Below are 230,744 nucleotides of genomic sequence, written 5' to 3' on the forward strand. Positions count from 1 at the left end.
CATCTATGATAGGTATGCAAAGTGGCCTTGTAGTGCACCAAAATCATGCTTCTTGTCTGGAATCATAGTCGTTTACGTCGAATATTGGCTTTCGGTTTGTCCAGCGATGGACATCTAAGCACTGCATCGATTGTTCCTCCACTCGAGAAGAAGTCCTCCAACAGAACACTGCCCCCATGACTTTTCGGATAGTGGGAACAGTATTGAATTTTTTTGCACACAAGAGATAACGAATGCTTATTAATTCATGTTTGCTCTCTGGGGTAAAGTGATAAGCCCACATTTAGTCTCCTGTGGCTAGGTAAGTGTGAAAATTCTCGTCTATGTTGCTGTATCACAACAGATTCTCCAGACATATCATTGTTTTGCCTTTGCTCTGTTGACAATGGTCGGGGCACCCAGCGGAAGCACACTCTTCGAAAGCCATCGTGACCAATTTTGTAATCAGTGGACTTACTCAAGCTCAGCACTTGTGTGCAATTTCATTTGTCTGTCTTCAAGAACGATGCCCATAATTCGTGAAAAGTGGTCTTCTGTCTTGCTGGATGAATGTCTACCCTCTTGACGTCGATCGTCAGTGTTACTACACCCGTTTTAAATTCATTGCACCAATGAATTTAAAACGGTTTTCTTTAACACCTGCTTCTTTGACATCACCTTTTTGCCATACACAACAAGCAGTTCACAGTGAATATCAATGGGTGCAGTCCCTTATGCTTGCAAAAATCGAAGCAGTTTGCAGTGAATATCAATGGGTGCAGCCCCTTATGCTTGCAAAAATCGAACAACTTCATGGGTATCTGTTTTACGATTACAATCGCCCATAGCCAACATCTCACAACTGGAATTAGCTATGAGGTGACAGTAGCGTCACACTGCATTATCAGTTTTTTTTAAATGTTATTAATGGGATATCAATGTGTCTACTATTTTTTTATCTCATTACTTTTTTCAATACTAATAATTTATATATATATAAATTATTAAGAAAGAATGTATTACCTTAAATTTTGCAAACCCCTCGTCCAAAAATAAATAAAAGAAACAAAAATAATAAATCAGCTAATGTATTCGTTTTTTTTTTTTTTTGCAGAAGAACAGGAACAGGCAAGATCTTTTTAACCCTATCTAAATTGTTGAGATTAAGGGTCAGTTAAAGTTTAGCTGGTCAGAACTATATGGAGGATTTTAAACAGCATCCAGTGAAAAGAGTGCAACTGACAATTGTTGCCGTCAGGGTCGCCCTTAGGAATTTTGCAGACCCTTCCCCCTTATTTTTCGTATAGTTTCTGCCAATTTTTCCATCCTGTGCAAATGTACGTCTTGCACTGTTGGGAGAGCTGGCCTTGGGTTGCCATCTTCTGGCACTAAGGCAACTTACACTGCTTGGAAACAAGTCAACGGCACCGTAGTGTGAGAAACAAACAGCTATGTGCATACTTCAACAAAATGTAGGAGATCCTTTTGTTGCAATTATTGGAGCAGTGCTACGGGGCATACTCTCCACACCTGTACAATGGCGATCAATGGGAGCGGACATTTTTTCTATAGGCATGCAATGAGGTCCTGGAGTGTTCAGAGGCTGACGTACCTTGGCCTCGGACGATGCTCCAGTTCATCCCACATATATGTGCATTAGGGTTCAGATCAGAGTTCTGTTCAGGCCAGTCAAATGTGGTGACATTCATATCCATAAACCAGACATTTACAGCAGGATCTTTATGAAATAGTGCATTGTCTTATTGAAAGAGACAATGGTCAGTTCAATAGAAATGCCATAAAGTAGTAATCATTGCATTGTCCAGAATATTCAGATATATGTCAGAGTTCAATATTTCTTGGCACTACAAACAGAAGCCAGAGGGCAAACCAGGACCATACTATAACACCGCTACTTCCGAATTTCATAACTGGGGTTACATACTCTCATAAGAGACATTCACCGGTCTTTGGCAACAACCACACCAGTCCACCTGCGCGATAGAAGGAATAGCGTGATTCCTCGCTTCGTGAGACAGCTTTCCAAGCATCCATCTCACTGTACACTCTTTGCACTTCTTACGAAGACGATGTATGTTGTTTTGGGTAACGTGGAGCTTGCATAGTGTGGTCCTACCATGGAAACCCATGTTGTGAGCATCAGTTCTGAATGTTTTTGTGCAGATTTGAGTTCCATTCAATGCCCGGGACTCTGCATAAATGTATCTGACCACAAATAGCGGCTTTGCATATTATCTTTCTTAGCATCCTGCGCCCACGTTCTGAGTGTGGTGCATTGTTCACTCCAGGTACCACTTGCGGTTTACTCCTTGCTCCTCAATCTCAGTACTTTATCATTTATTGACTTGTGATGTTCCAATTTGTCAACTATTTGCCTAACAGTTAGGCCTGTAACATGTTCACGCCTCCTCATATGAACTGTCAGTTCCCTCAATGCAGTCATTTCAGACAGACACAATTGCACATTTTTATCCAATTTATACAGGCTATAAACGTAACTCGTTACATGGCACGATGCACATGAGGGTGGGTGAAACCACAGACCAACAAACTTGGATCAAAGAAAGGCTTAGTTGAAATGGTCAGGGACTAGAATAGAAGTTTTTCTCAGGTCGGCCTAGCTCTATGATCACAAACACCAACAATTCCCCATATTCATACAATTCGAACATTAATGTTCGAATTGCAAAATGCTCAGTATATTAATTATAATCATTATTATTATATAATAATATACGTTATTATTATCAATAATGTCTTTTATTTCCTTATAGGGAGTAGGTGAGGCATTTTTAACCCTATCTAGCTTTTGGAAACCGAGTGGAAAGTACAATCTCTGCAGGTAGCCAATAAGAGTTAGAGGTACAGGAGGAGAATGTGTTTCAAATACTGAGTACTCTGGATGTCAGTAAAGCTGTGGGACTGGATGGTATTTCACGATGAGTTTTGAGAGAATGTGCTAAGGAACTGATAATGCCCTTGAGCTGGCTTTTCAATGGAAGGAAGATAAGGGCGGTAGCAGACTGGAAGTGTATAATTATAGGCCAGTTTGTATGTCATCAGTAGCTAAGATCTTGGAGAAAGCAGTGAGGGGACCGTATACAACATTGGGCAGATGAGTGTAATGTTATCTGTGAGTCAACATGGATTTGTGAAGGGACTTGTTTAAGCAATATGCTAGCCTTTTATAATAAAGTTACAAGACATTAGATGAGGGAAAGGCATATACTGCCATTTTCTTAGACTTAGCAAAGGCATTTGACAGGGTGCCATATGATAAGCTGATATTTAAGTTGCAGCACATGGGTCTGGATGTCAGATTGGTCAACTGGATTCAGGATTGGCTGTCCGATAGGTATCAGAGTTGTGTATGGTGGGGCAGTTTCAAGGAGGCAGTGGGTTACAAGTGGGGTCCCACAGGGCTCAGTACTGGGACCTATATTGTTTAACCTCTATATCAGTGACATTGCCAGTGGATTGCAAGAGGATATTCAATTGTTTGCGGATGATGCGAAGCTGGGAAGGATTATTAGTAATAGTGTAGATGTAGTAGCCCTGCAAGAGGATTTCAATAAGCTAGATAGATGGGGGGTGGTTTAATGCAGCAAAATGTAATATCCTGAGGTTTGGGAAACATCGATGGGACACTGCATACTCTATGGGAGGAGTTATACTGAAGGAAGTAAGGGAGACAAGAGATCTGGGGTTGATGATCGATAGAAACCTGAAATTTAGGGGACATATTGCAAAGGTGGTGAAGGTAATACAGAGGATTGCTGCAATAACGAGGACACTGACCTGCAGAGATAAAAGGGTTATCATTCTGTTGTATAAGACTCTGATCAGACCACACTTAAGACTATTGTTCTCAGATTTGGTTCCCAGGATTTGAAGGGGATAAATTAACTGTGGAAAGGGTACAAAGGCAGATAACAAAGATGGTTTCACTACTGTACAATGTTAGTTATGAGGATTGGCTGAGTGAATATGGACTGCAGAGTTTGGTGGATAGGAGAGGTGATATGATAGATCTTTTAAACTGTTGAAAGGTGGTTACAGGGTTGACACTGGGGAGTTCTTTCACTTGGTTGAACAGCAGGAAGGAGTGATGACAAGAGGCCATCTCAGGAAGATACGAAAGGAAACCGTGAGCAAGAGGGTGGAGTGGTTTCTTTGCATGGAAGGTGGTTGAACCATGGAATGCATTGCCTGATGGAGTGGTGAGAGCGAGAACAGTCAATGAGTTTAAGGAGTGGTATGATAGACTGTGTTTCTTAGGGGGGGGGGGACCTACCCTCGATGAGTCTTGGTAGACTTGTTTCTTAGAAATGACCTCCCACAATGAGTCTTTTGACTCCATGGAGGCCTGGATAATAATAATAATAGTTAGCCCATGACCATCACTAATTATAAGCAGCAACCGATGAAGAGATGGGAAAACAAGTGCTGCCATCTCTTGGTACCTAACACTAAGAGTATGTGTTACTGTCTCAAATAATGTGGGTTCTACAGTCTATCTTCTTGAGTTTACAGAATGAAAAATCTGAGTTCCTGTTAGAAAAAAACCTGCCAGAGACCTATTAACTCAGCAACCAGTATAAAAGAAAGGCTCAAAAAAATGATCTTTGTCAGTGATTAGAATTTAACTAAGTCTGACTTCTATCTTCAGGTGGCCTAGCACTTGTACTGAGCTTGCCTGTGCCAGAGATCAACTAACTCGGGAATGGGTCAAAGAGATTATCAGAAAAAGTTAGTGACCAGACTTGAACTTAAGTCTAGTCAACCTTTCCGAGACTTTTCAAGTCGACAATTCCAGAGAAGCTCTTGGTCTATAATTCGAAGCCTTAGTCTTATCACCTGCTTTGTGAAGCAGAACATTTTTGCCATCTTTCCATTCCTTTGGGACCTGGGTGAAGCTAAGACTTGTTAAAAATGTATGTTAAAGGTATTAACTCCCTGGAACATTCCCTCAAGACATGCAGTGATATACCAAGTCACATGGCCTTGTTGACATCAAATTTACTAAATTCTTCATATACCTCCTGCTCACTCACCAACAGTGGTTCCTCCCCTATTCCCACTGCTCTCAAGCTCTGCATTGATACAATCACAAGGATGGAATACTGTCCATTTAACACCTCTACTACATCCTCCTCAGTGTTCATTTTCTTTGCTTGCTTTTTGTGCTCCTCATGTAACTGCACTCCACTTATCTTGTGCTGCTTCCACAATGCCTTTTTCTTCAAGATTGCATGCTTCATCTCTTCAGTCATCCATTTTACCACCTATCTTATTTAATCTCCTGACCTTGGGAACACAGTCATTGTCTCTGCCCAGTAATTCCAGTCAGTTTTCACGTGAGACACAATTTGGTTTTTGATGATTCTTATGTTAACTTAGTAATTTTTATTACTTAAATAGTTTTTAACAACTATACTTACAACTAACATAAACAGTGTTTTAATTTATTTCCCTATATTTTGACTTTTTTGTAGTATTTTTGGTGTGTATTGAGAGGGACAGCAAACTCAGGAACTGCCAAGGTCGACAAAAGCTCTAGCTACGCCACTGTCCTGAGTAGAGAATAAGCAGCATTGATTTCTTTCCCATGCAATCACTCATTCTATGATACTGCTGTAAGCTGGCTCCTAAGCTTGCCATAATCACATGCCCAATAGTTCCACTTATAACCCTTTCTCACATAAATCCTGATATGGCCAGTGATCACTTCATGGTCATTTTCACCAACTGGAGGATGATGTAACACTTCATTTACAATACAATATCTTCTGATGAGATAATAAAAAAAAACCAGCTTCACACTCAGACTACTCAAAAATCTGTAATAGTTAATGAGAAATCCAAATTCAAATTCAAATTTGAAAGGGCCAAACACAGAAAATCTATTTCCTGATGAAATGGCAATCACACATTCCTTTGCCAAAGTTACTGTGTTCAACCAATTAAAAAAAAAAAACGTAAAGTTAGGGGGAGCTAGCTGGTACAGCCATATTCTGTAATGTGGATCATAACCTAGCTTCATGGATGTCAGATTCTTGATGAATAAAGATGGAGTCTGGTGCAGCATAAGGGTTAGTTTTTACTGCATGAAAGGATCTGACATCCGTCGTGGACTGTTGCTATGAAACACACACTACAGAACATGAGCTAGTTGTCCTACCTTCGTGTGCTTTGTTTAGCTTCCACTGTCTAAAGTTATGTAAACCTCTAAAGTGTTTTTTTTTTTTAACATCAATAAACTTGTGAAGTAAGCCTGAAATTACTAGCAAAATAGTAGTTTCTCAATTAAGTATAATTTATATTATAATATATGGTCATTATACCAAAATTATGACATCTCTAAACTCTCACCTTCCAGCCTTTCCCAAATACAACAGATCCACAGCCTCCAAAAAACTTTGTGTCCTTTTCTGTTAAAGACACACACGTCTCACTTTTATCTTCTAACATGACATAAATCCTGAATTGTCTAAACTTTTAAATGCAGTTTTCATATTCAGGTGTAACAACAATCCCCTCAAAAATGCTTCATACTATCCAGATGGGCAGTTTGCTTATAAGAAGACCCTTTTTCTCTAACAGGCTGCATTCTATCTTATAAACTTATGCTTGGAGTTTTCATGAGTGCCATTCCATCTAAATGGCTACCATTCCCCCCCCCCCCACTTTCCTATAAGTGAGCAGCTGCTGATAAGTAAACATTCATACAAAGTTTGGCTTCACACACCAACTGCTCATCTTCTACTTTCATTCCATGCATTCTTTTGGAAAAGCCTTCCTCACAAATATCCAAGTATAAGAAAACCAAGTTTGCATATGACTAGGGTACTTTCTGTATATAGAGGCTAATGACTTCACATTAATTGCCTTAGTAAGCAAAGTATATATCCTTTCAGGTGTGTATAATACTAAGCATTATAGGCAGGGCTACTACCCATACTGGTTTCAATCTTTGGGGTACTGTTAAGACCCAGGGTACCTCTCTCCAAAAACTCCGAGTGATCTACAAGATCACAAAATCTGAGTGAACCAAAAGGATCACTCCTGGGCTGATTAAACTCTCAGTGGTGGCTCTACTCAGTGACAGGCAATAACCTACCACCAAGCAGAATTGCTCCACACTCTGTAATCAAGCCTAAAGTGGCAGCCAGACTCAGAAGAGATACCAGTTTGAAGTAATGCAAAAGTCATATTTTCCATATAAAAGTAATGAAAAAGGTGTAACACATTAAAATACTCTGGATTAGAGCTAGTTGTAGAAAATGTTTTCACTTTTATTATTACATGATACCTCCAGGGAGTCCAAAGACTCATCAAGGGAGGGCACCTACGCTACAATTCTCGGTCTCCACCACTGAATCCACAAAGTACAATGAACCGCAACATGCAGTGCCACATCCACCCACCAGTATTTTCACAGACAATCACAAACATCCACGTCCACAGCAGGATTCGAACCAGCAGCCTTTTGGCTGGAGAATGGATACAATATCTTTCATCTATACACAATACTTATGTACTATAAGTTGATCAACCAACCTCTTGTGTACGGGATAAACATTAAAAAAAAAAAAAAAAAAATCTTTGTTATAAATTTAAAAAAAAAGCCAAGAAATTATATTCTTGCTCAATCCTTCATGCAAGTGAAAGTAAACAAAGTTTGCTAATGATAGCCTCTACATACAACTAGTCATAATAATGGATTAGCTATTTCACAACTAGTTCGAATCCAGAGCACTTTAATAATAAGGCATTACCCCTTTTTTACTATTTGGATATGGGAAATATATGACTTCTACATTACTTCAATCTTGCTATCACTTCTGGACCTGACTCCCACTTACAAGACTGGTCTGGGTAGTGGACCGTTCCTTGATGCTTAGCATTATACACACCGAAAAGGATTTGTGCTTTGCATTATGGGATACTAAGGCAATTAATGTGAAGTCATTAGTATCTATATACAAGTAGCCTAGTCACATGTAAACTTTATTTGCTTACACTTAAATAAAGGATTAAACAGGAATATAATTTCTTGGCATTTTTAATTTACCTTAGAGTTAAGTTTATATAATTTTACAAAAATTTAAATAAATTTTATAAGTTACAGACTAGGAGGAGATAATGAATAGAGATAGAATAGAATGCATGTTGAAATATAGTTTATTTTTCTGTCCATTTTACATTACAAGAAGAAATAATTTAATTTTTAAGCATCAAAATCAAAAGGTATCTTCTTTGAGAATGTGAAGGTTTATTCTCAACAGTGAAAACTGAATAGTGTATCAGTTTTTCACACAACATATGAAAAAGCTAAGGAAGTGATGTCTTAGGATATAAACTTATCCCCCCCACCCTGAAAAAAAAAAAGGATTTAAAACAATTGCATGCTGAAAAGTGAGACTTAATTATGAAACAAACTTGTTGCTTATAAAATCTGGCTTTTTTTTTTTTTTTTTTTTCACATTTTCAAAACCAAATATGTTAAACGTGTTTTAAATAATAAACAGCAGAATACTGATATGAAGCTGAAGCTATGATAGAATTATTTCTCTCAAAAGTAGATCATATTATGCGTACTACAGTACAATTAAAATTATATAATCAAACAAAAGTAAACAAGTGTACAACATTTTCCATAAGTTACTTTAATCCAAATTCTTTTCTCCTCACCTTTTTCTAAGTTTGAGAATAAAGCTATCTTACTAAGACAGATCCATTTTCTTGAATCTGTAATTAAACAAATTGTTGGCAAATCATAAAAACTAAGGGGGGGGGGGTTAAAAATAAAATGAAAATAAATAAAAACAATTTCAGCAGCACTTCAAGGGCAAGAAAAGTGAATGCACTAGACATGATTAAGCTGATAATTAATTTCAGGAATGTATACCTTACTAATTCATTTCCTCCAGTATCCAGAAAGCTAACAGGTTAATGCTTAATAACTAACTTATCCTACTCAGTATGCTGCTAAGTAAGATAAGTTAAAAATATTAAACATATTGCAAAGAGCATGAATCAAACATATTTGTGGAATTTAATGATATAGTGGCACAGTGCTATATAAATCTGAAAGAGAACCAGTAATGCACCCTGACCTGGTGGTTCAACTGGAGTCTCAGCATGACAAGCTCAATTTCTAATGAGTGGAAAGAGGGTAAAATAATTATCATATTAAAGGTCAATCAGTATCTCAAATTGTGTTGGAGAGGGTAGTTTGACTTGCACTGAGAGGTGGGCAGACAAGCCCAGTTTTGTTAATAATAGGCCTTTCTTCAGCAATGTTTCATAATAGAATGATAGCAGAGTTTGATAATGAGAAATAGATATACCAGAAATACTTCTGTATAAAAGGAAGAGATATGATAGACACACACACAAGTTGGTAAGGGATTGTAATATGATCAATGTTGAAGAGGTTTTTCATAAAATGATGGGCGATCAGGTGGTCATCCCTGGAAACTGTATAAGGAGGTTGTGAACAATGGAGCGAGAAGCAGGTTTTCTGCATGCAGAGTTGTAAATGATTGGAATACCTTGTCCTGAGAGTGTGATTCTGCAGAGAATTTGAATGTGTTTAAGGCTAGGTCATGATGATGAGCTGTGTGTATGAAAAAGGGAGCTCCTAAATGAGTCTTTGACTCCATGGGGTAGAAGAATAATAATTGAATGGAATAATAATAATTTTGACAATATGAAAGAATTTCATATAGGAAACTGCTATACAAACTCAAAGGGATGGATGTGCTAAATAAACTTGTGAAAAATAAGACAACAGCTGAAAATAATGACCACAAGTGTGCCAGAAGACAATGTACAAGTCAAAAGTGTTCTTAAATTGTACATTGGAGAAGGTTTAGAAAGTAATATTGTTTACAGGAGATAAAAAGTTGAGGAGATATAGCTGTTTCAGATCCCCTGCAGACTGATTTGAAAAGCTTGGTTCCTAGAGGAACCAAGTTTTGAATATATGAATATTGCCGTAGGCATCAGAAAGCAGAGTCCCCCTAGTATACTATAAGTTTACATTTTATAAGGTTTATGATGTCTAAACTAATTAACCAGCGAAGAAAGTATATTGTTGGTTTCATCTTTTATATAAGTGTAACCAAACAAAGTTTGTGCATGAAGTAACTTATATTTGTGTATAGTTGCTAATGACTTCACATCAATTGTCTTAGTATTCCATAATGCAAGGCACATATCCTTACAGACATGTATAATGCAATTACACTATGCATTACATATGTTTGTAAGGATATGTGCCTTGCATTATGGGATACTAAGGCAACTGATGTGAAGTCATTAGCTTCTATATACAAGTAGTCCAGTCGTGAAGTTACTTCATACAAAAATTTTGCTTACACTTCGACAAAGGATGAAACCAAGAATATACTTTTATGGCATCTTTAATTTATATAACCAAGTGAAAAAACTTAACATTTAATCTTTGTTAAAAAAAAAAAGTAAATCAATAAAAAATAAATACAGGTTAGGCAAAGAATTAACAGAATTAAGCTGTGAATGAATTCTTTAATATAAAATGACAAGACTAATTATAGGGATTTAATAATTAGTTGTCAGAAATAAGAATTTCAGTTTGACTGATGTAATTTTTAATGTTTTTTTTGCTAATTGCTTTGATGTAATGTATCCATTCTTGAAGATGACCTTATAAAAATGTTGAAACACAGAATTTTTAATATTATTATTTTTAAATCTCAAAGGATAACTGAGTTCACAAATCTAATATAACGAAGCTAGATTGGGACCAGAGAGAGCGGAAGTTTACTGGCTGCAGTGCTAAGGTAGTTAAGTCACCACATCAGATAACTGCAATGTTGCAGTACACTAAATTGTACAAGGAAGTTATTCTCCCACTTTACACTTGATAAACTAATGTCTAGACTATTATATTCATGATACATTCAATGATTTAACCAAGAAGCCATGGTATGTTACAGTAGAAACAATACAACTTAGAGGTGTTCTTATAATATCGATATGAGTGAGATTTGCAATCAAAGCAGGCAGGAGCAATTGGGGTCATCCCCAAAGCTGAGTAAGGTTAATAAGCATGTAAAAATCTAGTTTCTTCTTCTCATGGCATGTGAGCATATGGAATAGGCTAATAGTATTGTGTGTTTGTGGTGAACGTGCTCAAGGAAAGATAGTTAGGCACTTGTCTCAGAAGGGACACTCACTTGTTAAGACCTTGAACTGTCTGGAGAAGCCTACATAATAAGTAAATAAGTACACAAATCATACATTAACATAGTCAATAACATACTTATTTTATTGAAAACATTTTCATATTTGTATGAATCCAACTTCAATATATTTTCTTGACACAATTTTTCAAGAAAATAAACCGTCATAAAATACTGATAATTACTCTACTAAATATGACACAATGGAATCATCTCATACAATAAAAGAGGTCAAAATATAATTAAGTCATTATAAATGCAAGAAAATGAATAAATTATTAAAAGCCTGCAATTTTAAGTACAAAAAGAACAACAAAATTATATGTTCATATTGCAAAACAGATGCACCCACATCTATGAAGGATAGAAAAACATAACCAAGAATCTAGGAATGGTGCATACAATTAACATGAATATTAGCCCATATATTTTTAAATATTTTTAGTGATGCATCTCATTTATAACTGGATAATAAAATGAAATATTTAAACAAATTTTAATTAATAATTAAAATTTTTTAATTTTTTATTAAAATAAATTAATTTTATTAATATATATATATATAAATTAATTATTTAAAACTCAAGTTTCCAAAATTTATATAGTAAATTATCATTATGAAACAATATGCTTAGCAAGATTGAAAAGCATATTTCTGGTTACAAGCACTGCCAATTAATGTTAGATATGTACAATTTTCTTGTGAGATATTTAAGCATTTTCATATATTAAAATAAAAACAATTAAAGAGAAAATATAATTATAAAATTTCAAGCTTTCACATTTCAAAATAAAGAAAATATATTAGCAGTAGAATGGTAGTTTTATAACCAAGTCAAGACGTCCAAAATTTCAATTTATAATAACCTAATGTTAAAAGGTGATTGAAAATATGATTGCAAATGAACACTGGAGCATGCATTTAGGGGACTTCCCATTTTCACTTCAAATAGTCTGATATACACAATAGTCACTAAATCATAAAATGAGGTACAACAAAATCTTGCAGAAATGATAGAGCATGCAGTAGTAGATTAATGATTACAGATAACTTTTTTTGCAGTATATTGTAATGCTAAAAATAAGCTGAGCATTCTCAGAATTTTTATAGCTATTCTAGTGACACAGTTCAAAACATAATTAAAGATGTCAATCATATCAAAAAGAAAATACAGATCGATACATTATTCCTTTTTTTTTTTTTTTAGTCTGAAATAAACCATTAAGATCATGGAGATACTTATAAAGTAACAAGACAAAAGTAGTACAATTATCATTTTTTTTTTGTAAATAATTAGTGATGAAATATGAAGAACAAAAAATGTGGAAATATGATTTCTACATTGTTGCTGTAAAGCAGCATGGTTTATAGTAAACCATTAATTTCAATTGAAATTTTTTAAAAGCTGCTTCAGTATAACTTTTAATTTCATATTTTACCAAAATAAACTGAACTAAAAATTTCTTCACCACACAAAAATATGAGCTCCTTATATAAAATCGTCAGTAGATTATTATGTGCCAATTATCACAAGGAACAAAACATTGAGTACTGAATGTTCTTTTTACATTCAATTAAGCATGTACAGTCATGCTGTTCCTACAGCAAACTCATAAAGATCAAAGAAACAGTTTGTTTTATAACAAAAAGTTTTGTTTTTAGAATACAACTAGTGATGCTTTGGACTTTGGTTGGAATTTTCAACAGTTTGTTACAGTAATCGATAGAGTTGGTTCCCATTATTTGTTTACAAATGTGCCGATAATGTCTGCTTTGCAATAATAATAAAGCACTTCAGCATTTCAATTAAACTGCTTGTAAAGAAAGAGCTTAATTCCCCTCCTTCCCTTTTTTTTTTCCTTTTCCCATCAGATTTCACTTCAGGCACTTTATGGTTTGCAGCATTTATAAGAATTTTATTAATTATCAATGAAAAATGATACTTTATGTTGCTCTACCTATAGTCATTAAGTACTTATGTGTATTAATTACTCAGTACTTAACAGACATAAGTATTTGTTAAAAGTAAACAAATGTGTCACAGACAGGCATTAATCAAACGCCAATTGAGGAAAAAAAAAAAATTATGTGTGTTAATTACTCAGTATTTAACAGACATAAGTATTTGTTAAAAGCAAACAAATGTGTCACAGACAGGCATTAATCAAACGCCAATTGAGGGGAAAAAAAAAAAAAAAAAAAAATTATATATATATATATATATATATATATATATATATATATAAGGGGCACAAAATATATCAGTAGAGTAAAATTTGTATAATGAAACATTCGTTTACTTTAATCAGTGTACTATCACTGGTAATAAGGCAATGTTAAAATAAAATGAAAGAAAAATCTTAATACCGGATAGAGATGTAATCTATTTAATTTTAGGATGTTATAAATTGAGCTCTTTGTGATAAATAATTATGTTTATCAAAAAAAAAAAAAAAAAAAAATAACATTGCCTTATTACCAGTGTACTATCACTGGTAATAAGGCAATGTTAAAATAAAACGAAAGAAAAATCTTAATACCGGATAGAGATGTAATCTATTTAATTTTAGGATGTTATAAATTGAGCTCTTTGTGATAAATAATTATGTTTATCAAAAAAAAAAAAAATCAGTAACTTTTTAAATTATTAAAAAGTTTTTTGAAATGTTTTTAGTGGTAAAAGTTTTAAGTTTAGAAATTTGAAAACTTCACAGAAAATGTACACATAAGTGGAGTATTTTAGACATTCAAAATAACTAAACACTATTTTTTATAATGATAATTGCAAATAAAAGTTTTGAACAGATCAACATTTATTCCAGCATGCTGATGATAGGAATATCTTCTTGGATACATGAATGAAAATGAACCAAATGAACTGCATGCAACAAGCAATGTGTAAAAAATTTAATTTTTCCTTGACCAAAAAAAAAAGTATTGCCTTGACATGAAGTACATAAACAGATGGAAAACAATACTTGCAGTGTCAAAAATATAGGTTCTAATGATATTTGTGAAAAAACCTATTGAAGAACATTTTATCTTCATTTTTTGCTCACCCAAAAAAACGCTGGATTATAAAATACAAGTTGAGCCAACACATACCTCTCATTCTGTTAATTTTTTTTCCCCCACATGAAACAAAAACTTTGCAGAAATTTAATAATTAGTCTCAATTTATTTTGAGGCCGATTCAGTGTTAGTTAAAAAAAATAAAATAAGATGAACAAGTGTAAAATATCTGAATTTAAACACTGTTGTTACAATTCAAGGCAAAATGACAGTTTATATTAATTGTCTTATAAAAAACACTTAAAATACTTACTTTGAAACATAAAATGTAAAGATATCAAAATGGCAAAAGAATGCACTGGCGTATTTTTGTCTATGTGGACGCCACTATTAGAGTATGTTAAAGCAAATTCTTAATTTAACATACATGAAGGCTGGTATTACAACATGAATGAAAAGTTAACTTTAACAGTTAAAAGAATGTTTTCATTATTATTTAGTTTAATTTGAAGCTCAACGCAGCTGGAAGTTGGGCAAGAAACTAAAAAATTTCTTATGTGTAAAAATTTCTACTTCATAGAAATCAATAGGTTGACTTCGCAAACAACATTTTGGCACTTGGACATGTACATTTAAAGCAAGCTATGTATAAATCTATATAGGACTGTATATATACACTGTATTTTCACACACACAATATAGCAATGGAGACTGTTTTACTAAATTTAGTAAAACAATTTTTAGTAAATGTCATTTTATTATTATCATGTGACACCTCCAAGGAGTCCAAAGACTCATCAAGGGAGGACACCTACTCAAAAGCTCTCAATCTCCACCACTCAAATCCACCAATGATGTTAATATTTTTATAATGGAATGTCAAGGTTTGCTCTACCCAAAAATAATTTGTTTTGATTAGTCAACTAAATGATAAAATGAATTTATTTTAAATATGAAAACTGAATGTTATGGATTAAGAATTATAACATAAGAATTATAAGCAGTTATTTTTACTCCTCTCCCTTTCAAACTTCACTGTAAATTTACTGTTCATTTGTAAATTCAAAACAAATAAGTGCAAATGAACATGCAACAGAGTTGAATATGTTCACAGACTGGATAAAATTGCATGCCATAATTACTATAACTGTTATGTAATTCTTATGTGGAAATCACTAGTATATTTTTGTATTATCACTTAACACAACATTCATTCAACTAGGTGCATGCGTGAGCATGCATATGGAAAGAAATCAACCTACATCTAAAATCAAAATATGTAATTGAGAATAGAAATTTAGTATACAGTCAACTCTCACTATAGCAAGCGCTGCTATAACACATTCTTTCACTATGGTGAAATTGCTTTAGAGTTCTATCCAAAGACCCACAGATACAATGCTATGCTAAAAGAAATCCCCTAAAACTGTTTCTGTGATCACTATTAATTTTTACGGTCAACTGTCATGTTATTTGAGAGAAAAAGACAAAACATGTAAGTCTCAGAATTAATGGTAAGGCAACTTATATGGATCAGAAAACATAAAATTTCTCTTTTATTAGTATGCCTCATCAATATTAGTATTTCAATGCCTCATCAAGAGGTAAGTATGGAGATTTCTCATCTCTGAAATAGTGAAGGGTACCATTAAACAAAGCTGACAGTGACAACTGAGGGTGCATGAAGTAAAAACTATTGAAAACGTTTTAATTCTTAATTAAAATCAGCTATTACTTGATGCATTAGTTGTATCTGTCAACTAATGTTGTCAGGTACAACATCTCAAAGATAGAAGTTCATCCACCCATTGATGAGGCACCATCATCAACAGTGAAATATGTTCAGGTAGTAAGTTATGGTTGGTGGAAACAACAAGTTTGGTATGTAACATTTCATAGGAGATTTCCTGTTCTGTTTAATTACACTAGAGAGAGAGACCAAAGGGAGGGGGTGGGGTGGGGGAACTACTCTGAGATACTTTGGTATTACAAAATGAAATTACTCTCTCAAACAGAATGGTTACCAGAAAATGGTTTCTTTGCTTATATTCCAGATAACTGAAAATCATGCAGTTGAATGAAACTCATCCAATACATATAGGAGCCAATACTGATAAACATGTTTTTCTTCCATCCACAGCTTACTGACTTATATTTGTAATTCCTTATTATTTTCATGATTATACATGAAGTAATCCAATTAATACTGAACAAAACAATGGTCTCTTACAAGCATCATAGATCTCATGATTCTGCTGATGGCTAAAAGTCATCAGCAGAATCATGAGAATCTGTGATGAAAATTCATTTTATTACGAAGAGAGCCACACAATGTATAGCTCATGACAAAGTACATGTACTAATAAAATTGTGGAAATATTAGTGGTCGTGGTGGTGTAGTTGTGGTCAGTTGGTGGAGACAGAGTTGTAGAGCCCTCCCTCGATGAATCTTTAGACTCCCTGGAGGTGTTAAATAATAAATAAGGGTTGTTTAAGGGTCAAAGCTAGTTAATGCAGATGATACTTCCACTTAACCTTTAAGGAATACAGAAAACTGACTAGAGTTTCTGACCCAATGTCCAATCTCACCTACTTTGAGAGTCTGTCAGTACACACCAATTGGATGGTGAACAAAAGACAGATTGGCAATTTGGGACTTAGCTAACCAAAGGATTATTCTGTATTGGCTTAAACTACAAACAAAAATGGTAGTATACAGTAAGATGAAATTTCATGTCAGTTGGGAGGGTGGGGACTCGCCTGTGTAAATAATGTACCCTGCTGTTTTTGTCAGGAACCACAACAAACAGTATAAAGTTAATTACTGAAACAAATTATTATTATTACGTGACATCTCCAAGGAGTCCAAGACTCATTGAGGGAGGGCCTTACTCTACAACTCTCCATCTCCACCAATGTCTCAATCCACCAACTACAGCGAATCACATCATCTACACCAACACCACCATTTTCACAATCACAAACATCCATGCCCATGGTGGGATTCAAACCTGCAGCAACAGATATGCTAACCACTAGGCCAACAGTCATACTCAAACATCAGAATTGAAGATTGGTACTAACAACACAAAAGGTATCAAAAGAAAAGAAGCTGAACTGGAAGAACTAGAGAAGTATACTATAATTGTTGTTACTGAGACAAACTAAAACAGGCAATATAAAGCTAAATTATAAACACAGGATGTTATATATGGGCAATAGTGATCAGGGAAAGAAAGGAGTGGTAGAGCATTCAGCACCAAACATCAAGATAAAATTCTTGATTTGTAGGCAATTTTGATAGTTAAGTAGCCAAATACTCATTTGGGAATTTCAAAATGGAGAATTGGACAATGAAACTGATTTGTACCTATGGTCCCACAAAAGGTACAAATAGTGATAGAAAAGGTTCTAAGGAAGAAATAAAGCAATTTTTCAAGATCTCAGAGAAGCAGATGAAAGGAAAGCTGGTCCTTGTAAGAGATCTAAAACAGAGGGGTAGGAAATGAATCAGAAAAGTTTCAGGAAAATTTGAAGAAAACAGCAAAGCTAATAATAATGGTAAGTGCCTGCTGGATTTCTATCAGGACATGGACTAGTCATCACGAACACCATATTTAAACCAAGATGTGCCCAAATTCATGGGCACATCTTGAAGAAACAAACAAACAAAAAAAAGCCTTATTGACTACATTACTGTTGATAGTATTTTCACATTAGTTCAGGATACACAAAGGCTCTGAAATTGGAAATAATCATCATTTACTTTTAAGCAGGATAAAAATGAATATTATAATGAAAACAAAATATGTAAGAAAGTTTTTTGAATTCAAGTCATGGAGCTTTTATAGACAAACTGTATATTCAAATATTGGAAAGAAAAACCAAACACAAGAAACAAACCCTGCATTTGCACATTATTATTATTATTATTACATGACACCTCCAGGGAGTTGAAAGACTCATCGAGGAAGAGCACCTACTCCACAATTCTCCGAATTCTCAACTATCCTGAATATAAATACTGTTCTGCAATGATAGAAAAATCAGAACTCCAACAAGAAGTACAGAGGAAGTCGAAATTTCAAAGAAAGTAGGTAGGTGTTCCAAGAGAATAGAGAAGAAAATGTAAGAAAGTGTGAATAAATGTGTAAAGATAGGTCATGGGAAGGTTTTTGTTAAGCATGTAGAAGGCAAGATATCTTCTATATTTCTACTATAAAAAGAATGATGATAAGTTGACCAGAAACTGAAGATAAGATATTCTAGAAGTCTAAAGTAATTACTTTAAATGATTATTAATTAAAAAGTGATAGAAAAATATTTAAGGAGTACAATCAGGAGTACTTAGTTCTTTCTATCTGAAGTATTAAATATCAAAAAAGCCTGAAACATGAAAAGGGAGCTGGAGCACATGATGACATTTGAACAGAGATACTCAAGTACAGAGGTATAAAAGCTTTACAATGGCCACACACTGCATGATCCAGAAGGCTAAATTCCACATGAATGAAGTAGAGTTCTCATAGTTCATCTATAAATAGGAAATAAAACAATGAAGGATTACAGAGGAATTTCTCTACTAAGTGTTGCAAGTAAGATTTACATACTTGAGAAGAGGCAAAGAAAAAGAGAAACTTGGAGAACAAGCAGGATTTAGGCTAAATAGATGCCAGGATCAGATTTTCACTTTATGACAAATAGTTGAGAAATTGTGAAAATATAAAGATTTAGAATAAAGCATATAACAAGGTGCCAAGTGAAAATCTGTTCAGAATGCTACAATCATATGGGAGTAAATGGAACTTTATAAAGGGAAATACATAGTCTAACCAGGAATGCACAGCATGTGGGCTGAATGAAGCTTTGGAATAAATAGGAGAGAAAATATTTGTATAATATTAAATGATTTAGAAAATCAGTAGATTCATATATTGTTGATGTACATAAATTTTTTTTTTTTATTAAGGAGGAAAGCCTGTTTACATTCCCTGCACCTTAACAGAAATCAACTATAGTGTATGCTTAACAAATACTAAAATTTGATTGGTCAATTTCTCAACTTCACACCAGCAATGCCCACATGAAAACCATCCAGCATTTTATGATTAATACGTAGGTATGCTTGTCGTTATTGTCATCACATCTTATGTTCAAGTCATAGTGAATGTTACATGCATTTTTCTGTACTGCTCCATGTCTATGTAAATTGTGATAATATTTATTTTGTCAGTTTGTAAAGTAGTTAATTGTAAACATTTCAGATATTTTGTAATATTGCTTGTAAATATTAATCTGATTATATTAAATATTATGATTTTTGTTGATTCAAAAATAAAAAAAATGTAATGTCACCTTAAAATGCTAATCTTAATAAACATATCCATTGAATTTTATATGCATTTTATTTTTCCCTAAAAATTCAGCCTATTTAAGTATAACAATTATCTGATTTAATCCACGGCAGCATTTAAGTTGTAGACCCATGGTCTACACTGTCAGTGGTAACAAATGAAGAAGGAAAAGGAAGAGTTTGATATTCAATCAGGTGTGAGACAAGTGTGTACATAATCCTTACACTGTTATTCATCACCTATATAGAACACCTCATGAAGGAAAGAAGCATTAAACACCAGATCTCAAAATCCCAAATATCAAACTCAATTCATTGCATTATGAAGCTGATGATGTACACTCCTGAACAAATTCAATGCAAAACCATTTGTTTAAGAGTACTTCCTCTGGGATTCTTTAACTAAACTGAATAATGGCAGGAACAAATTTAGTATAAAAAAAAAAACTGAAAATAAATAGGAACATGGAAAACTTCATCTACATTCTCAGTGGAGAACTTGCAGAATAAGTAAAATATTTCAGTTATTCAGACACCAATTTTTAGTGAAGGGCAAATTGAGTATGGAAATAGACGACAGAGTAAAGCTGGTATAGTGGTGGTGGTGGAGGGATAGGACAAGTTGAATAAATTTATATGAAACTGAAATAAGAGAAAAATTGTAAGTATAATACAGTGTTCAAATCAATTTTAACTTACTGATCTGAGTTTTGGGTTAGAAATAAAAGAAATGATCAAAAAACAGACCACAGATATAAGTATTCTTAGAAAAATTAGGAGTGTGAAAGATAGCATGAATCATTAAAAATGCAGATATTAATAAGGATTTTGACATGAGTGAATAAAGCTAATCTAAGTTGATGATATGGTCACTTAAACAGAATGAGAAAGGAACAGCTAGCAAAACAGATTTTTACTTCCATGATGGTAGGAAAAAGACCCAGAGGAGGACGACGAAGATGTAGGTCTTGCAGTTCTAATGGTTCAAAGGCAGAGTCAACTCTCAATACAGCAAACACAGAGTGAATTTGCTCTCTATACAAACTTAATATTAAGTTCCATGGCAACAATGTTTCATCAAGAAAATTAAGATAACATTTCTACTAAGACAACAATATTATTCCTCTAGTTCCTACGAGTTCACAAAAGTGCACTACAAGACAGAAATATAAAACCTGACAATAGTGGAATGCTAACAAGTGACTGATGAATTTGGAAGAAAAAAAACTGATGACAGGAGATTAGTAATAATGTAAACTTAATTATGTAGTACTCATATTATTCTGTACACCCCTTGAGGATATACATACCAAAAAACTGATGATGATGATAATGACATACTAGTAAATAAAGCATCCAAATACAAATTCGATGGCTGTTAGATCCAAATTCATGCCAAGTGTGCACGCAAATGGCTCTGATACATTAACTTTTTGTAATGTATCAGAGAATTAAAAAAAAAATAATAAAATAAATCCAATTCACTAAATGTTTTGAGACTGAACTGTCTCAAAACATTTCCTACTGATTTTTTTAAAAAATGTTTTGATAAGGGAATAAAAGGCGTTAGCTGATTTTTTTAAAAAATGTTTTGATCAAGCATAATATTATAAGATATGGGACAAACTGAGTATGTCTTTCATCATACTTTTTACAAACAGAAATATGGCTGACATGTGGTTTCACATAAGATGAACAACCTGAACTAATGGTTTCAAAAGCAGAGTCAACTCTCTGTACAGCAAACCCAGTTAGTGAATTTGCTCTCTATACAAACTTAATATCAGCAGTTCCATAGAAAAACAATGTTTCATTAAGAAAATTAAAATAACAAATTTCCTACTAACACAACAATATTATTCCTTTGGTTCCTGTGAGTTTACAACAATGAGAGTTGACTCTGGGTCTTCTTCCCAACACAAAATGCAATATTTTTATATATTAATTTGAAACAAGTTGGCATGCTATTCAATTACAGTGATATAACAGTTTGTTTCCAGTACACATACAAGGATATTTTAAATCAATATATGTTTAATAATTATATATCTTATAAATTATGGCCTGACCATCTGAATTTAACAAGTTACACTCAGGGATGTATTAATGATATGTTTGTAGTACCATATTATTCAACATTATTATGACACACACATGTTGGGAAAGTAGTTCAGCAGACTTGATTTAATTATATTAAGAACAGAATCACATTTGTCATAGAATAAAACATAGGACATTTTAAAAACTTGTGAATTAATTAGCAATTGTCAAAGCTGAGATACATTTCATCATCATCAGCAGCATTCTCCTGCTATTGATTCTAAAAAGAATGAAACAGGCAATCAAGTAAACTTTATAAATCCATCTGCTTAGTATCAAAATCTCTTAAATCTGATTTTTGTGATTGAGATGTTCACCCATAACTGGCCATATGTTTTGCTGTTAATATAACAGAGATGGCTTCAGTTAACTACTTAAATTATATCAAGATTTTAAGTTTTTCTAAAGTGATGAAATGCTTTTTGATAATAAGCAGATAAACAAAGATGCCAGGGATTTCATAAAAATACACCTATAATAACTGAAAATGAGAGAAGATTTATATGCATAAGTGATATTTCAGAATTCTCCTTTTTGTTATGTAAAGAATTTGAGGATACAAGTTTCTTTGGAACACTTCTGTTGTACAGAACTGACAACACAAAATTAAGATAATTTATTAAGCTTCTGATATTTTTCTCGATTTCACATAACCTGACACAGAATACAAGGCATCACAATCAAGTAATTATGGGAAAAAAATTAAACTGTAAATAAAAAAAATTAATCTCCTAGAGGACTTACCGTATATTACCTCATCCCCAATTCTAGGCTTCCTCTAGGATTGGGTACAAGGTAATTCATGGCCACCAGACTTAAGATGGTCTTAAAATGACATCTCCCAAATTTTGGGTGGGTATGCGACCACACATTGAGATTTGGCAAGTGTTCTTATTGCTAATATGTTGACTTCAAAAGTAGTTTCTCAGAACATAAAGGCATTTATGTGGTGCTGTAGCTTACTTTTATATTTAGTTGTAGTGTGCCAAATTAGATGTTAAATTTTTTATAATATTAAAATATGAACTGTAATATCTTGTTTGGTGATATTGTTTGTGTGTTCAAGTGTATGCTAGAAATTAGCAAAATATCAGCAGCATAAATTATATTTATTTTGTTCTTGTGCAGGTATGGTGCTGTGAATAAATATTCCCCCCTCCCTCCAAGGAAAAACAATGAAAATCAAATAAATTTTTACAAATACCACATCCACAAAAAAAAAAAAAGAAGAAGAAGAAAAAAAAAACCACTTCATGATACAATGACAACATGTGTTTGACAAAATGAGCACAAGAATCTTCTGGATCTAAGCAATACACTTCCATTTTATTTATAGATATTTTAGACCATACTGCATAAAGGTTCTTACAAAATTATTCTGCATAAGAATGAGATTTCAAAATAAGTGCAAGCTTTGCACTCTGTTATATCAGCAGATAACAAAATCTTCCTACTGATTAGGGAAGGATGTCTCAGCTTCAAAAATGGTTAATGATGCATGTGTTATAAAAAAAATTCCCCTATATAATACAAACCATTATTTAAAAAAATAATTTGAAATACAAAACATGTTTAAACAAGGTTTAAAAAAATGATTTTTTAAAATCAAACAGTTAAATACTGTTGAAAAGAAATTCTGACAGTGAAAATATATTATTAGATTATATCCATGTGACATAGATCACATACATCTCAGCACAATTTTTTTTTTTTTTTTTTTTTTTTTTTGTTTACTACTACTTGCTTGTTAGGTTACATGCACTGATTTTTCAGCATAAAGTTGTTTTTCCATGCTTGTTTAAATTTGTTAAATGTTTAGTACAAGTGGAGGGGGGGGGGGATTCCTTTTGCCCAAGAAACCATTATTTCTTTTAACATTGTGCCTTACATTGTCAGTTGGCAATGAGGTTGATATATTAAGATTTTAAACTAGTCAAATAAAGTAAATGCAACTTTAGGTTGTAAGTAACAACAAAGACAGAAAGGCAAGGTAGTTAGCAAGTTCTTCCTTATAAATAAAATAATCAGATATACAAACATTGACAAAAATACAATACAGTGAAATGATGAAATTATTACACTCAAATAGTAACATAGACAATGAATTTTGATAATAACAAGACTATTAAATTTGCCTTTTCTATTAATACAAGAATATTAACTTCATTTATAAATGTAAGTGCAATTATGAAACAATTTTTTAAAAAAAAGGTATCTATTCTGTGTACATGAAGACAATATTTTATTTTAAAATTATTTTCTGTCATGACAACAAATTAATTTTTTTTTTCCCTTGGTTATTTAATTTGGGATTACACTTAAAAAAAATTTAGAAAAAAAGTGATTTTTTCTCACCTAACATAAAGGACTGAACATTCAGGTTACATTCTTATGTCACTGGGGCATAGATGCAATTTTTTTCCCTTCCTCGATTTCTTCATACTCCGTAATAAATAACAATAATAATAATAAATAATGAAAGAATATTCACATCAACTGGCATAGGATCAATGAGGAAAAACTATTACAAAACATGATAATACTCCAAGAATTTTGCTGCTAAAAACTTTTAGGAATTCAGTGTGAATTTACTAAAGCAACATTTACCATGTGATTTGAGATTAAATATAATTATTTCTTATATTTTTAAATATAAGTTTAATATTATCTCCTGCCCTCAGAATTCACATAGAACTGTATAATAATTATTTCAAAACAAAATTAACTTTCAGATGTGATGATGGTCAAGATTTTGTATTAAGCATACAATGTTACATAACCTTGAAAGAAGAAGGCAAGAGGTCAAAGGGAAAATTACATTAACTAGAATAAGTTCCTAAATTACTTCTGCATTTAAGTATGATACATAGTTCACAAACCTGTGAAATTATTACTAATCTGATGACTAGTTGTATATCTGCACTCTGAACTTATAAGCATATTTACAGAATCAATATTAGTAATTACTTCTGCATCACTGTTAAATATTTGCAACTCACGATATATTGTAATAGCATAACTGAATGATTTCAGAAAAGTGCAGAATATCAATATACATTGTAGCTAATCAAAGAGTTTATATTAAAAAAAAGTTGGGAGAACTTAAAGAGAACTCTCATGTTTCACCAAGTATATTTTAAATGAGAATTTAAAATTTTCCTGTATAAAGTGAAAATCCAATTATCTTTTCCCTCCTACAGTAGCATCCTAATACAAAAAAGCAGTGTATAATACAACTAAGTACAGCAAACTAGCTATTACACAAATAATTAAAACTCACTCAAAGAGAATGAGAATATTAGAATCCTTTTAAACAAAATAAACATGTCAAATTTCTTATCTTGAATTCATAAATTACATTTAATAAACAAAAAACAATTAAGTCTATTAAAATTCATAAGTCTGTTTATTATTTTAATAATAATAATCACCCACAAAAGACTGAGGACTCATAGCATATAAGCATGGGTGAGTTAAGGATTAGGTAATCCAGGAACCATACACTCTGAAAAACAAACACTGTGAAGAAACTCAGTCCTCCATAAGCAAAAAAGTGGGTAGTCTTACAAAGGATGATGAAAATAAAAGTCACCTAACACCTAAAATTTAATTCCTTTTTTTATAAAATCTAATTAAATTAAGGGCTGCAAGTTTTACAAGTTAGTGTACATCACATTTTTTCATGAAATGTGTTTAAAAAAATAACTATCTACAATAGCCAAAAGATACCTAACTTTATATGAAAAAAAAAAAAAAAAAAAAACAATTGCCAAATTATCAAAAAAAATTTTTTTGAAACAGTAAAGGAAAAACACCTTAAACATTTCTAAATTAAAATTTGTCAATACTGTAACTTTTATATAAAAAAGTACAAATTCTAAGTACAGTCACATATATAAATATTAACTACAGAGAACATTTTGACTATTTATTATTAATGCTAACCTAGCAATTACAACTGTTTCCATTACAAATTTCAATAGAACATTTATTTTTGTTTTTAATTTCCCAACAGTATTTAGATAAATTAAATAGGATAATTTAATGAAGAGAATTATAAGATATACACTTACAAGTATTTCATTTTAGTAAACAGTACTGATTATTTGTAACCTTGCTATAATTTTTTCAATTAAAAGAGCAAAAGGTGCTCAAAACAATGCCCCTAATGTCCCATTGGTATTTTTCATCCAAAATACTTGAATGGCACAAGAATTACTAGGAAAACCATTTTATTATCAAGTATTTTGAATACCTAATATATTTTTAAATAGATTTTGATATTAAAAAAAAAAAGAAGAAGTCCTGATAAGATTAATTCACTTAGTCTGAATGTTGCTTAAAAGATTTTTTTTTTAAAATGCTGATTAATTTTTTTTTTTAATCAGCAAAATTACAATCATTTTCCTCAAAAAAAAAAAAAAAAAAAAGTAACTATCACAATAGTGATAACAGGTAGAACATTGTAAATGCCAAGGAAACAGACAATCCAGTTCACATGGCAATTTAATCACTGTCACTTTCAGATTCACTTAATTCCAGGTCTTCTCCTATAAAAAAAAAAATATATAATGCAGAACTTTTTTTTAAATGCAAGAAAAAAAAAAAAGAAATATACTATATTTCTAAAAATTTCTTTATTTAAGAACATGATTAAAAAAATTCATCATAAAAAAGGTATGAAATAAAATGAATAACAGAGCTTTAAAACAGATAAATAGGATTTTCGGGAAATGCTCAGTGTCCCCCCCCCCCCACACACACACCACGAATAGCTGATGAGTCCTAAACAAATTCCTTTATTTTTCTCGGGAACATTACCTTACTTCAGAAAGTTATGCATGAAGACAAAATATTAAGAGTAAACTGTTGTTCGCTTTGCAGTTCTCTAAAGACAATCTCCATTATGTGAATTCAGATATTTTTCTTGTCTGAATAATAATTTTTTTCCCTTGTCTTCAGTATTCTGTAATGAACACCCTTTCATTAAGAATGCTGTTTAGAAGAAACACAAGCTTCTGCTTGAGATAAATTGTTCTGTCTTCATTTTATCTGTCGACAGGAACAAATGCAGTGTTAAATAAACAAACAGCAGACAAACTTTGAAAAGACAAACTTGCTTTTCAAACTTGAGTGACTGCATATTCCTTTACATCAAAAATAATATTTGAAGTCTTCTTCTAGATTATCTTTTGGTAGTCGTATATATTATATTTTCAGATAAATGTCTCCGAATACTTTACTATAAATCTTTCTTCTGTCAAAAACAATGTCAAAATCTTTTCTCTCTCTCTCTCTCTCTATGCTGCGTTTTCAATCTGTGCCTGAGCACGTCAGCTTCAAACTACTGGTACTGTGCTTGAACTATGCATATTTTCAAGTCCACATATCATCTCTGCCACTATTATGAGACGTTGCTGAAATTAGCAATCCCTTACAACATAAACTAAAGTTACAAATCATTTTAATAACAACATTTTACAAATGATTTACCAACATTAATTCTTTATTTTCTTTAATGGAGAGAAAGACAAATGAATTTAATTATAACGCTAAATTAACATGTTGTATAACTAATTTTGAGATAAAAACTTCATACTTTTGTCACTAGTTTCATATACCTTTTGGTACACTTTTTTGGGAGAATCCATTAAATATGAGTTAAATGTGTTGTATCCAAACTAAATGGAATGAATCAATGGTTGAAAATGGTTTAAGAAAGTGTATATGTCACCATACATCCTAAGCTGGAATTATCACATTTCAAAGAATAATGAGCATTATATTCTAGGTCTGCTGCATGAAATTTCTGATGAATGATGTAGTTACACTTTAGTTTTAACTGCACTGAGATGCATAGTATTTCTGAAGTTTCTTTGAATATTCTGACAAAGCAGTTATGGCTTATGTATGGCATTTCTGTATTAAGACCCTAATATAGAATGATCTTCACTAGTTATATGATAGGCTATTCCAGATTTGTATTTTATGCATTTTTAACATGTTCCGAAATGAGGATCTCTCTCCAGGCCATCCTGTTTTTTAAAGTGATGCTAAAAAGGAGCTTTCTTGCTGTCTTTCATGGAAAGGCAGCAAGAAAAGATTATATTTGAACAGTCAAAAATGGAGGAGTAAAAAGTTTTACAGTGGCTGTGCTGTACAAATCAGAAGGAATTGTCTGAAGATTGAATTCCAAACTAGAGAAGAGCTCAAAGCTTATCTATAAAAAAAAATAATAAAAGGAAATAAAACAATTTGAGAATTTCCAAGAAATTTCCCTACTGAGCATTCTAATTAAAATTTATGCAAACATGTTTTAGAAGAGGCCATGAAAAATTATTAAAGAGAAACATAGAGAAGAACAACCTGGGTTCATGCCAAATAGTGGGGATCACATTTTCACTACATGACAAATAGTTCAGAAATCATGGGAATATAACTAGGATTTGTATATTAAGTTTTGCAGATTTGGAAAGAGCATATGGCAAGTTGCTAAGAGAATAACTATCTAGAAAATGCTACAATTATATGAGATAACCAGAACATTATGCAGAGCATTACATAATCTATATTTAAGTTGTAAATTAGCAGTTAGAACTGAAAGAGGTAGGGAAAAGATAGTCTGATATAAAATATTAAGTGTAAGACAAAGACAATAGTGTACTATATCTCCACTGTTATTCATCATCTATATGGAATAATCATTACATTATGAAAAAGTAGCAATAAACCTAATGTCAAAATCAAAGATAACATTCAAGAATATGTAAACAGAGATAATCTAAGGTAATATGATATGATCACTTAAAAAGAATGGAAGAGGAAAAGTTAGCAAAACAGTTTGTCAATTATTTGTCATGAATTGAAAATCTGATCTAATGGCAAGATATACGGAGGGAGAAAAAAAAAGCGCACAGACAGATGTGTGCTAGAAGAGCAAAATATAGTCTGACAATATTGATTCTGACAAATAACAGAGTAATCTGTAAGAAGGCTGTTGATATGAGGTTAATAAAAAGAAAATCATATATGTAGTATTATCATAGTATCCTGTAACACCCCTTGAGGGTAAATATCAGGATTTTGTAGATGATAAAATATAAGAGACAAGCTTCGAGCAGCACTTAAGCCCAAATAAACTAATCTGAAGATGATAAGTAATTTAAAGAGAATGGAGATAAGATTAACAATCAAAATGAGACGACAACCAGGATATTGCTTGTTGTAGCTAAGAGTACTTTAGAAGAACAAAATGTAAGAGTTAAATCAAATATGCGATATAAGAGCAATTCGGGACAAAGTTGCTGATTAGTAAGCAATCACGAAATTATCTTTGACTGTCACTATTTGACATTCTAGGAGTGAATAAACTAGAAAATGAAGATGGTTAGCTATTTTGAAGCAGCTGATATGTTGCAAAAGTTTATTTTCAATCTCAATTTTTATTTGAACTGGAGATATTCTTCAAATACCAACATTTTCATTTTATCTGATATTTTCATTTTGCATATTTTTGCTATTATGTTAAAGCAGCATTTCTCAATCTGGGCAGTATTGTTTCCTGAGGGTTTTTGGTGAGGAAAAAATATTAGGAATCATGCCAGTCAGCAATGTAACAGTTCCAGACATAAAATAATGAACATACATTTGAATTTTGTTGTAAAAAGCACAGAAATTATGAAATCAGCTGTAATGAGTGAAAAACCCATTATGATTTTAATTTACACATATTCCCATAATTGCTCACTTTTATAACAAGCATACTACACAGATATACCATACAAATTTTGGTAACTATACAAACAAGCTTCAGGGTCTCACTTTAGTGAGTACGGGCGTGGCAAACCCGAGGTACCTGATGCTGGACCATGCCTTACTTCATGTAATATACATCTGGTATATTATTATCTGTAGACTGGTTCCCTCCTCTTCCTCCCTTGCTTCTTTCTTTCTTCTCTTCTTGTTCTTCCCCCGAATACTATTAGAGTATTCGAGGGGAATCTTTCCTATTTTGCTGTGTCATTTCGTCTTGTGCTAACAGGACATTATCAAACACCGTAACATGATCAGGCCATCAAAAAATGTTCATACCGCATCGTTAGCAAGGGACGCATTTGGGTTTTATGCAGAGGAACCCGTTTGAAAAACATGTTACAGTCTCCATTAGACACCACTCTGCTAGAGGAAACTCCATCAATGAGCCCACTACCTGTTTGGGGAGGTGTTTAGGGGCAGCACAAAGAAATGGTTCTGCAAAAGGATGGAAATGGCAATGACAGCAGCACCAGATTATGGCTTTAGGCAACTGGAACACCTTCTCTCTGACAGGAAAGGAGTTGGAACTGGTCGAGGAAGCCATGCGCTACCGGCTAGACTTAGTCGGGCTTTCTTTGACCAAGAGGAGAGGCTCTGGAATTATCGACCTGGATAAGGGATGGAAGCTCTACTACTCTGGTGTGAGCCCAACAATGTCTGCTCAGGCGGGTGTGGGGGATACTCACAAGCCCCCAGCTGTCAGACTGTGTTGCTGAGTGGATCCCATTGGCGGAACAGGTATGTGTGTTAAGGCTTCAGATGAAAAACCATGATTTGGCTGTGGTGCAAGCCTATGCACCTAATCTGGAGTCAGAATACTCTGCCTTCCTAGAGGAAGTGGATGCTGCTTTTGACAGGGTAGCAGACATGGAATCAGTCCTGCTAATGGGTGACTTCAATGCACATTTTGGAACAGATGACCAGACATGGAGGGACGTGGTTGGGAGGAACGGCACCCCTGACCTTAACGTGAATGGGTTGAAATTATTGAACTTCTGCTGTACTAACAGCTTGTCCATAATGAATACCTTCTTCCAGCACCAGAAGTCCATAAGTATACCTGGTACAGGGATACACTAGAACAAAGGTCTCTGATTGACTTCTTTATAGTCTCAGTAGACCTATTTTCCTCAGTGTTGGAGGTTCATGTGAGAAGAGGGGCAGAACTGTCAACTGATCACCACCTTGTTGTGTGCACTCTATGGCTTCAGAAACCAAATGCTACCATCAACGCTGGTAGGCCTAAGCAGCTATACCACGCGAAATGGGAGGCTTTGGAAAATGAGGCTGTGAGGAAGAATTTTGTAGATGACATTTCTGCAAGGTTCAAAGAGATTCCCAAGCATACTGCAGATGTTGAGGAGGAGGGGAAGCTGTTCAGAGCTGTCACTGCCTCTGCACTCTCATGCTGTGGCAGAAAGCGGCTCGGCATGGCAACGGGCAGTGAGAAAAGGACACCTTGGTGGAACCAAGAAGTCCAAAAAACTGTCTGGGCAAAAAAGGAGTCCTACCTAACATGGCTTAGGGTCAGGTCACCTGAGATGCATTTGCAGTATCCTAAGGCATGAAAAGCTGCTGCTGAGGCAGTAAAGACAGCAAAGCAGAAGGCTTAGGAATCCTTTGGAGAAATATTAGACTCATCCTATGCAAATGCAAACAAAGTATTCTGGCAGACCATCCGCCGCCTTCAAGGGAGGAAATTAAATCGTGCACAGCAAGGGCAATTAAGGCCTCTGATGATGCACTTTTAACAACCGAGAAGGATATCCTCCACAGATGGAGGGGGGAATACTTTGAGAGCCTTTGTAATGCGGGTGGCCCAGCAGTTGTGGACATCCAAGAGGTGCAGATCGGGGCAATGACTAGTCTCACAGCAGAAGAGGTCCATTTAGCAATAAAATCGCTAAAATCGGGCAAGGCTGCTGGTGATGATGAAATTCGGCCCGAAATGCTAAAAGCCTTAAATCGAGACGGTGTTCTCTGGCTGACTCGAGTGTGTCACGCTGCTTGGATATCTGGGCGAGCACCGAAGCAATGACAGACAGGCATAATAATACCAGTCTTCAAGAAGGGAGATCAGAAAGATTGCAGCAACTATCGTGGCAGCTCTCTCTCTGCTCAGCCTGCCTGGGAAAGTGTATGCTAGGTGCTTGGAAAGACTGTGCAGGAGCACAGTTGAGTCAAAGTTCCAGGAAGAACAATGTGGCTTTCGTCCTGGAAGAAGCACAACTGACCAAATCTTCACTTTAAGGCAAATCTTTGGAATATGCCAAGAATGTCTACACGTTTTGTGGACTTGGAGAAGGCATATGACCGGGTTCCTCAGGATAAGCTTTGGAAAGTAGTACAGAAGTATGGAGTGGATGGACAACTATTAACTGCCATCAAGTCCCTGTATGAATGCCCAAAGTTTTGTGTCAGGGTAAACAGCACAAAGTCTGAACCTTTCACAGTCTCCGTTGGCCTCTGCCAAGGGTGGTGTGTTCTGTCACCCCTCCTTTTCATAATATTTATGGACTGGATTGATAGGCACAGCCAAGGCAGTGAGTGTGTCAGAATTGGAAGATGTAGCACTGAATGTCTGCTTTTTTGCAGATGACCTAGTTCTGCTTAGCTCTTCCACAGATGAGCTCCAGCAGACCCTGGATAGGTTTGTAGCTGTTTGTGCAGATGCCGGAATGAAGATCAGTGTGGCCAAAACAGAAACATTTGTGGTCTCCAGACAACCATCCCAATGCACTCTACATGTAAGTGGAGTTCCAATGAGGCAGGTGGAGAAGTTTAACTACCTTGGGTCCATATTCACGAATGATGGAAAATGGGACGTAGAGCTAGATACTCGAATTGGCTTAGCAAGCTCAATATTGTGGGAGCTTGGCCGTTCGGTAGTATTGAAGCGGGAGTTAAGCCAGAAGGCAAAGCTGGCTGTTTTCAATACAGTCTATGTCCCCATCCTAACCTATGGTCATGAGAGTTGGGTAATGACCGAAAGAATGCGGACACAAATCCAAGCAGCTGAAATGAGGTTCTTTCAAGGGATTGCAGGGCTGACAAGACTCAACAGAGTCAGAAGCGCTGCAATTCGGGAAACCTTCAATACTCAACTGCTGCTTCTCCGTGTTGAGAGATCAGTTACGTTGGTAGGAGCACCTGGTCAGAATGGCACAAGAGAGGCTCCTTCAGCAGGCCCTCTTTGCCAAGCCAGAGGGCGGGAGGCCATGTGGAAGGCCAAGGACTTGCTGGATAGATTATATCCAAAACCTTGGGTGGAAACGTTTGGGAATTCCACCAGAACAACTGAGCTTGGTGGCAGAGGATTGTGACCATTGGAAGTTCCTCTTGCAGCTGTGTCCCCCACAACCCAATAGGAAAGGTGGCCTTGAAGATGTATGTATGTACAAACATTCTTAATTATTTGAGTAGTTCTTGGAATACCCAATTCTTGGAATAGACAAAAATGAAAGGAGTGACTTAGCTTCTGTGACCACCTATATCAGATTAAGGGCTAGTTTATAATCTAATTTTGTCCTTGGTGACTAACCCCTCACTACCTACCTCTCCAATGTCTAGCCTCTGGTCCTCCTCTCTCACCTTACCCAAACACTGACACAAATGTAAAAATCAATTAAGAACAAACCATTCTATTGGAAACATGTCTACTAAAAGAAAGTGTCGCTTGGTTTACCAAAAAAAGTCTAAATTATTCAAAAAAGCTAAAACGTGGTGCAAAAAATGTTGAAGTGTATAAAAAGTATTTTTGAAAGTTTTTTTAGTTGGTTATACTATAAATTAAAGATGCCAAAAAAAAATTATTTTCTTGGATAAAGGATTAATCCTTTTCCAAGTGTAAATAAACAAAGTTTGAGCATGAAATATCTTCACAACTGGGCTACTTGTATATATAGAGGCTAATGACTTCACATCAACTGCCTTCGTATTCCATAATGCACACACACACTTGAAGGATGTGTGCTTTGCATTATTGAATACTAAAGGCAACTGATGTGAAGATACTTCATACTCAAACTTTGCTTACACTTGGATATAGGATTAAACAAAGAATATAATCTCTTGGCATCTTTGATTTAGACGTAAAAAGTTTCTTTGTCTTTTTTCAACAATATTGACATGATAGAAAAATAAAGATGCTTCCTTATCAGCAATGAAAAACAACATCACTAAAACAAAAAAAATTTAGAAAGTGCAAGCTTACAAAATGTCAATGAAGCATTCTTCAATGGTTCACTACACAAAGGAGTGCTGGATTCTCTCAAGAGATTGTCTGATCTTGAAGGCTCAAGTGGAAATATTTGCTAAACAATTTGGATGCAACAATTTTGTATGTAACAATAGCTGGTTGAGTCTATTTGAAAATCAACATAAGATGTTGTTTAAAAAGGCTACTTGAAGTTGTGTTTATCATTAACCAGATTTAATAATAAATGTGATCCTGTGCAGTACTGTTTTTAATTGAACAAAAATAAACTGTTCAGTATTAAATATGTGCAAACTATAATGCACCTAATTTCTTATTAGGTGCATTATAGTTTATACAAGCATATTCATACAAATAATATCTGTATGTAATTACATTATTTTTAAACAAGTATTAAATATGTAATTTATTATTTTTTTTCTCTAAAGAGAAAAAAAAAATTACATACCCATTAAATCTTCTTCATGTAGCTTCCTCAGTGAGAGGGTGCAGCACCACATCCCTCCAGTTCTCTCTGTTGGTGATTTTCCTTTATGTTTCTGCATAGCCATGTGATCCTGTCCATGAACTTATATCTTCAAGCCATGTCTTTCATTTTTTGCCTCTTGATCCTTTTCCCATAATTTTTCCTTCTAAAACTGTTAGTATCCTCTGTCCTGCTGAAACTCTCAGTAAATATCCTGCCAATCTCATCTTTCTCTGGATCATTTCCTGTAATAAAGATCTCTGTGTTCTCATTCTCTGTAGGACATCTGTATTTGTTACATGTTCTGTCCATGAGATTTTCAGAGCTCTCCTATAGCATCACATCTCAAATGCCATTATCTGTTGTCTTATTCTTCTTGAATATCCAGGTCTCACTTCCATATGTAAAAACTGGTCACACTAATGTTCTTATCGTTCTTTTCTTTGTCTCGATACTCACAGAACTTCTGAGCAGATCTTTATTTTCCCAGAAGGAATCCTTAACTATGGCTGTTCTTATTTTTTTTATCTTGCTTTCCATCTGCAGTAAAGTAGGTGCCTAAATATTTGTATTCTATTGTATGTTCATATTTTCATATTGTCATCATCATCAAATTCCTGCCATGCACCCTCAAGGGGTGTACAGGATATGATAGCACAACATGAAAAAATTACATCATTACTAACTTCCTATCTACAATTTTCCTCCAAATCAGTCTGTTACTTGTCAAGACTTCAACATTATCAGATCTTATATTTCTATCGTCTAAGGCACTTTGTGTCGTATCAATCTACGTATGTCTTAGACTGACTCTGGGTTGTTTTCCTGCCAACCTTGCAGAGAACACTTGTTTTGCTAATCATTCCTCCCTCATTCTGTTTGAGTGATCATATCACCTGAGATTAGCTCTGCTAGCGCATTCCTGGATGCTGACAATGTCAAGTTCTTTCCTAATATCCTCATTTTTAATATGATATTGCCTTTTGATGCCATCTATTCACACCTATAATCTTTCTCAGGACTCTCATATCTGCGGTCTCTAGTCTTTGGTCAAGTGTTTTACTTCTGACCCAGCTCTCAGATCCATAAGTTAAAACTCGTTTAAACACTGTCTTGTATACAGCTAATTTAGTGTTCCGACTAATTTCTCTCTTATTCCATATGAATTTATTCAATTGACTTCCTACCATACCAGCTTTGCTGATTCTGTGGTCTATTTCTATATTTAATTTACCATCTTCAGTAAAAATCATGCCTAAGTAGCTGAAATGTTTCACTTGTTCCACAGGTTCTCCATTCACAACACAGTTGACATTTTCAATGATTCTGCCTATTTTCATCCTCTTTGTCTTTTTATTGCTGACCATCAATACCATATCTATTACAACAGTTATTCAATTTAGTCAGAAAATCTTGTAGATTTGTAGCAGATTTATTTAGAAATATAACATCGTCCGCATAAAGCAAAGTGCTGACATTAACATCTCCAATTTTGATATCCTGTTTAATACCACTTTCCTTCATAATGTGATCCATATAGATAATGAATAACAGAGGGGATAATGTACATCCTTGTCTCACACTAGATTTAACATTAAACCATCTTCCTGTACTTCCTTTAATTCTAACTGCTGACTTACAACTCAAATAAAGACTAAGTATTGCTTGATATAATGCCCCATTGACACCATATAACTGTAGCGTATTGAATAGCTTCTCTCTTGGCACCTTGTCATATGCCTTTTTCAAATCGACAAAACTTAAATACAGATCTTTATTATATTCCCATGCTTACTCGACTATTTGTCGTAAAGTGAAGATCTGATCCTGACAGCCTCTATTTGGCCTGAATCCAGCTTGTTCTTAACCAAGCTTTTCTTCCACAATTCTTCTCAACCGTTTCTCAAGTATACTTGCATAGATCGTGCCAGGAACACTCAGTAGGGATATACCTCTGTAATTCTCACATACAGTTTTATTTCCCTTTTTATATATGGGTACTATGAGAGTTCTACTCCAATCATCGGGAATTCGTCCCTCTATCCAGGCTTTCTAAACTGTGCAGTGCAGCCACTGTAAGACTCTTATACCACCATACTTCAGCATTTCTGGTCGAATATCATCTACTCCTGCTGCCTTTCCACATTTCAATTCTTTGATGGCTTTTTCTACTTCAAGTATTGATATGTATTCCGTGTTTTTAGCAGTTTTTTGTCAGTGTTTTTTACCACTGTGTCATCACTGCTTGTTTCATTTAGCAGTTTTTCAAAGTAACTACTACATACTTCAAGGATATCTTTTTCTCCAGTTTTCATGTCACCTTTATCATCTCTAACTCCTTTTACAGCACTCTTTCCTCCATTTCTAAGCTTCTTCAACAACCTCTAGAATATGTTGCCACCTTCTTGATATTTATTTTCTATATTCTTGCAATGTCCTCCCATGACTTTTGTTTAGCTAGTTTTACACAGTGTTTAGCTTTCTTACATTTGTATCTGTATTCTCTAAGAGCACAAGCTGACTTATTTGACAGGAACTTTTGATATGCTTTCTTCTTTTCCTTCACTGCCTTTTTAACTTCCTGTGTCCACCATGGAGTTCTAATTTTTCTATCCTTGCAGACAACTTCACCACATGCTTCTCTAGCTGAATCAATTAGGGCTTTCTTCAAGGCTTGCCACTGAATCTCCAAGGTTTGATTCCTGTTCTCAAACTCTTTCATTTTTTCTTCAATAATCTTTGTGTATTTTAGTCCACAGTTCACACCTGAGAGCTGCTCAACTTTTATTCGCTTCAAAACTTTCTTACATGTTATTCTTTTCAATATGAAATTCAATTTTATCCCTGCTCAAGACTAAATAGTGATCACTTCCAATTTTAAATCGTCTGTACACTCTGGTGTCCAGCACCAGGGAGAAAACATCACTATCAACAATAACATAGTCAATGAGATTTTTCTTATTCCTTGCCTCTTCTCTCCATGTGAATTTGTGCACATTTTTATGTTGGAACATGGTGTTAGTAATAACCATTCCATGTCCTGAGCAGAAATCCAACAGATATTTGCCATTATTATTAGCTTTTTTCTTTTCTCCAAATTTTCCCAAAATATTTCTGTATATCTCACAATCATTTCCTAATCTGCTATTTAGATCCCCGACAAGGACCAACTTTTCCTTTTTCATTGTGTCAGTTGCTTTTTCTAAAGCCTCAAAAAATTCCTCCACTGCTATCTTAGTGGAACCTTCTGTGGGACCATATACACAAATAAGTCTCATTGTCCAGTTCCCTATTCTCATATTTGCTCACATTACTCTACTTGAGACTGACTGCCATTCAAGAAGATTAGCTTTGTATTTTTTGTTGAATACTATGGCTACTCCTTCTTTTCTTGATTGTCATTGCCTGAATATAACATTTTGTATTTATTGCTCAGAAAGATCTCACCAGTTTTTGTCTTTTTTTGTTTCATTCACCCCTATTATGTCGATCTGGTACTTATCTAATTCCTCAGCTAGCTCCATTTCTTTGCCATTTAGGTTTCTTATGTTGATAGTACTGATTTTTAACTCTGGTGATGTTGAGTTGGGGTGTGTTTGCAGAATTGTTCCAGTAGCTGACTTTTCGCTGTTCGCCCTGGTTCCCTGGCGAAAACAACGGGGTCCTTGTTTAACAGGGCGACGCCCAAGCCGGCATGAAATTTTGTCATGTTGTACCATCATTTTTTTTATTTTGGTTTAACCAATAAGAATACAATTTGGTCGGCTAAATCCCAAATTGCCAGCCCAATCCTCGTTCGTTCAGTATCCAAGTAGATACCCAACAGGGTACACCACAAGAAGGCGAGGATTGGACATTAGGTCAAAAGCCCTGGTCGGTTCTCCGCATTCCTTTAAAGGCTATGTGGAGGTCTCCTCTCAGTTATACAGCTTTGTCCCTTAAGCACTCTGGTTTGGATCTGTTTTCTTTTGAGATTTTCATATATATGTCTAATCCAAATTCTTTACCTTCTTCAATTAGTTAGTAGCTGCAGTAATCTGATTAATTTATTTCGGTTTTCTGCTATTAGAATGGTATCATCAGCATATCTAAGATTGTTGTATTTTATACCCCTGATACTAATTCCTATTTTTTTCATCACTGTCTCACTATAGATATTAAATAGATTTGGTGAAAGGATATAACCTTGTCTAACTCCTCTTTTTAGATAAATAGTTGTTATCTCCCCAAAGCTTTCAGCAGCTCAGCCGGGGTATTATCGCACCCAGGGGTTTTATTATTAGTAAGATTTTTAATTACATGTTCTATCTCCTTTCTTGTCGGTAGAGTGGTATCAGTTGTTACATTTAACTTAAGGTGTCATGAATCATGTAACCATCTTCATCATAGAGATCTGATAAATACTCCACCCATCTTCCATTTATTTTTTCCTTATCAATGACTATGTTTCCATCTTTGTCCTTGATGTTATTAGACTGTGTACATCTTGCTTTTCCATTAAGTTCTTTCACTTTCAAGAGTGCTTCTCTGGTTTTGTTCCTATTTTGCAATTCTTTTATCTTAGCCACTTCCTATTTATAATAAATAAAACTATTTATTTTAGTTTTCTTTCAATCTTCTGCATAACTTTTGATTCTTTTATCCAATGTTTTTTCTTCTTCATTTGCTCCTCTTTTCTGTGTTCTTCTTTCATCGATAAGGTTGATTACTTCTCAAGTTATCCATCGTTTTTTCTTTCTTTCTTGTTTATCAATGTGGTTTTTAGCAGATGTTATGATAGCTGCTTGTAGTCTATTCCTGAGAGGTTCATTTTCGTTTTGCAACTATGCAAACAGCAATTCTGAAACATTTTCATTAAATTTTGATTTTACTATTGGATTTTGTACCATTTGCAGATCTCATTGTAGGGGTTGACTTCTTTTAGTTTTTGTTGTTTTCAGGCAAATATTCATCTTCATTAAGACCCGTCTACGATCAGATCCACAGCCAGCGCTTGGCATCACCTTTGAGTTCCGTATTCCATTGAAGTAACGTTTACTGACAACAATATGATGAGGTGACATTCAAAATAGTTGATAATGCCATGCCTTGAGCATCTGTTTCACTGACCTCTGTTTTGTGATAATCTAATTGCATGCTATACTAGGTGTTTCAGTATGACGGTAGATTAGCTTGCAGTGTTTCATAACTTTACTACTTCTAATATGAAGTAATTTTGAAGTTCAAGATTATGTTGGAAGTAGAGAGGCAAAATAATTTTGAAGTTAAAGTTTAGATCTGTTTGACTTTGCTAGCTTTTAATTGTAATAACAAGTGAGTTTAAATCATAAGTTTAAAAAAAAAAAACAGGTTTGATGCTTATATTTAATCTATATGTTACTACCGAATGCTATTTGACATTGTCCATCTCTGTAACCTCATCATCATAAAGCAAAAATTAACAAGAATGCAATTACATCACCTTTTTGTTTTCTTAAAAAATATGCATGATAATATAACATGTGCAATTTTAATATTTATTTATTAGATCTAAAATGTTTATTTGTATTAAACATTGGATTTTATCATTTGTTGAAAAATGCTAAAATTTGAAGTTAAAATAACATTTAGATTGTTTTAAAATGATTACTTAAATATAAAAGTACAATAAAATACTTTAAAAGGTTAATCTGGTTGAATGTATTTATTATAAAAATTGAATGCTATCTTGAAACTGCATTATGATTATACAGGTTGCTCATAAGCTGGCTATGGTTGAAGCCAATCTGGAACGTGCAGAGATGGGTGAATCGTAAGTTGGCCTCAAGAGTTAAGGTGGAAAAAAATGCTCACCTTGCAATCTATCCTGTCCATTCATTATTAATTGGTCATATAACCTCCCTAAATAAAATAGCAACAGCTTCCTTTTAATATTTTGACTACTAACTGTAGTTTATGAAGTTTGAATTTTTGAAGTCAGCATTGTTTTTTTTCTCTGAGGGCTATATAAATGTAAATGATGCATGTGAGTGTCAACACTAATTTTTATTTTTATTTTTTCCCCATCTGGCTTTGCCATGAAAATCATTATGCATGTGCATGTATATATATATATATGGTAATTTAGATCGCTAGAAGAATTGCCATGTTGGAAGCTGATTTAGAGAGAGCAAAGGAAAAAGCATCAAGTGGAGAAAGGTGAGATAACAATGAGGAATTTATGCTCTTTACATGTATAACTACTAATTATTCATCAGTTTTCTTTGTATTTGGAGCAGAATATTTGTTTAAATGTGTGTGACATTGAAACATGCAACATTCTGTGGGATATTATAAATTGGTGGCACATGAAATGGTATCTTGAATGTCTTACTGGATTCCTTACCTCGAGAGTGCATTTGTTGCTAAATGTTAGTATATTGCTAGCTGCAAACTGCTTTTTAATACGAAGAAATCTATGAAACTCAGATTCATACAGCTTAGGAAACCTCTGCATGTGTTACTGCTGTGAACATATATTTTTATATTTCTTGAACTTACTTTGTTCCATTTTTTTCTGCACTGTTCAGAGTAAAAGAACATTAAAAGTTTTTTCAGCCACCCTGCATTAGCATGGGAAGCATAATTAATGTTATAAAACTAATATACAGCCGACTTTAAGATTACAGAATGAAATGCTTTTTACCACCTTTATTGCTAGTTTCTATTTGCATTTTGAAGGATAAGGCTGTTGTTAGATAATGTTGGAGTCTTGACACGTAACAGACTGATTTTGAGGAAAATTGTATAGGAAGTTAGTAATGATGTAAATTTTTCGTGTATAAATATCATATCCTGTATACACCCCCTTGAGGGTACATATCAAGAATTTGATGATGATGGTTTTTGCTAAAAATAAGTGTTAGTTATGATGACACTATGCTTGTTACAGAAATCAATCTGTTTTTGTCTTCTCTCATTCCAGATCCAAATGGACCCACATGTGTAGATGTTCTCTCTGATCCAACTTTTGCAATCTAGTCACCCCATAGCACAAATAACTATCTTTCTTGCCTCCAACTTCCTTTATACATCATTCTATTTTATAATGCATGTTATCTATTTTTGCTTCCTCATTCTGTTCTGCAGGAGCATATATTTGAATAATCAGCATATCTCTAGATTTAGACTTCACTAGAATTGCTATTACTCTGATTTTTTGATGACATGGATAATGTTTTTATTAGTTTTCTTCTCTACAATGAACGCTACACCTCTCTTTGATATTTCACCATCTGACGTATATACTTTACGCTACCACAGGGCCTGTTACATCACCCCGACACTACTATTCCGGGCCTACTGAGACTACCCAAAGTTTATTTCTTTTCTCTTTAGACATTTATTGAAAGAAAAAAGAAAAAAAAAAAAAAAAATATATATATATATATATATATATATATATATATAGGAGGCAGATTTAACTCATCACTGATATTGATATATAGTGAGTAATGCCTATAACAAGGAAATTTTGACTGTTTATAACAAATGAAAAAATATACATTTTACTTTAAAACCATGAATAAGTAACTGAATATTCCTTTGAGGCATTATAGGGTATGATTCATAGGCAATACACTCAATTGTAAAGATATTAATGCTTTATATATATATATATATATATATATATATATATATATATATATATATATATATACACAGGGTGTTCGGGATAAATTTGACAGTTTCGTAAGGAAAAAGAAAATCTTCTTTGTATCTATTAAATTTAATGAATTGACAAAAAAACATTACAGGCAGAGTTAATTACAATACTATCAACAAGATTTACTCAAAATAACCACCATTAGCATCGATCACAGCTTCAATTCTGCTTCGGAACCTCGAACAAGCTGATGCTACAGTCTCCCTGGGAAGGGCCGCAAAAACTGTTTTAATTTTATCCATTAACTGGGCTTTTGTATTACTGGAAGTGCGATTGGTGTCTTTTTCAACTGCGCCCCATACAAAATAATCCATGGGGTTAAGGTCTGGGCAGTTTGGAGGCCAAACATTTGGACTGGTGAAGTCGTAGAAATTTTCAGACAACCATTTTTGACTTTTCCCAGAGGTGTGGCAAGGGGCCGAATCCTGCTGCCATACATACGGCCTACCATTGGCTACCCTTGTTATCCAGGGCTTGACTACAGTTAGCAACTCCACGAACAAAGCCCGAATTCCAATGCCAGGGTTCTTCAACACCTGTTCCTGCAGATTTGCGAGGAATTCTGCTGTACGAACGCAATCAGATCGTCTGCTAGGGATCTTTCTTCTTGCTACATCCTCGTAGTCACCATTGCAAGTCTCTAGTTCATGCCTGATTGTTTTTACTGTATTCAGGGAGCATTGGGCAGCAGTCGTAATATCCTTATTTTGATGGCGGGCACGAATCATCATGATACAAGTTATTCTCTTCCATGATTCAGGTGGGTTCCAGCTATCCATCCTTTCTGACATCTTGTATATGAATGAAGAAGGGTCCAAACTTTTAAATGAAGAGAAGTGTGTGTTAATACATGTAACTTACGGAAAAATATAATTAATTATAAATATGTCAAATTTATCCCGAACACCCTGTATATATATATATATATATATATATATGATGTTTCCTATCCTTCTTCTCCGTCTAATATGGGTTGAGTCCCCTCCTAATGAGGGGTTACTGGTGTATTAATGCAACCAGTTGGCCACTCCTCTTGAATCATTGAACCATGAATCATGAATCACATGCAGTGATTCATGATTCATGGACTGTATCCATGAATCATGAATTCTCCTTCTCCAAGTATATGGTTGCGAAGCGCATAGCCACTAGGCTAACTGCATAGACAATGTTTCCTATATCTTTCTTTAATATAATTTATTGATTTCATAATTGAAAGGTGGTGAAAAAAAAAAAAAAAAAGCAGTGTAAATCCTTACGAAAATAATATACTGAACCAGTTCAAAATTTTCATTAATAAAAACAGTAAAATTCATCCTTTTTGCTTTTTATTGTTCTTAATTATGTGTAATGAAAAAAAAAACATATCTTAAATTTCATTAAGGTGATTAGAAAAAAACTGACCGAAAAAAAAGTTCTCGAGGGGACAATTACTAAAAAAAGGTTGAAATCTGCATTAACAGAAAATATTAATCTTCTAAGTTCATTTCAAAATATAAAACTTTCTATTGTTATTTTGATCATCTGCAAACAACAGTTCCTATTATTATATTAATCCTATATCCAAGCGTAGTTCTCTACCTAGTTTAAATGCTGGTTTTATATTTTTCCCCATCCCATTTCTTTACTATTTTATCTATCTTATCAGTGGTCATAACAGGCACTTAAATGCCCACAACCTTTCCAAGCATTCTTGGACTTCACACCTGTAACTTGAGGATAAGGTGGTTAGGTCTATGCCTACCTAAGTATGTCCTATGTCTGTAGATACATGTGTTCACAGGGCCACTTTGCCTGTTCTGGGGGACGAAAAACTGAGTTTCCAGGTGAAAAAACTCCCCTACCTCTGTATGAGATCAGCTAACTCACCTTTTGTCGAAAGAGAGGCAGGTTCCTCACATCACTGACGGGAATCGAACCCATGTCTTTTCAACCAAAGGGCTTCATCTATACCAACGGAGCTATGGAGGCTCAGTCGGTATAGATGAAGTCAGTATTAAATAATAACATGTCATTCAGTATCCTCAGTTATTGCAGGCCGAGTTGTAACTTTACTGATTCTTACAGATTGTTTTAATAAATGTTCCTTATTAAAAGATTTGTTCATTACAAAGAACAGCTGGTTTAGAGTAAGTTCCATAGCTTATTTCTCGTGACATAATGATTATTGTGTATTTTGTGTATGTTTTGGCTGTTATCACTTGAAGAATGGAAGAAATAGATATATTACCTGGAAGAAATATTATAAATTTGTAAGAACTAGTGTATTGGCCAAGAAATTCTACACTGATCATAAATACTTGTTGCTATTTTTGTTGTAAAAGAAGAAAAAAATTTTAAATTGCTATATAAGTTTAGAACTGAAATTTTTAGATAGATGGTGCAAGATTTACTGACAGAATTGTACACTTTGGAAAAAATAAAAACATCAAGATACTTACTTAATTGACTAAACTTTGGCATACTGGTTAAAGAATTAGTTGACTGACTACTACCAGAATTCCTTATTAAACCATTTGCCTGGTCTATTCAAAAATAAAATAAAAATATATTAAACAATTAGTTTGTATTTCAAGACTATTCTAGAAAGTGAATAGTTTCATTATATGATATTAGAATATTAATAATACAACTTGTGAATAATAATTATAACGTAGTTTCCTATCTTTGAACAGAGAACTGACCACTTTTCTGGCCAAGTAATTATCATGTAAGCACCCAAACCAACAGGTTAAATGAAACTTGAACATAAGGGTTCAAGTTTCGTTTCTACCATGCAAAGATGCTTTGTGAATGTCTTTACATGGGAGATAAATTTTAATTACCAGTGTGAGACCATCACAACATCTGCTTACTGGAAGCTTGGAAAACATCCCTGTTTGGTCTCCGGGTTATCTAATCCATAGTACTAATGGAAATGTGTTATTGGCTAATAGCCTTTCACGAGGCAAGATTCTCACTTAAAAAAAAAAAAAACATACTTTATCACTCATTGATCTCAAACTTTCTCTTTACATTGCCCTGATTGGGTAGTCAAATGTAACAGCCAGCTACTGGAATGGCTTTAATGTTTTTATTAACTGAATATTTTGAAAGAATAATAAAATAGATAGAGGTTATTTAACAATAATTGTTTATATGCCCCAGAAGAAGGAAGAGAAGAGGATAACAATCACTTTTATAATCAGTTAAAAAGATAAATATATATAATAAAATAAATAAAAATGATTATGTAATATTAGCAGGAGAACTTAAATGCAACAATTGGAAACATGAAAATTAAAAATAATATAGAAATATATTAAAAATTGATTGACTTTGTGGTTTATAATAACCTTAAAATAAATTCTTTCTATAAACATAAAGACAGACATAAATATACTTGGACAGGAAGAGGATGGAAATCAATATTAGATTATCTTACATGAAAAGACATCAAAGTTCTCTTTAGATGTTAGAGTTCACAGAGGATATGAAATAAATAGTGACCACTTCCTCGTTAAAATAAAATTAAGATTACCATCTAAATGGCTATAAATAACAAGAATAGAAAGAAAATTTAAAATATTTGTTTATAAAATTAAATTATTAAATGACACAAATATACAATGGCCTATATGACCAAAGAATTAACCCTATTTAGATAAAATAAAACAAAATGAAGAAATAGAAATAGATACCGAATACAGCAGCAAATGAAAGCTTAGGAAAAACCAAAAAAATTCAATAAAAAGAAAAAACTCAAGATATGGGACAGTACAATCAAAGAAATAATCAAAATGAAAAGAGAAGCATATCATAAATGGTTAAGCAGTAAAAGATTAGAAGATGAAATAGAATATAAAAGAATAAGAGCCATTGCTAAAAGAGAAGTCAGAAAAAGATAGAGAATAATGAAACAAATTTGAAATATTTAATACTAAAGAAAGCGCAAAAATAAACATTGAATTGAAATTAGAATTTCTAAATTTCTATACAGAATTGTGGACAGATAAATATCTTAAAAAAGATAACTAGCAAACATTTAATGAAAATGAAAAGGAAATAACTAAAGAAGAATTAGAAATCAGCCTGTAAGAAACAAGAAATGGAAAATCACCTGGAGAAGATAAGTTACGTTCAGAATTGTATAAATATGCAGGAATAAGGTTCAAAGAAAGACTCTTATTATTCTTAAATAAAATCTATTCAACAAGTAACCCACCAACAGAATGGAAAAAGCAATACTTTAAATAAATAAAATTTAAATAATACTATAAATACTGATCTCTATCTTTAAGAAAGGTAGTAGAGATGACCCTAAAAATTATAGAGGTATAAGTATTCTAAATTCCTGTTACAAAATATATAACAGAATTTTAAATGAACTAATAAAATATTCTGAAAGCTTTATTTTAGAAGTACAAAATGGATTTAGAAAAGGACAATACAATCATGTATAGACCAGGCATTATGCCTAAAATTAATAATAGAGAAAAGAAGAGAATGCAATTTATAAACACATATTACATTTATTGACTTTGAAAAAGCAGTTGATAAAGTTAAAAGAAAGACAAATACCAAATAATATTCTAAAAGCTATCATAAGTATTATGTGAAAATAATCAATGCAAATAAGATTAAATTATGAACTATCATATCCGAGAGAAATAAACCAAGGAGTCCGACAGGGCTGTCCTCTTTCAGCAACTCTTTTTAATATATATCTAAATGAAATGATAATAAAATGGAATAAAAATTTCCATCAAAGTATTAAACTTTCTCCTACTATGAACTTAAACACTCGCCTTTTGACCAAATAATAATTATAAATTCTGAAGATAACTTACAGAAAGATATATTAAATTTAAATGAAATAGCCAAAGATTATGGAATGATAATATCAACAGAAAAAAATCAAAAACAATTGCCTTTAAAGTTCAAGATCCAATAAGAACTAAAATAGTAATAGATAAGATTTCACAAGGTATCTGGTAAACGCCTGCTAATGATAGAGGTGAAAGTTTCTTTTGTAGATGGCAACTCTGTTGTCATCTACAAAAGACAAACTATCACAAGCTGGCATTTACCAGATACCTTGCAAATGTAATTTATAACATACTTTGGGCAGACAGGCTGTTCTGTGGAAAAAAGAATTAATGAACATCGATATTATATCGAATACATAAAACCTCAAAACTCTGGTCTGGCACAACATAGTATTGACATCAGTATTCAGAGGGATGAAGCTAATCTTCTCCATAGAAGAAGATTTAAATATGAATGCCTTTCAAAGAAAGTTGCGAAGCCCTTTTACACTGGCCAAATCTGAATCGGAACAATTGTTTTTCTCTCTCTCCCCCCCCCCCCCCCCTAAAAGTTTGGGAGATTTTTATTTTATGTAAGCATCAAAAATAGCTTTTAATAATATTACTTATTAATATTAATTTCTAGTATGCACCAACAGTTTTTAATTGGTAAACCACCAGTACAAAATATCTGCACTTTCATTTCATTAAAATTAATTACTGTGGTTATCGTGTAATTTATTATTTATGTTCTACTAGTGATTATATCTGTTAAAAGCTTATAGCAAACAAATGTCGTGTGGGTAGGGTCAGGAGTAGTGCAATCTGTTGATATTCTTCTTGAACTGCTGAGATTTTAGTCCTTTGAAAATGTTTCATGAGGAAAGCTGTTCCACAGACTTGAGGTGGATGGAATGAAAGATGACTAGGAGTAGCAGTTTTAGTGAGCGTGCAGTTCAACTGTAAAGGGATATTAAACAGCAGTTGCTCAAGTTCCTGTACATCTAGCAGAAATGGGAGGCATAAAGGATGCAAGTTCTGTTGAACAATCGCCCTGGAAATATCTGTAAAAGAGACATAATGCAAAACACTGATCTTCTATAGTAAAGTGGCTGAAGAGAACTTGTAAGAGAAGTATCATTAATCAACAGGACTGCCCTTTTCTGAATGGCATCAAGAATTTTTAGGGAGGTTTCAGGTGCACCACCCCAAACATGAGAGAGCAATATCCCAATGCTGGCTGGATTTGGGATTTATCACTCTCATTCTCCTGATATGTACCCTCAAGGGGGTGCTCAGGTTACTATGAGAGCACTATATGATTAATTTTTTTATTTTTATGAAGAGCCCATCCACGAGAGGTTGATCAAACTATAGTATATTAGCACTGTGGATGGGCGATAAGGAACTTATTCATATTTGATTTGAAAAGCTATGGGTTGTATCCCTTGGGAAACACGCAATGGAAGACTATTCCAGAGGATAGCTGTGGAAGAGATAAAGAAGATGAGAAATTTGTTCTGTGGGTTTGGAATTGAATTGTGAGAGAGAGAGAGAGAGCTGGTTAGCTACATCACACATATGGACAAATTTGCAAGAGGGTGGGGGAATTATTGATGCCAACTCTGATGAACAGAGACCAGAAGTATTTATAGAAGATGCAAGGTGCAGAGACTGAACATCTGTGCGAAAGTGAATGGAGTGTATTAGTGAAAGTGAGATCAATCTAATTGCTCTTTTCTATATAGAATCCAGTATTTTCATGGCACTCTTAGGGGCACCACCACAGATATGAGAGCAGTATTTAATTGATCAGCAGATTTGTGATTTGTATAGGGTTAACAGCTATTTAGAGCTAAAGTAACACCTCGAGCAAAAGAGATAGCCTAATTTTTTGGATGCAGAGGAGGCAATAGTTGTGATATGCTTGTGCCAAGAGAGGTTAGAGTTATTCCAAGAAGATGAATCTTATCTTGAATAAAGATTTGAGTATTATCAAAGGTAAGAGTGGAAGAATGGGGTTCTTTTTTTTTTTTTTGTGGGAAATAATGCAGAGCTGTGTTTTGCTGGCATTGAAGTTGATAACGTTATTCAAAATCCATTGATGAATGCTTTGAAGATAGGTCTCTGAGGTGCTTTGCAGGGTTTGTCAAGCAAAAAGGAAGAGTGTAATGTGCTGCCATCAACAAAACAGTATACTGGATTGGCAGTCAGCTGGAAAAGATCGTTTATGTATAGAAGGAAGAGAGTTGGTGAGAAAATAGACCCTTGTGGGACCCCAGCATCAGTTATATGTGTTTTATATATATATATATATATATATATATATATATATATATATAATTAGATAATTAAATGACACAAATATACAATGGCTATATGAACAAAGAATTAACCCTATTTAGATAAAATAGGGTTAATTGCCATCCACCATCACTCTGGTCAAAAGTTGGTCTGAGCGTCTGGTCAAAAGTTGGCTACCCAATTGCAGAAGTAAGGAGACACACCGAATGATGGGAGTTTTCTTAATAGGCCTTTGCACCAAACTCAGTCAAAAGCTTTGGGAGACATCAAGAGCAACCACCAGTTGAGATTTGCCAAACCTTTCTATGGTGTTTGTCTAGAAATGGGTGATGTAGGTTAGTAGATCCTCTGTTGATTGACAGTAACAGAATCCATACCATCAGTCATATATTAGATGAAAGTCTTCAAGGTAGCATAGAAGTTGACCACTGATAGTTCCTTTCCATTACTTTAGAAAGAACTGAGGTGAAGGAAATTGGATGGCAGTTTGAAGGTAAGAATTTGTCATCTTTCTTGGGAATTATATATGGGCTAATTTTCAAACTGCAGGACCGATACTGGTCGAATAAGAAAGTGTAAATAGGAGGCATAAAGTGGGTGTCAGCTCTGGGACACAAACCTTTAGAACTGGACGGATGCAATCAGGGCCAGGAGATTCATTGGTATCCAGTTTGAGCAAAAATTTTTCTGATCTCTTTCTTGTGAAAGATTAAACAGAGCACTGAGTGCTAGGTGTTTGGAATGGTTGGAGGACATTTATCATAATTAACTATGCAAGAGTTGGAGAAATAGGAAGCCAGGAGGTTGGCTTTTTTTTTCTATGGGTAACGATGCAATAGTACCTGGGTGTAATAATGGTAAGAGTAGTGTTGGGCAGAAGTTATGGCTAACACTACATAGCTTACGGTAGAGCCTAGAAGGTATGGCTGCTGTTTGGGCAAGATGCAGGTTTCTTGCTTTTAGCTCTCTCAAAAATCAGTTTTTGATGTGGCAATAATTTTCTTGAAGCTATTCCAGGCTTTGGTGTAGGCTGTATAGGAAGATGGAGTTTTGGATTTTCAAGCCAGTTGTGGTATGCCTGACTTCTTTTGTACAGCCTTGAAACACCGATGTGAATACTAAGGCTTAGGAGATGACAATTTATGGTGGAGCGGGGAATAAATTTTTCTATGCGAGTGAGTATTATTTCAGTGATTTTTTCTGCACATAGGTTTGATTCAGGTGACTAGAAACAATAATCAGAACAAGAAAATGAGGAGTAGAAGTTTTTATTATTATTATATGACACCGCCAGGGAGTCCAAAGACTCATCGAGGGTGGGCACCTACTCTACATCTCTCTGTCTCCACCACTCAATCCACCAACTACAATGAACCACAACTACATCAACTGCCCACCACCACTAATATTTTCACACATGGCAGATTCAAATCCACAGCCTTTTGGCTGAAGAGCAGATACAACCCTCTAGTTGCCAACTAGACTCAAAATCAAGCCTTCCTTTGTGTGGCCATGGTGTGCAAACGTCACATCCACTGAGCTACACAGGATCTGTCTCCACCAATCAATCTACCACGTTGTGACGATCATCCCACGTGGCTTTCCAGTAATGGCAAACAACGTGTGGATGCAAGTGTTTGTGAATGTGTTGCTCCATGGGGAAAGATCTGCACTACATTGTGGTTTGTGCTGCCTAGAAGGCAGACAAAATCCACAATACACTTAGACGGCCCACTGGTGAAGAAGAAATCCAAAGTATTTGGGAAATGGTTCGGAATGTCTGATATTCTGGTGGGAATGTGAACAATTTGGGATTGCAAAAGTCTCGTCTCTCTAACTGCTTGATCGGTCTAGCTGGCTGCTTGCATCCAGCTGCATCCAGTCATCTTCCTCAAAGACTTCATTGTAAACAATGAAGTCTTTGAGGAAGATGACTTCACTGTTTGGAAAGTTGGAGTAGAGAAAATCAAGATTTAAGGAAAAGTGATTGAAGAGTTCAGTGATTGTTGGCATTAGGAGAGTGGTAGACAGCATATGAATTTGGTAGAATGGGATAGGGTAGTGTAATTTTTAGCCAAAGGAAGTCAAACCTGGAGATTCCAAGTCAGATGCTTTCTCTGGCATGGTATACTGGGGTGAACATATGTGCAGATCCCCACCTGTAATGTGAAAGAAGTTAAAGAGTGTGCAGGAAAGCAGAGATGAGTAATGTTTGAGAAGGTTAAGATTTGAGTTTCTGTCAGGAAGAGTAGGTGAGGTTTTGCAGACTGAAGGTGGATCATTTTATGAAATGGATCTGGAAGGTTCTGTGAAGTTTGTTTTTGACCACATATTCCCTATGCAATGTTTGGGATCAGCTTTTCATACTGGTTGTTTACAGAGTTTGATTTTCTCATTAGTATTCCTTCTTTGTAACTGATTATCCATGTTGGAGTTTCTCTTCCAGTTCTTTTCTTAATTGCTGCCTTTTTTCACACTGTGCATAGTTCAGATCTGGCTAAATTTGTACATGTGATGCTAGACTGGTGCCTTCCAACTTGCTGTTCATCACCAATATAAATGCCGATCAGCTTGCGGGTCACTTTTATAAAGTGTGAGAAGTTTGTTCTGCCTCTCCATGAGATTGTGGGCTCGAAACAGTAACACCTAACAATTTTATTACGGTTGAAATTGCATCATTCACAGAGCTTGCAAACATCATTTAGTGCTGGGTCAGTTTCTGAATGGAAGTTTAGGATGATGGCATTTTACTTATTTTCTGCCTTGATCATGAACTGATAAAGCAATAAGATCGTGAGGCTTGCTGGCATTGTCTGTGGTAGGCATATTAATATTTTACATTATTAAATCACGTTATATTTACATTTTAAATTTACATGAATTTAATTAAATTAATTTTACACTGCAATGCAATTTGCACTCCAATATAAATTTAATTGAATTAAATTTACATTGAAGTGCTCAAAAGTAATACACTAATTTGGAGGATAATTGTTGATAGGAGATTAATCATTAATCTCCTATCAACAATTATCCTCCAAATCAGTCCATTACGTGTGAGCACTTCAATATTCTCAACAACTAACGTTTCGTGTTTCTAAGGCACTCGTGACTGAATCAATCTACCACGATCTTGGTCTCCCTATGGATCTCTTTCCGGCTATCTTGGCATCACCTTTTGTCATCCATTCTATTTATGTGGCATTACCGCCTCAGATTAACTTTCTTGACACATTCTTGAATGCTAGTAATGTCAAGTTCCTTTCTAATATCTTCATTTTTAATATGATTCTGCCATTGGTTCACTCTCCTAATTTTTCTTGGAACCCTCATATCTGCGGTCTCTAGTCTTAGATTTATTTCTAACCCTACTCTCAGATCCATAACTTAAAACTGGTTTGAAAACACTATCTTGTATACTGCTAGTTTGGTGTTTTGGTTAATTTCACTCTTATTCTATATAAATTTATTGAATTGGTTACCCACCTTACCAGTTTTGTTTATTCTTTTGTCTATTTCCAGATTTAACTTGCCATCTTCACTAAAAACTGTGCTTAAATAACTGAAATATTATACTTGTTCTTAGGCTCTCCATTCAGAATGCAGCTGATGTTCAATATTGCAGTTTATAGTTTTGGTCTTTTTATTGCTGATTTTCATGCCAAATTTGTTACAAATGTTATTCAAGTTAGTTAGAGAATCCTGGAAACTTGCACTATGTGTTTAGGAGCACACCATCTACATAAAGCAAAGATGCTAAGTTGGACATGTCCAATTCTAATATCAGGCCTAATGCCATTTTCTTTCATAATGTGATCCATATAGATAATGAATAAGAGTGGAGATAATGTGCATCCTTGTCTTAACTCCTGATTTTACATCAAACCATTTTCCTATATTTCCTTCAATTCCAGCAGCTGACCAACAATTAAATATAGACTATGTATTGCTCTGTATAATGTTCCATTCACCCCATATAACTGTAGTGTTTTGAAAAGATTTTCCCTGGGAACTTTGTTATATGCCTTTTCTAGATCTATAAAACTTAAGTACAGATCCTTGTCATATTCCCAAAATTTCTCTTATTTGTCTTAAAACGAAAGTCTGATCTTGACAACTACTATTGACAACCACATAGTAGAGAAATTCCTCTATTATCCTCATGTTCAGCTTTATCCCCCCCCCCTTTTTTTTAATAGATGAGTACTATGAGAGCTCTACTCCAATCAATGGGAATTCGACCTCTGACCAAGTCCTCTGAATTATGCAGTGTAGCCACTGCAAAACTTTTATACTTCCATACTTAAGCATGTCTGGTTGAATATCTCTTCCAGCTGCCTTTCCACATTTCAAGTTTCTGATGGTTTTTCTACCTCAACTGTAGATATGTACTCCTCTTTGCATTCATTTTGAAAATTTTCTAGTATGGTTCTGTCACTGCTCGGTCATTTAATAGTCTTTCAAAGTAATTACTCCAGACATCTAGGATATCATTAGCTTTAGTTTTCATGTCATTTTTATCATCTTTGATTCCTTTTACTGTACTCTTTCCTCCATTTCTTCAATTGCCTCCAGAATATTTGGCCACCATCCTGATATTTAACTTTTATATTCTTACCAGTCTTCCCATGACATTTGTCTACTTTTACACATATCTTAGCTCTCTTACAAAATTTTTTCTCTGTATTCTTTTAGGGCATTTGCCAACTTATTTGCTAGGAACGCTTTTTGGTATGCTTTCTTCTTTTCCAGAAGTACTTCTTCAACTTCTTGCATCCACCACAGTTTTCTTATTTTTCTATCTTTGAGGACAACTTCAACACATACCTACCTAGCTGAATCAATGTCTTCAAAGTTTGCCACTGAGACTCCAAGGTCTGGTTCTTGTTTCCAATGTTTCATTTTTTCTTCAATGTTTGTATAATCGAGTCTACAGGTTACACATAACAGATGCTCAACTTTAATTCTTTTAAAAACTTTTTTTACATACTGTTCTTTTAACCCCCCCCCCCCAACTGGCTAGGATGTCTACAGACGTCCAGCTAAATATGAATATGATTCTTTAACACCTATTGAATAACATGGATAAGAACTTCAATTCAGTCTCACAATTTATCCAACTCAGCCGGTAAGTGTGTTAATGTGATATCTATTTTTATTCTGTTTAGTACTAAGTAACGGTCACTTCGAATTTTAAATCCCCTATACACTGTTGTATCCTGAACAAGAATGATGATATCACTATCAACAATGACTTAGTCAATGTGGTTTTCTTATTTCGTGTCTTCTCTCCACGTGAACTTGTGCACATCTTTCTGTTGAAACATGGTGTTACTAATGACTAGTCTGCGTCCTAATCAGAAGTCCAATAAATACTTACCATTATTATTAGCTTTCCCCTTTTTTTCCAAATTTTCCCAAAATGTTCCTATATGCTTGGTGGGATTCATTTCCTACTCTACTGTTCAGATCGCACAAAGATCACTTTTTTCATTTTCTTTATGTCAGGTGGCTGCTCTAATGACTCAAAAAATCCCTCCACTTCTTCCTTTAGAAGAACGTTCTGTGGGATCATAGGAACAAATAAGTTTCATTGTCCATTTTTGCCATTTTGAAGTTTACCCACATCGCTTTACTTGAAACTACCTTCCAATCAAGGAGTTTATCTTCATGTTTAGTGTTGAATGCTATCACTATTCCTTTCTTTCCTTGATCATTACTGCCTGAAAATACACCTTATACTTATTTATTAATATCTTACCTATTTTTGTTTTCTTTATCTCGGTAATGTCAATTATGTCCATGTGGTACTTTTCCAATTATTCTGCAAGTTCAATTTCTTTTCCATTAACCACCTTACCAGCCATTATGGATCAAATACGTATCCTCATACGCTTCATATCCATCATATATTTCAATGTAATATTACAATTTTAATACGCACTTTGCATCCATGATAACCTTCATGTCTATAGACATGCTTTCTTTATCTCGGTAATGTCAATTATGTCCATGTGGTACTTTTCCAATTATTCTGCAAGTTCAATATTTCTTTTCCATTAACCACCTTACCGGCCAATATGGATCAAATATGCATCTTCATACGCTTCGTATCCATCATATATTTCAATATCTATATGATGGATTCAATATAATATTAATGGTATTACAATTTTAATATGCACTTCACATCCATGATAATCTTCACGTCTATACACATCTTGGCCTAACTGTTAGTAGAGTGGTTAATACTCCTTATAATGATGTTCTTATTCTCTTCAGGTCTTCTGATACTAGTTTATTCTTCTTTTTCTTCTAGATGTTAAGTTTGAGCTTGTTCCATCAAGGATTCCCTAATGAAAACAGCAGTGCCTTGTTTAACCTGGTGATGCCCTAGCTGGCATGAAATTTCATGTTGTACTAACATATGCATTTGTGGTTTAAGCCAACAGAAAGTACAATTTGGTCGGCTAAGTCCCAAATTGACATCCCATCTTGTTTGTTTAGTATCCATCAGATATTTTAGATAGCTTACTAACAGAGTGCACCATGTGAAAGTGAAGATTGAACATTAGATCAGAAGGCCTAATCAATTCTCTGCATCCATTGAAGGCAATGTGTAGGCCACCTCCCAGTTATCTGGCTTTGATCCATAAACAACCCATTGGAATTTACAGAGTAAGTAACTGTTAGTAGAGAACTCTTGAACAGAAAAGAATGCCAAGTTTTTTGGAAGTTGATGACATAATAGAAGTAATATGATTGTGCCAGGAAAGGTTTGAATTAAGAGTCAGTCCAAGAAGAGAGATTTAGTCTTGACTGTTGAGCTGAGCATTATCAAAATAAGTGGAGAAAATCTGAGATCTTCTGCACAAGAAAAAAAGCAAAACTGTGTTTTGGAAGCATAGAAGTTGACCGGACTGCTTTCATCCCAATCAAGGTTCAGGCCATTTATTTATTACAGATCTTGAAGCTCGTTTGATCACTGCAAGGCTTGTCATATGAGTAGGAAAAAGCAGAGTGTGCTATCATTAGCAAAACTATGCATAATGTATGCAGTCAATGAGAGCAGGTCATTTATATAAATCCAGAAGAGAGTGGGTGATGCTAATGAAGCTATTCACCCTTCTAATTCCTGCCTAATCCATCTGACTCTAGGTACACATTCAGATACTGCTTTCTTCAAACACTGCTTGACCCCCACTCATCACCAACATCTATCCCCTCCAAATTCTTATGCCATTGCTCTGTTGAAAGCTGTCTCCTCAGTTTGCCATAATCACCCACTTTGTAATTCCACATATACCCCTTCTTAATAGAAAATTTTTCATGTCTGACAATCTCCAAGGTCAAGACTACATGATCACCTTCTCTAAGCATAGGCAGCAAAACTAGATTGGTCAGTGTTAAGTTCTCTGGTGCAGTGATCAGATTCAGCACTCTTGAACCTTGTGTCCCCTCCATTACATGTCATCAGGTAATTATCTCTCAGCAACTGTAAAAATTCCATTTCTTTCCCTGCCTATGTCCATTCCTCCTCCCAATCTATGTCCCATAGTTGAAATGTTCCATAATAATTACTCAACCTGTACTAATCATGCTAATTTCCAAGTGCATGTCATCTACATTCTTCCTTAATTCTCCCTGGATTATATTCAGGTCGCTCATTGTTCTCTGATTTCGTTGAAATATCAGCAATATTAACTAAAGGTTATTCCAATTAATATATATTCTATTTTATAATTTTCTTAAATAATATAGTTTAAAGATGGGTAAACTTTTAACTGATTTCAACATATTTCTGTTATGCTTAAAAATGAATTTCCCAATACATAATTAAAGGGACAATCTGGCAGACAGATGTATCATTTGAAAAAAACAAAGTAGAATACATGGCCAATAAAGAAAGTTCTCCTTTAGTCTTCAGTACTACTACTCTGTGTACACTCAGATCTTCATCAGGATTTGTGACCATTCCTTGTTGGAGACCACACTTTTACTCATTCCAGCAGTTATTGAAAGAGTAAATGTCCAATTATCTTATACAACAATTTAGCATATTTGCTAAACTCTATATGATTAAATCTGTAAATGTGATTAACAAGGCCTCTAAACAATGATGTTATCAAATATTTTATCATGCTCAAGAATTAGGAAAATTTTGCTATCATTTTTGAAGATGCCATCTGTGAGACAGTGTGGAGTGATAATGAAGCACATTATGCCCAGATAACATGGATACTCATGTCTGAAATATTACTATAACTTGTATTATCACAGTACATCGTACTATACAACCTCCTATCACTGACAAGAAAAGTGATGCCTTACTACAGGAATTGTCGTACATTAATCTGTGATAATAATCTATAAATTCTTTGTAGAGTCTCCAATGAATAACTGAGGTTGAAATAAACTCCTGTGCTGTGAAGAATACCATCCTTCTTCCATGATCATACACTGATTTGACTCTTTTGTTTTAAATCATATTTACACACACTACAGAAATTAAATTTATTAGTCACAAAAAAAAAAAAAAAACGGTGTTTAAGGGGGTCAAAGCTGTATAACTGAAAGGAGACCTCCATATACCTTTTAAAGGAATGCAGACAACCCACCAGGGCTTCGGACATAATCTCTAATTCTCACCTTCTCGTGGTGCACCCTGTTGGGTATCTACCGACATACTGAACGAACGAGGATAGGCTGGCAATTTGGGATTTAGCTGACCAAATTGTATTCTTATTGGCTTAAACCAAAATACAAAATGATGGCAAAACATGACAAAATTTCATGTCGGATGGGGCATCGCCCAATTAAACAAGGCCCCCCCCCCATTGTTTTTGCCAGAGAACCAGGGTGAACAGAGAAAAGTCAGCTACTGAAACAAATCTGAAAACACCCCAACTCAACATCACCAGAGTTAAGGATCAGTACTATCAACGTAAGAAGCCTGAATGGCAAAGAAATGGAACTAGCTGAGGAATTAGATAAGTACCAGATTGATATAATAGGGGGGGGGGGGTGACTGAAACAAAAAAAGACAAAAACTGGCGAGACCTTTCTGAGCAATAAATACAAAATGTTATATTCAGGCAATGACAATCAAGGGAAAAGAAGGAGTAGCCATAGTATTCAACACTAAATACAAGGCTAATCTTCTTGAATGGCAAGCAGTATCAAATAGAGTGATATGGGCAAATATCAGAATGGAGAACTGGACAATGAGACTTATTTGTGCCTATGGTCTCACAGAAGGCTCTACTAAGGAAGTGGAAGAATTTTTTTGAGGCTCTAGAGAAAGCTGTTGACACAATGAAAAAAGAAAAGTTGGTCATTGTTGGGGATCTAAATAGCAGAGTAGGAAGCGATTGTGAGACATGCAAAAATATTTTTGGAAAATTTGGAGAAAAGAGCAAAGCTAATAATAATGGCAAATACCTGTTGGATTTCTGCTCAGGACATGGACTGGTTATTACTAACACCATGTTCCAACATAAAAATGTACAAAAATTCACATGGAGAGAAGAGGCAAGGAATAAGAAAAGTCTCATTGACTATGTTATTATTGATAGTGATGTTTTCTCCCTTGTGAAACACCAGAGTGTACAGAGGATTTGAAATTGGAAGTGATCACAATTCAGTCTTGAGCAGGATAAAATTGAATTTCATATTGAAAAGAATGACATGTAATAAACTTTTAAAGCGAATAAAAGTTGAGCAGCTCTCAGATGTGAGCTGTAGACTAAAATCCACAAAGATTATTGAAGAAAAAATGAAAGAGTTTGAGAACAGGAACCAAACCTTGGAGATTCAGTGGCAAACCTTGAAGAATACCCTGATTGATTCAGTCAGAGAGGCATGTGGTGAGGTTGTTTACAAGGATAGAAAATTCAGAACTCCATGGTGGACTCAGGAAGTTAAAGAGGCAGTGAAGGAAAAGAAGAAAGCATATCAAAAGTTCCTAGTAAATAAGTCAGCTGCTGCTCTTAAAGAATACACAGACAAATGTAAGAAAGTGAAACACTGTGTAAAACTAGCTAAACAAAAGTCATGGGAGGACTTTGACAAGAACATAGAAAATAATTATCAAGAAGGTGGCAAAATATTCTGGAGGTTGTTGAAGAAGCTCAGAAATGGAGGAAAGAGTGCTACAAATTATGTTGGAGGTTTAATGAATTTTTTTACAACACTCAAAAAGAATTGAAATGGAATTTAATACTTCCTATATTTCGTCCTAGTCACTAGGACATCTACGGAGATTACAAAAACAATTAATGTAACATGTACACAAAAACTTACAATACTAAGCCCAACCACGTGGGTGACACTAAAGTCCTATCTAGGTGGAGCGCCCTCTAAGGGCAGTCGTAGGTGGCCTGAAATGTAAGATGGGACCTCTGGTGATGAGTGTTTCCCAAATCTTCGGAAGCTTAATGCAACCATATTTATTTAGATTTGGTTGGTTTCTGAGAGCTGCTGCTGCTTCTAAGAAAAGTATCTCTTTCTTGAATTTGCTGTGGTGGAGTATGGTGGTTTTCTTCCATGATTCTCTGTGGGTGGTGTCCAATACATGATCAGTTGATGGCAAAGGAAAAGAGATCTATGACACTTTATCTCTCTTAGAAAACGTTTTTCCCCTCTGACATCTCAGATCTCTTTTCCTTTGCCATCAACTCTGGGTATTTCTCTTGGAAGAACAAAATCTACAGGCAGATAGAGGGAACCGCCATGGGTTCCCCCCTCTCACCCCCCATACAAATTTCTATATGGAAGATTTCGAAAAACGAGCCTTAGACTCAGACCCACCCAAACCGTCTATCTGGCTAAGATATGTAGATGATGTGTTCTCTATTTGGCCTCATGGCCCAGACACGTTAGACTCCTTCCTCAGTCATCTCAATAGCCTACATCCAAGAATCCAGTTTACTATGGAAAAGGAAAAGAACAATTGTTTACCTTTCCTAGACACCTTAGTCACACGCCTGCCTAATGATACACTTGCCTTCACTGTATACAGAAAACCCACACACACAGGCAGATACATCCACAAACTCTCCCACCACCACCCCTCGCAACAATATGGCATCATTAAAACTCTTACCAAGAGCGCTCACAATCTTTGTTCCAGTGAAACCGCCCTCACTACTGAGCTTAACCACATACACAGAACTTTCCTCTCCAATGGCTACAGCGAACACAGTATCAAAAAAATAATCAATTCCTCCCCCATTCCCCGTCCCTCTCGTCAACAAGATTTTAAAAATGCCATCACCATACCCTGCATCCGTGGCACTTTGGAAAAAATAGCCTAGATACTAAAAAAGTATAACCTACACACAGCATATAAGCCCTACCGCAAACTTGCTACCCTTATCCGGTCTACGAAAGATCAGCTCCCTCCTCTCTCTCTCTGCCTGGAGTTTACAAAGTACCCTGTTCCTGTAAGCTTGCGTACTTTGGACAGACAGGCAGATCAGCATCCATCCGCCTGGAGGAACACAAGTCGTACATCGTTAAACACAACTACGGCCATTCAGGCTTGGCTGATCACGTGTTGGACACCACCCACAGAGTATCATGGAAGAAAACCACCATGCTCCACCACAGCAAATTCAAGAGAGACTTTTCTTAGAAGAGGCAGCAGCTCTCAGAAACCAACCAAATCTCAATAAATACGGTTGCATTAAGCTTCCTAAGATTTGGGAAACACTCATCAACAGAGGTCCCACCTTACATTCCAGGCCACCTACTACTGCCCTTAGAGGGTGCTCCACCTAGATAGGACTTTAGTGTCACCCACGTGGTTGGGCTTAGTATTGTAAGTTTTTGTGTGCATGTTACATTAATTGTTTTTGTAATCCCCGTAGATGTCCTAGTGACTAAGACGAAATATAGGAAGTATTAAATTCTATTTTAATTCTTTTTGAGTGTTGTAAAAAAAAAAAAAAAAAAATCCATTAAAACTCCAACATAATGTCCTCACGGTACTTAAGCCTCTACACAAGAGTGCTACACAAGGAATTAGAGATGATAAAGATGACATGAAAATAGGAGAAAAAATATCCTTGCTTGAAGTATGGAGTAATTACTTCGAAAAATTGCTAAATGAAACAAGCAGTGATAGCACAGTGGTAAAAAACACTCAACAGGCATACAGTCAGAAATATATGTCCATACTTGAAGTAGAAAAAGCCATCAAAGGCTTGAAATGTGGAAAGGCAGCAGGAGTAGATGATATTCAACCAGAGATGCTTAAGTATGATGATATAAAAGTATTGCAGTTGCTGCACTGCATAGTTCAGAAGGCTTGGACAGAGGGACGAATTCCTGATGATTGGAGTAGAGCTCTCATAGTATCCATATATAAAAAGGGAAATAAAACTGAATGTGAGAATTACAGAGGTATTTCCCTACTGAGTGTTCATGGTAAGATTTATGCTAGTATACTTGAGAAAAGGTTGAGAAGAATTGTGGAAGAAAAGCTTGGTGAAGAACAACAAGCTGGATTTAGGCCAAATAGAGGCTGTCAGGATCAGATCTTCACTTTATGACAAATAGTCGAGAAATTATGGGAATATAACAAAAGATCTGTATTTAAGTTTTGGCGATCTGGAAAAGGCATATGACAAGGTGCCAAGAGAGAAGCTATTCAATACGCTACAATTACAGGGTGTTCGGGATAAATTTGACATATTTATAATTAATTATATTTTTCCGTAAGTTACATGTATTAACACACACTTCTCTTCATTTAAAAGTTTGGACCCTTCTTCATTCATATACAAGATGTCAGAAAGGATGGATAGCTGGAACCCACCTGAATCATGGAAGAGAATAACTTGTATCATGATGATTCGTGCCCGCCATCAAAATAAGGATATTACGACTGCTGCCCAATGCTCCCTGAATACAGTAAAAACAATCAGGCATGAACTAGAGACTTGCAATGGTGACTACGAGGATGTAGCAAGAAGAAAGATCCCTAGCAGACGATCTGATTGCGTTCGTACAGCAGAATTCCTCGCAAATCTGCAGGAACAGGTGTTGAAGAACCCTGGCATTGGAATTCGGGCTTTGTTCGTGGAGTTGCTAACTGTAGTCAAGCCCTGGATAACAAGGGTAGCCAATGGTAGGCCGTATGTATGGCAGCAGGATTCGGCCCCTTGCCACACCTCTGGGAAAAGTCAAAAATGGTTGTCTGAAAATTTCTACGACTTCACCAGTCCAAATGTTTGGCCTCCAAACTCCCCAGACCTTAACCCCATGGATTATTTTGTATGGGGCGCAGTTGAAAAAGACACCAATCGCACTTCCAGTAATACAAAAGCCCAGTTAATGGATAAAATTAAAACAGTTTTTGCGGCCCTTCCCAGGGAGACTGTAGCATCAGCTTGTTCGAGGTTCCGAAGCAGAATTGAAGCTGTGATCGATGCTAATGGTGGTTATTTTGAGTAAATCTTGTTGATAGTATTGTAATTAACTCTGCCTGTAATGTTTTTTTTGTCAATTCATTAAATTTAATAGATACAAAGAAGATTTTCTTTTTCCTTACGAAACTGTCAAATTTATCCCGAACACCCTGTATATGGTGTCAATGGGGCATTATATCAAGCATTACTTAGTCGTCATTTGTGTTGTAAATCAGTAGTTAGGATTGAAGGAAGTACATTATCACCTCTTTTATTCATTATCTATATGGATCATATTATGAAGGAAAGTGGCATTAAACCTGATATCAAAATTGGAGATGTTAATGGCATCTCTTTGCTTTATGCAGACAACGTTATAGTTCTAAATAAATCTGCTACAAGTCTGCAAGATTCCCTGACTAAATTGAATAACTGTTGTAATAGATATGGTATGAAGGTCAGCAATAAAAAGACAAAGACAATGAAAATAGGCAGAATCGTTGAAAATGTCAACTACGTTCTGAACGGAGAACTTGTGGAACAAGTAAAACGTTTCAGCTACTTAGGCACGATTTTTAGTGAAGATGGTAAATTAAATATGGAAATAGACAACAGTCAACTGAATAAATTCATATGGAATAAGAGAGAAATTAGTCAGAACACTAAATTAGCTGTATACAAGACAGTGTTCAAACCAGTTTTAACTTATTGATCTGAGAGCTGGGTCAGAAGTAAAGCACTTGACCAAAGACTAGAGCTCTCATATGCCATATCTGTGGTCTCATAGATCACAGATATGACAGTCCTGAGAAAGGTTAGAGGCGTGAACAAATGGCATCAATGACAATATCATATTAAAAATGAGGATATTAGGAAAGAACTTAACATTGTCAGCATCCAGGAACGCATTAGCAGAGCTAATCTCAGGTGGTATGGTCACTTAAACAGAATGGGCAAGGAAAGATTAGCGAAACAAGTGTTCTCCGCCAGGTTGGCAGGAAAATGACCCAGGGGAAGACCAAGATATAGGTGGATTGATACGGTACAAAGTGCCGTAGACGACAGAAATATAAGATCTGATAATGTTGGAGTCTTGACAAGTAACAGACTGATTTGGAGGAAAATTGTAGATAGGGAGTTAGTAATGATGTAAATTTTTCATATAGTACTATCATATCCTGTACATCCATGAGGGTACATGGCAGGAATTTGATGATGATGATAGTCACAAAAAAATTTTACTCATCCAAGCTGTCCACTTCATATATTGTTATTAGTGATTACAAAAAAGCTAAATATTATATTGACAAAGTAATACATTCCTTAATTTCGCTACTATACATTACACGTAATGTATTAACATTACAAATAGTGAGCATTAAGAATACAAGGGTGTGTTGAAAAGTGATAATCACCATGAAGGAATTGAGGTAGAAGCATATAACTTGCAAACACATTATTCTACATATTCCCCATGAAGTGTTACACACTTGTTACAGTGCTGCTGCATCATTTGCAATCCTCTGAGTAAAGTCTTTCCCTTGTTGCACAAATCAATCCTCTGCTGCAGATATGACTGCATCATCTGTGGTAAATTTTGTTCCTTTCAAGTGTTTCTTTAAATATGGAAATAGCCAGATGGGACCAGTTCTGGTGTGAATAGGGTGGGTGAGGTAAACATGAAAAGCCCAAGCTGTGTATTGACTGTTGGGTTTCATGAGCAGTGTGATCAAGTGTGTTCTCCTGCAAAATTAACACCTCTCTGCTTAGTTTCCCCATGGTGTTTTTCCTTCCGTTTTCACAGCTGTTGAATAAACAGTTTCACCTTTTTTTTTGAGGTACTTGGTAAGGATTACACCTTCCATGTTGAAGGGTTCGGTACTCCTTTGGCTATGGAGAACCTTTTGTCTCCACTCTATTGACTGTTGTAGGGTCATAATGAAGCCATGATTCATCAACAGTCACAATGCGAGCCAAAAAATTTGCGTCTGATTTCTCAAAATGATGCAAAATCCCTTGCGATGACAGCACACGTTCTCTCTTTTGGTTGACCTTCAAACATTTGGGGTCCTACTTTGCTGAGAGCTCTGGTGTTCCAGATGTTGGCAGATAATGACCCCCAACTCATTCCCTGGATATCCCCAGAGTCTTTGCAATGTTTTTGGCTATCATCTAGGATCATAGCATGCATTGCATCGATGTTTCAAGGGATCACTGTGGAAAGTCTTCCTAATATAACCAGGATGTCTCAGGATATCCAGTTTAAAACTTGGCCACCCAAGAGTCCCCCTAAAACCTTACACAAAGTTTGGTGAATATCAGTTGCAGACTTTTCTTGCAGCATGAAACACTTGATGACGGCCCACATTTCTGTGTCTTTGAATTTCTTCAAAACCTCTGACATGTCTTCTTATATATCCTAAAAGAAAAAGAACAAATTGTCACATTTTGATGCAACATAGGGATTACAGAGTTTTAAGATATGTTCTTTCTTATGGTTATATCAGTTGCTTCAATATCATTTTTGTTCTAGTTGTTTATCAGAACTTTTCACCCCCTCCAATGCAGAAATATGGTTTGTGGGTTTAAAATGTACGCTATAACTCAGTTTGTATTTTCTTTCATTTACAGTTCATAATGAAGGGTGAATTTATGTAAACTATCCATACACTATCAATGTGGAGCCAGACTCACTTTTCACGATGTACTGTCACATGAACCAGCCTTTGGAAGATTGTTGTATTTTTTAAATAACTGTATTAAAAAGCATTCTCATTATGTACAATTTTCAAGCATTTAATTATGTTAAGCTAAGCTAATTCATGCTGTGAGTTGTGAAAATAAGCTTAAGACAATAACACATTACAATGGTGTACGTACTTAAAGGATAAAGGTTTGTGTTTATATTTACCAGTTTATTTTGTTAATGAAATTGTGTGTGCACATGTGTGTGTGGTGAGAAGAGTACAATTTCTATTATTATTTTTTTTAAATAACAGACTGTCTATTACACATGTCCTGCAGACTGCAATATATGTTTAGGATTAATATTAAACTAAATAAATGCATCGATTTGATTAAAAATTTATGGAACTAATTTAAGTGTATTCATATGAAAATGTTATGTTCTCTTGGACACTTCAAGAGTGCAAGATTTATTTCCAAGTAAATAGCTATAATTATAACACATAATGGCAGCTCACTTTTCTTGCTTCATTGATGAACAGCAACCAGAAGTATGATAAGTAGTGGAGCATGTGCAGAGTAAAAAGAACACTATAATATTGCTGTGAGAGAAATGAGGGGATTTTTGGAATTTGATAGCAGATATTTATGAAGTCTTTCATATAGAAAGAAAAATATTTAAAAATTGTCAATTGTTATGCTACAACAATGACAACAGAACAAGTGTTGGGGGAAGAAGATACGGCAGGCTGAGTTTTTAATTACTACAAAAAACAGTCTTGCATATAACAAGATAAATGTTTTTGATCGTTTTTGTACAAATAACTTCCTAACATTGTGTTAGAGAAAACATGCTTGTTTATTCTTATTAGTTAGTTGCTCTTTAAATACAATGTAGCATCAAAGAGAGCAGAAATAAATAAAGAAATAAGGTAAGTTTTAATGTTAATTCATATTACTAAATATAAATGCTGTTACCATATGAGCAGTATCCCATATCCTAATTTAAAGTTTATTGTTTGTAAATCAAACTCTGATCTACAGCTTGGATCTGATCAATCTGTATTTGTAGTGAATATTAATGAAGAGACATTACTAGAATTGTGTTTTGCAAATCAACTTCTACAGCTATAGGAAACCAAATAACCAACTAAATATTAGTCTGAAATAATAATAATTTTGAACAAAATCTCAAACCAATATTTGTCAAAAATAAAATAAAGCTCAAATATATTTGCAAAATAAGTTATCAGAACATTTACAGATCTACTTTAGAGACCTATTTAGACTTGGATAACTGGACCTATTATAATTTATACATCCAGCAACCAAGTTAATTTCAGACAAGTTGGTCTGTGGCAATTTTTTTTTTTTTAAATTATTAAATGTTAATGAAATTATTATTAATGAAGCAGCTATCCAAATAGAAATAAAGCTGAAATGTATTTGCAAAATAAGTTATCAGAACATTTACAGATCTACTTTAGAGACCTATTTAGACTTGGATAACTGGATCTATTATAATTTACACATACAGCAACGGAGTTAATTTCAGGCAAGTTGGTCTGTGCCTTTTTTTTTTTTTTTTAAACAATTATTAAATGTTAAAGTATTATTAATAAAGCACCTATCCAAATAGATGACTCTTAAACAAAACCTAAGTTTTTGCATAGCTACTGTCTCCAGTAATAGGCTCTAGTGAGTTTTATATTAGTTTCATGTGACAGTAATAATTAATACAGCCCTGTCATTGAATATATATGTATATAAAAATCATAAAATTTGTACGAGTTATATACAGAGTTTTTATTTTTCAATAAATAAAAACACTGTGTTCAAACACTTAAAAAAAAATTTGTTGCATCTTGATATTACAAAAAAGACATCAGCATGCTAAATTCCTAATAAATTATGTAACCAATATACAAAGATTATGGATGAGAAGTCTACAAGCACACAACACTTTAAATGCCACCACTATAATCTTCAAAATTATTATAATGAATGTATATGATTTGGGGCTAAGCTGGTAATGATGCAGGATGTATCAATCACTGAGGATGGGACTAACTTTTTGAGGACCTCACCAGATATTGAAGTTGCTGATCTAAGTAGAAACAAAATTTTCTCCACCATGAACTTGTCATTCACCTTGCCATCAAATAGCAATTTTTTTCAACACATAATTTAAATAAATGAGTTTAGTCTGAAAATGTACTGATACTCTACAAAAAACACTACAAAGTTTGGAATGAATGATTCTGTAGACATTAAGAATTTGTGTTACTGTTTCATAATATATAAATGATTATTCTCTCTCTCTTTTACTGATATATAGGAATCTCTCACTTTGCACAGTTTTGAATAACATGCTTTTCAAACTAATACGGTTAATAAATTGATACCATGATTTATTTAACACTGGTTAATAATTCACTTAACATGTACAGTCTATGCACCATATTTAGCAACAATTAGTGTAATCAAAGACATATAGAGTGAAAATGACCCTACTAATACACAAAGCTAAACAAAGTTTATTCTAGCATCAAACACAGTATCTAACTAAATACATTCATTCTAACATCCTCTTTCAAATTTTCAGTTGCAAAAAATATGTGGTAATCCTGTTTATAATGTAGTCATACACATGCTATAAGCCACCATTAAATAATACATGTTGACTGTCTTATACAAACATTTATATATGTTAAAGATACCACGCAATTTTATAAACTTAGTTTTAATCCTTTTTCCCAAGTAAGCAAACAAGCAGGTAAGTCAAGTTTGCATCTAAAGTATTTTCAGGTCTGAGGCAACTCGTGGTAAAGGTGGAGTAAGCTCTGATCACTTTCCTTAGTATCTCCCATAATGCAAAACACATCTCCTTGTAGACATGTATGATGCTATGCATTAAGGGAAGGGCCACTACCCAGACCAGTTTTGACCTTTATTGAGGTCTTGTTAGTGGGAGCCAGACTCTGAGATGCCAAAGTTGAAGTAATGCAGAACTTAAAAATTTTACCTATACAAGTTGCCACAAGGTACTCTGACCTTATTAAATAAAAATCTCAGGATGAGAGAAAGATGTAGAAAGTTTTTTTTTTACCTTGGGTATACTATACGTGAAAGATACCAAGTAATTTTATAAACTTGGTTTTAATTCTCTTTCCCAAGTAAGCAAATAAGCAGGTAAATCAAGTTTGCACCTGAAGTATTTTCAGGTCTGAGGCAACTCGTGTTAAAGGTGGAGTAGGCTCTGGTCACTTTCCTTAGTCTCTCAGTAAAAAAACTTTCTACATCTTTCTCTCATCCTGAGATTTTTATTTAATAAGGTCAAAGCACCTTGTGGCAACTTGTATAGGTAAAATTTATAAGTTCTGCATTACTTCAACCTTGGCATCTCAGGGTCTGGCTCCCACTGAGAAGACCTCAATAAAGGTCAAAACCAGTCTGGGTAGTGGCCCTTCCCATAATGCATAGCATCATACATGTCTGCAAGGAGATGGGCTTTGCATTATGGGAGATACTAAGGAAAGTGATCAGAGCTTACTCCACCTTTACCACGAGTTGCCTCAGACCTGAAAATACTTCAGGTGCAAACTTGACTTACCTGCCTGTTTGCTTACTTGGGGAAAAGGATTAAAACCAAGTTTATAAAAATATTTTTTTTACACACACACACACACACACACACACAATAACTATATATAAAATTATCCTTCAACAGTGACTATGGATAAAAAGAAAACTGAAATAGATACTGCCAATGACAAAAAGAATCAAAAAGTTATCACTTTAGAAGAAAAATAGAATTATGAGGTATGGGTGCAGTGATAAGAAAGCAAAAATCCACATGATTCTGAACTGAACAAGTCAACAGTGCATATCATTTTGAGCAAACAAATCGATGAACATAGGAAAAGGAACAGACTGAATCAACTTCAATTGCTTTGCAAGCACAAGGAGCACCTTTTATCAATTTTGATAGAAAACTGCAATAAAATAATAATAATCTTCTTAGTACCCAAACAATTAAAATGAAAGTGTTGTTAGTTTCCACATTGAAATGAGACTTTGAAAAAAAAAGGCTTTGTTGGTAACTCTGGCTCATTTAAATGCTTAAACAACAACACAATGTTACAATTCAAGGTCAGTCTGCAAGTACAGATCAAGAAATACACTATATGTTTATTATTTTTATTATTATCTGTGACTTCCAGGGATTCAAGGACTCATCAAGGGAGGATATATATCACCCAAACCAGCTATCATACCTTCTCTTAAATTAATTCACACTAGATGCAATCACTATCCTAGAGGCAAACTATTCCACTCACTCACTGCTCTGTGAGAGAAAAACCTAGCTCTTACCCCTTTCTTGACTGTAAACAAACTTAACTTCCATGGATGCACCCATGCTCGCTTCCCACCTTCCATATAATGAAAAATTTCATCAGATGATATCCTATGACACCCATTCAAAAGTTTATAGTCCTCTATCATATCACCTCTCTTTCTCATGTTAACCAGAGTCAGCAATTCACATACTCGCAATCTGTCCTAATAATCTAAATCCCATAATCCAGATATAATTTTTGTAACTCTTCTTTGCACCCTTTTGACAGTTTCTTTATCCTCCTGGAACCTGGGAGAGCAAATCTTCACACAATAAACCAGGTGTGGTCTAATCAAGACTTTAAAAAGAGGTTAAAGAACTTCCTTACCCTTATATGTCAAGGTCTGCTTCAACAATGCAATTATTCTTAGAGTTATATTTGCAACTTTTGCTCTGTGACCTTTGAACTTCAAATTCCTATCCACCATTATGCCAAGATCCCTAGTCTCATCAGGTTCCTTTAGCATAATCCTGCTAATATAATATGCTGGTGGAAATCTCATCATGCCGAAGTGCATGACTTCACACTTACTAACATTACACTGAGAGCCATTTTTGTTTACCCAAATTTCCTGTCTATTCAAATAATTTCGTAATTGCCAGATTTCAGATTTCCATTAGCATCCCTGATTGCCCTACTATCTTCGCATCATTAGCAAACAATTGCACATCTCCTGTTAGACCCTTCCTAATGTCAATGTATAGATATAGATTGAACAATGGCCCAAGAACTGGGGTATTTTTGAGGAATCAGAGAAGGCAGCTGACACAATGAAAATGGAAAAGTTGGTCCTTGTTGGAGATCTAAACAGCAGAGTAAGAAATTATTACCAGATATACAGAAATATTTTGGGAAAATTTGAAGAAAAGTGCAAAGCTAATAATAATGGTAAATGCCTACTGGATTTCTGTTTAGGACATGGATTAGTTATTACTAACACCATGTCCCAACATAAAAATGTGTCATTGGTTATGTGATAGTTGATACCGATGTTTTCCCACTAGTTCAGGACACAAGATATGGAGGATTTGAAATAAGAAGTGATCACTAGTTTTGAACAGGATAAAATTTAATTTCATATTAAAAAGAACAGTGCGTAAGAAAGTTTTAAAATAAATCAAAGAGCTGGGCAGTTTTCAGAGGTGAACTGTAGACTAAAATACACAAATATCATTCAAGAAAAAATTAAGAGTTTGAAAGCAAGAACCAAGCCTTGGATATTCAGTGGCAAACCCTGAAGAAAACATTGACTGATTCAGCCAGAGAGGCATGTGGTGAGATTGCCTGTAAGTATATAAAAATCAGAACTCCATGGACTCAGGAAGTTAAAAAAGGCAGTCAAGGAAAACAAAGCATACCAAAAGTTCCTGGCAAGTAAATCAGCTTGTGATCTAAAAAAAAATGTAAGAAAGTGAAGCACTGTGTAAAACTAGCTAAACAACAGTCATGGGACGACATTGGTAAGAACATTGAAAATAAATATCAGAAAGGTAGATAAATATTCTGAAGGCTATTGAAAAAAGCTCAAAAGAGTACTATAAACTTAGAGATAACAAAGGGGACATGAAACTGAGGATAAAGGTATTCTTAATGTATGGAGTAATTACTTTGAAAGAGTGCTAAATGAAAAACACCATGCAACGGCATGGTGGAACACTCAACAGGAATGCCATCTGGAATATATATATATATATATATATACTTGAAGTAGAAAAAGCTATCACAAACCTAAAATGTGGAATGGCAACCAGAAATGGTCAAATATGGAGATATAAAAGCTTTACAGTAGCTAAACTGCATAATTAAGAAAGCTCTGTTAGAGGGTCAAGTTCCAGATGATTGGAGTAGAGCACTCATAGTACCCATCTATAAAAAAGGGAATAAAGCTGAATGTGAGAATTAGAGGAATTTCTCTACTGGGTATTCCTGGTAAGATTTATGCAATGCAAGTATTCTTGAGAAATGGCTAAGTTTGAAAAATTGTGGAAGAGAAGCTTGGAGAAGAACAAGCTGAGTTCAGGCCAAACAGAGGTTGTCAGGATCATATTTTTAATTTAAGACAAATAGTTGAGAAATCATGGGAATATAAGAAGGATCTATATTTAAGTTTGTAGATCTGGAAAAGGTATATGAGAAAGTGTCAAGGGGACTGTTGTTCAAATGACCAGTTATATGGTATAAACAGGACATTATATCAAGCAATACATAGGATCTATTTAAGATGTAAGGCAACAATTACAATCGAAGGAGATACATGAAGATGGTTTGATGATCAAGTCAGATGTGCAAGCATGAAGGAAAGCAGTATTAAACCTGATATCTACATTGGAGATGTTAATCTCAGCTCTTTAAGAAGATGATGTTATACCCCTAAATAAATTCAGGACAAGTCTGCAGGATTCCCTGACCAAATTGAATAACTGATGTATTAAGTTTGGTATGAAAATCAGCATTAAAAAGACAAAGACAATGTAAACATCAACTGCATCTTGAATGAAGTACCCAATGAACAAGTAAAACATTTCAGCTATTTAGGCACCATCTTAGTGAAGGTAGCAAATTAAATTTGGAAACAGACAGCAGAATTATCAAAGCAGGTAAGTTAAGACACCAGTTGAATAAATTTATGTGGAATGAGAGAGAGAGAGAGAGGGATTAGTCAAAACACTAAACTAACTGTATACAAGATAATAACGTTCAAATGAATTTTAGGGCTGGGTTAGAAATAAAACTGTTGATCAAAAAGTGGAGATACGAGAGTTCCTGAGAAAGATTAGAGGCCTGAACAGATGGTATAAATGGCAGTATCATATTAAAAACAAAGATATTAGGAAAGAGGTTGACATTGTTAGCATTCAGGAATGTGTTAGTAGAACTAATCTCAGATGGTATGGCCATTTAAACAGAATGGAAGAGGAAATATCAGCTAATCAAGTGCCGTTTGCCAGGATGACAGGAAAAAGACTCAGAGGAAAACCAAGATGTAGATGGATTGATAGTAAAAAACTGCCTTAGAAGGCAAATATAAGAGCTGATAATATTGGGATACTGACAGATAGCAGGATAATCTGGAGGAAAATTGTTGATCAGAAGTTAGTAATGGTAGCTTTTTCATGTAGCTATCATAATATCCTGTACACCCACTAATGACACATATCAGAAAGTTTATGATAAAATAGCAAGGATGACAGTAGATCTCTTTGAAGACAGGTTCAATAATTGTTTCTGTCAATCAGTTGAAAGGTTGAAAAGAAAATAATCTTAGTTTTAAAACTATGTTGCTTTCATATTATTTCCTCCAAGCCATCATGTTTCGACAGATGATTAAAATGAAACTGTGAAGGTGATATACCAAATACAACATTTATTTTACAGCCTACGGACGAAGGAACAATTGCAACTTTTAAATATTTTATTACACGAAAAGAACTTTTGAACAGTCAATTCAAGCAACTATGTGCAACAAGCTGATTTTCTTGGAGTTCTGGAAAAATTATAAACATTAAAATGCTCTTGAAATCATAGTACTATGCCAACAAAGCATGGCACTGAGTAACATCAAGTAATATATAACTTGCATGGGAAGTAACTTCTGCCACTTTATACTAATGATTTTGTATGCTTTACCCAACAGGTGGATTTTGTTGTTGAAGAAATAGCTAACAACAGGAAAGAACTAAACATAAATGAGATGGACACCATTAATGTTCAGAAATTATTAAACTCGCAACAGGAAAGAACTAAACATAAATGAAATGGACACCATTAATGTTCAGAAATTATTAAACTCGCGTTCAGAAGAACTGTGTGATAATGACATCGTTAACACCGATAAACAACATGCATAAAGAACAAGATAATTATGATGCAGAAAAAATGTACCAGTGAAGGACATAACCGTAAAAGAATTTGAATCACTGTTTTGAACTTCTAAAACTTTAACAACTTATGGATATTGCCTCTAATCTTGATCATACTATGCAAGTCTGCCAGAATGGTAGGAAAGCTATAAGATGTTACTACACGATGTACATACAGGAAACGAAGCATTTTGGAGATGATGGGCACTAAACTGAAACTAATACAGAACATAAAAAAATCAAATATGGGTCATATTGTGAGGTATCAAGTATTCAAAAGGTTTTATTAGAATTGAAGGCAAGTGAAAGAAAAGAAGACAGTGACACACATAATTCAAAAGCAAAGGACAGGCTGCCTGAACTATAAAGACCAAGAGAGCAGCCTAAGACAGAAATAGATGGAGATCCATAATAGCCAACCTACTGGATGGAGATAACAACTGACAGGACAGGATACTTTTATTTATGACCATTTCATTCTAATTTATATTTTTCATAAAATATTATTTTAAATGTGTGTTTTTTTAATTAAATACAATACAGGAATCCCTCGATTAATGCATCTCCGATTAGTGTGCCTATATACATCTTAAAAAATAAATGTTACAGATTTTAAAAATTTTCTGTCTATACAATTTTTTTATGGCTAACTATTTTAAAAAATTGCTCACCAGGATGAAATAATTTAGTTACTGATTTAAAACATTTTACAAAGTTATTTTTAATGGCATACAGTACTACACTATTTCCATGTATGTATACTATGTTCCAAAATTACCACCAAAATTTATGTCATCTGCTAATTACATAGCATTTTGTGATCACATCTCATGCCTTCTTTGTAATTGTTTTCTTTATTTTTTTTATGTTAAAATATTTTCTCAATCTTTAATCATGAGCAAAATAATTAGTCAATAAAAGACTGAAAGTGTGAAAAAGATTCGAAAAGTAATCTCACTGGAAGAAAAACTTGAAATAATAAAGAAAAATGAATGAAGTCCAGAGTAAAGATAAGACAAGTACACAAAATAGATAAATCAATTATAAAAGCAATTTTAAGCAAAGCTGCTGAATACAAAGAGAAAGGTAAGGCTGCTTCAAGTACATTATCCATGCAGACCACTTGAAATCAAAGTATTATAATGAATGATATAATCACGTAATCACAAGAAAGATATTTATTTAACCAAATATTTCGGTCTGGAAATAGCAGACCATCGTCGGTGGTATTACAAGAACAGTTTAAAAAAAATATATATACAAGCTAGAATACTAACAATAGATCGTTGAAATTAGAACATGCCGCGTGATGTTATATCACTAAGTATGAAACGAAATATTTTGAAGTAGAAACATGATTGAATTTGCTATAAAAAAAAAAAAAAAATAAAAAAAATAAAAAAAAAATAAAAAAAAAATTAATGAGTAATCTTGATTAGGCTTTCCCAGATTTTTGATATAGATATGCAGTCATTACGATTCAGGTTGGGATGATGGAGCAAGGCCTCCACGCTTTCCTTGAACAAACGTTCGAACCTATAACGGGATCTATGTAAGAGGCGCGTTTTGGACCAAAGGATGCTGTGGTCAGTTTCAATCCCGTGTTGAGCCAAACCAGACTTTTCAGGTTTATTGTGAAGAATGGATGATTGATGTTCTTGGATTCTTTTTTCAAGAGAACGTCCAGTCTGTCCAAAGTAAGAGAGATCACAGTTGCAAGGAATTTGATAAACTCCAGGAAGAGATAAAGTTGAGCGTTTGTCTTTAGGAGAAGGAAAATGATAAGACAATTTGTTAATAGGAGAATACGTAGCTGTTAAATCATATTTCTTCAAAATTCTTGCGATAGGTTCTGAAATACCGGAGATATAAGGAATAGGTACTCGACGTATTGAATCTTTGTTGTTTTGTGGAGGATTATAAGATGTAAGAAGACGTTGAATACTTTTTTCAGAAAAGCCATTGAGTTTCATGTGTTGCTGGATAGTAGAAAGTTCTTTCTGTAGATAATCAAAAGTAGAACAATTAGTTTTGGCTCTTTTGATGAGACATTTTATAATTCCTGTTTTTTGACATGGATGATGGGCTGATTCTTTCAGAATATAACGACCTGTGAATGTTGGTTTCCTGTATACTGTAGTTGTAAGAATATTTGAAGATGATCGGATGAGGAGAACGTCTAAAAAAGATAACTGGTTGTTTTCTTCTAATTCCATAGTAAACTTTATGCGATGATGTAAGGAATTAATACTGTTTAAAAAGGAAGATAAAGTGTTTTTACTGTGAGGCCAAATAGCAAATATGTCATCTATATATCTTACCCAAAAAGATGGTAGAGGGAAACTAGATGTGAAGAGGACTTTTTCTAAATGTTCTAAATAAAAGTTGGCTAAAGCTGGAGAAAGAGGACTTCCCATGGCTGTTCCTTCTACTTGGCTATAAAATTTGTTTTGACATATGAAATAACCAGAATGTATAACGAAATCGAATAGTTTTATAATATCTTGAGGAAAGATGTCAGCAAGTAGTTTTAAAGTTTCCTTAAGAGGTACATTGGTGTATAAAGATTCTATATCAAAACTAACCATAAGATCTGTAGGTTGTAATGAGACATCTTTTAATTTTTCTAAGAAATCTGAGGAGTTTTTTAAAAAAGAACTCGAGTTGCCAATGTAAGATTTCAGTAATTTAGCTAGATATTTGGCTATACGGTAAGTAGGAGAATCAATGCAATCTACTATTGGACGAAGAGGATAGTCAATCTTATGGATTTTTGGAAGGCCATAAAATCTAGGAGGTCTTGCAAAATGAGTTTTAAGTCTTTCAATTGTGTCTTTATCCAAACTGATGACTTCATCAAGGAGAGAATTTAATTTCTTTAGTTGTCTGTTGGTTGGATTATAATCAATTTCTTGATATGTGGAGCGATCTCGAAGCAAAAGAGAAAGTTTTCTTCTGTAATTTACTGAGTCCATAACTACTGTTGCTTTTCCCTTGTCAGCTTTAGTGATAATGAGGTGATTATTTTTTCTCAAGGACTGTAAAGATTTCATTTCAGAAGGAGATATGTTAGAAGGAGGAAGTTTAGCCTTAAGTAGAGAAGAAGCGACTTCTAGGCGAAGAGCATTAGCTTTATCGCTGGTTAGATGATTAAGATTCCTTTCAATGTTAACTAGGAAATCTAGATATGGTATTTTATTTGGAACAATAGAAAAATCATGTCCTTTTGAAAGGATGAGGGTTTCGCTTTTAGTCAAAGGACGTCCGGATATATTTACAATCCAATTATCTGGAGTTATGAATGGCTTGGATTGTTTAGACGAAAGAGCCTCATATTTACGGTTAAGATGTTGACTTAGTTTATTATAAGCACGTTGAGTAGAACGTTTAGCTACATTTAGAACTATGTGAGAAAGATGTGGATCCAAATTTGTGGATATATAGGTGCGTAAATCAGAAGTCTGATGACTGTGAATAGCAAGATCACGTTTAGCAGCTTTAAGTTGATTACGGATTAGAGATAAACTTGTGTTCCGGTAAATATTATGAGCTCCAGGAGATTTTATTGTTTCTTTAATCTTAGCGAAATTGGGAATAATCTTGTTGTCGCGGCACTTTTTTAAGAAATTAATCTTTGCTCGTAACCTACCTTGTATAACTGAAAGTTTTCCTAATTTACCGGTTATTTTGGTAGCATTTTCCCGTGAAGGATAAGAATTTGTTGTTTTAAGGATACTTGCGACATAAGACTGAATGATATAATCACGTAATCACAAGAAAGATATTTATTTAACCAAATATTTCGGTCTGGAAATAGCAGACCATCGTCGGTGGTATCTGGTAGAATCCAAGAACATCAATCATCCATTCTTCACAATAAACCTGAAAAGTCTGGTTTGGCTCAACACGGGATTGAAACTGACCACAGCATCCTTTGGTCCAAAACGCGCCTCTTACATAGATCCCGTTATAGGTTCGAACGTTTGTTCAAGGAAAGCGTGGAGGCCTTGCTCCATCATCCCAACCTGAATCGTAATGACTGCATATCTATATCAAAAATCTGGGAAAGCCTAATCAAGATTACTCATTAATTTTTTTTTTTTTTTTTTTTTTTTTTTTTTTTTTTTTTTTTTATAGCAAATTCAATCATGTTTCTACTTCAAAATATTTCGTTTCATACTTAGTGATATAACATTACGCGGCATGTTCTAATTTCAACGATCTATTGTTAGTATTCTAGCTTGTATATATTTTTTTTAAACTGTTCTTGTAATACCACCGACGATGGTCTGCTATTTCCAGACCGAAATATTTGGTTAAATAAATATCTTTCTTGTGATTACGTGATTATATCATTCAGTCTTATGTCGCAAGTATCCTTAAAACAACAAATTCTTATCCTTCACGGGGAAAATGCTACCAAAATAACCGGTAAATTAGGAAAACTTTCAGTTATACAAGGTAGGTTACGAGCAAAGATTAATTTCTTAAAAAAGTGCCGCGACAACAAGATTATTCCCAATTTCGCTAAGATTAAAGAAACAATAAAATCTCCTGGAGCTCATAATATTTACCGGAACACAAGTTTATCTCTAATCCGTAATCAACTTAAAGCTGCTAAACGTGATCTTGCTATTCACAGTCATCAGACTTCTGATTTACGCACCTATATATCCACAAATTTAGATCCACATCTTTCTCACATAGTTCTAAATGTAGCTAAACGTTCTACTCAACGTGCTTATAATAAACTAAGTCAACATCTTAACCGTAAATATGAGGCTCTTTCGTCTAAACAATCCAAGCCATTCATAACTCCAGATAATTGGATTGTAAATATATCCGGACGTCCTTTGACTAAAAGCGAAACCCTCATCCTTTCAAAAGGACATGATTTTTCTATTGTTCCAAATAAAATACCATATCTAGATTTCCTAGTTAACATTGAAAGGAATCTTAATCATCTAACCAGCGATAAAGCTAATGCTCTTCGCCTAGAAGTCGCTTCTTCTCTACTTAAGGCTAAACTTCCTCCTTCTAACATATCTCCTTCTGAAATGAAATCTTTACAGTCCTTGAGAAAAAATAATCACCTCATTATCACTAAAGCTGACAAGGGAAAAGCAACAGTAGTTATGGACTCAGTAAATTACAGAAGAAAACTTTCTCTTTTGCTTCGAGATCGCTCCACATATCAAGAAATTGATTATAATCCAACCAACAGACAACTAAAGAAATTAAATTCTCTCCTTGATGAAGTCATCAGTTTGGATAAAGACACAATTGAAAGACTTAAAACTCATTTTGCAAGACCTCCTAGATTTTATGGCCTTCCAAAAATCCATAAGATTGACTATCCTCTTCGTCCAATAGTAGATTGCATTGATTCTCCTACTTACCGTATAGCCAAATATCTAGCTAAATTACTGAAATCTTACATTGGCAACTCGAGTTCTTTTTTAAAAAACTCCTCAGATTTCTTAGAAAAATTAAAAGATGTCTCATTACAACCTACAGATCTTATGGTTAGTTTTGATATAGAATCTTTATACACCAATGTACCTCTTAAGGAAACTTTAAAACTACTTGCTGACATCTTTCCTCAAGATATTATAAAACTATTCGATTTCGTTATACATTCTGGTTATTTCATATGTCAAAACAAATTTTATAGCCAAGTAGAAGGAACAGCCATGGGAAGTCCTCTTTCTCCAGCTTTAGCCAACTTTTATTTAGAACATTTAGAAAAAGTCCTCTTCACATCTAGTTTCCCTCTACCATCTTTTTGGGTAAGATATATAGATGACATATTTGCTATTTGGCCTCACAGTAAAAACACTTTATCTTCCTTTTTAAACAGTATTAATTCCTTACATCATCGCATAAAGTTTACTATGGAATTAGAAGAAAACAACCAGTTATCTTTTTTAGACGTTCTCCTCATCCGATCATCTTCAAATATTCTTACAACTACAGTATACAGGAAACCAACATTCACAGGTCGTTATATTCTGAAAGAATCAGCCCATCATCCATGTCAAAAAACAGGAATTATAAAATGTCTCATCAAAAGAGCCAAAACTAATTGTTCTACTTTTGATTATCTACAGAAAGAACTTTCTACTATCCAGCAACACATGAAACTCAATGGCTTTTCTGAAAAAAGTATTCAACGTCTTCTTACATCTTATAATCCTCCACAAAACAACAAAGATTCAATACGTCGAGTACCTATTCCTTATATCTCCGGTATTTCAGAACCTATCGCAAGAATTTTGAAGAAATATGATTTAACAGCTACGTATTCTCCTATTAACAAATTGTCTTATCATTTTCCTTCTCCTAAAGACAAACGCTCAACTTTATCTCTTCCTGGAGTTTATCAAATTCCTTGCAACTGTGATCTCTCTTACTTTGGACAGACTGGACGTTCTCTTGAAAAAAGAATCCAAGAACATCAATCATCCATTCTTCACAATAAACCTGAAAAGTCTGGTTTGGCTCAACACGGGATTGAAACTGACCACAGCATCCTTTGGTCCAAAACGCGCCTCTTACATAGATCCCGTTATAGGTTTGAACGTTTGTTCAAGGAAAGCGTGGAGGCCTTGCTCCATCATCCCAACCTGAATCGTAATGACTGCATATCTATATCAAAAATCTGGGAAAGCCTAATCAAGATTACTCATTAATTTTTTTTTTTTTTTTTTTTTTTTTTTTTTTTTTTTTTTATAGCAAATTCAATCATGTTTCTACTTCAAAATATTTCGTTTCATACTTAGTGATATAACATCACGCGGCATGTTCTAATTTCAACGATCTATTGTTAGTATTCTAGCTTGTATATATTTTTTTTAAACTGTTCTTGTAATACCACCGACGATGGTCTGCTATTTCCAGACCGAAATATTTGGTTAAATAAATATCTTTCTTGTGATTACGTGATTATATCATTCAGTCTTATGTCGCAAGTATCCTTAAAACAACAAAGTATTATAATGATTGAATTAGAGAGAGTTCTTTCTACATGGATCGAAGATTGTAACCAAAAACAAATCCGGGTAAGCATTGACCTTATTAAATCAAAAGAATTAAGTCTCTTTGCAACCACCTTGAAAGAAAGGGCTATCAATGATGGAAAAGAATTCCATGCTAGTGCTGGGTGGTTTGAGCATTTCAAAAAGAGAAATAGCCTACGTAATGTTTGAATCACAGAGGAAGCAGCAAATGCAGATAAGGAGGTGGTCACAAATTACCGTCAGATGTATGAAGAAAAAAAAAGAAAGAAAGAAAGAAAGAAACAGAATGCCTGCCAAACTATGTTAACTCAATTCTTTGTTAAGAAGTAGAATAATAAAATTTATATTCTGAATATGTTTCATTGTCTTTCAGCTTCATGGTACTCCTTTAAATAAGCCCTGAGATATACCATACTTCTTTTCATAAAAAAAAAATTAAGGGTCGAAAAAAGAAATTTGAAGAATGAATAGGTTATTATATTTGATTACTGCATTTTCAATTAATATGCCCATTTTAAAGAATGCACTAGGTGCATTAATCGAGGGATTGCTGTATTTATCAATACTAGTTACATGAGAAGATCTACTTGGATACCTTAGTTTACATACTGCTATCAGTCATCTTACTATTTAATAAGTGCAGTTCACATGATCAGATATGAATCATTTCATCCATTTATGTAAAAAATTCTAGGATTATGGATAGACAGATTTTAGTCAATTCTGGAAATGTTTGCAATAATTCTACTCTACTTGAATAATGCATAATAAAATTTGGGATTTAAGATATACAACAGGATATCTTAAGACAGTATAGTTCAATTTGGGTTTCTGTCAACACATGTGGATGTGCAAATCAAATTAATAATACCAAATGGATGAATGGAATTGAATAAAATTTGACATATATGACATTATTAACATTTGTCTAAAGTTTTCAGTTTTGGTTCCAGTGAGCCATTGTAGTTATACAATGGCTCACTGGAACCATTTAAAAGTATTAAGCAAAACACATTTTTAAAGTCAAAGCTAGTTAAAGCATAAAAAAATATATAATTTTTGACACACTTTGTCAGATTGCTATAAATGTATCACTATTTGATAGTTTGAATAATATTTAACACATTTAGCACACTATTCCACATAATAAACGTGAGAAATTAATAAATAAGAGAAGTTAATCCCTAAAATCAATGTAGTTAATAATAATAATTATAATACATTTTCACTATAATTGAACCACTGTAATGAGATAATTAGTTAAAACAAAATTATATATAAGGTCCATTTTTGTAAATGCATTTTTTTCAGTTTATTTTTGTGGTTCCCAGCTATGAAAAGTTTTTGCAAAACCAATAGTGCATTCCTGTAAGTAGGCTAAGGATATTTTTCTATTTTTTTCCCCATTTATTTTATATATATTTTTGTATTTTTTAAATAGTCTGGAAACATTGCTCTAGGGACCTACTAAGGAACTTCTTCATTATGAATTTCATCCCCTGGTGTGAGACTCCACCACACCAGGGGATGAAATTCATCTCTCATCTAAACACATTCTAAAAACATACATTTCTACAGTAGGATTTGAAGCAGACTGTTAGTTGGAGAGAAAATATACTAACCACTTAGCCAACTAGGATGGCAGGTATGATCATTTCTTTTTCTTCATGTAGCTTCCTCAGTGAGAGGGTGCAGCACCATGTCCTCCCAGTTCTCTCTGTTGGTGGCTTTCCTTTTTGTTTCTGCATAGCCATGTGATCCCCTCTATGATCTTATATCTTCAAGCCATGTCCTTCGTTTTTTTTGCCTCTTGATCCTTTTCGCATAATTTTTCCTTCTAAAACTGTTAGTATCCTCTGTCCTGCTGAACCTCTCAGTAAATGTCCTGCCAATCTCATCTTTCTCTGGATCATTTCCTGTAATAAAGACTCCGTGTTCTTATTCTCTGTAGGACATCTGTATTTGTCACATGTTCTGTCCATGGGATTTTCAGAGCTCTCCTATAGCACTACATTTCAAAGGACATTATCTATTGCCTTACTCTCTTCTTGAATATCCAGGTCTCACTTCCATATGTGAAAATTGGTCACACTAATGTTCTTATCATTCTTTTCTTTGTCTCGATACTCACAGAACTTCTGAGCAGATCTTTATTTATCCAGAATGCATCTTTAGCTATGCTGTTCTTATTTTTATTTCTTCATCTTGCTTTCCAATGCAAGTAGGTGCTTAAATATTTGTATTCTATTGTATGTTTAATTTTCATATTCATCATCAAATTCCTACCATGTACACTCAGGGGGGGGGGGTGTACGGGATATGATAGAACCACATGAAAAATTTACATCATTACTATCTTCCTATCTACAATTTTCCTCCAAATCAGTCTGTTACTTGCCAAGACTCCAATATTATCATTATCAGATCTTATATTTCTATCATCTAAGGCACATTGTACCGTATCAATCCACCTATATCTTGGTCTTCCTCTGGGTCGTTTTCCTGCCAACCTGGCAGAGAACACTTGTTTTGCTAATCTTTACTCGCCCATTCTGTTTAAGTGACCATACCACCTGAGATTAGCTCTGCTAACACATTCCTGGATGCTGACAATGTCAAGTTCTTTCCTAATATCCTCATTTTTAATATGATATTGCCATTGATGCCATCTGTTCATGCCTCTAATCTTTCTCAGGACTCTCATATCTGCAGTCTCTAGTCTTTGGTCAAGTGTTTTACTTCTGACCCAGCTCTCAGATCCATAAGTTAAAACTGGTTTGAACACTGTCTTGTATACAGCTAATTTAGTGTTCCGACTAATTTCTCTCTTATTCCATATGAATTTATTCATATGGAATAAGCTTTGTTGATTCTGTTGTGTATTTCCATATTAATTTACCATCTTCACTAAAAATTGTGTAGCTGAAATGCCTAAGTAGCTGAAATGTTTTACTTGTTCCACAGGTTCTCCATTCACAACGGAGTTGACATTTTCAACGATTCTACCCATTTTCATTGTCTTCGTCTTTTTATTGCTGACCTTCATACTATATCTATTACAACAGTTATTCAATTTAGTCAGGAATCTTGCAGACTTGTAGCAGATTTATTTAGAAGTATAACACTGTCCACATAAAGCAAAGAGCTGATATAAACATCTCCAATTTTTGATACCACGTTTAATACCACTTTCCTTCATAATGTGATCCATATAGATAATGAATGACAGAGGGGATAATGAACATCCTTGTCTCACACCAGATTTAACATTAAACCATCTTCCTGTACTTCCTTTAATTCTAACTGCTGACTTACAACTCAAATACAGACTAAGTATTGCTTGATATATTGCCCCATTGACACCATATAACTGTAGCGTATTGAATAGCTTCTCTCTTGGCACCTTGTCATATGCCTTTTCCAGATCGACAAAACTTAAATACAGATCTTTGTTATATTCCCATGATTTCTCCACTATTTGTCATAAAGTGAAGATCTGATCCTGACAGCCTCTATTTGGCCTGAATCCAGCTTGTTCTTCATGAAGGTTTTCTTCCACAATTCTTCTCAACCGTTTCTCAAGTATACTGGCATAAATCTTACTAGGAACACTCAGTAGGGAAATACCTATGCAATTCTGAAATTCAGTTTTATTTCCCTTTTTATATATGGGTACTATGAGAGCTCTACTCCAATCATTGGGAATTCGTCCCTCTGTCCAGGCTTTCTGAACCATGCAGTGCAGCCACTGTAAGACTTTTATACCACCATACTTCAAGCATTTCTGGTCGAATTTCATCTACTCCTGCTGCCTTTCCATATTTCAAGCCTTTGATGGCTTTTTTTCTACTTCAAGTATGGATATGTATTCCTGACTGTATGCCTGTTGAGTGTTTTTTTACCACTGTTCTATCACTGCTTGTTTCATTAGCAATTTTTCAAAATAATTACTCCATACTTCAAGGATATCTTTTTCTCCTGTTTTTATGTCACCTTTATCATCTCTAACTCCTTTTACAGCACTCTTTCCTCCATTTCTAAGCTTTTTCATATTGTTTATATTTATTAAAATTGTTTATAACAATTTTCATATTGTTTATGAATATTTCTGGCTCGGATCTGCTTTCTTTTGAGATTTTCATAAATTTGGTCTTTTTTGCATTTATGTCTAATCCAACTTCTTTACCTTCTTCAATTAGTAGCTGCAGTAATTTGATTAATTTGTTTCTGTTTTCTGCTATTAGAATGGTATCATCAGCATATCTAAAATTGTTGTATTTTATACCATTGATACTAATTCCTATTTTCTGTTTTTCAATCTTTTGCATCACTGTCTCACTATGGATATTAAATAGATTTGGTGAAAGGATACAACCTTGTCAAATTCCCTTTTTATTTTCACTACAGAAGTCTCATTGTTAAATAGCTGCATTTTCTGTTTGGTGTAAACCATTTTTATAATCTTAAGTAAATGATCTTCTATGTCTAATTTATCTAATATATTGAACATTTTATTATGTTTCATTCAGTCAAAAGCCTTCTGAAAGTCTATGAAGCATATGTAAATGTTCCTATTTCTTTCAAGTGATCTTTCTATTAGTATTTTTAGTTCCACTATAGCATTAATGGTTCCCATTCCTCTTCTGAAGCCTTTCTGTAGTTCACTCAATTCACTGCTTATGGCTCTTTCGATTTGTTTGTTAACAATGGTGAAAATAATTTTAGATGCATGGGATATTAGGCTCACAGTTCTGTAATCCTTGCAATTTTGTACATCGTGTTTCTTTGGAATTGGTATGCAGATAGATGTTGTAAAATTTCTACAAAAGCATTTCTTGTTTTATGAAATGCTTTTTGTAGTCTATAAACAAAGACTGGGTTTTGTATTTATATATTATAATTATGAATACATATTATGCAGTTTTTAATAACTTGCAATGTGTTAAACATTTTATTATCTTTTATTGGTAATAAAAATGGTAAAAACAAAATATTTACTAAATTTTTTAAAATGTATTTTAAAAAAATACATTTTAAAAGATTTGAAAGCCCATGGATGAGTTATATTCGATTAACATGTTTTGATGGGATTTATTAACTGTATAAAGTGAGGGATTCCTGCAGTATCATAAATAAAATACATAAAAATTACACAATAAAAGCTCCTTGTGATGTGCCTAACAACATTCTACCCACGAATGGTTGTAAACTTATAGTACTAGAACACTGTAAGTAGGCTTGGATAATCCAGGAATTTTGTTCTGGAGATTAAATATGGTGCTTTTTCAAGGCACTCCAGAATTTCAAATTCCTATCTCTGCACCTTGCAGGACTTACCAGAGAATGACTTCACAAATCCCTAGGTCTAAAGTTGGATAGAACAGGATACTGTTGGGGGGGGTTAGGCCTTACCTGGTCCTACATGTGGGACCATAGTAGGTAGCACTATTTTCAGTGCAAAGTTAGAAAAATAAAATAAAATCTTCAATAAGCAGGATGGTGAGATCATAACTGAGCTAATTATCTACCACCTAAGCATGAAATAGAAGAAACCATTATGAAGTTCTGATTAGCATCAGTTCCAAATGACTGACTACACATTTTATGTTATTAGCAAAGTGGATAATCAAAATGAGTTAGTTTGTTCTCTCTCTCTGGAATTATGAATTTAAAAGCATCCCTATAACAATATTATATTCACATTAATATCAAAGACAATGAAATGCCGCCTGACTGATATGTACTAATACAAATGAAGAACAAATGAATGAATATGCAACCTAGAGAAGTATACATTTTAGTCTTGATTATTATAAAATAATACTAAAATGGAATACTTTACTATGATTTACTCTTGCGAGCTTGAAAGGATGTTTTTAAGAATGATCATAAATATAATGCATTTCAAAAAAAAATTACTGAACATTTCAGCACGAATTTTTTTTTTCTTTTTCCGCAGCAGGTATTCATCACTTTGCATGAAATATTCCAATTAACACTCACTAAGGACGCCATGGGGTGGGGGGGGGGTGTTAATATTCTGATGTGAATGTTTACATAAAACAGCACAATTAATAAGAAATCTAGGAACTTCTATATCATGATTACAGAATATGAAGTATCAATTTTGCAGTGTATATTTTGAGACACCATCTACAATAAAATCATTTCTGAAGTTTTGAGAGAATGAATGAATTAATCCCAAAATGTTTGAAATGGAAGTTTCATTTAGCACTTAAAAATAACTAAATTTAAAATATACTAATATAATACAACCTCAACAAAGAAGAGAAACATAGCAACTGGAAAGGAAATATACTGTTTTCCAACTTAAAGAAATCTGTGGCTAAGAACAATTGAAAACAGAAAAACTGAACATTTTGATGTGAGAAACCATTGATAGTTTCTATGTACATCAAGAATAACTCATCAAATCTTATTCAACCTACCTGATGCAGTTAATTTATTGTTATGAAACATCTAAAGAACACGTTAAAAACAATTTGAATTAATAAATACATGAAAAAGATGACCTTGCTAATAGCAAAAAATGATGTGAATATAAATATATAAACAGAAAGCAGGATTCCATTCCAAAATAGATTCCATTTCCCATATGGGCCTTGATCTAAAGTACTATAAACTGAACTGAATGACTGCTACAATACCTTGCGAAGGCTGCCAACTTGGCCTCTGCAAAGTCTCATGTTCAGATTCAGAATCACTTGAATCAGAACTAGAGCTCCCACTACTGCCAGATCCACTGGATTCATCACTAGATGACTCAGACAATACCCCAACATCTGGTGTATCTTCCATGTCTAAAAGATTTAAAATATGCAAATTTTATTATAATTGTGAAAATTAGGTTTTTTTTTTTTTTTTTTTTTTTTTTTTTTTTTTAAATGTCACTATGTTTAATTTGCCAAAAAGCATCAAGATCTTTAATCATATTAAAGTCTTTTATAGATGTCCATCCTGGATTACATCTATATTCTTCATATTTATATTGTAAGTGCAAATAACAGAACTGCCGTCATTTAAATTTTCTCTACCATATCAAGTATCAAATTGGCTTAGAATATTAAAAGTAGAAATAGAACTATCTTTAGTTTGAGATCATTACAAACATTACTGTGATCAAAATGAGCAGATCTGTTTTTGATAAAGTAAGGGGAAACAGTCTTTATTTTAATCATATTCTTGTCTTCATATGAAAATTAACTATCATACAGTTCTAAAGATAGAGAAAAAAATGTAACCCACTTAACAGTTTTATAATATCTTTCAAAATGTATATCAGCAATGAAAAATATAACTTACAATTTCTACATTTGTTTACAGCTATTATATATGTAGATTACTTTCTTTCTTTCTTTTCTTTTTTTTTTTTTTTTTTTTTTCATTTTAGGTCTAATATAAACAAAACAAAAATATATATTCTTGATTTTTTTTTCTCTCAAAAAATTTTCTTTCAAACTGTTTCTCTTATGTCTAGATATGATATTCAAACATGTCATGAACTTTACTAAACTGCAGTGTTTAGTAAAGTTCAAAACAATTTTATTTATCAGCCGCTCTTTACTTGCCTCCAGTTGTAAATATTCCTCCCTCAATATTCAAGTATTGTGCATTAATAAGCAACAAACACAAAAGTCTTTTTACACTTTAGTGTTGATGTCCGACCAATCATTATGAAAATGATGCATTCTGTTCTGATGATATAAGTTACTCAGTAAAACATCACTGACATATAACAATGCAGTTATATACAGAAAAAGCAACTTAATATAAAATTGATTTTTATCAGTTTTCAATTCCAGTATGGATATGAATAATGGAAAAGTAGCTATTAGATAACTCAGTATGCAGACATCTTAAATTATTAAATGGCTATACCCTCTCTAAGTCTATGTTATACAGGAAGAAGACTGACAATTTAAAATACCCCATTAATAAAAATGCGTGCTGGTCAGTGAAATCCACTCTGTATTCTACAGTAATATAAATAACTGCAGAATATAGTTTAAAATAATTGAATAGTTTTATTAATAATTTATATAAACCAAGGAGCATGACTTCTACATTTAATTCTTCCTTATAATTATTTGAATGTAATGATATTGCACAAAATCAGCACAAATACCTTTCTAATTAACAGATCTGATTACAAATACCTGCACTGTCTCTGTGAGCTGCTGCTGTCCTGGTTATATCTCGTGATGAATGAACTGTGCTTCTGGAGTTACTACTAGGAGGTGGGACAAGACATGGCATGGAGGGACTTGGCTGACTGGGAGGACTTCGATGATTATGAAGAGGACTCTTTGGATGTGGAGAACTCCTCTGACTGGGAGAATTATGGTTATGGCTTGACCAGAGAGATTTCTGATTAGGAGACAGTGAGGTTTTTTGAGTTGGAGAATGTTTTGAAGATGGAGATAACTTCTTTGGATTATGATCCACTGGTGTACTTGACCTAATTTTACTACTCCCTTCAGCCCTAAAAAAAGATTTGAGGAGAGCAGTTTAAATTTGAGCATTGTTAGGTATAATATGACTCGTACCAAAATAAACATTTGCTACATATATTTATATGCTGATCATGTGTCATATGAATGTATGAAAATGGTCACCTGGTTTTCAAAAAGATGAAGATGTATTGCATGCAGATTGAGGAAATGCAATTTGCAAAAACTGGTAGACAGAAGGTAGGGGGAGATATGATTGCAACATACGAGTTATTAAGGGTTTATTAATAGATTAATGTGGAGGTTTTACAAAGAATGAGTGAAGCCAGAGAGAGAACAAAAGGTCATCCCTGGAAGCTGTGTAAAGAGAGTGTGAGCAAGGAGCAAGTTTTTTTCATGGAAAGTGGTTAGTGATTGGAATGCATTGCAAGAGTGTGATAAGTGTGGAGACAGTGAATATATTTAAGGTGTGGTAAACTGTGTGTAATAGTGGGATTTCCCACCAGCATAGATTTTCAAATCAACTATTAGTAATTGGTAAGTACATAATAACAGCAATAGCAATATATAATAATGTCACAGCTTCATCATGGACAGTGTAACAGTATGATTATATCATTCTTGATAATATTCAGAATGATATTTTTATAGGTGAAAGACAATGATTGCTCAGCACCCTAAAACATATAACAGAACAAATGATACTATGGAAACATAGCTCATCTGTCTTAGCCAAACATACAGGTCTATTTTATTATATATAGAGAGGTATCATTCAGATGTAATGATGCATATAAAGTATCTTTAAAATTCCATCTTTCCCATTATTTTCCACGCAAAGTAACCCCCACACACACACACACAAAAAGCCATAGTGATCTCTGGGCATGTTGAGTCTTGACATGTTCAGTCAGAAATTTTTACTATGTGGCTTCTGCTAGCATAAATGTAGTATTTATTTCTCAGACAAAGATGGTCTTTAGTGCAATAAAACACCTGATGCAAGCCAAATTTGCATTTTAAGGGAGTCTTTAGGCTGCAAAGATGTACCTTGGGTTTTTTTATATTTTTTAATTTGTTATATTTCTTAATTTTTAATGCTGATCCCACACAAGAGGCTGGTTGGGCAACCAGTAGTATTAGTACCATAGATGGGTAGAGAACTGATAAAGAAATACAGGTCTTCAAACAGATTTGAAGACCTGGATAATATAACTAGGAAATACATATCATTCCATGAATTGGAAGATGAACTGTGAAGGGATGCTGAGTTGCTGTACACATTTCAATGGAGTTAGTAGAAAGAGTGGGAAAATTATGATTATCACCCAAGACCCAATGGAATCAAAGCCTTATCTAGGAAGTCCTTTTATCATACACACATCATCATAATGCACTTTAAACACACTCAAATTTTCTGCAAACACCACACTCTCAGGCAAGGCATTCCAATCATTCACAACTCTGCATGCAAAAAAAAATCTTGCTTCTCACATCCTCTTTATACAATTTCCAGGGATAACCTCTGGTTCTCCCCTGATCTCCCACTGTTTTCTGCAGAACCTCTCCAACATTGATCCTATAACAACCCCTTACTAACTTCTAGGTCTCTATCATATCTTCCCTCTTCCTCCTATCCACTAGACTCTGTAAATTGCATCTTCTCAACCTTTCCTCATATTTGACATTCCATGTGTGGCCTAATCAAAGCCTTATACAATGGAACAAGAATCTCCCTACTTCTACAAGTCAGTATCCTCAGCATCATTCCCAGAAGTCTTTGTATTGTGGGAATTTTTGGCATTAGGTCCCCTAAATTTCAGACCCTAATCCATTATCATCTCAAGATCTCATATTTCCTCCACCTCCAATGATATATCCCCCCACCAAGCATAAATTCTGCATCCCATCTTTGTTTCCCAAATTTTAAAATCTTATATTTTGCAACATGAACTAGCATCCCCATTCCCATGCCCAATCACTCAATTTATTCAAGTCTTCTTGTAGGGCCACAACATCTTCTCTACTCTTCATAGTTCTTCCAAACTTTGCATCATCTTCAAACAACTGAATATCTCCATCCAAATCTTCACCAATATCATTGAGATACAAGTTAAGCAGTAATGGCCCTAAAACAGACCCCTGAGGTACACCACAGTGCCCCTCCTTTTCCGGGATATTGTTCGCCCATACACAACTTGCTGATACCCATCAGATAGCCAGTCTCCGATCCAATGCACTAATCTCATATCCAACCCCATCCTCTCTACTTTGACTATCAACTTATGTGGTAATCTATCAAAAGCCTTTGCAAAATCTAAGTATATTACTGTGTATCCCTCTCCTCTGTCCAAGGAAGCAGTCACCTTATTGTAATAAGTAAGTAGATTACTAAAACATGACCTCGCTTTAGCAAATCCATGCTGTCCATCAAAGATAATACCATTGTTGTCAACCCTAAAGGGGAATTGTGAGGACTAGGATCCAGAATTGGATCCTAATCCTCACAAGCTTCTCCAACAACTTAACCACAACACCTGACACACAGATAGGCCTATAATTTGATGCTTGAGTTCTATCACCTCCCTTATGAAACGGCACAATCTTGCCCTCCTTAGGAACTTGACCCAGTGCAAGACTCATATTAAAAAAAATGTCAAGGCAAATGTCAACTCCCTGGCACATCCCTTTAGAATACGTTGCGATATCGTATATCTAGCATGTAATTTGCTCAACTCCCCATACACCTCTTGCTCACTTACAGTCAGTCTCTCCTCCCTATCATCAATTGTTCTTAATCTCTCCATGCAGTCACATTCACAAGGTTGAAAGACCTTTATGAATTGTTCATTAAGTACAGTGCTATCTCGCTAATCCGAACTAATAAAAACCGTGCTCATTTGGATTAGCGAAAAGTTCAGATTATCAAATTTTTCCCCAAGAGACAACAATAACTAGCGTTTAAGACAAAATAATCAGATCAATTTAATTCTGTAAATAAATGAAGTAGCTGATAGAAAAAAAGCTACTGTACTGTAATGTAAAACAAAAAAAAAATAATACAGTACACCAGTTTATTTTAGTAAAAAATTTAATTTGCATGTACCTGTACTGTATTGAGGATTCTGATTTAATAAAATTGCATAGTTCAGTACATAACTTAATTTGTGTAAAAAATATCACTTTCTTGTACACAACACACAAAAAAGTTTCACAAAATAACACAAAAAAAGTTTTTTATTTCTTTGTAAAAAAAGTCACTAATTTTCTTTTGCTTCTTGGAAGTTAAAACTTTTTTCGAATGCTTCTTCTCGGAGCTGCATCAGCAATAAAAATTTTGTGGAATGGCGTATCATTCTTCTTAACACATCAATACACATATTAAAACTGTCAACTGCCTCTTCATGTTTTACTCTTTTTTTTTCTTCGAGTTCGTCATCGTCGTCTTCTAATTCATTCTGTAGCGTCATATTTATAATTTCAGCATCTGATTTGATTTCACTTTCGGTTCTACCTGTAATTCATTCTGCAATATCTGTTTGTGAAATTTCAACATCTGGATTTATATTTTTAACCAAATTATGCACTTTTTGAATTTCCTCTTTTTGTGTATATTTGCGATTCATGCCGACAATATAGTACGTACTGTACAGTATAAAAAAGCAAATGTGAACACACTATACATCAAATAGGCCTCCAGTATAACCGTACAATCGACAGTATGAAACAAAATTACTGTACTGTAGTAATAATATTTAATAATTATTAAATAAAAATAATAGTACACAAAATAATAATACGTAATAAATAAAACTTTTTTCTTTCAAACCGCAGTTTGGATTACTGGAGGGTTTGGACTAAAGAGGTTCGAATTAGCGAGATACCACTGTATCTCCACTATATCTTCTGCAACAGCTGAAGATATAGTGGAGATACTCTGTGCCATTTTCTCCAATCAATGTTATCCTTCAATAATCACTCTTTTTTTTAAGCTGGCTACATATTGAAAGAACTTCCTAGGATTCTTTTTGGCTTCATTAGCTAACTGCTGCTCATATCTCACTTTTGCTACCTTTACCAACCAAGTCACCCATCTTCCCTAGTCTTTTGTAATCCTCATGGAATTAGTTATGACCACTTCTCTTATGCTGCCTCCATAATGCCTTTTTTATCTGTATTGCATGCTTAATCTCTTTATTCATCCTTTTCACACCTACCTTCATCATGAAGGTTGTTTTCTTGATCATAAATTAGTAAATAATAATATTTGGTTAACCGATCAAGTGTTGATCAATTTTATTAATTAACTGGACCAACTAGTTTCGCCACACTTATCTGTTGGCTTCTTCAGGGCACTTACATATAGGTTTAAACACTCTCACAATTATGCGTAACTGCAAAACTGACAAGAATAAATACAAAATTACAAATAAAATAGTATCGAACGTGAGTGAAACACGTATCGCGTGTACAAGATCAGCTAGCTGTTGCTGAGGGACCTTCTGTAGTTTGTATTAAAGTTCATTTCTTCCGTTTTTAAGGCTCTGATTAGGGTTTTCCATATCTCTGGGAGTATTAGGCCTTGATTTCTGTTAAGGTTCACAGTAGAACGGGCGACTGTGGCTGCTTCTTTGAACATTCTTGAATGGTAATCTTCCTCTAAGTAAGGGGAACAGCTTTTGTCCCACTCGATGACATGGTTAGTTGTGGAGAAATGAGACGATAGGCCAGAAATGTCCTGTCTGTTGTTTTTGACATAGCCAATGTGCTCCTTTTGCCTGATTTCGAGGCTTCTCGAAGTCTGTCCGATGTAATTAGAGCCACATGAGCATGGAATATTATAGACTCCAGCATATTTGTAGAAAGGATGGTTGTCTTTTGGAGATCTTAGTAGTTTACGAATAGTATCTATAGGCTGAAATGCTACTCTTATTTTGTGTTGTTTGAGGAGATTGGCGAGCTTGTTGGAGATGCCACTTACATACAGAATTGCAATCGTTTTTATATATTGAATCTCTTCTTGTTCTCTTTGTGGTGGTTCAGAGAAAAGGATTTTATTGACTAGTCTTCTTGGATAGCCGTTCAAGTACAGATTGTTGGAAATAAATTTTAACTCATCTTGAAGGGTCTTGTTGTCTGTTGTGATGCAAATAGCTCTTTTCTTTAACATGTGTATAATGCTGAGTTTATGTGATATGTGGTGAGAGGAGTTGAAATGTAGGTAGCGACCTGTATTGGTCGGTTTTCTGTACACCGATAGATTTAAACTGCCATCAGTTTGTTTTTCTCTTTCAAGTTCCAGAGTGAATTTAATAGAATGATGGAAAGCGTTGATCTTTTTGAGAAAATCATATATGTCATCTTTGTTATTGTTCCATATGATGAAGATATCGTCCACACATCTAAACCAAATTTTAGGTCTAGGAAAAATTTGTGATAGGATTTTGTTTTCTAAGTCTTCCATAAAGAGGTCAGCACATGAAGGTGAGAGTGGGCTTCCCATTGCCAAGCCTGTTAACAGATTTTATTTTTCCAAGAAAAATAATTGGAGTTTAGGCAGTGAGCAAACAATACGGTTATATCTCGTGGGAACAAGGTACTTAAGATGTCAATGACCTCTACTACGGGAACGTTTGTAAAGAGAGAGGTGACATCTAAGCTGGCTAGAAGATCATTATCCGATATCTTGATGTTTTTTAGCTTTTCTATGAAATGTCCAGAGTTTTTGATGTAACTCTCTGACTTGTGGATGTATTGCTGTAGGAGTTTCGAGAGATGTTTTGACAATAAGTAGGTGGGCGAGTTGATTGCATCAACGATTGCAGCAATACATCCACAAGTCAGAGAGTTACATCAAAAACTCTGGACATTTCGTAGAAAAGCTAAAAAACATCAAGATATCAGATAATGATCTTCTAGCCAACTTAGATGTCACCTCTCTCTTTACAAACGTTCTCGTAGTAGAGGTCATTGACATCTTAAGTACCTTGTTCCCACGAGATATAACCGTATTGTTTGCTCACTGCCTAAACTCCAATTATTTTTCTTGGAAAAATAAAATCTATCAACAGTTAACAGGCTTGGCAATGGGAAGCCCACTCTCACCTTCATGTGCTGACCTCTTTATGGAAGACTTAGAAAACAAAATCCTATCACAAATTTTTCCTAGACCTAAAATTTGGTTTAGATATGTGGACGATATCTTCATCATATGGAGCAATAACAAAGATGACATATATGATTTTCTCAAAAAGATCAATGCTTTCCATCATTCTATTAAATTCACTCTGGAACTTGAAAGAGAAAAACAACTTCCGTTTTTAGACATCTTAATCAAAAAACAAACTGATGGCAGTTTAAATTTATCGGTGTACAGAAAACCGACCAATACAGGTCGCTACCTACATTTCAACTCCTCTCACCACATATCACATAAACTCAGCATTATACACATGTTAAAGAAAAGAGCTATTTGCATCACAACAGACAACAAGACCCTTCAAGATGAGTTAAAATTTATTTCCAACAATCTGTACTTGAACGGCTATCCAAGAAGACTAGTCAATAAAATCCTTTTCTCTGAACCACCACAAAGAGAACAAGAAGAGATTCAATATATAAAAACGATTGCAATTCCATATGTAAGTGGCATCTCCAACAAGCTCGCCAATCTCCTCAAACAACACAAAATAAGAGTAGCATTTCAGCCTATAGATACTATTCGTAAACTACTAAGATCTCCAAAAGACAACCATCCTTTCTACAAATATGCTGGAGTCTATAATATTCCATGCTCATGTGGCTCTAATTACATCGGACAGACTTCGAGAAGCCTCGAAATCAGGCAAAAGGAGCACATTGGCTATGTCAAAAACAACAGACAGGACATTTCTGGCTTATCGTCTCATTTCTCCACAACTAACCATGTCATCGAGTGGGACAAAAGCTGTTCCCCTTACTTAGAGGAAGATTACCATTCAAGAATGTTCAAAGAAGCAGCCACAGTCGCCCGTTCTACTGTGAACCTTAACAGAAATCAAGGCCTAATACTCCCAGAGATATGGAAAACCCTAATCAGAGCCTTAAAAACGGAAGAAATGAACTTTAATACAAACTACAGAAGGTTCCTCAGCAACAGCTAGCTGATCTTGTACACGCGATACGTGTTTCACTCACGTTCGATACTATTTTATTTGTAATTATTCTAGTCAGTTTTTATTCTTATCAGGTTTGCAGTTACGCATAATTGTGAGAGTGTTTAAACCTATATGTAAGTGCCCTGAAGAAGCCAACAGATAAGTGTGGCGAAACTAGTTGGTCCAGTTAATTAATAAAATTGATCAACACTTGATCGGTTAACCAAATATTATTATTTATTCACACCTACCTTATTTAACCTTCTGACCCTTGGAATACAAACAGACATTGCTTCTACTAGATAGTTCTTGAAAATTTCCCAAGCTGCATCAATCTCTTTTCCAGCTAACTCCTTATTCCATGCTACACCTACAAGCTGTCTCCTGAGCTCTTCATAATCACCCCCCACCTTGTAGTTCAACATATACCTTTTTCTCACAGAGGTCCTCACACTGCTGGCAAACACCCAGGTAATCACTTCATGGTCACTCTCACCAAGTGGTGGTTGATTGGACACCTCATTTATAATTACATCCTCTGATGAGATGATCAATTCCCAGACCCTTAATCCTTGTGTCATCTGTTACATACTGTCTGAGGTAGTTGTCCCTCAAAAACTCATTTTCTTTAGTTCCAGTTGCTATCTCATCATCCCAGTCTACATTGCCATAATAATCACCCTTTTCTTATTTGCTTGGCTAATTTGATTATACATTTCATAGTCACTACCATCCACATTACCAGGTCTATAGCAACATCCAACCAAGTATTTTATTTTATTGATCCCTATCTCACACAATACTGTCTCAAAACCACTGGCACTATTTCCCCTCTTGCATTCTACTTTGTATGGATGTAACTTTTTCTCTATCATCAATAGCATTCCCCCCTCCCTTTTTACCCTTTCCATCCTCACGAAACACATATCATACTCTTCCATCTCTATTCCTGTCAGGATGTCGTCCTCATCCAACCATGTCTTACTTATTCCAACCATTTTTTGGGTGAACTGACTCAATTAATGCAACCATTTCATCTGCCTTGTTTCTTACACTTCTAGCATTTGTATACAAACACAGCAGCTCATTCCTGGATCTACAACTAGTTCCACTAATACCACTTATTCGATGTGATTTCTCCTTGCTAAACTGAAGCCATTTCCTTTCTGCTTATTCGTTTTAGAACCCTCTTCAAATCCAACTGTTTTCTCTTGATCCCAAGTCATTCCATTCCTTTCCTGTCTACACATGCATTCACATCCTCTTGGAGCATGCACCTTTCTCACGCTGTGTTTCCCTGTCTGTATGGCACATCCATTCTCTCATTTTCTATACTCATGCCACTCACTTTCTCATTCCTAACCACCTCTTCAATCTCCACCGTCTAACTCTCCCACTTTTCCACATCACATCCCACTTGATCAGATTCATTCTCTGTACTCACTTCTCTACCTTCCAGCAGCAGTCTCTCCAAACAACTCACACCAAAACCACTCGAATGCAGTCCAACACTCTTATATAGTTCACTTCATCCTTCAAACTCATTCCATACATTAACAAACTGCACCCCTTTCTTCTCACACATTTCAGCCAACATACCATTCATAATCCTTGCTCTCCACCTCATCTCACCACTGTCACACTTGGGCAACACGTTTTCTATCACACTATTCTCTTTTATCTGTCTAAGCAACCTCCTGATATCCAATCTGACATGCTCCTTGTTCTCAGTCAAGTCATTTATGCCTATTAAAACCAACTCTTTTGCTCACTTCCTTCTAATATCCAATGCCTCAATGACTCTACTAATTCTACCTCCAGAAAAACATACCTTGTGCATCCTCTCGTCCAGCACACCTTTAATAAATGAGTCACCATACAACACCACTCGCAGGTCTTTCTTTACCTCTTTTATACCAACATGATTTGTTTCCATCATTTTCACTCTCCCATACATTTCCCGAATTTTCTTAATTTCATTCTGTATCCATTTCATCTCTTGCCTCATCCTAACCAACGCAACTTTCGAATCCTGAATCACATTTTCTCTGTCATTCATTCTTTTGAATTTTTGAACACTTGAACCCTCCATCACACTTTCACTCTCATTGATCCTTTCGAGTTTTTGTACTTTCGATCCTTGCATTAAACTTTCACTGTCATTCAATCTTTCGATTTTGAGTTTCGAACCTTGCGTCACACTATTTCTGCTTTCATTCATTCTCTCAGTTTCGTTGCCTTCCGCCACATTCACATCACAATGTTGCTACTTCAGATAAAAAGTTAGTATGGAAGTATTTATAGAAGATGCATTCAGTGGAAACTAACCATTTGTGCAAAAGTGGATGGAGTGAATTAGTAAGAGATGGATCACTAATCAATTTAATTGTTCTCTTCCGCATTAAGTTGTATTTTGAGGGAGATCTTAGAGGGCATCATGCTAAATGGGAAAGAAGTATTCAATGGGATTTGTGATTTGTATAGGATTAGCAGCTGTTCAGAGTAAAGTAATGCCTTAGGTAAAAAAAGAGAAATCCTAATTTTTTGGATGACAAAGAGAGACTTCATGTTAGAATAATTCCAAGAAGAAAAATCTCATCTTTTCTAGAGATTTGGGTTTTGCCCAAAATAAAAATGAAAGAAACTGGTGTGTGTTTTGCATTTTCCTCCTAATAGTAATCTACCAGGAGGCAATTTATTCCTACATGCTCCACTGCATACAATGCTTATATTACATGTAGCTTACAAGTACTGATTAATCTTTATATTTATGTATCAATATTCATATTTACATCAACATATACACATATTCTGACCTTTACATCCATGTTTATATATATATATATATATATTAACACTATATAAGTCACACAATATCAGTAATTTATGTTACATTATAACAACTGGAAGTTGATCTTATTGACAAATTTAATTAATTCTGTGTAATGCTTCTGGATAAGTCCGTGTTTTGACACTGGCCACTTGTCTCCAGAAGTGATGACGTGCTGTATTAGGGGCATCCCGATGGAGTCCAGTAGCTGACAGTCGTAAATCTGTGTGGCAGAAAAAACATTTCTCCAGTCGGAGTCTGCTTCTGATACTTGACAAGAACTCTGTTGCTGTTGATCTGTTTTTTGATGTTTTCCATTCTTCTTCCCACAAGTTCAGGCTTCTTTCTTCTGCAAGTGTTTTTATAGTAGAGCGAGTACTTTTGGTAACTTGTTTCTAGCCACTTCTTTAGCCAGCTGATCTGCTCTTTCATTTCCTGTTACCCCAGTATGCACGTTCACCCAACACAACTTGATTTCCCATTCCTCTGGGGTGAGATTCCAAACCAGATTTCTTGTCTGCTCTGTTAATGCTATATGGTTGTTCTGGTTTTTTATGCCATTTATAGTGCTTCTACTGTCCTGTAAATTGTTGCTGTCATTTGATGAGAAGTGTGGAGCTCTAATTCCCAGAGATATGTAAGTGAATGAACTATAGCAAGTTGTCCTCAGATGTCCTGTATCCTTTAGAAAAGAACGTTGGTTGTTCTTTCATTGCATGTAACAGGAAGTCCATTCTACAAGAATGCTGCTCTATGCTGCTTGGTTTGGAACAGAGAGGATGCAGTCTAGAGCAGCATTCTTGCAGAATGGACTGCCTGTTACATGCAATGAAAGAACAACCAACGTTCTTTTCGGATTTGCTTCCGTTAGTGTATAATTGGAAATCGTTGCTTTCCTTCTCCTTAATATGTGTTCTCTTTGACGAGGCCACCTACTGTAGTGAAGCGGACGTTAGTACCAGTTTGGATCGATGTTGTAACTTTCATTATATCTTCTGGAAGTGACTTCATATATAAGAAATAATTCTTGTATTTTCAAGCAGATCAGTGTTAGAGTTGCAATAACGCAAGCTGTCCTCAGATGTCCTGTATCCTTTAGTTATACGTATGGCTATAAGGCGTTGAACTCTGTCTAGTTTTTGTCTGTTTATCTTTGATTTTAGTGTTTTTCCAGGCAGGTGCAGCATAAGATATCAGTGGTAGTATAGCTCCGGTATATGTTTTCAGCACTCATTGACCTAATCCCCCACTTAATCTTAATCCTTGCCGACTTAGCTAGGAGGTTTACTACTTGTAAGTTTTTTCAGCAACTTACGAGATGTGCTTACTGAAGGTAAATTTTTCATCTATTTACTCCTAGCTCACTGGCTACCTCAAGAATTTCTCCATTTAGAAAGACCGTTACAGGTTTTGATTTTTTGCACGAGATGTGGAGCACTTTAGACTTGGTACTATTGAAGGCAACTTTCTTCTTGTATGCCCACTCTGCAATTTTAAAGCGTTCTTCATTGGCCATTACTTCTAACTATAAGCCAACGTGTCCCTGAATCATTATCATCGCATCATCAGTGAAAGCTATGACTTTTGTTTCAGTACTGAAAGGAAGTTTTAATAATGAGTTGTACTGGATGTTCCAGAGACTTCGCCCACAGCAGGAACCATGCAGACAGCCTTGTTTGACTTCTTTCGTCACAGTTGTGGTTTTTAATGTCATGATTGCTCTTCTGTCTGTAAAACAATTTTTTGGGGGCATTTTAAATCTCTTGATTGATTATGGCTGGCCACCATGGTCGAAGGTTCCCTGTACATTGAGTGAGATCAGTAGTGTCTTTTTTTTTTGCTGTAGACTGTCTTCTGTGAACACTTTAACCTCCATAATTGCGTCTACTGTGCTGGACTGAGGTCTAATTGTATACTGATTGCTGCTTAATAGGTTTCTTGAGTAGACAGTGTATTATTTGGTTTATAAGAAGTTTTTCAGTTTATAAGAAGTTTATGAGACGAATTAGTCTGTATTTGCTAATTTCGTTTTCCTGGTTTTATTATGGGTATAATTTTAGAGCATTTCCATATTAAAGGAAATCGTCCTCTTTTTAGGCATTCGCTGTAAACTACTGTTACGAATTTGGGGAATTCAACAAACTCTTAGGAGTATATCGCTAGTTATTCCATGCCCTCCAGGAGTTTTTCTTGAATCCATTGATCTTAATACTGACTCGATTTCATTAGTTGTAAATAAGATATTGTTAGGTGTGTCTGTACCTGTTTCATGGATTTCTTCATCTGTTGATTCGTAGTCATCAGGAATAAACTTGTTTTTCATAATAGCTGCAGTTTCTACTAAGTTTTATGGTTATTCCATCCTCTCTAGGAGTTTTTCTTGAATCCATTGATCTTAATACTGACTCAATTTCATTAGTTGTAAATAAGATATTGTTAGGTGTGTCTGTGCCTGTTTTGTGGATTTCTTCATTTGTTGATTCATAGTCATCAGGAATAAACTTGTTTTTCATAACAGCTGCAGTTTCTACTAAGTTTTTAGAGTAGAAGCCATCTGTTTTCTGAATAGTTGATAATATAGGTGTTGCCTTATTCTTGCTTGCTGCTAATTTATATATATGCAATTCTAAGGATTCGATGTGGTTGAAACAGTACAGAATTTTTTCATCGATTCTCTTTTTTGCATTTGTAATTTTGGACTGATAGCTGTATTTGGCTTTATAATAGTTCAGTCTTCTACTCTGTCTTAAATCTTGATTATCGTATGTTCTTTGATCTAGTCGTCTGAGTGAATTAACAAGCTTTCTTAGGACTGTTAGTGCATCATTCCACAAAAGGTACTGATTTTCTTCCACCAAATGTTTAGCTTCCTGGTTGTTCTGATTGTTTGGTCGCTGGATTTTTTTAGACCGAATGAAAACGCAGAAGCAAGGAAGTCTATACAGGCTTGTGCTGATGCCCATATGGTTAGGTTGTTGTCTAAGCTCAGCTGTTGTTTGCTGATACCATTAAAGTGATGTTCTGAGATTAGGCATAAAAATTCTCTTTTTAATGCTTTCACAAATATCTCAAGATTGGTTTTATTGGTGAAGCATTTGGTGTTAATGTGATGGTTTGTGTTGTATATCATCATCATCAAATTCCTGACATTTACCATCAATGGGGTATACAGGATATGATAGTACTACATGAAAAATTTACATCATTACTAATTTCCTACCTACAATTTTCTGCCAAATCAATCTATTACCTGTCAAAGCTACAACATTGTCAGATCTCATATTTATATATCTATCTTCTAAGCAGTGGTGAGCTATGCAAATTATAACAAAGGGCTCGCATCGTCGAGCAAAAAAAAGCCTCATTTCACACAGAAACACAGAAATCTATTAATATAGATTGTGTACAAATGCCAATCGACCCGTAAAGGCTATCACTTTTAAACAAATATTTCATGATCTAAACATGAAATATTTGCACACAATCATCTGTGTTAATTTATCTTACATAAGAAAAACATTTTTTCACTATCAAAATATTCATCATCATCAAATTCCTGACATGTATCCTCAAGTTGTGTACAGGATATGATAGCACTACATGAAAAATTTACACCATTACTAACTTCCTATCTACAATTTTCCTCCAAATCAGTCTATTACTTATCAAGACTCCAATATTATCATTATCAGATATTATATTTCTATTGTCTAAGGCACATTGTACCATATCAATCCACCTATATCTTGGACTTCCTATGGGTCGTTTTCCTGCCAACCTGGCAGGAAAACGACCCATAGGAAGTTTTGCTAATCTTTCCTTGCCCATTCTGTTTAAGTGACCATACCACCTGAGATTAGCTCTGCTAACGCATTCCTGGATGCTGACAATGTAAAGTTCTATCCTAATATCCTGTTTTTAATATGATATTGCCATTGATGCCATCTGTTCACGCCTATAATCTTTCTCAGGACTCTCATATCTGCGGTCTCTAGTCTTTGGTCAAGTGTTTTACTTCTGACCCAGCTCTCAGATCCATAAGTTAAAACTCGTTTAAACACTGTCCTGTATACAGCTAATTTAGTGTTCCGACTAATTTCTCTCTTATTCCATACGAATTTATACAATTGACTTCCTACCATACCAGCTTTGTTGATTCTGTTGTCTATTTCCACATTTAATTTACCATCTTCACTAAAAATCATGCCTAAGTAGCTGAAATATTTTACTTGTTCCACAGGTTACCCACTCACAATACATTTGACGTTTTCAACAATTCTACCTATTTTCATTGTCTTTGTCTTTTTAATAATGACCTTCATACAATAACTATTACAACAGTTATTCAATTTAGTCAGGGAATCTTGCAAACTTGTAATGCATTTATTTAGAAGTATAACATGCTTTCTCTAAAGCATTAAATTCCTCCACTTCTACCTTAGTAGAACCTTCTGTGGGACCATAGGCACAAATAAGTCTCGTTGTCCAGTTCCCCATTCTCATATTTGCCCACATCACTACCATTCAAGAAGATTAGCCTCATATTTTGTGTTGAATACTATGGCTACTCCTTTTCCTTGATTGTCATTGCCTGAATATAACATTTTGTATTTATTACTCAGAAAGATCTCACCAGTTTTTGTCTTTTTTGTTTCAGTCACCCCTATTATGTTGATCTGGTACTTATCTAATTCCTCAGCTAGCTCCATATCTTTGCCATTCAGGCTTCTTATGTTGATAGTACTGATCTTTAACTCTGGTGATGTTGAGGTTTGTTTTCAGATTTGTTCCAGTAGCTGACTTTTCGCTGTTCAGTCTGGTGAAATCAACAGGGGCCTTGATTAATCGGGCGACACCCCAGTCGGCATGAAATTTTGTCATGTTGTACCATCATTTTTTATTTTGGTTTAACCAATAAGAATACAATTTGGTCGGTTAAATCCCAAACTGCCACAAATCCTCGTTCATTCAGTATCCAGGTAGTTACCCAACAGGGTGCACCATGAGAAGGTGAGGATTAGACATTAGGTCAGAAGCCCTGGTCGGGTCTCTGCATTCCTTTAAAGGCTATGTGGAGGTCTCCTCACAGTTATACAGCTTTGACTCTTAAGCACCCCAAGCTCTCCTTATTAACTCCTTAATCCAGATTCTTAATTTATTCTCCATATATCAGCTTTACAATATGCTTAGCGGCTAGAAAATATTCCTATTTGTAAAATGGTAGTAACAGTAACCATAATATTTTATTTAATAAAATCACTTTGTTAGGTTACCGTATGAGTTTTTCGCTTAATATATTTCAAAAAATTGTTTTTTTTTTTTTTTTTTTTTTCTGAAAAAATAAAAAGTAAACAAGAAGGGCTTGTTTACAGAACAAAAGGCTGGGGCAAGCTTATAGGGCTGAACCCTTATAGCTCACCACTGCTTCTAAGGCACTTTTTACATATCAATCCACCTATATCTTGGTCTTCCTCTGAGTCTTTTTACTGCCAACCTGGCAGAGAACACTTCTTGGGCTAATCTTTCCTCGCCCATTCTATTTAAGTGACCATACCACCTGAGATTAGCTCTACTAATCCATTCATGAATACCGACAATGTCAAGTTCCTTCCTAATATCCTCGTTTTTAATATGATATTGCTATTAATGCCATCTGTTCACACCCCTAATCTTTCTCAGGACTCTCATATCTGCAGTCTCTATTCTTTGGTCAAGTGTTTTACTTCTGACACAGCTCTCAGATCCATAAGTTAAAATCGGTTTGAACACTATCTTGTATACAGCTAATTTAGTGTTTTGACTAATTTCTCTCTTATTCCATATAAATTTATTCAATTGACTTCCTACCATACCAGCTTTGTTGATTCTGTTGTTTATTTCTATATTTAATTTACCATCTTCAATAAAAATCGTGCCTGAGTAGGGGAAATGTTTTAATTGTTCTATAGGTTCTCCATTCACACAATGCAGCTGATATTTTCAATGCTTCTGCCTATTTTCATTATCTTTGTCTTGTTATTGCTGACCTTCATACCATATATATCACAACAGTTATTCAATTTAGTTAGGAAATCTTACAGATTTGTAGCAGATTTATTTAGAAGTATAACATCATCCGCATAAAGCAAGGAGTTGACATTAACATCTCCAATTTTGATATCAGGTTTAATAACACTTACCTTCATAATGTATTCCATATAGATAATGAATAACAGAGGTGACAATGTACATCCTTGTCTGAAACCAGATTTAACATTAAACCATCTCCCTGTACTTCCTTCAATTCTAACTGCTGACTTACAACTCAAATAAAGACTAAGTATTGCTTGATATAATGATCCACTTACACCACACCACTGTAGCATTTTGAATAGCTTCTCTCGTCTCCTTGTCATATGCTTTTTTTTAGATCTACAAAACTTAAATACAGATATTTGTTATATTCCCATGACTTTTCAACTATTTGTCGTAAAGTGAATATCTGATTCTGACAGCCTCTATTTGGCCTGAATCCAGCTTGTTCCTCACCAAGCTTCTCTTCCACAATCCTTCTCAACCGTTTAACAAGTATACTGGCAAAAATCTTACCACGAACACTCAGTAGAGAAATACCTCTGTAATTCTCACATTCATTATTATTTCCCTTTTTATATATGGGTACTATGAGAGCTCTATTCCAATCATTGGGAATTCGTCCTGCTGTCCAGGCCCTATGCAGTGTAGTCACTGTAAAACTTTTATACCTCAATACTTTAGCATTTCTGGTCTAATATCACCTACTCCAGCTGCCTTTTCCACATTTCAGACTTTTGACGGCTTTTTCTACTTCAAGTATGGATATGTATTCCTGATTCCTGTTCAATTTTTTTTTTTTTTTTAAATCACTGTGCTCTCATCCCTGCTAGTTTCATTTAGCAATTTTTTGAATTAATTACTCCATACTTGAAGAATATCTTTTTTCTCCAGTTTTCATATCACCTTTATCATCTCTAATTCCTTTTACAGCACTCTTTCCTCAATTTCTGAGCTTCTTCAACAACCTCCAGAATATCTTGCCACCTTCTTGATATTTATTTTCTATGTTCTTGCCAAAGTCTTCCAATGACTTGTGTTTAGATAGTTTTACACAGTGTTTCGCTTTCTTACATTTGTCTCTGTATTCTCTAAGAGCACAAGCTGACTAATTTGCCAGAAAGTTTTGATATGCTTTCTTCTTTTCCTTCACTGCCTCTTTAACTTCCTGTGTCCACCATGGAGTTCCAATTTTTTCTATCCTTGCAGACAACCACACCACATGCCTCTCTAGCAGAATCAATCAATATTTCCTTCAGAGCTTGCCACTGAATCTCCAAGGTTTGATTTCTGTTCTCAAACTCTTTCATTTTTTCTTCAATAATGTTTGTATATTTTAGTCTACAGTTCACATCTGAGAGCTGCTCAATTTTTATTCGTTTTAAAACTTTCTTACATGTTCTTCTTTTCAATATGAAATTCAATTTTATCCTGCTTAAGACTAAATTGTTATCACTTCCAATTTCAAATCCTCTGTACACTCTAGTGTCCTGCACCAGAGAGAAAACATCACTCTCAACAATAATATAGTCAATGAGACTTTTCTTATTCCTTGCCTCTTTTCTCCATGTGAATTTGTGCACATTTTTTGTTGTGTTGTGTATTATGTTTAAATTTTTGTTGCTGATGATGAAACTTAATATGCAATGATCAGACCAGTTTTCCTCTGCCTCGTATTTCCATTCGGAAACTCAGGGTAAAAAAGCATTTTTGTTATTGTCAGATCAATGAAGTTGCTTCCTCTGGTATTTTCAAATGATGGAGTATTACAGTCGTTGTTTAGTATGTGTAGGAAATTTGATGCCAAGAACTCTTCTGGATTTTTGCCTCTGTTTGTGCAGTCGTTAAACCATAAAACTGAATGGGTGTTACTATCTATTCCAAGATTTAGGCCGTGAATGATGATGATAATATGATGTGTGTGTGTGTGTGTGTGTGTGTGTAATAAAGCAAGAGTGTATTTTGCTTTTGTTGAAACTGAAAGGTTATCCAAACCCTACTGAATGATGGTTTGACAGCTGGAATTTAGGACAGAAGCAGTTGATACTGTATAGATTGTGGTGATTGTCCTGTGCAAGGTACTATAATTACCAACACTGTATACTTGATTGGTGGTTAACTGGAGTATATAAGGAGGAGAGCTGATGAAAGAACAGAGCCTTGTGGAATCTAAGCATAGAAGATAAATACCTGTCTACCATCATGTGTAATGTGCATCCAGTCAGACAGCTTGCAACCTACTTGCAGAAGTCAGAGCACAGATCAAATGATGGGAGTTTACTTAACAGATCCTTGTGCTAGACCTAATCAAAAGATCCACCTAGATCTAAGCTGTTCTCTAGATCCTTCTCCTCTCACTCATCATACATGTGTTACTAACATTTCTTCTACCATTCTGTTTAAGTCCATACCACATGGTACGAGTTTAAAACATGAGTAGTTGCAAAACCTATAGGAAATGAATGTCATGTGTGGGCAGAGTCAAGAAAAAAGTAATTTGCTGATACTTTATTTGAAGAGCAGTAGGTTGTTGTCAGGGAATATGTCATGGGAAGACTAATCCAGAACAGAGGTAGAAGAAATGAAGGATGTAAGTAGCAGGTTTGGTGAGTTAGCAATTCAACCATAAATGGCTATTATGCATCTGTTGTATTGTAGGTTTAACAGAAAATTGGAGAATGATGGATGGTGGTTTTACCAAATAGCAGTAAAAATATCTGTAGAAAAGAGACAATGTGGAAACTGTGAGACAGACTCGAGAAAGAGAGAGGTATCAAATTAGCCAAACTGTCTTCTGGATAGTATAAAGAATTTTTAGAGAGTTTTCTGGTGCACCTTTTCCCAATGTGAGGGTAGTATTTTAAGATTAGTCAGATACGCACTTTGTACAGATTTACAAGATGGAAAACAACATAGTGAGTTAAAATAAAATAAAAATAAAATAAATAAAAGATTTCTGGAAGCCAAAGCATGCTTAAATAACAGGGGATTTGAAGTGATAATCACCATCTAGTTTTTAGCAGGATAAAAATTAATTTCACATTGAAAAGAAAAATATGTAAGAAGATTTTAAAAAGAATCAGAAGTTAAGTAGCTCTCAGAGGTGAATTTTTTTTAACTGTAGACTCAAATATACATTATTCAAGAAACAAGTGAAAAAAAAGTTTGAAAACAAGAATTTGGCAGACTCAGAAGAAAACACTGATTTAGCTGGAGAGGTATATGGCTGGGTTATCTTCAAGTGTAGAAAAATCAGTACTCCATGGATAGATTCAGGATGTTAAAGAGGAAGTCATGGAAAAGAAGAAGAAAGAAAGTAAGTCAGGCATGTGCTCTGAGAGAATAAATGTAGCTAGAATACAGAAAATAACAGGAAGGTGATGACAAAATGTTCTGAAAGCAAGGAATCAAATGATAAGTTTACATGAAGATATTTTAAACGTTTGGAGTAAGTACTTTGAAAGAATAGAAAAGCAATTGAAAATTAGTGGAAAGACAGCTGGAATAGATGTTATTCAATCAGAAATATTTAAATATGGAGTTACAGTGGCTGCACTGCATAATTCAGAGAGAATGATCAGAAAGGTCAAATCCTGGATGTTTGGAATAGAGCTGCCAGAGCATCCATCTAAAAGAAAGGGAAATAAAATTACTGAGCAATTTCCCTACTGGGCATTCCAGGTAAGATTAATGTAAGCATAATTCAAAAGAGCAGCATTTCCCAAACTATGCTCCATAGAAAAATAGTGTTCTGTGAGACGGGAAAAAGTTTTTTGTGAAAATCTTAATAATTTAAAAATTAATTAATTTTGTTAGATATAATGCATTCCAGCATTATACCTAATATTAAACAAATTTGTGATTCAAAGATCTAATCACATTAAAAGGTAATTAATTTTTTCCTTTTAAAAATCATAATTTGTGTTCTTTTCTTATGTAGAATACAGCTTTAATTTTCAACTGACTTAATAATTTTTATACATATATTTTTTTGTTTTCAAAAATAAAATGCATTTGAGCATTAAGCATATGTATTTTATTTAAAAACCAAACAAAGTCAAAAAAGAATAGAAGTGTTTATAAATATATTGCGAGATGAAGGGTGTTCCATGACTAAACAAGTTTCGGAGATATTGCAGAAGAGAATAAGAAAAACCTGAAGAGAAACTTGTTGGGTTCAGGCCAAACAGGGGATGTTTTGATCATATTTTTTTCACTTTAGGTAAGATGAAAAATCATGGGAATATAACAAAGTCTGCATTTATGGTTTATAGATCTGGAAAAGGTATATGCAAGGTGCCAAAAGAAAAATTGTTCAAACACTAAAATTACATGGTGCAAATAACACATACAAAGCAGCACATAATACTTACTATTGTGTAGATGTTTTATATTCTTAAATAAAGCCAGTATAAGTCTGCAGGATAACACTGCTATAAGAAATCTGGTAAGAAAATTGGCTATAAAAAGACAAAGGCTATGAAAATAGGCTGGAATACAGACAACAACTGAATAGAAAATCTATAATACAAAGTCCAGCTATTTAGACACCATTTTTAGTGAAGATAAATTAAATATAAAAATAGTCAACTCAATAAGCAAAGATGATATTGTGGGAGAGTCGGATGATTACAGTTAAATTTTTAATGGTGCATTAGGGACTGAGGTTATGACGCACCAAGTTTAGAAAGCATTAAAATTTAATTGTAGATAAATATATAAAAATATAATAAACGATGCTATAATATAAAATTTGTATGAAAGGTTTTGCATAAAATCACCGATTGTAAGAGACTCAGGCAAATTACAAAAAGCAGTAAAATAATTATGGCATGACACATCCAAGAAATCATTGCAGGAGAGCACTGTACACCACACAATCACTGTCTGTGCTACTTAATTTGCCATCTATACTATTCCATCAACTGCCAATAATGGTATTTTTGTCTGCTAAATGCATGCACCATCAGATTTGCCTGTACACAGGAAGAAAAATTTGAGTTTTAAGAGAAAACCCAGCTATTTCTGTGCGAGATTGGAACTCACCTTCACTAAAAAAAAAAAAGGCAACAATGATTTCACTCACAATCAAACTCGGGTCTTTTCCAACTAAAGCGCACAGTTCCATAATTCTTCCAACTCCACTATAGAGACTTTATTGACTTTATTAAATGACTGCAGTCATTTAATTTCAGACTTAATCTGGTAAAGTTGTCGATGTTTTTTCTAAGTCATGATATCTGTCAGTGAGATACTAATTTTAGTCTTATAATCTGCTAGTAATCTGTGTACAGACATGCAGATGAATTCTTAGAGAATGAGCTGACCTAGCTACAATGTCTTATTATCCCAAGGACATTTGGGATTCAACATAGGCAAACATCCAAGCAAAGCTTACAGATTTGATGTAAAATATACTGGAACCAAGAGAGCAGTGGATGTGAATGGCTTATCAAAGACTCTAGAGAACAATGAGTGTATAATTAATGCATCTCTGATAGGTTCATCTTTATATAACATACTGCAAACTATGACAGACACAGCATTACATTTGCTATATTCTAGCAGGACTGGATTAAATATTATACTCTCTGAGAAGACAGCATGAGATCCCAATAGAGACTCTGATTTTGAACCATCTGTGCATTAATAGTACAAAATCTGATTATTCTGTGCTGTGTGAGTGTGCACAAAAGGAGGAGGAAGGGAAGTTTCCTTAACTTGCACAAAGAGAAACTGCATGATGAAATATAGCATATAGCTGTGCAGAATATAGCTACTACCAAGGTGATAGTATGTTAAGAAGCAATTGTGCAGTATTGTCTAGAGCATGTTTAATTCTTTTAAGCACAGTCCAAGGGGGGGGGGGGTATATGGGCATCTATATGTCTCTTTGGACTTACTTATTCAACATAACAGGTGTTGCGCATAAGATATCCTAACATGACTAAATATACTTTTCTACATAGAATGATCTGGCAGAGATTTTATTTTGGCTATATACTGCGAAGAGAATTGTTGTACGTTAAAATATACTTTGATATAAAGACTGAGAACAAATGATATCCAGAATGCTCCAGGTGCAATTCTAATTGTTTGATGGTGGACAGATCAATCACTGAAGCATTCTCTCAGATAAAAATATGATGCACATACATACACAGAACCCATAATTGAGTCTTGATCTTAACTGGATTAAGTGCTTAGTAAAGATGCACAAAGAACATCGATTTGCATCCCACTTTCTGGCTCATCATTGCTTCTCAAGAATTGATTCATGGGACAGGAATGTTAATTTTTTAATGAATACGAGTCCCAAGAATTCGTTCCAATTGGGATTACCAGTGATCTTATTCTTAGCTGTGGGTCAGAATAAAGGCTATGTTTACAGCAAAAGTGAAAGAAACAGTTCTGTGGAGAAAACCTGAACTCAATTGTGAGGAACCATAGAAGTGATCATGGCTGTCTTTCTATGATCCTCACATTGCAAGAATGACTATCTACACAGAGGGCACTGCTTACAGTAAGAGCAATGTTATTCAGTTTGCATGTACAATAAACAGTGTGACTTAAAATGGTCTTTGTGGGACTCCATTGTCTTGAAGAAAGGATCAGAAAAATGAAGAAAAAAAAAAAAGATTTGGACATATAATTTTTGATTAAAAAAAAAAAAGAGGGCTATTCTCTATCCAAGACCAAATTTGTCTAGCTCTTTCAGTATGCAAAATCTATACACCGTGTAAGTACACATTTTACATGGATCAAAAAATTTTGCACCCAGGCAGCGCAAACCCACAACCCTGGGCATGACCATATTTTTTGCATATTTGAAACACCATAAAAGATTCCAGATATACAACCTGACAGGGCAGCTGAGCTATCTTCTTCAATTGATGTTTAAGGTTTTGTTGTATAAAATGTAAGGATGATATTTCTGGTCAATACCAGGAGAAAATCTGTCAGGAACACTGAAGGTCTTATTCTGACATTACTCAAGAAAAGTTTCAGCTTTGCGTGATATTGCAAAAATAGTTGCTCTGATTGTATGTGTGAGGATGTTTCAACAAAAACATCTGAGTTCATATGCTTTTTTATTTTTACAGATTCTGGGGATCCTGCAAACCCTTTCAAACTGTTCTGGATAAAGAATGGTGCCATTTTCAAGATTGGGCATTCAGCTGTTGAATATAAGAAAAGAAGGTATATTTGTAGGCGACTAATTTATTCAGTTTCTTGTTATCTGTTTGATGCTGCCGTAGTTTTTGTACTTGGTTGGAATTTGTTAAGGGGGAGCCCTGATAAACATGAGGGAGAAAACTTATTCTCAAATGGAGGAAAAAGAGTGAGCTCTACATCCACCCTAGTTACACACAGAAGCCATTATCTGGCAAGCAATGACTATGCTCAAAAATGCAACACCCAGGCGACCCAGTGACACACACACACACAAAATACAGCAAGCCTTAGACCCTGTTTCCAGATCATGGAGAAGGAGATTTACTGCTACACCACTGACTCTTGAAAGCAAACCCAGAAGTTGACTGACCCTGGCCAGGCCAACCAAGACCACTCATCATATCAAAGAAGGGACCCAGAGCAGTGCGAGTTTACCAGGATTTCCCTTTCTCGATGACAAAAACACGATCCAAGTGATGATGCAGCGCTGGAAAAATGCGACAGTAAAAAACTCAGGATGAGGAGAATAAAGATGAAAAATGAAAGGGAGACCAGTACTATCACTGGGAGGTCCTCTTCAGCATGAGCAGATATCCTTCCTATACGGGAGGGGGGGGGGGGAAGTCAACTGAATATATTTATATGGAATAACAGATGGTACCAATGGCAGAATCATATCAAAAATGATGATATTAGGTAGGAACTTTATGCTGTTAAAATTTGAAAATGTGTGAATAAAGCAAAACACTGGTGGCAGGATCATTTAAAAGGAATGGGAGAGGAAAGGTCAGCAAAATAGTGAGATAAAGATGGCAGCTAAAGATCCAGAGGAAGACCAAGATCTACATGAAATGGTTCAGTTATAAACAACTTGAGAAGACCAAAATGTAAGAACTGACAATATTGGAATCCTGACAGATAGCGAGTTGGAGGAAAACTATCAATAGGAAGTCACTAATAACAAACTCTTCATGCAATACTATCATAGCATCCTGATATTGAGGATATATATCAAGAAATAGATATATTTTTTTTTATCATTATTCGTATGGGGTTCCCCCACCCCAGGGATTGGACATTAGGTCAGAAGCCCTGGTCGATTCTCTGCATTCCTTTAAAGGCTATGTAGAGGTCTCCTCTCAGTTATACAGCTTTGACTGAGATGAACTCTTATTACAGAACTAACACCCATTCTTTTTTTTTATTATCTCTACACTATATTATACTCAAGTGGTATATAACCCCACACCATGGAAGCAGGGATGTTTAAGGGTCAAAGCCGTATAACTGAGAGGAGACCTCCACATAGCCTTTAAAGGAATGCAGAGAACCGACCAGGGCATCTGACCTAATGTCCAATCCGCACCTTCTCATGGTGTACCCGGTTGGGTATCTACCTGGATACTGAACGAACAAGGATAGGCAGGCAATTTGGGATTTAGCCGACCAAATTGTATTCTTATTGACTTAAACCAATATAGAAAATAATGGCTGAGGCGTCGCCGGGTTAAACAAGGCCCCGTTGTTTTCGCCAGGGAACGAGTGTGAACAGCGAAAATTCAGCTACTGGAACAAATCTGAAAGCACACCCCAACTCAACATCACCAGAGTTAAAGATCGGTACTATCAACATAAGAAGCCTGAATGGCAAAGAAATGGAGCTAGCTGAGGAATTAGATAAGTACCAGATCGACATAATAGGGGTGAATGAAACAAAAAAAGACAAAAACTGGTGAGATCTTTCTGAGCAATAAATACAAAATGTTATATTCAGGCAATGACAATCAAGAAAAGAAGGAGTAGCCATAGTATTCAACAAAAAATACAAAGCTAATCTTCTTGAATGGCAGTCAGTCTCAAGTAGAGTAATGTGAGCAAATATGAGAATAGGGAACTGGACAATGAGACTTATTTGTGTATATGGTCCCACAGAAGGTTCTACTAAGATAGCAGTGGAGGAATTTTTTGAGGCTTTAGAAAAAGCAACTGACACAATGAAAAAGGAAAAGTTGGTCCTTGTCGGGGATCTAAATAGCAGATTAGGAAATGATTGTGAGATATACAGAAATATTTTGGGAAAATTTGGAGAAAAGAAAAAAGCTAATAATAATGGCAAATATCTGTTGGATTTCTGCTCAGGACATGGAATGGTTATTACTAACACCATGTTCCAACATAAAAATGTGCACAAATTCACATGGAGAGAAGAGGCAAGGAATAAGAAAAATCTCATTGACTATGTTATTGTTGATAGTGATGTTTTCTCCCTGGTGCTGGACACCAGAGTGTACAGAGGATTTGAAATTGGAAGTGATCACTATTTAGTCTTGAGCAGGATAAAATTCAATTTCATATTGAAAAGAATAACATGTAAGAAAGTTTTAAAGTGAATAAAAGTTGAGCAGCTCTCAGATGTAAACTGTAGACTAAAATACACAAAGATTATTGAAGAAAAAATGAAAGAGTTTGAGAACAGGAAGCAAACCTTGGAGATTCAGTGGCAAGCCTTGAAGAAAACCCTGATTGATTCAGCTAGAGAGGCATGTGGTGAAGTTGTCTGCAAGGATAGAAAAATCAGGACTCTATGGTGGACACAAGAAGTTAAAGAGGCAATGAAGGAAAAAAAGAAAGCATATCAAAAGTTCCTGGCAAATAAGTCAGCTTTTGCTCGTAGAGAATACAGAGACAAATCTAAGAAAGCGAAACACTGCGTAAAACTATCTAAACAAAAGTCATGGGAGGACTTTGGCAAGAACATAGAAAATAAATATCAAGAAGGTGGTAAGATATTCTGGAGGTTGTTGAAGAAGCTTAGAAATGGAGGAAAGAGTGCTGTAAAAGGAATTAGAGATGATGATAGAGGTGACATGAAAACAGGAGAAAAAGATATCCTTGAAGTACGGAGTAATTACTTTGAAAAATTGCTAAATGAAACAAGCAGTGATAGTGCAGTGGTAAAAAACACTCAACAGGCATACGGTCAGGAGTACATATCCATACTTGAAGTAGAAAAAGCCATCAAAGGTTTGAAATGTGGAAAGGCAGCAGGAGTAGATGATATTCAACCAGAGATGCTTAAGTATGATGGTATAAAAGTATTACAGTTGCTGCACTGCATAGTTCAGAAGGCCTGGACAGAGGGACGAATTCCCGATGATTGGAGTAGCTCTCATAGTACCCATATATAAAAAGGGAAATGAAACTGAATGTGAGAATTACAGGAGGTATTTCCCTACTGAGTGTTTCTGGTAAGATATATGCTAGTATACTTGAGAAAAGGTTGAGAAGAATTGTGGAAGAAAAGCTTGGTGAAGAACAACAACAAGCTGGATTTAGGCCAAATAGAAGCTGTCAGGATCAGATCTTCATTTTACGACAAATAGTCGAGAAATTATGGGAATATAACAAAGATCTGTATTTAAGTTTTGTCGATCTGGAAAAGGCGCCAAGAGAGAAGTTATTCAATACGCTACAGTTATATGGTGTCAATGGGGCATTACTTAGTCGTCATTTGTGTTGTAAATCAGCATTTAGAATTGAAGGAGTACAGGAAGATGGTTTAATGTTAAATCTGCCACTAGACAAGGATGTACATTATCCCCTCTGTTATTCATTATCTATATGGATCACATTATGAAGGAAAGTGGTATTAAACATGATATCAGAATTGGAGATGTTAATGTCAGCTATTTGCTTTATGCGGACGATGTTATACTTCTAAATAAATCCACTACAAGTTTGCAAGATTCCCTGACTAAATTGAATAACTGTTGTAATAGATACGGTATGAAGGTCAGCATTAAAAAGACAAAGACAATGAAAATAGGTAGAATTGGTGAAAACCTGTGGAACAAGTAAAACATTTCAGCTACTTAGGCACAATTTTTAGTGAAGATGGTAAATTAATATGGAAATAGACAACAGAATCAACAAAGCTGGTATGGTAGGAAGTCAACTGAATAAATTCATATGGAGTAAGAGAGAAATTAGTCGGAACACTAAATAAGCTGTATACAAGACAGTGTTCAAACCAGTTTTAACTTATGGATCTGAGAGCTGGGTCAGAAGTAAAACACTTGACCAAAGACTACGGACCGCAGATATGAGTCCTGAGAAAGATCAGAGGCGTGAACAGATGACATCAATGGCAATATCATATTAAAAATGAGGATATTAGGAAAGAACTTGACATTGTCGGCATCCAGGAATGCATTAACAGAGCCAATCTCAGGTGGTATGGTCACTTAAACAGAATGGGCGAGTAAAGATAAGCAAAACAAGTGTTCTCTGCCAGGTTGGCAGGAAAACGACCCAGAGGAAGACCAAGATATAGGTGGATTGATACGGTACAATGTGCCTTAGATGATAGAAATATAAGATCTGATAATGATAATATTGGAGTCTTGACAAGTAACAGACTGATTTGGAGGAAAATTGTAGATTGGAATTAGTAATGATGTAAATTTTTCATGTAGTACTATCATATCCTGTACACCCCCTTGAGGGTACATGTCAGAAATTTGATGATGATGAGTTCATCTCTTGAGTAATTATGCAACTACATAATTAATATGAATCCATATTGGTGATTATGGATCATCAATATGCTTAAGCATGGAGCAAATTATGATTAAAAGATGATTGTGTGCTCAACCAGTTCTTCTGACTTACTAAGTATGTGCAAGGATCTCTCTCATATATATAAGTGAAGAATAAGATACAAGCAGGAATCTGAACGTTGTCCAGCTGGGGTCATGCAGTCTCTACAGAGGTGAGTAAACAAAAAACAGCATGGAGGTAACTTATTGTATCTATACACAAATGCCAGGAGTATGAGGAACAAAGGGATTTAGTTAGTTACCTTAGTGAATACATTGTGACTTCAGATTATTGGTATTAGCGAGACCTGACTCTCAGAAACAAATGTACTAACTGGTATCAAGTGTAAAGGTTAGAGTATTTTTAGGAAGAATAATAGACAAGATAGGATAGGAGAGAATGTGATGCTAATGATATCGGATGAGTTGAGCCCAGTTGAAATACAAAGCTACAACTGCAATTCTAGTAATAATTTTCTATGTAGCAGTGAGTTTGAAGCTATATGGCATAAGCCAGAATTTAACAAGATGAAATACATGGGTATTGCTACTGAGTCACCAGCACCTGGTGACTCGGTTGATAGTGATGATGAAATGCATTGCAAAATAAATCAAATGGACACTAAACAATTAATTAATTTGTTTGACTTCAATTATCCAACAGTGATTGTGCAGCAGTGAAATCTAACTAAGAAGAATGAAACTGAGTTCAATGAGCTGTTGTGAGACAATTCCCTTAAGCAGTATTTGACAAAAGGAACAAGCTCAGTGTCAGAGAGGGTTCAGTTAAAGACATAACTATGCTGCATCTGGTAAGTGACAGAGATCATACTGTACTGACCTGGGAAGCTGCTATGTAAATTGATGTTCCACTTAGAAAAGGTTACTTGCTGAACATCGAAGCAGGAAATTATGGCCATCTGAAGAGTATACATATACTAGGTTTTGTTCCATGGCATCAATTGCTAGATAGGAAGGATATCAGCAGTTCTGGAGATTCATTTACAAAACATTAAATGATGCAATATCACAATGTGTCCCTAAAGTTTGAAGAATAAATGGAGTAGAAATGAAATGGATATGCAATCTTATGAAGCAAGAGATTCTTAAGAAAAGGATTATGTGGAAGGAATATTGTATGCACATAAGGATGATGCTAGTTTTTATAAGGCCCAAGCCAGCCACAGCAGTTACAACTATTATATAAAAATATAAAGGTGAGTATGAAAAGAAACTGGCTCCACAAGCTAAAAAACAACTTAAAGGATTCTATAGTTATGTCTCAAGTAAAAGAAAGAATGAATGTGAAAGAATAACACATTAACCTGGATGGTATGAAGTTGGCAGATGCAGAAGAGATTGGTCAGCTAATACGTGCCCATTTTGCTAAATGCTATCTCTACACTCGAAGGAACTCAGGTGTATAAGGAGGAAGTACTAGAGCTGTTGCATAAAATTAATAAGAATTCGGCAATAATGGCTGATGAGATATCAGTACATATGCTAAAAGCATGTTCACCTGAACTGGCTATACAATTTGAGTCTTAGCACATGGAAGATTCCACAGGAGTGGAAAGAATGCGAGACATTCCCATTGTACAAGAGTGGTGCAAAGACTGATGAGTCTATCAAGCTATCAGTATCTCTGAAGTAATGGTAGTGAATATTTTGGAAAGTTGGCAAGAGATCACATCACATACAGAAATGGGGTGATAAAAAATCTATACTTTGCATGGTTCATTAAGGGAAGGTCATATTTGAGTAACTTGTTCACATTTTATAATAATGTTATGGTTGAGTTAGACAAGCAAAATGGATTCACCTTTTCTTTGGGACTTTTCCAAATTTTTGACAGGATACAGCATAAAGGCCATTACATATTTTGAGGATATGGGATTGAATTAGTCCTCGGTCCATTGTTATTCACTTGCAGAATGATTTGATTAAGGTGGAATTGTGGCATGCGAAAATGGCTATCAGTTCAATGTCAGTAAATGTAAAGTTATACACTTGGTGGTATTGAATATTTTGAGATAATAAAGAATCTATACTTTGCAATGAAGAGCATGGCTTACTAAGGGAAGGTAATATCTGAGTAACTTGCTAACATTTTATAAGAACATTATGGTTAGGTTAGACAAGCAGAATGAATTCAACCATGATACTATAGTGAATTTCATAAATTTCAACTTCCTATCTAATGCACTCCTGCACAAACTGTACTAAGCCATGAAGGAAGAGACTAGGAATGCTGAGTCGTGGTGTTTGCCTGTTTCACGACAATGCTCCAATCCATACAGCAATTGTTGCAAAAGTCACAGTGAAGGAATGTGGCTTCCAGGAGTGACGACTACCTCTTCTCGGAAATGAAGAAAGACCTTTGAGGAAGAAAATTTGCAGATGACAAGGTGGTGAAAGATGCAGTTTTAGGTCATTTCGAAGACAAAAGTAGACTATTTTTCAAGGGAAAAGAAATATTAATGCAAAATGTGAAAAGTGTGTTGAAGTAAAAGGAGATTATGATGAAAAGTGACACAGTTGTTTTCTTTCTATCACCTCTAAAAGTTAGTCAGACCAGAAATTAATGAAACCACTCTCATATCAATCCACCAAGACTTTGGTCTTCCTCTGGTCTTTTTTTCCTGCCATTCTGGAAAAAAATACTTGTTTTTCCTAACCTTACCCATTCTGTTTAAATGACCAAACCACCTAAGATTGCCTATCCTAACACATTCCTGAATGCTAACAGCATGAAGTTTGTTCCTAATATGATGCCATCTATTTCCCCCCCCCCCCAATCTTTCTCAGCACTCCAGTCTTTGATCAAGTGTTTCATTTCTATCCCAGCTCTCAGATCCATAACTTAAAATTATTTTTAACACCTCTATACAGCTAGTTTAGTGTTTTAACTAGCTTCTCTCTTATTCCATATAAATTTATGTAGTTGACTTATCATACCAGTTATGCTAATTCTGTTGTCTAATCATCTTTAATTTGTTATCTTTGCTAAAGATTGTTATAATGTTGTACAGGTTCTCCATGCAGGATGCAGTTGATGTTGTCAATGTCTTTTTTTTTTTTTTTCCCAAAATCAAATTTATTACAGCCATTATTCAGTTTAGTTAGAGAATCTTGCAGACTTATACTGGATTTATTTAGAAATGTAAAATAATCTGCATAAAGTAAAGAGCTGAGATTAAACATTCCCAATTCTCATATCAGGTTTATATGCCTTCATAATGTGATCTATACAGATGATGAATAACAGTGGAGATAAAGTGAACCCTTGTCTCACACCTGATTTAACATCAAACCATCCTCCCATATCTCTTTAATTCTAACTGCTTACTTACAACTCAAATATAGACTACATAATGCCTGATATAATATCCCATTTATGCCACATAACTAACATTCTGAAAAGCTTTTCTCTTGGCACATCTTGTCATATGCTTTTTCTAGAGCTACAAAACTTGAACACGGATCCTTGTTATATACCTATGATTTTTCAACTATTTGTCTTGAAGCAAATATCATATATAAACATACATCTGCTTGGATTTGTTATGTGTTCACTACTTCACCATATTTTAAGGACAAATAGATATATTTTTAGCAAAAGTAGCAGCCTTTTACATAGGATAAAATATATCTTGACAAAAGAAAATAAAGTCATGCTCTTCCTTATATGTAATCAAAATCTAAAAAAAAAAAAAGTGCCATGTACTCCATAAAGATCTTTCCCATACCCTAGGGATATGCATACCACACATCAGGAAACACTGCTCCAGAATAATAAACAAGTTTAATATAAGCTCGTTCAAAGTTGAGACTATTCAACAAATCCTATGAAACCTTCTGCAGTCAACTAAATTTGAATACAATAATTGCTTAAAATTTTCAAAATTCTGGGAAATGACTTTGAATAGCCAATTTGTAAATAAGTTTTCTTTTTTTTAATAAAATCCTTAAGCATATATGTTCTTATACTGTATATAACACACACATTCCTGATGATTTCTTAGGCATGTGTGCGTTTTTGAAGGGCTGTAAACCAATAGCACATTAGTGTTAATACTATGGACAAAATAATCTGGAAATCCTGCTCTAAAGACTAAACATGTAACTTTTTCAATTCAGATCTCCAATAAAGCAGGATGGTGGTGGTCTCACATCAGGCAATAAAAATCTACCACTTATAAACACGTACCTAGTGAGTCTTACATTCTTGGCTGCATAAATTATCCATGGCTTAACAATCATATTACTGGTTTCCGAGTGATAGAAAGAATGCATCTTGTAACATCTGTTTCCCCTCTCCATTCCTGATCCACATAAGTCCTACTATATGTTCCTGCTATGATGATATTCATTATGGCAAAAGTGTTTTTGTATTAAATACCTTTTCATCCCATCCCCTTAATTTATGCATATCATCAGTTCATTATTACTATTATCCAACTGTGAAGAGCAATAGGTAAGTGTAATAGTCTAAAGCAGTTTCTTCAGATATTAGTTTGGACCTTTGGATGATGAATACCATACGTGACACTTCTGGATAATGAATGTTTCTTACATTGTGGCAGTTTTATAGAACAGATTCATGTATCTTTAGACAACAATACACTATGTCAAGGGTTTAAGTAAACGATATGAAAAAACTTGAATGGCCTGCACAGAGTCCAATTTAAACCAAATAATATACCTTTGGACAAACATCGACAAATTCCATTCTTCTAATCACTCATTCACACACTGCACTACTGTGTCATAGGTCTTGGGATCTTTAATTCGTGGAAGTGATAAAAGAGTAAGTTGGACTACATCAGTTGCATGAACTAGTCTAACCCAACTTGGTGTTCATAATGAAGAAAGAATGGTCCAAAATAATACCTGACTCATATCACAAATATGAGTCGGGTATTTTCCACCCTTCTAGTATGCTTAGAAAGGAAGGGGAGGTGGGGATAATCAAGGCTAAAAGAGGATCCATATCCATTGAGAGTAGTGCAATTTAGGTTTCTCCGAAATTCAGTGCTGATCTGATATTTATTTAAACACTTATTTTAACGTACTGATTTCATAGAGAACAAGTTTTATACATATCAGAAAAATAACTGGTATATGAATTGTAAAGAACATTACCTTGTTTTTTTTAATTGGACATTGTAACTAAGTTTCTCTAATGTAATCTCACCAGTTGTGTGATCAATAATGAGAACACATTCTTTCTGGTAAGGCTTCTTCGAGCCTTTGAATACAGTATGAGCTGTTCCTGATCCCTAGAAAAATGAAAATATTACTTGGAAAACTAAAATAAAATTACTATATCATAATGTATACTATTATGATATAGTATACACTTTAATCATCTCTGAAATCATTTATATATCATATATATTTACTTATTTCACATATTTCAGAATACTACAGGCCATCATCAGTGGCAACGTCAGTTAATTACAAGGTAGAATGCAAACAATGGATTGATTTGAGACTCTGGGGGATGTGTGATGCTATATATAAAACAACACAAACAAAAAAAAAAAAAAAAATTTTTTTTTTTTTAACAACACAAACACATAACTGTATTATTAGTTACCTGTATTAAAAAAAACTTTAATGATGTGTAATTAGAATAAGATTCTCCCATATCTTAGACAGTGAGAGGCAGTCATTCCGGTTTTAGTTCAGATAGCGAAGTGAGCCTTCAGTGCTTTCTTTAAATAAATGTTCAAATTCATAGTGACAAAGATCAAGTAAGTGTGTTTCAGACCATAGGATATTGTGGTCCACATCTATTCAGTGCTGAGCCAGGCTAGATTCAAGTTGCTGATGTAAGATTGGTTTTCTTGTATTCGTTTTTCCATTGAGCATCTAGTTTGTCTGATGTAAGAACAGTGACAGTCACAAGGAACTCAGTAGACACCAGGAAGAGCTCGAGTAGAGCATCTATCTTTAGAAGAGGGGGGGGAACCATGATGATAATTTGTTGACTGGAATAAATGTAGTTGCTAAATTGTAGTTCTTAAGAAGTCTGGAAATTGGTTCTGAGATACCAGAAATGCATGGGATAGAGACACAGTATACTGTTTCCTTGTTATCTGAGCTATTATAGCAATCAAAAAGACATTGTGTGGTCTTTTCTCAGAAGCCATTTGAGTTTCATATATTGTTTGATAGTTAAGAGTTCTTGCTAAGGCATAGAACACAGTGTGAACATATCAACTAAAGTTTTGATAATTTCAGTCTTCTGTGAAAGATGGTGAGCAATTGTTTAATGTAGCATCCAGTGAAAGTAGGCTTTTAATAAACTGAAGTAATTAGTTCACCCGATGAGGAGTGAAGGAATAGAATATTTAAGAAGGATAATTTGTTGTCTTTTTCTAATTTCACAGTAAATTTGATCCATGGATGTAGATTATATTAGAGAAAAAAGTAGGTAGTTTCTTCATTATGGGATCAGATTGCAAAAACGTCTATAAAATGAACCCAAAAAAGAAGGCTGAGGGTGTATGGATGAAAACAGGGTGCCTCCTAAACATTTTAAATAGAAGGCAATGAGAACAGAAGAGTGGACTTCTCACAGCAGTTCCTTTAACTTGGCTGTAAAACTTATTTCGACAAAGAAAATATCCAGAGTGGATAACAAAGTTGAATAATTTCACTAAATCCTCTGAAAGGATTGTGAAAGCAAATGTAGTGTATCTTCTAGAGGTACATTAGTGAAGAGATATTCTATATCAAAACTAATCATTAAATCAGTGGGTTGGAGAGAAACATTTTACACTTTATCTGGAAACTCTGAAGAATTTTTTAAGGGGAGAGAATTACTAATCTGAGTTTTGCATACTAAAAATTGAGCTATGCAATAAGTAGGTGAATCTATATAATTGACAATTGAAAGAAGAGGACTGCCTTCCTTATGGATTTTAAGTAGGCCGAGGACCAAGGTTTAAAGCTTTTCTGTCATCTACTATGTCATTATACTTTTCTGTCATTCTATCATCTACATTCGACCAGAAATGGTCAAATATGGAGGTATAAAAGTTTTACAGTGGCTACTGCATAATTAAGAAAGCCCTGTCAGAGGGTCAACTCCAGATGACTGGAGTAGAGCATTCATAATACCCATCTATGAAAAAAAAAAAAGGGAATAAAGCTGAATTTGAGAATTACAGAGGAATTTCTCCACAGGGTGTTCCTGGTAAGATTTATGCACCTTTCTCAAATTATTCTTGAGAAAGCTAAGAAAAATTTTGGAAGGGAAGGTTGATGAAGAAAAAGCTGGATTCAGACCAAATAGAGGTTGTCAGTATCAGATTTTCATTTTAAGACAAACAGTTGAGAAATAATATAACATGGATTTGTATTTAAGTTTTGTTGATCTGGAAAAAGCATATGACAAGATGCCAAGAGGAAAGCTATTCAAAATGCTCTAGTTATATGTTGCAAATGGGACATTATATCAATATATCTTCTATTTAAGCTGTAAGTCACCAGTTAGAATGAAAGAAGGTACAAGATAGCGTGATGTAAAATCAGGTGTGTGACAAGGATGCATATTATCTCCACTGTTATTTATTATCTATATGGATCACATTATGAAGCAAAGTGGTATTAAATCCGATTTAAAATTTGGCAATGTTAATTCTTTACTTCATGTAGATGATGTTATACTTCTGAACAAATCCAGTACAAGTCTCCAAGATTCCCTAAATAAATTGAATTTATTACAACTGTTATAATAAATTTGGTACGAAAATCAGCAATAAAAAGACAAAGAATGAGAATAAGCAAAAACATTGAAAACATTAATGTATCCTGAATGGTGAACCTATAGAATAAGTAAAACAGTTCAGCTATATAGGCACAATTTTTGGCGAAGATGGAAAATTAAATATGGAAATAGACAACAGAATTAGTAAAACTAGTATGGTAGGAAGTCAGCTGAATAAATTGATATAGAATAAGAAAGACATTAGTCAAAGCACTAAACGAGCTGTATAATATAAGACAGTATTGAAACCAATTTTAACTTATGGATCTGAGAGCTGGGAGAAATAAAACACTTGATCAAAGACTGGAGACTACAGATATAAGAGTTCTGAGAAAGATTAGTGAAGTCAACAGATGGCATCAATGGCAGTATCACATGAAAAATGAGAATATTAGGAAAGAACTTGCCATTGTTAGAATTCAGGAATGTGTTAGTAGAGTTAATTTCAGGTGGTATGGTTACTTGAATAAAATGAGAGAGGAAAGATCAGCAAAACAATTGATCTTTGCCAGGTTAGTAGGATAAAGACCTACTAACTCCTTAAAAGACAGAAATATAACACATTAACTTGGAGGAAAATTGTTGATTGGAAGTTATTAATGATGTAACTTTTTCTATTATCATAAATTACCCTGTACTGCCCCTGAGGGTATATATCAGGAATTTGATTATCTTTTACCAGAAGTTGGTAAACTGGCATTTCGTGTAAAAGATTAAAAGGAAAACCAAAAATCAAATGGATAAGCACCATTAATCAGGATAGTAAAAACCATATCGCAATGCATAAACTAGAGCAACAAGGATCTGAATAGGAAGGGATGGAGATGAAGCAAGGAGGCCAAGTCCTTGATTTCAGCTACAGAACGACCTGAAAGAAGAATTCATAAACTAGCCATTCTAAGAACACAGGTGCATGCATAAATACACACTTTTTTTAATATATTTATTATATATATATTTTTTTCCTATTTAACCTTTTCCTCTACTCCATAATATTTATCTATTTTCATTCTGAAAGTTTTTTGTTTAGTCCACAACTCTTTGGGAAAGATCATTACTTAAATTTTCCACCCCAACTGTAAAAAATGAGCTCCTTACATATTTTTTAGTTTCATAACCAATGAATGTTAAAAGAAATTAAAGGCATATAGAGACGGTTCACTAAGTGTACTGAGGGTTTATATCATGAAAATTATGAGATTTACTTCATAAACTACTATTTGTTTAACTTAACTAACAGGAAGGAAAACATAACTGAAGTATTCATAGTAAATACAACAGATATTCAATCTCTGCTGCACTTAGAAAACATTCACTTTGGAAGATGTTTACTGTGTGCGTGTACGTATTATCTAGAAGAGAGTTCTAGCTAACCTTGAGAACTAAACACTACGGGCCATAAGATATACCGGGGCATAGGGCTGACCACCTTATCCTTAAACGGATTGAGGTCCGATGATCAATGGACCCTCGACACTGTAAGGTAAAAGAGGGTATAAAGATGATGATGATAACCAATAGAAATACAATTTGGTCGGCTAAATACCAAATTGCCAGCCCATCCTCGTTTGTTCAGTATCCAGATAGATACCCAACAGAGTGCACCACGAGAAGGTGAGGATTGGACATTAAGTCAGAAGCCCTGGTCGGTTCTCCGCATTCCTTTAAAGGCTATGTGGAAGTCTCCTCTCAGTTATACAGCTTTGACCCTTAAGCACCCCCAAGGGAATAAGTAAGGCCTTTTAACCCTATCTAGCTTTTGGAGACTGAGTGGGTAGTTCAATCTCCACCAGTAGCCAATCACAGATAGCTGGTCCATGACAATCACTAATTATAAGCAGCAACTGATGAAGAGACAGGCAAACAAGTGCTGCCATAAGGATATATTACTATCTGAAATAATGTGGGTTCTACAAGTGATTCTCTTGAGTTTACGGGGTTGAAAAACTGTGTTTCTGGGTGAAAAAATCTAGTACCAGCCCTACAGAATAACAATTTTAAAGTTGCACTTTTTGAAAAGAAGAAATTTTGAGTCTCTCCACAATGTCTGATGTGAGTGTAAAAAGATCAAATCATATTGCATGCTGGATAAAAAATGGATAAACTATGCCTCCAATAAGCAAAATGATAGTGTCCCACTAGATGAAGAAATTTATCTACCACCATGTATCACTGCATGGCCGTTCTTCTGAAGAAATAGATGACACATCTGACTCTTGCTATGTTAGTTCATGCCTACACAGATTCCTCCAATCTGACAGACTTTTGTTGGATAGGAGATAGATCCAAGCCTGCTAACAGAATGTCAAGGTATAGGCAGAGAAGCTGGCTGATGCAGAAATGACTGGATTTTACCAAAGTTCAGTGCACTACACTTTGCTGACCTGACAGCCTTTGAATTTTACAATGTCTTATGGTGCTTGTTGTTCTATAAGTACATTCCATTATTTGATTTTAATAAATTTTGAGTGTAATTAGTAATTACACTCAAGAATTTATATAATTTTAACATGAGACTATTCAAATATAGCAAGTCTCTGCATATTTCACAATTAATGCTAGAATCCAAATGAATAATAACGGCAGACAAATAGTAATGCAATAGAACTGAAGTCAAAATATGTATATCGGTTCTGATTTTGAAACTGTCTTCTAGTAAATTTAATTAGTCTAGCAGCTGAAAAATTCAGCATCATGCAGATGTTATACTTCTAAATAAACCCAGTACAAGTCTTAAGAACTCTTTGATAACTAAATAACTGCTATAAGAAATTAAGTATAAAAATCATCATCATGTCCGTGCAGTTAGCCTAGTGGCTGTGCGCTTCGCAACCATATGCTGCCTGGGAAAGGAGTGTCCTAGGTTCGATTCCTGTCAGTGAAGTGAGGAGCTGAAGGATCTTCCTCAGCCATAGCAAAGTTAGCTGGTCTTGGGAGTGGACAGTAGGGTTCTTTCCCCAGTTTATCCTGGGGTTTTTCATCCTACAAAGCAGGCAAACCGGCCTTGAGAACTCAACACTACAGTACATAGGATACACAAGGTTGTAGGGCTGACCACCTTATCCTGTGTACAGTTTGAGGTCCGATGATTAATAAACCCTCGACACCGTAAGGTAAAAGAGGGTATAAAGTAGATAAGATCATCAAATTCCTGCCATGTACCCTCAAGGGGTGTACAGGATATGATAGTATTACATGAAAAATTTACATCATTACTAACTTCCTATCTACAATTTTCCTCCAAATCAGTCTGTTACTTATCAAGAGTCCAACATTACCAGATCTTATATTTCTATCATTTAAGGCACTTTTTACCGTATCAATCCACCGATATCTTGGTCTCCCTCTGGGTCGTTTTCCTGCCAACCTGGCAGAGAACACTTGTTTCACTAATCTTTCCTCTCCATTCTGTTTAAGTGACCATACCACCTGAGATTAGCTTCGCTAATGCCTTCCTGGATGCTGACAATGTCAAGCTCTTTCCTAATATCCTTGTTTTTAATATGATATTGCCATTGATGCCATCTGTTCGGATACCTAATCTTTCTCGCGACTCATATCTGCAGTCTCTAGTGTTTGGTCAAGTGTTTCACTTCTGACCAGTTCTCAGATCCATAAGTTAAAATTGGTTTGAACACTGTCTTGTATACTGCTAATTTAGTGTTCTGACTAATTTCTCTTATTCCATAGGAATTTATTCAACTGACATCCTACCAAACCAGCTTTGTTGATTCTGTTGTCTATTGCTATAATTTATCATCTTCACTAAAAATCGTGCCTAAGTAGCTGAAATGTTTTACATGTTCCACAGGTTCTCCATTCACAACGCAGTTGACATCTTCAATGATTCTGCCTATTTTCATTGTCTTTCTCTTGTTATTGCTGACCTTCATACCATATCTATTACAACAGCTATTCAATTTAGTCAGAGAATCTTGCAGACTTGTAGCAGATTTATTTAGAAGTATAACATCATCTGCATAAAGCAAAGAGCTGAGATTAACATCTCCAATTTTGATATCTGGTTTAATACCACTTTCATAATGTGATCCATATAGACAATGAATAACACAGGAGATAACGTATATCCTTGTCTGACACTAGATTTAACATTAAGCACCTTATCAGCCATTATGGATAAAAAGTGCATCCTCATACACTTTGTATCCATCATATATTTCAATGTAATATCAATGGTATTACAATTTTAATATGCACTTTGCATCCATGATAACCTTGATATCTATAGACATCTTGGCAGGTAGCATCGTTAAACCATCTTCCTCTATTTGCTTCAATTCTAACTGCTGACTTACAACAAACAAAGACTAAGTATTGCTTGATATAATGCTCCATTGACACCATATAACTGTAGTGTATTGAATAGCTTCTCTCTTGGTACCTTTGACTTTTTAAGATCTACAGAACTTAAATATATATCTCTAATTCCTTTGTTATATTCCCATGACTTCTCAACTATTTGTCATAAAGTGAAGATCTAATCCTGACAGCTTCTATTTGGCCTAAATCCAGCTTGTTCTTCACCAAACTTTTCTTCCACAATTCTTATCAACTGCTTCTCAAGTGATTCTCAAGAAATGATTGTGAGACATACAAAAATATTTTGGGAAAATTTGGAGAAAAGAGCAAAGCTAATAATAATGGCAAATATCTGTTGGATTTCTGCTCAGGACATGGACTGGTTATTACTAACACCATGTTCCAACATAAAAATGTGCACAAATTCACATGGAGAGAAGAGGCTAGGAATAAGAAAAGTCTCATTGACTATGTTATTGTTGATAGTGATGTTTTCTCCCTGGTGCAGGACACCAGAGTGTACAGAGGATTTGAAATTGGAAGTGATCACTATTTAGTCTTGAGCAGGATAAAATTGAATTTCATATTGAAAAGAATAACATGTAAGAAAGTTTTAAAGCGAATAAAAGTTGAGCAGCTCTCAGATGTAAACTGTAGACTAAAATACAGAAATATTATTGAAAAGAAAATGAAAGAGTTTGAGAACAGGAATCAAACCTTGGAGATTCAGTGGCAAACTCTGAAGGAAACATTGATTGATTCTGCCAGAGAGGCATGTGGTGAGGTTGTGTGCAAAGATAAAAAAATCAGAACTCCCTGGTGGACACAGGAAGTTAAAGAGGCAGTGAAGGAAAAGAAGAAAGCATATCAAAAGTTCCTGGCAAATAAGTCAGCTTTTACTCTTACAGAATACAGAGACAAATGTAAGAAAGCTAAACAGTGTGTAAAACTAGCTAAACAAAAGTCATGGGAGGACTTTGGCAAGAATATAGAAAATAAATATCAAGAAGGTGGCAAAATATTCTGGAGGTTGTTGAAGAAGCTTAAGAATGGAGGAAAGAGTGCTGTAAAAGGAATTAGAGATGATAAAGGTGAAATGAAAACAGGAGAAAAAGATATCCTTGAAGTATGGAGTAATTACTTTGAAAAACTGCTAAATGAAACAAGCAGTGATGACAGCACAGTGATAAAAAACACTGACCAGGCATGCAGTCAGGAATACATATCCATACTTGAAGTAGAAAAAGCCATCAAAGGCTTGAAATGTGGAAAGGCAGCAGGAGTAGATGATATTCGACCAGAAATGCTGAAGTATGGTGGTATAAGAGTCTTACAGTGGCTGCACTGCATAGTTCAGAAAGCCTGGACAGAGGGACGAATTCCCGATGATTGGAGTAGAGCTCTCATAGTACCCATATATAAAAAGGGAAATAAAACTGAATGGGAGAATTACAGAGGTATTTCCCTACTGAGTGTTCCTGGCAAGATCTATGCAAGTATACTTGAGAAACGGTTGAGAAGAATTGTGGAAGAAAAGCTTAGTGAAGAACAAGCTGGATTCAGGCCAAATAGAGGCTGTCAGGATCAGATCTTCACTTTACGACAAATAGTCGAGAAAGCATGGGAATATAACAAAGATCTGTATTTAAGTTTTGTCGATTTGGAAAAGGCATATGACAAGGTGCCAAGAGAGAAGCTATTCAATAAGCTGCAGTTATATGGTGTCAATGGGGCATTATATCAAGCAATACTTAGTCTTTATTTGAGTTGTAAGTCAGCAGTTAGAATTGAAGGAAGTACAGGAAGATGGTTTAATGTTAAATCTGGTGTGAGACAAGGATGTACATTATCCCCTCTGTTATTCATTATCTATATGGATCACATTATGAAGGAATGTGGTATTAAACCTGATATCAAAATTGGAGATGTTAATGTCAGCTCTTTGCTTTATGCAGATGATGTTATACTTCTAAATAAATCCGCTACAAGTCTGCAAGATTCTCTGACTAAATTGAATAGCTGTTGTAATAGATATGGTATGAAGGTCAGCAATAAAAAGACAAAGACAATGAAAATAGGCAGAATCATTGAAAATGTCAACTGTGTTGTGAATGAAGAACCTGTGGAACAAGTAAAACATTTCAGCTACTTAGGCACAAATTTTACTGAAAATGGTAAACTAAATATAGAAATAGACAACAGAATCAGCAAAGCTGGTATCGTGGGAAGTCAATTGAATAAATTCATATGGAATAAGAAAGAAATTAGTCGGAACACTAAATTAGCTGTATACAAGGCTGTGTTCAAACCAATTTTAACTTATGGATCTGAGAGCTGGGTCAGAAGTAAAACACTTGACCAAAGACTAGAGACCGCAGATATGAGAGTCCTGAGAAAGATTAGAGGCGTGAACAGATGGCATCAATGGCAATATCATATTAAAAATGAGGATATTAGGAAAGAACTTGACATTGTCAGCATCCAGGAATGCGTTAGCAGAGCTAATCTCAGATGGTATGGTCACTTAAATAGAATGGGAGATGAAAGATTAGCAAAACAAGTGTTCTCTGCCAGGTTGGCAGGAAAACGACCCAGAGGAAGACCAAGATATAGGTGGATTGATACGGTACAAAGTGCCTTAGAAGATAGAAATATAAGATCTGATAAAGTTGGAGTCTTGACAAGTAACAGACTGATTTGGAGGAAAATTGTAGATGGGAAGTTAGTAATGATGTAATTTTTTCATGTAGTACTGTCATATCCTGTACACCCCTTGAGGGTACATGGCAGGAATTTGATGATGATGATGATGCTTCTCAAGTATATTTGCATAAATCTTACCAGGAACACTCAATAGGGAAATACCGCATTCAGTTTTATTTCCCTTATTATATATGGGTACTATGAGAGCTCTATTCCAATCATCTGGAATTTGTCCCTCTGTCCAGGCCTTCTGAACTATGCAGTGCAGCCACCGTAAGACTTTTATACCTCCATACTTGAGCATTTCTGGTCGAATATCATCTACTCCTGCTGCCTTTCGACATTTCAAGCCTTTGATGGCTTTTTCTACTTCAAGTATGGATGTGTATTCTTGACTGAATGCCTGTTGAGTGTTTTTTACCACTGTGATATCACTGCTTGTTTCATTTAGCAAGTTTTCAAAATAATTACTCTATACTTCAAGGATATATTTTTCTCCAGTTTTCATTTCACCTTTATCATCTCTAATTCCTTTTACAGCACTCTTTCCTCCATTTATGAGCTTCTTCAACAATCTCCAGAATATCTTGCCACCTTCTTGATATTTATTTTCTATGTTATTACCAAAGTCTTCCCATGACTTTTGTTTAGCTAGTTTTACACAGTGCTTAGCTTTCTTACATTTGTCTCTGTATTCTCTAAGAGCATAAGCCGACTTATTTACCAGGAACTTTTGATATATTTTCTTCTTTTCCTTCACTGCCTCTTTAACTTCCTGTGTCCATCATGTGGTTCTAATTTTTCTTTTCTTACAGACAAGCTCACCACATGCCTCTCTCGCTGAATCAATCAGGGTTTTCTTCAAGGCTTGCCACTGAATCTCCAAGATTTGGTTCCTGTTCTCAAACCTGTTCATTTTTTCTTCAATACTGTTTGTGTATTTTAGTCTACAGTTCACATCTGAGAGCTGCTCAACTTTTATTCGCTTTAAAACTTTCTTACATGTTTTTCTTTTCAAAATGAAATTCAATTTTATCCTGTTCAAGACTAAATAGTGATCACTTCCAATTTCAAATCCTCTGTACACTCTGGTGTCCTGCACTAGGGAGAAAACATCACTATCGATAATAACTTAGTCAATGAGACTTTTCTTATTCCTTGCCTCTTCTCTCCATGTGAATTTGTGCAAATTTTTATGTTGTTGAAACATGGTGTTAGTAATAACCAGTCCATGTCCTGAGCAGAAATCCAACAGGTATTTGCCATTATTATTAGCTTTGCTCTCTTCTCCAAAAATATTTTTGGGAAAATTGGGACTGTATAAAAATCAGCAATAAAAAACAAAAATTATGAAAGTAGGCAGGGACATTGAAAAACTGCTCAATAAATAATCTACAGAACAAATAAAATATTTCAGCCATTTAGGTACAATTTTTAGTGAAGTGGGTAAATTAAATATGGGAATAGATAAGTGAATAACTAATCTGGTATGGTAGAAAGCCAGCTGAATAACTTTATATGGAGTAAGAGAAATTAGCCAGAACACTAAATTAGCAGTATATAAGACAGTGTTCAAGCCAACTGCAACTGATGGATCTAAGAGTAAGATTAAAAATTAAACAGCTAATGAAAGACTATATACTACAGATATGAGAGTTCCAGAAACGGTTATCAGTAGCAGAAGTATAGTAAAAAATGAAAATACAGTTGATCCTTAAAGAACGTGGGGGTTAAGTCGCCGACTCCCCGCGTTGTTCGTATATAACTTTTGACTCCCAAAAAACTTTACTAATAACCTACTGTTGACCAGAAGCCCTACTGATAACAAACAGTCAATTAACACACATTTTGTATGGTATGTATGTATTATATACTATATTCTTACAATAAAGTAAGCTAGAGAAAAGAAAATGTTATTAAAGAAAATCATAAGGAAGAGAAAAATACATTTACAGTACTATACTATATCGTATTTACTGATACCATAAGTTTAAGTCATCTGTCATACTAGACGAATTGTATGTCTGTCAGTACCTATATCAATATTGTCTTATATGATACAAAACACTGTAGATGTTATACCTATTACTAATGCTAGACATCAAAAATGAAAACATAATTTGAAAAAGAAATTCATATTTATTTACAAGTATTACAGGTTACTACAAAGCAATCGATACAATTGCTTTGCGGTAGCCTAGCCTATACACTAATGAATGAATCATTATAAAATTTTCATTTTATGCTAATTAATTTAACTAATTATTAACAGTTAATTTTATGCAGTTATGATTTAATACTGTATCTTTACATTTGTTTACATTTTTCTCGACTGCAAATGACCATGTTCGGTCTGTAAAGTGTTTGTGTGCTTAAGTTTGGATAAATTTTAACTTTTTATAATAAATTTGTGTATACTCTACGTAATAAATGATAAAATAGACTAGTATCTACATATATTTTATGCATTCATAACATACCCAACTTTCCTCAATTTTTTGAGTTTTTTTAAATTGTGGCAAATTTCCAAAAATTTCCCAGTATATTTAAGAAAGAAATGAGTAAGTGGAACCACACATTTCAAACCCATGTTCTTCAAGGGTCAACTGTATTCGAAAAGAACTTGACATTGTTAATATTCACGAATGTGTGAGCACAGCTAACTTAGGATCATATAGTCACTTAAACAGAATGGGAGAGGAGATGTTAGGTGTTTGGGTTCAAAAGGCAGAGAAACTCCAAGATAGATGGATTGATGCCACCTCAGAAGTTTCACTGAAATGTGAGATCTAATAGCATTGGAGAAGGGACAGAGAATGAGAAATATGACAGGACTGCATTTTGGGAACTGAAATTCAGTAGATTATCCTCACCTACTAATGAATGGCAAAGAGGTTGCTTTAAGTCATCAGGTATGGAAGATTCTGAAGCATGCTATGATGTGTACTGTATGGTTTCAAATGAAGAAGAGGATAAAAGTATAATGGCTTCAAAGCTATGGAGTGGATATATGATAAGCAACAGACAGTCAATTACGTACAAGAGAAACAGAATCAATCTCAAGAACTTCAGATATGCTAAGCATATAAATTCTTATGCCATTTATGTAGGATCATGATTATATACACAGGTAGTGACGTTAGAGATGTCTAGCAGTGTGTGTGTGTTAGCACATAAAAAAATAATAAATAAATATACATATGGGGGATCCTCCTCGACGGTATCTCCAATCTTGACGTGGTGAGGGGGGCTTGCATGTTCTGACAACCCAGAGAGCTATACCAGTGGTTGCTTAGCAACTGGTAGGGCCATCCAAGCCAGTCGGGTATCATTTGCGTAGGAGCCAGACTAAGTGAGATATCCTGAAAGTGGACAACGGCATGTTCCAGTACCTGGCACGAGGATGAAGATATGCAATATATCCCCAAAGGACTCATGTCTGGACAGATATTTGGCATGGCTGAATTAGTATTAATGCCAATAGCTCTGTGGTAGAGAAGACAAGGAGAAACTACTCTATTATCCTCCCATGACAACCATAGCCACAATGAAGAATGATAAGAATGGGACAGGTACCAGCTTGGCAGACCAAGGTAGTAACCTCCAGAGAAATGAGACTATACACCTTTCTCAACCACAATCCAACTATGTTAAAAAAACAAATTAAGGAAAAATTGCACATATTGGTACTTGGAATGTACAAGAACTACTATATGCAGGCAAACTGAACATAGTGCAAAATGAAAAAAAGACTAAACATCGATATACTAGGAATCATGGAAACACATGGGACACTACATTGCAGCTAGGCAATACCATTTATTTTGCTGGACATGATTCTACAATATAAACAGAAATGGAGCAGCACTAATTGTCAAAAAAAGGTATGTGCAAATCAGTATTGAGCTACAACCCTATCAACGATAGGATAATTTCCTTAAAGATTGACTGTAATCCAATATCTATCATACTCTTAGAAATCTACACACCTACAAGTGATGCAGACGAAGAGATCATTGACCTCTTCTAGGGATCTGAATTTAGCCAAAGATGCAATACCAAAAAGATACATTTTGATCATTAAGGGTAATTTCAATGCAAAAGTTGGAAAAAGCATGGAAGACCATAACAAAACAGTTCTGGAATCTCACAGACTGGGCATCCAAAATGAAAGAGGTGAAAGACTGTTCGACTTTTGTATAGACAGAGAACTTTCTTTGAGCAATACAAACAGAGACTATACACCTGGAGGTTGCCTGGATATAGAAAAAGGGAATCAAACTGATTACATCCTTATTAACAAATGATGGAGGTCTATGATGAAAAATGTTAAAGCATTTCCTGGAGCTGATTGTGGCTCTGATCACCAAATCCTCATTGCTGATATGAAAATACATTTGAAAACAAATAACAATCCATCCAGATTAGACTTCACAGGAATTACTGAGATATATAGCATTAAAGTGGAAAATAAATTTCTAGAACTAGGGAATTACATTGATGAAATGACCCCAGAAGTACTTTCGGATAAAACTGAAATAATATTATAAAATAAAATGAAACAAGTACTGAGCAAGTAGCAAGGCTGCCAGCATTTCTGAAGTAGCTACTCAAAATTGACAATATTAGTTAAACAGCTTTGGAGACTATCAAATTTGCTATCTCCTATCTTTGTACTCTTTGTACTCTCAGTACAAAGCCTTTTAACGGTTTATTTACAGCCTATAAAAGGCTTTATTGGTTTATTTACATAACAATGTTCTTTATAAAAAAAAGAAAAAAAAAAAAAACAGATGACCAGCCATAAAATAGTCTAAAAACATGTGATAATATCTGTCATGCCCCTTGAGAGTATACACCAAAATTATAACTTACACACAATCAAGTCACATAGCAGTATATAACATAAGCTGACAAGGAAACTTTAGAAGGATATTTTGTAATTAGACCTACCTCAATATGAGGAACTGTTACTGTAACTTGGTTAGCTTCTCCAATGTCTAGTGTAGCCATTTTGGTTGTATCAACAGAAGCAGGCTTAAAATCATCTAGTACAAAATCAGAAGAAAGGTTTATAATAAAAAATGCCTACACAGACATACATACACACTGTTGTTAAAGTTACTTTTAAGAGCAACATTTTTTTCATATTTTATTAGATATGAAAACTAAGAGCTCATTAAATATCCATAATACTGCTTTTATAAATAAAAATTACATAAATTTCAAGCCATTTCAAGCTTCCAATAAACAGGGTCGAGGTGTCACACAGGGCAAAGAAATTCACCCTCCCCCCACTTAAAGACAATCACAAAACATCCATGCCCATAGCATGACGGAGCAAATATGTTAACCACTCGGCCAAACAGGCTAGCACGGACATAGATGTTTATAAATACTTTCAGATGGTAGATGAATTTCATCTTTTATTGTGATACCACCACCACCTTGAGGCCAGAAGTGGCTTCAAAAAGTTTGGTTGTTCCCTAGAGCTGAGTTTCAACATTATCTAACCATCAGCCCACACATGGTACTATGTACTATAGGTTTACCAACTTTCATGGGTGGGAGGTCACATAAAAAGGCAGCCAGCCTCTAACCTTTATCTTAATCATCATCGGTACTTACTTAAGAGTTTGCTTTTACTAATGTTGAAACATGCAAAAAATTTTACTATTTTTATCTTTATTTTATCCAAACATAAGCAAATAAAAGAAAGTTTCATGGGATAAATATATATTTTTATGACAAAGTTAATCATAAATATATATATATATATATATATATATAGAAGAGAGAGAGAGAGAGAGAGAGAGAGAGACAAAGCAGCAGACTTCACATCAAGTTATATCTATTCCTAATACATAGCGCACTCCCTTCTCTCACCATATGATGACTCAATATCCTGACAGGTTTTATCCTTTGTCAAGATCTCAAGAGTGAGAAAAACCCATAGGGATATTGAGAGCTTTCTCAAAACGGACAAGCCAAAAATTGCCACATTCAAAATTTATCACATAAAAATAGTGTATTGGAAAGCAGCAAAATAATCATCACTATTTTATGACAATACTTAAACTGGCTGAATGACTACTCACCATAATTCTCAGGGCATGGATAGACAATACATGGCATTATACATACGCTGAGAAGGAAGTGTGCTGGACATTATAGCTAAATAGTACAAATTTGTATATGTCACCTGCTCACTATATATTTAACTAGTTTAGATGTTAAAGATTTCATATGTAAACTTTTGTTTTCTTACACTTAAATAAAGCAAGGACTAAACAAAAACACAATTTCTTATCAATTATAACATACTTTATAATACAGCAAAAATAACTACAGACTTATGACAAGTGTAGAGTAGATAATTATTGTTATTGCATATGCTTAACTGAATCCTATTACTGTAAAATAGTGCTAGTTATATATTTGATTTTTCTGAATTGTGGGGTTAAAACACCTAAGTTTCCAGGAGAAAAAATCTGCTTGTCTACACAAAAAACTAATTAACTCAGGAATTCCAAAAAGCCTTTCTTCTGCTGATTAGTACTTACTAATAAAAATTACCATGAGGCTAATTAAATAGGAATTTAATTAGCCTCATTGTAAAATTCAGGGAAAAAACATGAATACATGCCCTCATTTTAGTGAATTATATGCTTGTCTTTTGAAGTGCAAATTAACTGCAACATGTTTTTGATTAAAAAAAAAAAAAAATAGTGACAGGCCATCAAATCTAACATGAAAAGGAAGATAGAACATGTATAAATAGCACTGATTTTAAGGAATAAGATTTGATTATGCTACATCTCATCTCTCTTTTCCTCTCTTTACTCTTGCAAAACTCGAGTCAAAATACATAAGATTTTTGGGGGGGGGGGGGTATTTTGTATACCGTAGTCCTCCTTTATTTGTGGTCAACCCCAGTCTGAAAATATTAAATGGAAAATTCCAGAAATAAACAATTACATTGGCAAAGTGGATATTAGATCCAACATACAATAATCACAACATAATAATCCCCCCCCCCCCCCCCCCAAGTTGCCTTAGCTACTTAAGTCAAGTAGTGCAAGCTAAGGCAACTCGGGGATGCCAAGAGGATTGTATTGTCGTAAGCTCTTAGGTCAACTTACAAAACTTTCATAGTTTCTACAAACATTCGGCTTTGAAATAATGTTGGATCTAGTATCCACTCTGCCGATGTAATTTTATATCACCGAAATGAAGCCATAAGCTCTTTCTTTTAGTAACAGACAATTCATAACTTTTAAACTGAAAAAGTTATGAATTTTAAATTTAAAATTCATAACTTTTTCAATTAATAATGGTCTCAAAGTGCAAAAGTAGTAATGCTGGCAGTTCAGAGATGCCAAATAAAAGCCATAAAGTTCTTTCTTTTAAGTGAAAAAGGTAAAAGTTCTCGATTTTATAAAAAAATAAATAAATAACAATAAAAAAGTATGCTGAGGTTGCTAAGATTCTATTCACATTCAGATAACTTTTATTACAGTATGTTGTTATAATTGTTCTATTTTACTATTAGTTATTGTTGTTAATCTCTTACTGTGCCTAATTTATAAATTAAACTATCATAGGTATGTATGTATAGGAAAAAACAATGTATATACAGGGTTCGGTACTATCCACAGTTTCAGGTATTTGCGGGGTTCTTGGAACGTGTTGTATTTGTTATTGATTTTACAAATGATCAACAAATCCAACAACAGCAAATAACAATTTTTACAAGTTTCAAGATTCAGTGTTCATTAGCTGTAAGCTCTTGAGAAGTCAGAGTTTTTGACTTGAGTCAGTGAATATAACAGTGAATTTTTATCTTGGGCTGCTTTGGAACATTTTTTTGGAGAATCAGGGCTTGTAGGGGCTAGGGACTTTCAAGTGGCAAATACAGGCTCTCATTCTAGCGAGAATAATATATTGTTGTATTTGTTATTGATTTTACAAATGATCAACAAATCCAACAACAGCAAATAACAATTTTTACAAGTTTCAAGATTCAGTGTTCATTAGCTGTAAGCTCTTGAGAAGTCAGAGTTTTTGACTTGAGTCAGTGAATATAACAGTGAATTTTTATCTTGGGCTGCTTTGGAACATTTTTTTGGAGAATCAGGGCTTGTAGGGGCTAGGGACTTTCAAGTGGCAAATACAGGCTCTCATTCTAGCGAGAATAATATCTGTTATTTGGTCAGAGCAACAGATTTGATCACAACAGTAAATAATCAGGTCACAGGAAAGACACACACACATCCTGAAAGTTATCCCAGTTGGCAATGCTGTAATGCCAGGTGGAAAAGGCTGATCTGTAGAAAAAGAAAGATGGGCAAAGTTATAGAGTTCCAGGAGGATAGCTAACATCTACAGTGTTGGAAGAAGAACTGGTTAAGAAAAGTCTTAACATACAGGGAGCTTTAGGTTGATCTATATTATGGATAGCAAATGAAAACAAAGTGAAGCAAGTAAATTTTGAGCCAGAGGAGAGTCAAGGTTTAGAAACCTTTGACTTGGAATGCCAAACTTGACAAAAGAACATATTCCGTTTTTTTTTTTTTTTAAATGAAAAGCATCAATGCAGAATGTGGCTGGTATAGCTGATGTGGTGTAGTTACAGAGGATGGCAACTGAAGTTCAGTAAGAAATAACAGGTTGGGGTGCATGTCTATAAGTGAGTGGTGCATATCTTTGTATTGAATACCTGGAAACTGTTGAAATGGATGAGAAAGTGCTTTTTTTTTTGTTTCTTTGTTTGGAATTTTTGTTGCATTTTTGATACTTTGATTTAAAAAAAAAAAAAAAGTCAATATTTACTGAACCTACAGAGCAAAAGTGAATTAAATACATAGCACAGTTTTGATTCTCTCAGTCATATCCATTATGTTAACATGCTATTTTTCAATTCATTTTCTAGCTCCATTTCATTTCTGCTGAGGCTTCATAAACTTGTGATACCAGTCAGATTGTTCCAGCTGACTTTTCATCACTGATCTTAATTTCCATAAGAAAATAGTAGGACCCTTGTTAGTAGATACAGGTGTTTTTCCATATTTCCTTACAGATGATGTGGAGGCCTCCAAGTTACCTAATTTTGATCCTTTTAATAGTCTGTGTTAAGTGATGGCAATTAAGCATGAGTACTCATTCAAATTTAACAGTTTCTAAATTAAATCAAGATCACAAAACATTTATTTATTTTACTAGGTTGGAATGCATATTACACTTTACAAGAAATTTCTGTTTTCATTTATATATTTTGCTACCTGCAGATAAGAAATGACATCTGCATTGTGATAGCACCACTCATGAGACCTGAGTAAAGGCTGAAACTAACATGGATAGCAATTCTAACATGCATGAAAACTAAATATAATTTAATTTCTTGTCAAATATAATATAATCAAGGGTATGCAGCAAAAACATATTACTATTATTATAAGATATGTTCATGGAATCTAAGAACCCATTCTGAGAGGCTACTCGGAAAAATTTATGGTATTATCCATGAGAAAGAGAGAGAGAGTTTTATAGGATACATAGTATAACTTGATGTAAGTCATGATGATTATTGTAAGTGCAAATCCATACTATGCATCCATCCATACTAAGTAAATCCATTTTACTAGGTAAAGTACGGATGAAAACTAAATATAATTTAATTTCTTGTCAAATATAATATAATCAAGAGTATGCAGCAAAAACATATTACTATTATTATAAGATATGTCCATGGAATCTGAGAATGCATTCTGGGAGGCTACTCAGAAAAATAATGGAAAATTGAAATGGATAACACAAAACTCCTAAGAATTTCAACAGCAGCAAGTAGAATAATCAACTGTCTACATAGAATAATACAACTGTCTAAATAAAATCTCACAAACGGCAATTATTTCTGTAAGGACTAAATGTATTTACATACTTTCCAAAGCCCATATACAATTAAAGAGTTGGAAATTTTTTTTATTAGTAGATATTAATTAAAAACATCAGTACTATTAATACTAGAGTCTCCATCCAATTAGAAATTTGTAGTAATAATTGTAACTAACAACAAAACTCTTTATGGTGTTAACACTTTACTGCTGGGCTATTGCTGTACAAATATCTATATACAGTAATAGACCAATTTGTCCAATGTGGGCAAAAACATATGTTATATTTGTTTCCAACATATAACATAAGTTTACAACCAATCCATTCAGAGTGATGTCATAGTATGCATTAACAAGATGTCAAAAACAGAAATAGCAATCAAGTGTCACTAATTATTAATTCCTGCTGTCCATGATTCCTAGTTAACGAATACACACACTCTTGTTAGAACACTAAGTTTACAAGTAAAAGTGATGCATTGTCTGTGGGAAATTCATATCAAATCAGTGAATTATTATAAATTCATTATAATGAATTTTATAATCCACGGCTGATTATACCTGAAGTTATATTCCGTTAAAAAAAAGTATATACTTCAGTGAACAGGCATTGTCAACCATATGCTACAAACTATGGTTATTTAAAATTAACGCCGAGAAAAAAAAAAAAAAAAAAACTTTATCAATTAGTACTGCTATGATAGTCTTGTGGAGTGGCCTCCGGCGATGAGTTCGTGGAGGTGTCACGTACTACTAATAAAAAACATAAGCCTAATCAATTCAAGGAACTATTTAAGTAACAAATACTTCTCTCCTTCTGAAACACACTTAGAAAACTTTTTTTTTTTTTTTTTTACACGACTACACTTTTTTCCAGCGTTAATTTTCAATTTAAAGAATTACATTAATATCGTTTAAAACAATCCGTATGCGATGCACTTAGAAACCTTTAACGCAACTGAACTTTTCTTCCCCCCCCCCCGTTAATTTTCAGTTTAAATAGCCACATTCATTGCGTGTATATATATAAATTACATTGCGTCTAGCATCTTAAGTTCTGTGTTATATATATATATATATATATATATATATATATATATATATATATATAACACAGAACTTAAGATGCTAGACGCAATGTAATTTTAATAATGCGTGCATATGCTGAAATTAAAAAAAAAAAAAATCAAGTTACAATAACTAGATTTACAAAATTCAAAGTTTTAGTGAATACTAACGACCTACATTTCACTCGTGCAGTGAGCTTGCATATGTAGGCCACTGACTGCTATCATTGCGCCTAAAAACTTTCTCGTAACTAGTCTGGTTACCGTTGCTGAAAGTTGTCCGAGACAATCCTAATTTACCGTAACGAGTGACGAAGTTCAAGTCATGCAAAGCAAAGGAAGCGATATAACGTGATTCTGGAAACGGGCGATGGACGATGCATCCACAAGTGTTTTACAAAACATACAGCACATACAGGACAACTTTTTAAATCCATGGAACTAAATTTTAATGCTTACAGCAAAGCTAAAACTTAGTTTTATTACCACGATTCCGTTCAATGAACCGAGTTAACGATAATTCAATTACCGTTACATTATAGTTCACAAAATCAGCAGGTGATTTCCAAACTTTGAGATATAGACACGATGCCCAGTTTACGGATGAACAGCCATCCCAATAAGCGGTGGATTACTGGTTAACATTATTATTAATGTTATTACATTAATAATAATGAAGTAAAGCTTCTATAATTTTAGATTATTTTTATTCCTTGGTTCTTTGCCAAAAATTATTTCGAAATGAATAAGCAAGCGGACAAATATTCGGCCTGCAGTACTGGCCTATAAGACAGGCAATACTTATATACATAGTTTACCTTATTCATTTCATTTTCTTTCTGTACATGTTTATCGATGGCAATGCAGCTGGTGCAGAAGAGGATGAAACCGAATGATGAGGTTAAATTAACGACTATCATATACTATGAAATCTCAAACGTGGCGACAAGTACTTAGTGGGTCCACTGAAAACTATCGGTCTACAAGAATTCCGCTAAAAGTTTGCTGTGGGTGAGACGGAAAAGTAAAATAAATAAATATAATGATTCACGGGGTGTGCTACAGAACAGGAAATAACACAGGTGAATGATTCATTTAGTACTGGAATAGCAAGAATGTAGGTAATGGAGACTAAATGTAGATAAGAGATAATTAACTCGTGATATTGTTTGGAATTCTTGATTTTAGTTAATTTTATTTATTTATTCGTATGGAGTTTCCTCCCTTTTTCTCCCCCGTCCCTATTGGGGCGAGTTGAGCCCCTCATTGGGGGGGGGTAAGTATTTATGGCTGTAGATCCGTGTGCGGGATGAAAAACGCCAGATAAACTGGCGGAAAAAACCCTACTGCCCGCTCCCAAGACCGGCTAACTTGGCTATGCCTGAGAAAGATCCTCAAATTCCTCACGTCTTCGACGGGAATCAAACCTGGGACACTCCTTCCCCAGTCATATGGTTGCGAAGCGCACAGCCACTAGGCTAACCGTGCGGACATTTTAGTTAATAGGATTACTGCATTGTTTTCACAAATGCATCAAGGATCGGAGATCTTCATGCTTTACAGACAATATTTCTAAAATGTGGTCATTAAACTCAAGAAGTTAAAATGCGATTAATTGAAAAGTTCGTTAAAAATAGGAAAGTCATCTAAGCAACCGTTTTCGAGAACGTAATGCATCAAGATTCAAAATACTGAACAAGATGTATACGAAAATTCATACAATAATCAAGGGCATCGAGTGGTGGGGTAACTTTTCCTCCTTCCTGAGCTCAGTGACATGCTAGCTCTCTCTCTCCATAAAAATCTCACTGTCTAGGGAATGTGGTGTCCAACTTTTTTTTTTTTTTTTTTTTTTTTTTTTTATAATCACGTTCACCACAACAGTTTCAGGCATAAAATGTGTGCGAATGTATACATACATGGACATTTCGACAGTAGAGGTCACTTCGCCACACTCTTGGTCTTTTCGTCACACGTTGCTAGTAGCGATGGGGTTGGACACTAGGGATCAAAGTTAATGCGTATGAAATAACGCTTACATACTGGCCGGCTAACCTTTTAACCCTGAGACGCAAACGGTCATAATGGCAAAGCTCGTGGAGTCGTCACTATCCCCAATCTCTGGGTGTTTACTAATGGATCAGCCGTTGGCGAGTATGATGCCAGTTTTGGCAATGGGAAGTTATTATACCATCGTGAGCTACAACAAGTATTGCAAAATGAAGGAATGCGTGATACAAATATTATTATCATTAATCGTATGAAGTGCAAGGATACCATTAATTAGGCCAACACTCCTAGATTTTACGAAACTTAAAATTGCTAGAAAATAGGAATGAAGAACGAGCAAGAGAAAAAAGGGCAGAGAAAGAGCAGTGACACTAAAGTACTAGAAGTTTGCGTGAGGGTTTCATCAAAAGTCCCACTGATCTCTATAAACAAAGTTATTGAATGAAAAAATGCTGTTCGAGATGCCTGGCCAGAGGCTGGGAAAGTTACCCACCGATAAGCTAGTAATCCATCTACATAGAAGAAAAATTTTAATTACTTGCAAGTAAATACTTAATAAGCCATAAATACTTACAACCTGAACAGCGCATAAAACTTTAATCTATCAGTAAATCATTTACAGCTTACAGCACATACAAACCACCAGTATAAAATGCATATAGCAGCACTCAATGTTCGAAATGCCTCCCCCCCCCCCTTTTTTTTTTTTTTTTTTTTTTTTGCCTTCACGAACAACCACATATCGATGGCGGCATGCACAACATCCAGCGGAAACGCTGCCACTGCTCGCTTCAAATGCACCTTCAGGCTGGCGATGCTGGGGTGTCGTTTCTTGCAGGCTACGACCACAATGTAGTACAAAGGATTCAGATCGGGACTTCTAGACGGCCAATCAGATGGTGATATGTGGTCGCCTCCAACCACTGTTGTATAGTCCTTGCCTTGTGTGTAGGGGCGGAGTCCTGTTGGAAGATGCGCTGCCTACCGTGAAACAAGTTGTTCAGGAGCAGTACCACAGGTTCCGGCACGGTGTCTTGATACGCTTTGGGAGAGGTTTTGATCCCTTTCGCGCAAAATTGCAACTTGGATACTCCACGATACGTCAATTCCCCTGATGGTGCTATGCGACCATCAGGGGAATATACCCAATCGTTTGGGCAGTTAAACGACTCTTCAAATGCTGAAAATCTCATTTGTGAAGAGGTTGTCTGTTGTTCGCGAACAAAACTCATCTCCCGATGAGTTTTGTGACTTGGATAAATATTTATTCAAGTCAAGTCATCCATCTGTTTTTTTTTTTTTTGCCATGTCCACTTACCTCACCTATTCTTAATCTAAGGAAATAATACTATTAGATATGAAAAGGTAGGCGAAAAAAAGTAAAATAAAATAAAAACTTGAAATTCTTTAATGAAGTTTGGAATACCGGAAAAACGCGTAACTTATGGAAAGAAAGAGAAAAAAAAGCTATACCAATTTATAAAAAAAAAAAAAAAGGAGCATACAACTCACTGCAACAATGGTAGAGGAGAGCAAGCTACAAAACATTCCGAAAAGGCAAATCTTGAACAGACTAAAGATATTCGACTTAAAATTAATTAATGAGAAAAGCTGGTCTTGATTTAGCAATTTACCTTGTTTCTATAATAAAGTTAACGTTAAGCTAAGTCAAAGATTAGAAAAGTGACCAGTGTGTCACAAGACTCTGTTCTTGATTCTCTGTTGTTTAATCTGTATATTGATATTGGAAATACTTTGAAGAGTGACAGCCAGTTGTTTGCTGATGAAGCTAAGTTGGGAAGAGCTATAGTAAATAAAAGCGATACAGAGATATCTTGCAGGATGATTTGAATAAGTTGTCAAGTGTGAGCAAGGGATAACTGTTTTTCTTTTAATATAACTAAATGTAAAGTTATTCACTTCGGATGATTGAAAGGGTTTCAGTCTGTGTATTCTATTGATGGGGTTTCATTGCTGGATGATGAGGGCAGGAATCTGGGTGTTATGATTGATGGGGAACTGAAGTTTAGAGGTCATATTGCAAAAATTGGCAAAACAGTTCAGTTCACCTGGATGCTCAAAAAAAAAGAAAAGAAAAAAGTCCTTATTCCTCTTTATAAGTCTCTGATACGGTCCCATCTGGACTGTGATCAGATTTGGTTGCCTGAATTTCTTGGTGATGTGGAAATGGTTGAAAGGATTAAGAAGCGGGTAACTGAAATTGTTTCGGGCCTGTGGAATGTTCCGTATGAAGTGGGATTCAAAATTTGTGGGATACAAAAACACTGGCAGGGAACTGAAGTGAAGTGACATGATAGAAATATTCAAGTTACTGAAAGAGTTTTATAGAATGGAAGTGGAAAAAATTATTCGCTATACGACAGGTGGGAATAGAACAAGAGGTCATCATTGGAAGTTGAATAAACCTTAGCTTAAGGAGAGGTATGATAGGTACTATGTGAATATTGGTCAGCTTTTGCCTCCCATGGTGGAATTCTGACTGGATTGTATATTGTGAACTATGCTGGACGCCTCTCGCGATGAGTCTTTTGACTCCATAAAGATACCCGTTAATAATAATAAAAGGCTGCCTGGGTTTATTATTTGGTTATAATAAATATTCCCCTGCCAGAATAGATGCTCTGTATATACATATATGCAGAGCACACACATAGTATTTCTATGCTCACATATTTGCTCCCTCTCTTCATCATCAACATTTTTCCAAATTTTATATTTCATCTCAATCAAGTCAAATACCGTGCCACCACTTTCATCAAAAAATACATACCCAGGTATATTTTTTTTTCTTTTAATATATATATAAAATAATTAGAATTTAACTTGAACCTTACACTGGTACATAGGGACAGCTTATTACCATAAAAGATTTACTATTTTTGTGGATAGAAAATCCATTTTGAATGTAAATCAACCGAAAAACAAAGATACATTCGTAAATTACCAAAACAAGCCTTAAAGTACAAGCCATTAGGAAAAAGAAAACCAGGACGTCCTCTTAAACGATTCAACGATGACTTCTAAGGCCGGAACAGGCCATACTAGGCCTAAATCCTTGATACGTATGATGATGACATTCGTAAATGACCAAACTGTCTTAGCTATATTAGAAAATAATGAACAAAGAATTACACACTTTGTAAATAACAGATTTACAGAGATCAGTCAAATCATTAAATTAAATCTCAGAACAGTACAATAAAAAATCTTTGAAGGAAAAACCGAAAAATAGTCACAATCAAAGGAGACTTGTTCTAAAATATTAGAACAAGTAAATATCTGCTGATGATTAAGAATATCATCTCTATACTCTGTCTCTATAATCTATCTCTATACTCTCATCAGTCAATATTCTTAAGACCTTAAGAATATTCTTAATCATCAGATACTGATGATATTCTTAAGACCAATGCAGGATGTGAGAGAACGAGGGGCCATCCATGGAGATTGTGCAAGAGTGTGGTTACAAGGGTGTTAGGTCTAGATTTTTTACTTGGAGGGTTGTGAATGGGTGGAATGCTTTGCCAGAACTGGTTGTGAATGCTTCAACTGTGAATGAATTTAAGGAGAGGTATGACAGGTATTGTGTAAATAATGGTTAGTGTGTCAATGTCGGGTCTCCCGCGATGAGTCTTTTGACTCTATGGAGACACCGTTAAAATAATAATAATAATAATAATAATAATAATAACAGTTATTATTTATTTATCTTTTTTTTTAACACAAGAATCGCCAAACTTTTTCCGGAAAAGGCCGGACAGTAAATATGGGGCCAATAAGTAAAATTGGGGGTAACGTGTTATATTATATACTTGTATATAATATAATAATTATATAATAAAAATAAGTATATAATATTATATTATATACAAGTATATAATATAATAATGTAAACTTTTGTTTTCTAACAAAATACAGAATATAATCGAGTACTAACAGTTTTTTTGGGGGGAGATTAGTTAAAAGTACGTTTTTTTTTTTTTTTTTTGAGACATAATTAGGCCTAACTGGGGTTCAATTTAGTGTCCCCCAATCATCAGAATTCTATTGCAAATGCTCATCACATAAGGCTGATCTGTATCAAGATTTATATTTCATCTTTGAAAATGCTTTTCAACACTGTTAATATTGTATGCATATATGCCAATATTCACTGACGTAAACTTGTACAGTAATACATGCCGCTAAGAAATCCGTGGCATTCAAATCACTGTCAAGTTTGAACTGAGCGCGAGAGACATCGGTAGTAGCACGCGACTACATACGAGAGTGTAACATATGCAAGTGAATGGGGGCTGCGTCACATCAACTCTATGGACACCGAACCAATAATTTCATGATTTTGTCACAGCATTCATTTAAAAACTATTATGCTCTCGGGCAGCATAATAAGATGCTGTGGGCGTAGTTTGCCGACTCCTGCCTAGCATATAGAGAATGGAAAGGGTACAGGCATTAAAATATCAAGTTTTCTGTTCAAGTAAATGGCATAATAAATAATATATTAAGACATCCCTATTTTTTTTTTTAATGCAGAAATGGAATTCCTCTGAAATAATGTTAGATCATAAGCACAAATTGGAAATTTTACAATATCTGAATTTAAAGCTAATAAATTACCACAAAAGTAAATAAAAACAAATTGATTTACAACGAAAGTGTAAATCAATTTGTTTATATTGATTTACAAAAAAAAAAAAAATGGGTAGCACTTCTCAATTAAATGGTAATAACTGACTAACAAAATTATAATAAATCAAACCAAAAAAAAAAAAAAAAAAAGAATTAACGACCAAGTAAGATTCACGTGAGACAAGAACAGGTCACTTCGCCTAACGGGATTTTTTTTTTTTTTTTAATTGCAGCAGCTATACTTTTTTGAAAAGTTTTGCAAAATGTAAAAACACCTGTCGAATTATTATTTTTTTTCTCCCATGTACGCGCAAGTTATTTCGGGACTGAACAAATTTCATTTATCGATGCTCTTTCGCTGGAAAGGTCTGGATTGGAATTCCGTCTTGGATGCGAAGAATTATTCTTTTCAACTGAAGGTGAAGTACTCGATACAGAAGTTAAGAGCTCTACCTTTCAGGAAAACCGGTTTTTCATCCCGAAGCAAACCGACCAAAACAGCACACGCAATAAGACATAATACATTGGCCTCATAGCCGTAGTTGTTTCGGTATCACAAATGAGCGATTTTATTGAAATCTCTCATTTGAGATCTACATTGACCTCATAGCCATAAAGGCTTCGGCTGTAATTCCAAATAAGATATTTTACTAAAATTTGGTATCATGAAAAATCGAGTCATTGCAATTTATTTTATTCGGACCATCTCTTAAAAGTCTTCTTTTTTTAAAAAATAAATACTTTTTTTTTTTTTTTTTTTTGAGGGGAAGAGAGCATATATCTCGAAACGACATTAATAATTCTGCATTGGCACCAAGAAATTTCATGAAGTTATTTGCGGATTCAATGCGGACCAGTTTCAGTTTTAGCTGCACAAGTGCCATTTCTGGTGGCAAAATTAGACAAAACAAAATTATATATCTAGCGTAAGTCTAAAACGAAGTATTCAAACACTGAAAAATTTTTGATAAAATGCAATCACTAGATACAGTGATTGTCTTTTAATATTGATTAGCTTAAATTTGTTACAAATAACATGATAGTTCTCGAGAGAGCAATGGAAATACTGATAATCAAAAATTCAATTTTTCACATTTCCAAAGTACAGTATACTGTATGTAAATACAGTAGTATAAAAGCCTTCTATTATCTTAATGTTTATTAAAGGTATATACAATAGATTTGGGAAATGTTCAAAACTGAATGTTTAATTAAAAAGGTACAGCGCAGAACAGTACTTTTTACTTTTCGTAGTTTAATTGGTTGTATATCCAAACATTGCTTGGTGAAAGTCCCCGCGCTTTAAAGTTCCGTTTGGATCAGCAAAAAAATTTGAATTATAAACCCCGCTCCTTTTTTCCTTCGCGATAACTGGCCTATTTATTAACAAAATGACTCAAAATTAAAATAATTCTTTCCCTGTCTTCAGAGAATTTGGGCAAATTTGGTACTCAGGATTAAGGTCTCATTTCAAATGGACTCTACTCTTAATGACAAAACAAAATTATGTCTACAGTAAGTATATCAAAGAACAACTTGAGGTTCGATTGTTAACAAACTGTCATTATGAATGTATGCTGGTTACTAAACGCACCTTTTTATAATTGTCTGCGAATTTTTTTTTTATTGTGAATATCCTATTTAGATATTGTGGAATTACTTGCAGATTCTAATACAATTTTTAGTATTTACTAAAATAAAATAAAAAAATTGCGTTTAAAAAACCGTTTTCCTATACTGAATTGCTCTCGCCACAATAATGAACGAAATAAAATTTCTAAATTTGACAGAAGGAAGATCAAACACACGAAAAGAAACGTGCTAACAGTTAAGGGACAGATGTGATAACTATTTTTATAACTATCACACTTAACTGTTATCACGCTTAAATATTTCAAGCATGTTTTCTGTTTTTTGTTATCCTGATCCAGAATAAACTATTCTACGTCTTAGTAGAAAAACCTGAATCAGGAACTAAAATAATGCTATTTTGGAAGAATTATAACAAATATAATTCAAGAAAGATCTTAAAATTAGCAAGGGTACCAAAAATTGGTTTTATATATCATTGACATGTATTAAAAATGAAGATTTTTTTTTTTGTATATAACAGTTGCAAAAGTCTGCTCGTAATTAAATGATCAAAACGATGCAAACTTATTTTCCTTCTTATAATTTAATCATGCATTGAACTTATCAGTAGGTCAAAAACTAATGTAGCATGGGGGAAAGGGAAATTTCGATCTCAAATGAATTTCAATATTTTTTTTTTAAACACACGGCACGCCATTCTTTTCACTTTGCTAAATTCCATAATAATTTGATATGTTATGTATATCTGGTATATAATACTCAGAAATTTTCAGGTGAAAAAAAAAAATCCATTTGCAAGAATACCGCATATACCTGGTAAACACTGAATTTGACCAGACTGCAGTTTACGTCTACCAAATTTTCAAGTGATGGTCAACGTTATCTTGTGGAAAAATACTGGCCCAATTCTTCTAAAATAATTTTAAGAAATTAAGGAGAATCGGTACTAATCACGACTTACAAGATTTCAAAATCATCTTGCAAAGAGTCACCAATTAACCAGTTTACTGGTTTCCAAGAGGAAAACATTTCCTCCTCCATATGAGACCTGTAACTCGCCTCTCGCATCTTAAACTGATTCGAACCCAGGTCGAAGAACAAATGTCGTGAGGTCCTCGCTAACAGTATATAAAAATATCAATTACATCTGGGACAGCCATGGTGCTAGAAATGGGTAAATACGATTATATGCATTAGTGTCAACTGCCGCCTTCTTTAGTAACATAAAAGAAACAGTGGCTCACAAAAAAATTAAGTAAAATAAAATACCACTTCAACTGCTGCCATCCTGGAAAATGCTGATGCATGTCCAAATGTTTCAAAAATATTTCGTCCGCTGGTGTTTCAACTACACTTATTTAGTTTTTACAACCCAAGATGAAGACGACAGCCATTCAAACACATTTATGCACCTTGTAACGTCTAAGTGTATAGAAATCACAAAATGCACAAATGTGTTTGCACTTTATGACATCCGAAGTCATGCGATGAGTCAAGACTCCAAGAAGGTCCCAGAATAATAATAATAATTGCCGGCCTGGTTGGCCGAGTGGTTAGCGTATCCGCTCTCCAGCCAAAAGGCTGCGAGTGATTCGACTCGGCGTTGGTGTAGTTGTGGTTAATTGTAGTTGTTGGTGGATTGTGGAGATAGAGAGTTGTAGAGTAGATACCCTCCCTCGGTTAGTCTTTGGACTCCCAGGAGGTGCCAGAGAGTCACGTGACTCATCGCGAGAATTCAGATGCCACAAAGTACAGTAAATACAATTAGCATACAGTACACAGTCATTCCCTTGAGCAACTTTCAAGGATAACTCTTTTCCATTTGAAAAAATTTCCCGGTATCCATCAAGTGAATACCTCTAAAAACGGCTTCAATGTCTCTATTATATCATTCTATCTTCTATCCACCAAACTATGCATATAGCATGTCCTCTATGTATCCTCATAGCCCGTTAACGTTCCACAGTCCTCATATTTATTCGCTACACAGTTGATACCTCACAGCTGGATTACTTATTTGATTGTTGAGATTAGCAATGTCAATGCTCAATCACTCTAGGGCAGTGCTTCCCAAACTTCTGGATGTCAAGGGCCCCTTTGGAAAAATTAAAATATTTCACGGCCCCAATCGAAAAAAAAATCGTAATATAGACATATATTATTATAATATTTATTGTATTTATATGCAATACAAAACATACACAGTGAATATTGCAAAAATCAAATGCAAATAATACATTTTTAGCATCTTAAATACGCATTTGACATGGCACATATTTTTATATCGATAGATATATTGTTATTGTACATTTGCAGTACAAGCACATGAAACGTAAAACGATTAGTAATAAAGAAAGAATTAAAAACATAAAAGTTTAATAACAATTTAATGTCATGGATGTCTTTCAATGCTGCTACACAAAAAGTCAATATCAGGTGAAATATTTGAACTGCAATTCTTCGATTTCTACTTTGAAATGAAACTTATATGAATAAGCATATATTTACTAATATTCATTAAGCGCCGAAATACGCAGGAAGCAAAATTTGTGAACCCGCACCAATGTGTGATTTTTTTTCCATTAAAATATAAAACAGAAATAATAAAAATTAAATACGTTTCTTTTAAGATTAAAAAAAAAAAACTACTTAGTCTTAAAGCATTTTAAATTTGTTTTCATTATTTCACGGCCCCCCTCAACAAAACCTACGGCCCACAGTTTGGGAAGCGCTGCTCTAGGGAACATTTTTCTGCCTGTAACAAATCAAGTGTGTAGTAGAGTTCACAATGAATGAAAATTTCCACATGTTTTTAATAGCTCCTTAATATGCATATTTTTACTATTCACAGAGATCACAGAATGAAAAGACATTTTTTTTATCATCAGTTCTTTACCATATATTTGAAAAGAATGTGATAAAACAGAACTGTTCTTAAAAATCTTCTTATTCCTTCCCTCCTCTTTTACCTTGCGGTGTCGAGGATTTTTCTACATTTAACCGCTACCGTATCGAGGATAAGGTGGTTAAGCCCTATGCCTTTCGGTATGTCCTATGTCTGTAGATGTGTGTGTTCACGGGCCGGTTTGTCCGTTCTGGGGGTCGAAAAACCCGAGTTTCTGGATGAAAAAAAACCTACCTCCGTGTGAGACCGGCTAATTCACCTTTAGTCGAAAGAGACCAGATAAATGTTTCTCACGTCACTGACGGAATCGAACCTAAGTCTTTCCCACCAAAGGGCTTCGCCTATATGACTGAGCTACGAAAGCTCTCTTAAAAATATTGAAAATGAAAAACTGGAAGCAAGTAGGACATTTTTGACTTGATCAAATGATTTTCTTCTTCTTCTTTTAATCTGAATCCCACCCACGAAAGGCTATGTACAATCCTCTACATTACCTGTTATATATTTATAATTGTGCTAAGATTGGATAATCCGGTCATTGAGATCAAACACGGTATTTTTCAAGCCACTTCAGACCTCCAAATAAAACAGCATAGTAGCCTCAATAGTTCGTCCTCATTCCAACCTGCTGTTGGAGAGAGGACGAACTATCTACTAGGTCGGCAAAATGATTGATAAATGAAGTTATTCGATAGTATGGATCTCATATCCCCAATGATAATAAATTGACAGAAATGAGCATAAAACCCTCAGAAATAATCGCTCGTTCCAGGTGAAGCGATGAAGTTCTCATAGGAAATCCCCTCCCCAAGAACAGACACTTCATACTAGTTTGCCGACATTCACGTAACCTTTTCCTTTCGAGAGAAAAATTAAGTTCCAGAAGATGACGTGAGTAAAAAATGGAGCGTATATTGCGAAACATTTATTCTTTTTAGTTATTATTTTTATGAAATTAAGACTGCACTAAACACAAGCAAGATTGTGATAAAACTATCGATGACTCATTTGCAGTGATTTATATTTTAAAGGATAACTTACTAACGCTGTTAGGTATTCTGCTGTTTTTCCTTTTGTAAACAAATATAAAATCATCACGCGTTTCAGATCAATCCATTTGAGAGAGCAAGGTGTGTGTGTGTGTGTGTGTGTGTGTGTGTGTGTGTGTGTGTGTGTGTGTGTGTGTGTGTGTGTGTGTGTGTGTGTATTTACTGTGAAAGAGGTAACGGGTTTTTGAAGGAAAACGGGAAAAAAGCTGCAAGCGCTAAATAATGATTAAAAACTAGTATTCTCCTCCCTTTTATTATGAACGCAGTAATGGGATAGGCTTCTTGAAGGAAAAGAAAAGCTGAAGGTCGCAGGCGTTAAATAGTGAACAAATCATATTTAATTACCCATTTGGAATCAATGACAACAGGCCAGTATATTGTGCCTGTCAACAGCGCGTGTTGTCCCAGCTTTATTTTTTTCTTTTCTTTCTTTCAGGGGTATTCCCCCTCTCCATCTCAACAAATAAAAAAATAAATAAATAAAATAAAAAAAAAGAGAGAAAAGTCAAGTTTAGTGAGTTTTCAGCTACCTTCTATGAGAGCAGTTAACTCAGCTGAAGACGAGTCCTAGACGAGATTCGAACAGCTGCTGGTCATTCCTCTGCACACTGGTCACTAAATACCAATGCGAGCGCATACACACACAAATATTAACGCAGCCCATGTTGGATGTTAGGTATCCAGACTAACGATAAGGTGATAAGTACAGGCTCTTAATAGGTTACTGCAGGACAAAATATCTGCATTCAAATAAGTGATATTGGGCAAAGATCGTGCCCGGGTTATGAAAGGATAATGACAGACGATTCAAATACTCTAATCCCAGAGAGAATGGGATTAGAATGGATCAAAGGTGTGTGTGTGGGAGGAGGACTCATCAAGCTCCAGAACTGCGCTACAACTTGACCAAGCAGTACCTAGACTGCAATGATGAATATACCATGCTTCAGAGACATTATCCCGAAAGAGTATAACAGCAGATAGCCATTACGAATCTCATACTTGTCCACCAAACACAGGCAATCACGATTAATGCGAGTGAAAGAAGCTCAGTTGGACCAGAAGACTGAAGAGAGAGATCACACAGTAATGAATCCCGGTTCCTGTGACAAAAGGATGTGATAAACTGAGGTCTCCTCAATAGGAAGCCTACCAGCCATCGCTACACTAATTCGTCAGTTATAATGCATATTATACACTTCCAATAGTTAACCCATCATATCACAGAGTAATCGTACAACTCATCCAAAGCAGCAAAAAACTGAACAGAACAAAACTGAAGAATACGTAACAAACATAATACGCTAACTTCATAGCCTTTGTTGCTTCGGCCTTTAAAAAAAATCCAATTCCAAAAGAAGAGATATGGTAGAATGAGATGTTAGTGAGAAGGATCTACTCCCAGCAAATCTAGGGACGGAGAATTCATCATCTACTACTTATACTAGTGGCCAAAATTGTGGAAAGCTTTTGGAAAAAGTGCATTTTTGAGGTTTGATGGTTCATAATACCACTTTTTTTTTGGTGTAATACCATAAAATTATATATCAATGGAAAGAATTTAATCAAGAATGCAATGCAACAAAGTTTGTTCAATTATCTGTATTCTATGAAAAGTTATAGCCAAATAAACCAGAAAAAAAGAAGCACAACTTGCTTAAATTGATATGAAGTAGCTTTCCTTCATTTGAATGTAGCCAATGAGCATGAGTGTTTAGAGAGCCAATCAGGTGTCCATCTTGTTTTGGCAATGAGCCAATAAGGTCACAGTAGGATTCAGCTATTGTTGTCATATATTGGAGCTGAGAAGAGGACATTTGTCAGTGTGTTATGTGATTGCTATCAAGTTGGTTGGGTTTTTTACGTTTTTAAAACGTAATAAAATTAAAGAAATGGCGCAAAGAGTTGACTGGTCACCCAGAAAGCGATGTAAAATAGTACTATTAAGTGAACAAGGCTACAGTTATGAAGAAATTCGAAGAAAAATTAGTGGAAACTTAACCAAAGGTGGCATTTCTAAATTTTTGAAGATGTATAAGGATACTCGGTCACTACAAAACCAGAGTGCACAACAGCAAGTGATGATAGAAGAATTGAAAGACTGTGCCTACGTGACAGAAGAAAATCATCTGGGTGTATACAAGATGAAATGGCGCAATACAATGTGAAGTTGAGTGCAAGGACTATTTGGCGCAGACTGCAGGAATTTGGTCTAAATGCTAGAATTCCACGAAAAATTCAATTTTTATCTCTCAAACAAAGATTGAAAAGATTAAACTGGGCTAAAACCCATGTTAACTGGACAGCAGAACAATGTTATTTGGAGTGATGAGACCAAAATCTCCGTTTGGTAGTGATGGCATAAAATACGTAAGGAGAAGAATCGGAGAAGATCTGTATCCTGACTGCATTACACCTACCGTGAAACACCCACTGGAGTTGTATGACATCAAAAGGTGTGGGCAGAATTTGCGTGATTAATGGGAATATAAATGCCCAAAAGGGGCAATCATCTTGATTGTAAGGGAAGCGGCACTCCCATGGACCCCCCTAGCTGGATCTATCCTCTCCTTCTTCTACTTTGAGGAAGACCCACTTACTTTAATCTTTCCTATAAGGCCTTATCAGCCAACTCTTCTTACTTTATGACCCTTGTGCTATTAGAGTACTCGAGGGCCATGGGGTCTTTTCATTTCTGGCCTTACAACTATGTCCTCTCTATAAACCTTACTATATTTCTTCTATAATCTACCCTTTCCCCTTCAATATACCCTATTCCTCCTATGGGTTTAAATTCGGAAGAAGGCGAGTTCAGAAGCCTTAAGGTAGCAGCCCTACCACTGAACTATTCCATCGTCAGGCTAGTCCCCTGACATGGAGAACATAACCATACTTGTAAGCTGAGAGAAAAAGATAATCAGATTGAATCTATGGGAAACGACCTTGGAATGGAAAAGGGAAAACGAAAATGGAAACGACAAAATATAATACACATAGCAAACTGGAATGTAAGAGGAATAGCATATAAAGAAATAGAATTAGACCAGTTATTAAATGAAAGAAATTTTAAAATAGCAGTAATCACTGAAACAAAAAAGAAATTAAAAGGAACTATGAGAACTGAAAATTTTAATGTGATATACAGTGGAGTCGACAGAGACCAAAGAGCACAAGCAGGAGTCATGATTTGGATTCATAACTCCCTTTCAAAACAGTTAAAACATTATAAATTATGGAATGAAAGAATAACAGAAGCTAGAATAAAAATAGATAGAGGCTATTTAACAATAATTTGTTTATATGCCCCAGAAGAAGGAAGAGAACAGGATAATATTGATTTTTATAATCAGCTACAAAACATATATAATAAAATAAATAAAAATGATTACATAATTTTAGCAGGAGACTTAAATGCAAGAATTGGAAACACGAAAATTAATAATAATATAGGAATACATGGAGAACACACTCTAAACAGAAATGGTAAAAAATTGATTGACTTTGTAGTTTATAATAACCTAAAAATAATGAATTCCTTCTATAAACATAAAGACATACATAAATATACTTGGGCAGCAAGAGGATGGAAATCAATATTAGATTACTTCATATTAAATGAAAAGACATCAAAATTTTCACTAGATGTTAGAGTTCACAGAGGATATGAAATAAGCAGTGACCACTTCCTTGTTAAAATAAAATTAAGATTACCACCTAAATGGCTATAAGTAACAAGAACAGAAAGAAAAATTGAAACATTTGTTTTAAACTATTGAATGACACAAATGTACAATGGCTATATGGACAAAGAATTGACCAGTATCTAGATAAAATAAAACAAAATGAAGAAATAGAAATAGAATAGCTTAATATAAAAACGATATTAAATGCAGCAGCAAATGAAAGCTTAGGAAAGACCAAAAAATTCAATAAAAGAAAAAAACTGAAGATCTGGGATGATACAATCAAAGAAATAATCAAAAAGAAAAAAGAAGCCTATCACAAATGGTTAAGCAGTAAAAGATTAGAAGATGAAATAGAATATAAAAGAATAAGAGCCATAGCTAAAAGAGAAGTCAGAAAAAGACAGAGAATCATGGAATAAATTTGTTTCTAATTTAGAACATGATTTATATAAAATAAGACCCAATGAAAAAAGATTTTGAAACACCCAAATGCAGATACCAAAGAAAACATAAAATTAAACACTGAATTGAAATTAGAAGAATTTCTAAATTACTACACAGAACTGTGGACAGACAAATATTTTAAAAAAGACAACTGGCAAACAATTAACGAAAATGAAAAGGAAATAACTGAAGAAGAATTAGAAATCAGCCTGAAAGAAACAAGAAACGGAAAATCACCTGGAGAAGATAAGCTAGGTTCAGAACTATATAAATACGCAGGAACAAGATTCAAAGGAAGACTCCTATTATTTTTAAATAAAATTTACTCAACTGGTATCCCCCCAATAGAATGGAAAAAAGCAATTCTGATTCCTATCTTTAAGAAAGGTAATAGAGATGACCCTAAAAACTATAGAGTTATCAGTATACTAAATTCATGTTACAAAATATATAGCAGAATCTTAAATAACAAACTAATGAAATATTCCGAAAACTTTATTCTAGAGGTACAAAATGGATTTAGAAAAGGACGATCATGTATAGACCCAGCCTTCTGCCTAAAATTAATAATAGAGAAAAGAAGAGAATATAATTTAGAAACACATATTGCATTTATTGACTTTGAAAAAGCATTTGACAAAGTTAAAAGAAACATTATTTAACATATTAAAAGAAAGACAAATACCAAATAATATCCTAAAAGCTGTCACAAGTATATATGAAAATAATCAAATACAAATAAGATTAAATCACAAGCTATCGTATACAAGAGAGATAAACCAAGGGGTCCCAACAGGGATGTCCCCTCTCAGCAACTCTTTTTAATATCTACTTAAATGAAATAATAATAAAATGGAGTAAAAATTTACATCAAGGAATTAAACTTTCACCTACAGTTAACTTAAACACTCTCCTCTTTGCAGACGACCAAATAATAATTACAAATTCTGAAGATAATTTACAGAAAGCTATTTTAAATCTAAATGAGATATCCAAAGATTATGGTATGATAATATCAACGGAAAAATCAAAAACTATGGCCTTTAAAGGACAAGATCCAGCAAGAACTAAAATAGTATTAGATAACAAGATCTTAGCACATGTGAATTCATTTAACTACCTAGGATGTATGATCGCTTATGAAAATGAAAAAGATATAAACGTAAAAATTGCAAAATATTTAAAAATAACAGGAGTAATTAACTCTATATTTAAACCAAACCTAGTTCAAAAACAAACCAGGCTAAAAGTATACAATACATTAGCCCTACCGGTCTTAATGTATGGAAGCGAAATCTGGACAATAAAACAAAAAGACAAACAAAGATTAACAACAGCAGAAATGAAGTTTATGAGAAAAACTGCAAAGTATACCCTATTTGATCACAAAAGAAACGAAGATATTATGAAAGAATTAAACCAAGAACCAGTAATTGAAAAAATTAAAAAATATAAACATAAATGGATGGAACACGTTCAAAGAATGAAAACAGAAAGATTACCAAAACAAGCCTTAAAGTACAAGCCATTAGGAAAAAGAAAACCAGGACGTCCTCTTAAACGATTCAACGATGACTTTTAAGGACGGAACAGGCCATACTAGGCCTAAATCCTTGATACGTATGATGATGACAAACGCCCAAAAATACATAAATGAAATACTTGAGCCCAAATTGAAGCCTTCTGCAAGTGATCTTTTCCAAGATAATCATATTCCACTGCTGGAATGGCCTGGGAATAGCCTACACCTTAACCCTATGGAGCCGACTAAAGAAACTTGTTAGTCAGAAGCAACCCACCAATAAAACCCAATTAATAGAAGCAATAATTCAATCTTGGTTTCACATTATAACAGCTGCAGAACTAAAAAACTTGGTTCACTCCATAGGAAGGCGTTGTAAGGCCGTAATTAACGCTAAAGATTACCCAACCAAGTATTAACTCGCATTGTGAGAATTTTTGTATATCTCATTTTTTTTCCTGTTTTACTTTTCTTCTTTATAACTGCTGTTCTAATAAAAAAAAAACCTTCCTAAAAGTTATTGCATTACATTCTTGATTAAATTATATTTCCATTGATATAAATTTTATGGTATTACTCCCCAAAAAAGTGGTGTTATGAGTCAAACCTCAGAAATACACTTTTTCCAAAAGGTTTCCACAATTTTGGACACTAGTGTAAATGCCTTTAGATGGTATATGATTTTCATGCTTGGTGAAATACCATCAACGAGATGGATGGATGGATGATGTGTCTGGAGTGACTGAGCTTCAGCGAATTGAAGCCTCCAGAAAAACATAACAGGACCACCTGGCGAGGACTAGTGTGCCGCATCACCGAGCATCTGAGTGACCATACGGTATGTATGGATGTCCAATGAATAGATGGGCATTCAGAGATAATACTGATATGCAGCATTTACAAGGTGAACTGAACAGGTTGAAAGTGTGGGCAAACAATGATGGCTTTCAATTCGATGTTAGCAAGCGGAAAGTTATGCTCTTTGGCGTAAATTCAACAGCATATTATATTGCTATTTACTAAAATAAAAGCCATAAAGGCTTTATTTCGGCGATGCAAAATTATATAAATTAAGTGGATATTAAATCCAACATAATTTCAAAGTCGAATACAGAAACTATAAAAGTTTCGTGCGAAAATTGACCAGAGAGCTTGCGGGAATACACCGCCGCCATACTACGAGTTTCCCTAGCCGAACCTTATAGGAAGTGACGAACGCTTAAAACGCCCGTATATTCGCCTCCTATTGGTTCATTTTGATAAGGTTTCTAATAAATCTAAGGTTTCCTCTTATAGTTTCTGCACGAAACTTTTATAGTTTCTGTATTCGGCTTTGAAATGATGTTGGATTTAATATCCACTTAATTTATATTATATTGGTGTGATTATGCTTGGAGTAACTGAGGGTAGGCGTTATGGTGGACAGGAAGTTGAAGATCAAGGGTGGTCACACAGCAAAAATTGCAAACACAACTCAGAGGATAACTGCGATGTTGAAACGAATATTAACGTGTGAGGATATGGTAGTCATTTTGTTTTTTTTACAAGGCCATAATACGACTGCACCTGGACTACTATGCGCAGGTTTGGTTTCCTGATTCCCAAAGGGATAAAGAAGCTGTGGAAAATACGAGTTATAAAGATATCGGGATTACGAGGACAAACTGAGAGTATGTGGACTGCAGACAATGGTAAATAGGAATGATATAATAGGATCTATAAACTTTTCATAGACCATTATAGGATATCGGTTGATGCAATTTTTCATTATATGGAAAGTCGGGAAGTTAAATTTACATGCTGTTAAGAAAGGAGTAAGAGCTAGAATTTTCTCTCACAGAATTGAGTGAATGGAACAATTTGCCTGTTGAAGTAGTGAGTGCAATCCAGGGTGACGTGTGGCCGACCAATGAGTTCTCGACTCCCTGAAGGTCTAAAATATGCTGAAGCATCATCTTCAGCCGACATAGCCAGTGTATTCAAACAATTCGGAAGCACCTCTACCTCATCAGTCCTTTTTTAGCGTCCATCTGTGCATCCCCTCCAGACAACTGAATATCTATCTGCAGAAAACTCGCATTATTAACATACACATTAAACAGCGACGTCCAAAAACAGAGCTATATGAAACTCCATGGGCAACTCTTCTGAGATTTCTGTTCACCATTCACTGAACCTTATAATAGTAGACAACTCAAGTTTCAAGATGAAAAATGGCGTGAGAAACTGGAACAATGCCATAAAACTGGTCTTCTAGCCATTCTCAAGCAGGATGAAGATAGAGTAAATTTTAATACAACCCAAACCTAATCGTGCCTTATTTTCCAGAAGAAAGACCATGCCTCACACTTTTGATAACACTCTGCTCACCAACCAAGTTCTCTCTTCCTGGGCTGGCTTTCATATCTAGCCTATTCTAGAACAAAGTCCACATCGAGTCCATAGAATCTTCAGGCTCCAAAATTGTTTTATTCTGTTTTGCTCTAAAAATTAACTTCTGTCCAACATATTATAAATCTCAAATACGCCCAACTTTAGAATGTTGCTCTCACATGTGGGATATGCCCCCAAACCTCCCTCGGAATGCTAGATTATATTCAGGCGAGGGTTATTCGCTTAATAATGACCCTTCTCTCACTGACGGCCTCCAATCGTTTTCCTATGGATATTTCCATGGACGCTGTTCTGCTGGACTGGCTGCTGATGCTATTCCTCTAATCATGAACGAACACGAGCAGCTGCTGGTCAACATCCATAAACTGTTCAGCCCTAGATTCACAGAAACTTTTCATCCTTCCTTCATTCTATATACCTCTGGTCTCGGGAACAAATTTCCAACCTCTAACTCCGCAAGAAGCGCACTAAAAGATTCCTCTCTTCTTTATGATCGCATGCTAACACAGCACTCTCGTAAGTCTTGATACCTCTCGTTTGTGGGGTTGATATAGATATATATATATATTAAAAAAACCGTTTAGAGGGAATTGTTTGAAATATAAGCAAGCATGTATAATTGTCAACCAAGATGAAAGGATACGGGAAGTGCAAACACTATTTACTTTGTTTTTCTTCTGCATTTGCTTTCTACCGTCCCAAATGAGTCATAACCGATAACACCGGTGTTGCAAAAGATGATAACTGGTTGTTTAGATTATGTCAAAGCAACAAAGACTATGCAGGTGAGCATACAGCGTCTGCGAATTGCGTTATGTTAATATTATCAATCATTTTTATTAAACATTAAATTAATCTTTCGCTCAACGTTATGTATTTATAACCTGGAATTGCCTACCCTCTAATAACAGGATTTGATTGACAAATTAAATACATTCAATTGCCCATAATGAGATTTGTTTAATGGGCGTTACTCAGCTCTACCAAGCTCCAAAAAAAGATTATTTGAACTCTTCCATTATGTAAATGTTGTTCTTATAAGATCACTTCTAATGATATTAATAAAAACCTGCCAAAAATATACATGCAGGAGGATAAACTTTGTTGCGTCTCAATTTCAGCGAATAAATTAAATGAAAGAAAAGAATTCACTTAAAAAATTGCAATTAATTTTATCGCATACACCATACGGAGAGGAATAAAAATGAAATCCTGTTAAGAAACTTAATTTTACTGGAAACGAAAATCTTAAAACGATGTAAATGTCACTATATAATTTTTGACAGTAAAAGTTCCAAACACTTCTTGAAGTAGGATTACACTCCACAATTTGGTAACATATGAGTTGGGTATGTCACAGAGAACATAAAATTAATTTTATGTCCGAATTTTGAAGTATGGATAGCTCCGTGCTAAAATCGTTCACGGTAGTTCAACGATAAGTGTTGTGGTGTCACGTGACATGATAACCGGTAGTTTGTTTTTCGTTCTGGGCACGTGTGCTCTCTGCGATCATTGAGCTATTGCTCCATTATATTTTGCTTTGGAAATGCTAAACACGGTTATAGCATAGTTACTGCAACATTAGGAAAATAAATCTATCGCCAATTCCTGAACTGGATAAAAGTTGCTGAAATTGCTTGTATGTCTATTAATTATTAAATTATATAAAATCTGAAAACGGGAAAGGAAAGGTAATTCTGGGCTATTGCGCAAGCATAAAGAACAAAGCAAATTTAAGACTCGGTTATATACTTTTCTATTAAATATTCAGATTATCAAAAATTTTTCTCCTTTACATATGCTTAACGCAGATTGTAGGAAGTATTTTTGATGGGTGCGGGGCACAAGGTCTGGAAACTGAGGCGAAATAAGAACACACAAAATTAGGAGAAAAGTCGCAGAAATCCACAACCTTTTTGTCAATCTTGAGTTATATCCTTTTCAGTTCCACCTTCAGTGTTAATTCCTAAGCACTTAAAATGTTTAACTTTTACTGGATGTTGATCAATTTTCTTTCTGGAATTTGTCTTAAGAAATTTTGTTTTATTCATTTAAGTAACTTTTTTAGCTATTTTATGCAATGTATCTGATTTTGTTTGCATACTTTTTGATATTAAAAGCATAATCTTGCAAACTGCGATGTAGGATTTCATTTTTATTCCTCTCCTTACAATTACCTTTTTTTTTCATAATCCAATCAATGGTTGTGTTAAAAAATAGTCCAGACATTGTGCAACCCAGTCTCGCACCAGTCCTTATTTCAGAAACCGTTCTGATTTTGCTGTGCAATAACACAACTTTTACTTTCTTTATATATTTATTTCATTATTTTGACATATTTTCGAATCTCGTAATTTTTAATTATCAATGTTTCTATCAATACTATCAAAAGCGCTGGCTTTGAACAAAAAGGTTCTAAATTCTATACTTTAATCAATTTATTCGTATGGAGTTCGATCCCTTTTTCTCCCCCGTCCCTACTGGGGCGAGTTGAGTTTAGGTATTTATGGGGGTTTAGGTATTTATGGCTGTAGATCCGTGTGTGTTCACGGGGCCGGTTTGCGGGATGAAAAACGCCAGATAAACTGGCGGAAAAAACCCTACTGCCCGCGCCCAAGACCGGCTAACTTAGCTATGGCTGAGGAAGATCCTCAAATTCCTCACGTCTTCGACGGGAATCGAACCTGGGACACTCCTTCCCCAGTCAAATGGTTGCGAAGCGCACAGCTAGGCTAACCGCGCGGACACTTTGTTCAATGATATGTCTTAAAGCAAAAATGAGAAGTACTGTACTTCCACCTGTTCTAAAACAAATATGCTCATGCTTTAATATCTTTTCTATTTCCATATTAATTCTATTTATCAAAATAACGAAAAAAAAATTTTTGTAAAGTTTACTGTACTGAGAGTCGATTAAATTCCTCTCCAATTCTCACATTTAGCGAGATCGACTTTCCTTGGAATTGTGGTTATCATTTCCATTGTCTCCAGAATATTATTAAAGACCACACTTGCAAGTTATCAGCAGCAATTTTTTTAGTTGTCTTAAACATTGCTATATGTTCGTTGCTTCGTGCCTTTCCGTTTTCATATAATCTATTAGATTCATTATTTCATTTTTAGATATTGGTTCTATTATAAATAATAGTTAATATTATAATATATATATATATATATATTATAATATTTAAATTATACCTATCAGGTTCCTCCATTACTGAACTTACGTCAGTTATTACTGTTTTCTACATTTTATCTCGGTTAGTACACCACTGTAAACCTTATGGCATTCGGTTAGTACACCACATTAAACCTTATTGCTTACTTCTTTCAGAGAATACTTTCCTTGCCATTTAGGCAGCGTTGATTGTTATCAACTACAGAGAAAGGAAATTCATAACCAATTACTTCAAAAAAAAACAATTCTTCACATTTAACTTTATGAACTAGTCCCGGCATTTTGAAATTTGGAATTTAACTAAACTCCGATTCACAAAAATTAATGTCTACTGTGGTATTAATGACAACTGGCATATACGCTAGCCAATCAAATTTAGGTCATCAAAAAAAAAAAAAAAACGCTAGGACAACATACCCGTTAACATACGCCTGGCTGCTAACACACGAAAGCCTGTCTTGACACCTGTTAGATCACTTTCAATTGAAAAGTTCTTAATAAAAGTTTTACGCGTCCTAGACACCAGTTTCTCAAATTCATATGATACCGATCTTCTATACTACCTCAAACAGTGCTAAAAATGCCTTTGCATAATGTAGGAATGACACTTGCAGGTTTGTTGTTAGCTTAGGAAGTAGTCCAGATGTGGCCCTATTAAAGCAATAATCTTTCTATCCCTGCTTGTGAGTTGTGTTCTTCAATAACCACGTAATCTAATCTGCTGTTTTGACTATCTTCATAATATGCTCGCAATCAAACCCGAAGTCTTTGGCCTCATTAGTTTCCTGTAGTTCATTTCCATCAATTTAGTACACAGCTTGTGATCTCTTCTTTCCAAAGTGCATCACCTTACACTTGACCACATTAAACTGGCAGCCGTACGATCTTTAATACAAAAATTAATATGTTGTGTTAAGAATTAGGCTAAATAAAGTTCACGAATTCCTGGAGAACCCAAAATTGGTTTAAAAAAAAGTATTATTGCTATTTTTTTTAAACTTTCACCCCTTCACCATAAACATTCAAAAAAAAAATCGCAGAACGAAATCAAACGTCCCTATTTTTATGTACTTTTTCATGATTAAAATAATCTCTCTAAACATCACATCACTGCAGTCACTAATTCCAGCTCTAATACCACACTCTCCTTTATTCTGAGAATTGAGGAACATTATTGCATATAAAGAACTTTTCGAAATCAACTGTTTACTTCACTTTACAGCCACTGTCCAGTAATGAAAGTGGCATGTTGTACCCAATAATCGAAATTCGTGACAGCCAAATAGCCAACACATGTGACGCTTACTCGCTACACATGTAAAAATTATCCTACATTCTGATTTAAAGAGACGATCATTTAATACAAATCCATACCGCTGAAAATTTAGTATTTCAACAAAAATCACAGTGTTACAGATTTATCTCGAAGATCTGCATTTAGAGTTAAAGATGTACAATGCAAAAGGGTTTTTCCGCAAAACAGCACGGAAGAATAGGCGCAATTAACAAACACAATAGCTGGGCTTAGTCGTTTCGGCTGCAATTAAAAAATAACAGCCACAGCATTATTACACGCGTTCAGCAGTTAAATATTGGATATGTTACTGTGCAGCAATTTCTTTAATATTTATCGATTCTTTAATCATTCCTAGGTCTAGATCTAGAAATGAAAAGGAATGATGTCAACAAGATAAAACAAACTACAGAAGCAACATTCAAGTTTTTACGGACTTTTTTTTTTTTTTCTGTGGGGAAAATGTGTTAGAAACACGTACACAGTGACTGTTGAACTGAACCTGCCGATTGTCGATTTAATATTGCCTCCGTAGTGCAGCCGAAAAGGACGTGAAGGCTCGCCTTCTGGTTGAAAATGACTTCGAATCTCATCATGACTTGAACGAAAGTTAGTCTCTTATACTGAAGTAATTGGACTTAAATTCCAAAATTCAGGTTGCTATTCTTCTACCTATAAAAGGTATCGGTTTGCGAACAAATGCAATTAGGGAAAGAGAATCCGCGATAGATCCTTCGACTGCACAGAGACGCCAGATAAGCTTATTTCTTTTGCTATTAAGATTTAAAAAACAATAATACGTAATTTGAGAATAACGGATATCGAGAGTGGACTCCGTGTCTACTTATCAACCATCCGACATAGGATTAAACAAAGGCATTGACTGCGTACTTTAAAAAATAAACAAAAAATAAAAATTAATTAACACGGTTGAATATTTTCTGAGAATTAAGTTCGTATTATTTTTTTCTATTATGGTTTTATAGCATTCCAACTAAACTAATTAAACTTATACGATATGAATACACCGTGTGTGAGCCGATAAGAATTACAGACAAGAGAAAGTTATTTGCATTTGTCTGGGGTGTGTAGAATGTGGTTTCTGGGAAGTACACGTAAAGGAAGGATGATGTTAGCACCACAAATTTGAAGTTGAGGAGAACGGACATTGCAAGATTCTGGGGATTCTTAAAGGATAATATCAGAACTTCCGTGAACACTGTCCATGAAGTAACTAATGACAATAATTAAGAAAGAACAGACTGAAAGTTTTTACTATGCAACATACGTATGCTGGAGACTATAGTAGTGAGTCGCTGAGGAAGAAATTATTAATCGATCTGCTCTGCTAAATATGTAAAATTTTGGGTCTACCTTCTCACATTAAGGGAAGACCAAAAACGCCTTTAAAAAATAAATTTGAATTTTCTACGGCATGTTGTTCCTAAACTAAGGAACAACATTCGGTTTTGAAGAGTTGAGTTGTTTAGAATAGAAATGGGTCCTCAAATCAATTTGTTTAGCAGGAGAAAATCTCGACCATTTCCGTCAAAAGGCTTAACTTAGCCTCCGTTTTATAATCGTGAAAAATGTTTTTCCCATCCTTCACAGGTTTCGAATCCGGGTCATTCTTACCAAAGGACACATAGGTGCGCGCGGACACACACGCTGATAAGCATGAGAATTCAAGCGAAGGGTGACGCACATGCTTTGCTTAGGTGAGGCAAATGCTTCGCGGAGTAATTTGTAGAAGGCTCCGGTTTTCTTCAAGGCATACGTCATTTCTTAGATATTTCGCCGCCAGAGGCGACAAAATATCTAGGTCCGACCGTAACAAGTATCAAAATGGTACAGTTTGACATAAAACGATGCCACCTTCCCCCCCCCCCCTAAAATGCTAATTCTCAATGATGTACTGCTACAGAAATGTTGGGATGCACATAAAGCTACTGTACGTGAGTAAAAGCTGTTTTCTCTCTATATAAAAATAAATATGAAGACATTCCCGCGCCAATACACTACAAGGTAAAATAGGTTAGCTCTTTAATCGCACTGAAGCTACCTTTCCCAGATGATTAATGGAATACTGATCAGTATTTAAGACTGGTGAAGAACAATGTTGTTGAAGCTTGGATCAACTGGACTGCAAGGTTTGTTAAATAAGAAGAGTGGAGCGTACTGTTATCAGCGAAACTCCGAGTGCGATAAAGTTGATGACCTGATGTACTGGATTCTGTATTACGTTGGATATATTAAAAAAGCTGTCAGCGATGCCATACTATCAGTGCCTGGAGAGAAGAAACTAACTATCCAACTGCAAAAGGTGGAAGAAGCACCACAGGATGAGGGAGAAGCACCACAGGATTTCTACATATTGGACTCAAATATGTAGAAATGTCAAGAGCAACAGTTTGTTTCACCAACCACTTCTTTGCGATTTTGCCAAAAAGACAGAATATACAAGATTCCTAGTAGATCAAAATCACAGAATCCATAACGATAACCACAAAAAGTACTGCTGGTGAATTTCTTCATTATGTTGAAAAGGATCGAAGTGAAATTAATGGAACAATAATCTGATGACAGTCACTTTTTCCATCCACGTTTCGCGAAATATGTCATTTATTAGTCTCTGCACATTATTCCTCCGTTCTACATATACGGGCCACTGAATTAGAAACTTGTTTAATACTGTGGTTTCATTATAGGCATTCGACTGGCAATACCGATCCTCTTCAATTTCTTGCGCATAGTTCGGTGAAATATGGGTCGGAAACAGCCTTCATTAAATGCTTCGGTCAATTGCTCCATGCGGAAAGTTCTGTTTGTCCGTACAGGCCTTCTCAGACGACAGCGATCTCGTTCCTGACAGATTGTTATAGGATTACAGTTACGCCTCTCAGACAAGCAATGTCGGTTATTTTTCCACTGATTAAACACCCGGGATATGTCACCTTTTAATTAGCTCTACTGTTTTCAGAATCGTGGCTCCAGCCCAGACGGACACCTACAATAAGCCCTTTGTCGAACTCTGAAAGATCCTTTGTTTTTCCCATTGTGATCAACGCTATTGACAATTACTGACCAGCAGCATTCTTAAATAGTTGCCTAGAACACGTGGTGATAACGTGACCAAGTATTTTGCATATACGCTGCGTAAATGGCGTGTACGTGCATCTGCATAAAGGTTTGTAATTCGGTAACTGGTATATCAAGTTGACGAAAAAAATGGAATTTTGCATTTAGAATCTCACTAAAATATGTCAAGTGAATTTCAATTTTGGTTTCAGTCGGACTATCTTCAAAGTCCAAGAAAATACTTGGACTTTTCGAAGTCGAAATAATCGTTTAGCTGTTGTAAGTGCTATTTATTAATTTATCTATTTAATTAACAAAACCGTGTCCCCTTATATAAGTACTCCTTACTTGCTGATCCCATCTGTTTCGAAAGACTGATTTAACTGGGTGTTTTCAGTATTTTGGCTTTCAAAAACAGCATTACAATAAATAACTTCAGATCCATGCTACTGTATGGATCTGAAGGCGGTTAATCTTTTCTCATGGGAAAAGAAATATGTGCATTCAGTACCAATTCAAAAGAGTACGATTCAGCGGCATTGCTACTATATGCAAATATTTTTTCCCTTTCTCTTTTTCTTCCATCCAAGAATAAGTAAGTCCTTCGGTTAGAGATTAAAAGTTTTTTTTTTTTAAATACAGTAGGCTTACATTTCTGTGCGGCAAGCACAAGGACGGTGCATTATGTCAACAGATATGTAGATTTGTGGTATCGGATCGCCTGCTTATTCATGGAAAAATCCTTCCATCTCCTACCATCAGCTGAAAAGTCCTAAAAAGGTTTTCGCGTACATCTTTTTGCAACAAGAAATTCACAGCTTAAACAGTAGAACATTTACAATCATAAATATCGACTATCAAGCAGAAACAGATTATATCACTAATATCACCGCAAATTTTGCATATAGTTGCAACCAGTCCAGCCCATCATCTGCCATTAAGGTATGATTACCTGTAGTAAAAATGTTCAAGGCTTCTACTGTTTTTAAAACTCAGCAATCTTCACTAAGCAGCATATTATGATTAACCTTCGATGTGAACTCTGAAGTTTACCTTACAATCAAAACAACCTTCATTGTTAAGCGCCTCCATAGCGCAGCTGGAAGAACGATGATACATTGCATCCTTCTTGGAAAAGAACCGAGTTCGATTCCCGTCGTGAGATGGAAATCTTTACATGGATTTTTTTTTAATTGAGAGTGAGTTAGCCGACTAATACGGAGGTGGGCAGGGCTCTTCTCCTGGCAACTCAGATTTTTCATCTCTCATACAGCAAATCGGCCATGGAACACACAATTTACAGACTATATTACTAGTGGCGGTGGACGGCGCTATGTGTTGATGGTAGTAATGTAGTGTAGTTGGTAGATTAAGTAAGGGAGACGGTAAGTAGTAGTGTGCCCTCCAACGGATAAGTCCTTAGAGGTGTCATGTAATAATAATTCTATGAATATTGTTCATAGAATTATTGATAACTTTTTTTTTCTTCAAAAGAACTTGAAAATCTATAGCTTTTTTTTTTTGTAATTTTTTTCGAATGGAAATCTTCTTGGACGCCGTAGTTTCTTTGACAGATGAAAAATGTGTACTCCGAGGTCGGGGGGAAATAGCAAGCATGATACACACACCCGTTTGGTCAGGTGCTAAGGTACTTACCGTATAAACCCAGTCGACGAACTCAAAAAAAGTTTGTAATCAATTCTGGTTTCAAGAATAACTCTCGATTTAGTGTAAAACACGATTACTAAAAATCAGTCGCATAGGCTGCAGCAGCAACCCACTGTACGAGGGGGGGTAACTGAAAACTTCTGCCAAACACCTAGAACAAAAATTATATTAACGCAACTGATATAACCACAAGAAAGAACACATCTTAAAACCCTGTAATCCCCATGTTGCATCAAAATGTGATAATTTGTTCTTTTTCTTTTAGGATATATAAGAAGACATGTCAGAGGTTTTGAAGAAATTCAAAGACACAGAGGTGCAGGCCGTCATCAAGTTTTTCGTGCTGCAGGAAAAGTCCGCAACTGAGATTCACCAAACTTTGTGAGAGACTTTAGAAGACTCTGTCCCAGCATATCCAACAGTTGCCAGGTTTAAAACTGGGCACCCTACGACAACAGATGTCCCCAGTTCAGGAAGACCATCCACAGCGATCACACCTAAAAACATCGATGCAGTACATGCCATGATCCTTGATGATAAACGAATACCAGCCAAAAAACATTGCAAAGATATTTGGGATATACAGGGAACGAGTTGGGGTCATTATCCACCAACTTCTGGACATGCAGATGCTCTCAGCGATGTAGGACCCCCAATGTTTGAAGGCCAACCAAAAGAGAGAACGTGTGCTGTCATCTCAAGGGATTTTGAATCATTTTGAGAAATCAGACGCAAATTTTCTGGCTCGTATTGCGACTGTTGATGAATCATGGCTTCACTATGACCCGGAGACCTAACAACAGTCAATGGAGTGGAGAGAAAGGTTCTCCACAACCAAAGGAGTACCGAACCCTTCAGCATGGAAGGTTCTTGCCATTGTCATTTGGGATATGGATGGGGTAATCCTTACCAAGTATCTCAAAAAAAGGTGAAACTGTTACAGCAGCAGTTTATTCAACAGCTCTGAAAGAACTGAAGGAAAACCACCACGGGAAACTAAGCAGAGGGGTGTTGCTTTTGCAGGAGAATGCACCTGGTCACACTGCTCATGAAACCCAGACAAAACACAACTTGGGCTTTCAATATCTGCCTCATCCCCCCCCCCCCCAAACACACACACACGTTCGTCAAACCTGGCTCTATTTACTATTCCCAAATTTAAAGAAACACTTGAAGTTTCTTTACCACAGATGACGAAGTCGAGGACCGGTTTATGCAACAAGGGAAAGACTTTTCTCAGAGGATTGCAAATGATGTAGCAGCACTGTAACAAGTGTATAACACTTCGTGGGAATATGCAGAATAACGTATAAGTTATATGGTTCTACCTCAGTTCCTTCATGGTGATTATCACGTTTCAGCACACCCTCGTAACTATCATTTCACAGCTTTCTACTGGAAATGTCAATTATAGATTGGCCTTCGCACGAAATTCAACACCGTCCAACTGAGATGACTTTGAGGCACATGCAAAAGCTATAGTAAACACCCGAAACGGTTGTTGTTCAATTGCGTTTTCAGTATGAAATTAAAGAAAAACAATATGTATAGTTGGTGGAAGAGAACATGAATACGTATTCTGTTTGATCGATTATTCGTGCTGCGCGATTTTATTCCTGTTCTTAAATATAAATAATTTAGAGGTTTATTTTTAGGGGATGCCACTACACTGCACTTAATCTTGTGGATAATATAGCTGTATCTTGGCTTGATTAACTTTTAAAACAATGCAAGATTAAAAAGCTTCCTGCATAATACACAGCATTTCTTTTTAAAAACTGGGTTTCTAATGATTCCACAAATTTCACAAGGACTGTGTTTTTAAGAAGCTGATGGTATTCTTAATCAGTGAAAAAGTAAAATCGAAATTTATTTTTATATACAAATTTACGCAAAATAATGAGTTAAGGGGTGGGCGAGTTCTTAATTTGCAGTTTATCATATGCGCATTAAAGAAAACGCGCTTCTTGCTAATTTAAACTATATAAAGCAAAACGTATTAGGTAATTACAGCTACTCAGCTTCTCCAGCCAGAGGTAAGTTAAATGACTAATATTCTTTTAATATAAATTAAAATTTTTATATTAGTTATTTAGCTTAGCCGCTGGCTGAAGAAGCAGGGTAGCTCCATTATTTAACAAGCTTTGTTGTTATCGTTTGATATCAGGAGCAACATGAAACCTGGTTTCAGAGAATTTTCATAGACTAAATTTTTGTACGTAATCTCACTTTCAACATATTATATTAAAAACTTTAAAATATGGTTTTTGGTAGGATTCGAAATCTGAGAACTATAAGAAAACACAATCCGTCATAATGTTAAAGAGCACTAAAGTGAATGTAAACTAACGTCATATCTAATGAAGTCAAACCACTTTTATCAGCTACAAATACAAGTATTCCCTCGTGTCTTCGCTGAAACACGAAGTCGCCACGAACTAATTTATTCCAAGGTACTGGCGGTGTAAAAAAAAAACTTGAAAACTAGAACCGGTAAGACGGAAAAAGCAGGGAAAGAGAGCGGGGATACAAACCTGCTAAGAAGCAGAGGGAAGGAAGAAAGAAAGCACAAAACAAAGTAGAGCACAGCGAAAAGAGGCGGGTAACAAACCTCACTGCTACAGCTGGTTCTTGAGGGGGAAATTATAGAACCTGACCTAATTCACCACAGTTCCGATAATGCAAGAATGGCATCGGAATAAAAACGAGGAAACGGGTGGGGGAGGGGAGAGAAGGGTGAGCTGGAAAGCTGTAGTATTGTGAACCGTAAGATGTCACAACCTTCGAACTCAAGGACAGGCATAACGAGTCTTGCCTGTCTGTGATTATCAAAGCAAAATCAGTGGTTAAAATAGTGCGATAATAAATTCGAGAAATGCTTGAACATGAAAAACGGGAAACGACTCGATAATTTAAGTTAATGATGTAGGCTTCCCCCCCCAAAAAAAAAAAAAACACTTCAACTTGTTCTCTGCTAATTTCAGCTTTTGAGTTTGAATTATTATGTTATATAATTAAAAATAATGAAAAATAATTAAGCTAAACAAAAATATTTTGTGTGTTGGGGAGGCTAAGGCAACGTTAACAGAAAATTTGTGATGATAAGTAAACTTTTACTGTAATATTTTGGAAGTTCTAAAAGAATATACTATACATTATTAAAATTAAACGCATATAAAAGTATTAATTCATTAAGCAGATTTTTTATATGGAATTGAGGCGTGTAGTTCTGGGAAGTTGAAACAGAGCTTCTAAATTTTTTTCTCACCGTCTGGCGCCTATTTTCAAAAATAATAATAAAATAAAATAAAATAAAAAAATTTTTGTCCTTCCCTAACTTTATGTAATCATTATAAAATATTTATATAAGTAAACATTTATATAAACATTTTTATCAACAGCTTAAAATTGTTTATATAAAAGGTGGAAGATGCGCAAATCTTTCTCTCGATCACTGCCAAACCCGCCTTCTTGTGGTATGACGCGATGTCACAAAAGGGGTCTTTTACGACTGAGTATTGCGGGTATAAGCATAATATATTTAGTTGGAGAAAGGTGAATCCAAAGGATAAATACCCTTCCCGCCAAGGCCCGCGGTAGGCACAATATTGATGTTTCTTGTAGGGCAGGTTGTTGACTCATTGACACGTCTGTCAGCGTTGTTTTAGAATCCACATTAGGATTAAAAGACATGATGCTATATGCTCCATCTTGAATAACTGTTTTTAAAGGCTGGGATGTGACGAAGGAGCCTAAGATCAGAACTGAGGTTCGCATTAGAAAGCCTGATCTCACAGCATCGAGAAACGGCAGTGTTGCTATCCACGTTTGTGGATTGAATCGTGACTCAGATCGGGCAAATGAAGAGAACTATTATGCTTCCACTACGGATGTGAAACGGTATTGTTCAGAAAAAGGTTGAAAAAAAAAATTGCCAGCAAAGGTTGGTCGATTGGTAGAGCCTCAGCTACTAATAGCTCGCGCAAAAAGTTAAACAAGTTTCAGCGCGGTCAGTAGTTGGGATCAATCGTTCAATGCTATTGGCACACTCTCCCTCGATGAGTCTTTGGATTCCCTGGAGGTGTCACATAATAATAATAAAATAAGGCCCATCATAGCACTGCTTCGCAATTAATCTATCAGAGGTGTGTGGCGTGTGAAATCTCATGAACGCACAGTTGTTAGGACTTAGTATACTCAATGTAGATTTCTTTCCTTTGAGCCTTTCAAGGAACTCTGGTTGCATGGAGGGTACATCTGCGAATGACGAATAGCATACCTAAGGAAGGTGTTGGTTAGGGGCTGAAATCCTTTGTGAAGTATGCATCCATGGTATGCACACTGTTATGTGTATGTGCGAGAGAGAGAGCCATGGATGTAGGCAAAAGTATTGCCCTAGCGTTAGGGAATTTGTAACGCAACGATTAAAAAGAAGTCATACCAGTGAACTACTCATCGCCAGGCTAGAAACTTGACATGGGGGAATTTTACCTTACTTTCAAAGCTACAAAACCATATTCGAAAGGAAAATAAGCATGGAATGAAACCAGTAAAACGGATAGAAACAACAAAATATAATAAATATTGCGACTTGGAATGTATGAGGAATGACTTAAAAAGAAATTCGGAACAATATGAAATTCAGGAAAGTTTAATATTACAATAATTAGAAGAGGGGGTAAAAATAAAGCTGAGAACTTTGGCATACAGTGGGGGTCAGCTGAGACTAATGGACACAGGCGGGCAGTATGATTTAGTTTCATAAATCTATTTCAAAGCACATATACATTACTACAAATACAGGAAACAAAAATAGCAGAAGTCGGATTAAAAATAAGCAGAGGCACTCAACAGTATTTGAATTACATACTCTAGAAAAGGGAAGAGAAAATGATAGTATTGAATTCTATGAACAATTCCAGAACATATACAAAAAAGAGGATCATATTAAGCATGAGATTTAAACACGAGAACACTGTAAAAAATTAATAATAATATTGAAATATATAATAGAGAACGTATAAAAATGGTAAAAAAAATAAATATTACTATATACCAGGGCTGTCCAAAGCACAGCCCGCCTGTGAGTTTTGATTTTCAAGAGCGAAAAAATAAAATAACAATGTGAATCGAATGCGTATTAGATATTTTAATTCTATCACTAATCAATAATCTCGATGTTGGTAATTTCAGTTGGTGTTTTTACATCACTATATACCCACGTGTTTTTCAAATATTAGATGTGTCAAAGAAGCGTTCTTACACTGTTTTGTTCTAACGCGCATGCTCCACGAGCTCACGGGGAACGTGAGCGCGCGAATAGTGCGCAATTAGCGTTGTTCAGCTTTCAAGGTTGTGTCGCTGCTGCTCACCAAATTACTCGATACTCATTGTGATGCGACCCTCGGATTACCTACGGTTGGACTGCCCTGCTATATACTATAAATTTTTATTAAAGTAACGCCTCCTAGCGCAACTGGAAGAACGACGGTACGTTGCGCCATCCTTTTGGAAAAGGCCTAAGTTCGATTCTCGTCATGACGAGAGGAATCTTTATATGGACTTGTTCAATCGAATGTGAATTAGCCGATCTCATACGGAGGTAGTAGGGTTTTTTCTCCCTGAAACGAGGGTTTTTCATCCCGCATACTGACAGATCGGCCCTTCAGAACACGCAATTTACAAACAAAAATACTAGCTGTGGTGGTGGTGGGCAGTAGATGGCGCTGATGTAGATGATTGGTAGTTGAGGAAACGGAGAGTTGTACAATGAGTGTCCTCCTGCGATGAGTCTCCGGACTCATTGGCGGTGTCACGAATAATAGTAATGAATTTTTTCTATAAAGAAAGACATAACCTCACATGGTCAGCAAAAAAGATGATAATCAATGATAGATTATTTTTGATGGAACTTCTAAGATTTTAGAAGTGATTATTTCAAAACTTGGATATGTTGATAGGCCTAGTTAATGACTTCTGGATTTAATTTAAAATAAGTTCTTCAGTTTTGTTGAGGGAATGATGGTAGGGGATTCTTTAATTCCATGCAAAAGGAAGTTGCCGGTCTGGTTGATCGAGCGGTTATGTTAGAGAACAAAGAGGCTGTAAAAGAGCCGCTGGTCATTATTATCTCAATGACAAGAAATGAGAAGCAAAAAACCATATAATTAAATAATACAAATAAACAATGACTATATAAGCAAAGAATGAACCAATGTTTAGATAAAGCAGAAAACATGGAAGGTGAAACAAAATGGTATATGAAAATAATACTAACTAGACAAAAAATAAATAAAATTAAAAATATGAGATGATGAAATTAATAATGTAGATAATATATATAACGTATATTTGGTATATAGATAATGGAAATGTAGTTTATCCAAATAAAAAGTAACAAATAATTAATAAAAATATATCATGAAATAAACTGTATAGTACACCAGAGGCTATGTCAATGTTAGGGAGGGGGGAATTACACAAATTACAAAAAAAAAAAAAAAGTTCAATTTTTTTATTTCTCTACAAAGAGAAAGAAATTCCTTCAAGGCTTTAGTGTGGTAATTACCCATATACAGTACTAAAGTACTATAGGTTGACCAGCCAACCTCTCGTGTATGGGCCCAACATAAAAATAAAATTCAGTGTTATTGTGGGCTATTTTACACAGATTACACATCAGAAGTTCTGAAATAAAAAAATATCTCAACAATGGTGCAGAAGAGAAGAAAAATCAGGACTTGCTTATCATTCTTCCAACATAAATCATATCAATGAATGGAATAAATTCACCATGTCTTACCTTTAAGAAACATTATTATTATTACTACATGACACCTCCAAGGAGTCCAAAGACTCATTGAGGGAGAGCACCCAATCCACAACTCTCCATCTCCACCACTCGCAATCCACCAATGACAGTGCACTGCATTTAGACCAACACCACCTACTGTCCATCACCATTAGTATTTTCACAGAAAATCACAAATATCTATGCCCACGGTGGGATTCGAACCTGCAGCCTTTTGGTTGGAGAGCAGTTATGCTAACCACTCGACCAACCAGGCCAGCAACTTCCTCTCCAACAAAACTCAAGAACTCATTTTACATGAAATCCAGAAGTCATTAACTAGGCCTCTCAACATATCCAAGTTTTCAAATAATCACTTCTAAAATCCTAGAAGACAGATGAAGTGTGCTGCACATCAATGACTTCTCATTCTTTGACTGTTAATACACAAATGATTTATCTAAGATTTTTAAATTGGTTTTAACTAATTAGTTTTTAACTCATGTGGTACTATCATAATATGCAGTACACCCCCCCCAATGGGTACATGTTGGAAATTTGATTATGATGATAGTTTTTAATTTTCAACATCTTGAAGTACAGCTGGTGCTTACTGCACAAATATAGTCAGTACATACTGTACTGTTATTAGAGTTAAATGGCTAAATGAAACCAGTCCTTATATCACTGGACTCTTAGTCATAAAAGTTTGCTGTTAAATATAAAAGTAATAGTAATGATAATTTAATAGTATTTGTCACAAGTTAAAAATGTAGTTGTGGCAACCTTTATTTTGCCTAAATCCAACTTTTCAATTCAAATATTTTCTTGGCCTTTTCTGGTAAGCTTGCATCAACTTTTCATGAATGAAAGTCAATTCTTTTATAATTCTCATTCCATTTTCTTTCTTTTTTTATTTTATAAATTCACATGATGAGAACTTTAATCCAATCAAAGATCTAACCTTCTGACAAAGAATTATGCCAACTTTCATAACATATCAGCATTTCAGGTTGAATATCATCATTCAGACTAACTTTTGCCTACCTAAAGTATTGATATACACTGCTGATCATATTTCTTCTGAATATTAATATTCAGGGCCTCCATAAGTTCTAGTAAGCACCATTCCACATAAGGTAGGCAGCTTTTATCAATTAACAAAAAAATAAATTTAGTTATGTTCACCAACACAAGCTTCTTTTTTTTTTAAGCTCTAGCACTGTTGCACATAACTTCGGCTACTTAGTCCCCCCCCCCCATCTGATACCTGCAATATTGTTCATGCTTTACATTTATTATTAAATAATTTGATCTGCATTTTTAGAGGATGGCAGTGAGAAGAGGAAACTTAACAGTGAGTGAATTTTTTTGATAAACAGCAAGACTCCCTCAAGAAGGACTTAGTATTCTATCTTTCATAATAAAATACTAGTAGCAATGCATGAACAAATTAAATAAGCATTTGTTTACTGGATTATGCCAAACTTTCATTTGCTTATAGAATGATTAATGGCAAAGGGTAACTGATAAATGATCAACAGAAATGGAAGTAATAAATTTAGTTTAATCCTTTACCCAAGTGTAAGCAAACAAAGTTTACGCCTGAAGTAGTTCAGGACTGAGGCAACTCGTAGCAAAGGTGGACCAAGCTCTCATCGCTCCTTTTCTCAGTATCTCCCTGCGGACATGTAAAATATAACGAGACCTCAATAAGGGTCGAAACCGGTCTGAGTAGTGGCCCTTCCCTTAATGCATAGCATTATATATGTCAGCAAGGAGATGTGCTTTGCATTATGGGAGATACTGAGACAAGGAGTGATGAGAGCTTGGTCCACCTTTGCTATGAGTTGCCTCAGTCCTGAACTACTTCAGGCGCAAACTTTGTTTGCTTACACTTGGGTAAAGGATTAAACTAAATTTATTATAGTCTAACCAAGTGGAAAATAAACTAAATAAACTTCCAAGAAATGGAAGTAAAGAATACAAGTTCCACAACATGCTTAATTTTTGCATATTCTCTGGACTGTTGATTACTGAGTTTTTCTAATAGGTCAGCTTAATCAGGCAATAGAATTTTTCATCTACTTTAAGATAATTTTCCAATGCTATAACATAAGATGCATGCAGATTTTCAGTCCTCTTCCTACCAATAAACAAAGAGCTACTGACAATATATTAGTTACAAAATATATACAGGATGAAAGGATAACAGGATAATTACCACTTTTTTTTTTAAATGGCATGTACAACAGAAAGGAAATTCAGTGTAAGAAAAGCAAGTACTGCAAAATCTACTTTCCCATATTCAAGTAAACAACATACAAAAATAAGGATATACTGAAATAGCAATCAAAGAATAGCTTACAATTCAGAACAGAATTACTAACAATATTCAGAGTGCAAAAAAAAAAAAAACTTGAGCAAACATCCTGTATCACAAACACTATACTGAACTAACAGCTATTGTACAAAGACTGGAGTTTTAATTGCTGAGGAACTGAGAAATTAATTTAAAAAATTTCTGGATGCATGATTAAATCAGCACTGAAATATTTTAAATTCAGGACTGAGGCAACTCATAGCAAAGGTGGACCAAGCTCTCATCACTCCTTGTCTCAGTATCTCCCTGTGGACATGTAAAATATAACGAGACCTCAATAAAGGTCGAAACTGGTCTGGGTAGTGGCCCTTCCCTTAATGCATAGCATTATACATCTATATTCTCGTAGACAAGCGGATATCAGAATTTCGGAACACAAGGACTACATCCGTTTTCACAAACACAGTCATTCTGGGCTTGTGGACCATGCTCTGGATACACGCCATAGAATACGGTGGAAGAAAGCTACAGTGATACACCGTAGCAAATACAAATTTGAAAGACTCTTTATGGAATCAGCCTCAGCCCTAAGAAATTCTCCAACCTCAACAAATTTGGTTGTATGCGACTGCCCCAAATTTGGGAGGCCTACATCAGCAGACCTTCAGCCCAACGGCCAAGAACACCTACTTAGCCCGCTAGAGGGCACCATCAGGACTGTTAGGAGAACAATAGCTTCATCTCTTCATTCCCAGTTTCTGTGTTGTAGTGCCTATGTGCACGTAACTTTTTTTGTAAGTTCCTTTAGAAGATGGCAACGTGACGTTGCCGAAATATCGGAAAATATTTATTAAAGTTTAATTTAATTTATATCCTTAACTGCGTTGTTCAATTCCTTAAGTGTTTTAATTATACATCTATAGTTAAATAATAACTGTCACAACTATGTACAATATAGCAACATTAAAAACATACACACGTGTGCGTGTAATACAAAAGTTGAAGTAATGCAGAAGTCATATATATATATATATATCTCATAATACAAGTAGCCAAAAGGTGCTTGACCTTATTAATAAAAATCTCTGGATGAGAAAAAGATGTAGAAAGTTTTTTACCTTGGGTTTATTATACATTAAAGATACCAAGAAATTTTATACTTGCTTTTAATCCTTTTTTCCCAAGGAAGCAAAACAATGTTTTGCACATGAAATATATTCATCATGGCAAGTGATATGAAGTCATTAGCCTTTATATACAAGTAGCTCAGACGTGAATATATTTCATGTGTAAAACAGTTTCGCTTCCTTGGGAAAAAGGATTAAAAATAAGTATAAAATTTCGATATCTTTAAACCCAAGGTAAAAAATTTGCTACATCTTTCTCTCAACCAGAAATTTTTATTAATAAGGTTGAGCAGCTTTTGGCTACTTGTATATATGACTTCTGTATAACTTCAACCTTGGTATCTTTCCTGGGTCTGGTTCGCACTGATGAGACCTTAATAAAAGTCTAAACTGGTTTGGGTAGTCGCCCTTCCCATTATGCATAGTATTATACATGTCTGAAAGGGAAGGGGGTGCTTTGCATCATGGGATACGTAGTAAGGCAAGTGATAAGAAGATATTAGCCTCTATATACAAGTAGCTCAGACGTGAATATATTTCACACGCAAAATATTGTTTTGCTTCCTTGGGAAAAATGATTAAAACCAAGTATAAATTTCTTGGTATCTTTAACATTATATATTATTTGTAGGTGAATCACACCATGAAAGGTTGCAAAAATCTTATATTTAATACCACAAGCAGGCTATTAATAAGATAATCCAAAACCCTACTTCTAAAACCAAACATGGAACTTTTTCATGAAACTTCAAGCCACCAATAAGCAGACTAATAGCCTCACACTAGGCAATGAAAATAATCTACCACTTAAAGACTTTTACAAACATCGGTGATAGTGGAATTCAAACACAGACTTTGCTGAGAAGTCCTCAATATCAGACCATACTGAATGCCTTGAAAATATAAAGTGCAACAGCACATGTAATAATATTATTATTACAGTAATCTCTATGAAGTTAAGACTCGTAAGAGATCCATTTAACTAGCAACGTGTCTATAGTATTGAAATGAACTCATTTACATTCTCAGCATTCACAACACATGCCATGTATCCACCTCTGTGTAAAAAATCTACTCCTTGAACCCTTTTTTTTGCCACCTTTACCCAACTCCCGTGGATGGTCTGGTGTCCCCCCCTCACTTTATATAATTTTTATAATCCTTCAAATGTATTGATTTGGTAAAATTTCTTGCAAACTTAAATGCCCGCCATATTGTCTCCTCTCCACCAAACCGTACAATTTACATTCCTTCAATTTCTCCATAACCAACATTTGACAGCCCCTGATATTACAATGGTCATTCATCTCTAGATCCTCTCCAATGAAAACTAAATGACCAAATATGTTTGTCAAGAAAGATTAAAAGTTAGTATAATCCCAAGAGGAGATATCTCAAAGACAACACATTAATCCTAAAGATTAATGTGTTGTCAAAAGAATGAAAAAAATAAAAAATAAATAATAATAATAATAATAAAAGTGGGAGGATATTTTAAGTAAAAAATAAAGGACAACTAGTTATGAGTGCCCCCAATGGTGAATGGCTTGGAGATTAGAATTAGGGCAGTAGAAGTTGATCATCTGGAGGCTTTTGCAATTTGCAAAGTGCAAGATTATCAAAAATGAGAGAAAATGACAACATACTGTGAACAGCAAAACTGCAGTAAGCTGAAGAAGGTTGGTGATACAGAGAAATAAAAAAGTAGGTAAGTAGAATCATTTGGTGGTAGATGACTTTCAATATCCAGTGAAATACCACCACTACGCTGCTTACTGAGGGCCTGAAATGGCTGTTCATGTATGGTTCCCTAGAGTAGGGGTTCCAGTGTCTGCTCCCCTCCCACAGTTCAGATTCACACTTATATCCAAGCCACAGTGGTCCAAGAAAAAGATTGCTTATCAGAAGTGGCTTGAGACAAAAACATCAGCTTCATTCACAGCCTGTATTGAAGCCTCTACAGTACTTGCAAAACCATAAGCAAAAAAAAGCTAAGCAATGATGACAGGATTATAATAGTGCTTCATGGTATAAACAACACTAATAGTGGGGGGGGGGGTTAATTTATTAAACTTAGTAATATTTTGGTTTTCTATCTTCAGAGCACAAGCTATAACTGCAACAAGCACAAAGGCACTCAACTAAATCACTAGAAACAATTTAAACTGCAATTGACAAAGAACTACTGTCATAACATAGTGCCTTCTATGAGCTGGATAACCATAAATTTAATTTAGACAAGTCTGGCTATTTAGTCTCAGAATAACTATCTCTCAGATCTTTGGCAAATTTGGTTGGAGGAGTGCTTCACAGTAGACCATCGACAGGGTGTAGCATAGAGGCAGCCTGCCTCATGGTGCGGCTTAATAAGGGTGCTCGTTCAGCCATATTGCGGTAGGTGCCATCGCTAACAATTCCTGTCAGCAGGAATTGTTAGCGTAGCAAGTGCGGAAAGAAGTTTTCTAATCTTGAACTGATTAAAAATTATTTGCGAACAGCAATGACCCAAGAAAGATTAGGCGGTCTGGCAACTATATCAATAGAAGCGGATATAGCTTATGATTTAAATTTAGAAGAGCTTATAAGCAGTTTTATTGTGCAATATCCTCATAGAAGAGTATTCAGAGAATGGTCTGCTAGTCTCAACTTACCATAACATATACAGATGATTATGGATGTAATTTTTGCATTTTCAAGGTGGATATTAACTGTACCAGTCAGTCACAGTAGGGTAAACTGGAACATATGGAACTTTATATATTCCATGATTGACAACAGGATGAAGTTGATCTTTAGAACAGAAGACAGCAGCTAGTTCAATAGGTGGTTTGAAAGTGGCATGCAAATCACATTTGCAGAGAACTCTAACCATCTTTCCTGATGTACCCTTAAATAAACTGGTACTTGGAGAGAATTGGCAAAATTATTCCCTAAACTAATTTTGAGAGAAATGCCCCCTCTTTCATTGAAAATTTTTCTTTAAAACATTAATAAAAAAATTTAACATTGACAGATTCTGACATAATGGTTAGTCTTGATATTAATTCACTGTTCACTAATGTACCTTTGGCAGAAACCCTTGACCTCTATTAGCCACATTTCCCCTCTCACATAACTGAATTATTCAAATTCACTATTTATTCTGGTTATTTCTATGGAAAGGAAAAACATACAAAACAACTGGATAGGACTGCTATCATTTCAGCTCCACCCCCCCCACACACACACAACTTTTATATGGAACATAAAAAACTCAACTCAGCTACACTTAAATCAATGGTCTGGTTGCACTGTGTTGATGATGCAGTAGTACACTCAGGATTTAATATTTTTTTGGGGAGGGAGAAGAGTTAAATAGACAATTTGAGAATACACACTACGCATTGCATACGACATATGACTGAGAATCTGCAGTGATCGCCAATACATGACACCCGTGATCTCCTTTGGCCTGGCTTGGGCATACGAAGTAGTGCTCAGTCCGACGGAGGAATACTTCGTTCGCCTCTCGTTTAACAGTGGCCGTGATTCCCGAGTGCTATAGGGTATTCCTGCCTTATGTGATCCCTAATTCATAAATAGTATAGCAGACAACACAACATAAATAAGAAAATTAATTTTAATTAGGAAAAGATTTTTTTTTTTTTTTTGAAAATTTTCTAGTGTGTTTTCCTTTTTCTTTTGGGGGCCAGGGCCCATTGGTCCCTTCCCTGGGTGTGCCACTGTGATGATGTGATTGTTATTTAGCCTCATGGCTCAAACACAGTGTATACATTTCTAGCACTGTGTTCAATAGCCACATAATCTTATGGGCTACCTTAGTAACATGTCCTCTAAATTTTAACTCAGTCCACCACACCTAAATTTCTAGCTTCATCTATTTCCTGGAGTACAGTGCCATCAATATGATACACAGCTTCTAATCTATTTATCCCAAAACACATAACTTTACATTTCGCCACATTAAACTGACACCCAATATCTTTTGCCATAATGACAGACTGCCAATTTAAATTGTCCTGCAAGCTCTTCATATCATCTTGATTAACTATCATCCTAACTAAATTCACATAATCGGCAAACAACTGAATATTTGCTATATCATTTATGTACAAATTAACAATGAACACCAGGGGTGAATGATGGTCTTGAAATTCACGCTTGCTCTTGTTATCATTCAGGGAGTGAGAGGGTGTGATTGAAGTCTGATTAGCAGAATAATGAATTACTGACCATTTAAAACTATATATTTAGAAATTTATGTACATTTAATCATACAAATCCAACATTTATTTTACAAATGATATTCTATCTTTTTCAATTTAGCTACTTGAATACAAATTCTATCCTACGGTTCTTCTTTATGAACTGGTCAATAACATCATAAAAAGTTGGTTGTAACTTAATTTTCCCAAGCAACACGCACACTTGTAAAGGCTGGCTGAAGCTCACTGTCTGAGACGACGTGAAATGACTATGCGGGCGCATGAAATCACAGTGCTGCTGTGATGACCTGGAAGCTCCTACAACCAAGCAAGCATCGGCTTTCGACACACAACGCAAAGCCCAATAATTGCTGCGAAAACTTAAGACATCTTCTGTCTACAAAAATAAAAGCCTAAATGGAATGCTTATAAATGCATGCATTTATTAACAAATAAATATTACTTCTTTCTCAATTAATAAGCTTGCACAGCAAGCAGGGAGAATTCACCCCTGATGAACACCACTAGTCACCTGTTTTCGCCTCAGTTCTGACCATACATATACCACTTTGAGATATCTGTTTGGTAGCCCCCCTCTCATCCACTTAACCAGTATCATATCCATCCCCATTTGTTTAATTTGAATAAGAGTTCCGTGTGGTATTCTGTCAAATGCCTTTGAAAAATCCAACAAAATCATCAATTAGCCATTTCCTTTATACTGTTTATACACAGTACAACTCTGTTGTTACTCTATTATAAAAAGACAGTAAATTACTAAGGCATGGGTGACCATTCACAAAGCTATGTTGCCCTTCATACAGTGTCATTTTTTAATCCACCCATTCTTGAATTCACTTTTTGGCCAATTTTTCCAGTATACCACCATGCCTGATATACTGATTGGTCTATTATTTGCTACTGCAGTCTCAGAACCTCCTGTATGGAAGGGAATTATTTTGCCCTCTTTCCACTCCCTTGGAACTCTACTAAAGTGAAACTTAGATTAAACAGCATAGTCAAAGACACTGCCAGTTCCCTTGCACATTCTTGCAAAACCCAAGCTGATATCCCATCCCACAGCTGTATTTACATTAAGATTCTGCAATACCCTAAGAATCTCCAATTCATCCATCTCTGTTCCCTGCATTAGTGTATGCCATTTATGTTAAAGCAGTAACCTCACTAGATTGATATACCTTGCAAAGTGGTCACTTAGTAACTCGCCTATATTATCTGTTTCTGTCAGCTAGTGACCATCACTCATTAAGGTCTTCGATAGTCATTCTTCCTCTTATTTGTGACATAACAAAAGAACTCTTTGGGATTTCCTTTGGCCTGCTCAGCTAGATTCTTCTCACTCTGATTTTGCCTACCTTGCCTGAGCCTAGTAGTGTTCGTAAGTTTGATGCTCACCTTTCTCTTTATGTACCCTCCAAAGCATCTTCTTCTTCTTCTTCTTCTGCGGCTCGTACTTAATGATGTTATCATCCATCTAATGCCTACTAATTAATCCTCCTTACCTCATCATCATCAAATTCCAGACATGCACCCTCAAGGGGTACAGGATATGATAGCACTACATGAAAAAATTACATCATTACTAACTTCCTATCTACAATTTTCCTCCAAATCAATCTGTTACCTGTCACAATGTCAACATTACCAGATATTATATTTGTCTTCTAAAGCTGTATCAATTCAACCACATCTTGGTCATCCTCTGGGTCTTTTTCTTGCCAACCTGGCAGAGACCACGTTTGCTAATCTTTCCTCTCCCATTCTGTTTAAGTGATCATACTATCCGAGATTAGCTCTGCTAACAATGTCAAGTTCTTTCCTAATATCCTCGTTTTTAATATATTACCAATTATGCCATCTGTTCAATCCTCTAATCATCTTTCTCAGGACTCTCATATCTCTCATCTCTAGTTGCCTTCCTTACCATGCTAGTCACCTTTCTTGCTGTTTTATTTCTAACCCAGCTCTCAGATCCATAAGTTAAAATTGGTTTGGACAATGGCTTGATACAGCTAATTTAGTGTTTGACTAATTTCTCTCTTATTCCATATAAATATATTTCAGTTGACTTCAAACCATACCAGCTTTGTTAATTCAGTTGTCTATTTCCATATTTAATTTACCATCTTCACTAAATATCACGCCTAAGTAGCTGAAATGTTTTACTTGTTCCACAGGTTCTCCATTCACAATGCAGTTGACATTTTCAATGATTCTGCCTATTTTCATTGTCTTATTATTGTCGATTTTAATGCCAAATTTATTACAACAGTTATTCAATTTAGTCAGGGAATCTTACAGAGCTGTACTGGATTTATTTAGAAGTATAACATTATCTGCATAAAGCAAAGAGCTGAGATTAACATCTCCAATTTTGATATCAGGTTTAATACCACTTTCCTTCATAATGTAATCCATATAGATAACAAATAACAGAAGGGATATTGTACATTCTTGTCTGATACCAGATTTAACATTAAACCATCTTTCTGTACTTCGTTCAATTCTAATTGCTGACTTACAACTCAAATAAAGGCTAAGTATTCCTTGATATAATGGTCCATTAATACCATACAACTGTAGCATTTTGAATAGCTTTTCTCTTGGCACCTTGCCATATACCTTTTCCAGATCTATCTATATATTTACTGGGCATCTACAGATGCCATATGGTCACTCCGATGCTCAGTGATGAGCCTCACCATGTAGTCCTGTTTGCTTTTCTGGAGGCCTCAACTCTCTGAAGATCAGTCACATACACCATTCATCCATCTCATCGATGGTCTACTCCTTCCTCTTTTTCCAGGAACTTTACCTTCTATTACTGTTCTAAGAAGTCCCCCTTCCATCCTTTCTATGTGTCCAAAATATTTTAACTTTCTTTTGTCACTATCCTTAAGGAGCCTTAAAGCTCTATTGATCTTTTCTAACACCCATTCATTTGTATGCCTTTCAGTATATGATATCCTCAACAGTCTTCTGTAACATCACATCTCAAAAGCAGATATCCGTTTTTTATCTGACTTCTTTAGGCTCGAAGTCTCACATCCATAAGTCGCTGTTGGAAAAACAACTGCATCAAAAATCCTCAACTTTGTTCCCATGGAGATAGATTCCATCCTTCCAGATTTTACACAGGTCTCTGACTGTTGTTTTAGCCATTCCTAACCTTCTTCTGACATCTTCTAAATAGCAATTCTTCACATTAATAATGGATCCCAGGTACTCAAACTTGCTGATTTCCTCAATCCTTTTTCCATTCAGGTACACATGTTTCTCATAAACTTTCCTGTTTGTATTTCCTTTGAGAACACATAATCTTTGTCTTGCTTGGATTCAGTTGAAGTCCTCTATTATTACTGATCTTGTTAACTTTGTCAAGAATTAGTCCCAGTTCTTCCATGTTATTACAAAGGAGTACTGTATCATCAGCATACCTCAGATTACTGATCAATCTACCTCCTATTGTTGGTTTTGTCTTTCATCAGATATTATACTTGCTAGCTGTTGTTTGACCCCACTTTCAAACATAAAGAAAATTTTTATTATACTGCACCATTCTATGTTTGAAATCACACAATTTTTGTGAGGGATCAAGCACCAATTAGCACTACAGCTATGAGAACTTACTACAGGCCGAAATTGTCTTACTTATATAATGGGTTTCCCCACAAGATTCATATTTTAATGAGCGGTGCAATGAAACTGAAATTAGGCAAGCATAAGAATCAAGTTAAACAAGATATTTAATTCTCTCACAAAATTATTCTTCCATAAGAAACAAGAACTCTATTAAGATCAATACAATTAGAAAACAATTTATGCATTCTATAAAGAAATTAGAGATTCTACTCAGCTGAGTATATCATTTACTGCTAGAACATAGAAAGGTTTTCATAATTCTCATCCGTTAAGATTTCAACCCAGTTTCACTTTAAACAATATCAATATTCAGCAAAACACTTCAAAATTAATTCTTTTTAGTCTCACAGAATAATCATAAACTTCAATTTTTATCAAACACTTAGCTGGGATTATCAGTATTTATCAGAGGATTAAAATAGCTCTTAAAAGGCTCAGTCTTTAATTTACATATACATTGTAAGATAACATATTCAAACACGAACTAATTCTTCAATGAAGTTTCACAAGGAAATGTTTAATAATATCACTCATTCATGCTTGGCTAGCTGGCTCCAGCAACATGAAATTTGACCAAGTTCTCCAGACACAGGTAACACTATCACACGTTAGTTATAGAATAGATATTCTTACCGGTATGATCATCATAGCTTGCACATTATGGAAAATTCTTACAACACTTCTAGGCACTGATAATCTTCCACTATAGGCAACACAAAACTTATAGTATCCCTAAGCTGAATAACTTATTTGTTAAGACTGGAAAAGGTATTTTCTTGCTCGTAATAACTTGTCTTATGATAAATCTCGATCATATTATTATCCTTTCACTCAGGTAAATTCCTTTACAAGGTGACAGGAAACTATAAATAAATATGAGTTCGATCTCAGGTTAGGTCACGTCTCACTACCTATCTACACTCACTCCATTTTCCTTCTTCCTCTATCTCATAAATCCTCTCTCTTTTTTCCTGCCCAAACCACGAAATTATCACGTGATCGTTGTACAGTTCTCAATGCTAAGGCACGCACTATTATGAAATAACTTAGTTTTCTGACAGCAGCCAATTCTGACAGTTCATTTACAAGTTATATTAATAATTTATACAAGATAAAATAATTTAAAAAAAATTACAATTATTATTTCAATGAACAAATAACAGTAAGTGTTTAAATTACAATTTATTTAGGAGCAAACTTAGCTCAGGAAATGCAATTCATGTTAAATCATGAATGAAGTATTAATAATCATAAAATTCTTCATTCACAATTTAACACTATCCTAATTCCTGTCTTGAGCTCATCGAATGCTTCATGCATGAAATCCTCTGCATATATATTAAGCAAGTGTGGAGAAAGTAAACATCCTTGCCTAACTCCTTTTCCAACCTGAAGCCAGTCAGTTAATCCAAAGCCTGTTCTCACAGTGGCTTCTTACTCCCTGTACAAGTTGGCTATCAACCTGATAGTGTCTTGAGGAAAACTCATTCTTTTCATTACTTCCCACAGTTTCACATGCTGAACACTGTCAAAAGCTTTAGAGTAGTCTAAGAAACACATTACCATGAGGGAGTCTGAATTCTTTATATTTTTCTACGATCTATCTAAGGCAAAGGATCTAATCTCTAGTGCCCTTACCTTTCGTAAAACCTGCTTGTCCCTTGGGCATCTCTGCCTCAACTTTGGCCTAAATCCTATTTAGCATGATCTTCAATAAAATTTTGTTTGCATGAGATATTAAACTAATAGTTCTTGCATGCCTTCATATCACCTTTCTTATGCAGTGATATGAAAACCCACTTTCCAGATCTACAAAACTTAAATAAAAATCTTTGTCATATTCTCGTGATTTCTCAACTATTTGCTGTAAAGCAAAAATCTTATCCTGACAGCCTCTATCTGGCCTGAATCCACCTTGTTCTTGACACAGCTTCCCTTCCACAATCCTTCTCAACCATTTCTCAAGTACACTTGCATAAATCTTACTAGGAATACTCAGTATGGAAATACCCCTATAATTTTCACATTCAGTTTCATTTCCCTTTTTTATATGATACTATGAAAGCTTTACTCCAATCATCTGGAATCAACTATGCAAAATCGTGAAGCGTTCGACATTTTTAAGAGCCTCTGTAGCACAAATGGAAGAATGATGGTATGTTGCGTGCTTCATTTGGAAAAGGCCCGAGTTTGATTCTCATCATGAAGGGAGGAATCTTTATATGGATTTTTTTTAATTGAAGGTGAGTTAGCTGATCTCATACAGAGGTAGCAGGGTTTTTTTATCCCAGAAACTCAGGTTTTTCTTTCTGCATACATACAAATCAACCCTTTAGAACACATGCAATTTACAGACAAAAAATACAAGTTGTGGTGGTGGGCAGCAGATGGCATTGATGTAGATGATTGGTAGTAGAGATTCGATGTAGTGGTGGAGACAGAGTTGTACAATAGGTGTCCTCCTGCAATTAGTCTTCAGACTTGGAAGTTTCATGAATAATAATAAATGATTCATCCCTCTGTCAGGCATTCTGAAATATGCTTTGCAGCCACTGTAAGACTTTTATACCTCCATACTGGAGCATTTCTGGTCGAATATCATCTACTCCAGCCCTTTCCACATTTCAGGCTTTTGATGACTTTATATACTTCATGTATGGATATGTATTTCTGATTGCAAGCCTGTTGAGTGGTTTTTTACTACTGTGCTGTCACTGATTATTTCATTTAGCAATTTTTCAAAGTAATTACTCCATACATCAAGGATATCTTTGTCTCCAGTTTCATGTCAACCTGTATCATCTCTAATCCCTTTTAAAGCACCCTTTCCTCCATTTCTGAGCATCTTCAACAACCTCCAGAATATCTTGCCACCTTCTTGATATTTATCTGTATGTTCTTACCAAAGTCTTCCCATGACTTTTGTTTAGCTAGTTTTACACAGTGTTTAGCTTTCTTACATTCGTCTCTGTATTCGCTAAGAGCACAAGCTGACTAATTTGCCAGGTATTTTTGATATGCTTTCTTCTTTTCCTTCATTACCTCTAACTTCCTGTGTCCACCATGGAGTTCTGATTTTTCCATCCTTGCAGAACAACCTCACCACATGCCTCTCTGGCTGAATCAAATAACGTTTTTTTCAGGATTTGCCACTGACTCTGCAAGGTTTAGTAACTGTTCTGAAACACTTTCATTTTTTCTTCAATAATGTTTGTGTATTTTAGACTATAGTTCACATCTGAAAGCTGCTCAACTTTTATTCACTGTAAACTTTCTTACATGTTCTTCTTTTGAATATGAAATAAAATTTTATTCTGCTCAAGACTAAATAGTGATCACTTCCAATTTCAAATCCTGTGTACACTCTAGGTTGCTGCACCAGTGGGAAAACATCACTCAATGAGACTTTTATTCCTTGCCTCCTCTCTCCATGTGAATTTGTGCACATTTTTATGTTGGAACATTGTGTTAATAATAACCAGTCCATATCCTGAGCAGAAATCCAACATCTATTTGCCATCATTATTAACTTTGCTCTTTTCTCCAAATTTTCCCAAAATATTTTTGTATGTCTGACAATCATTTCCTACTCTGCTATTTAGATCCCCAATAAAGACCAACTTTTCCTTTTTTCATTGTGTCAGTTGCTTTCTTTAAAGCCTCAAAGAGATCTCACCAGTTTGTCTTTTTTTGTTTGTTTGTTTCAGTGCACCATCCAGATCGACATCCTTATGATGTTGATCTGGTACTTATCCAATTCCTCGGCTAGCTCCATTTCTTTGCCATTCAGGCTTATGTTGATAGTACCGATCTTGAACTCCGGTGATGTTGAGTTGAAGTGTGTTCAGAATTTGTTCCCTCCTTACTTTGGTACACAATTTAATATTGCTTCCTCTAGATGATCCTTAACTATCTCCCATACACTACTAACATCCTTAACCTGCAATGTTTTATGCCATGGTACAGATTTAAACTTCTTCCTAAGCATGTCATAATCACTTGCCTTGTAGTTCCAAAAATATGATAGAATATTCCTCATGTTTTACAATCTCCCAAGTCAAGACTGCATGGTCACTTTCATCAATTGGAGGCAATGTTGTCACCTTGGATATGGATAGCTCTCTTGATCCTACGACCAGGTCCAATACTCTCACACCCCTAGTCCCCCCCCATCACATGTAATGATATGGGGGGGTGACTCAAGTAATTTTTTTTACTTAAGTAATTATCTCTTAGTAGGTGTATAAACTTCATTTCTTTCCTGCCATATGATCTTTCTTCTTTCAGTCTATATCTCCATAGTTGAGGTCCCCCGCCATAATAATCATTTGACCTGTACTCATTGTACTAATTTGCCGATGCATGTCTTCCAGATCATGTGTGGAACTCTCTGGCCTATAGCAACAACCAACTGTATATTTTGTTTTAATGGCCTCAATCTCACACCAGACTGCTTCAAATGAACAGCCCTCATCCTGCCTATATCCTATTCTTTTTGGCTACAGTTCATTTACTATTATCAGCAGTATCCCCCCCCTGCATCCTATCTTCTCTATCTTCCCTGAAAAGAGTAAACCCTTCACATTCTATCCCTGTAACTACATCATCTGTTGTTATAGCCAAGTTTCACTAATTCCAATAATTTATGGTGAGGTTGCAGTAATCGACACCAAAAATTTCTCCCTCTTGTTCCTGATACTTCTGGAATTATATAGAAATTGCAGCATCCGTTTAGGCCCCACTACCTTTACTTCCTGAACTGACTACCCTGTTCTGTATATTTGCTTGAGAGACTAGATTCCACACTTGGTCATTCTCACACTCACTTGCCTCATGGATGCCTTCACACAAATTCACCTGTTTCCACCCTAATTGCTCAAGTTTTACTGATTTTGTGCTTCAGCATGCTTGGTGAACAAAGCTCTCTCTCCAGACACCTAACACCAAAACCATTTAGATGCAGTCCATCAGCATTGTATAATCCTTCTGTCCATCAAACACAGATTCACAAATCCTACATCATTCTTTCTACACAACCAATGTATAGACTCATTAGCTAGCAACACTCTCCTCCTCAGTTCGCCTGTACCATGATATTGGTAGGAGACTTACAATCTTCACCTTCTTGCTCTTCAGTTTTGCCTCTTCTAACAACTCCTTTATATCCTCCCTCACAGAGTACTTCTTGCCTCTCAAATCATTTGTGCCAACCAAGTTAATAATTTCCTTCGACTTATCAATTTGCACCCAGATGGCATGATTAATATCATGAATTTTTGCTCCAGGGAAACATGATTTTTGTCTCACTTTCTTTAAGTACTCCACTGATCTTTCAGTATATAATTTTCTCCTTAACTTGTTTTTCTCGTTTGTTTGCTTCATCTTTATTATTACTTCAGACCACCACCTGCTTCCTTCCCTTTTCAGCCCTGCTAATTTCTTGCCGCTTCTGCAATTTTTCAATTTTGTGCTTTGTCCTGTGAAGGATAACATTCAAGCGCATTATTTCTTTATTAATGTCCATTTCGTTCTCCTCTATTTTCACAGCTGCATGTTCAACATTAACAACATTTTTCATCCTACCATCAGTACTGTCCACTCTACTTACGTTTGCTGCATTATCGCATAATAGGCACTTACTTTTAAAACATTTAATACTCTCTCTCTCTCCAGTTTCAATTTCCCTTCACATATCTTTTAATTTTCTCAATGAATACATTTCACACACACTGCAGTGTGTGTGTGTGAAAAATCCTGCAAATTCAAATCATCCAACAACATGGTCTTTGCCATCGTTGCTCTACCACGCATTGGCACCATACTGTATTCTAATATCTTACTTAAATAAATAAATAAAAAAATAAATAAAATATATATATTTTTTTTAATTAAGAATTGAATGACTAGAACCGAGATTCTAGTCATTCAATTTCTTAATAAAACTATGTATGTTAACCAAATTAATGATCATTCTATCATATATATATATATATATATATATATATATATACACACATATATATACACACACACACATATATTATATGTATATATACACACACACACACAAGGTTTACTTATACACACACACACACATGCACACAAGGTTTACTTAATATATAAGGTTTACTTACAAACTAAACAGCTCATTCAATCACATACTTGTTTAAAACAAGTATGTGATTGAATGAAAACTAATATTACCAACTAAAATACAAAAAAGTTACTTATCCTTCAGAGCGATAAATTCACTCTATACACACCTGAATAATCTGGTTACAATGGTTACATTAATTTGCCAAAGATCTGGGCAATAGTCACTCTGGGACCAGATAGCCTGACCTCCTAGTTAATTTTATGGTTATCTGGTCCACAAGAGTACTATGTTGAGACATCAGTTCTGTTCCAGTTAGAATTATTTTTAATGATTTAGTTGAGTCCTGTGTGCTTGTCACAGTTATAATTTGTGCTCTGAAAATGCTGGGTAGAAAAACAGTGAAATATTACTAAGTTCAATAAATAAATTTATTTTTCCCCCCCCTCTCTTGATGTTGTTTATACCATGAAGCACTACAAATAATCAATCATTATATTTGAATAACCAAAAACACCTAATTTTTTCTATATGAATGACTGATAGGGATAAATGTTGAAAATTTTCCACCTGTGCCAATGGGAGTCATGCCTTATGGTCCCTCGCAAAAGTCATTAAGCATAACTTTTGTCCATCTGTGCTTCCACTTCTCTCTTATCCAAATGGTAGTATTGCAACATTAATCAAAAATAAGTCTCATCTCTTATCAACATTCTTATCCAACTTCTACATAGAGGAAGGCAAATCACCTTTAACTGGAACATTGCATTGCATACCTCTTGTAGCCTTCTGTCAGAAAGATATGAGAAAAATCTCAAACAACCTGGATACCAAAAAGGCTTCTGGTCCTGATGGAATTCTCCCATCTCAGCTCAAGAGATGAGCTCCTAAACTAACATCTGTTCTTTATCATCTATACACTAAATTATACTCAGCAAACCCATCCTACAGCACAGAAGTAAGCTCACATACAGTCAATTCCAAAAAAAGATTGAGAAATGCTACCATCTACCTATCTCATCTCGGTGTTGTTCAGAGTAATAATGGTTAAGGTCAACAATTAATTTCTTCAATATCTAGAGAGCTCAACTACTAAGTTGCCACCAATAAAAAATAAATTTCACCAATCAAGATTCACAGCAATTCTCCTGGCCTACATCACCCTCATCTACATCTGGAGATATGCCATAGAAATGTTTAGAGAAACTTGTTTTGTTGTTGCACTTTACATTTCCAAGGTATTCGAAAGGGTCTAGCATGAAGGGTTCTTATTAAATTTCCATCTTATAGTCTGCCTTCCTTCATAATTGGATTGCCAGTTTTTTCTCTGGTCATTCAATATGTATAATGGTGGAGTGTTCTTTCTTCAGATTTTCCTGTTAATGTAGGTGTTCCTTAGGGGTCCCCATTATATCACCAATCCTTTCCTTATATACATAAATGATTGTTTTCATTGACCTCAAACCTATTCACGGTTTTGCTGATAGCTCTCTTCACTCATCCTACTCTTATGATAAACCTTGCAGCGCTCAAATATCTCAAACTTCAAGCTCATCTAAGATCATCCTACATTGGGACAAACACAACCTAGTCACCTCTAACACACTTCCAAAACACAGTTTTTGCCTATTTTTTTGCAGAAAAAGAACTTAATTCTTCTCTACTTATTTTGATAATACTTAATCAGCATTATCAAAAGTATCAAGACTAAACAGATCTCTCTTCTTGGACTGACTCTTACTCAAAGACTTTCTTGGCAAAATCACACTTTTATAACTTCTTCAGCTTATACAAAACTTGGCATGCTTTATTGCTCAAGATGTTACTTCTTTCCTGCACAGTTGCTTACTCTTTACAAATATCAAAACTGCCCAACCTTAGAATACTGCTCTTACATTTGGGATGGTGCAACTGTCTTCTCTAAAAAGCTGATGCAATCCAGAGGATAGTGGTTCATTTGATTGATGACCTCTCTCTTGCACTCTTCAGCCTCTATCTCATAGAATGTCAGTTTCCACAATGTCTCTTCTACAGATATTTCTATGGGTACTGTTCAGCAGGACCATCATGCCCCTTCATTTCTATTAAACCTACATGAACATGAACAGCAGATGCCCAACATCCTTTTATGGTTGAACTACAGATTCACTGAACCTGTTACTCCCAGTTGTCTTTTATCCAGTCTACTTTGGTTCTATGAATAGCCTTCCCCCATGAAGAAGTATTTTCCAAGAATTACAACCCACAACTCTTCAAGAATATCAACAGACTACTCTGCTCTTGACCCCCTTCCCCCCCACACAGACACTATTTATTTGCTGTATACAAGCTTTATGGCCTCTCATGTAGGAGTGATTATATATAGTTATTCACATGTGACATCATTTTGATACTGTGTGGTCACTCCCATACCTGAATGATTTTGGGAGTGAAGTCTTCTATTACAAGAAGTGGCAAGGTTGCAGATTCCCTTTCCACAATGAGTTAAGTCAATCACAAACATCCATTCCTTCAATGGGATTTGAACTCACAGCCTCGTGGCTGGAGAGCAGATATGCTAACCAATCGGCCAACCATGCGCACACACACACACACACACACACACACACACACACACACACACACACACACAAGGTCACCAGAGTACCATAGGATTCTGGGACTGCAGTTGTTTCATCTATATACTGATGACATAGTTCAAGGTATAACAGGAGAATTATATATAATGATATTAATGAATAGTAGGCACATTAACATACCGTTTAAATCTAGAACCTGTCATGCCATGTGGAACGATAGCATGAGTTGCAAAATTTAAGGATAAAGATCCATCCACCACGAAAATTAATGTGCATCCAAAGAGAAAGATGGCAACCCAGTTGAAGTCAAAAGACATCAGATTACAAATTATAAGAGTTTACTTAGTATGCTTACATCATCAACAAAACAACAGCGTACAAAATCAAATACTGTAGATATATATCAGGAGCAGCATGAGATTCTCTGAATATTTCAGTGAAATTCATCCAAAGGTGGGTGATATAAGCAAGATCCACTGCTGATTAACAGTGACTGAATCCATACTGTCAATTATGTTTTTTAATGGAAGTGGCCTGAAGTTAGCATAGAGAAAACCACAGAGAAAACACTCCATACTAACTTAGGTTGAATATCAAGTAATTCCCATATTCTAGAATGTTTGAAATTTTAAGCAAGCTTTATAAGCCAATAAAAGCCAACAAGTGGCTTAGGAGATACATGTCTAAACAGAGGAAGGGTAACGAGCAGAGTACCACAGCATTCTGGAACTGTAATTGTTTCATCTATATACTGATGACATAGTTCAAGGTATAAAGGAGATATTCATTTGTTTGCAGATAATGCTCAAGTGGAAGCACTTTCAGGAAATGCTCCGATGTGAATACAAGAAGATTTCCATATGTACTCTAGACAGATGAATGGAGATATCAGCTCAATGTTGTCAGGCATCAAGTCACATTTTGGACAGGGAAGATGGGATGAGCCCTTTGCTGCAGAAGTAAAGTATCTAGGGATTGTTGGTGGATGGGAAGCTGAAGTTCAGGGATACATTGCAAAAGCTATAAATGTTATCCACAAAACTTCTACAATAATGAGGATATATGATAAGTAGAGATAATGATATAGTTTCATTGTATAAGGCAGTGGTGCACCCAGAGGGGGGGGGGGGGGGGCAAAGGAGCCCTGGTCCCCTCCAAAGAAAAAAACATTAGAAAATTTTCCAAAAATCTTTTCCTAATTAAAATTCATTTTTTTATTTATGTTGTGTCGTGTCTTCTATTTCTATACTATTTATGAATTAGCGATCATTGCAAGATGTTCAGTCATAGGTCGTATGCGATGCATGGTGTATGTGTATTCTCAAATCGTCTACTCAACTCGGCCCCCACCAAAGTTAAATCCTGAGTGCGCCACTGGTACTAATCAGTGCCACATCTAAATTCTGTGCAGAGATGGTTGCCTGGATATCTGGATAATAAGGAAAGAGAGGGCAGAGAAAGTGACTACCTGGACTCTGGCATGAGGTTATATAAAGGGAATGTATTTTGTAGAGCTTGGCAGATAAGATGAAAAGAGGTTATATCATTGAGTCATTATTCAAGAGTCATTGTGGTAGGTCTTCTTCAGATCCACTTCTTAAACTCATTCACTGTCTGCACTTGCACCACTGCTTTACTTCCCAGGATATCTCGTCATTCTCACACATTGGTGAGACTATCAGATAAGAGTCATATACATGGTAATAAGTGGTGAGAGAATGAGAAATTATCCCTGAAAATTGTATAGGGTTCATGTGAATAAGGAAGGGAAATGAAAAGTTTTTTTTTTTTTTTTGCATGACAAGAGTGGAATTTGTTACTAGAGAATGAAGAATAAATAGTCCAATACCCAAATGTATTCAATAATAAATAAAATTGACTCTCACTATAGCAAACGTGCTTATAACAAATTACAAAATGAAAATTTGCTACAACAAACTATTCCTGACGACCCTACAAATTCTCCATAGTGGAAACTGACGGCATAATATGTACATGTACTGTGGTGTGTTAGAGCTTGATCTCCCATGATGAGTCTTTTGATGTTATGGAGGTCCAGAACTTTCTGCAAATCATGGTCTTGGTAGTATCCTTAACTATCCAGATTCTCTCCCCATGCAGAACAGGGCAATAAGATTTTCACCATTTGATGTGAAAACTTCCTAAAGTGTAACCCACCTTTTTTTAGTCTAATAGAATAAAAACTGTAACCGGGTTATGCAGAATAATTATTTTAAAGCTACCCTCAAAAATAAGAAATAGTGGGTCTCCATGATGCCTGATATAATTTTCAAAACTGAATTCAGAAAAAAGTGAACCAGTTCTTGTTCAGAGTTCAAACATGATTTTGTCTACTTCAGCTTCTAATAAGCAAAGTCATAGTATTAAACCAGGTGATGAAATTCAACTACTACCTAGTGGTGCCTAGCACTCAGACGTTTAGAAGCCATATATTGACCCTTGCCTATGTTAGTTCATTTCTTAATATATTCTTCAAGGTTCAATGGTATAATCATGATCTGCCTTTTTCAAAGCTTCAATTCCACTGTCTCACATATTCTGCTTATGCCTTTTCTACACTTTCTGTTCCACTAAACTGGAATCCATCATTCCTCCACTTTCTGCTGAGTCTAGAATAATCACCGACCAGGTTAGCCAAGGAGGAGGTTAATATATCCCCTCTTCAACCAACAGGATGCAGGTTCAAATCCTGCCATGGATTAAATGTTTGCGATTGTTTCTAGATGGGAGATGAATTTCAATCAGTGTGAGACCACCACCCTGCTTACTGGGGGCCTGAAAACATTCTATATTTGGTCTCTAGAGTAGGGTTTCTTGTTATGTAAAAAAAATAAAATAAAATAAACTATATAAAATTCATAAACACATATATTTTATCCACTGCAAACTCTAACTATTTCTCCTCTTTCATTTCATCTGTCTGACTTCTCTAACAGTCTTTCTCATAAACTGCTCCAATAAGATTATAACTTCCAGCCATTTAAAACTAATATCAATAGGTTTCTTCTGTCTTAGCATCTTTCCACACAATCAGCCTTGACATGTATACATATTGAAGTTGTCATGGATGCAAAGTGCATGTTAAAATTGCAGTACTACTGACATCATATATAACTGATATTACATTAAAATATGGATGCTGCCAGCTGGGTTGACTAAGTGGTTAGCATATCTGCTCTATAGTCAAGAGGCTGTGGTTTAAATCCCGTTTAGGGAATGGTTGTTTGCGATTGTCTTTCGCCTTCATGCATTCATTCTCTCGAGACTAGGTCTCCATGGGAAAAATAGACCCAATTCTTCTGTAATGGGAGAGGCCTTCACCCCTGTAGTGAGTGAAAATACAGGCTGATCGTAATCATGGATACCAAGTGCTTGAAGAGTGATATATTTCATTCATATGGACATTGATGTGGTTTATTGCTGTATATTCTGCAACCTCTCATGTGTATAACCAACACACACAAATAAATAAAACATTTATGCTCACATATTACCAAAAATTATTTTCACCAGCATGAAACCTACATTCCTTACTCCATATTAAATTTTCATTATGAATTTCAAATCTTAGTATTCCATGAAGTGTGCCAGGTAGTTGATGCTAAAAAACAAAGCATACCACAACTAACTGAAAATCAAGCTTCTCTATTTACTGTGAAGTTCGAAATAGGAAACACATCGATAAATACAATTCTGATTTCAAGAGGACTGGATTTTAGAATTATAGCTAGGATTCACACTATAATGCTGTAGTGTATTATTTAGGCCAGCTATTTCAAAACAAAGCTAATGGGAAAAAAAAATTCTATACCACATACATTTTACATTTAATATCAGCAAAATCTTGCACAAGCAACATATACCAGTTTCCTGATTACACTTGCTTATTTTACACAATTATTTTTCAGGTTATAACTTGCACTTTAGATGTTAACTCATAGCTAGTCTCATATCAAACAATGGAGATAAAACATGATCCATCAAATTACTGTCCCATTAATTTCACTTCTACCTAAAGTAATGGAAAAATCTATTAACAGTCAACTTTCCCACTATGTTAAAGCAGTTTAGGTTATCAGCTGTATGGATTCAAATAGCCTTTCCACATAAGTCAGAGACTTGTCTAAAATCTGGAAGGATGGATATCTCCGTGGGAACAAAACTGAGTTGTTTTTCCAACAGCGACTTATGGATGCGAGACCTGGAATCTAAAGAAGTCAGATAAGAAAAGTATAGCTGCTATTGAGATGTGGTGTTACAGATGGTTGTTGAGGATATCATATACCAAAAGGCATACAAATGAATGGGTGTTAGAAAAGATCAGTAGAGCTTTAAGGCTCCTTAAGGATATTGACAGAAGAAAGTTAAAATATTTTGGACACATTGAAAGGATGGAAGAGTCTCCGTAGCTCAGTCAGTATAGATGAAGCTCTTTGATCGGAAAGACCTGGGTTCTATTCCTGTCCATGAAGTGAGGAACCTTTATCAGGTCTCTTTCAACTAAAGCCAGTCTCATATAGAGGTGGAGGGTTTTCTCTCCTGGTGACTCGGGTTTTTCCATCCCTCAAAACAGACAAACCAGTCCCGGGAACACGCACACTGCTACAGTCAAATACTTATGGCAAGGCAGACAATAGGAAACCACCTTGCATCATACCTCCCTAGTAATCAGTTGCAACCCTCTCAAAGAGAGGAGGCCACAGGATTAGGAAAGGATGGAAGAAGGACTTCTCAGAATAGTAATAGAAGGCAAAGTTCCTGGAAAAAGAGGAATTAATGAGATGGATGGATGGAGTGCATAGAGTGGCTAATCTTCAGAGATCTGAAGTCTCCAGAAAAGCACACAACAGGACTACATGGCGAGCATCAGAATGACCATATGGCATCTGTGGATGTCCAAAACAGAAGACAGACGGGGAATTTGTTTGCTTACTGTCGTTCTCTTTTGATAAATAGTATCAAATGATTCAGAGAAATGGGTAAATTCACTTATTTTTAAAAGGGTAGAAATTTGCAATATCCAAGATAAATGTTTGGCTTTACATGAGTACCTTCTATGTAAATTCCTAATTCTGTGGTGGTCTCTGAGCTGCTGTTTTGAAACTGAGCACCCATTTCATTTTTCTTCAGTCGTTGAGCACCCAAACAGGCACTTTCTTCCCAAAGCTCAAGAATTTGATTCTTTTCCATACTCATTTAATCTTTTTTTTTTTTTTTTATGTGAATCCCACCCACAAAAGGTTGTTCATCTATAGTACATTAAGTATTATGTTGTAATAGGTTTCACGGTATGATAAGGACACAGATGGTTAAGAAAATAACTATTTATTAACTTAAAAGTTAATATTTCGCTGGTATTATATCCAGCATCTTCAGAGCACATAACACAAAGTTTGTTACAAATACAAGACAACCACAATCTGGTGTAACAGTGGGGCTAGTATAAGTGATTGCAGCGTGCAACACAAGACTAAAGTCCTAATATGGTGCCATCTAGGTTAAAAAAAAAAAAAAAAATTCAAGTTTTGAAATAGTAGTCCAAATGGTAGTCTTAGAAAGTTTGAAAAAATATAAATTAAAAAATAAAAGTAATAAATATTAATCTGGTCTTAGGATGACTGTCTCCCAAATCTTTGGTAGATTTATACAGCCATACTTGTTAAGGTTTGGAGTATGTTTTAAGGCTTCTGTTGATTCCAGGAACAACCTCTCTGTCCTGTAGAAGCTTCCGTGCATTACTTTTGTTTCTTTCCAATTGATCCTGTGTGCAGGGGTATCCAAAGCATGGTCTGCCAGACCCGACTTACCATAGCAAAAGTGTCGGATATATTTTTTGTGTTCACTGAAGCGGATGTCCAGATTTCTTCCTGTCTGTCCATAGTAGGCTTGATGGCAAGAACAGGGCACTTCATAGACACCCGGATGTGATAAAGGAGTGCATTTGTCCTTAGGTGAACGGAACTTTTATATAAGGTTTAAATACTGTGCGTAGTTGGTGTTTGTTAAGCACCCTAGATATCTTTTCAGATGTGCCTTTAATGTATGGGATGGTGATGGTTTTGTTGTAGTCTTCTGTGGTAGATAGAGGGGATTTATGGGTAGCATTTAGTATGTTATCTATTTTATGGGGATTATAACCATTGATTAAGAAGGTTTGACGTAGGTGAGAAAGTTCAGCAGTGAGAGCAATGTCATTGGAACAGATTGCTCTAGCTCTATGGGTTAGTGTTTTTAAGATACCATATTCTTGAGAAGGGTGATGGTGTGATTGTTTGTGCAAGTATCTCCCTGTATGTATGGGTTTTCTATAAACCGAAAATAATAAGGAACCTTCTGAAAGACATGTGATCAGTGTGTCCAAGAAGGGCAGGCAGTCAGACCAAATTAATATTTATTACTTTTATTTTTTAATTTATATTTTTTCAAACTTTCTAAGACTACCATTTGGATTACTATTTCAAAACTTGAATTTTTTTTTTTTTTTTTTTTAACCTAGATGGTGCCATATTAGGACTTTAGTCTTGTGTTGCACGCTGCAATCACTTATACTAGTCCCACTGTTACACCAGATTGTGGTTGTCTTGCATTTGTAACAAACTTTGTGTTATGTGCTCTGAAGATGCTGGATATAATACCAGCAAAATATTAGCTTTTAAGTTAATAAATAGTTATTTTCTTAACCATCTGTGTTCTTATCATACCGTGAAACCTATTACAACATGTCTGACGAACACATAAGCCTATCCACACGTACATTAAGTATTAGTACTATAAGTGGCCTCATAGTTGTCTAAAAACCCTACTCTGTAGTAGACCAAACATGAAACTTTTTCAAGCCACTTTAGGCCTCTCAATAGGTGCAGTGGTGGGCTCACAGCAGGTGATGAAATTCATCTACCATCTAAAAGATTGCATGTTCATGTATCATCACATTGTTCAAAAAAACATTCATGCCCACGATGGGATTTCAACCTACGGCCCAGTGGTTAGAAATCAGGTATCCTAACCACCATGCTGCCAACAATAATCAATATATCAATGCTCTCCTTTCGCTGACTACAGTTGTATTTGTGGATTATGACAGTACACTGCATTTGTCAAAAAAAAGACCACATGAAAGATGAATGCATTTAATTTCTTAACTGGTATACTTCATAGTGTTCTCCAATGGTGTATGAATAACCTTAATGATTTTCAATAAGTCCTGACTCAATTCACATGTGCATGCACGCGATTGGGATTAGATGGACTTTCATGGGTCTTATGAGAATGTAGAATGAAATTATCAACTTCTTTAACCAAGCTGTTTAATTGAAGCCTCACTTCCCATACAAAGTACTAATGTACTATAGGTTGACCACCTCTCATGTATGAGACAGTATAAAAAAAAATAAAAAATACTGAGAGTGCCAGTAGAGTGGAAAGGGAGAGAAGCCACCTTTATGCAGTGGAAAAGTTCCACTTAAAGGTGGCTTCAAGACAGAAGCAGAAAATTACAGGGTCAATCGGGATCTTAAGAGTGATGGTTAAGATAATGGAGAAATTGGCAAAAGACAAAATTCAGGCCTGGGTGGATATGATACTTAAGCACCAACATAATTTTAAAAGGTAGGTTTTGCCTTTTTAATCTGCTTACTTTTTATAATAAAGTGACAATGGATTTGGATAAAGGAAATGGATACTCACTGACTGCTGGACTTTGCAAAGGCATCTGACAGGATTACACATAGAACTCTGGTGCATAAACTGGAACAAATGGGGATGGATATGAATCTGATGTGAATTAAAGAGTGGCTGGACAGATATCAAAGTGGTTTATGAAAGAGTTGGCTCAGTTCTTAGTCCTCCACTTAATTTGTACAGTGATATACGAAACGATTTGATGAGAAATATTGATGTTTGCTGATGATGCAAAACTATAAAGAGCAATAATAAATGAAGGTGATCCTGCAGGATGACTTAAATAGACTAGCAGCATGGGCAATAGTAAATGGCTACCAATTTAATGTGGACAAGTGTAAGATGCCCTTTAGAAAGAAGAGATCTCAAGCTGTGTACTATACTGATGGAACAGAACTGCAGGAAACTGATAAGGCCAGGGACTTGATGGTGACTGTGGACAGAGAGGTGCAGTAGCCAAAACAGCATATTGTGTATGTGATTGTTGAAGAATACACTGACAAGCAGGGACAGAGTAGTTATTGTTCCATTAAATATGGCCACATGTGGACTAATACAAACAGATCTGGTTACCTGGATTCCATGGGAAGAAAAAGTGGAGAGAATCCAGGTGAGTAACAGACTGTGGATGTCCAAAAGTTTTATAGATATTATATGTTTAATATCTATAAAACTTCAAAAACTAGTTGACAGATGAAAAATGGAAGATGTAATAGAAGCATAAAAGTTATTAAAGGGGTTTTATATGGCTGACACCAAAGACTTTTTTTCAGTATATGGAAACAAGGGAGAGAATGAGGGTCCATCCAATTTCCTTTGGTGGACCCTCATTCTTGGGTGTTAAGACTAGATTTTTTGCTTGGATGGTGGCAAATTAGTTTGCAGAGGTGGATGAGTGCTTTGTACGTGAATGAATTTAAGGAAAGGTATAATAGATACTATGAATAATGGGTCTTCTGACTCTATGGAGAAACTATATCAACCAACTAGATAATTTTAATATTTTGCCTTCGTCACAAAGGAGTTTCTCGATGTATAAAGAAATACTAAGAATGTGCATGCACGAAGGCAAATGCAGACAGTGTGTGAAAGTAATCCTGGTGTTTAGGCTTATATGTTGATTCTCAAGCATCATGCTATTTCAGGAAATTGACAATGTAGACTAGATAACTAAAAATTTAATTATTTCTTCCTATATTTTGCCAAAGTTAAATTGGCATCTCTGGAGATTAATATACTGATATCAAACACATGCACACAGACATACTTCAGTAACAAAGATGGCACAGAAGAGACACAGGATGACTAAAGTCCTATTAATTATGTCACCTATTGGCTTTGATTAGGTGATCTTGGCTGTTGGGCTGACTGTCTGTTGATGAACATGTCTCATGTGAGAGGCAGTCTGATACGACCACATTTATTTCCTGAAATAACACAGTGTTTCATTTTGTGAAAGGCGAGTACTTACAGTCCTAACTAGTTCTCTCTCTATGGGTACAGTAATGGAATCTTGCTGAAAGTCTCAATATGATGATCTCCCAGAATTATGGTCAAGTGAAAGAGCCAAATATGTTATGATTTGGAGAATGTTGTGGTACTCTAGCACCGCAACATTCTCCAATCTGCTCTAGCAGATTCCAGAAAGTCTCTCAGATTTATATCTGCTTCTCTATTAAAAGGAGATGTTCTCTCAGGTAGATCTGTATCTGTGGCATGATCTACTACTCCGGAATGGCTGTAGTGCTGATAATGAACAATTCTATGAATGTAGGAACTATGTCGATTATCTGAACTATAGCCATTCTGGAATAGCAGACCAGGCCATGCAGCTCATATCTCTAATGATTTTTACTGCTATCCAAGTGCTGAATTTTTCATCATATTCTGGGATCAGTGGGCTAGCATTCTGACTGACTGCTTTTATGCATACACGCTGCGAATCACAGCAAAAAAAAAAAAAAACGTATACAATATTTTGTAACATAAAACTCAGTTTTTGGAAAAAAAGTAAACCATATTGACCCAGTTATTAAAAATCATCCATAGTAGTTAAAATATTTCTCAATTATATAGTGTGTCTCAGTCAGTCAGTAACCTGCAATTCCTTCCTTCCTTTCCATGTGATGGTACAATGGCCGTGAGTCCCCCTTTGACGGGGAAGCATGGCACCATCTCAGTCCCCCCAAATTTTATCCGGGCTCCGGAACCGGCATAGCTGACGAATCAGGCCTATGGCTAAGTCAGCATTCCTGACTGTAATCCGTGTGTGTGTGTTCACGGGGCCGGTTTGTGGAATGAAAAACCCCAGATAAATTGGCAGAAAAAACCCTGTTGTCCACACCCAAGACTGGCTAACTTGGCTACGGCTGAGGAAGATCCTTAAGCTTCTCGCATCATCGACGGGAATCGAACCTAGGATACTCCTTCCCCAGGCATATGGTTATGAAGCGCAAAGCCACTAGGCTAACCATGTGGACAACCTGCAATTGGAGGATATGTATCTTGGTTGCCTTACTTCCATGGCCAAATACCAGTTAGAAATAAAAGGGGACAGGGTGGAAGAGATCATAAAGCAAAGGCTTACTGTAATTAAGGGTATGGTTCATCTCTGAAAGCTGCTTGACTTTGATTATTTTTTTAATACTTTTGTAGTTATTTTCTTTTCAATCATTTCAAAATACAGTACTTAACAATTCTGTAATACTTATGCTGGTCTGGTAACAGGATATCATAAATAATATTAAAATGAAATCTCATTCCACATCAATCAATTTTTCATTCTATTGATGTGTTGTTTCTCTCCTCTTTACTTTCAATATTTTCCTATCTATAGACACACACCACTGAATTAATCAGGATATTTCCTCGTAAAATAACATTCACTATTTTCTCAGTGTATCATCTCAACTTCTTTATACCCACTTTAACCTTGCGGTGTCGAGTGTGTATATATATATATATATATATATATATATATATATATATGTGTGTGTGTGTGTGTGTGTGTGTGTGTGTGTATATTCTGAAATTTTAGTGAATAAATGGTTACGCTGTCAGTGATAAACACATTGCAAAAATATTACGCATCCCCCCCCGCCATCGCGTAATGTTGCATATATTGTTTTGTTTTTTGAAATTATGATCGTAAACAATGCTAAAATAAAAGATGAACTTTAAAAAAAAGTTCAATAGACAAGAAACTGTTTTGAGCTTAATCTACTTAGTTTCATGATAAACCACCACCAAGGTCACTTTATCGGAACCACTGATCAGACCCGTTTACAGACAAAGATAAATGAAATAGGTTGTAGTTAAATGTCTACATACAAAAGCTACCTCATTACACGTGAAATGTTACTGTCAAACAATTTAAATCAATTAGCATGAAGAAATAAGCAATAATTTCAGTAAATCTGGATTTCAGATACATTCTTCGCCAAATGCACGTTTTTGAATAAAATACGCAAGTGCACGTGGTGAATAAGACCTTAAATATTTCAAATTTCAAAAATAGAAACTGCCTGCATCTATAAATATTCACATGATTATTGAGTAAAAGAAATTTTGACCAATAAAATAGAGAATACATAAGCATGTCAGTATTTCAATGGTAACGACAAGCGTACATATGTTACACTTACATCTGATGGAATGAAATGCCGAATTTCCGCTGCTTCCAAAACTTCGCCCTAAACGAAATTCTTTTCTTTCATTTCCCAAACCTAATCTGTCTGCTATACTTGTCATTTCAACTAAAATAATAATAGAAGCCTAGGGGGAAGTATGACGTTAAATGATACTTGCAGGCTTTTTTCAGACTAAAGAGTAGACTATATATGTCGATCAAAGGTAATGTCTCACTAATAATTTAATCCAAATTAAAATTGTGCTCCAACATAACATGAGTATGATGTTTATGCAGTATGCACTAATTATCCTTTCTCCTCAAATCGAATTCGATAACACCGTAGCCCACCCTCAAAAAATCTAACTGGACCTCATTCATACCCCAGCGACTCACTTTTCTTACTACTGCTACACGTATGACGAACGTAAGGCGCTTTAGCGACAATACTGACCTACCACGCATGCGTAATTATAGCATAAAAGCATTAGTAGAGAGCTCACGGATACAAGGTTTCGGTGTTCGTCTATATTGTAGTGATGAAGTCGTTCTGAGCGGGAAGTTTAAAGAGAATATATCTTGACAATATAGGTTTATCGGAATTATTTAGTAAGGAATTCAAATCATGTTGCATCTTAAGAAGAATTCTCAAAACTTGTTTCTTCCACAGCTTTTGTACCAAAAAAATGGGGGTTTTCGTCATTTGACAAAGTACAAACTTAAATTAATATACAGTAATTAATATGGAATATAATATCCCTTAACTTAAATAAGTTCATGTCGCCGAATTGAAGCCTTTGGCTCTTCATATAATTAGTAATTTAATAGGACACCTCTTGGCAATTCTCATAGAAGGGATGTAAGTTCTGTTTGCTACAAACTTGGTATTAACTTGGTCTACCTACTCACTGATGAGACCTCAAAAAAGGTCGAAACCGGTTTGGGTAGTGACCTTCTCTCATAATGTTGAACAATAATACAGTTCCTAGGAGTTAAGTTCACTTTATGGGTAAATATCAAGAATAGTGATCGGAGCTTGCTTCACCAGGTATTTGCTTACGCTTGGAATCGCCGAACTTTATATAGTTTCTATATTCGGCATGAAACTCTTTGAGTTTCTTATTCGGCTAAGAAACGATATGGGATATAATATCCCTTAACTTAAATAGAGTACTCTATTTAAAAGACTCTCCCTCACACAATCCAATGTTGAGGGCGGCTTTTAAAACTTTAAAAACTTTAAAAAGGACAATAAAAATCGAGTATCATTTTATGATCATGTAAAAAGCTTCTGAGTAGAGTTCTTATCCTTTTTTTTTTTTAACTCAACTCGGTTTTATGGATTAGTATAACATTTAGTCCTTTTTAATCACCTGGAATTTTCCGTAAATTTTACGAAGTCCTCATTATTAAAGTTTCTAACTACCAGGGGCAAATTCTCCATGCAAGCTCATTAATTGAGAAAGAAGGAATATTTATATTATGACCTTTTTCTTGACTATTGTATTAATAAATTAAAGACTTAATTCTGTATGTTAGTCAAGTAAGTTTAATATCCAACGTTTCACTGACTGATATCTGTCAGCATTTTCAAAGGAATACACTAGTAAGCAATAGAAAGTAACAAAAAATTATATGAAGTTATCACTGTGCGTGATACAATGATATATTCCGCGTGTCGCTAGCGCAACGTTTTATTTGTTGAGATATTTAATGTAATTTTCATAAAAGTTCATTTCTTTTTGGTTAAATGATCTGATTAGAGTTTTCCATATATCTGGGAAGATTAGGCCTTGATTATTATTTAAGTTACCTGTTGAACGGGCGACTGTAGCAGCTTCTTGAAATGTTCTTTAAATCTTCTTTAAATGTAATGGTAGTTGTCTTCTATGTAGGGCATATGACTCATATCCCATTCGATATTATGGTTGGTAGATGCAAAGTGTGAAGAAAGGCCTGATATATCCTGTCTGTTATTTCTTGCATAGCTTATGTGTTCTTCCTTTCTTGTATCAAAACTTCTAGATGTCTGTCCGATGTAATTAATACCGCAAGAACAAGGTATACTATAAACTCCAGAGTATTTGTAGAAAGGATGGCTATCTTTCGGTGATCTTATAAACTTTTGAATGGTCTCAATAGGTTTGAAGGTTACTCTGATATTATATGGTTGTAGAAGAAGAGCTAATTTTCTGGATATGGCACTAAATAATGGAATTGTAATGTCCAGAGGGAATCACAATAAATGGAAAGATTGTTAACAACCTACAATATGCAGATGACACCGTGCTAATTGCAGATAACATTATGGATCTCCAAAAACTCGTTGACAGAGTATACATAGAAAGCCAAAGAATGGGAATAAATATAAACATCAACAAGACAAAATACATGATCATCAGCAAATATCCAGCCTCATCAATGAAACTGACACTCAATGGGAAAAATATTGATCAAGTGTCAAGATATAAATATCTTGGTTGCTGGCTTAATGAACGGTGGGATCCAGAAATAGATATAAAGACAAGGATTGAAGTTGCACGGCAGTCCTTCATGAAAATGAGAACACTATTCTGCAATAAAGACCTAAACATGGAAGTCAGATGCCGAATGCTGAAATGCTACGTGTGGTCTATTCTGCTCTATGGAGTTGAAACATGGACATTGAAGGCGACAACCATCAAGAAAATCGAAGCCTTTGAGATGTGGCTATACAGAAGAATGCTAAAGATATCATGGACAGAAAAAATTACCAATGAAGATGTCTTAAAATCCATTGGCAAAGCTAAACATCTTGTACAAATAATCAAGAAACGAAAAACATCATATCTTGGACACATCATGAGAAACAGCAAATACCAACTTCTACAAACTATTTTGGTAGGAAGAATTGATGGCAAAGGAACTAGAGGAAGAAAAAGAATATCATGGTTTGACAACATCAAAACGTGGACAGGAAAGAGCAGTGCACAACTGCTCAGATTAACACAAGATCGCAGTTTGTTCGCCAAGATGGTCGCTGACCTTCGATAGAAGATAGCACAATAAGAAGATAGTGCTGACGTATTGGGTTTCATCTCGTTGTCTTTGCGGTATATCACTAAAGAGAATCTTGTTGATGATTCTTGTAGGGTAGCCATTTAAGGATAGATCTGTGGATATTTTTATTAATTCTTCTTGTAGGTGGCCAGGGTCTGTGGTACACTGTATAGCTCTTCTTTTGAGCATATGGATAATGCTGAGTTTCTGGGATATGTGGTGAGACGAGTCGAAATGGAGGTAGCGTCTAGTGTTAGTAGGTTTTCTATATACTGACAGGTTAATGCTATTGTCAGTTTGTTTCTTAATAAAAACGTCTAGGAATGGAAGTTTATTATCTTTTTCTAAGAAGAATAAGATATAAGAATCCGTGTTGTTAATGTGTTCTTGTAACATTTTGCCTAGATATTTTGATAGTCTGTTAGTAGGGGAATGAATACCATCTACTATTGGACGTAATGATGTGCCTTCTTTATGGATTTTTGGAACACCATATAGTCTTGGAGTTAACGGATGCATAGATTTTCGTTATTTGATTAAGTCCACAGGCCAGTGGACTTAATCAAAACAGACTATCATCTGGACATAATTATGGATTATATCCATAATTATGGATATTATGGATTATAATATCCATAATATTATAGATATTATAATATTATGGATAGCCATTATAGATAATATTATGGCTATCCCATCCAATATCAAAATATCTAGCCAAAATGTCACAAGAACACATTCACAACACGGATTCTTATATCAAGAACTCCCAACATTTCTTGGAGAAATTAAAAAACATCAGTTTCTCTGAAGATAATATTATGGCTAGCCTGGATGTCAAATCTCTGTTCGCAAATATCCCAGTTTCAGAAGTCATAGACATCTTAGAAAACTTGTTCCCACCCAACATCACCAAGTTGTTCAAGCATTGCTTAACTTCAAATCATTTTACATGACAAAAAACTTACTACAAACAACTTACTGGATTAGCCATGGGTAGCCCTCTCTCTCCTTCTTGTACTGACCTATTCTTAGAAAATCTAGAAACTCAAATTTTATCCAAAATTACTTCCAAACCAACCACATGGTTTAGGCATGTTGACGACATCTTCATCATTTGGAATCACAAAAAAAGAAGAATTAATAGATTATCTAAACAAAATTAATTGCTTCCACAACACCATCAAGTTCACATTGGAACTAGAAAAATATAATAAACTTCCATTCCTAGACGTCCTTATTAAGAAACAAACTGACAATGGCATCAACCTGTCAGTATATAGAAAACCTACTAACACTAGATGCTAACTCCATTTCGACTCGTCTCACCACATATCCCAGAAACTCAGCATTATCCACACGCTCAAAAAAAGAGCTATACAGTGTACCACAGACCCTGGCAACCTACAAGAAGAATTAATGAAAATATCCACAGATCTATCCCTAAATGGCTACTCTACAAGAATCATCGACGATTCTCTTTAGTGACATACCGCAAAGACAACGAGATGAAACCCAATACATCAGCTCTATAACAATTCCATTTGTTAGTGCCATATCCAGAAAATTAGTTCTTCTAAAACCATATAATATCAGAGTAACCTTCAAACCTATTGAGACCATTCATAAGTTTATAAGATCACCGAAAGATAGCCATCCTTTTTACAAATACTCTGGAGTTTATAGCATATCTTGGTCTTGCGGTATTAATTACATCGGACAGACATCTAGAAGTTTTGATACAAGAAAGAAAGAACACATAGGCTATGTAAGCAATAGCAGACAGGATATATCAATAACACAGGATATATCAGGCCTTTCTTCACACTTTGCCTCTACCAACCATAATATTGAATGGGATATGAGTCATATGCCCTACATATAAGATAACTACCATTCCAGAACATTTAAACAAGCTGTTACAGTCGCCCGTTCAACAGGTAACTTAAATAAGAATCAAGGCCTAATCTTACCAGATATATGGAAAACTCTAAAGATCATTTACCCAAAAAGAAATGAACTTTCATGAAAATTACATTAAATATCTCAACAAATAAAACGTTGCGCTAGCGACATTCGTATTATATCATTGTATCACGCACAATGATAACTTTATATAATTTTTAGAATTGTCGGTTAGTTTCCTAGTTTTAGTTACTTTCTATTGCTTACCAATGTATTCCTTTGAAAATGCTGACCGATATCAGTCAATGAAACGCTGGATATTAAACTAATATTTACTTGACCAACATACAGAATTAAGTCTTTAATTTATTAGAAGAAATATTTATTTGTTAATAAATGCATGCATTTATTAAGCATTCCATTTAGGCTTTCATTTTTGTAAACAGAAGACGTCTTAAGCTTGCGCGGCAATAATTCAGCTTTGCGTTGTGTATATCGAAGGCCGATGCTTGCTCATCTAGTCAAAGCTACCTTAGCTTGCTCGGTTGTAGGAGCTTCCAGGTCCTCACAGCTGCACTGTGATTTCATGTTCGCGCATAGCCATCTCACGTCGTCTCACTCTGTTGGTTAACACACAGGCCATACGCAGTCAACGTAGCGCTAGCCAGTGAGCTTCAGCCAGCCTTTACAAGTGTGCATGTTGCTTGGGAAAATTAAGTTATAACCAACATTTTATGACGATGTTATTGACCAGTTCATAAAAAAGAACCGTAGGGTAGAATTTGTATTCAAGTAGCTAAATTGAAAAAGATAGAATACCATTGTAAAATAAATGTTGTATTTGTATGATTAAATGTACATAAATTTCTAAATGTATAGTTTTAAATGGTCAGTAATTCATTATTCCGCTAATGAGACTTCAATCACACCTCTCACTGACCGGAATAATAACAAGAGCAAGCCTGAATTTCATGACCAGCATTCGCCACTGCTAACTACCTCTTTCTTTGTGTGATACAAAATGGTGGCTTCTAGATCAGAGATAGCTGCAGAAAGTTTTTTCACTTAAGTTTAAAGTTTGCGCGTGAATCACGCGTAAACTTTGTAATGAATTAAACAAGAATATAACTTCATGGTATGATTGGTATTAAAAAAAAAAGCCAAAGATTGATTAACTTCGGAATAAGTCCAAGAGATGAAGTTCCTCTAGTTTGATTCTAGTCGCCAACTAGAATCACACTTATAACGGTATTTCTTCGAGCAGGAATTAAAACTTAATTTTTACTGCAGATAACACCATGATGGAAAGGGTTGTAATAATAACGGGTGGGTGCTATGGTTTTGTTGCTTCTTTTGCTCTCGGTAATAGCAATTAATATTTGACAGCTGAAAAGTTCACTTGGATTACAAAATTCCAAGCATAACCTACCATTTTGGAAAGAATGAACTCAATTTGGAAGAAGAAACTGGTCTTGGAATAATAACAATGCAATCCAATATGAAATTTTCTAAACATGTACTGTAGTGAGATATGTGGAACAATAAATGAAATACCTCATTAATTTATAGGAACTTTACTAGCAGATGCAAATATAATTTGCGTCATCGCTGGTAGTCTAGTCAACAACCAGCGATGACTACAGTTGAAAACTAGTTATCTGCGATTTTCCAAAAGTCACATATGAAAGAATCTAAGAAGTATTTCACTATATAAACAGAATGATTAGGCATTATTTAGAGAACTGCATTCAAATTTAGTATGCCTTTCTACCTTAGACAAAATATTGATATTGCTTTCTTGGTTGTCCATGTGGTTAGTGTACCAGCTCTGTAACCAACTGGCTGCAAGTTTCAATCGCGATATGGAGATGTCTATTTTGTGAAAGTCATTAGAGGACAGGTGAATTTCATCATGCAGTGTGAGAACCCACATTCTACTTATTGGAGGCAGTTCTCTGAGGCATTCTCTCTCTCCTCGAAGTCGTGAAATCATCGGTAGCAATGAGCTCAACTACCAACGATGACTACAGTTGGTAACCAACTATGTGCGATTTTCCAAAAGTCACATATGAAAGAATCGAAGAAGTCATTATTAGGGGCTCGGATAACTTCTCTAAGACGTCATTCACAGAATTATTGAATAACAGTGAAACTTCATTATCACTATCATAGAAATGTTATGAGTGACTTGAAGGAGAAGCATCATGAGTACAGTGTGAGGTGAAATACGAATCCTGCAATGAGTCCTAGGATTCGAGAGATGCATAATTAAGATTCAGATTCAGATTGCAAATATTTATGAGACAGCTGTAGTCAGGCGGAGCACAATGCTGTATATATTAATAATACTTAAAGCACTATAAAATCCACACTTCCACATCCAGCATTCACTATATGCACTTGGAATGAAAAATAAATTGGAATAAATTTCTTGTTGCAAAAATTACCTTTACCCTATAAACAAACAAAACAAAACACCAGAAAATGAGAAACTATTTCATTCTTACATGCCTAATTTATAAGTTCAACTTCTATGCTTACCATTAGAAACTCATCTGCAGCTTATTCAGCATGCACCTACTTTTTCAATCTATTCTTTTCTATGAATTCAAATTGAAAAAGGAATTAATCCTACAAAAAATGAGTAAAAGAAATTGAAATTTTAGTTAAGCATTTCAGATTTTTTAATTTGTCTAGGTAATATAATTAAATAGCTTCCTTTTATGTGAATAAGACGGATGTAAATACTTCTATGATAGTGAGTCATTATTAACAAAATCAAAACCTTGAGGATGAAATAAGCAGGTTACCTCGTAAAAAAAAAGGGTACCGATTTTTTTAATTAGCTCACAAATGTAATACTGTATTTTCACCATGATAGCATTATTTTTAGAGGGAAAAAAAAACTTAATGCTAAATAATTTGCTTACGTTCTATAATAAAGTAACAGTGGAGTTGGATAAAGGAAATCCTTACTCAGTGATACTGCTTGACTTTGCAAAGGCTTTTGACAGGATTCCACATGGAACTCTGGACATAAATTAGAGCAAATGGGTTTGGATCCGAAGATGGTAATTTGGATTAAAGGATGGCTGGCGGACAGATATCAAAGAGTGGTTTACGGAGGAGCTGAGTCCAGGAAAAGGCAAGTGACTAGTGGTGTACCTCAGGGCTCAGTTCTTGGTCCTCTATTGTGTAATTTGTACATCAATGATATTGGAAATACCTTGAATGGAAATATCCACTTGTTTGCTGATGATGCAAAATTGGGAAGAGCGATAATCAATTCAAATGATGTGGATATTTTACAGGATGACTTAAATAGGCTGACGCTATGGACTGAGGTAAATGGCTGTCAGTTCAACGTGGCTAAGTGTAAGGTGATGCACTTCGAGAGGATGACATCGCATGCTGTTTACTATATTAACGGAACTGAACTGCAGGAAGTTGATGAGACAAGAGACTTGGGAGTTATTGTGACAGAGAACTTAAGTTTAAAGGGCATATTGCTAAGATTGCCAAAACATCACATCAAATTACATGGTTGTTGAGGAACACACTAACAAGCAGGGATAGGGAAGTTATTATTCCACTCTATAAGGCATTAATAAGGCCGCATTTGGACTATTGTGCACAGATCTGGTCGCCAGGATTTCTTGGTGAGACGGAAGTGGTAGAGAGGATTCAGAGGCGGGTTACAAAGATTGTTGCAGGTCTGTGGGATGTTCCCTATGAGGATAGATTGATGATCTGTGGGCTCCAAAAACTAGCTGATAGACGTAGGAGAGGAGATATGATAGAGGTATTTAAATTGTTAAAGGGATTTTACAGGATTGATACTGATGATATTCTTAAGACCAATGCAGGATGTGAGAGAACGAGGGGCCATCCCTGGAGATTGTGCAAGAGTGTGGTTAACAAGGGTGTTAGGTCTAGATTTTTTACTTGGAGGGTTGTGAATGGGTGGAATGCTTTGCCAGAACTGGTTGTGAATGCTTTAACTGTGAATGAATTTAAGGAGAGGTATGACAGGTATTGTGTAAATAATGGTTAGTGTGTCAATGTCGGGTCTCCCGCGATGAGTCTTTTGACTCCATGGAGACACCGTTAAAATAATAATAATAATAATAATAATAATAATAATAATAATAATAATAATAATAATAATAATAATAATAAGCATATGAAAGGAGACCTACCAATCAGCCTAAAACACAAACTTTATAATATGATCATACTACCCATTCTAACCTATTGATCACAAACAAAGTCACTAACAAGTAAACAGGGTGATTATGATCACTCAGCAGGCAGCATAAAGCAGTACCATGTCATAAGGTTCTGCAAGGGAAGGATGTTCACATTGCATGGGGGATAGTCAAGGGATATTTGGAGGAAGCAATATCACACTCTATACCAAAGGTCATGAGGTTAAATCAGGTAGGAGTTACGTTGGTTTAATACCATCATTAAGCATGAGCTGCAAAGAGAGAGAGAGAGAGAGAGAGAGAGAGAGAAAATGTTATGAAGATTATATACAGTAAGGAGAAAGGTGACCAGTTAACCCAGTTGACTTGCACCCTTCAATTGGAAAAGACCGAAGTTCGAGCCTCGTCATGACGGGAGGAATCTTTATATGGACTTTTTCAATCGAAGATGAGTTAGCCGATTTCATACGGAGGTAGCAGGGTTCTTTCTCCCGGAAAGGAGGATTTTTTCTCCCGCATACAGACAAATCGGCCATTCAGAACACACGCAATTTTCAGACAAAAAATACTAGCTCTGGTGGTAGTGGTGGGTAGCAGATGGCGCTGATGTAGATGATTGGTAATAGAGATTCGGTGTAGTGTTGGAGATGGAGAGTTATAAAATAGGTGTCCTCCCGCGATGAGTCTTCGGACTCCTGGAGGTGTCACGAATAATAATAATAATAATAATAAGAAGAAGAAAGGTGACCAGCATGGTAAGAGAGCCAAAATCAGGAAATTCAATAGAATTTTTTCATTATGTGGCAAGTAGGAGAAAGACTGACTATTTAAGGATAATTTTAATGGGCGCAGTTGGTAGAGAGATAAAAGAAGCAGACGAAATTGTTGAGCTATTGAGTGATCATTTTGCAAGAGTATATATATCCTCAAAGTGAAGATGTTATGACAGAAGTGACTGGGACTAATGTGAGAACAGAGGTGGTTGAAGAAATGGAGGTACTTAGAATATTGCAGAATCTGATTGAAAATACATGTAAGATTGGATGGGATATCGGTTCGCATTTTAAGAGAATGTGCAGATGTACTGGCGATACCTTTGACTCGGTTGTTTCTTTAACTCTCAAGAGAGTAGGAGGGCAAAATTTTTCCTGTACATAGGGGATGGTCTATGTCTGTGGTAGCAAATTATAGACAAATCAGTGTCTCAGGTGTGATGGTAAAATTACGGGAAGAGTTAGTCAGAAAGAGAATTTAGGAATGGGTGGATTGGAGCAGCATGGCTTTGTGAAGGGTCGGTCATGCACTAGTAATCTATTAACTTTTTATAATAAGGTGACAGATGAGTTGAATAAAGGAAATGGATACAAGATGATATTGTTAGATTTTGCAAAGGTGTTAAACAGGACCACATGACACTGTGTTACTCAAATTACAACAAATGGAGATGGATTAGAAACTATTGATAGGAATAAAATAAAATGGTGGCTGATAGACAGATACCAAATAGTAGTATATGGAGGAGCATAATCCAGAAGATTTGACTAGTGTTGTGTGTTGTGCAGAAGTGGCTCTGTGCATGGACTATTGATGATTAATTTGCACATAAATGATATAGAAAATAAATTGAATGGAGATATTCAGTTGCAAAATTCACAACTTCAAAATGCAAAACTTTACATTTTTCCACATTAAATTGACGTCCATTATGTTTGCTCCATCCAATAGGTCTATTTAAATCATTCTGCAAGCTCTCTACATCATTTTGATTAAATATTACCCTACTCAATTTTGCATCATCATCATCATTATCATCAAAGAAGATGCATAATTGGGTAGAGTAATAATAAAAGTTTTGCATTTTGGGATATAAAGATTACAAACTGTGTGTACCACATTGACGGAACTGTACTCTATTAAATTGTTGGAGTGTGGGGGTAGTAGTAGTAGTAGTAGTCAGAGAGAGAGATGAAGTTTGGAAAGCATATTGCTAGCGTATCAGGATAGCTCACAGAATTACTTGGTTATCGAAGACACTAACATGCAGAGATATGGGAGTTATCATGCCTCTTTATAAAGACTTAATACGACCACATCTGATCTCCCCCTAGTTTCTTGGAGATGAGGAAGTGGTGAAGAGGATGCAGAGGTCAGTGACCAAGATGTTGAGTTGTCTGTAGAATGCTCCCTATTACAATAGATTGAAAGTTTGTGGATTGAAAACGTTGGTTGATAGACCAAAAAGGAGGAATCTACAAACACTTAAGTCACTTAAAGGATTTTATAGATCGATGTAAGGGAATTGTTTCAGCACTTGGCTAGATGGAGCAGAACAAGAAGTCATCCCTGGGATTTAGGTAAGAGTGTGGTCAGCAAGGGTGGGAGGACTGGATTTTTTGTTTGAATGGAACGAGTTGCCTGAGTCTGTTGTAAGTACTTCGTCTGTTAAGGTTTCAATGAATGCTGCAATAGGTACTGTGTTGATGGTTTGGGTTCCCCACGATGAGTCTTAGGACTCCATGGAGGTGCTCATAAAAAAAAATAATAATATTTAGTATATATATATTACATCCACTAAGTGATGTTCTCTCTCTGAACATCACTTAGTGGATCTATGCGCCATGCATTACATCCACGAAGTGATGTTGACAAGCTGTATCTACCAAAAAGAATAGGTGGATGGCTCTTCTGCAAGTGCGACAGATTGTTGGAGAAAAAGAAATTAGTTTTAAAAATTATATTAACACTAGTACCGAGCAAATGCTTCAAACTATCTCGCAAGAAGGCCTTCTAAAAACAAGAGGAAATAAATCGAATTACAAAAAGGAACAGCAAAACAAATGATCTCTGTGCAGGAAAAATAAACCCTTGCATCTCGAATTTCTTCGAGATAGTGCAGAAAAAACTGACATGACCAAGACAGAGAAATGGCTACAATAAGGATATGTTAAAAAAAGGAAAGAAAAAGGATTTATTCTAGCTTCTCAATAACAGGCGTTATAAACTAATGCACTCAAAACAAAAAATTTGAACATCAATAATAACAGCTAATACAGATTATACGATCATAAAGTCGAAACAGCCAAAATTCTGTAGAGCTTGAGAATACAAACTGATCCAAATTCTCTCTTTTCCGAATAAATTTTGAGTCCGTGGATATGATAACAACGATAATAATTACATCCAATATCTGATTTATTGCTAAAGTATTTCTGACGTCCAGATGGATATCTGGTTGGTTGTTAAGTCAAGGCCACTGAGACTTCTCTCTCTGATAATTTGCCCAGGATCTTCAATTACTCCTCAGTAGACAATTGCTCAGACAAAGGCTGCTGTTTTGAGCGATATTAATAAATATTCTATAAAAATACCAGAAAAGGTTGGTCGATCGGTAGAGAGCCTCTGCTGCTATAATGGCTCACGGGATATAAAAAAAAAACCAAAAAAAACCTTAAGTTTGAGCGCGGTTAGTAGTTGGAAGGGGATCAATCGTTCGATGCTGTTGGCACACTCTCCCTCGATGAGTAGTCTTGGGACTCCCTGGAGGTGTCACATAATAATAATAATAATAATAATAATAATAATAATAATAATAATAATAATAATAATAATAATAAATTCAAATGGACAAAATTCTATCTTCCCTTTATTTTTGCATAGGAGGATCACAAGAAACCCTTCAAAACTGGATATCAGGAGTGTCTCCAGATTCTGAGGACATTCAGGTTTACACATCACAGTTGCGTCCTGTGTCGCTTTATTATTCCTATTTTTCCGATATTTATTCTTACGTCTAGAAATTTGCCATATTCAATTCATTCGCGAAAGCTACAAATCTTTAAATTTGAGAGAAATTCGAATTTCTCTCAAATTTCTCCAACATGAATTCTTTCAAGAGATCAGTAACTGTCATTTACACTGGTAGTACTTTGAAGCCTTCCATAATTCATAAACATGATCACCAACATGTATTCAGCCAATATCGATTAACAAACGATAATTTTGTATCACCCAATTTTGAACAACATCCACGGAAAAGTGCAACGAATATCAAGTGGTTACTCGATGTTTCTAAGGATTTGGAATTGGTACGAAGTTCTAATAAGTGAGTTCTGATATTAACTGATGAGGGTAAGCCACAAATTTCATCTGAGGTTAAAGGTTTAAACCGTGCACAACATAAACTACAAAACAAAAAAAAACTCTCTACAAACTTAAATTCAGATCAAAACATGTTCAGTTGGATCCCAAATAACATCAATTTCAATGCTAATAAAACGCTTTTTTATTTTTTTAGTAAAAATAACTTTTTTTTTTCCACTTCCAATATCTTTCGAAGATATTCGACACACCAATACTGTATCTAATATTGGTCTTGCATCAATATATTACCAAACTAACTCCCTAGTATCCACAACATTTTCTTTTGTACAAGCCATTATTTTACTCCGCAATAGATATTAACAGTTCCAACCAGTGGAGCTGTTTTTACATGCGACGAAGACTTGCAGAAGAGAACAGTTAGGTTAATTCAAGTCAATCTTTACGCTCATTTTCTACACATTTTTATTCATACTTTTCGCGAGAATTAGAGCCTCCGTAGCATAATTGGAAAAAGAGCGGAACATTGTCCCCTTGGATTGGAAAAGACCTCGGTTCGATTCTCGTTGTGATAAGGGGAATCCTTATATGTGTGCTTTTTCAAAAGAAGGTGAGTTAGCTGATCTCATACGGTGGTAGCAGGGTTTTTTCATCCAGCGTACAGACAAATCGGCCTTCAGAACACATGCAATTTACAAACAAAAAAAATAAAGTGATCTCTGCGGAGGTTTCTGTGGTTAAGAATTTCAATATAATTATGCATGTTTATTAAAGAAAATTATTTTTAAAACAAAACAAATACTAAAAACAACATCCGACATGTTAGTCTGACGACTAACGAAACTTGTCGGGTGTTGTTTTTTTAGTACTTATTTTTAAAAACAGTACCGGTTTTGTGACCACACGTTTATTTTTTTCATAAACGTGTGGTCACAAAACTGGAATAATTATATTAAAAAATACTGTTGTTGGTGATGATGGGCAGTATATGGTAAGTAGTGTAAGTATTTGTAAGTAGTGTAAGAATTGTAATATTTGTAAGTAAGTGTAAGTAGTGTAAGAATTTAGTTAAGGCTCTAAAAATCAGGGGTCGCCAAAGTCATTTGCCCGTTGACCCCTTCAAGCGTTTCTTGACTTTTTATCGACCCCTCTATATTTTACTATTACGTAATTATAATAGGACAAGCAAAAAAAGACGCTTATGTGAGTTTTTAGATTGTTTATTTTATACTTAGTGTTTATTGTATGTATAATATAGTATATATTATTATATTACTATTACTACTACTCTTACTATCACTAGTAATATCACTGGTATTACTAGTGATATTAATAAACTACTGGTATTAATATCACTGGTTTTACTCCAGCGCTGCTCAACTCTTCAGCATAGAGAAGTTTAGTTCGTGAATGAATAACGATTGAATTATAATATGTATGTTGATGAATTTTAGAACATAAACGCTCACTTGTATGTCGATGCGTAAAAATGAGACTGGGATCGAATACTTGTATCAGTAAATAAGAACCACGCACGTGTTACAATCTCGCTCCCAATGCGCTGGCCGGCAGGAACCACCAACATCCGTTAATTGGTAAATACGTCATTTTGGCCTACTTGATTGACCTCAATAACTATTTTCATGACCTTACTCCATCTTACAGGTCCATGAATTGGACCTGTAAGATGGAGGTACTGATCCCACGATTCACTCTTAATTGCGTTTTCATTACATCCATGTCTTTTGTCATGGAGGTAATCCAAGTTAACCGAATTAAATATTACCCATACAATGATGTCTTATATTTTTCTGTCGACCCCCAATCAACCCCTGAGCCCGAATCGACCCCTACAATGTCATATCGACTCCAGGGGGGGTCGATATCGACCCCTTTGGCGACCACTGCTCTAAATAAATGGTAAGCCACCTTGCCGCCATATTGGATCAAGAGTCGCATTCGTTCGAGCTCTTGATTTTCTTGATTTATAGCGAAATGGGGGGGGGGTGTTGTTCTGCTCCAAATCGTACAAACAGGCATTCTAAAGGATTCAGTTTCTACCGATTTCCATGATATCAGGAAAGCAGGGCAATATGGCTACAGAAGTCGTCGTGTTGAATGAATAAAAGCCAACAGATTGTTCTAGACTTTGTGAAGTGAGTATTGAATTGAGCATATAACGAGAATTATAAACCTAGTGATAAAATGAAATAGTTTAATAATTATCCAATCGATTAAATAATTCTAAAAAAAAATCAAGAGCTCGAACAAATGTGACTGTGGGCGACCTTGGATCCAAGATGGCGCGTGTAAGCGTACCTACCCAAACAACATATATACATACAGGGTGATTCAGAACTCTTGGGCCAAGAGTTCTGAATCACCCTGTATGTATATAGGGTGATTCAGAACTCTTCGGCCAAACTTTAAGGAGTGATAGAACACACCTGAACAAGCACTTTTCGTCATGCAATGCATGGTCCGAACTTAAGCGGTGAAGCGCTAGGGGTTAGCAACTACTATGTCAGGAAATAAAGAAACACAAGAATGACAGAGGAGATTTGAAACAACTTCAGAAATTACAGAACATAAATTAAAGAATTTTATTGAACAAATTACAGAAACTGCTCAAAAGAGCCCCCGCCAACATTAATACAGGCTTCACACCTTCGACGTAATAATTGGCGTATATTGGCGAAAACACCAGGCATTTCTCGTACAGCCGCAATAGAAATCCTGGCAATAAAATCCTCATTGGAATCGATGGATCTATCGTACATCAGACTTTTCATATAACCCCATAGGAAAAGTCCAGAAATGAGAGATTGGGCGATTGTGGCAGCCAAGCGATCGGATGACCCCAACCAATCAATCGTCCTGGAAATGTTGCATCCAAGGCGTTCCGAACATCCATGCTGAAATGGGGTAGCGCTCCGTGTTGTTGGAACCACATACGTGTTTGAATGTTTGCTGGAACATGATTCAATAATTCTGGCAAGAACTCTTGTAAAAATACGAGGTAAGTTCTCTCATTCAGTCGGGCTGGCAGAAGGTCTGGTCCAATCAAATGGTCATGTAGGATTCCAGCCCAAACATTTGTGGAGAAACGCCACTGGTACGAATGTGGACGTGTGAGGGCGGATTGTGGGTATTAAAATTGCCTTCACGTGTAAAGGCTCATTTGTCAGTGAATAAAACATGTGCATCAAAGTCCGGCTGCACTGCAGTCTGCTGCAGGAACCACCGTGCAAAATCCACACGAGGCTGATAATCTGCAGGTGTCGAGGCGTGCACCCTTTGTGCATGGTAGGGATGTAATCGTTCGTCTCGTAGAACTCGCCACACCGTCGATTGGGGCACACGCACGGCATGGGAAATTTCTCGCGTGCTACATTCGGGACGATAAGCAACCCTACGTAGAATTTCCTCTGTAACACGCGGCGTCCTCACACTCCTTGCACGCCCTGTATCCCGCATGCCACTGACAAAGGAGCCCATTTCTCAAAGATACCGGTGCAATCGCTCTCGGTACAGTTTTTGGGCTTCCCTCGCATACCCGTCCGCAGCTCCGTAAATGAAATGGATGTCAGCCTTCTCCTGATTTGTGAAAGAATCCATCCTTTTTGCACTCCACGGTAGAAATAACGACTACAAAAACCAGCGGTTATAAGTGTTCGCTGGAGAGCGCATTACCGCATGAGTTAGGATCACGCATTGTATGACGAAAAGTGCTTGTTTAGGTATATTCTATCATCCCCTTAAAGTTTGGCCCAAGAGTTCTGAATCACCCTGTATATATATATATATATATATATATATCTTCAAATCCAATCTTCAGAAGTTTTTTCTCTTCATCTTTCTGCCCGTGTAGCCATGGGAATAGCGATATCCTCCATAGTACTAGGCCACCAGAAGAAAGCTATTTTCAAACTGTTGTATGAAAATACTTCCAGACTAATGCAATTAAGCGTTTTGGTAAGGATTTTCTTATCTCCACATGCCCTTACATTTCGATGGTGGCTGTGAACATAAATTTCCCAAGCATACAGCAACTATATACTGTATATATATATATATATATATATATATATTTGCAATATCCCTTTGGTCATGTATAAATTCTCGTCTGCTCTGCCTCCATTTGATGACAATGATCACGCTGTGCTGCTGTGGAAGTGGCTAAGTGTATGGATATTCCTTTACAAAAGTTACATGCTCAAACTCAAGGCAGGAAATTATGGCCGACTGAGGGGAATATGAGAAATTCACGTAGTCTTATTAAGCAAGAGATTCTTAAGAAAACAGCGATATAGAAGATGTACTATGTGCATAAGGATGATAGCGGTTATGAAAATTATAAGGGACATGCGAAGAGTTAGAACTACTATTATACAGAAAGCTAAGTGTGAATATGAAAAGAGGTCACTGCATACTCAAGGCAACACTAAAGAAATCTGTCGTTACATCAAGTAAAAGCATGATTGTGAAACGCCTCTCATCAGTGTGGATGATGTGAGGGCTGCAGATGTAGGAGAGATTTAGCAAGTTTGACACTCAATAACTGAATAAAGCTATCAACCTGATGCATGCAACAAAACTCAAAGCTACCTCTACACTGAAAAAAAAAAAAAAAACTCACGTGTATAGGACGTAACAGAACGATTAAATATAAACTAAATATGAATTATGCAATTGAACCTGGTGGGATATCAGCAGAAATGTTAAAATGTTCAACTACAGGATATTGTTTTGATCACGTAGTATAATTGTTGTCTCAGCACAAGGAAGATGGAGTAGAAAGAATGCACGATAATTCCACAACATAAAGGTGGCGTAAACACTTGTAGTAAAGATTTAGGAAAAGCTGGCCAGTTATCACATAAAAAATGGATGGATTGATAGAGAATCAACACTTTGCAATGAACAGCATAGGTTTCCCAATGAAAGGTGATGTTTGAATAACTTGATTACATTTTATAATATAATATTGTGAGTTAGTGGAGAAATAACACACCATGATACTTTTGCACTCTTCGCTAAAGCTTTCGATAGGATTCAGCATTCATTCAACAGCCTTATGGAGAGCTGTTACATAAACTGGAACAAATTTTATTGGATTATGAACAACTAGTTTGAATAAAAGGATAGCTGACTGACAGATATCAAAAAGTCGTTTACAGGAGATGCGAGTCTTCAACATTTAAGGTGACCATTGATGCACCACAGGGATGTCCTTTGCTATTCAGTCTTTAGATTAATTAGATTCAGAAGGTTAGACAGGTAATATGCAGCTGTTTGCTGATGATGCAAAGTTAGGCAGCACAATTAAGTATGTAAGTGACATAGTACTTGATAGAATGATCTGAATAAGCTGGATTTGTTAGATATATAAATGGTATTTGCCAATGATGATTTAGCATCTTTCCCACTGCTGAGTAATGGCCTCTTCTATTATGTATGTGTGTATACACACACACACACACACACACACACACACACACACACACACACACACACACACACACACACACACACACAGTATATACTCACTCTCCCAATAGGGAGTGGGTCACCATGGGAAATATAGACAACCCTTCTACAATGGAAGGGACCTTCACTCAGCAGTGGGTAAGACAAACTAAATCATCTATGATCTGATCTAGCAGTTGCACCTATAACTTCATTTCGTTTATTTCCAATATGACTGGGAATCCAGCACAACGAACTTCAGAATTATGGGTCTTCATTTTGTATCAAAAAAATAAAAAATCAGCTAACACCTTTCATTCCCTTATAGGAAGTAGGCGAGGCCTTTATACCCTATCTAGCTTTTGGAGACTGAGTGGACAGTTCAATCTCCACCGGTAGCCAATCAGATATAGCTGGCCCATGTCTATCACTAATTATTATAGCAACCACCGATGAAGAGGCTGGCAAACAAGCGCTGCCATCTCTTGGTACCCAACCCTAACAAGATATGTTACCGTCTGAAATAATGTGGGTACTACGGTCGATTTTCTTGAGTTTACGGGACAAAAAACACGCTTGCCTGTGCCAGAGATCGACTAACTCGGGAATAGGTCGAAGAAAGGCTTAGAAAAAGTTCCTCCAGTCAGCGACTAGACTTGAGCTTAAGCCTGACTTCAAGCTTTCGCTCCTAAGTTCGTAACTTTCACCTGACATAGTCATTTCTCAGACGATCCTTTCTGGTCACACCACACATCCACCTAAGCATTCTCATCTCTACTTCCATCCTGCTGATGTTATTTTTCCTCAGGGCCACAGTTTCTATAGCATATGTCATAGCTGGCCTCACTACTGTCCTATAAATTTTGCCTTTCAGATTGATCGGCACCCTCTTATCGCATAACACTCCAGCCATCTCCCTCCAGTTCCTCCAACCTACTTTATCCTGCATCCCACTTCCTTCTCAGCTCCTCCATTTTCTTCCACTGTTGAACCTAAGTATCTAGTCTCTCACCTTCCTGATGACATTTCCTTTCAGCTCTAGATCTGTGTCCTGGCTGCCGCCCACTGTGCAACACACATACTCTGTCTTACTTCTGCTCAGTCTCATACTTCTCTCTTCCAATACTTTTCTCCACCGTTTCAGTTTAGTTCCTGCTTCTCTTGAATCTGCACACAGCAAGATGCCACCTGCATACAACATTGTCCAAGGCGCATCTTCTCTCACATCCTCTGTTACCACTTCCATCACAATATTAAACAGAAACGGACTTAATGCTGACCCTTGATGCAAGCCAACTGTTACTTGAAAACTTTCTGTCTGTCCCAAACAGGTCCGAACACTTGTCTTCACATTTCTGTACATTTCCCGCACCAACCTGACATATTTCTCTAGCACCTTCTTCTCCCTCAGACACCTCCAGCCTTCTTGCCTTGGCACTCTATCGTAGGCTTTCTCCAGATCAATAAATACCAGATGTAGCTCCCTTTGTTTCTCTCGATATTTTTCCATCATCTGTCGTAAACCCAAAGATAGCATCTGTTGTTGATCTACCAGGCATGAAGCCAAATTGTTCCTTTGCAATCTCCACCTCCTTCCTCAATCTACCATGAAGAACCCTGTCTAGGATCTTCATTGTGTGGGACATCAACTTTATTCCTTTGTAATTTTTACAGTCTTGTGCATCCCCTTTACCCTTGTAGATGGGAACAAGAGTACTCTCCCTCCATTCCTCGGGTATATTTTCCTGATGGCAAACTTTCATGAACAGGTCCCACAGCAGGCCAATTCCCTCTTCCCCCAGTGCCTTCCATGTCTCCACTGGAATTCTGTCGGGGCCAACCGATTTTCCATTCCTCATCCTCTTCATGGCCTCCATCACTTCCATTCTACTGATGTTCTGCACCATTCCCACAGAAGGCTGACCATCTACTCTGTGAGTCCTTGCATTTTCCTCATTCAAAAGTCCCTCAAAGTATATTTTCCATCTGTTTCTTATGTCCACATCCCTCCATAATACTCTTCCTTCAGCATCTTTGATCTGCCTCA

At 35.2% G+C, this 230,744-nt stretch overlaps 1 protein-coding gene across 2 annotated transcripts; it reads right to left on the reverse strand.

Moving 5' to 3' along the window:
* Positions 1 to 25,445: 25,445 nt before the first annotated feature.
* On the reverse strand, positions 25,446 to 210,368 carry Eaf (ELL-associated factor). Of its 2 annotated transcripts, XM_090402776.1 has the most exons (7): positions 209,995 to 210,368; positions 136,385 to 136,479; positions 121,774 to 121,910; positions 88,523 to 88,848; positions 87,014 to 87,166; positions 44,320 to 44,403; positions 25,446 to 26,247 (listed from the first exon to the last, which is right to left on the reverse strand). In XM_090402776.1, the coding sequence occupies exons 1-7, from the start codon at positions 210,098 to 210,100 to the stop codon at positions 26,204 to 26,206; spliced, it is 945 nt and encodes a 314-aa protein (XP_090258902.1). In that variant the 5' UTR covers positions 210,101 to 210,368; the 3' UTR covers positions 25,446 to 26,203. The 2 variants fall into 2 exon arrangements, with proteins under 2 accessions (XP_090258902.1, XP_090258903.1); XM_090402777.1 differs by lacking the exon at positions 87,014 to 87,166.
* Between the last annotated feature and the right edge of the window lie 20,376 nt (positions 210,369 to 230,744).

This window comes from Typopeltis vanoorti, chromosome 13, assembly GCF_054136105.1.
Source record: "Typopeltis vanoorti isolate ZY-2024b chromosome 13, IOZ_Tvanoo_1.0, whole genome shotgun sequence".
NCBI lineage: Eukaryota > Metazoa > Arthropoda > Arachnida > Uropygi > Thelyphonidae > Typopeltis > Typopeltis vanoorti.

Coding starts and splice junctions, on each gene's coding strand:
- Eaf (XM_090402776.1), bottom strand. CDS start 210,100: ATGACAAGTATAGCAGACAGATTAGGTTTGGGAAATGAAAGAAAAGAA. Junction 136,480..209,994: donor GGCATTTCATTCCATCAGAT/GTAAGTGTAACA, acceptor ATTTTGTACTAG/ATGATTTTAAGCCTGCTTCT. Junction 121,911..136,384: donor TAACAGTTCCTCATATTGAG/GTAGGTCTAATT, acceptor TCATTTTTCTAG/GGATCAGGAACAGCTCATAC.